The sequence below is a fragment of the Myotis myotis genome, unplaced genomic scaffold (genome assembly GCF_014108235.1).
Source record: "Myotis myotis isolate mMyoMyo1 unplaced genomic scaffold, mMyoMyo1.p scaffold_m19_p_43, whole genome shotgun sequence".
In the NCBI taxonomy this organism is placed as follows: Eukaryota; Metazoa; Chordata; class Mammalia; order Chiroptera; family Vespertilionidae; genus Myotis; species Myotis myotis.
In genome coordinates, this window is record NW_023416350.1 from 753,391 (window position 1) to 1,041,748 (window position 288,358).

The 288,358-nt window shown below is 50.1% G+C and overlaps 1 long non-coding RNA gene across 1 annotated transcript; it reads left to right on the plus strand.

Annotated features, from left to right (window-relative positions):
* The first annotated feature begins 169,742 nt into the window (after window positions 1-169,742).
* On the plus strand, window positions 169,743-183,814 carry LOC118655222. The gene is made up of 2 exons (XR_004967222.1): window positions 169,743-169,970; window positions 183,498-183,814. It is a non-coding gene; the product is annotated as an uncharacterized LOC118655222 (long non-coding RNA).
* Window positions 183,815-288,358: the final 104,544 nt, after the last annotated feature.

Consider the following 288,358-nt stretch of genomic DNA (forward strand, 5'->3'; position numbering starts at 1 on the left):
CCTCCTGGGGCAGGCGGGTGCTCGCTGCCACCGTGGTCAGCCTGGGCAGGGGCGGGCGCGCGGACTCAGAATGACGTGATCTGAGCTGGCACCAGGCTGAGGTTTTCTTTCCCTGGAAAGTTCTCTCCAAGTCTCAGGAGGGGCTGAAGCTTGGTCCACGTTTCCCGCAAGCTGACTCACCTGTGGTTTTTGTTCCCAGAGCTTTCCCTGCTGTGCTTAGGTTTGGGGCGGCTGCATGTGCCCTGCTGCTCCCACGCTGAGCTGGGCCCTGCCTGTCCCTTCACCGACCCTGACCTTCCAAGAAAACCCCTGGGGCTGCGGGCACAGCTTTCCCGCTGTTGATGTGGGGAAAGGACAGTGATGTGTTATATTGCATCATGTTTTGAACATTTTTAGTTCAATAAAAACAATAACACACCAGAACCAACCTTCCACTTAACTCATCTTTTATTTTTTATTATATTTTAATTCTCATCCGAGGATATTTTTTCCACTGATTTTCAGAGAGAGTGGGGTGGTGGTGGTGGTGTGTGTGTGTGTGTGTGTGTGTGAAGAGACAGAGAGAAAGAGAGAGAGGAACATTGACGTGAGAGAGACACGTTGATAGGTTGCCTCTGGCATGTGCCCCAACTGGGGCTGGGGATCAAACCTGCAACCCAGGTACTTGCGCTTGACTGGGAATCGATCCCAAGACTCTTCCATGCACAGGCTGATGCTCTAACCACGGAGCAATGCGGACAGGGCCACTTAACTCACCTTTTAGAATCACTTCCTGCCTCATGAACTTAGCTGGTGGGGTCTCGCCTTCAGCCTCTGCCCTGCAACCCTGACCTGCTGAGTCCTTCCTTCTCCTGTCAGGGCCGGCTTCTTACACTTTCCTTTTTATTAGCTTACGAGAGGCCCGGTGCATGAAATTCATGTACAGGTGCAGTCCCTAGGCCTTGCCAGTGATTGAAGTGTGAGCATCTGGCATGGAAAGGCAGGTCCCAGCTGACCTCTGGGCCCTGGGCAGCACGTAGGTCCCCGGGCCCCCACGCGCCCCCCTCTGCCTAAATCATCAGGCCCCGCCTGGCTTCCTCAGCACCTGGGAAACCTGCCCTCCAGCACCAGGTAGCCGCCCTGCCCTCCGCCACAGCCGCTAGTCGCAGTCTGTGGGGTGATTGGCAGGGCGATTGGGCCTCGCTCACACCTGCCTTGGCCTGGCACTGCCTGCTCACCTGCTCCACCATGCCACTGTGGTCTCGCTCTCGTCGGGGCCCACTGGGGCTGGCAGCACCTCCACTGCTGCCTGCTACCAGTGCCATGTCACCGATGCCCGCCATGTTTTGCGCCGCCGCCTGGTAGTCAGTGCGTCATAGTGAGCGGTTGACCTCCCGGTCGAGGGGACAACTTGCATATTAGGCTTTCATTAGATAGGACTAGAGGGCTGGTGCATGAATTTGTGCATGGGTGGGGTCAAGTCGCCCTGCCCCGATGGGGGCCGTTTGGGCCGAGCTGATGAGGGGGAGGAGCTATGGGCAGTTGGCTGGCCAGCCTGGCCCCAGATTGGAGTGTTGGGGGCTGCTCGGGGCCTGGATGAGGCCGGTTGGCTGCTGCAGTGCATCATAGCCACTGGTCATTTGGTTGTTCCGCCGTCCTGGTCACTGGGCTTTTATATATATAGATGGCAGCTCATCCCAACCTGACGGTATATTACAAGGACAGGGATTAAACCCCAACTTTCTTAAAGATTTCTGTAATAGAAAATCATACTGAAAAGGAAAGTAATGCAAATGCAGGAAATTGCAAGAAAGAAAGCCAATTTCAGTTGTGATCCAGCCCCTAGGGCAGCACTGCCCATAGGGATGCAACATCCATCCAATTGGTTCTCTCTTTCCAGGACCAGGTGGTGTCTCTCTACCTACCTGGACCAGGTGGTGTCTCTCTACCTACCTGGACCAGGTGGTGTCTCTCTACCTACCTGGACCAGGTGATGTCTCTGTACCTACCTGGACCAGGTGGTGTCTCTGTACCTACCTGGACCAGGTGATGTCTCTGTACCTACCTGGACCAGGTGGTGTCTCTGTACCTACCTGGACCAGGTGGTGTCTCTCTACCTACTTGGACCAGTGATGTGTGCATAGTTGTTATGCAAACAGGACCACACTAGGCTGTCGCTAGAACACACCAGCACCGTGGTTCTTTATCATTTCTTTCCCACTTGTTCTTCCTGACCCTGGGCAGAGTATCTACTATTTTTTGAGAAGCTCTTTCTAACAATTTGATTGATGTCTAAGAATGATTATTCAACAGGTTGTTTTTTTTTTTTAAATCCTCACTTGTGGACATTTTTTCCATTGATTTCTAGAGAGAGTGGAAGGAGGGGAGGCAGAGGAAGAAAGAGAGAGAGAGAGAGAGAGAGAGAAAAGAAAAGGGGAAATATCGATTGGTTGTCTCCTGCACGTGCCCCTACCGGGTCTAGGGTACATGTAACTGAGGTATGTGCCCTTAACCCTTTAGTCCACAGGCCAACTGAGTGGTTTTCTCTAACCACTGAGAAAACCAGCCAGGGCAATACCCAGACAAATTTTTTAAAAAGTTCTCACCAACCAGCCTTCTTGTGAGGGTGCGACACAGGGCCCTCTCTTCAGGGCTGGCCCTGGGTCCGGGTCCATGGCAGGAGGGTGTCATCTGCCCCTGTCCTCCAGGGGCCGTCGGGGGACAGAGGCATTCCTGAGATGGGGACGAGCAGGTCTCCACGGTGGTTTCAAAAGCCCACTGTTCGGTTAGGGTTAGATTCCTCATTCCGTCGGCTCCTGAAGATGAATCATCTATAAACCAATACTAATGTGAATCATCCCAACCAACACCTGACCAATATGTCTACTCTCATGGGGTCACGTGGTGGACAGCTCAGTTACACTTGCCCGCACACACTGGGTTTGGGGCAATCTGGAAGGGCGGATGCATGAGGAGCACAAGGTGGAGGGAAGTTACCTGTGGGGGGAGGGGGGAGATGGAGCACCTGGGTCAGGCGCATGGGGGATAGACTGGACATCATGCAAGTTCTTCCACTTTTTAGCTTCTCTTCTTTAACATGGTGAGCAGAGGATTGTGTTCCAGATGCCAGAAGATGGCCCCCTGCGCAGGGTCCCTGGTCAAGTATGGGTGGGGACACAGACTCTCGTCCTTCCTTCAGTTACAGGCTCACTGGCGCTCCCCCGCGCAAGAGCGCTGCTCAGGGGTTCAGCAGAATTTCCCTCGATTTCTTTTTACCACAAAACCCCCTTTCTGTGGCGATGGTGGTGACGAGGGGTATGGTTTGAGAAATATTGGCTTAGGTGTCTTTCCTGCTCTGAAGCCTGTGATGTGAGAGTCGGTGCCTGCAGAGCGCACACAGGTGACTAAGACCTTAGCGTGCGCTGCTCACCTGGGTGGGGAGGGAAGCTCTGGGTGACAGCGTCCTTGGCGCACCCCGCAGCAGTCTCCGTCCCAACCCGCACCTGGAGTCCTCACAGGCCCCTGGGGTGTGGGGCACGGTCACTTCCTCTATCACAGAGTCTTACCCGCCCTGCGACCCTGGGCCTCTCCATTCTCGCCACACCTCCCTCGTTTCCTGCCAGGCTCACAGAGTGTCCCTGCGGCCCGCCCACTCTTCCCCACACCCGTTCTGAGCTCAGGAGCACAGCTCCGGTCTCTCCTCCCGCCTGTCTGCTTGAGGTGGGAACTCTCTCCTGAAGTCACTAAATGCTTACACTCCTGGGCTTATTACTTTCTGTGGCTTGAAAAAAAAATTTTTTTTTTGTAAAGCATATGACTATCTAACCACGGTGCTGTACATCTGAAACGAATACAAAATAATACTGAATGTAAACTGTAACTGGAAAATTAAAAAGCAAGAAAAATGTTTTTAGAAAATCAAAGTAACTTGGATTTATGTAGCTTATTCACTCTTCCAAGCCCTCACTCATGATCTCATGTAATGGTCTCAAGTGTCCCGGCCGGGAAGGGCAGCGGCCCGAGGTGAATGTGCCGCCCCAGTGGCCTTTCCTCCGGCCCCTGTGCGGGTGGCCTGGCCGGCTCCGTGGACACCCATGTTTGGGCCGACGCGGGCACTCGGGCTGGTGCACACACGGGTCCTCTGCTGGCACAGGGTGGGCTCTGCAGAGGGCAGGGCGCCCGGGCGCTGCTCTCGGTGGCGATGTCGGTGCAGGAGCCTGGACAGACGCTCTGGCCTGTGTCAAGGAGCAAGTGTAGGATCTATCCGTTCGAAGGGAGAGTGGAGGGAGCCAGACGGGCGAGCCCACGGGGTGTGGGTAAGGATGCAGAGCTGCAGGCAGCCATGTGAGGGATAGGCCTTCATCGCTGCCTAGTCCTAACCGGGGACCACACACCGGTCCCCTTCGTGGGACACAGGTTCACCAGTCGGCCTCCCCTCTCCTCCACCTGCACCAGCACCCAGGTGCCCCTGCCCGTGGCTCAGAGCTGCTGTGGGACAAGGAGGCTGTGGCTATCGCCACACTCCAGCCTGGGGTGGGTGTGTGTCTTCAGCACAGTCTTGTATCCTGTGGCTGAAACTAACAGCTTCCTTTCTTAAAGAAACTCTCCCACTGTGAACAGCGTAACGCACCGCCTTTTCCTGAGGCTCATGACAGTATTGGGAAGAACGAGGAAAGACAAGAAGCACCGGCCGCTCCAGCTCAGGGTCCCGAGACCCTGCTGGGAATCTGGGGTGCTACTGAGACCCTACCCCACTTCCTCCGGTGGAACCTCAACTGAGTCTGCCGGCAAAGGCAAAGTCAGACCCAGCCGCACCTAACTGTAGTTCCACATAGAGAATTTTCCTAGAAAAATTCAAACAGAAAAATTTCCATAGAAAAGTCTCCAACTTGAACGGCTAATGATGGAAAGTTTCTTTCTTGTCATTTTTGAGGAAATTTCTTTTCAATAGCTTAAAAAAATTTTTGTTGTGTTAATCCTCAACCAAGAATTTTTTCCCCATTGGTTTTTAGAGAGAGTGGAAGGGGTGGTGGAAGAGAGAGAGAGAGAGAGAGAGAGAGAGAGAGAGAGAGAGAGAGAGAGAGAGAGAGAGAGAATTAATGTGAGAGAGACACATCAATTTGTTGCCTCCCACTGGTGCTCCAACTGCGGCTGGGGATCAAACCTGCAAACCAGGTACATGCCGTTGACAGGGAATTGAGCTGGGATCCTTCTGTGCACAGGCCCACACTCCAACCACTGAGCCACCTGGCCAGGGCTCAACAGCTTTTTAAAATTTTAATGACAACATATAGAAAATAATGAAGGGACAAAAGGAGAGAAATAAATGAATCATCATCTCACTATCCAGAGATAGCCACTTGTAACATTTTGTTATATTTCTTTCCAATCCTATGTATACACACATGTATATGCAATTTTTGTGTGTTTTTGGAATTCGTGTATATAACTTTGTATAGCTATAGCTTTCCCCTTAACACGACAGCGTAACTACATCTCTATACAATTAAATGGCCTTGAAAAACACCACGCTGAAATTGCTATTCTCCCATCTTAAAGAATGTACCATCATTTATTTGGCCAACCCCATAGTACCAGACAAATATACTGGTGTCAGATTTTCAACTACAGAGGAGGTTCAGTGAACGTCTTTGCAAATGAGCCAAGCTGCTGACTGGTCGCTTCTAAGGGATTGCCTGAGGTCGTCACCAGGGGCCGTGTGGGGCCCGTCAAGGCTCTGAGCGCAGGTTTTCACACAGCTTTCGAGGTGTGCGGCCGCTTTGGCTGGGACCGTGGGAGTGTACGGGCCCATCATGCGTTTTGCTTTCTTCCTGTCCTTCCTGAAAAGCCGTGACTCCCGGCTTCTCTCTGCTCCGGAGTAGCTGCGGCGAGTCCTGGGCACACGCAGGCCTCGTCTGGACGCTGCCTCCAGGAAGTGTCCACTTGTCACTGGGCACGTCATCCTGAACGCGAGGACCCACGCAGGACCCTGTGGTGTCTGGCGAGGCGAGGCTCCGAAGGCGGTTTTTCCTTCCCTGCGGGCTTGGAGGACGTTCTCCTGCGAGCTGCTGAGTCCAGAGCCACAAATCCAAGTGCTGGAGGAGGGGTCACGAGTGCTCCCAGGTTTAGGGTTGCTTCTTTGAAATGCCCGTGAAAACACGCCACCGCAGCCAGTGCTCCAGAGGCCGAAGTGGGCAGCGGGAGCTCCAGGGAGGCTGCCCAGGACCCCCTTCTCCCTGAGACGCCCAGGGACAGGGGCCACCTGAGGCAGAGGCCTCCTCCCCCAGGGAACTGGCTTTGCCGGCACCACCCGGAGAGAGGCAGGCGCCTGTGCTGTGCTCACGCCGCGTGCGACGCACCGACAGCCGTGGTGGTGCCTGATGTTCGCGGCGCAGCACTGGGTCCTGCAGACCTTACACGTCTCAGCCGGTACAGCCCCGCCTCTAAGGTGGCTGTGGCCCTGCATTGAAAGAACATATTCTGTAAAAGTGCGGAAGCCTCAGAAGGTGCTCATCCCACAGGACAACACACTGGGGGCAGAGGCGAGCCCCTAGGCCAGTGATGGCGAACCTTTTGAGCTCGGCGTGTCAGCGTTTTGAAAGACCCTAACTTAACTCTGGTGCCGTGTCACATATAGAAATGTTTTGATATTTGCAACCATAGTAAAACAAAGACTTATATTTTTGACATTTATTTTATATATTTAAATGCCATTTAACAAAGAAAAATCAACCAAAAAAATGAGTGTGTCATAGGTTTGCCATCACTGCCCTAGACGCACAGGGGAGGGGGCCAGAGGCGACCCCCTACCAGGGGGCGGAGGTGACCCCCTAGACCAGTGGCCTGCAAACTGCGGCTCGCGAGCCACATGCGGCTCTTTGGCCCCTTGAGTGTGGCTCTTCCACAAAATACCGACTTCTGCGCATGGGCCACGAAGTTTCAATCTCACTGTACGTGCGCGCCCGCACGTGGTATTTTGTGGAAGAGCCACACTCAAGGGGCCAAAGAGCCGCATGTGGCTCGCAAGCCACAGTTTGCCAACCACTGCCCTGGACTGTTCTGCCAGGCGTGACCGTGCGACCTGTGCTATGTGACACAGCGCGTGGCAACCGGGAAGGGGCTTCCATGCAGAGGCCACCGAAGGAGGTGCTTTTCCTTGAGCAGAGACATGCCTGAGCCTCAGAGGGTGCTCCTCGCACATGCCCAATGTGGGGCTCCCCCACGTGGAGCCTGGACCCCCAGCCCCTCCCTGTCTTGGTGCCCCAGGCAGCCTCCTCTCTTGTGAGCCCCACCCCCCTCTCATTTCTCTGTCTTCTGTGGTTTCTCTGAATCCCTAGCCCTTGCCTTGGCTGGGAGGCTCTGAGCCCCGTGCCCGCTGGTCAGCCTTCGGGGAACAGAGGTGACCTGGGGCCTGGACAGTCCAGGAGTCGCAGGACCCAGCCCAGTGCCAGCTACCGCAAGGCAGGCGACTGAAGATCCAGAGGCCCAGGGGCAGTGCTGGGCCGAGGGCAGACCGAGGAGGCCACCCCCTTACCTGCCCCTGCAGGGACCTCAGTGTCTTGCCACAGCCCAGTGAGCGGGAGACTCTGCTGGGGTCAGAGGGCCCAGTCCGCCCAGGGCCGTGCTGGGACAGCACTTCGAAGCCCTCAGAGCCCTAGTCCAGCCCACGAAAGGCAGCGTGTGGTGCCGCCCAGGCCCAGTTCTGCCCGGTGTGGCCCTGCGCCCTGTGCTCTGTGACACAGCCCGGGGCAAGTTCACGCCGGCCACCTCTCCCGGTGGCTGTGGGCCTGGCTGTCCTGTGCTGACCTGGACAGCAGGGCTGGCGGCCACGTCCAGCCAGCAAGGAACGGCCCTGACTTGTGCCTATCGTGTGTCGCCCTCTGAGGACAGGAGGGAAGGAGCCTCACACAGGCGGCACGAACTGACCCTGGTTCCAGAATTGCGCACGCGTGGGGCCTGTCCTGGAGGCTGCGTTTGTCTTTTTAAAGACAAAAGATCGCTAGCTCAGGCAGCCATTCCCAGGGCCCAGAAGAGCCAGCGTTTGCAGTGTTTTCTGGACGTTTCTTAGAGGAAATCTCTCACCGTGCTCCGGGGTGTGGCTCGCTGCTGGGAACAGACACCGTTTATCTCGCAGAGAAAACTGTTTTGCAAGAGGTTTCCCACAATTATGGTCTGAGGGAGGGTCCCTGCCAGCTTTTCTTAGTCATGGGCTTAGGGGGAAGGTGGTTTTTTTGTTTTCTTCTCTTTTTTCATCTGAAGGCCAGCCATCTGGGAGCGGGCGGGCGGTGCTTGCCCGGAGGGAGCCAGCCTGCCCCTCAGCAGTTTCAGAGGCTGCAGGTGGCTGATGGCTTCCGTGGAATGTCACAGAGCACCCAGGCTGGTGAGTCAGAGATCCTTAGGTCACTTGTGGTTTTCTTTCATGGTTTTGCTGTGACTATTAACTTGTTTTTACTTAACAAGAAAAACAGGTGTTGGGGTGCCTGTTGGAAACACTGCTGCTCCTCCGAGCTCTCTCCTGCAGCCGCACGGCTGCCCCGCTGCCTGACGCTGAACAGAGGAATGACACGGGGGCCGCCAGCAGACCCTTCCACAGGCTCCCGGGCACCACGGCGCCCGACACACAGGTCCCTGTGGCTGTGAACAGGGCCAGGGTCTGGAGTGGTCACTCACGGGGTGAATTTGAACTGCTCCCTCGCTGGGCCAGCCGCAGGGCCCCCAGGCCCCCGAGCGACCCCCCCCCCCCCCCCCCCCCCGTGTGGAAGCGGGCGCTGCTGCGACCTTGCCTTCCATTTCCTCCAGGCAGCCGGATGGGCTGACAGCTTTCACCTCGGCTTCCCTCGCTTTTTGGATGGAAATAAAAGCAGTGCGTTTGTCCAAATGCCGCGTTGGGCTCTCTTTCCACCAGCGCCAGACCCGGCGGCTTTTCCACCCTCCCGAGGCCACAGCACGCACACACTCTGTGATTCTAGTACCGGAGGGAGCACGAGAACCCCGCCCCTCCAGCCGCTCCAGCCGGCATTCCCTAGGGTTCTCGGGTCTGAAAAGATGAGTTTCAGACTTTCCTGCAAAGACCTTCGAAATGGCAAGAGTTGGCTCCAGTCAAGGGGTGGGGGGAGGCAGTGGTTGGCGGGGGGCAACGTGGGCCTCCAGCCTCGGGAATGCTATTGGCTGGGATCTTCCAGGAAACAGACCGGGAGCCCTTTGTTTTGTTTTGTTTTAAATATATTTTTATTGATTTCAGAGAGGAAGGGAGAGGAAGAGAGAGATAGAAACATCAATGATGAGAGAATCATTGATTGGATACCTCCTATCCCTCCCGCCCCCCCTCCCACCCTCCACCCCCCGCCGCCGCGGGCGCACACACACACACACACACACACACACACACACACACACACTGGGGATGGAGCCCAGAACCCGGGCATGTGCCCTGGCTGGGAATTGAGCGGTGACCTCTTGGTTCAGAGGTCGATGCTCAGTCATTGGGCGACACCATCCAGATCAGACTGGGAGCATTTTTACCAGGAGTTAAAGGGGCCCCAAATGTTCGCCTCTCTGTGTCTAGCTTTTGTCTTTCTGTCTGGCAGTAGCTCCGGGATATCAGCCCCCCAACATGCTTGCTCTCCACCTACCTGCCCAGCCGATCTCTTCATCTAAGACCAGGCATGACGGGAGCATGGAGGGTTGTTGCCCAGAAGAGGGGCCCAGAGGAGGGGAGATCCCACAGGGCAGATCCCATGTACTGCCTCCCCTGTCTGACTGGCTTCTGTGGGAACAGAGTGTCGGGGTGAACATGGCTGCGAGTGCTCCGTGTCCCTCCCCTCAGGGGATGGCAGTGTCTTCCTTCCACACTCCCATCATGTCCCGTGACCACAACCTTTCCTTCCTCCACAGCCAGTCTTTCCTCTCTCCACGGAACGAGTTCTCACTTTGTGTAGAGAGAAAGGATCCCAGGAGGCCAGTGCAGTCCCTCTCGGGACCAGCCCAGCACCCCCTCAAAGCGGTCGTGGGAGCCTCGAGCTGTGGACACAGGGGGCGATTTCCTTTTTGGGCGCGGAGTCTGTGAGCTCGCTCTGAGCGGGGAGCGACTGGGAAAACAATGCAACCACAAGTGCCTTGGAGAGAGCAGGACTGGCTGCACCTAAAATCCTTTGGTGCGTGTCCATGAGGGGCTTTCTTCCTCTGTTCGCAAGGTCACCTGGAGGGGAGGAGATTGCTCCCCTTTCCCTGGAGGGGCAGTGTTGGGGTGAACGCTTTGTTTTGCTCCACCCAACTTGCCAACGGTCCCCCAGGAGGAGCGTGTCATGTCTGACTGGGAGGCTGGCGAGGAGCTGGGCCCCACGTACGGGAACGGGGCCACCTGCTGTTCCGGAGCGCTCCTTCGTGCCCACGTGCACTTCTCCACGCGTCTCACCCACGGGGAGCAGGCAGGGGCTGTCTCAGCTTCCTCTCCAGAGGGCAAGCGTGCCTGGGGTGGAACTAGCCTCTTTAATGGCCCAGTTCCTCCCACCATGTGCTGGGCCTGCGTGGGCCTGGGCCCCACCTTCCAAACAGCCAGCAGATCCAACCTCCCCACTGGCCAGTCCGGGGCCCTGACTGCAGAGGTGATGCTAGGAGCCTCCAGGTTGGTTTCTGGGACCAACAAAGTTCCCCAGCTCAGCTTTTCCGGGGAGCTGTGGACGTTGAGGGTTTGGGGCCATTGATTCCTTATTTCAAGTTTCTTTCATGCATCAGCTGTGAGATTTCAGGGCAATTTGTTTTCTTGACCACCTCCTAGTCATACGTAGTCCTGGAAGTGACGACACTCATTCTCGAGTTCCCTTCCATGTCCTTGTCGTCACATCTTACCAGCTGCCCTGGCCTCCAGGCCAGGCTCTGCACCACCACGTCTGGGGCCGCAGCTGGGAAGACACAAAGACTGGTGGTGTCTCAGGCTGAGGCCTGGACTCGTCTGAAGGCTGGCCTGTGTGGCGGTGATGCTGGCTGTCGGTGGGACTTCATCTGGGCTGTCGGCCAGAACCACGACCTGTGGCACGTGCTCTCAGCATGGCGGCCTCAGAGCGGTCGCTGCTCACAGGGGGTTAGGACTCCAACTTCCAGGTGGAAACTGTGTTGCCTTTTATGACCCAGCTCAGGAGAGCAGGCCTGACACAACCTCATGCTCTTGGTTGTAAGCAAATCCCACGCCGACCCAGACCTAGAAGATGGTAATCAATCCTGCCTCCTGATGGAGGAATGCAAGCTTTGGGCAGAGCGTGTGGGGCGGGAGGTACTCTGGCGGCCACCTGGAAACGCCTGCTGCCCCAGAGCAATCAGAGAGGAACAGCGGACGCCCATTTCTACCGGTGGCGCAAGGCTGAGAGGAGCCAACGCTGGTGGCGGCTCCCAGGAAAGCCATGGCGAGAGTGGCGGGTTTCTCCCGCATCTGACCAGAAACAGCCACGCGAGGGCAGGGGCTCCGGGCCCTGGCTTGGGACACTGTTTGCTGGCTCCGTACACTGTTCTGGACTCTGGGATGTGAGCTCTTGCATTGGCAGCTCAGCATTCCTCCCTTTGCCATTTTGGAGCCAAAAATACCGCCACGAAGGGGTGGTGATAGTTTTCCATAAAAAGTCCTTGGTGCGGTGCCTGGGACCCAGTGTGCGCCCAGCGGACAAGGCTGCTGTGACCATTGCCTGCCTTTCTCGTGAACTTCATCGCTTCAGGCAGGAGACGGGTGTGTCCCTTGTCATCGGAAGCGACTGTGTGAAGGCTTCCACCGGCCTGCACTGCGAGGACTTCACCAGTCCCCTTCCCCTGACCCGCTCAGCTTCCTGAGGGAAGGGGCTCTGTGGTCACACTTCTAACCGTACAGCGTCTATTCAGATGGATAGACAAGTGCCTTCTTTTAAACATGATATTTTAACTTCTCTTAGGTGATGTTGCTCTGCACTTTGGTATGTAAATACATTTTGTGTGGCAAACATAACTATTTAAAGATATCTACGACTCAGGGATTCTCTAACACAGTGGTTCTCAACCTTCCTAATGCCGCGACCCTTTAATACAGTACCTCATGTTGTGGTGACCCCCAACCATAAAAGTATTTTTGTTGTTACTTCATAACTGTAATTTTGCTGCTGTTATGAATCGTAATGTAAATATCTGATATACAGGATGTATTTTCACTGTTACAAATTGAACATAATTAAAGCATAGTGATTAACCACAAAAACAATATGTAATGATATATGTGTTTTCCGGTGAAAGGGTTGTTCAACCCTCAAAGGGGTCGCGACCCACAGGTTGAGAACCGCTGCTCTAACACCATCTTCTGGTCACTGCGAGTGAAGTGCCGTCACTTCATGTGGGAACGTTCATTGTTTCTCCATTATCTGAACCACTGAATGGAAATCTCCCAGGGCAGCTCAGATGGGCTCAGGGCCAGGCAGTTTCAGAGCCACAATAACTTTATTAGAGGGTTTATTTTTTTTCCTTTTAGTGTCTGTCATGTTTTCATGGGGAAATGATACAGAGATGCTTTGGACTTGCTGGGACCCACGAGCCACATGGAATTCCCAAGAATGGCCACACGTGGGTGTCCGCTGTCCGCTGGATGATCCGAGGCCGGACGACGCGAGGTCAACCAGAGTGACTGCCAGCACCAGGGAGGCAGGCGGTCCCGGCAACGTCAGCGGCCAGTAAAAGTCATGCTTCCCAAGAACTTTTAGTGACAGAGGGGAAAGGAGCCAATGCGAAGGGACTGCACCAAAACCCAAACTGTGACCTTGCTGGATCCGGTGAGTCGGCTGTGCGGACCACAGGCAGGAGCAGAGCCCGCAAATCTACATCCCCAGGGCGGCGAGAGGCAGGTGCCTGGCTGAGAGGTCAGAGGGGAGGAGGGTCTTGATGAGCAAGGGGGAGGTGGGCTGCAGGCAAGGGACAGGGACACCACAGCGAAGTCCTCATGTGGCTGTTCCCCAGGAGCCAGCCCGGTCCTGTCACCCCGCTGGTCCTTCCCCCATGACTGGAGGCCATCAGTCGCTGACCTCTTGTTCGCTGGCCCCTTAGGCTCCTCTGCGTCCTGTGCACGTGATCCTCATGTTTATTTCCAGGCTATTTGAAAGGCAGCGTGCACACAGTCTAGTCCCATAACCAAAGGGTCAGCTTAAACGAGTCACGTGGCTTCAAAAAGAAATTTATTCTATTTGTACTTTTCCACTAATAGTGATAAAGCACTTGTTTTAGGGAGGGCTGTGCTGTCCATCTTCTTGGGCTTGACATGTTCGTCTGAATGGATCTACTCACACAGACTCGTGTGGCTTAGCAGACATGGTGTTGACTTTTTATTTACAGATTCATTTATTTAGAAAAGAAAATTTGTCTTAAAACTGTGAGGAAATGGCAAAGAATGAATTTTGCTTCCAGAGCGACCTCTCTCCATGTGCCATTGGCCTGCGTGGCAGCCGTGCCCTCCCAGGACCACTGGGAGAGGAGGGGGAGTGAGGGGTTCAGCCTTTCCTTTGGGGCCTGGCAGTGGGAGGTTGGGCCACTCCTGTGGCTTCCTGGGGTTCAGGCAGAGGACACCCTCCACCTTCTTCAGAGGCAGGCCCACTCCCTTTCCTGCTTCCTCTAACGGTTATTAACACACGTCACTGCATTAATTGCTGCTTGTCTTAATCCCTTCTGAGGGAAACATTTTGGACATTCTTGTAAAAAATATAATTAAAAGGAAACAGAAAGAAGCTTGTATCATTTCAGGAGGAACACATTCTTATTGTTGAACATTTGCATATTGACTCTTAGCTGTAAATTCTTTTGGTTCTTTTTATTTTAAAATTTTATTCTGAAATCATTAGATTCACAGGAAGTTGCAAAGATAGTGCAAAGAGGTTGTGTGTACCCTCCATGCAGTTGACCCCACTGTATACATCTTACATAATTATAGCACAATACCAAGACCAGGCAACTGGCTCCTGGGTACAGAGTTCTACAGTTCCATAGTGTGTCTACAGTTCTATGCCGCTCCATTGCATGTGCAGTCCTAAGGCCACCACTGCACTCACCACACAGAACTGTCCCGTCACCACAAAGGCCCCCTCATAGTCACACTCCTTTCTCTCCTCACCATCCCCAGCCCCTAGTAACCACTAATCTGTTTTCCGTGCCTATATTTTGGTTATTGTGAAAATAGAATCATACAGCATGTGACTTTTGAGTTGGTATTTTGCTATTATTAATCCTTACCCGAGGATATTTCTTCCAGTGACTTTTAGAGAGAATGGAAGGAAAGGGTAGAGACAGAGAGATTGAGCCTGCAACGGAGGTACGTGCCCTTGACCAGAATCTAACCCACAACCCTTCAGTCCATGGGCTGATGCTCTAACCACTGAGAAAACTGGCCAGAGCTGAGATGGCATCTTTTCCACTCAGCAGAATTCCCTTGAGACCCATCCAACCTGTTGGGGTGCTTGTAATCCATTTCTTGCTGAGTAGTACTCTGTTTTTGATGGTTAATTTCATGTTATTGGGATGAGGTCATGGTACCTAGGTATTTGGTCAAACATTATTCTATGTGCTTTAATGAAGGTATTTTAAAAGAACAGATTAACATTTAAATCAGTAGATTTTTGTAGATGACCCTCTATAACAGCCGTGGGCACACTACGGCCCACGGGCCGGATCCGGCCCATTTGAAATGAATAAAACTAAAAAAAAAAAAGAAGACCGTACCCTTTTACGTAATGATGTTTACTTTGAATTTATATTAGTTCACACAAACACTCCATCCATGCTTTTGTTCCAGCCCTCCGGTCCAGTTTAAGAACCCATTGTGGCCCTCGAGTCAAAAAGTTTGCCCACCCCTGCTCTATAATGTGGGTGGGCCTCATTCAATCAGTTGAAGGCCTTAATAGAAAGGATTGACCTCCCCCAAGAAAGAGGGAATTCTGCCAACATATGGCCTTCATGTTTGAGCTGCGACATCACTTCCCTGGTCTCCAGCCTTCCAGCCTACACATGTAGGGCTTGCCAGCCTCCATAATTTTGTGAGCTAATCCCTTAAAATATTTCTCTCTCTCTGTCTCTCATTCATAGTATGGTTGTACCAGTGTGTTTAACACTCATTCATTGAAGGATATTTTGATTATTTCCAGTTTTTAACTTTTTTTTTTTTTTTAAAAAGCAACAATAAAAATTGTGTATGAGTTTCTGTGTGGACCTAAGTTTTTATTTCTTTGTTTTGTTTTGTAGATTCTATAGGGTTTTCTATAGAGACCATCTTGTCACCTTCAAAGAGTAAGATTTTATTTTCTTCCTTTCTGATCTGTAAGCCTTCCGTTGACTTTTCTTGTCTTATTGCCTTAGCTAGAAGTTCCAGAACTATGCTGATAATAGTGGTGAGAGCAGACAGCCTCCTCTTGCTCTTGATTCTACCTCTGTGGTAAGCACTCAGATTTTCATAATTAAGTGTGATGTTATCTGTAGTTTTTAGTAGATACTGTATATCAAGTTGAGGAAATTCCCCTTTATTCATAGTTTTCTGGGGGGTTTTTGTCAAGAAAGGGAATTAAAATTTGTCAAATGTTTTTTCTGCCTTAATTGATATGATAATGTTATTTGTCTTCTATCAACTGTTAATGATGGAATACACTGACGGGTGTTCGAGTATTGGACAAAACCTGCATCTCTGAATAAAGCCCTTTTGGTCATGTGGCATTCTTTTTATATGCTGCTTAATTTTATTCATCAATATTTTGTTAAGGAATTTATCGTCTATATTTATGATATATTGGTCTGTAGTTTTCTTTTTTGTACTATTATTGTCTGGTTTGATATCAAGTAATACAAAGTTCATAAAAAAATTGAGAATGTTTTCTCCTTTTTTATTTTCAGGAAGACATTGTGTTGAATTTGTGTTAAACATTTTTAAACATTAGTTAAACTTCCTTTCAATGAAATAATATGAGCCTGGAGATTTTTTTCCAGGGAATTTTAAAATTATGAACTGAATCTGTTTATTAGTCATAGGGCTATTCATATTATCTATTTCATATTGGGTAAGTTGTGGCCGTTGGTAATTTTCAAGGAATTGGTTCATTTCATCTAAGTTGTCAAATTTATGTTATTTACAGTATTTCCTTGTAATCCATGTGATGTGTGCTGCATCTGGAGTTTTATCATGTTTCACTAGTGATCTTGGTAATGTGTGTCTTCTCTCTCTCTTTTTTTGTTAGTCTTGCTAGAGGTTTGTTCATTTTATTGATCTTTCAAAGAACCAGCATTTTGTTTCATTGATTTTCTCCATTGATTTTCCGTATCCAATTTTAATCATGTCTGCTTTTCCTGATGTCTGATTTCTGGTTCTCCTCCTACCCCCTCCTGAGCAGGCGAGGCTTGAACTGGATCATGGAAACAGAGAAGGGGTGCGGGGAGGAAAGTGTTTCCATCCTTCTGTTTGGAGGGCTGCTGATGGGAGGGGTGGAGACGTGCCAGGGAACAGCCGAGGTCACGGAGAAGGCATTCCTGCAGATGCAGCGTGTTCGCTCCGTTTCTGACTCCATGTTGCATGGCGGGGTGAGCTGGAGGTGGAGGGGGCAGGCCCAGATGCACTGGGGAGCACATCTCACGTAGACCCCATAATGCAGCCAGGAAGAACGGGAAGGGCAAGCTGAGACCCTGTGGGCCTCCCTGTCCCAGAACACAGCCCCGCCCCCTCTTCCAGTGCCCCTGCACAGCTCTGGATGCTCTTCGCTGCACTGAAGGAACCTTGCTCAGGAGGGTTTTTCCTGAAAACGTGTGTTTGGGGACTCAAACCGCCTTCCTGGGGCCAAGAGTGTGCTCCTTTTTTTTTGTTTGTTTGTTTTGTTTTGTAGCGGTGAGGTGGCCTGGGTGGTGCCGAGCCTGACTTGCCTGGAGCTTTCTGCTCCTCACCTGCCCAGGTTGTCCTGGGGGCCAGCAGGGGAGCACAGCCCCGACAGCACAGCAGGGCACCCCATTTAACAGGAGAGCCCCGGCTGCCTTTCACACAGAAATACCCGAGGGGAACGCCTCCCAGGTCTTCTTGGAGTCCACACAGCTCTTATAAAATGGCATTTTGATGAGCTGAGCATAAACGAGTTGGAAACACTCAGATAACATTTCCCCAGGGTTTAGAAAACCGAGAGGAAAGTGCTTGGCAAAGGGTTTGAGGGGCTGGGCCAAGAGTTTGAAAGATGATTTGAGATGTTGAGATGAACCTAAACTACCACCAGCTTCTACTGTCTCGGCTGCTGCAGGGAGCCCGGGGGAGGGCCTTGGCAGGAGGGGCGCCCCTTTCTCTCCTCAGAACGGGGAGGGCCGCTTTGAATCCCTGGTCATCTACATGGGCCTTCCCACCTGGGCGGGGTCTGCTGTCAGGCTTGTCTGCCCATCCACCCATCCAACCCGTGAGCACTTGTCAGGCTCAGTGTGTGCACAGCTCTGGGAGGACAGAGGTAAGAGGCCTGCCCTGCCCTGGTAGAGCTCAGTGTCCCGTGGGAGAAGCTTGTGGCATAGCCTGGGGACGGGCCAGGGCTACAGGCATCCGGGGAAGGTGGCGCCCCTTTGAGACTAGGAGGGAGACTAGCTGGCCAGTTTCCAACGACACCCCAGTGGGTAACAGGATGACTCCAAGTGGGACCAGGGGCCCTGACATGAGATGTTACCTGGGATGGAAAGTGAAGGAAGGAGATCACCCTACACTTGAGCCCAGAGCTGCACAAACAGGCCCCCCAAGAGCGGAATTTAGAGATCACAGCTGTGGGAGGCCACCCCTCCTCCAGACACTGCATTGGGCCCACCGCTTGCCCTCCATGCAGCCCCCACCCAGCCCTCTGTGGCAGGCACCCCTTTCTCCTGCAGGAGGAGGAGGCTTAGGGGGAGGACTCGGCCCAAGGTCACCTGGCGGGAAAGAGGGGAGCTGGAGTGGAGTCTGGGCTCAGCGGCCCCTGCACAAGGCGATGGGCTCTGGCCAGCAGGTGAGAGCAGCACCAGGCCCCCATTGCTACAAAGTCCAGGCTCTGTCCTCAGACAGATGGCGTGTCTGACTTCACCGAGAGAGAAATTGCTGGGAAGAAGGAGGCTGCACCCACCAGGACAGGCTGCCCAGGAGGCCTCCCAGCGAGCCCGAGTCCCTGGTGCATAGACAGACTCTGGGAGGAGCTTTGGAAGCCATAGGACCTGACTTCTACTCACACGGACTCCTTCTGCCCCAAAGGGGAATTTTAACACAGGGACATTTTTCTCTCTTGGACACAGTTATGCTCTGGGTCAGTGGGTATATTTAAATGTGGGGGGACCTAAGACATATTTCAGTCCCCTGTTCCTCACTTAGCCCTCTAACTTGCCACCGAGAAACCCCTTGCCAATGGGCCCTGCTGGGCAAGGGATCCTCCGAGTGACACCTGCACACCAGCCACTTCTAAATGTAGAATCACTACAAATTCAACAAGTGCAACAGAGCGGGGCGCGGTGCTGCCCCCCGGAACTCCCGGGAAGCCTCAGCGTTTGTGCCCTGCTTGTCTAGGCTCCTGGGAAAGTTTTAAATGCATCAAAGTGCAGCCTTTTCTTGAATCCCAGGCAACTCCATGTATTTTCAACCACGTTAAAAAAAAATACACGATGTTTACATGGCAAATGGAGTTCGGCTCAGGCTCAGGCACTGAACAGGGGACGGATGTTCACCCACACGGATATCAAGGGGGAGGCTTGACAGTCCTGCAGGATGGGGCCCTCCTGGAGTCCTGACTTTATGTGACAGATGCTGTCACCGTCCCTCCCCGTCAGGGTGACAACAGGAAAGGCCTCACCGATTTCCCGAGGAGGCCCTGCCCCATTGGTGAGACCCGCCCCCGATGAGACGCCTTGGAGAGCATGAGAGGGGGCCGCAGAGCCACAGCCTCCGCTGGGTAAGGCTTGTCCTGTGAGAACACAGGACTGTTAGAAATCTAGAAACTTCTGAGGCCCTTCCAAAATTAGCCTCTTTGAAACACAGCAGGTTACGATGGTTTTCCTGGACAGGTGATGTTTTTCTTCTAAAACTGCTCAAAATGAGAAAGGACTGTCGCATTCCAAAACAACCACCAACGAAAATAGCCTTGAAAGAAATGGGCGCTTCAGGCCAGCTGCTCTCAGCCTGGCCCTTTCATAATCGCTGCTGATTTCTACATATGGGGTGTGGAGTACCATTGGCTTATGAGCCCCAGGCACCTCGGGGATAAGGCAAAATTCTGTCTTCCGCACCGTGGCGGGCCCTCTGTTGTCAACAACCCCCGGTACAGGGTCTGCCGGGAACCCTGAGGCAGGTGGCTGATGGGTGGGATCTGAGCATGAGGGGACCAGGGGATCCTGTCCCCTGTCCATCCATCCACAGTCCAAATACTGTTCCGCCCATGAACGGTCACAGCCTACAGTGCAGATCACATGGAGAGCTGGCCTCCCATCGGGATGCGTGTTCCTGCGACAAATGTGCCCTCTTGTACCTGGACAGCCATGGGGCCCAGGAGAGTGTGTGGGACATGGGAAGCTGGCTCCTCACAGGTAAAAATCTGTCAGTGACCAGCTACGTACTGAGCCCATCTAAAAGCGACAATTCCATGCACATGGGCCGGCAGGGGGGTGGGCACCGTGATGCAAGGAGGGCCAGAGCGGTCTGGACAGGGAGGGATGCCAGCTGTGTGTCCAAACCACATCCGAACCCATCCGCGCCCGAGGTGCGGGAGTCTAGGAAGAGAATTTGGGCCCTGAAGGCTGCATGTTTAGTCCCCACAACTCTTTAGAAAATTATTTTATTTTTGTTTTTTTTTTATTAGCACATTATATCTTTTTAAAAATATATTTTTATTGGTTTCAGAGAGGAAGGAAGAGGGGATGGGATAGAAACATCAGTGATGAGAGAGAATCATTGATCAGCTGCCTCCTGCATGCCCCCCCACTGGGGATCGAGCCTGAAACACGGGCATGTGCCCTGACCGGGAACTGAACCGTTGCTACACCGGCCGGGCTAGTCCCCACAACTCTTAACTCCTTGACTCTTCCATCCTCATCTGTCATTGCAGTCCTCAGAGGGAGATGCTGTTAAGGCCCTCAGGTTACCCAAGAGGAAACTGAGATGCAGCAGGGCCAAGTGACACGCTCAGAGGTGCCCGCTGGTAAGGAACAGTGCCAGGACCAGGCCAATGCCGCCCAGCCTCGAAGAAGCCTGCGGCAGAGCTGCACTTTGGGACCTTGCAGAGCCAGCGTTGTTCTGACAATAACAAACCTGAAGACCCAGGTTTTGGGGCCCCCTGGCCCGGGGGACACCCCTCACCTGGCCCAGGACTACCCAGCACTGCCCAGGATGCCAGCCCCCTGCACACAGTGTGGGCCTGCCATTCGCGGGCAGCTCTGCCTGCAAGATCCGCTGAAGGCTGACCTCGGGGACTCTAAAAGCTGTTCCAGGCAGGTGGCGAGCGGGCCAGCCTTGTCCCGTTGGCGTTCTCTCTGCCCGTTTTTGGGCACCGATGCCAGGTGCCTCACGGTCGACCCTGTGCTGGCAGCACTTGCTGTCTGTCCCACGTCGCAGAGAAGGCAGCAACCTCCCCAGCGGATGACCCTGCCAGCCCCACATCCTCTCCCCGCACTCACTGGCTTGAGCAGAGCAGGAAGTGGGGATGAGTTTAGGGAATCGTTTCCTGAGCTGAGATTCCTCTCGAATGGTCAGATACAGCGTGGATCTAACCCATGAGCAAGCTGGGCCTGGCAGGGGCCCTGTGGAGTGTGAAGGGGAAGGGGATAATGTGTTTTTTCCTGCTCGGTGAACTTACTGGGGAGACACTGGTTAACAAAATTATACCGGTTTCAGGTGCACAATTCCATAATACACCATCTGTATGTTGTACTGTGTGTTCACCACCCTAAGTCAAGTCTCCACCCATCACCATTTATCCCTCCTATTCCCCCCCCCCTCCTCACCTCCCCCCGCCCCCCAGCAAGCACCATACCGTGGAGTGACATGTTCGGTCTCCCCTGGTCATCATGGGTTTTGCATGGCAGATAGAGTCGCTCTGGTCCTTGGGCGTGTGGCTTCCCGGCAGGGCTCCTCCGACCCCAGCGTGCACGTGGATGTCTAGAGTCTCGTTGACAGGCAGGCCCAGGCTCGGCAGATCTGGGTGGGGCTGAGACTCTGCATCTCCTACAGCTCTCAGCCGGTGTGGGTGCTGCCGGTCAGGGCCACACTGTGAGGAGTGACGGTTTCGGTAATCAGAGCTCCTTCTGAGAGCAGTGCCTGCTGGGAGATGACAGCCAGGCCCACCTGTGCAGGCCCCAGTTGCCCCGGAGTGCCTCCTGGTGCCTCGCTGGGCCCGAGGTGTCCTGAGGAGAGTAATGCTGGGAAGAGACTTCAATGTGAGGCCCTGCACAAGACATTTTCAGAATAGGCTGGGTTTTATTTTGGTCTCTGATATGTTGCCAATTTGGCCACAGAATAGATTGTCAGCTCCAAAATAAGTTTTATTTTCTGGCATATTGAAATAATTACAAGTGAGGGAGCTTTCCTTGCTCTTTTTGAATAAAGCAGACAATGAGGCAGGCTAAGCCGCTCTGGTAGGCAGCACTCTAAGATGACTGCCAAGACCCCCCTCCCTTTTCCCCAACCCCCTCCACCACCTTCGGGGCACACCTTCTCCCAGTTACTCAATCAAACACTCATCTAGGTGCTGCTGGAAGGGATTTTACAGCTGCAGTTAAGATTCCCCAGCCAGTGGGCTTTAAGGAAAGGAGCTAATCCCCGGTGAGCCTGGCTTAAGCAGGCAAACTCTTGGAAGGGACTGGCTCTTCCTCGGAGGAGGATTTAAAGTGTGACAGAGACTTGACGTGACGGGGATTCTCATTTGCTGGTTTTGAAGCTGGAGGGGCCACGTGGCGGGCAATGCTACTGGTCTCTGGGAGTTGACAGCCAGCAGAGAAATGGCGACCTACCTCCAATAGCTCCTTTGATGATCTGAATGAGCTTGCATGCAGCATCTTCCCTGGAACCTACAGGTGGAGTGCATCCATCTGATGCTTTCATTTAAAGTCTTGTGAGACTCTGGACAGAGAACTCGGCCACGCCAGCCACGCCAGCTGTGCACTGCTCACCTAACAAGCTATGAGCTGACAGGTGGGCATGGTTTTAAGCTGTTAAGTATGGGATAATCTACACTAATAAAAGAGAAACATGGTAATTGGCATACGACCGCTACCCTTCCCATTGGCTAATCAGGGCAATATGCAAATTAACTGTCAGCCAAGATGGCGGCCGGCAGCCAGGCAGCTTGAAACTCACATGAGGCTTGCTTGCTTCAGTGACGGAGGAAACCAACGTTCCCCGCCTGCCGCTGCCGGCCTCTGAGCCTGCAGTTCCAAACATTGTAACAAATATAGACGCCCAGAAACCAGCTTTCAGCTGGCTGGGATCTCAGAGCTGGAGTTGATACAGAGTTTCGAGAACTGAAACAAACCAGATACCTGCTTTCAGGAGCGGAGGCCTAAGAGCTGGAGCCTCAGAGCTAAAGCTGGCCCAGAATAAAAAAAGAAAAAGAAAAAAAGGAGCAGTTGGGAGCTTCAGTCCCAGCCTGAAAACAGCCCTCAGCCCCTCACCCAGACTGGCCAGGCACCCCAGTGGGGACCCCCACCCTGAAGGGTGTGTGACCAGCTGCAAACAGCCATCATCCCCTCACCCAGGCTGGCCAGGCACCCCAGTGGGGACCCCCACCCTGAAGGGTGTGTGACCAGCTGCAAACAGCCATCATCCCCTCACCCAGGCTGGCCAGGCACCCCAGTGGGGACCCCCACCCTGATCCAGGACACCCTTCAGGGCAAACCAGCCAGCCCCCACCCGTGCACCAGGCCTCTATTCTATATAGTAAAAGGATAATATGCCTCCCAGTACCGGGATCAGCAGAGCTGAGAGGCCTCCTGACACCGGGATCAGCGTGACAAGGGGCAGCGCCCAAACCCCCTGATCACCCTGTGGCTCTGTGTGTGACAGGGGTCAGGGCCACAACCTCCCTATCGGCCCTGCTCTGCTCGTGACAGGGGAAGGTGCCCCAACCCCCCTTCCCCCCCGCCACGGGCCCTCCTCTGTGTGTGATGGGGTAGAGCCATAACCTCCCCATCGGCCCTGCCCTGAGTGTGACAGTGGCGGTGCCCCAAACCCCTGATTGGCCCTGCTCTGTGGGTGATAGAGGGCGGCGCCCCAACCCCCTGATCCACCCTGCTCTGTGTGTGACAGGGGGCGGTGTGCCAACTCCCCTATTGGCCCTACTCCGTGAGTGACAGGGGGGAGCTCCCCAACCCCCTGATCGGCCCTGCTCTGTGCGTGACAGGGGGTGGTGCCACAACCTCCCCATCGACTCTGCCTTGAGTGTGACAGGGGGCGGTGCCCCAACCCCCCAGTCGGCCCTACCCTGAGCGTGACTGAGGGTGGCATCGCAACCTCCCCATCGGCCCTGCTCTGAGCCCAACCAAGGGCTGCACCTAGGGATTGGGCCTGCCCTCTGCCACCCGGGAGCAGGCCTAAGCCAGCAGGTCGTTATCTCCCAAGGGGTCCCAGACTGCGAGAGGGCACAGGCCGGGCTGAGGGACCCCCTCCCTCCCCCCCGAGTGTACAAATTTTTGTGCACCGGGCCTCTAGTCCTATATAATAAAAGGCTAATATGCAAATTGTCCCCCTGAGAGTTCGACTGGGAGACCGGGAGTTCAATCGCTTGCTATTATGTGCGCTGACCAACAGGGGGTGGCACAGAACAAAGGAAGGCCCCAATCTGCCCTGATCGCTGGCCAGGCCTAGGGACCCTACCCGTGTATGAATTTTGTGCACCGGGCCTCTAGTTATATATAACTAGTGATCTGGCGCACAGATTCATGCACATTGAAAGGAAATTAATTAGAAGGTGACCGGCAGGGCAGGACTGGGTGAGACGGGCTGGACACGCCCTTGAGCCAACCTCCTATAGTCCCTCCCTGGCCAGCTGCTCCTAGGGCGGCACCACGGCTCAAAAGTCATCTGCAGAGTGAGCAGGGTCCCTCCGGCAGGTGCAGTCCCTCAGCCTGGCCTGTGGGGATTGGGCTGAAATTGGCTCTCAGACATCTCCTGAGGGGTCCCGGAGTGCATTACCTGAGAACTGTCGCTGCCAAGTCACTGCAGCTCAGCAGCTCCTGCGTTGAGCATCTGCCCCTTGGTGGTCAGTGCACATCATACCTACCAACTGGCTGGATGGTTGCTTAGCCTTTTATATATATAGATGACATAGAAAACCAGGACAGCCATGAGAGAAGGCCTCTATGACCTTAAGAACACGTGTGGTGGCATAGCCCTATGCACATGGAGAGCAGCTCACCTTTCCATACAGCCCTGAGGGGTCAGAATGATCACAAGTCAAGTCTTTGAAATCTGGAAGGCATAGCTTTTCTACCTTAAAGTTAATTGTGTATGTAAATTGGCTTTCTCCCCCTTTCTTGTAGGAAACACTTAAGGTGATCTATAAAGGAAAGAACTAATGTTTTCTAAAGATGATTGTGCCTGAGAAAGACAATTGTAGTATTTTAACATGATAGTTATGTTTTTCATAACTCAGTCTAGTAGGAAAAATATAGTTTGAAAATATTTGGTTAACCGCTCTTACTCACAAAGGGGTGGGACAGGTGCTGGGCTGGATCAGAGGCTGTCGTAGGTGCCCGTGCACTTTTTCGGTGTGTGATTCAAGTTTCTAAAGGAGATCTCAGTTGCTTTCTTAGTCAGCTCAGGATGCTATAACAATATACTATAGATGGGGTAGCGTAAGCAACCTATATTTCTCACAGTGAGAGCGCTCGCTCTGGCTGGCAGATGGCTGCCTTCTGATGTCTTCACATGGCCTTTCCTTGCTGTCTGAGTGGAGAGAGGGAGAGAGTGGGGGTGGGGGCAGGTGAAGAGGGAGGTCAGTGGGACTTTATAAGGTCACTAGTCCCCATCGTGAGGTTCTGCCCTCTTGACTTAATCACCCCAAGGCCCACCTCTGAATACCATCATTTGGACATGAGGTTTTCAATGTATGAATGGGTGGGGGGGAGAAATGAGGGCACAAACTTTCAGACCAGAGCAAACCTGATCTTCTACTGTTGTTTTCCCAACCAATGGAAGTTCATCTGAAGGCTGGACTAGAGAGGCAAGATCAGCTTTTCTTGGCAAGAACTCTTTGTTAGATGAAGACATTTTTCTTACATTGATTTTAGAGAGAGAGGAAAGGAGAGAGAGAGAGACATCCATGTAAGAGAGATGCATCGATTGGTTGCCTCCTGTGCGTGCCCCGACCGGGGGATCGAACTGTGACCTTCTGGGACGCTCAACCTATTGTTTAACTCGTCAGGTCCTGAGTCTCTTCCTAGAGCTTGATCTCTCTGCTTCCCTTTAAACACTGAGCAAGCCCGCTCCAAGGGGACCAGCAGTGGCTGTCGGTGTTCCCACCCTACTGTCCAGGCAGAACATGGTGCAGGCCCTCCCCCGTGTGTGCCCAGGTATGCAGTTACTATGAATAGTTTTGGTTTTTTTGTAGTCAAACAGCTCACCGCTTTTGATAAATGTCTGAGTCCACAGCACTAAGCAAATCTAAACATCAATATAGTTTTTCAAATAATGGATAATTTTTTATTTCACTTCCAAATAATATATCCAAGTAACAAAAATAATCAATCAACAGTTTAATTGATAAAGTAAAAGTTACCCTAAAACCTACTCTTGCCATAACCACCGTTAGTAATTTGTTGACCGTCTTTCCAGAATCTTTTCTCTTCACACACAAACATACACAAATACACGAGCACCCCATTTCACACACGCTGGGCCCTTGTAGGCACATTTGCCTGCAGCGAGGTTCCATTCTTTAGCTCCACGTTTCATGGACTTCTTTCCACAGGATTATGCTCAAGTCTCCATCGTTTCTTTTAACTGTCGGCAGCACTCAACCGCGCAGGGATGGTGTGTGGTCAATCTCATGTGCCAACTTGCGTGGCCGCTGGGTGTGCAGGTGAAACGCTACTTGTGGGTGTGTCTGGGAGGTGTTTCTGGCTGAGATGAGCATTTGAATCTGTGGACTCAGGAGCAGGAGATGGGACGGGGCTGCCGTCTGTGCTTGAGGCCACAGTTTAATTGTGCCAGTGGCTGGGGACGCAGGACACTGTATCTAATCAGACTCGAGAGCCACTCATCCACAAATGTGAAGCATCTATTCATGCCCAGGTCTATGCTTGGTCTTGTGCAATTGAATTTTTAACATATGTCAAATATTTTTCAAAATGTCATCGGTAAGTATTTATTGCCTTTATCACATGACAAATCAACTTAAAGGGGAAAAAAAATCAAAGATTTCACTTTTTTTTCCTGTATAGAATAGAGGCACAAAAGTCTCATAAGCAGCGAAGCAAAGGTGGCCCTCAGTGGTGGTGAGGCCTGGCCCTGATCACACTTTGCATGACTCAGTGGTTGCAGGTGACCTAGGGGAAGGATAAAGACACTTCTTTCTATTTTGCCAACGCCAAAAGCAGGTACGGGTGGTCTCCCAGTGTTGGCTGGTCATGTGTCTGGCACACACAATTCAGACATGTTCGGGTCCTTGTTATCTCATACCAGATTCATAGTGAATCGCACCCAACTGCGCACGGGCACCTGAGCCACAATCCATTCAGAGTGAAAACCCAAGGCAGGTTCCCAAGACCGAGGTTAAACAGCCCCGTCAGCATATCCGCGCCTGACAGCCAATCCTGTCCCGGGTGCTAGCTGGCTCAGAGGGCCATCAGAGGGGATTCTTGGTTCCTCTGCTAATTCAAGCCTCTGTCCAAGGCCTGTGTCGGGGAGAGCAGGCTGCCGGAGTCCGCCTCTGGCCCTCAGGCTGTGGTGCTGGCAGCGCCAACGCCTCCGTGGGAGCCTCCAGGCCCCTGCAGAATGTGGGGTCATCACGCCGCCCTTCAGGGGCTCCCCGCACACTGACCTTCTTATTTCCTTTCCTTCCTGCATGAGGTCAGTGTCTACCTCCCTAATCTCAAGGGGCGTCTGAATAGACTACTCGTCTGCTCTTCCTCCTTTGTATTGAAATACCTTTATCCCCTTTTCACAGGAAAAATGTTCTTCTGGGTTTAGCTATCTCCTAAGAGAAAGTTCTGGATCAGCTGCTTCCTTTAAGACACAAAGATATAAAATGAAGTTACATTCATTGAGTACCCCCTTGTGCCTTTGGTGTTCTATGTTTAGCATTGAGAATACAAAAGAATCGGAAGGTGATACTTTCCAAAAAGGGGTTCACTGTCTTATTTTCCCTACCAGAGTGCCGGAAAATAAGATCATTTTAATAAGCTCTTTGTTCTAATACAACCTTGCTTATAACTCTTGCTACTGTCACCACCATCACTACCACAATCATCACAACTCACACCACTGTCACCTCCAATGCCAGCTCTGCCGTGGCCTCTGCACACACAGTCACCACCTCCACCACCATCATGACCAATGCCTTTATCACTGCTACCACCATTACTGCAAGCACCACCACCACCAGTACCACCATCAGCATCATTACTACCACCCACCTCCATACCTGCTTCTACCACCATTTCAATTATACCACCATTCCAATGATCACCACTACCACCACCACCACCAGGACCACTGCAATCACCACCACCACCACCACCATCACCATCACCATCACCACCACCATCACCATCACCATCACCATCACCATCACCTCCAGCTTTACCATTAACACAGCCACCACCATCCCATCGCTACCCTAAGCACCAATATCACATCGCCACCTCCACCATCTCCACCCCTGCGCTTGTGATTACACCACCACAACTACCATCCTGCCGCTCTTGCCACCACCACCACTGCCGTTGCCACCACCTCCAGCAACATTGCCATCGCGCTCACTCACATTTGGACAAGACTCCATAGCAGAGGCTTTCAAATGACACCCGTGAAACCCTCAGACTCTGGGGTGGAGAAGAAGTGGGATTTAAAGGCCACAGAGCAGAAGGGGCTCTGGCCCGTCCTTGCCGCTCATGCGTCAGTCTGAGGCACCCTCCCTGTTTGCTTTTCATATTGGAGTTTCCTCATAGACGTCCACCCTTAGAAAGAGTTTCTGATCTTAAAGGCTGTTTTAAACCATTGCACACACAGTGCTCCATCATACTTTACTAGTGAATTCTTTCCAGGGGGCATTTATGAAAATGAAAGTCAAAGGAGAAACGTCGCAAATCTGTTCATCATCAGAGAGCAGGGCCGCCTTGGGTGGTGGCGGGGAGGGGCCAAGATGCACCCTCCTGGCCTGGCATCGAGAAGGCGGAGGAAGGGAGTGAAGGAGGAGAAGGAAACTTGGGGGCAGCAAAGCCAAATGGCGTTCAGGTGTCCAAGGTGTATCCGGGCGAGACAGGATAACCTGGCTGGGAAGAACAGCTGCACAGCTGCGAGGTTCCCCTGCAGGACTCCGGGAGGCGTTCTCTTCCCGGGCACTGCTGGCCGCCCTGCTCCCCTGCCAGCCGGCGGGCTTTCCTGGGAGGTTCTCTCCCTCTGCACTCATTGCTGGCACAGCTTATCGTTGGGGCCTGGGGTGTGAGTCCTGCTTTTTTGGCTAATAAGTGTTGGGGAGCCTTGCTGGGTAATTGCCTCCCTTGAAGTTTCACTGTCTGGGGGGAAAATGATTCTCTCATTAGAGAGGAAACATCCTGCTTTGTTCAGATCCACACTGACACAGGTCTGAGACTGAGGAGCAGGCCCAGCCCTGAGGGCAAATCCTTCATGTGTTTACAACCTTTGTTTCTTTGCACGGCTGTGTACACAGGCCTTTATTTTTTTTTTTCTCTGAGGAGCACGAGATGGGCAGGCATTGGTGAGGATGGGGAGTTTGAAGCTGGAGAGGGATGGGCAAGGAGAGAACCAGGTTGCAAGGCCTGCTTCTGAGGGGCGAGCTCCCGTGCCTCCAGAACGGGCAGGGGGAACAAAGCCACCTCCAGGAACAAAGCCCCTCAGCTTCCAGCCATGTTTGCCATGGGAAATGAGAGCCCGTTATTGTCAGATTTTCTGACTTCCCCTCCCTGAAAGAAGCCAGAATTAGAATTTTTTAAATGCAAAAATTCCTGATTTTTAAATGTTGACCACTTACTACGTTTAAAAAATTATAATACCTTGCAGATCGATCGAAGACTACCTTCAGATACCTGGTATGCTTTCTCCATTCCATCCAATAAGGGACTGCTGTGTCCACGTGAAGGTACGGAAAGTGTCAGGGTCCACCTCTGAGGAAGACATGGCTGCTGCAGATCCATCTTCCCCAACGACCACCCTTTAAGAACCTGTTGAGAGGAACACTGATCTGAACTGGCGCTGGCAGGCGGGAATGTTCAAGGCCCTTCTCCCAGGGGCAGAGAGCGGTTTGCCTTTAGACCATGGTCATGAGGCGGTGAACTTACATTCTAACTGTTTCCAAAGCTAATCGCCCTGCCTCAGTCATCTGTGAAATGAGAGAACTAAAGCGATGCTCAATTGGTTGGGCGTTATTCCATGCACCAAAGGGTTGCCAGTTCAATTCTGGTCGGGGCACATGCCCAGGTTGTGGGCTTGATCCCTAGTGGAGGGCGTGCAGTAGGTAGTGGATCCATGTTGTGCTCTCACATCAATGTTTCTGTCTCCCTCTCCCCTTTCTTTCTTTCTAAAAAGCAATAAACTATTTTTTTTTAAGAGAGAGAGAGAGAGAGCCTGGCCTGCATGGCTCAGGGGCTGAGCGTCTACCTATGAACTAGGAGGCCAAGGGTTCGATTCTCAGTCAGGGCACATGCCCAGGTTGTGGGTTTGATCCCTAGTAGGGGTTATGCAGGAGGCAACCGATCAATGATTCTCTCGCATCTCTCATTATTGATGTTTCTATCTCTCCCTCTCCTCTCCCTTCCTCTCTGAAATCAATAAAAATATATTAAAAAATAAAAAAGGGGGAGAGAAGTGTGGGGATTTCAGGATGTGTGTGTGTGTGTGTGTGTGTGTGTGTGTGTGTGTGTGTGTGTGTTTAACACTCTTATTCTTAACTCAAAGCCCAGAGCGAAGAGTTCCTGCAGTTCAGGTGGGGTGAGGATGGTGGGGGGGGGCGGGGTGGGGGCGGGCAGCGGTCTTAGCGTCCTCCTCGCCCTCAGGCCATGGCGGGGCTTGCTGCCAGCCCCTGGCCTGTCTCTTACAGAATCTTCACTTGGAGTCTATTTCCCCTCATGCTTGTCTAAGAGCCAAGCTTTTAGGGAAACAAATTTGGGCAGATGCTTTTAAAGAGGAGGGGTTGGCCAGAGGAGGTTCTTACTGAAAAAGTATAGTGGAAAATCCAGACCTGGAGGCAAACTGTCCAGGGAGTGGGAACTCTTACTTCCACTAGCAAAGAAATACAGCTGAAGACACGGGCAGAATCCGGAGGCCTGGCGTGGAAGGAGGCCTGGGTTCAGGTACTGCTTGGACCCTGTTCGTTAGTGAAAGATGTCAAGTGCAGTCTTTCCGATGTTGATGGAAAAAGCAAGATGGGTTATGTCCTGCCCGGAAAACCCTCCCCAGGAGTGTGGGATGTGTCCATCCAGTCTCTCCTGCTGGGCATTTGGCCAAAGCAGCCACCACAAATGTTGAGAATGAATTTTGGTGGAACCAGCAGAGGGAGGCAGCATCTGGAATGATCCCTGGCCCCAGTAGGGGCACATGCAGGAGGCAACCAATCTCTTTCTCACATTGATGTCTCTCTCCCTCTCTCTCTCTCTCTCCTTCTCTCTTTCTCCCCCTTGTCCCTCCCCTCCACTTTCTCTTAAAAAAATCAATGGAAAAATATCTGCAGGTGAGGATTAAAAAAAAAAGATAGAAAAAAAATTAGCCTGCCATATTTGGCCAAATATTTAATTAACTCATCCCCCATGCAGTGGCAGGGCCAGATCAATTGATTTCATGGACCTTATATGGCCCCTGGACCGAACATTCCCCACCCCTGATTTAGACCATAAGTTACTCCTATTTGTGGATTTATGATTCAATTAAACAAATATTTATTGGGTCCATATGCATTCAGTAATTTGTCCAAACCTAGGACAAATCAAAGGCTTTAGCCCAATCCCTGCCGTTTCCACCTGGAGATGATGGTTGAAGAGATGGCAGTAGGTGTGGCTGTGAGAGTGGAGGGGAGAACAGACTGGACCTCAGAGAAGAGGAGGTGCTAGGGAAAAAGGCTGGGAGGTGGTCCTTGTGGGAGGAGAGCCAGGAAAGGAAGTCGAGCTAGGAGGCAAGAAGAGGCCAGGTCTGAGGAGTGAGTAGCACCATGATCTTCTGCCTGTGGCCTTGACTCCATCAACCTCACAAGGGTGAATGTTAGTAGGATGAAGTTGGGGCAGGGAAGAAGCTGGCAGAGACGTGGTAGGTGTCCTCCCAGCCATTGAATCCATATCTGTTGTGTTACCTCAAAGAAAGCAGGCATGGTGGGGCTTACACCATGGATGGGCCCCCAAGGGTATGAGGCCCAAGGAGCCCATGGGATGGCATTGTGCACTCAGGGCCAGAAGCCTGGCTCTGCCCCTCATTAGCTATGTTTGGCCCTGAGTAATCTCTTTGGCTCCATTGAGCCTCAGTTTCCTCATCTGTAAAGTGGGTCACTAACAGCATGGGTTTCATAGGGTATTGACAGGACCAAAGGGGTAAATACATGGAAATGATGGAGGCCCAGGCAGAATAAATGTTTAATACACGCTTACTATTATGCTGGAGGTTTCAGTTCTCATATAGTTACAAAGGAAATTACATCCTGTCAAGTGTGGCTCAGTGGTTGAGCATTAACCTATGAACCAGGAGGTAACAGTTCAATTCCCGGTCAGTACACATGCCCGGGCTGTGGGCTCGATCCCCAGTGTGGGGCATTGCAGAAGGTGGCCGATCAATGATTCTCTCTCATCATTGATGTTTCTCTCTCTCTCTCCCTCTCCCTTCTTCTCTGAAATAAAAAAGATATTTTTTAAGTAAAAAGGAAAATTACGACAGCTTTTCTGCTGTGAAGAGAACATGGAAAGGGCCATGCGTGTGAAAGTAATTTGGAAACGTAAACTTGCCATGTAGTGTTATTGTTGGAGGAACCTTCAGTTCAGTTTTGTTGAGGAGACGGAGGGAACATGAGCGACATGGCGAGTTTTATGTGTTGAATTAGGAGAACGAGACAGAATCACAGTCTGAGTTTCAAGAGAAAAAATATCGTCTTAAATAAAGCTGTGTGTTTTCCCAGAGATTTGTGAAAAGAACATACAACCCCCCATCACTGGCCTCTTGTTTAATGAGAGAGACTTGATTTAGAGGGCCTGCTGACCACATCGACAGCCAGCGGGTAGCATCAGGGAGAGCTGGGGACTCAGCCAGGGCCAACCCAACCTTCAGCAGGAGAGCAGGCTCCTGGTCTCTAACCTGTCACCAGCACATGCTGATCTTGAAGGGAACTCAGAGAGGTCGGTGCAACGATGACACGGGCAGTGATGGTCGGGCCCTCACACTGCTGAGGACGAGTCTCCTGTAGTCGTGTTCCTCAGTGTTTCAGCTGAGCACGGAGCGTTATGCCAGCTCTGAGAGCTCCTTGTTTGGGAGAAGGTAGTTAGCTTCTCTTTGAATTTCTCACTGTGCATTTCATCACTAGGGTATTGCCCGCAGTGATGAGGTCACCCAACCCCCCTTCTTGTTGCTCTCTTCACAGCCTGGCGCCATGTCGAGCACCAGCAGGAGTTATCTGAGTGGGAAAGGTGTGTGGTGGGTGTTACTGCATCGGAAGACAGGCTATGATGGCAGAGAAGAAGCTGGCGAGGAAAAGAGGCCGAGAGACGGGCTGCGAGCCTTCATGCAGGGGCTGCGGGCGGAGGGCGCGTCCGTTCCAACACAAGCTCTCAGACAGCAGCGGGGTGTCCTGCAGTCAGTCCAATTCTGACATTACCCAGAGCTCGCGTGGACCCACAGGCTCAGGAGCCAGGTCCGCAAGGCTGCCCGCCCTTTCTGACACCGGTGGAAGTCCCGGGTCCCAGGCCACTCACGCTTCTGTCCCACCTGCCTGCGATTTGGGCATGATCACCCCGCCAGTGTCCATAATTCACCAGGATGACACACTGCTCAGGAAAGTGCTACGTTTACAGTCAGCGTTTTATTATAAAGGATACAAATGAGCTGTCAGAGGAGAGATAACCTAGGCAGCATAGCCTAAAGCGGGTGGGGGGTCAGGTGCAGAAGCTTCCATCCGGTTGGATCAGGAGGCAGTGCCCTCCCAGTACCAATGCTTTCGCCAGCCGGGACCCCTCCAGCCTTGCTCCAGTCTCGTCCAGGGTTTCAGTGCGGGCAGGCCTGATCCAATCACGGGCCACGTGATTGAACTCGGCTCCAGCCCGCCCTGGAGATCCGGTGGTGAGAAAGTTCCACCTTTCGGATCACGTGCTCTGCCTCCTGAGCCTGGCGATCTCTACTGGTAATGCGAGGCTGGTGACAGGACCTGCCTTTGAGGGTTGTCATCCAAGTTGAACAGATGAGGCTGGTAAGGGTTTGGTGCCGCTCCCAGCTCTGCAGGAGCTCACGGAACGGCGGGATCCAGGGTGGTGGCGTGAGGACCAAGGGCAGCACAGCCACGGGCTGGTGGTACATCGCCAGAGCAGGTTCAAAGCTCAAAAAGGCACCGTCAGGACAGGCAACCTGGCCAGCATTTGTCATCTTGAGAAGAGGTCTTGGTTGGAAACCTGAATAGTTTGGAGACAAGGATGATGACCACACACGAGGACTGAGCCCTAACTGGCTCTTAGGGTAACAGAGCATTTGAGGGACCCTACGCTTTGGTTCTGAGAGGAAAGGCCAGGCCCGTCCCCAAACACCTCATGTCCAGGGCTGTGAGTGACACATCCCGGCTCGATCCTGGTGGCTTTCTAAAGTGACTATCGTTGTCGTTGTTGCAGTCATTGTATCTTAGTAGGACAAGTGCGCTCAGAAGCCATTTTGCCATAATTCACTCTTAGAAAGTTGAATTGGAAGTTGTGTTTGGAAGCATCTCTTGGATGTAAAAGATGTGTCATGTCACGCAGACTTCCCCTCCCTCATCCTCCCCCACGCAAGTCCTGTGCTGAGCCTTTGGCACAGGAGCCCCAGGGCTGACAAACATGGGGCTGAGCTACTCGGCTTGGCCCACAGAGAGAGCGAGAGCGTAAGGAGATGTGGCTCCCAGCCCTGGCTGTGCGTCCATGTGCCTGAGTACCAGTCCCCCAGTTCTAGCCTTGGCTCCTCATTGTGAGCCAAGAAGGTGCAACCAAATGGCATTGGTTCTTTGTTTCCCAGTTCTCCCACCAGGACACGATGAGCCCCATCACCACAGACGCTGCTCACGGAGCACCTACTGTGTGCCAGGGGCTGAGGCAGCGCTTCCCACACGCCGCCCCCTTTCTCCCTGACAGCAGCTGCGGGAAGCAGCCCTTTCGCATCCCTGTTTGCCAGGTGAGGAAACGGAGGCTCAGAGGCTGAGCAATGTCCCTTGGGGTCTCTGGGCTCGGCACTAGGGAGCTGGGGGGAATGCAGGTGTGCCTGAGTCCATGACCCTGAGAGGACAAGCTTGGAGAGGTGAAGGGAACCGGCCTCATTAGCCACTGAAACGGGTGTGGAGAAGACCCGACAGGAGGGCAGGGTGCACCTGGATGTGGCATGAGACACCTGGAAAGTTTTTAAAAAGGGAGAGAGCGAGAGACCCCGATCTCCTGGATAAGACATCATCCTGGTCTCCTGGCTCAGGACGGCCATCGGCGTCTGGTCATCCTCTGCCCAGGGGTCAGGGACAGTCCTGTGCTGACAGCCCTCCGAGAAGAAACCAGTTAGACCTGTGCCCTGTGGCCGATAAGTCAATAGAGCGCTGTGTAAGTAAGGTGGCACGGGACAGAGGGAGTTCACGGCAAGTTTGTCCTTAGGGAATAGCAGGCTTGCGAAGGTGTGGGGCACAGGGTCTCCAACCTGCTTGCCCATGCCGCTGGGCTCATCAGGAAGGCGGGAGGGAGAAGAGGGGCTGGAATTGAAACAATTTGGTCTTGGGGCTGAGGTTGTGTTTGCGGGTTTGGCCACAAAATGTGTAATCATTACTTTTGGTAACCCTTCCTTGGAAAGCAAAGGGCAGACCTGCATCCTTCATCCTTTTTGTGCTGCGGTGACAGGTGGCAGGCCGGGAGCGGGCACCCTCCTGTCCCCAGGCCACGCCCAGGAGCCCCAGCCCCTCTCCAGGAGACCCCTGTGTTTCCTTGGCTTTTCAGTAGGTGACAGGATCCTGTCGCCGCCGCTGGAAGGGGCACATTCATGAACTTGTTCTCCGCTTTGCCTCTCTGAGGGCTCCCGTCCCTGCCTCGTGTTCTCCAGCAGAGCACCCCCACCTCACCCACCTCCTTGCCAACGATACACATGAACCCAACTGGCAATGGTGGTACTTTCGGGCTCCGTGTGAAGGTCTGGGTCAGAGCTGGCCTACTCCGTGCAGAAATCTGAGCGCCTTCTTGGAGGTGGTGGCCCAGGCCTGTGGCCAGGCACCGGTCACCCCCTAACACATGCTGCGGTGGCTGGGAGAGGTTTAGAAACACAATATAGAAAGTATAGCCTGTGTTGCTTAATGACAGAGTTATGTTCTGAGAAATGTGTCAGGCAACTTCATTGTCTGAGCACCGAGACGACATTACACACCTAGATGGTGCGGCCTACCGCCCACCTGGGCGACACGGACAGCTTATTTCCCCTGGGCGACAGCCCTCACAGCACGGACTGTACTGAGTACTATAGGCAGCTGTAACACAGTGGTGTTTGTGTTTCTAAACATATTAGAAAAGGTACAGTACAAATAACGTGTGAAAGATAAAATATAGTACAGTGGGGCCTTGACTTACGAGTGCCCCAACTAACGAGTTTTTCGAGATACGAGCCGTCTCTTGGCTGATTTTTTGCTTTGAGTTGCGAGCTAAAATTCGGGTTACGAGCCAGCTTCAGATACCCCACCACTAGTTGGCGCAGCGAACGTCATAGTGAACGCCACAACATTAGCCCAGCATCACGTGTCTCACTTGTTCACTTTAAGATTTGACATATGAGTAATTTGAGTTACGAGCTCCGTCACGGAACGAATTGAACTCGTAAGTCAAGGCCCCACTGTATACCCATAACTGTAATAAGAGTGAGACTCTCATTTTAATGTAAGCATCAATTATAAATGAGCATCAATATGCCGGGGAGAGCTCAGGGGTTGTTGTTTTTTACAAGAAACCTGGTCTTTAATGAAGTTTGTTAACCTCTGCACCTTCTGAAGACCCTCGAGGGGTGAGGGGCTCAAAAACTCTTGTAAGCGTCTTGTCAGTTGTCTTAGATTTTCTTTCTTCTCTTCTGGTGGAGAGCCTTGACGATCTTTGCGTTTTGCAGCAGATATTGATCGGATTTGGAAAAAGAAACTCAAAACTGTTTCCTCAGATTGACTGTGGAGTGACCTGGCCGAGCAGGCGGCTCTGGCCATTCTGCAGCACGGTCTGAGGGTCTCACCAGGGCAGTGACCGTAGGCACCCTTCCTTTTCATTAAGCTTAAGAATTAGCTGCGCCTTTATTGAAAGGAATCACCGAAATGTCATTTTTGAAGAGAAATAAATACCACAGCCCTGGTCTCCCTCTTTGGAGATGGTGGGCCCGTGGGTGGGAGGGGCAGGGGCGAGTTGGTGCAGGGCTGGTAGCAGCCAGAGCACCGGCAGGCCCCTCTCTCCCGGGGCAGCACATCTGAAGCCATAGTTTTGGGCTCGACTGGATTCACTGAGAACTTCAGCTTTCCCATTACACAGGTGGTTCCCCGGGCGGCCATGCTTGTGAAGGAGCTGGTTCCGCCAGTTGTGCACAGAGCAGGGTGGCTGCGAGTGACCTGGAAGCGGCATTCATGGACTGTGCACTGTAAATAGTGGGCTTCCTAACCATCTCGCACTGACCGATAACATCCCAAGTTGTGCACACATGTCTTTACCGCAGTTGAAAGCTGCTGTCTTAGAACTGCCGCGATGGTAAAAGCAAGTTCCTTTTTGGAGAAGAAGCAGCTATACCCCATTGCAGGCCTTCCCGGATTGGATCATTTGGGGTTCAGTGCTTTACGACGGGGAGGTCTCTGGGCCAGTTTATATTCATGTCCCCACATTCCAGCGCCTAGAAGAAGCAAGAAATACTCACGTGAGCCCTGTCTGTCAGCCGGCTTCTGGAACGCTCCAGAGAGAAAGGAGGGAGGGTTTCAACAGCACCGGCTGGGGAATAGCTCAGCACGATGCTAATGAATCCACTTCGAGGCAGCGCCGGCTCACAGGCGTCCCTGGAGCAGTGCCTGGAAATGCCAGCACAGCCCTGGCCGGGTGGCTCAGGCGGTTGGAGTGTTGTCCCATACACCGAGCGGCTGCTGGTTTGATTCCAGGTCAGGACACATGCCTAGGTTTTGGGTTTGATCCTGGGTCAGGGTGCATACAGGAGGCAACTGGACAGTGTTTCTCTCTCATATCTATATTTCTCTTTCTCACCCTTCCTTTCTAAAAAAAAATCAATAAAAACAAAACAAAACAAAAAACATATTCTCAGGTGAGGATAAAAAGAAAAAAAGAAAGGAAGAAAGAAACGCCAGCACACAGCTTTCCTATCGCACAACAGCCTGCACTCGAACAGTTCTCTCTAAAGGGACAAGCCTTCGCTAGGCTGGTAATCCGTTTAATAGAACAAAGAGCAGGATTTGAGGGTGGCATTAAATAGAACTTTGCCAAGCATATGCGAACCTCCGAAGAGAACATCATTTATGACTGCTGAAATCGTGTGTGTGGTCACTTCCATGAAAAGTTTGACATGAGTCTTTATTAACAACTAGGAGCCCAGCGCGTGATTCGAAATCGCGTGGCGCCGCCCACCCTTGAGTCGCCTCGGGATATTTTCCATTGATTTTTAGAGAGCATGGAAGAGGGAGGGAAAGACAAAGAGAAACATCACTGTGAGAGGGACACATCGATTGGTTGCCTCCTGCATGAGCCCTGACCTGGGCCCACAGTGCAGCAGCCCCTCTGGCCACTGCTGGTCTGGCCCTGCCTCGCTCCCTGGCCCTTGAAGCAACCACAGTGGCTGCTGATCAGGCCCTCCCCCAGCACAGGTGCGTGGAGGCCCCTGCCGCCCCGCCCCCAACGCTGCCTGTGCAACCTCCTCCTGTCCGGGCAACCCGCTATGCTGTCCCGGCCTAATTTGCATATCTCCTCTCTCTCTCTCTCTCTCTCTCTCTCTCTCTCTCTCTATATATATATATATATATATATATATATATATATATATAATGTCTCCAGGGGAAATTGGACTTAGAAGTGCAGAATTTTCCTCTGGAACGTGCATCGGATCCTCTGTGAAGTCTTTAAGAATATTTCTCAATACATAATCCCAGTCTTGCAGAAGCATGGCCATCTGCAGAGGCCTCCTGGAGGTGTGGCATGTAGCTGTGAAGTGTGTGGGTCAAATCCCAGCTCCACTACTGGTTCGCGCCAGGAACTTGGCAAGGTGCCTGCATTTTTGTACTTCAACATTCTCATCTGTAAATTGGAGACGATGATGGTAAAAAAATGCTTGTTCGGTTTACTGGGAGGATTAGTCAAGGCAGTACTGCAGGGGTGTGAAGACACTGCCTGACTCGTGGCGTACACCCGCCGTGCCAGTTCGGTTCTGCGCCAGCGGCTGTGACGGCTCAGGAGCAGGCAGGCTGTGCTGAGTTTAGTGCTGCACGCTCCCTTCTGAGGCTGCTCATGTTCCCCGTCACCTGCAGGGACATCCAGCCAATTCCCTGGCACAGGCCTTCCTCTGTGCCATCAGACAGAAAGGAGCTGCGTGTGGTTCAGCCTGTCGGGGAGGAGGCAGCTGAGATAAAGTTTCCACGTGGGCAGAGCCGGCTCCTGTGGGTGGTCCGTCTCTGGTGGGCAGAGAGGCAGCCCTCCGTCTCTCCTGGCAATGCCACGTGAAGGGAATCTCGGTGGTGCTTTTCGACTCTGCTCGCCGGTTCTGCTCAGCCTCCCTCTTGCCCGCACTGCTGTCTCCTCACATGCCTCCGGGATGTTTCTGGATGGCCTCCGCGAAGCTCTTGTTGGTAAATCTTTGATTTAAGTGCAACATCCACAGGGAGCAGCGTGTGCCTCCCGCTGGATGTCAGCATCAGCACCCCTGTAAGAGCCCCACCTGGTAGAGACAGCAGCGCCCGCGCCCAGCCTGCTTTAGGCTTCCTCCCTCACCATGGACTGTTTTGCCTGTTAAGAAGTTTGCATCAACAGAACCTCACAGTGTGTAGTCTGTTGAGCTTGGCTTCTTTTGCTTAATATTCCGTCTGTGTGATTCTTGTATTATTTATTTCTGTATTTTTTTCCATACGAAATAACTCTAAACCTACTTTTGCCCACTCCTGTATAAGCTTACCTGTTAATAGAGCTACTTCTACCTTTTCGATGAGATGCCTTTTATTTCTTTATGAAATTTAGCTGATTTTCTTGACTAAATTCTTCCCAGGTTGCTATTTCCAGAGTTTTATTTCCAAAGTTTTTTTGAGAAATTTTACCAATTTAAAAATTGCTTTTATTGGGGGGGGAGGGCAAACTTTTGGAGGTCCTTATTTTTCCACTTTTGCTCATGTCACCTCAATCTTTTAATAGGAACATTTATTTTATTTCTATTTTATATAATTTTGTCCTCTTGTAGTTTGTTTTCTACATGTGCCATCTGTTTTGTGCTTCCTTTTTTCCCCTGTTGTTTTCTTTTGTATTAATAAAATATCTTTGTTATTCAATTTCCCCTTTTTCATGAGCTTGTTAGTTTTATAATCTTGACCTATTACCCTTGAATATAAATAAACATTGTTACCATTTGTCAGGCAATTTTATGACAGAACACTTTAATCTTTACTGTTATAGTAATCATAAATTTTAACTCCACATATATTTTATTTTCATGAAGCCATCATTATTCTTTTGTACAGTTAATATATTTATTTACTTTACTCATTATATGCCTGTTCCCTTGCTCTTTTTCATTTCTGTGATTTTCCTTTCTCTTTCTTTTTTTTTTTTGTTGTTGGAGGAATAATTTGCCTTTTGTTAAAGAATTTTGTTTAGCCTCTCATTCAGTGGTTTTTATTTTGATGAGTACTTTTTGGTTTTTGTTGTGGGTACTTGAGATTCAAAGTGTATGTATTTTGCCTTCAGTTTTGAAAGGTATTTCACTGGGTATAGAATTTTAGGTTGTAAACTTTCTTTCAGTACTTGAAATATCACTGCCTTGTTTCGGTTTCCATTGTTTTTATTAGAAAGCTAACTGTCATCCTTACTGTTACTCCTTTGAAGGTAACATGTCTTCCCCACTCTGGCTACTTTCAAGATTTTTCTGTCTTTGGTTTTATGTGATTTGACTGTGGTGTATCATAGAAGATGCTGCAATGCGCCATACATATCTCCTTGGTTCCTTTCACCAGCAGGTGGTTAGATAGGCATGAAAACACCAAATGACAAAAGACATCACAACACTTCTAAGGTTTAGTTTAAATAGTGGTAATGAAGTTCATTTGCAGGAACCTTAGATCCTTCATTCTAGATAGATGAAGAGACACGTCCAATTCTTGAGATGTCATTAGTGTCCTGTAAATGTTTCAATACATGAGTGAATGAATGAATCAGAGCAAACTGATGACCTGGACAAAGTAAAGATAAGTGGGCTTCAGCTTTTGATCTGACACTCGTCTGATTCTCTCAAACAGGTCCCGGAAACTCTCTTGCGACCACTTCCCTCAGGACATTGTCTTTGCTTGTGAAGGAGGGCACTGCTGCAGAGTATCTTTACAGCCTCCTCTAGCCGGGCTGGTCTGGAAGATGTCTCAAAACAAAGTCTCTCTGTGCACAGAACTCTGACGTCAGCCGTCTGGGTAGCTCCTCACTTGTCCCAGGGCTCCCAGACAGAGCAGACTTGCTTCATGTGTACGGTTTCCACTGTGATTTCCTCACGTCCAGGCGTACGGAGATGATGCTGGCTGTCCTGCTCCACCCCAGGGCAATCATGTCCTCGCTCCCTCAGCTCTAAGTCAACATTTTAATCTTGCTGCAAAGCCGCATAGCTACGCAGCTTCCTGTGTGAGGCCTTCTCCAGCTCTGTGTGACTCCCAAGTGCCCGTATGACAGCTGGCACCTGGTGGGGCACCCAGCGAGGCACGGATGAAGGGGCGATGTTCCGATGTTGTTTCTGGAGCAGGAGGAGCTCCCTGGCACAGGCTTCTTATCAAATGGGAATTTCTTTCTCCCCTCAAGATGCATATGCAGTGGTGGGAAAGGCATTGTTTTTTCAGAAGGAAGGGAACCAGTACTGCTTAAAAGCGTTGCCTTGACTGTAAGCTACTAACCTGTGGCGAAAGGGGGGAAAGTGTTTGGCTTAGCTTCCCTCTTCTGGTCACACTCCTCCCCATGTAACTATGCTCTGCGTTCCTGGTTCTGAGCACCAAGTCTCAGAAAGCAAGAGGAGGCCTGTCTGAGAGCGTTGTATGCAGGTGTGATTTGGGGCCTGCCTCAGCTCTTAGCCCACACTGCAGAGCCCACTCAGCCTCCTGTCTGCAGCCCTCCGCATGCTCCTTGCTCCAGCCTGCTGAAAGCCTGGGAGACTGCTTGCTCCATCTGGCCAGCCTACGTGGGGGTAAACCCACGGCTGTCCACTGCTCACTGTCCAGGCAGGAAGTCCTTTCCGTCTAGGCAGGCTTTCCCCACATTCAATGCACCTTCCTTAAACCCGTTTCATTTGGGGCAAAGACAATGTGGTTTTCAACCGTGTCTCCACTCCCTCCAGATGGACGATCCTTGGTAAGCCAGCGGCAAGGATTCGTGCTCTGTAACAAATACAGCAGTGGAGGCCTGGAAAGCTTCTCGCCCCAGGCTTCAAAGCTGGGCGTATGGCCCAATATCTGAAGCACCTTGGGACACCTCTGTTTCTCCATCTGCGTAGTAGGGACTTTGGTCATTGCTGTGAATAACAAATGAGATGATACATGCAATGGGCACAGCAGAGTACCTAGTGCTGCTATATCCACAGCCTCTGAGACATGGTAAACACGCAATCTCTATTTCCTCCTTCCTCCTTGGCCGAGAGGTGTTTGAGTAGCAAGCCAAGTTGTGCTTTCCCGGAGTGGGCTCTCCAGGAACCCCAGGAAGGATGTGAATGAGAAAGTTGTCTATTCCGATGCCCTCCTTGTTCCTGGTGGAGGCTGCTGGCCTGGTCCTCATGGAAAACCCATTAGGCTCTCTTAGGAATTCTTCCCTCATTTGTTACTTGCTGAACTGAAGGGTTCTTCATTTGGGGGATTTGTCTACATCCCACAAAATTGCAGATTTTAGTTCTTTTACATAAACAGAGAAGTCGCCTTTGTGTACCCAGCAAAGCCCTCGGGGAAGACAGGGAGTGATCTGGTGGGTTGACGCATAGGTCTTCACAGGAAGTGAAGGTTTTCCCCCTTCCCTCCGGGGGACATGCTGCTGTGTCAGGCTGCCCTTTGCCAAAGCTGAAAAACAGAAAGTGACTGAGGGGTTAACACTGGGTGAAACCCCTATTTAATTCAGGAAATCAAGGCTGCAAACTGTGGTCTATTAGGGTGACTGTCATTCCAGTCTACAGTTCTGAGAATTGGTGGCAAACAGACGTCAGAGACTGTGCCTCCTGGGCGTCCATTCACAGTTTGTGTGATGTCTGTCATCGTGATTTTTATCAGGCAGTGAAAGAAATTACACTACTGATTAAGGCTTCCCCCCAACCCCCTTTACTAACCAAAGACTCTTAATTCTAGATTTATATATGGTTGCCTTGACTTTTTAAAAAAGGATTCTAAAGATGATTTGTTTTGTTGAAGCCAATGGTTTTGATCTCCTATGGTAGAGAGTGGCAGGGGGTGTGACTTTGGCTCTCTCTTTAAAAAAAAACATTTTTATTGATTTTAGAGAGAAAGGAAGGGAGAGGGATAGAAAGATAGAAATATTAATGGAGAGAAACATTGATTGGCTGCCTCCTGCACAACCCCTACTGGGGACTGAGCCCACAACCTGGGCATATGCCCTGCCTGGGAATTAAACCAGCGACCTCCTGGTTCCTGGGCGGACACTCAACCACCGAGCCCTACCAGCCCGTCTCTAACTCTTTCTTAAGTGGCACAACAACCTTCCATGTGATGGCATTTTCTTACTGGAGCAGCTGCTGAACTTAGAAACCCCTTTTCCTAGTTTATGTCTTGTTACCAGAACCTAGAAAGCCACCAAGTTCTAAGTGACCTCATAACCAAGCAAAACAAGAGAAATTCCTATAAAAAGGTACTCAGGGTCATCAGCACAGTAATGGAGCAGGATGACAGCCCTGTGTGTGCGTCCTGTGTGTGTGTGCGTGTGTGTGTGTGTGTGTGTGTGTGTGTGTGTGTGTGTGTGTTAGAGGACCCATGATTTAGTGCTCTGTGCTGGGCCCTGGGGCCTGGGAAGGCACCCTTGCACAGTGGCTTACGGACAACCCTCTGAATCTGATCAGTTTAAAATCCAATCCCAACTCTGTCCTTGGAGGCTGTGTGACCTTGGAAAGGGACATAGCTTCTCTCTGACACTGTTTCCCAGTCTATAAAGTGGAGACAATGGTAACAGTTGTCACCTAACAGGGCCGTCGTGAAGGTTAAACATGATCGTGCATATGAAACACGCAGCACAGGCCTGACACAGTGCACACATGATCATCACCTGTATTGGTTGCTCTTGCAGCCGTAACCTAAAGGAGCACACGTGTATCACCTTACAGTTTTGGATCAGAAGTCCGACGTGGGTCTCCCGGTCAGGTGTCAGCAGGCCGGTGTTCCCCTCTGGAGGCCAGTCAGGGCACCATCTGCTTCGTTACTTGTTTGGGTTGCTGGTGGTTATAGGACTGAGCTCCTTGTTTTCTTGCTGGCTGGAAACTGAGGGCCATGCCCTGCTTCCAGAAGCTGCTGCATACCTTAACCTGTGGCTCACTCCCCCATCTCCAAACCGCACGTCTAGCCAAAGATTCTGCCTCCCTGTTTTTTTAAAAAAATTCTAACGGTTGCATTTTATTAGTATAAACTTACTTTCTTTTTGTGAAAGTATAATTGACATGCAATATTATATTAGTTTTAGGTATGCAACATAGCAACACAAGATTTCTATACCTTACAATGTTATCATCCCAATAAGTCTAGTAACCAACTGCCCCTGTGCACAGTTATTAAGATACTAGTGGCCCAGTGCACAGATTCGTGTACACTGAAAGGCAAATAACCGGAAGAAATATTTTAATATTGCTATTTGCCCTTTCTCCCTCAGTGCCTAGGAGTGGGGTGGCAGCCATGCCCCCTGCCGCCACCGCCGGTCGCCATCTGCGGGGTGACCCGCCTTGGCCTGGCGCCGCCCGCTCACCTGCTCCCCTGTCCCACCGAGGTCCCACTCTCATCAGGGCCCATCAGGCCGGCAGCACCTCCACTGCTGCCCACTGCTAGCACTGTGTCGCTGATGCCTGCCATGTTCCACCTGCCCCCTGGTGGTCAGCGCACATCATAGTGAGTGGTCGAACTCCCTGTTTCCTGGTTGAACTCCTGGTGGAATGACCGCCCGAGGGGACAATTTGCATATTAGGCTTTTATTATATAGGATTATTGACTGGCCCTAGCTGGTTTGGCTCAGTGGATAAAGCGTCGGCCTGCGGACTGACAGGTCCAGGTTCGATTCTGGCCAAGGACACATGCCTGGGGTTGCGGGCTCGATCCCCAATAGGGCGCTTGCAGGAGGCAGTCGATCAATGATTCTCTCTCACTCTCCCTTCTTCTCTAAAATAAATTAAAAAATATATTTAAAAAAAGATATTATTGACTGTATTCCCTGTGCTGTGCATTACATCCCGTGACCTATTTATTTTATAACTGGAAGTTTGTACCTCTCCATTCTTTCTCTTTTCTTGCCCTTCCCTGCTACCCTCCCCACTGGCAAACTTCAGTTTATTCTCTTTATCTATGAGTCTGTCTTTGTTTTGTTTGTCCCTTTGTTATTGTTTTTAATTTTTACCTTTAACAATTCTTTTATTTTTTATTGAATTTATTGGGCTGACATTGGTTAATAAAATCATATAGAATTCAGGTGTACAATATATTATCTGTTATTGTTTGGTGTGTTTACCACCCCAAGTCAAGTCTCCTTCCATCACCATTTATCCATTTATCTCCCCTATGCGCACTTCTACCTCCCCCACCCCCTTTCCCTTTGGTAATCACTATAGTGATATCTGTGTCTATGAGGTTTTTGTTTTTCTTAATCCCTTCACCTTTTTTCACCCAGCCCTGTAACACTCCTCCTCTCTGACACCTGTCAGTCTGTTCTCTATCTATGAGTCTGTTTCTATTTTGTTTGTTAGTTTATTTTGTTCATTAGATTCCACATATAAGTGAAATCATATGGTATTGGTCTTTTTCTGACTGGCTTATTTCGCTTACCATAATATGCTCCAGGTCCATCCATGTTGTCACAGATGGTAAGATTTCCTTCTCTTTTATGACTGCATAGTATTCCATTGTATAATAGTACCACAGCTTTTTATCCACTCATCTACTGATGGGCACTTAAGCTGCTTCCACATCTTGACTATCTATAATAATAAAAGCATAATATGCAGTCCTAACCAGTTTGGCTCAGTGGAGAGAGTGTTGGCCTGCAGACTGAAGGGTCCCAGGTTCAATTCCAGTCAAGGACATGTACCTTGGTTGCAGGCACATTCCCAGTAGGAAGTGTGCAGGAGGCAGCTGATTGATGTTTCTCTCTCATTGATGTTTCTAACTCTCTATCCCTTTCCCTTCCTCTCTGTAAAAAATCAATAAAATAGATTTTTTAAAAAAGCATAATATGCAAATTGACTGAATGGTCAGCAGAACGACTGTCTGGACAAAGCTGGGGTTGTGAGGGCTGATCACCTTGCACAAATTTCATGCATTGGTCCTCTAGCTGTTAATAACGCTGCAATGAACATAGGAGTGCATAATCTTTTTGAATTAGTGTCTTTGGTTTCTTTGGATATATTTCCAGAAGTAGAATAGCTGTGTCCTTGGGAGGTTCCATTTTTAGTTTATGAAGTAACTCCATACTGCTTTCACCAGTGGCTGCACCAATCTGCTCTCCCACCAACAGTGCAAGAGTGATCCCTTTTCTCTACATCTTTACCAACACTTGTTGTTTGTTGATTTATTGATGATGCCATCCTGACAGGCGTGAAGTGATGATATCTTATTGTGATTTTAATTTGCATTTCTCTGATCATTAGTGATGCTGAGCATCTTTTCATATGTCTATTGACTATCTGTATGTCCCCTTTGGAGAAGTGTCTATTCAGGTCCTTTTGCCATTTTTTAATTAGATTTTTTTGGGGTTTTTTTTTGGGGTGTTGAATTGTATAATTTCTTTTTTTTAAAAAAATATATTTTATTGATTTTTTACAGAGAGAAAGGGAGAGGGATAGAGAGTTAGAAACATCGATGAGAGAGAAACATCGATCAGCTGCATCCTGCACACTCCCCACTGGGAATGTGCCTGCAACCAAGGTACATGCCCTTGACCAGAATCGAACCTGAGACCCTTGAGTCCACAGGCTGACGCTCTATCCCCTGAGCCAAACCGGTTAGGGCTGTATAATTTCTTTATAAATTTTGGATATTAACTCCTTATCAGATATATCATTGGTGAATATGTTCTCCCACACAGTGGATTGTCTTTTAATTTTATTGATGGTTTTCTTTGCTGTGGAAAAACTTTTTAGTTTGCTATAGTCCCATTTGTTTATTTTTTCTTTTGTTTTCCTCGCCCAAGGAGATATATGAGAAAAAATATTGCTATGAGAAATATCCAAGATTTTATTGCCAATGTTTTCTTCTTGGATCTTTATGGTTTTGAGTCTAACATTTAAGTCTTTAATCCATTTTGAGTTTATTCTTGTGTGTGGTATAAGGAGGTGGTCCAGTTTCATTTTTTGTATCTTTCTGTCCAATTTTCCTGATGCCATTTATTAAATAGATTATCTATCTTTGTTCCTTTGTCAAATATTAATTGACCATAAAGGCTTGAGTTGATTACTGGGCTCTTTATCCTGTTCCATAGATATACATGTTTGTTTTTACCCCAGTACCATGCTGTTTTCATTACTGTGGCTTTGTAGTATAGTTTGATATCAGATAGCATGATTCCTCCAACTTTGTTTTTCTTTCTCAAGATTGATGTGGCTATTCGGGATCTCTTGTAGTTCCATATAAATTTTTTGGAATATTTGTTCTAGTTCTGTGAAATATGCATTTGGTTTCTTGATAGAAATTTCATTGAATCTATAGCTTGCTTTGGGTAATATGCATTTTTAATGATGTTAATTGCTCCTATCCATGGACACACTATATGCTTCCACTTATTTTTATCTTCTTCAATTTCTTTCTTCAGTGTCTTATAATTTTCTGAGTACAGGTCTTTTGCATCTTTGGTTAAGTTTACCCCTAGATATTTTTTATGCAAGTATAAATAGGATTGTTTTCTTAGTTTCCCTTTCTAAAAGTTCATAGAAATGCAGCTGATTTCTGGATTTTTGTATCCTGTTTCTTTACTGAATTCATTTATCAATTTTACTTGTTTTATGGTGGAGTCATTTGCAAATAGTGACAGTTTTACTTTTTCCTTTCCAATTTCATTTCTTCTTCTTGTCTGATTGCCGTGGCTAGGACTTTCAGTACTATCCTATATAATAAAGAGGGAATATGCAAATTGACTGCCACGCCATCACAAAGATGGCGGTGCCCAAAGCCACAAGATTGTGGTGCCCAGTCCCCTCAGCCCTTCCGGAGCTCCCAGTCCTTCCAGCCCCGCTGGGGGTAGTGGCAGGCATGTGGTGCTGCTGAACCCGCCCTCAGCCCCTCAGTTGCCCAGGGCCAGCCCGAGGTGCAGGCAAGCCTTGGATGGTGGCTGCCCAGCCTCCCAGGGCTGCCTGAGGCTCAGGTAACCAGGGCCGGCTAAGGCTTGCGCTGCCGGCAGTGGCAGCAGCAGAGGTGTGATGGGGTTGTCACCTTCCCCTGATCACCAGGTCGCCTCCCTCCCCTGAGGGCTCCTGAACTGTGAGAGGGGGCAGGCCAGGCTGAGGGACCCCCGCCCTCCAGTGCATGAATTATATATACAGTGCATGTATATATAAAAGGCTAAGTGACCTACCGTCTGTCTGACCAACTGACTGGTACATATGACGTGCACTGGCAATTTAAAAATGAACATTGACTTGTGCATGCATGATACATATAAAGCTCTCGCTGGCACCAATAGCATGCATGGTTCAATTTCATAATACTATATTATATATACTATTTTGAAATGTAATTTTTTGCAGTAACCTAATTACTGCATGAATCTTTCTTCCAATTAATTTCCTTTCAGTGTACATGAATCCGTGCACTGGGCCACTGGTATTGAATAAGAGTGGTGAAAGCGGATATTCTTGTCTTGTTCCTGATCTGAAGGGAAATGCTTGTCAATTTTGCCCATTGTGTAAGATGTTGGCTCTGGGTTTGTCATATATGGCCTTTATTACCTTGAGGCATGTTCCTCTATTCCCAGTTTGCTGAGAGTTTTTATCATATATGGGTGCTGGATTTTATCAAATGCTTTTTATGAATCTGATGATATAATTATGTGGGGTTTTTATCCTCCATTTTGGTTATGTAGTATATCACAGTTATTGTTTTGCAGATATTGTGCTCAGAATAAATCCCACTTGATTATAGTGTATAATCTTTTAATATGTTGCTGGATCCAGCTTGCTAATATTTTGTTGATAATTTTAGCATCTATGTTCATCAGGATTATTGGCCTGTAATTTTCTTTCATTGTAGTGTGTTTATCTGATTTTGGAATTAGGATAATGCTGGCTTCGTATATGAGCTTGGGAGTCTTCCCTCCTCTTGATTTTTTTTTAAAAATATATTTTATTGATTTCTTATAGAGAGGAAGGGAGAGGGATAGAGAGTTAGAAATATCGATGAGAGAGAAACATCAATCAGCTGCCTCCTGCACACTCCCTACAGGGCATGTGTCTGCAACCAAGGTACATGCCCTTGACTGGAATCGAACCTGGGACCCCTGAGTCCGCAGGCCAATGCTCTATCCATTGAGCCAAACTGGTCAGGGCTCCTCTTGAATTTTTTGAAAATAGTTTGAAAAGGATAGGTGTTAGTTCTTCTTTGAATCTCTAATAAAATTCACCTGTGAAGTCATGTGATCCAAGGCTTGTTTGTTGGGAGTTTTTTTTTATTACTGCATCAATTTCACCAGTTGTAATCTGTCTGTCCAGGTTCTCTGATTTTTCCTGATTGAGTTTTGAAACTTTTATGTTTCTAGGAATTCATCCATTTTGTTCAGATTGTCCAATTTGTTGGCATATAGTACAACATATAGTAATATTTTCTTACAATCCTTTGCATTTCTTTGTTGTCAGTTGTGACTTCTTTAATTTTTTATTTTATTTATTTGGGTCCTCTTTCTTTTTTTTTTCTTGATGAGTCTGGTTAAAGGTTTGTCAATCTTATTTATCTTTTCAGAGAATCATCTCTGGGTTTCATTGATCTTTTGTATTGTTTTTATAGATTCTGTTTTGTTTATTTCTGCTCTGAACTTTGTTATTTCCTTTTTTCTTTTCACTTTGGGCTTTGTTTGTTGTTCTTTTCAATGTTCCTTTAAGTGGAAGGTTAGATAGTTTATTAAAAAATTTTCTTGTTTCTTGAGGTAGGGCAGTAATACTATGAATTTCCCTCTTAGGACTGCTTTTGCTGTGTCTTATATATTTGGGGTTGTGTTTTCATTAGTTTCAGATATCTTTTTTACTTATTTATGTTTTTACTGATTTGAGAGAGAGAGAGGAACATCAATGTGAGAAAGAAACATTGATCCATTGCCTTGTATGCACTCTGTCCCTGGGGACTGAACCCACAGTCTGGGCATGTGCTCTGACTGGAAATTTAACCAGTGACTTTCAGTGCATGGGATGATGCTCAACCAACGGAGCCATACTGGCCAAGACTCAAGGTATATTTTTATTTCTTCCTTGTTCTCATTGTTAACCCATAAATTGTTTAGTAACATGTTGTTTAGCCTCATGTCTTTGTGCGTTCTTCAGTTATTTTCTTGTGATTGATTTCTAGTTTCATATCCTTATGGTCAGAAAAGATTCTTGATATGATTTCAATCTTCTTAATTTATTGAGACATGTTTTGTGTTTTAACATGTGGTCTATCCTAGAAAATGTTCCATGTGCACTTGTAAAGGATGTATAGTCTGCTGTTTTGGGGTGAAATGCTTTGCAGATATCAATTAAATCCATCTGATCTAGTGTATCATTTAAGGCCACTGTTTCCTTGTTGAATTTCTGTCTGGAAGATCTATATATTTATGTCAGTGAGGTGTTAAAATCCCCTACTATAACTATTTTACTGTAGATCTCTCCCTTTATGTCCATCAAGGATTGTTTTACATATTTAGGTGCTCCTATGTTGGGTGCATAAATGTTTACAAGAAATATATTCTCTTGTTGGATTGTTCCCTTTATCATTATGTAGTGTTTTTCTTTGTCTCTTTACTATATAGCCTTTGTTTTAAAGTCTATTTTGTTAGATATAATTATTGCTACCCCAATTTTTATTTCCTTTCTATTTGCATGAAATATATTTTTCCATCCCTTTATTTTTAGTCTGTGTATATCTTTCATTATGAGGTGGGTCTCTTGTAGACAGCTTATATATGGGTCTTGTTTTCATATCCATTCACCTATCCTTTGTCTTTTGATTGGAACATTTAAGCCATTTACATTTAAAGTGGTTTATTGCCATTTTATTCTTTTAACTATGTTCCTCTGTTTTTATTATTCTTTTTCTTCTTAAAGCAGACCCCTTAATATTTCTTGTAATACTGGTTTGGTGGTAGCAAACTCCTTTAGCCTTTTCTTGTCTGGGAAGCTCTTTATGTCTTCTTCAATGTTAATATCCTTGTTGTGTAAAGTAGTATTAGTTTTAGGTCCTTGCTTTTCATCACTTTGAATGCGTCATGCCAATGCCTTCTGGATGGAAATGTTTCTATTGAAAAACTAAATTACAGTCTTATGGGAGCTCCCTTGTAGGTAGCTAACTATCTTTCTCTTGTTGCTTTTAAGATTCTCTGTTTATCTTTAACCTTTGCCATTTTAATTATGATGTGTCTTGGTGTGGGCCCTCTTTGGGCCATCTTGTTTGGGATTCTCTGCACTTCCTGGACTTTTGTGTCTATTTCTTTCACCAGGTTAGGGAGGTTTTTGGTTATTATTTCTTCAAATAGGTTTTTGCTCCCCTGCTTTCTCTCTCTCCTTTCTGGTACCCTATGATGTGGATGTTGTTACTCTTCATATTGTCCTAAAGGTACCTTAATCTAGCCTCATTTTAAAAAAATCTTTTTTCTTTTTGCTGCTCTGGTTGGTTTTTTTTTCTAGCTTGTCTTCCAAATTGTTGATTTGATCATCTGCTTTATTTAACCTACTGTTTATTCCTTCCAGTTATTCTTCATTTCAGATATTGTTGTCACTTTTTATGACTGGTACTTTTTTATGGTTTCTATTTTCCTTTATCATGCTGTTGAGCATCCTTACAACCATTATATCTGATATATTGACTCTATATATGATAAATTGCTTGCCTCCATTTCATTTAGCTCTTTTTCTGGATGATTTTCCTATTCTTGCACTTGATGGATGTTTCTTTGTCTCCCCATTTGGCTGCCTCTTTGTGTTTGTTTTTATGTATTAGACAGACCTGCTATGACTACCAGTGTTTGAGGGGTGGCCTTACGTAGTTGGATCCTGTGGGGTGCAACAGTATAATCTCCTTGATCACCTGAGCTGGTGCTCCAGAAATGTCCCCTGTGTGGGTTATGTGGGCCCTCCTGTTGTAATTTATTGCTATTTATTTTTTCATGTGTGGAATTTGACTCTAAGGCTGACTGACTGTGAGGCTTAATCTTCACTTCAGTGTACGAGCTTCTGTGCAGGTGATGACCATGCAAAGCAGAATTTGTCTCAGCAGGGTCTGGTGCCTGCTGAGATCTCCCTTTGTTATGTTGTTTGTGAAGCTTCTTGGATCCTGCTCTGATGTTGTCTGAACCTGGGCACTGGGTGTGCTGTTTCTGGGCCTCCTGGGGAGACTCTGGTGCAGGCCAATGTCAGACACTGTTGTGCCTAGCCCTGGGCAACCTATTTGGAGCGATGACTGATCTACTGTTTGTGGCTGCATCTGCTGCACCTGGGTACACATAATAAGGACCAAACTGCTCGCCAAGGCCAGCTTTTACCAGCACCAGGCCTGCAAATGTCCCGAAGCACTCTGAAATCCACCTTCACCTGTCTCCACCTGCCAGCTGCCTGTAGGTTCAGTCACTGAAAGAGCTTCTGCTGGTACTCAAGTTGCATGAGGTAGGTTCTCAGTGGGTCACCAGGTAGGGGCAGATTGATGCAGGTTCAAACTTGGTGCCAGGGCTGGTCTAAGGCAACTCAGAAATCTCCCGGGGCCTACCAAATCTAGCTGCCACCACTGGGTGCTTGCGCACCTTTGTGTTGTGGATGGGGTCTCAGAATCATCAGGGTGAAGCCAGCAGAGGTTATCAGGCCCAAATAGACCAAGATTTGGCCATGTGAAGGGAGGGCTCTGCTCCAGTTGGGTGTGCAAAGGAAAAAGGGCCCCAGCCTAGACCACACAATTCAGTCTGTCCCAGATTCTGCTGGGAGGAGATGGAGTTCAGCAGCTTGGGGCCACCAGGAGTTGGGAGGATGGGGCTAGTGGATCTCCCATGAATGAGAGGTGCCAGTCAGACTTCAGGGAAGGTGGGGAGTGTGGGTCTGGTCCCAGAGCCAACTCAAGTCTAACCTGAATGTCGCCCTGATCTTACAGGGTGGATCCAGTAGGAGTCAAGCAAGTGGGACCTCTGAAGTCTGGAGGGTGGTTCTAGGGATCTCCCGTGAAGAGGAAGTGCCAGTCAGATTCATGGGGAAGTGGGGAGAATGGCCCCCAACCCAAAACCACATAACTCTGTCACAGATACCCCCTGAGTCTGTCCAGACCACTACCCCATGGCCAAGGCAGCTGACTCCTCAGAAGGGCATGAACTTCACAAGGTGGGGTGAGAGGGAGGTTCGAGGGTGGGGTTATTGCTTTACACCAGTCTGATGCTACACAGAGGGAAGTGCTCCATCCAAGAAAGATGACGTCTGCAGTATGGAAAATGACTCAGCACAGGGATCCTGGTGGCTGTCCCTTTAGCTCTCTCCCCAGAAGCACAAACCCCAGGCTCTGCTCACATGATACTAATCTGCTCCACCCTCTCTCCACTGGAGCCCAGGTTGAGTGGCTGTGAATGCAACTTTGTGCATTGGCCCTTTAAGAGGACGCCTGTGTCTTTAGCGGACTCTTGTGCCTCCCCAATACCTGGGTGCTCTTCACAGCCAGATGTCATGTGGGTGCCTTTTCCTGGCTCTAGTGCTCTGGGATGGGGTGCCTGGCTTGTGGTTTAGACCCCACACTTCTCAAGGGGACCCCTCCTGCAGCTGAAATATGTGCATCAGCGATCAAGAGCAAATAGGCCCTGGCCCCTGTTGCTCAGTGGTTAGAGAATGGGCCTGTGCACCAAAGAGTCTTGGGTTCAATTCCTGTTAAGGGCAGGTACTGGGTTGCAGGTTTGTTCCTGGGCCATGGTAGGGGCGTGTGTGGGAGTCAACAAATCCATGTGTCTCTCTCGCATCAATGATTCTCTTTCTCTACCCTTTCCTCCCTCCCTTCCACTCTCTCTAAAAAAAAATCAGTGGAAAAAATATCTTTGGGTGAGGATTAACAGCAACCAAAAAAAGATGCCCGCTGCCAGCAGGAGGCCCTGGTATCTCTGAAAGTCAAGTTGGGCCTAGTAGACTGACCTTTCAGGGCAGGAAGTGGCTGGGCGAGCCTGAGGAAAGCGGCACTTTCAGTTGCCATAAATGTCTAACTTGCCTAAAACTTGCATGATACCTGGATGGGTGCCTTCCTTTCTTCTGCCCAGATCAGTGGTTGCCAACCTGTCGGACCTCACGGACCACCGGTTGGCGACCGCTGACCCAGATGAACTAGGTAAGTGCCTGACTGTGGTTTGTCATGTTACACTGAGCTCTCCTGGAGCCAAAACACAGAAGGTTGTTGCTTCTAGTCAGTAAAGATCTCCCTGTCCATCCTGCAGCTGGTTTCCCCTTTGACAAAACCCACAGATGGGAATTCACGGTCTGGGGAAACTGCACATATGTTCATTGGCGTCTTAATATTTTAAACAAATGTTATCATTATCTCCCCACAACCTGACTTTTTTTTTTCTTTTTGATGAACAAACATTTACTTATATTGAAGAACAGGAGATTTTTCAAGAGATAAAAGTGTGGTCAAATGTTGCAAAAATGTTATATAGAGGTCGTGGTTATGGTTCTTTCATAAGCCACACATCTCACCATTGCCAGGTTCTTTGGTACAGGCTGATTGTGAATGTATTTATCTGCTGCTTCAAGGAGTACTTACTTTTTAAACTATTGACATTGCTCTTTCTTTTTCTTAAGTAAGACTGTGTCCTATCTCATTGTGCAAAACAACTTAAAATAAAATAGTATTTTAAACCTTGCCCAGTCAGTCCTTATGTATAATTTCATTTCGGATAACACTGAGAGAGACTAAAGACCCATTGTGGGAGGATGTAAGGAAACGTTCTTTTGCACAGAATCAATGCAATTAAAAATGGTAGAAAGTGTTAAATGCGAACCTCAACTATTTGACTAGTCACCAACTTTTATATCATTATTTTACATGTACATGTGGTCCTGATTTTGTTAAATAAACTATTCTTTATTTATTGCTGTAAAAAAAAAAGGAAATTCTGACATGTGCTACAACATGGATGAAACTTTTGGACATTATGCTGAGTGAAATAAGGCAGCCACAAAGGGGCACGTTCTGTATGATTTCACTTATATGAGGACCTGGAGTAGTCAGATTCCTAGAGACAGAGAATAGGTCGGTGGTTGCTCAGAGCTGCGGACAGGCGGCGTAGGTGGTTATTTCATGGGTTTGGAGTTTCAGCTGGGATGATGAAGAGTTTTGTGGACGGTGGAAATGGTAGTATAACGATGTCAACACACTTTAATGCCACTGACCAATACACATAAAAATGTCCAAGAAGATAAATTTTTCATCGTGTGTATTTAACCACAATTCACATAAAATAGGATGGTTCATGCAGTACTTTCTGAGGTGAGGGCTGGTCCTAGGACAGGCTGTTGTGTCCTCAGATGTCATGTGCCTTGTGCTAGGAACACTGTTAGAGCTGTCCTGTCCTCCCTGGTCTGGCCCGTGCTCCCTGATGTCCTCTTATTTGCTGGCTCTGAATTCTGCATCTTGTGCTCGGCTCTGAGTGCCTCACGCAGTTGAGCGCTCTCACCCAGGGCTCGGCGGGCGCCGGCCCCTGGGAGTGGTGTGATGTGGGCAAGCCTGGTCTGTGGTTTCTAAGACATTGACTAGGTTTCATGTTGCAACCTCGGGAAGAAGGATTGGGTGCTTTTTGCATAAAGAAAAACATTGTGGCCTGATTTACACGTGGGTGAGTTTTCAAGAATAATTATATGTAAGACTCGCTTTAGAATGTGTGATCCACAAAGGAAAACAAAGTGTGATCCCATTTATGGTGCAGATGGAAACACAAAAGTTTGTGCCGCTCTCAAATTTCCAAAAATGGCGAGCACAACTTGTGGTGGATCAAAGAGGCCCTTGAAGTACTTTTCAGAGTCTGGTGGGAGACAGCCTTGGATAATGCTCCTTATGGCATCCAAGGTTCTTTTCCTCCATCACTACTTTGCACATCTCCAAAGGGGCTCAAGTCCAAGGCATCATGCTTTTCTTTGCCCTCTCTCTTCCCCACAGCAGGTGGAGTGGCAGAGACCGTGAGGCTGGCCTCCTTTCCTGTGCCTGCTGCCCAGTTTGAATTTCTCTTTGTGTAAATTGCCTATCCACATTCTTCTGTGTTTTTTTTTTCCACATAAAAGTTGTTACTTTTTTCCTTATTAAATTGTTTATAATTCTGGGCGCAAGTTCTTTAACTGCTATGCATGTTGCATATATTTTGTTTCATTCTGTTCTTTTAAAACTGAATTTTTACTGTTTGTACATAAGTGGAAACATACATAGTCCTTTTGTTTATCACATTTGCATTTTATTTTTATTTAATTTAATTTTTTTAAATGTTATATTTCTTGTCATGCTGTTATAGTATGTGCTTTATGTTTGTTCTTTGATTCATTTAGAATTCATTTTTATGTATATGGTGTGAGGTAGAGATATAAACTGATTTTGTTATTGATTATCCCAACAGAATTTATTTAATTTCCCACTGACTTGTGATGCCATCAATTTCATATTCACTTACTTACACACATGCACACACATACACACGCAACTAAATTCTAAGAGCTTTAAATAGTTATTTATCTAGAGATACTGATTTAGTTTTCAAGAAAAGCATCTTGGAGTTCATTAAGCAAGTAATTTATTTATGCTGTTGTATTTATTAATTCTGCAGTTTGCTTTGCTATTTTGTGTGCTTTTTTATTTCTTGAGTTGAATAGTTATTGCACCCTTTTTAATTTATTTTTTTTTAGATGTTTGCATTAAAGACTAAACTTTTTCAGACTACCTCTCTGAAAGCAATGTGCGGGCTTTGCTATGCTTAGCCCGGGGTGTTTTAAAATAGCTCACTACTCTGCATGAGTTTCTCTGTGGTTTTAAAGTTATTAGATGAATTGTATTTTTGGCTCATCTTTTGCTATCAATTTATATTTTATGGAATTGTGTTCAATAAAGATGCCCTGTGAGATCTTGCCTGAAAGCCTGTTGAGGTTTTCTTTGAAGCCTAACAGTGACCAATTTTTCTGTGGGTTTTGTGTGTATTTTCTGCTTGTGGATACGAAGTTCTCTATTAAATCATTCAAAACTTTCCTACCCTCACTTTTTGGCAGGCCTATTTAACCTGTTGAGTTTTGGATGAAATCCGTTAAAGTATCCATTGTGTGGGGAACTTGTCCATTTTTTTTAAACTTTCTATCAGTGTTTGTATTAACTATTTTTGTGCATCAAGGTTGATGATAATTTAGGTTTTACTTCTTTTTTTTTAAAATATATTTTATTGATTTTTTACAGAGAGGGAGGGAGAGGGGTAGAGAGTTAGAAACATTGATCAGCTGCCTCCTGCACACCCCCTACTGAGGATGTGTCTGCAACTAAGGTACATGCCCTTGACCGGAATCGAACATGGGACCTTTCAGTCCGCAGGCCGATGCTCTATCCACTGAGCCAAACCGGTTATGGCTAGGTTTTACTTCTTATTGGTTAGATATGTTTTTCTCTGTCCTCTTTGATGCTTTTACCTTTGAACTCTATTGTCTGAAAGCAACATTGCTCTGGTGTATATTTGTTAGTGTTTGCCTGCTATGCTTTTTTTCTTTTTAACTTTTCTTTTTATCCTATTTGCATTATTTGTTACAGGAGTGTCTTGTAATCCCAGAATTCCTGCCTTTATAAAATGATTCAACCTTGTTTTTTTAGTGATTACTAATGTTTGAATTTATTCTTGCCATGTTGTTTTATGTTTTATCTCTATAATGCTACCTGATCTGCTCTTTTTTTTTTTTAATTTTAGAAAAGTATTTTTTGCCTTTTGATAGATTGGTTTTTATTTTCTTGTTTTCTCTTTTATTTTAATAGATTGAAAGTAATACATCTCAATTCTATATTTTTCTAGTGATTACCCTTAAAACTTTAATTTACACATTGGCACTTACTTTCCCTACCAATGTTGACTTAACTACCTTTACGTTCCTCACCCCCGACTGTCCCAAGCTGAACAAGATGCAACCTTACCTCTCCTCTCCCTGCCCCTACTGCTTGTCATTTCCAGATGATCTGGATTGAGCACCAAGATCATTGTTAAATCTTTCTTACAATCAACACCTACTTAGATGTAACTGTATATTTTATTTTTTCCTATCACTTTAAAAATTCCCTATTTCTTGGGCTGCATTGCATTTGCTGACAGACAGACTTAGTGATTCTTCCAGAGAAAGTCCTGAAAAATAAACCTTTTGTGTTCCTGTTAACCAGGTGTCGCTGCATTCATGCTGCATAACAATTAATGCACGGTCCTGTGCCTTCTAATGGCAAACATATGTTTTGCTGGCTTGTGGGTCTGTTGGCCGGCTGGAGATTGGCTGCTTAGGGATAGGCTTGGCTTCAACTGTAAGTCAGATTTGCATCTGCCTCATGTATCTCATTCTGGGAGGAGCAGCTCCCAGGGCATACTCTTCTCATGGCAAATCACAGGAGCTCAAGAGGATGGGCCAAACCATGTAATGACATCTCAGGTTTTTGCTCACATATCATTGGCTAAAGCAAGTCACATGGCCAAGCCTAAAGCCAATAGGGTGGGTATATATATTCCTCCTCCTCTGCTAGGAGGCATTTTTAAGGTCCCATAGCCTAGGGAGGGAGTGAAGAACTGGGAACAATAATTTAATTTACCATGATGTAAATGAAATCCCTCTCCCCCCTCACAGTTAAACGATAGTTTGGTTAGGTATAGAATATTCTATTCTTTTCTCCCTTCACCCTCCTCCTTCTCCCTCCCCTGCTTTCCCTCACCTCCTTCTTCTTCATACAGCCCATCCTCTCTTATACCTGGAAGATTTCACTTGTGCTCTTTTTTATACTTTTTACTCAAATTTTTAAAATTTCTATTTTGATTGTTATACAATTAATTATGTTTACTCTAGATTCTTTGGACAATTTATTCTTCCATTTATGAGAATGATGCTTCCTTCAGGATGCTTGTTTTCCTTAAATATTCATCCTGTTGTAGCTGTTTTCCAGTTTGGTATTGGAGATGGTCTGAGTGCCATGTGTCCTTTGCTACAACCTAGTGATGAGGGTGTGGAGGAACCGGAAGGCAGTCCCTGCATGTGGCTCTGCATCCATCTCATCTCATCTCTCTTGAGGCCTTGAGAGCTTCTGGTCCTCTGGGCATGTTTTTCTGGTTTTCTCTCCCAGTTGGGATTGTTTTAGGTTCTAATGCATTTTATTGTCCCCTCTAGAGGTCTGAGATGAGAACAAAGGGAGGCGTGTGTGCTCTGGCTGGTTTCTCCTCAGATCCCTTCCTTGAGTTTGAAAAGGGATGTGAGAGAGCCTAGGAGCCCAGGAGAGAGGCAGCAGGAAAGGAGCCAGTTACTAAAACCCTCTTTATGTGTCCCTTCCTGTATCACAGGTCTGACTCAGGCTCTGGGGACCATCACTGGCCAGGGACGCAGATGAAGTCTGCCCTTTCCCTCCTCTGCCTTCTGCCTCTCCTCGCCTCCCAGCCCCGGGGCTGGGGCAGTTTGGGAAGAAGCTGGCCATGGCCCAGGTCCTCTCCCCTGGCCCTTGCTGGCTGGAAGCGCCCTCTGCATCATTGACACTCACCTGGGGGCCCTCTTGGGAGGTACATTTGCGGGTTCTGCGGAGGACCCAGCAGGCTCCCCCACTGCACACTGTCCCCGATGTGGGAGAGAGAGCCCCTTGGGCTCCAACATTTCTTTTTAATGTGCCCTTTACCCTTTACCAGGAATGCGTGGCCACCTGAAGGTGCGTTCGTGCAGTTGTTAAGCATTTGTTGGGTGTGTTAGCCACTGAGGTAAACATCAGGGCATGCACAGATCATCTGCGGAGGCCCTGCCTCGCTAGCGCTTCCCATCCCACAGAGCTACCTCCGTGAGGGGCGGGAGTGCCTGCGGAGTACGCGGTACACATGGTGTGGCTTCTGCCTGCTGAGTCGGAGAGATGGATAGACTGGCCGGGAAAGGCTTTGTGGAGGGTATGAGTGTTAAAGGGGTCGTGGAAGTAAGTGGGCGTTTTCTGAGCAGTGTGAAGGGGCAGAGGGTAGTGACAAGCGTGGCTTTGAGGTGGACGGTGGTCCAGCCCCCCATTCCAGCAGCGAGGCAGTGAGTCCCCAGAAGCCCTGAGAGGGGAGGTGGCTGCTCTCATCTTGGGCTTCAGAAAGACTCACCTGGCAGGTGAGGTGGAGGGTTGGGAGCGGCAGGTCAGATGTGGGGCACATGAGAGGCTGTTTGGAGTCCTGAGAGCTGGTCAAGGAGAAAGTGCCCATGAGGGGGTTCCTGTTTGGAACCTCTGTGTACATACATGTAAGTGTGCACACGTGCATGGACACACACGCCTGCACAGCCAGATGCAGGCGCTGCTGGACCAAAATCACCGCTTAGGCCGGCGCCAGGCCACATGGCGTGGAGGGGTGCGGCCCACGGACGAACAGCTCTGGAGGCCAATTCCCTTAGAAAGCATCTCTCCTCGGGCTCTGGGGAGAGAGACGAGCTGAGCCTGAGGAGGGAAGCGGGGCCTCAAGGTGATGTAATTGCCCACACCACGCAGGGCAAGTGGGAAGGGAGGCCTCAGAATGAATGAGTCAGTGTGTTTGTTGGGGGGCGGGGGGCGGGGGTGCTGAGTCATCCAGGAAACGCTGTGCATCAGGGAGATGGAAGAGTTGGCTCGTCCCATCCTCCCATGTGTGCTGTTGATAGGAAATCACCGTGAATCCCAACAGGTGAGATCAGAAGTGCTTGGCTGCCTGCTGTTTTGTCCTGTTACGTCGCACGTGTCCATTTAGCAGCTGGGCTAACTCCAGGGCCTGTGGGGTGGCCTCCCAGGTTTCCTTCTCCAGGTTCCATGTCCCTGGCACTGAGCCTCACAGTTAACATCTGGGGTGGCTAGGAGTGCTCCACATTTTGGAAATGGCACTGCCCGGTGCAGTTAACGCTAATTATAATTGGCATTGTCAGATTTTATTTTGGGTTGAAATGTCTCATGTTGGATTTTGGCACGGAAACAATTTATTTTGAAATGTTGTAAAATGCTCTTTCAGCTATTTTCTTATAATGGAAAAGTAGGAAAAATATTCACTTTGGTGTATTTTACCTAACAAGGGCTTGTTGGGTTTGCATCATGAGCTTAAAACTGCTAGGTGTTGTGTGGGAAGGGGGAGAGGAGGTTATAACACAAATGAAAAAAAGCTGAATTTATCTAGAGACCACTTTTCTAGGAGCCTTGATTATCTGGATTATAGTAAAAATTAGAGGCCAGGTGCACAGATTCGGGCACTGGTGGGGCCTCTTGGCCTGGCCTGCAGGGATTGGGCCAAAACTGGCTCTCCAACATCCCCTGTGGGGTCCCGGATTGCAGGAGGGTGATTCTCGGGTGATGCACACCAGAGTGGGGCTCCCTCCTCTCTGTTTCCAGGTGTGTCACCCAAAACCACAGCTGCCAAGTCACCACAGCTCAGCAGCTCCTGTATTGAGCGACTGCCCCCTGGTGGTCAGTGTGCATCATAGCTACCAGTCGGATGGTCAAGCTGTTGGCCAGTCGGCTGGTCGTTTAGGCTTTTATATATATAGAAGCCACCAAACTGCCAAAATGTTATCAAAAGTCCAAGTACCCAAGTTCTGGCTTATAACATACGTTTGTTTGATTCTCCTTCACAGTCAATTTACTCTGAATTCAGATACAGTAAAAACAGTCTTGGCCATGTGCTTTCCTTGAGCCTTCCAACAGTAGGTGCCCTGCAGTCAGAGTGACAGCTGGCAGGCTGACAGTGAGGTGGGAGAGGAGAGTAAGAAAGCAGGTGGGAGAGAAACCAGCTGCTGAGCCAGACCGAGGGCAGGAGACAGAAGTGTGGCAAAGGCTGGGCGGCAACCAGAGGAGTTCGGACTTTGATCCATTTTGTGACTGTACAGTCCACTCAGAAAACTTTCTATCCTATATGGTTAAAGTAAGAGCAACTCGGCCCTGGCTGGATGCTCAGTGGTTAGAGTGTCGTCCCACTCACAAAGGTCTCAGGTTGGATTCCCGGTCAAGGACATGTGCCTGGGTTGCAGGTTCTAACCCAGCCAGGTCAGAGCATACGTGTGAGGCAACCAATGGATGTGTCTCTCTCATGCTGATGTTTTTCTCCCTCTCTCTCTCCCTGTCTTCCAACTCTAAAACAGTGGTTCTCAACCTTCCTAATGCCGCGACCCTTTAATACAGTTCCTCATGTTGTGGTGACCCCCGATTTCATTGTTACAAATGGAACATAATTAAAGCATAGTGATTAATCACAAAAACAATATGTAATTATATATATGTTTTCCGATGGTCTTAGGCGACCCCTGTGAAGGGGTCGTTCGACCCCCAAAGGGGTCGCGACCCACGGGTTGAGAACCGCTGCTCTAAAAGATCAATGGAAAAAATATGGATGAGGGTGAACAAAAAATAAAAATAAATAAAAGCAACTTTCAAATGTTAGATTAAAGGAATACTCACTTCTGTGAAACTTATTTTCCCCAAAGGCTACACCCGCAGCCTAGTGGGCAGGCAGCCCATCCCCCCTGAGGTCCCGCAGTGAGTGGAGCCCAGGAGGCTCTGCCTGTCTGGTTCTCTGTGGCAGGTGAGAGCGGTGCCTGGCACGGTGATAGGATCAAAAATAAGTTAATTGATTTCTTTTTAGTCTACTTTCTCTCCGTCAGGCAATTTCGATTGCTCTACCTTATAGCTCACTGATTCTTTTCTCTGTCCCCTCTGTTCTGCTTTGAGTCCATTCCACAGAGCTTTTTATTTCAGCTATTTTACAGTCCTAACATTTCTATTTGGTTCTTTTAACAAAAAATCTTTTCTGCGGAGGCTTTCCATTTACTTGCTGGGAGTTTCTATTTCTCATTCGTTGCACAGGCATGGGTAATCGCTTGTTGGAGCATATTTGTGATGGCTGCTTCAAAGTCTTTGTCGGATTATTCTAACGCCTGTGACATCTCAGTGTTGGTATTTACAGGTACCACTCTGCTGAGAGGGTGGGAGGGGCTCACTCCTGCTCCTCCTGTGGCCTCAATGGACACCACTTAGGGGCAGAGGAGACAGTATTGCTGGGCACTCTTGAAAAGCCTGACTCCAGCCTCCTCACTAGCGCAGCAGGGAGGGAGAGCCTCATGGATGCAGGGTTGGGGTGGAATCCAGATGCCCCAGGTGGTCTCCACCTACAGGAAGAGCTTCTCACTGTGGGTGGGGTGGAGGTTCCAGCTTCTCCTCCGCCTCTTCTGATGCCACCTGACGGGTGGATGGGGCACCCCCTACAGGCTCCTCATTGCACCTGTGCTTGTGTGGTAGGACTGGGGACGCAGCCTTTTCTGTGCTCTTTGATTGGAGTGGGGTGGTCTAAAAGTTTTCTGTCTTTCTGGTCTGTTCTTTTGCTGTCCTTCAGTGGACAGGCAAGGCCTGGTCTGGGTTAATTTGCCTGTGCCCATTGGTGTTCCCAGTCTGCGGGCTTCTTCAGCTGCAGGTCTGGGATGTATAAGGCAAAAAAATCAATTCAAGGAGCCCCGACCAGGGGTGCGGTTGGCTGGAGTGTCATCCTGGACATCAAAAAAGGTTGCAGGTGATTCCTGGTCAGGGCACATACCTGGGTTTTGGATTTGATCTGGTTCAGGGCATGTATGAGAGGCAATTGACTGATATTTCACATCAATGCTTCTCTCTCTCTTTCTCCAGCCTCCTCTCCCTCCCTCCCTCCCCCTCTCTCTCTCAAATCAATAAACATATCCCCGGGTGAGATTAAAAAATAATTTAATTAGAAAATTAACTCAGAGAACTCATCATTGTTTTGTTACTTGGATTCTGAGTTCCCCAGCCTGTCTGCCTTCTCTCCACCTTTCAGGCCTTTATGTATGTATGTATGTATTCATGTATGTATCATACTTCATGTTCAGGGCTTTTAGTTGAACTTAGCAGTAGAAACAGGAAAAGTACATGTATTTTATCTTCCCATGAGCTGAAATTCTGGTATTACAGTTAAGAAACTTGCTCATTTTAACTAACTTGTGACAGATTTCAGCATAGTGGATTATTAATCTGTAAATGTGATCAAATTCCAATATAATAAAAACATAACTGGAGGGGCGGGCTTCATATTCCACAGGCCAATTATATGGCATTTTGATTATCCTGTGAGTTGCTTCTGTGAGCAAATCTTGTTACTAGACCCCTCACCGTAGCATTCTTCTTAGAAATCCATGCTGAGAAATGCCTTCATCTAGTGGATTTAAGTAAGATTAGCATCTGAACACATTGCTTAACTAAAGTATTATTTCTACACAAACTGTGATTTATATAAGGAAATGTACTCTTGACATTTCTTAAAGGAACACAACCAGCTAATTTATGGCAAACACATACCTAGCTGACTTGGCTTTTCAGACAAAAAAGAAAAATCATTCAGTGAAAATGGTGGGTGTGCCAGGTGTGAGGAGGATGGTGGTGCTGGAAGATGGACAAGAAAAAGTGGTCCCTGACCCAAGAATCCATTGTCCAGTGGGAGAGGGATATGCAAAGAAAGGATTTCAGTGACGTGGGGGGTGGGGGGGTGGGGGGAGAGGGGTGCAGGTGCTGTAACAGAGGGAAGAGAAAGTCCTAGAGGGACTGTGGTGGGGGAAGCTCCCTGGCCCAGAGGGTGGTGGGCACTGATGTTGGGAGGCTGCACGGGAGAGGTGAGCGGCCACTTCTGGGCCGGAGGGAATGACAGTGCTGCAGGCCACGGGGAGAACCCATTGCTGCTGAAGGAGAAGGTGACGTGGAGCCAGGCCAGGAGACATGGCTGGAAATAGGGGCAGGGACAGATCACAAAAGATCTGGATGTCATGGATCGAGTCAGAATACTTTTCAAAGAAAAAAAAAAAAAGGTTTTGAGGAAATAATGCTCTCCAGTCTTTGATTTGTGGCTTTGCAGTAAAATATAGAAACAAGACCAGAAAGATGAAAATACGGGGAGCCCTGTCATATGTGGAAGAATTGGAGGTGCTGCCCTCCAAAGGCGTTGCCAGGGAAAGAGGAGAGTGGGCGGGTGGGAAATGTGTGCACCTGTGACGGGAAAGGCTCTGGGAAGAGGCATTTTCTGATGTTGTTGGGTAGCTCTGAGGCCACAGTCAGACCCATTTCTCTCCAGTATGGCCATGTGTTCAGAGTTGTGTGCAGATGCCCCAGGCTGCCCTGGGGATCAGGGGGTTCCCTATTATTGAAAGTGCACAAACGTTGCAAGTGTTGGCGGCCACCTACTGGGCCAGCGACGTTGTTTGAAAATGGAGGCGCTCAGTGGGTGACTAGATGAGAGGACCTCCTGGGTCCCTTCTACCTCAGTGATTCTATTGTTCTCCCTGAACCCTAAGTGAGTCTGATGCAGGACAAAGTGCATTGCTGATGGGCGAGGTGAAAGTCTGCTGGGATGAAAGCATGAAGCACTGGTTGACCAGGATCCACGCTGAAGGAAAGGGCAACATCACAGTTTTCATTCCAAGCCTTCACACTTTTCTCCACAGGCCTTCCTTTTCAGCCCTCACCAGCCTTCTCAGCCCTTCCAGACTGGTGTGGCTCCGTTAGAGCCGCACGGGGAGCCTGCTGTGGATTCCTGGGTGAATTCCTCCACGTGCACCTAGAGCGGACCCCGTCTCCAGGCCTGCCTCAGAATCACACTTGATGGGGTTATTTTGACCCAGGGCCATTGTACTACTGCAGACTCAGTTTAAAGAGCTGGGAGGGAGCTTAGCGAGCCATGGGGGAGCTCGGAGACAAAGACACACACTCTGCGGGAAATGGTGTGCTCTTCTTCATGAACTGTTTTCACAATATTAGCTCTTCCTCTTCTGCTCGTTCCCTGACCTCCCACCCACTCTGGGATGGATTAATTTATACTAATAAAAGGGTAATATGCTAATTAGACTGGGAGACCTTCCAGGAGACCTTCCGGATGTTCTTCTGGACAAAGCCATGGTGGCGGGGCCAAGGTAGAGGTGGTTAGAGGCCAAGAGGGGAGGGCAGTTGTGGGTGATCAGGCTGGTGGGGGGCGCGGCTGTTGGGGGTAAGCAGGCCAGCAGGGGGTCCAGTTGGGGGCAAGCAGGCCATCAGTGGGGGTCAGTTGGTGGTAATCAGGACAGCCGGGGGTGGGGAGCAGTTTGGGGTGAGCAGGCCAACAGGGGGGCAGTTGGGGGTGAGCAGGCTGGCAGGGGGGCATTTGGGGCAAGCAGGCAGGCAGGGAGGGGCAGTTGGGGGTGAGCAGGCCAGCAGGCAAAGTGGTTAGGGGCAATCAGGAAGGCAGGCAGGCAGGTGAGCGGTTAGGAGCCAGCAGTCCCAGATTGCGAGAGGGATGTCCGACTGTTGGTTTAGGCCTGATCCCTGTAAACCAGCAGTAGGACATCCTTCGAGGGGTCCCAGATTGGAGAGGGTGCAGACCAGGCTGAGGAACACCCCCTCCCCCATGCACGAATTTCGTGCACCGGGCCACTAGTAATAAAAATAAAAAGACACAATAGCCAATGTATTGAATATTTAGAGTGCTTGAGGCAATGTCCCCCATATTTAACCTGCTTGTAGGTTTGATGTTTTTCTTCATTTAACAGTGGGGAAACTGAGGCCCAGAGTGACCAGGGAAGGTGCCCAAGCTGGAAGAGCTGGACCCTCACACCCGAGCTGTCTCAGGAGTCTCTCTGTGAAGCCTCATTTGATTTCTTTCACTGTCTCTGCTTTAGCACTCACCCCTCCTCCGAGACATGTGGGCCTGTTATGCGGCTGTGTCTGAAGATGCTCCATCACAAGTATGAGGCTGAATGCCAGGCACAGTTGTACATGCCCCTACAACCCCCACAGGGTTCAGGACAGGAAACAGAGCAGCTCCCCTAGCGCCTTCCAGACCTCATGCCCGCTGCCCCGGCTTCCAGCCACAGCTGAGCTCCGCCTGGTCTTGCCTCCTTAGCTGGGGTCAGTGGGTCCTCCTGTGTGTCTGCCCACCCCCAGTCAGCATCTGGAAGGTCATCTGGTGGTGTGTTGGTAAATTAGGTCTAAAAAAATCAAGAAAGAAAGAGAAAAAGAAAAAGGAAAAGAAAAGGCCATATTTGTAGTGTTTACCAACTTCAGTGCTATGCATACCCCCACCATGGCAGATTTCAGCCTGTCCATGGCTTAACAATCAGCTTGCAACATTCCAGAATATGTCACAGTCAGCTCCATGAGCTGGTATGAGCCAGGTTCCTTCCCACCACCGCCCCCGGGCCCTGCCACAGGAGTCATTCATTATATCGTAGTTATGTATCATCCATTCTCTGAATGTTTACATGTTGGTTCTTTTTTTTGTGGCCCTTTGGCAAAAGTCACTGGTTTTCAAAAACAAAAACAAAAAGCCCTTTGGGGGCTTTTAATGTAGCTCCTGCTGCCGGCGCTGGAGACCTGAGCTCTAGTCCTGCCCTGTGGGACTCCCCTGCCCCCCACCCCCCTCAGCTCTGCCACACCTGCCTCACAGGAGTGTGCATGCACTGCACCCAGGAGGCACTCCGTCAGTGCTCCCTCCATCCCTCCCTTCTCCTCCCGGGGAGGTGACTGTGCCTGGCGGCATCATGTGGAGATGTGGGACGTGTCCCTGCAGGACCTCTGGGTGTTTGCACAGCATTTATAGCACCTGCTGCTTATCCGGCTTTAGTGGTACTTGGTCTCTTTGCTGGAGAAGAGGAGGAAGAGCAAGACAAAGAAAGGAGGGGCGTAGGAAGGAGGCGAAGGAGAGGCAGGCCCGTCAGTGTGGTCTCCGTGCCTGGCCTGCAGGAGCCCTGTCTCCCAGTAGACACTTGGCTGCACGGCTGTGCAGGGCCCCGGACGTCTGCTCCCACGGAAAGGACGTGCTTGTGTTCCCGAGCGCGTTCCTGCTTCTAAACAGCCCGCCACACCCAGGCGCCTGGAGAGGTGCCCCTCTCCCGTGATGTGAAAGGAAACCGGGAAGACTGTCAAAACAATGACCCGAGCGGGACAGGGGATGTCACGGAGTGGCGGTCTGTGGACGCATGTATTTTTTCAGGGTGCAGGGGAAGTGTGGGACTGACTGCGGGAAGCTGGGTGTCAGCAGGGCAGACCTCTCGTGGCCTCCGCAGGGCAGGGCGAGAGCCCCCGACACAGCTCCCTGCCCCAGGGCCGCGTCCACGCCAGGAGGTCCTGCTGAGGGAGCAGGAAGTCGCCTCCAGGTGCTGGCAGCAGCGCCTCTGTCTGCTGCAGGCAGGAAAGTCCTCTCCTGCCTCCCGTCACCGTAAACACGCGGACTGTGGCCAAATGAAGCAGAGCGCCCGCCTGCCCGCCAGCCCAGTCCCGACCCCCCGATGGCTGGTGTGGCCCACAGCAGCATCTGCTTCCGAACCAGAGCCTGTTTTCTTTGGATCCCCCTCCAGCACCTCAATTCTAGGACTTGGGGCCTCCAAGTGAGAGCTGCTGGTTTCTGTGACCTCTCCAACCAACGTCCTGTGTTCCCAGGGCAAAGCCCCCGGCTTGGCCGTCCTCTGTGGTTCATGCCCCCGCGCTCAGGATTCTGGCCCGAGTCTGAGGGTGGGGGCGGGAGAGCTGCCTGAGTGGATGGGAACCTGTGGGCCTGGCCATTAAGCCACCTTCTCCACAGTCTGGATGCCCTGGGCTGGGGAGGGACCTGGGGGCTGGTGCTCCCATTGGTCCCCCTGTGGGCGTGGGTGGGGTGCTGGGGAGCCTTCCTGCCCCCGGAGCACACGTGTTGGCCTTCTACTCAGGGTGCGGCATGCAGATCTAATCATTGTCTTACAGTTAGACGTCCAGTTGCTTCCCATTCTTAACTGTCATAGACAAGGCTGTGTCAGCGTGTGGGACCGTAAGCCTCTGTGGTCCTCGCTTCCTCATGAGACATCTAAAAGCTGCATGGCTGGGCCACAGGCCCAGAGGCCTGAGCAGGCTGTAAATAGAGTCCCTGTTGCCACGCTGCTCTGGGTGAGGGTTAGGCCAGGGGTGGGCAAACTTTTTGACTCGAGGGCCACAATGGGTTCTTAAACTGGACCGGAGGGCCGGAACAAAAGCATGGATGGAGTGTTTGTGTGAACTAATATAAATTCAAAGTAAACATCATTACATAATAGGGTACGGTCTTTTTTTTTTTAGTTTTATTCATTTCAAACGGGCCGGACCCGGCCCGCGGGCCGTAGTTTGCCCACGGCTGGTTTAGGGGCTCTACTTCCCTCGCTCAAAGCCTTGTCCTTTTCCTTCTTCTTCTTCAGAGGCTCTTTCTGAGTTAAGGTCAACGCTGGTGTTGTTTTGATCTTTGGTTAATGCTAACAGTGCCCAGTGTGCATGCGTGCATGCATGTGTGCATGCACATGCGTGAGTGTGAATGTGTGTGCATACATGCACATATGTGAGTGTGCATGCATGCACGCGTGTGTGCATATGTGTGCGCACACATGTGTGAATGTGCGTGCACGCACATGCATGCGCACGCATGCGCACATGTGTGAGTGTGTGCGTGCGTGTGCAGGTGAGTGTGCGCATGTGTGTGCATGTATGTGTGTGTGTGTTGGGAGGTGGGAGGGCTCGCACTATCATCTTCTATTAAGAAAGAAAGTCTCCGATGCCTCCCTTCGGTCCTCTGATCCGTTGTGTAAATTCCTTAGTGCATAGGCCAGTGATGGCAAACCTATGACACTCATTTTTTTGGTTGATTTTTCTTTGTTAAATGGCATTTAAATATATAAAATAAATGTCAAAAATATAAGTCTTTGTTTTACTATGGTTGCAAATATCCAAAAATTTCTATATGTGACATGGCACCAGAGTTAAGTTAGGGTTTTTCAACGTGCTAACACGCCGAGCTCAAAAGGTTCGCCATCACTGGCATAGGCAATGCTCCAGAAATGAACAAACCAGAAAGAAAAGAAAAAAGAGTGTTGTCTGGGATAGAGAGGTTCTGAGAGGTTTTCTTTTTCTAGTCAGAATGTTTTTACAACAAAAATGGGAGGGGAGGGAAAACTCATCCTTAACCAGAGCATGAGCACCGCTGTCTTAGACATTAAGCACGTTGGCATAGACCAGTGGTCGCAAACTGTGGCTCGCGAGCCACATGCAGCTCTTTGGCCCCTTGAGGGTGGCTCTTCCACAAAATATCGGCCCTTCCACAAAATACCGACTTCTGCACACGGGCCACGAAGTTTTAATCATACTGTATGTGCACGCCCGCAGGTGGTATTTTTTGGAAGAGCCACACTCAAGGGGCCAAAGAGCCGCATGTGGCTCACCAGCTGCAGTTTGCCGACCACTGGCATAGACAATGCTCTTGATTCACTTTTTAAAAAATATATCTTTTATTGATTTCAGAGAGAGGAAGGAAGAGGGAGAGATAGAAACTTCAATGATGAGAGAGAATCATTGATTGGCTGCTTGCTGCATGCCCCATTCTGGGCATCGAGCCGGCAACCCCAGCATGCGCCCTGACCGGGAATCAAACCCTGACCTCCTGGTTCATAGGTTGACGCTCTACCACGGAGCCATGCTGGCTGGGCTCCAATCACTTTTAAGTGGGGAAATATGGAAATCTCTTGGTTCACTTGGAGACCAAGTCCACAGCTGGCCTGAGCGTCGTCTGGCCCGGGCAGGGTGGTGACTTCTGCTCCAGCTGTGGGCTTTGGGCACCTGCCCCCCAGTCAGGCTGCTCTGAGCCGGCCCTTCCAGCTGTGCCAGGACTTACCCCAGGGCTCTGGCAAGCCCCAGGGGGGCACTGTGGGCTCTGAGCTCCAGCTCTGCTGACTGTGCAAACGAGTGGGGCAGAGTGGCAGCATCTTGAATGTACTGACAGATGATGGCCAGCGAGGTCCTGCTAGTCAGAACTGGGGGAGAGGAGGCGACGGATTCCACCTGAGCACTGCCCTGCACCCCCCACACACCCCTTTGCCCCCCACAAGAGGATGTCTACTGCTTTGTTTTCTTTCTGCCCCTTGGTTCTTGGGGATGGTGACATCAGAAGTCTACTCTGGAGGGTGGTCGGGACTGTGGCCTGCGTGCTCTCCCGTGTTGGATGCATGAAGAGTTTCTGTGGTGCCCTACTTTCCCCTTTAAAATCTGTGTTATAGTGCTACATGGCTACTGGGGGACAGTTAGGTAAGAAAAAGAGAAAAGTGTAAAGAGAACGTAACGACTTTAATCTCTAACTATTATCATCTGGGCCGAACTGTGCCCCCACCGCCAAGTTCATATGTTGAGCCCTAACCCCAGCACCTCAGAACAGGCTCTTACTGGGAGTAAGGCTTTCCAAGAAGGTTAGGGTCACATGAGACCGTGAGGGGCCTTGGTTTAGTCTGACAAGTGTCCTATAAGAAGAGGGCTTCCTTCTGCTCATTGATCCCTCAAATTGCACTAAGTGGCCATGGACACACTTTGGGGCACAGGCCTTCCCAGGGCCCTCCAGCCGCCTGCACGCTGTTCCTCCTGGAGCCTGGCCTCACCCCGGGCCTCGGCGTCGCACTCACAGGCGAAGGCAGACACTCCTGTGTCCTCTGCTCTCTGCCAAGTCCCCTTGGACTGGAGCAGGGAACAGGGAGTGACGCTGTCACAGCACCTGGGAGAGGACACGCAGGGAGGAGGGGTCCGTGAGCATCTTAAGACCTCTCGCCATATCTACCCGGACGAAGGGAGGCGGGAGAGAGACTTTTCTCTTTCAATACAACCATTTTAGACTTTGTCGTATTCAATTTGGGGCCTTTAGATGGTAGAACATTCCAGAATATATTAGCAAAAATAGACACACTTTTCAATGCTTTTGGGGTTTCTTTGAAATGATCAGAAGTTAAGAAACGTAGTTACATTATTTTATCTAAATATTTTTTTAACTTTTAAAATTGTCTGCCTCGCCTAAGGTTTTCGTAACTTTTTAGGTGCATAAACACCTATTTCTGAAACCACTGTATTGTACACTTTCACTTCCCACAGACACCGGCTCGGTGACAAGAAACCGTCTGCACAATGTGCAAAACTGAGGTTCTCGGAAACACGCCTGGGACCTGCTGTTCGGCGTGTGTCCGCCCGCCAGTCCTCCTGCTGGCCTGGCCCATGCGGTGCCCCCTGGGAAACCCTGCCCCCTGTCAGGAACCAGCCTCTGAGCTGTCGCCCCAGCCTCACCTGGCAGCCCTGGAGCGAAGTGGCTCCCTCACCTGCGTCCCGTCCTCGTCAGAGCATCTCTCGCTGACGTGGAGATCGGGTCACCTGCGTGCCTCCCTCTCTGTGCTGTTGGAATCTAGATTTATGCAACTGCTAGACTTAGTGCCTCAAGGTTTAGAACCACAGAATCTGGAAACCTCCCCTGACCCCACTGCTCACCTGTTGAACAGGTGTCTCCCAGTGTGCACAGGTAGACCCTGTAGGTCCTGGGCATCGGGGCTTGCTTGGTCTCCCGTCTGTTTTCATGCAGTCACAACTGAGAACGGTAGTGGGCACAGCCTCAGTTTCCCCACAGGGAGCCGCTACATCCCCAGATTTCTCTACCTCTGGGGCTGATCCAGTGCCAGGCACATAATGGGGGTTGAATTGTGTTCCCCAAAATCCCTCTGTTGAAGTCCCCACCCTGAGTACCTCAGAATGTGGCCTCATTTAGAAGCAATGGTTGCAGCTACAGTTCGTTAGGAAGAGGTCATGCTGGAAGTGGACCCTAGCCCAACATGACAGGTGTTGGTATAAAAAGGGGAAATCTGGGCACAGACACGCACACTGGGGCACAGATGTGACGATGAAGGCGCCTGTGGCGATGCCAGCCAAGCCCCGGAAGCCGGCCCGGGACAGACCCTCCGGCCTCCGGAAGAACCACCCGTCTCACCTGAGCTGGGAACTGCAGCCTCCAGAGCTGGGAGACCATCCGTTTTTGTCCTTTTAGCCACCCAGTTTGTGGCACTTCGTTAGCACAGAGCTCCTAGTAAACTTATACAAGAGATGCTTGAAAGGGTCGCACCCAAAGCAGTGGGGACCTTGGGGGAAGGACACCCCATTCACCCCTTCACGTCCACGGCCATCTCAGATCCGAAGACACCGCCCTGGGCTGTCTGAGCGTCCTTGCAGGTGCCTGTCTGTCGCTCCTTGAGGCCATGTGGTGGAGCTGTTTTTGACAGCAGTCTTCTCTCTTATAGTTTCCTTCCTTCTGCTTTGGTTTCCTTGGGCGCCCCTCAATTTTTCCTGGCAAGCAAACTGCCTGTCACATGATGGGAGGCGTGTGCTTTGGTCTGATTCCTGGTGCCCATGGCCAGGAGCCAGCGTGGTCACCAGGCAGGAGCCGTGGGTACACTCACGGGCTTGCTGTCCCCTCAGACGACAGGGGCTCCAAGTGCCTGGTCCTTCTGGCTTTGCTTTTAGCTTGCTCTGTGTCTCCACTGGGACGCTCTGGTGACCAGTGGAAGGGAACACAGAGCCGACGATGGATACTCTGGACCGGATGTGTGTGTCCCTGCAAAATTCATGCGTCGAAGCCAGATACTGTGATGGTATCTGGAGGTGGGGCCACTGGGAGGTGATTAGGTTTGGATGAGGTCACGGGAGTGGGGCCTCGTATAAGAGGGGAGGAGAGCAGAGCTGGCTCTCTCCACGAGGTGACGACACGAGAGAAGGTGGCCGTCCGCAAGCAGAGAGGGGGCCCTCACCAAACACCTGCCACCACCTTGATCCTGGACTTCCGGCCTCTCGAACCGTGAGAAACAAATGCTGCTGTGCAGGCCTCTCAGTCTGTGGCATTTCGTTACCAAAGTCCGAGCAGATAAGGCAGAGGCTTTGCTTTTCTGCTCCAAAAGGGCTGACCGTCCCGCCTGGAGCAGGCGGAGCTGCGGATGGCTGGCGGGGTTTGGATCTGGCCACTAAGGATTCTCTCAGAACCAGGGCAGAAACCAGCCCTCCGTGCCTGAAAGAGACAGGGTGTTCGCCAGCCTTATTGAATGGGCTTAGAAACGCAAATACATGCGTTCTCTTTGACCCGCAGGATGGAGCCAGCTCTCCTGCAGACGGAGAGAGCCGGCCACTGCCTGGCACCTCGGCTCTTCCTGGGCTCCTGTTTCCTGCCCGGGAGCCGGGGCCTCGGGGGATGTGTCACTGTTGAGACCTGCAGACAGGGGCACGCTGTCTCGTGGTGAGCACGTGATGTGGGGAGGGGAGGCACAGGTGAGGGAGTGCTCACTTCTAGACGTGGGACACCTCTTCCACAGACGTCACCAGGCACTTCTCCCTGGGCAGCTCGTCCCCAGACCGCGAGGAAAGTGACCACGTTTAAACTGTCCACAGAACACTGTGAAGGGAATGAGTTTGCATCTTTTCTTTCTGCTTACAACCTGAATATTTGTACAGGTAAGTTTAGTTCTATTCAAAACCTATCTATTCGGGACTTGCTCTTCGTAAGCATTGGGCCAGATCCCAGGGAGGATACCTGTGTGTGGGACCCGGGACCTGCCCTCAGGTGTCCAGTCCTGCGGTGGCAACACCACATGCAGAACACAGCGTGAGGCCGAGTGTCCAAGAAGAACTTGCAGGACCTCTATGTTCATAGCAGCACAGTTTATAATAGCTAAGGCTTGGAAACAGCCCAAGTGCCCATCAGCAGATGAGTGGATTAAAAAATGGTGGCACATCTACACAATGGAACACTACGCTGCTGTAAAAAAGAAGGGACTCTTACCATTTGCAACAGCATGGATGGACCTGGAGGGCATTACGCTAAGTGAAATAAGCCAGTCGGAGAAAGATAAATACCACATGATCTCACTCATTTGTGGAATATAAAGTACATTATAAACTGTTGAACAAAAATAAATAGAGGCAAAGAAGCATTGAACAGACTGTCAAACTACAGCAGGAAGGCAGGGGAGGGTTGGGGCATGGGTAAGAGATCAACCGAAGGACTTTTATGCATGCATATAAGGATAACCAGTGGACACAGACACTGGGTGGCAGGGGGCATGTGAGGGGGCGGGTAGTGGAGGCTGAGGGGAGGTCAATGCAGGGAAAAAGGAGACATATGTACTACTATTTATAATACTTTAAACAATTAAAAAAAGAGCTGTGCAGGATGGGCGAGGAGACAGCAGGCACCTCCGAGGGCTGACTGGTGGGATGCTTTGTGGAGCTGCTACATGCGAAGTCTGGAGGCAGCTGGGTGTTTGGGTTCACTGGGCCGCTTGGAGCGGAAATCTCACGCCGGCTGTAAGACTGGAGGCGCACACAGAGGGGATTTCTGCCTCATAGACAGGTTTCAACTTTGTCTTCTGGGTCCGTATAGCCTACAAGGTAGCTGAGCCTGGAGGTGATGTCACACACCCAGTTTAAATAAAGGCAATTGTGTGGGTGGCAGAGTGCACTGAGCTGAGGGCAGGAGAGAGGAGGGGGGCATGCAGGGACCATGACCCAGGCCCGAGGCAGCGGCTGGATGCGCCGGCCTGAGGAGCAGAGGCGAGGGGGGCCCCACTGAACCTCAAATTCCACAGGGATTGAGTCGGACGCCTGTGGGTGCTGGTATTTTAAAACCACCTCCTGCCTCTATAATGAACAGAGGCAGATTCCATGCGCAGTGAGGACGGTTCTGTTTACAGTTGCTTCATGGCGAACAGCACTGAAGGGCACTTTAATAGAAACCAAAAAGCCCAATCCCATTTATAAATAATCACTTTTTCTTTGGAAAATGGAGGTACAAGGGAATACTATTTTCTTAAAAGTCCCTGACCAAGCAGAGTTGGCCCCCTCTATCTCCCCCCCCCACGCCCTCCCCCCCTCCCAGCCCCACTCCCAGCACGGGAACCTCTGTCTGGCAGAGGGAGCTGGGCCTTTATCCCCACATGGAAAGAGGAATGAATCTGGGGAGTGTTGGCCCTTCCCTAGGTTTCCATGGCTCACAGTTCACAATCTTGACTCGAGTGAATTCCAATTCTCAATGATTTGCAAAAGTACTCAAACCGTTGACTTGTTCTGATCCAGAAATCACACTTACGGGGTAAATTCCCCAAGTGGCCCAGAACCGTGAGAAGTCCCCAGTTCAATGACATGTTTAAAAGTTGCCGTAAATGCTGGCGACTGGACGGATGATAAATCTGAGCTGTTGCACATGGTCAGTTGGATCGGTAATAAAATACGTGAACTTAAACATATGTCCTCTTGCTTTCCATGGCTATAAAGATCGATAAATTTTGTAAAATTTACGGACAAAATGTGAGATATTTTGAATTTTATATGGATGACTTGCATGGTGACAGGAACATGTTGTGGCCCTTGGAGCAGGAGGGAAATCCCAGAGGATGGTTCCTTGGCAAAATATATATGTAGTTGGGGGATAATACTTCAAGATCAGCCGGCATGTGGTCTCTGATAAGATGCATAACTCAGGTACTCAGAGTTGTTTTATAGGAACAAGATGAGCACAGATTGCGCAGCGAGGATCCAGGCACGTTGCCTCTCCCTCGGGGATCGCAGGGCGGAACCTGGCCGGAGGGGGAGCGGTAGCATGGGCCTGTGTAAGTGAGTCCTGGGCCCGAGCACTGAGATTCAGGGCTCTCCCAGGACTTGGTCTGCGCAGTTTCTGTCTCAGCCATAACTGCTTGGCGTGCGGGCAGACTGCGGGGAGGGGGAGAGGCCTCTTTGGGAAGGGGTCCCCTGCCTAAGAGGAGGGGCTGGGACGTGTGCTGTCACTCTGCCAGCAGCTCCCTCTGCCCCCAGCCACCCCAGGCCTGAAACCCAGCTCTCTGAGGCTAGGTTTGAAACCAGGGAGACGGATGGAGAAATGCATGGTAAATCACATCACAAAAAGACTATTGTTAATTTAAACATTTTACTTAGGTAACATAGTCACACAGTTTAAGAATCACAGCTGGATAAAAAGCTTTGTCTCCCGACCATCCCACCTGCCCACAACCGCCTCCTGAACTGTCCTTCAGAGTTCTTTTATGCAAATGCAAGTAAGCAAAAATACCTGTGTCTTCCCCTTTTACACACAAAGAAGCATCCTGCCGTGTGCCTTGCGTCCTCAGTTACTGTGCCTTGGAGATCTTTCCATATCCTGGTACTGAACGCTTCCCGTGGTCAGGCCTGCGTAGTCCACCGATGCGGCCCATTGTGCTTGCCTTTCCCAGCCCCCCAGGAGGCTCTTGGCCGACTGGTGCATTTTGCTAATACAAGCCCTGCTAGGTACCCACATTCCCTCACTTCTCACACGCCAGGAGGAGCTGTCGGACAGACTCTCAGACAGGGACTTGTGGAGTGCAATTCTCCTCATTTTGATACAGATGCGCAGTCCCCTCCTCAGGGTCCCACCAACTCCTCGGACTCTCATTGGCAGGGAATGAAGCACCTGCCGCCCAGGCCCCCTGACGCTATTAACATGGGATTTCTGCAGGGGCGTGCGGTTAACAACCACCTCTCCCCCAGGACAATCCCAAACACAAGAAACTAAAAAGCTCTGATGTGTAGTGTCTGCCGATTTCCACGGTGTAAATACTCCCACTCAGGCTGACTTCAAGCTACCAACTCGATGTCCCTGCAGGGGGAGCTGCGAAGAATCGAGCAACACTTCTTTGTGGGCATTTCCAACACACAGACCTGAGAGACGCAAGCAGCAGAGGCAACAGTGAAATGTTGTAGCATAATTAGGAAGTCCTGGGTTTTAGTTCTTTTGTTTTTATTATAATGCATTCATTATTTGTTTATATAATTAAAATGTTAGTAATGGCTGATTTTAAGCTTTTGTGTTGGCTTGCTACATTCCTGAAAATGTAATCATCGGTTCTTGTGAGCTGGTTAAAGCCAACTCCAGCCAACTCCTGGGGTTTTGCCAGCCCGAGTGGCAGAAAATGTTATCTCACTAGTTTTAACTTTTATCACTGTGTTTTCATGGGCCATTTGCATTTTATTTTCTGTGAAATATCCACTCATATTTCTGTGAAATATCCATTCTCTTATTGATTTCTAGGAGCTCATTATGCATTAAGGCGATATTTCTGGTCTCTGTTATGAATTGCAGTGTTTTATCCTACTTACCTATTCACCTTCCGTGTCTGCCAGCGGCATTTTGTTTTTGCCATAAAAAAGTTGTTGTTGCCCGAACCGGTTTGGCTCAGTGGTAGAGTGTTGGCCTGCAGACCGAAGGATCCCAGGTTCAATTCCGGTCAAGGGCATGTACCTTGGTTGCAGGCACATCCCCAGTAGGGGGTGTGCAGGAGGCAGCTGATGGATGTTTCTCTCTCATTAATGTTTCAAACTCTCTATCCCTCTCCCTTCCTCTCTGTAAAAAAAATTAATAAAATATATTTTTTAAAAAAGTTGTTGTTATTGCTCTTTTTAAATGTAGTGGAGTTTTTTTTTTCATCTTTGGCAGTTTCTGAATTTTAAATAATGATTAGAAGCAAGAGGATTATGTAATTACTTTTTCGAAGCCTCAGCAAGTCTCACATGTGTACATCAGTTTCTTATACTCTTAGCAACTTGTACAATTCCTGTATCCTCTCGGAATTTGTTATATTGGATTTTGCCTTTTTAAAATTTTTGAGTCAGATCATTGTTTTAAAACCCTTTTCACCCTGTGATATCACAGAGGCACGGTACGTTACAGATGGGCCTGGCACATAGAGATCATCACATACTTACCAGGCGTCATATCGCTAGTTCCTGGTGGTTAACCCACTACTTGTCTCTGACTGGTATTATTTCCTTCATCTCTACTTGACTTTCCAGGGGTCCTGCTGGCTTCGTCCTGCTCTCTCCATCCCACCCAGAGGGCCCGAAGCTCCAAGGAGGACGCAAACACATGGTGTATGTTTGAAAAACAGTCGCCAAATCACCAGCTGCAAAGGGGTGGCCCCCACAGGTGGATTTTCACCTGACTCCACCATCCTGATGGTACCGGGTGACATGGTCAGCGCCCGCCCCTTTCAGGTCACTGGAGAAGCTGCAAGTGTGGTGTATGTGGTATAATCTCAGAATCCATCCAGAAGGCTCCGCCACTGGACTATTCACACGATCTTTTCTTTTTAGCATCTCAGTTTTGGTCCTGACTTTAGAAAGGCAGAAACGGAATCTCAGATGTGATGAGTGATTTGTCCAAAATCGCCCCATCGCCACCCCAGCTTCTAGCAGTGCACCTGGCAAGCACTCTGTCCTCGGGGATAGGAAGAGCCATGACCTCCCAGCTCCTTGGGTTCCAGGGCCCACATCACTGTCCCAGGACAAGCCTGGCCCACGTGGGGGTCGCTGGCTGGGTGTCCTCCCCAGGCTCTTCCGTAGGTGGTCATAAAGGGCAGGCCACTCGTGCCAACCTGTGCCCTGGGTGGGAAGCCTCTTTCTCTCAACAGTCGCCATCGGAAAAGCATGTAATAGTGATAACCCCGTACTGAGGGCCTGTCATTAACACCAGCTCGTCTGCTTGTTTAGTCCTCACCGGCCCTGTTTGGTGTTAGTGTTATCACTGCCATTTTATACAGAAGGAAACGGAGGCACAGAGACGCGATACAACCAGTCCAAGGCCAGACAAAGGAAACACTGAGCCGGTGGAGAGACGGGTCTACAGTGACCCCAACACTTTACCCGCCGGACTTGGAATTTCCAAACACGTTTTTGTTCTACAATCTTCAGACACAGGAATCCTCATTGGAAGGGAGGCCACGTGCCTTTGAAAATGAATCACTGTTCCCTCCTTCCCGCTGGCCCTGGCCCCAAGCTGGCCCCCACTTTGGATCTAGACGGCCTTGCAGTTCTCTGTGTGCAGGAAGGACGCAGAGGGAGTCTGCTGCTCACTCTGGCTGCCGTCATTCATTTTCTTTAGGAGAATATTGTGTCTTTTGAGAGAGAATTGTAGCCACCAGAGGAGTGAGAGGACCTCGACTGAGCTAGTGTGTGCTCCACTCCCACCAGCTGATCACCAGCTTCCTGGCCCAGGCTGGCAGCCCCGGGGCTCCGGGCGGACACTGGTTGGAGGCCGTGTCTGAGCAGAATGGCCTGGGCTGGACAGGGCTTCTCTCCAGCCAACGTGGCAGTGAGCCCACTTCTGACACGACGCCTTGGCACCCACCGCAGGGAGCTGAGGCCGGAGACACGGGCAGGCATCTTCTGGGAGGCTGGCTTCACTGCTGCCTCCAGCTTGTTCCAGGAGCAGGCCCAGCTCCAGAAACGTCCTGTCACCTGACAGGACACCTGATGCCTAAAAACTGACATATTTGGGCCCTGGCAGGCGTGGCTCCATTGGTTGGACATTGTCCCATGCGTTGAGAGGTCACCTGTTCGATTCTGGGTCAGGGCATGTGCCTGGGTTAAGGGTTCGGTCCCCAGTGGGCCCTGCAGGAGGCAGCCAATCCATGTTTCTCTCTATCTCCATTCCTCTCTCTCTCTCAAATCAATAAAAACATATTTTAAAAAATTTTAAGAAATAAAAGTAAAAACGATATAATTAGGAAACCGATAAAAATTAGAATGAGAAAAGGAGGGCCTCACAAAGAGCCATGGTGTTTTCTCTTCGTTTCAAATACCATCTTCCTGCCTCTCTCCGATTATGAATAGGTTCCTGCTCATCCAAGAAAATGTCAAAAGGAAATAAAATCTCTCATCATTTTACCCAGAGACTTAACTTCTAATTTTTAAGAATTTATTCATTTTATGCTGTAAATCGGACCTCAGGTGCACAACACCAGAGCACTGTGACCCCTGCTCATGACACACTCATCGAAAGCGCGATCCTTAGGTTCTTGACCATGACCTGTCACAGCTCCGGGCCAGTCCTTCGTCTACACTCGGACACACGGCTCCATCTACGTGGCTTTTTGCTCGAGCTCATGCTGCCCTCATGCCTTTGCAGCCTCTCGGGGTTCCGGGGGTGGAATTTCATCACTCAGGCTGCTTTCCATTGCACTGCCCTTTGGGTCCCAGAATGGACACCCATTTATCTCCTTCCGGGCAAGGGCAGCCAGGGTCAGGAGAGTCACCTGTACCCCTCATTCATCTCTGAGGCTTCAGCAAAACCACCCCCAGCCCAGCAGGTGTCCAGCTTGTCCTTGAGGGACTTTCATCGGGGAAAGCTCCAGTGCCCCCGTGGCCTCCGTGCAACGCTGTGCTCAAGCGCGCACGTTTCTACCTGAAGCCGCCCCCTCCCCATTAATGAAATTCACAGGTGTTTCAAATTATTGGTAGAAGTTTAAGAGGCTGTTAATCACCATCATGGACTTGAACACCTTCTCTAGAATGCACCGTTCTTTCCCTCTTGCCTCTTGTCCTGGGTTTCATCCTTCCGCTGCTCTTCCCTATATTCTCCCTATATTCTATGAATGTCTCTGAGTTTCAGACCAGCATTTTGGACGTGTTCACATCCCAGACTTCACCAGGGAGAAAGCTCAGGTCCCTCAAGAGCCGGGAGAGCTGGCTCACGGCTGTGGGAGAAGAGCTTGCCCTGCTCCCACTGCCCGTTCGCTGGCTTCCCCGTCAGACTTCCCAGCTCCCCGGCACCCCAGGCCCCAGCCTCTCCTTCCCCCAGGGTGTGTGGGAAGGAAGTGTCGAGTTGTGGACAGAGCACACGTCTTCTCTGTTGAAAGCCTTGTGTGGTTGATAACAGAATACTCATGTGTATGAATGATTTTTTTTATGCTTGTTTGAGATTGATAGATACCAGGCAAATAGTAAAAGTTTCACAGCATTACTACAAATAAATGATTTAAAAAACAAAATAAAATCAACAAAAGCAAGAAAACCCCCCTACAAACACCCCAAACACAATCCTTTTCTGTAGGGATGGCATTTCTGCCTAACTCACCTGGGCTTTGACTCTGTTCTCGCGACAGGTGCACAGGGCTCTATTCTATTTTGTTTCTTTGTTATGTGCTGTCCTTGTCCCCACTTTTGTGGGTGTGCCATCCTCACCTGAGGCCAGACCACAGCTCCCTAAGCAGATGTGGCGGGACCGGCCAGGCGCTGCCTGAAGAGCCGTGGGGAACGGAGTTAGTGCGTGGGAGGTAAGTTGTAAACTTAGCCCGTTGTAAGGGGAGGTGTCCAATGGCATTTGCCTTCAGAGAGTGCGTGTTAAAGCACGACAGGGTGTCACCACGCACCAGGGAACTGGTGCGCAGGAAACAGTGACCTCTCTGAGGCTGGCAAGGCGTGGAGGAACGAGACCACTCCTAAAACACTGAGTGAAAACAGCCCAGGGCGACATTCTGAATCAGGTATACGACCTCCCTGGAATGATAAGTTGTGGAAATGGAGAACAAACTAATGGGTCCCAGGGTTATGCAGTGGGCTGGGCACGTGGGAGGAGGGTGTGGGCATAAAAGGGCCACAAGAGGGTCCTCATAGTCACGGAAATTTTCTATCTTGACTGTATCGAAGTCCATATGCTGGCAGTGCCAATGGCTATACTTTTGCAAGATGTTACCATTGGGGGAAACTCAGCAAAGAGCATGTGGCCTCTGCATTATTTCTTACTAGAGGCCCATTGCACGAATTTGTGTATGGCTGGGGGGACGGGCCTCGGGCGGTTGGCCGGCCGGCCCCACCCCCGATTGGGGTGGGAGGGGCTGATTGGGGCCGTAGTGTGTGTCAAAGCAATGGTCGTTCCCGTTGTTCTGGTTGTTCCGGCATTCGGGTCGCTTGGCTTTTATATATCTAGATAGCTACCTAGGAATCTGTAATGACCCCACATTAAAAAGTCTGATTTACAAACACTGAAACAGAGCAGGCACCTGCCACAACCTTCCTCACACCATACAGCCATTTTCATCCATTTTGGTTGAATTTTTAAATTGACTTCTGTATTTTTTATATAAAAGGTTTTGACTGCTAATTGTTGACTTACTGTTGACGATAATTTTAGGTAGATCCCTGTCTATTGGTGCTTTCTGGTAGCTGGACCTTTAATTACTGTGTCAGAATATTAATTTTAAGGGAATGGCTATTGCTTGTCAGGAATCTCCCCTTGTTTCCGTGCTGCTGCCTCTGCACCTCTGGTTCCACATGTTTGTTCAGGAGTTTCTCGCTCTGAGAGTGTTTCCGGATGTGGGGGACCCCGCTGCACTCCCATTTGTAATTGGGGAGGCAAGTGGATTGGAAGCCCCACGTGCTTGTGGGTGGGGAGAGGGCAGGGCTTACTGACGAGGAGGCTTCACCGTGAGGTCAGCAGGCGGCACGGGGCCTTTCATGGTGGACCCTAAGCCTGGCCAGGGTGCGAGGGGAGGGTGGGAGGCACCTCTGCCCGCTCTGTGCCTGAGGACATGGCGGGTGGCACGAAGCCATGGGACAACCGCACTGAGAAAGCTTTGTCTCGCCTTTGAGGGGAGAGTGTGGTGCGTTTCACAGTGGCACCCGAGGGGATAAACAGACCCATTTCCAGGGTTGCCAGCGTTAGCAAAAAACAGACAGATAGACACCCCGTTAAATTTGAATATCAGATGAACAATGAGTAATTTTTTGTATAAATATGCCCATACAATGTCTGGCACATGTTTATACAAGGAATCATTTGCTGTTTGTCTAGAATCCAAACTTAACTGGGCATCCTGCGTTTCACCTGGAGCCCCCCCTCCCCCACCCCTCCATGCCTCGGTGCCAGGCATCTGCTTGTCTCAGCCTCACCACCACTTTCTCTGCTGGGCGCCGATGTGTCAGGATCTGAGCCGGTTCCCTGAGAGGACCCACCTCGGCCTCCCGGACCCATGAGTCTCACAGAGGATGGAGGGCAAGGCCCCGCCCTCTTGGGCCCTTTCCCAGATGGATGTCCGTTAGCCTTGTTGTGGGTCCTTTTCTGATTGCTGTTGGCTTTAGGCCTGGGACCTTAAAAGGTGGGCTTGCAGAGAGGCGAGCAGACACGGGCTGGTCTTTGAGACAACGGAGGAGCTTGGGGTCTCCTGGTTCAAAAGGGGGAGGGGGCTGCTGCAAAGTCCAGCCCATGATGAGGGGGAGCCAGGGTGCAGCACCAGGCACCCTCCTCCATCTCACAGCGACATGCTCAGCCGTCAGGAATCCCTGGGTCCCTCGTTCACGGTGAGGAGGGTGATGGTGGCTCTGGGGGCAGTGGGGCCAGAGTGACTGCCTCGTTCAGTCTGTCCAGTAGATTCTGCTGCTCCCCCTCCCCCCGCCCCCCACTCTTGGGCTCTGGCTGCTTCCCTCCCCATATTCCCACAGTCAGATTCTTTCATGGCAGAGACAGCCCAGAAATTCCCGAGGGGCCTGCCGGCCAGCCTGCCTCCTTGTCTCAAGGGTAGTGGGAACAGGAGCTGTCTAGCGGGGTTAGCAGTGAGCGGACCCTCCTAGACTCTCAGCGCCCGCTTCCTGGGGGAGCCCCTGAGCCTGAGCCTGTGAGCCCCCCTGACTCACGTGGGCAGGATGGGTTTTATCAGAAGCCTGAGTGGCCTGGCCACCTCCTCTGTCAGCCTCTTACCAGGTCCACCTGGGCAGGCTGAGCCCTGGCTGCCCTGCTCCCCCTCCAGGGCCACTCAGGTGCAGAGGGGTGGGGAGCTGGCCAGTTGGCTTGCCTGAGGCGGCTATAAGATCTTCAGGAATCTTCTGAGCAGATTATTAATCACAGTCATTGTTAAAAATTATACCAACCTTGCCCTGACCAGTTTGGCTCAGTGGCTAGAGCGTCAGCCTATGGACTGAAGGGTCCCGGGTTCGATTCCAGTCAAGGGCATGTACCTTGGTTGTGGGCACTTCCCCAGTAGGGGGTGTGCAGGAGGCAGCTGATTGATGTTTCTCTCTCATCGATGATTCTAACTCTCTATCCCTTTCCCTTCCTCTCTGTGAAAAATCAATAAAATATATTTTAAAAAATTATATTAACCTTCAATTAAATAAATTATATCAAAAGCAAAGGCAAGGAGTGGTACTGAACTCCAAGCTCATCACTTCGCAGCTATTTTACTGCAGAGCACTGTCCTTTGTGCCCTGCTGGTCGTCGCCTTTTGATCTGTGGGACGGTGCACTGCGCGCGTGGTGGGGGCACGCCCTGCGCAGTGTCTGCGTGAGCCTGAAAGCTCTGTTACTTCTGAGCTCAGGTTGCAGGAGGGGGAGGAGGCAGTAAGTGAACAGTAGTGATATAATTTCAGATGTGATAAGAGATAAAAAAAGAATGATGCCTGGCAAGCGGCTAGACCAGTGATGGCGAACCTTTTGAGCTCGGCGTGTCAGCATTTTGAAAAACCCCAACTTAACTCTGGTGCCGTGTCACATATAGAAATTTTTTGATCTTTGCAACCACAGTAAAACAAAGACTTATATTTTCGATATTTATTTTATATATTTAAATGCCATTTAACAAAGAAAAATCAACCAAAAAAATGAGTTCGCGTGTCACCTCTGACACGCGTGTATAGGTTCGCCATCACTGGGCTAGACAGAGCAGGTGGCCAGGCCTCTCTGAGGTCACCGACTCTGAGTCTCCCGCGCTGTGTCCAGCGCTGTGAGAGGCTGGTCCCGTGTGGCTTGCCCTGCCGTCCGTCATCGGAGCTCATCTTCTTCCCCCAGCCCCGCGCCCCCTCTGGTCCCAGTCCCATTTCTCCACCAGCCCTGGTGAGCCCCATGCCTGCCAGTGAGCACTTCCAGGGCCCCTCCCTGGGTTGCAAGAAACTCCCCTGCTCCTCAGAGAAACACCGTCATTTGCAATGTTGTTGTTGTTGTTTTTTTTTTTAAATTTAATAGCAGAACTTTTAAGGAAAGCACTGATGTATAATATTCCTTTTCCTTCATTCATTGGTGCCCGAGATCTTCACGATCTTAGGAAAAATAACATGTGACACACGGTGCTGACAGATGGAAGGACACGTTTTGTAAGTTACGGGGAAGGTTGCACGTGCTTTCCCTCCACGGGCAGGATAGGTTTTATCCGGAAGATTCTAAAATGGGCACGTGCTGTAAGGCCTCGATGCAGGGACATGTCCCTGCTAGCTGCTGTTTTCTGCGTGGGGACAGAGCCTGGCTCAGGGGGTTGTGGAGGATTGTCGTGCCCTAGCCCCGCCTGCCAAGGTCTCCCAGGACCCTATCATCACCTTACCTGTGAGTGACGAGGGGCGGCCAGGTCTCCCCCTCCCAGCTATTTCCTGGACACCGTTCTGGCCTGAGTGGGTTGGGCCTCCGGGTTTGCCTAGACCCGTGGTCGGCAAACTGCGGCTCGCGAGCCACACGCGGCTCTTTGGCCCCTTGAGTGTGGCTCTTCCTACGCCTTAGGAGTACCCTAATTAAGTTAATAACAATGGACCTACCTATATAGTTTAACTTTAAAAAATTTGGTCCTCAAAGGAAATTTCAATCGTTGTACTGTTGATATTTGGCTCTGTTGACTAATGAGTTTGCACACCACTGGCCTAGACACACTGAGGCCTGGTAGGGCCGGCAGCCTTTTGGGGTGAGACTGCCAGAGGGGCCCTCTAGCTTGCTGTCACTGTGGTTGGTGAGGGGCCACAGCACCTGCTTTTGAGGATCTTGCAACAGCAACGCAGTGTAGCCCCCGCCTAACCAGTTCAGTCAGTGTTACAGCAACTGGAATGGGGGTGGGGGTCGGGAGGGGGGAGGTTGGAAACTTTTAGAATAATACAAAGTTCCTCTATTTGAAAACAAAGTTTACGTAATTTCAAAGTTGAGGTTGTGGGGGGTGGGGAGGTTGGTGAGTGACTGTTCTCTGTGCCAGCGGCTGGGCAGGTGGCAGGTGCCACGGTCCTCGCTCTCTGCTGGGATCCACACTGTCCACTTGCTTCGTGCCTCGTGCGATTTTGCTGATGGCTGTGCAGTCACTTCCGTGTTAGAGTCTTTGAAACAAATGGTACATACATTCCGAAGCCGTGGGAACCAGGCCCACCGACAGAGCGAGAAGGAGGTCTGTGGGAAATCCCGCGACGCCAGGTCAGGCCCTGTCCCATGCCAGCTGTCCGGAGCGCCTCTGGGCGGTCCCTGGGCAGCATGCGCCTCCCCGCTTGGCCCCCCTGGCCAAGTGCACAGCCCTCTCCCAGAGCCACGCAGCTCAGCCCATGGGGACAGGGGTGCGTCCGACATCTCAGGCCCCGCAGGCTGCTCTAACAAAGCCCTGGGCAGCCTCAACGAGGAGGACATGGGCTTCTCACAGTGGCCAGGAGGCGGCCACTTCCTGCTGTGTCCTCACATGACACAGGGCGTCACCCCTGGCCTCTTCCTCTTCTTCTGAAGGACCAATCCCATCCTGGGGCTTCAGCCTCATGTCCTCATCTAAACCTAAGCACCCCAAAGGCCCCAATCTCCCAGTCCCACCTTGGGGGTTAGGGCTCTGGCATCTGAATTGGGGGTCACAACATTCACTTCATAACAGAGAAGGGCTCCTTAGGAAACCCCCTCTTCCCCATAGAGGCTGCTCTGGGCTGGGGCCCCCCACCTGATTCCCCCTGAGACTGTGGACAGCGTGGCCGTGCCTCCCCCACCCCTGGCATGGCCCCCACCTGTGCAGCCCCTGACCTGGTGGCCTGCGGAAGCTCAGGGAGAGGGACAGGTAGGTTGGCAGGAGAAAGGAGAAGGGTGGGAGGAGGCCCCGGAGGAGCTGAGCACAGCCCCTGGCATTGGGGTTGTCTGGGAGACTCAGACAGCCCTGGCCGTAGGCCCCCTGCCAGGACAGAGACCATCAGCTGGGAATGGAGGACATCTGGGTCCCTGTGGCCGGGAAGGTCTAAGAGCGAGACGTGGATATTGAAGTCTTTGCAAAGTGGTGAGTCCGCTCTCTACCAGGAGGGGTCAGCGACTGGAGACCCTGCCCCATCTCTGGGAGAGGGATGCCATCTCTTGGAAAAAGGAGCTGGGGACCTTCCTAAGGCTGCAGGATGCACCAGGAGCACCCCCTTAGGTGGGGAGTTAACCCCCTCCAGCACACCCACCCCGCCTACCCTGGAGGCCGTCCTGTCCATACACCTGTGCACAGCACCACCCCCCCCCCCGCCCCCCGAGTGCTGCCCTCTAGAGATTCAAACGCAGGGACTGGGTGCGCTGAGCTTGCCAGCCGGGACCTGGCCAGGGCTTCCCAGGACCATGCTGCACACAGTCCAATCACGGCCTGATCTCCTTGAAACTCATTTTGGAATGTTGCAGCTCAAGGCAAAGTGGACTAATGGTGCTTCGGCACAGGCCGGCCCCTCCCAGTGGAGATGAGCGTTTCTGCTGCACCAGCATTTCAGCCAGATGGGCTCCCGGTAAATTCGCCGTCTGTGTATGTGGTCCACAAAGCTCCCCTCGCGGGACAGCAGGCATTGCTAAGAGCTGCCGTGTGAAAAGGTTACTTGTTGTTTTTTATTTCTTGCAAAAGATATTATGAAACAGAGCTTGCCCTGAAACTGAAGAGTAATTCCGCGTTAGCATGCTTTTACAGGTTTTAGCGCCCGTCTGTGGGCAGTTGCAAGCATCCCCCACCTTCCCGTTCATTTATAAAGAAACCTCCTACATGGTGCTATTAAAACACAAACTTACTCATATGCTTAGTCAGTGTAGAGTGGCACTTCTTCCACATGTGCGATGAATGAGTTCTGAAGTAACAGGCCTAGAAAATGAAACTGCTCAGAAAAATATGAAAATGATTTGAAAAGGTGCCGGAAGATACTGAGTGGGTGGAGGTGGGTGGGGACGGGGATATCAGCTCATGGGAGTTCCAAGACCTCCAGGTCATGATGGCAAAGGAATTACCCCGAGAACTGATGTGGGAATAAGTGACCGCAGTGTGGACACCGTGGGGCTCCTTCTCCCGAAAAGGCCCATAGAAGCATGTGGAGTCGTGGCTGCATATTGACGACGTGGGTGTCGTCAATGCCCTGGCTTTGGGTCCCTGCTCTACGAGTTATTAGCTCTGTGGCCTGGGGCACGTTGCTTAACCAGCCTGAACCTTCATTTCCTTGCCTGTAACATGCAGACGGTAACAGCACTTACTCCATAGGCTACCCCATTGCCCATCCCGCAGAGCTCAAAAGCCATCCTGGGTTTCACAGCCTCCACCTCTGATCTCTGTGTGGCTGTCTTTGTCATTTACTTAGCTATGTGACTAGTTAATGAACACCCGTGGATCCACCACCCAAAATGAAAGCTATGGCTAAGACAGTAAATTATATTTCTCACCATATAGTCCCCAATATCTCATTCATCCCTCCTTTCCAATTCAGAAGACAGATAGATAGATCTTTAACTTTGTAGCAATGATATACTACATGTAACTTTTAGGGACTTACTTTTTTCACTTAATGTTATATTGCTGGGATACATCCAATCTATAATAATAAAAGGGTAATATGCTAATTAGACCAGATGTCTTCCAGATGTTATTCCAGATGTTGTTCCTGATGAAGCCGGAGACGGGGTGGGGAGGGAGCCAGCCTGGGTCCCGGGTGCCAGAGGGAAGCCGGTGCTGGCAGCAGAGGGAAGGAAGGTCTACTCTTGCACAAATTTTCGTGCATCAGGGCCTCTAGTCTATAATAATAAAGCATAATATGCTAATTAGACCAGACATCCTTCCAGACGACCTTCCGGGTGAAGCTGGGGCTGCGAGGGAAGTCTGAGTCCCCGGTGCCAGAGGGAAGCCAGTGCCAGCAGCCAGGGGAAGGAAGGCCTACTCTTGCACAAATTTCGTGCATCGGGCCTCTAGTGTCACTATCATTCGCTTGTTCTGACTGCCACATCACAGAGGGTGAATATACCACAATGAAGTCAGCCACTGTTCCACTGAGGGGCATGGGGAAGGGAAGGTCCAGTGCTAGCTAGAGCTGGGCTATATAATCATACTCATGCATGTCTGAGGTTATATAAGTGTCAGAGTTCCTCTTGACTATGAATCTTGAAAGGAAATCATGACAGAGACCATGAGAAAGTACAACTTTAGCAGAAAATGTCAAGCCCCTTTCTAAAGAATTTGCACCAATCCATGATGCCATGTGATTCATCTTCCCCAGCACTTCCTAGTGTTAGACATTTTACTTTCTGCTAACTGAGTGGGTGTGAAATGTTATCTCATTGTGATCTTGATTTGCATCTTTCTTTGTGAATTTCTTCATAAATTTATTGGGCATATATGTTTCCTCTTCTGTGAAATACTTCTTGGTGTCTTTCCCTCATTATTGCCCTGGGTCGTTTGTGCTTTTAAAGAAATTGATCTGTAGAGTATTATGTATATTATTGATACTAAAGCTTTGTGGTTCATATTACAAATATCTTATTCTAGTTTCTAGCCTATGTTTTCACTTTTTAAAGGATTCTCTTGGTGAACAAAAGTTCTTGATTTTGATATAGTTAAGTTTATCATTTTATAATCAGTTTAATGTCCTTGTCTAAGAAAATCTTTAGCTAGCTGGGGTTATTTTCAAGATATAATTTGAAGGAGATAGCCTTATTTCCCCACATGGGTAACTATTTTTTTCCAGCTCTGTTTATTAAATAGTCTCTGCCCTCCTCACTGACCGCCTTTATCTTCTGTGATGCATGAGTCTTCTTCTGGAATCTCATTCATATTCTATGGTCAATTTTTTTCAGTCCACAAACCACTACTACAGTGTTCTAATTGCTCCAACTACACAAAAGTCCAGATTTCTGGTAAGGTCAGTTCCCCTCACTTCTTTTACAGAAACAGCTTGGCTATTTTTGTCCTTGACTCTTTCAAATAAATTTAGAATCATCTTTTCGGGTTCTATTAATGAAACGTATTGGGAATTTGATAGGAATTATACTCCTTGTATAGCTCATATTACAATACTGCATCATATTATCCATGAACATGGCATATCTCTCCATTTATTTAGGTTTTCTTTAATATATCTTAATAAAGTTTGGTACTTTTCCTTTTAGAGGTCTTGTATACCTATTGTTAGATTTATTCTCAGGAAATCTATCAATTTTCTGAAACAATTATAAATAGTGTCTCTTTAAGTATATTTCCTAGTTCTTGGATGCATGTAAATTTTATATATTCGCTAACATGTATAATTTGAAAACTTGGGGAATTTTTAAATGCCGACAATCATATCTTATGCAGATAGTATCAGTTTTACTTCCTTCATAAGATTATTTTAAGGGTGAATTTGGGTTATGCAAACCAAACAAATAACAGTGGTTGGCAGCTAGTAAGTGCTCAATAAACATCTATGTTACTTACGTTATTGTTACTACTAATTAATGGAGAAATTTTAAAAGTTGTCTTAACCAATTTTCACATGTTAAGGAAAGAAACAGCAACCTCGAATGGTTTAACAATTCAGCAGAGATCCCACAGCTGCTTGGTGCCAGGACTGGGCCTGGGAAACCAGGTCTCTGGGCTACAGTCAGGCTCCTTCTCTTTCCCCCCAGCCTCATGTCAGTGTGGCTCTGTTGGGCATACACGCCTGCCAGTGGGTGTGTCTCCACGGTGAGCTTCCCAGAACACCCACAACAAACATTTATTAAATCAGCAGTCTTGCTCATCGATTAGATTTTAAGGCCACTGGGATGGGGCTTTCAGAGCCATACAGGGATTTAAGTGAGATCCTGGAATGTAGGCAAAGGGGAGTCATTGAAGGTGTTTGAGCAGAAGGTGACACAACTCATCTTTTAGGAGATTGTTTGGACCTGGTAACTGAACCGGAGCCAGACGATTCACTCTGGGCAAAATGAAGTGGTCAGGGGCAGAGGAGTGAGGCCTGTGCTCACGTGCACAGCGGGAGCGCACGCAGGAGACAAACCGTAACTTGCAGTCGGGTTACTGCATGTGGCATATGCCCCTCATATAGTATAACCGCTGTGTGTGTTTCACCTGAAAATGAATGACCATGCAGCCTTGCTTTCTTGAGCTCTAACTAGGTCCCAGGTACTGTTCTCAGTCCTTCAAATGCGTTCCTCACTTAATCCTTAGAGCCGCCCGCGGAGGAGGTCCCTTATTCCTGTCTCATATATGGGGCACTGGCCCGTGGAGAGGTTGGGCAACCTGCCTAAAGTCACACAGACAACCCCAGACGTTCAATAAGGGAATTAGAACAGACTTCCTTTAAGCAAAATTCCAATCAGGGGTTCAAGATATAATTCTTTCCACAAAGTGGAGTTCACAGCATTTCCGAAGAGAGCAGTTGAGTGCAGTGCTCAACGGGTGAAGGGGGGGTCACAGGGGGGCTGAGGGGGGACACCGGGCACGGCCAAGGTCATGTTCACATCAGCCGGCATTACCTCTCCTCCCTTGTTTTTGCATCAAGCCCCCCTCCTTCTCCCTCCCCCCACCGTTACCCTTGTCTACCTATGAGGCTATTACAATTGGGCAAATGTCTTAAAGCGACACCATCCCTTTCCCAGGCCGAGTGTTTGATCTTCCTCTTCTTTCTGAGAGTTTGATCCTTCAGGAATGGTTTGTTTGTTAGTTTTCTTAATCCAGTGACTAGATTCTCTTCATCTGTGTCCATTTGTTGTAGGGACCTGCCTTTGACAGTGGGAAGGATGCAGTGGGCATACGAAGGTGCCACAGAGAGCCCACCCAGTCTGTGTGTGCAACTGGCAGTTCGGTTGAATTTTGCTCACACTTAGGGCACCTGCTGTGTCCAGACCCCGCCCTGCCCTGCCCTCAAGGAGGGAGGGAAGGAGGTCAGTGTGAGCAGGTGGCAGACGCACGAGAGCTCTTCCTGTGTCTCTCAGTAGCACCAGGTTTTATTTCTCATTCAAGAGTTTGAAAATATTCCGCCGATTGTCAATAGCCAAGCTATTGTGATTGTTTCTTTAAAGGGTGTTTTTGAAGGTGAGGCCTGGCTGTTTTGTGTGGCAGTGTGTCCTCAGGGGCACGGCGATCAGAGGTTTGGGTGTGAGGGTGACTTCAGGATTTCTGGGGTTTGTCTGCTGAATGGGAGCACTGTGGCCTGTGCCTCTCCTGAAATCCCTGAGGAGAAGGCAGAGCGGGGAGAAGCGGGGAGAAGAGAGGAGGGGAGACAGGAGAGGGAAGAGGAAGGGGAAGGGGAAGGAACAAGAGCGGAGAGGAGGGGAGGGGGAAGAGGAGAGGAGAGGAGAGGAGAAGGCTGTAACTGTGGTTTCCTTTTTGCAAGACAAAAACTTGGTGATTTAGATATCTGCCAACAGATTTAAAGAGTTAAAGGAAGCGGGGCCTCAAACTAGATAACTGTCTGATAAGATGGGGGAGATCTTCATTATCTCTTACATTATTTAATTTTTAACTTTTTATCCTAGAAAAATCTCAAAATATATAGAAATAGAGAGAATACTCTAATAAACCCCCATATCCATCACCTGGCTTCAACAGTGATCAACTTATAGTCAATTTTGTTGCATCAGTAACCCCATCTTGCCACCCTTTGGGCTTTTTAAAGAGAAAAATCCCAAACATTGTATCATTTGATCTGTAAATATTTCAGGATATATCTCTAAAATATAAGAACTCTTGTTTTTCTTAAATGTAATGACAATGATTATGATTTTAAGGGAAATCAAATCAATTCATGAAGTTTAAAAAAGAAATTCCCAGCGTTCACACCCGCCTATACCCTTGTTTTGAATGACTTGCTGTGGCTGAAAGCCGGCATGGCGTCTCCTGCAAGAAGCTCCAGGGAAGGAGAGGTGCGCGTGGGCTGAGCCGTGGGGGGGCCGGCCTCTGGATTCCGGAAGGAATCACCCCACCCTCGGACCCCGAGTTCTGGGCATGGTTTGGTGAGCGCACCTCTCTGGATTCCTGTCCACCGGACCCTCTTTCACATGAAGCATCCTCCTCATTCACGGCCACAGAAAACCCTCAGGAGGGATGAAGGCGGGACTGAGAGCAGAGACACTGCCAGAGCAGCAGCGTGGGCCACCCAGGTCTGTGACAGCGAGCGCGAGGGCTTCGGAACGGAGCTGTGTCTGACATGGGGTCGCATTAGCAGATCGCTCCCCAACAGGGGAAAGGCATCTACAGAAACGCCCGCGGGAGCTGATATGAATTGCAAATAAGCTACCACTTGGTTAATTGATAACAGTCAGGAATTAGCAAGTTTGTTGTCATGCTCAAGCTTAGCAACTAGCCGGGTTTTCCTTAGGCCATGCACCCTTCCTCCGCAGCGTCACGGTGCCGCGCACACCGTGTCCATGTGGGTCCCAGGGGTGAGTCCGGGTGTGGACGCGGAGATGGCTCTTTGCTGCCTGGGCCAGAGACTTCTGAGGCCCTTCTCCAGGGTCTGCAGTGAACTCCAGAGGCGAGCGCCCCGTTTCAGACGACCAGGAGGAGGTGCTCTCTCAGTGTCACGCGAGGTTACAGTGCTTACAGTGGAGCTCAGGCTGCCAGAGCAGGAGCTGGTCCTTCATACTTTAATCAAGGACATGGATGTTTTGCTCAAGTTCGATGTCTCATAAGAGCGATTTTCTTTCCAAGGGCGTGTTGTCAGTTTCATGAATATCTGCTCGGCGTTTCATTAGCATTCTTCTAGCAAAACATGGTTCTGACTCATTTCTGAAATATCTGCTCTCGCCTGCAAGTTGCTTCTCAGTTTTTACAAAAATTGTGTTTTCTGCTTACCGGCAGACGAAAGGTTTAATACCACACAAGTCTAAACTGGGTGTGCTGAGAAAACACGCAGCACACCCTCGGAGTCTGGGCTGCACCCTCCCACTGTTCCCCGGCCACGGGCTTTGTCAAGGTTAGTCCAGCTCCAGGTCAAGGTTAGCCCAGCTCCAGGCTGAGCCCTGGGAGGGAAGGAGGAGCCCAGGGCTGGTGGTAAAGTTCCCTGATATGAATATTCATCACCCAGTTTTCTTGGGTTTTAAGCCTGGATGAGGTTGAGAGAGCTTGTCAGAGGATGTTGAGTGACGTGAAAGGGGGAATTGTAGCCACGATGGGAAGAGCTGCTTAGAGAGCTCTGAGCTCCAGCCTCCCCACCTCATCCCTTGGACTGAATGGAGGCAGCTGGGGCCCAGCCTCGCCCTCCCCAGGGACATGCTTTTTCCGGAATGAATGAGAAAATATGTTCTCCACCATCCCGGCTATGGCTGTCTTTCTTTCAAATGGAGCTATCTAGGTTCCTCACTCTAATTAAGGTAGAAACTGTCTAGCTCACCCCTGGCAAGTCACCCCAGAGTCCACTCTGCACTGTGCCCACCGGCCCCTCACACATGTGCTGGGTCTCTGCCCAAAGTGATCACGTTTGTTTTAATGGCTTGTTTTTTGTTGTTATTGTTTTTTTCTTTAATATGTTTTTATTGATTTCAGAGAGGAAGGGAGAGGGATAGAGAGATAGAAATATCAATGATGAGAGAGAATTGACTGGCTGCCTCCTGCACACCCCACACTGGGGATTGAGCCCGCAACCCGGGCATGTGCCATGACCAGGAATCGAACGGTGACCTCCTGGTTCCTAGGTGGACACTCAACCACTGAGCCATGCTGGCTGAGCAATGGCTTGTTTCTGAAGACTCTCCAGACAGGCAGGGTTCTGTGACTCTGCTCCACAGCTCCACAGGGTGAGTTCTTAGCTTTGAGATAAGGTGCCAGACAGGGTCCCCCTCCCTCTGCAGGTAGGACTTTGACAAACTCATCCCAGTGCCTATCCCCAAAGACCTGTGGTACTTCTGGAACCTTGTGGTCCACAGAGGCCACCTGAACCGGCCCCCCCACGCCCCTCCTACAGCCCCCCCGCCCCCCGGCGCCCCCTCCCCCCTCCCCGGTAAACAGAGCTGCTTTCAGTGGCTCTGTCCTTGACTGCATAAGTCTCTGGCTGAGGCTTGTCCCGAGGCCCAGACCAGAGGCAGGATCGAGAATCGCGTTCCTGGGCCCTCTCCAGTGCCTCTCAGTCCCCCAGAGTTCTTCTTGCTCCGTCTTGAGAAACTGGATGTGACTGCTCGGACGGGTTGCAGGCGGCCCTCCTGGCAGAGTGGCACCCCGAGAGCTTGGAGGGAAGTGCCACGGCGGGCAGGGCTGAGCGCTGAGGACGTTCCCGCCTGGGTGAACCCAAGAATGAGTTGCAGGTATGCTGCTACCTCCAGAAGAGGCACGGGTGCCCCAGGGACGAGCTCAGACAAGGAAGATGCAGACGTGAGCCCCTTCACCCCCATGGGTGCTGGCACAGCCTGAACCAAACAGAACAGCAGGGGAGACGGGGGGCACAGCCAGGCTCCGGGACTGGGAGGGAAGGACTGGTTGGAGGCGCAGGCGGCTGGAGCTGAATTTGTCTCCAGATTTTTTTTTAATTTTTTAATTTTTAAAATATATTTTTTATTTATTTCAAAGAGGAAGGGAGAAGGAAATAGAAACATCAATGATGAGAGAGAATCATTGATTGGCTGCCTTTTCACGCTCCACACTGGGGATCGAGCCTGCAAGTTGGGCATGTGCCCTCACCAGGAATAGAACTGGGACCTGCTGCAATCGAAGGATGACCTCCTGGTTCATGGGTCGACGCTCACCCACTGAGCCATGCCGGCCGGGCTGTCTCCAGATCTTTTCAATGCACAGCTCAGACGGGCCAGGTAACTGGTTCCTGGCTCTCCATCCCCAGGCCTGGGACCTGCCCACTGCCTCTCAGTGCAGGGCAAGGGCTGCTACCAGATGGAGGGCAGCCATCCTGGCTGTGGGCCGGGAAGTCACAGCCCAGAAAGGGTAGTGAAGCAAAGTCTATAGTCAAGTTATTTTGGCGACACTTCCTTTTTGGACATTCACTACCACAGAGTTGTGAGCAAGGTGCTTTGGTGGACGTGATATGACAAATTCTGCGTCCCCGCCTCCCTCAGGGAAGCAGCTCTGGCAGGAGCCACACATCAGCAGGCCAACTCTAACCAAGGCTGCCGCAGATGCAGACCTTCTGGACTTTTCTATATGCCTTTACAAACGTGTACCCTTTACAATAAATACCCTTGAACACTCTTTTCATTAATATACTGGGTTCTGGAAAAGGAATGAAATCCATCCTTTTATAAATGCCGACAAACCTTCCATGACCCTGCTGCCCCAGGTCATCGGAGTCCAGTTTCGATGATGTTCTCCTCCACGCCCTGTCAGTGCAACTTTTCAAATGGCCTATTGCATCTTGCTTCTGTTATTCTATGAAAATGAGCAGGAAACAGGATGAAAGTGTTCTACGCTTGGGATAAGGAGTGTCAACTGTATATATTAAATAGAGGAGAGGACAGGTTGAAAGATCACTAGCAATACCGAAGGCTTTCATTCATTGGTGCAGGCCCTCACTCTGCAAACACCAATTGAGCACCAACTGTGTACACACACCTCTTCCAGGCACTGACCCAGGCCCTGCCTCAGGGAGCTGACATCATAGTGAGGGAAGAAGAAATAGATGGCACGTACAATGCAGGGTGTAGATGTGCAAGAGACAAAGTAAGCTGGGAGGGGTGAAGAAGTGGATTGGGGATGGTATAATTTTAGAAGGGGGCCAAGGAAAGGCTCACCCAGAACAAAGTGACTTTTGAGTAAAACCTGAAGGAAGTGAGAGAACACCATGTACTGAGATTACTGCGAGGAAGGGAGCTCCAGGCCGAGAGCCGCAGCTGCAAAGGCCCTGAGGCGGGTGCCAGGTGGGTCGTGTCTTCCTCTGGGCTCTGGTTGTGGGTCTGAGCTGGTGTTGGTCTGGGGGGAGCAGATGAGCGCTTACAACAGCTGCTTGTACAGAGCTGGAGAGTGGGCTCCTGCTGTAGAGTGCTGCATGGACTAACTCAGAGGAAACTCACAGGCCAAAGGATCCATCTGTAAGGGCTGGAAACTGAATGGAATGTGTTCACCAATGAAACGCTACTGAACGCGACTGCTCTCTGTACTGTTTGTGCTCTCTACCTATTCCTGTGGCCTGGAGTGCTGGCGGGCACCTACTGCTTAATAAGTAATTGTTAAATGGGGTGGCAGAGGCCCATGTGGGCCCTCCGGGTGGCAGTGCCCTAGGCCTGAGACGGGAGCCTGCACAGAGACCCCGGGTGGCCACCTGAGGAGGGGCCCTGAGGGGACCCAGCAGGGGATGCAGGAGGCCCACGGGCACTACACCCTGCAGATGCGGCCACCCCATCTGGTAAATGAGCATCCCCAGGCACTTTAAGAACAATTGCTCATTCCTCCATCTTCTGAGCATGCTCAGTAACACGGAGCCTCGGCTCCCCAACTTTCCAGGCAAACAGGACTTCTTAGCAGCGTAGAGAGAGGACTGGATCCCTTCGCTGCCAAAGTGCCCTTGCTCTCAAGTTCAAACCCCACAGTGGCGGTGTGCTGCTCTTCAAGCTGATCCGAGCACGGCAACCACGAATGCCAGCCTTGGTGATGGTTTCTAATTGAGTGTGACCTTTCTTTGTTAGCGCCTGTCCTTGCCCCCAGCAGCAAACTGACAAGCAGGACTTGCCTTTGAGAGCCGAAATGACGTAGCTGATAACCAACAGCTGGCATTAATTTTTCCTGATAATCTCATGGCACTTTTAATGAGATTGGTGGCAAACATGCCATTTCTGGGGCAAATTAATTTGTCCTTGCAAAACGGAGTGTCAGCGATTTTTATTTCCTTCATGTCTGACGTACCACGGGTTGTGTTTTGAATGGCAATGGATACAACCTAGTACTTTCAACTGCTGTGCAGGAAGGACAAGATTTTTCCAAGAGCAATAAAATCAGCGCAATCACAATTGAAGGTCAGAGGATCCGTGTTTGGAAAACGGTCCGCTGACATCTCTCCCCTCATTCTCCACGTTGAGGTGGGTTGTACGTAGCTGAGGGCAGCCAGCTGGGCGCCCGGCCTGCAGGTAGCCTAGCCCTGGCCGGGAACGGTGGCCTCCATCCTGACTCTGCTTCCGCCCTCAGTACACACACTGTGGTGCTGCTTTCTCTGCATAGGCGCCGTGTGCCACCTGCACTGGGCCATCTTGTATCGCTGGAGTCACGAAGGTGGAAACTGGGTGTTTCCATCCTCCCATTTCCAAGGCTTTGTCACCCTTCCTCCCACCAAAAAAATCAAATCAAATTTTCCATCATAGTTGGCAGACTTTCGGCCACAGTCCCAGTCAATGTGGCTGTTTCCATCTTCCTGGTTATACACTGCACATCTCTAACCAGAGCTGAGGATGAAGTTCTGGGACAGCATAGCTCATGGGCTGACAGTGAGCATTCACCATCTCTTTTTATGTGAGACAGAAAGGAACTGGGTTCTGGATTCACTGACACACTTTTTAAATGTTGACACTCCCAGAATTGTAACGGGGTGTTTTCTGCTGCGTAGGGTCCCATCGCAGGGACAGCAGGATGCTGAGACGTTTGATAAGCCGTGGGGTCCTGGAGGTTTGAAGGCCAGCAGGGCAGAGTTGGGTCTTTTCATGAACACCGAGCTCAAGAGCAAGAGCCTTTGGCAGATTCCACTCCATCCTCTACTTCAGGTCATCAAGGAGCCAGCAGGAGCAAGGGCACCCCGTCCTGTGGGTGCTGTGGCCCCACTGGTGTGGTTGGTAGTGGACTGGGACACACCTGCTAAAAAGAGAGCTGGGACCTGAAACACGATGTAAAGGGGCCACGGACCTACTACCTCCCTTTCCAATGGTGGTTGGCATCCTGGTGCGGCCCCCATGACAGCTGTGCACACATGAGCGTCCTCTCTAAGGGAGGGTCTCCTTTGGTTATTCCTAACTTGGAGTCAAAAGAAGCGAATCATAGCCCTGACCAGTTTGGCTTGGTGGATGGAGCGTCGGCCTGCGGACTGAAGGGTCCCGGGTTCGATTCCAGTCAAGGGCATGTACCTTGGTTACGGGCACATCCCCAGTGGTGGGTGTGCAGGAGGCAGCTGATGGATGCTTCTCTCTCATCGATGTTTCCAACTTTCTATCCCACTCCCTTCCTCTCTGTAAAAAATCAATAAAATAAATTAAAAAAAGAAGCAAATCATATATGTAAGCTAGTATGAGGAAGAGTGGCTTAGAATCTATCATAATTGAACAAAAGCGGGGTGTTGAGTAGCTGTTTTCAGCATGGGGCGTAGACAGCAGAGCTAAATAGAGCTCTGTGGTCCCCACGTGTGGTCCCCACACAGCCTGCCTGTCCCCTGCTGACGTTCGCGTGCACTTGAGACGGTGGTTAGTACGTGTGTCTCTGGAAAGTTTTCCGTACAAAACTCACCATGTTCAAGAGCCATGTGCAGGACAGTATTTTGGGTCCTGAGTCGTAGCCAGGAGATCTGGTTAAAGTGATTTGGGGTAGATGTGGGTCCTCTCAGAGGTCCACAGGCCGGGTAGATGTGTGGATATGCCACCAGTCTTTTTTTCTGGGCAGAAGTAAAGACAAACTTTAAGTTTCTTAAAATGCTGCAGCTCTGTCTCTCAGGCAGGCCAGCTGGGCCAGTGCTGAGGTCACTGGCTGTGCCCACACCTTCATGACGGGGAAACCGTGGCCTGAGCCCTCCCTCGGGGAGCAAGCTTTACCAGCGTTTACAGCTTGGAATAAAAAGTGACTTGTGGCGCCATAAATCAGACGGGATTTAATTTCGCTTTGTACCCAAGGCTATCAGGCCACTTCCCCATTTCATTTCTCTTCATATTCAAAAGAAGGATAAATAAGCTGCTTCTCCTACTTAGAGGCCTGGCTGCCCGCAAAGCCAGCACCTGAAGTCAGTTCCCAGCGGGAGAGACTGCGCTTCGCCCCATCTGTCTACCTCAGTCTCTGTGATGTTCTGACATGTCCGGGCTCTGACTCGGTCGCTGGGCGGTTAATGTCCCGGCTGCCCTGTGAACGCCGGGGCCTTTCCTCTGGACGAAGGCCCACTTCCCTCCTGGTGCACGCGGAGCCGCATCTCTGACCGGAAAGGCCCTGCTTTGGGGTAGTGATGATGCTTAGAGGCAGAGAGTAAGGCTGATGTTGCACCCGTGTGACACCATTTCACAGTGTCTTCGTGGGTGGCATATAGGCTGAATTCTTTTTAGAATTTCCCCAGTTTCACCCAAGCCAATCCTGTATCTTCATGGGCACATCAATGTAAACAAAGTCAATGTAATAAATCTTGATAAAAATATAAGCATGTACAAACAAATCTAATGATTATAACATAGCTAACAAGTATAAATATCTTACATAAATATATTGATTGCAAATGTCTCTTCATAATATACATAATATAATGTTGTTGAATGAATGAATGGATGTCTTAAGCAGTCACCATCATCCATTCACCTCACACAAGTGCTCTCTCTCTCTCTCTCTCTCTCTCTGTATGTAATTAACACCTATGGCAACTTGACTCTTCTTTGACCTCATAAAATGGCAACACTGTTTTCTGATATTTTAAGTGTCTTAAAGTTAAAATAGAACGATATTTTAATATTGTTAAAACAGGAGAATATATTCATGACTCTCCCTCAGGGAGGGTTCTCATGTGTGCACAGCTGTCATAGGCCGCACCAGTTTGCCAACCAGTTAGAAAGGGAGGTAGGAGGTCCACGGTCCCTTTTACATAGCGTTTTAGGACTGATACTTTCTTTTCCAATTGGTGTTTAATGCTGTTAAAAATCAGTTTGAGATGAATGGCTAATTTAAATGTGAAAGGCAAAACAAGTCAACATTTAGAAGAAAACAGGAAAATGTCTTCATCAAAGAAATGGCGCTGTTAACTTCTTGGCAAAGGCAAACATTTTAAAAAAATATATATATTTTTTATTGATTTCAGAGAGGAAGGGAGAGAGAGAGAGAAAGAGAGAGAGAGAGAGAGAGAGAGAGAGAGAGAGAGAGAGAGAGAGAGAGAAACATCAATTAAGAGAATCATTGATCAGCTGCCTCCTGCACGCCCCCCACTGGGAATTGAGCCTGTAACCCTGGCATGGGCCCTTGATCGGAATCGAACCTGGGACCCTTCAGTCCGCAGGCTGACGCTCTACCCACTGAACCAAACCAGCTAGAGCGCAAAGATTTTCAATGAGGACACAAAAGGACCATAAAATAAAAAAGTGGATAACACAATGTCATTGATGTAATGTTGGGTACAGAAATGCATTTCCCCCATCTGGGTCAAAAAGAAGGTTATGAGAATCAGAAAGAACCTAGGGGCAGGACATTTCCCTTATCTTGGAAAGACAGGTTTCAGAGGAGGGTGTCAATTTGAAAACAGGTGAAACTCTCTGAGGGCAGAAAAGTTCAAGGGCAGCAGCAGCATCTACCACCGAGTCCAGGGCCTGTCATGCGCTGGCCCTTTATGCACCAGATGGCATTCTCTTGTGATGGCGGCCCAGTGAAGTAGATATGATGCTGAGCAAGGTCAAACGACTAGCCCAAGCTCAGGTAGCTAGCTGGTGACTGGGGAATTTGGCCCACCGTGGCCCCACAGGGCACTGTGCTGTATCTCCCGGAGTGCAGCCACCTGCTGCTCCTGGACCACACCCAGCCTTTCCCCAGCTCTGGGTGAGCTGTGCCTGCTGCCTCCAGACCTCTTTCTGGCCAGGGCTCCCATTTTGCTGCAAGTTCTGTTTTGTTTCATTCAGAATATGGGGAACAGTTCAGTAGAAAAATTACAGCATAATTTAAATTCATAAGAAGGCAGATATTCAAAGAAACAGCGCTGTTAACTTTTCTTACTTATAAATCACTAGAGGCCCGATGCACAAAATGCATGCAAAGGGCTCAGCCCTTGCAACCACTTGCAGCCTCGGCCGGCCCTCGCAGTCCCAGCTTCGTCCAGAAGGTTGTCCGGATGGTCCTTCTGCTGTTCGGTCTAATTAGCATATTAGCTCTTTTTAAAAAAAATATATTTTATTGATTTTTCACAGAGCTGAAGGGAGAGGGATAGAGAGTTAGAAACATCAATGAGAGAGGAACATCGATCAGCTGCCTCCTGCACATCTCCTACTGGGGATGTGCCCGCAACCAAGGTATATGCCCTTGGCCGGAATCGAACCTGGGATCCTTCAGTCCTCAGGCCGACGCTCTATCCACTGAGCCAAACCAGTTAGGGCAGCATATTAGCTCTTTATTATATAGGATGCTTTCATTGGAATTCTTTTCAGTCTAAAGATCATATGATACAGTTGGAGTATAAAGAACAAGTAGAACAGCGCTTCCCTGCAGTTCCCAGGTAACTCAAGGTGGCAGGTGACTCCTGAGGGATTAGAGAACAGGGTCATGGGACCTGCCCGGGACTCAGTGTCCTCGAGTCCCCTCCTCTGCAGTCTCTGCTGCATCACATGTTGCTGGAGTCCACAGCTCTCGGGCTGATGAAGAATGAGATCATCCCACTCATTTTGAGGTCTGGGGCTTTGAGCATCTGAGGGCCATCTAGCATGTTAATATCAATTAAAAACCCCACACCCATCCGCTGAGGTTGGGGTGTGGAAGGACGCAGTTGGCGCTGGTGCCTGGATATCAGAATGCACTTCAGACATTGGCTTTTACAGGTTACTCCTGTAGCTGAGACTCAAACAGAAACTTCAAGAACCGATGTTCAAACTTCCAGATTGAATGTATCACCCGTGTGATGGCAGGTCTGAATAAAAGTCTGTAGCATGGGTTCTGAATACATCGATTCTTTCCAATGTGAGCACGAGCGTGTGTGTGCTTAAACCTTGGCAGACTCGGGGACCAGAGCAGAGCTCGGCGGTGCCACGGTTTCTCTGCGGACCCAGCTCTCAGCTCAGACGCCGTGTCTCTGGTCTGTAGCTCCTTCGGTCCCGAATTGCTCTGGACCTGGCTCCCAGCAGTCCTGGGACCAGCAGCGGTGGCACCCAGCGAGCAGGTGAGAAACAGACGCCTGGGCTTCCCTGGACCTGCAGAATCCTAGCCGAGTTTCACGGAGATCCTCCGAGGTCTGAATGCCCCTGGGGGTTGAGAAGCCGAGAAATGCTGTTCTAGGCCCCAAATTCGGATGACACTCTCTCCTTCTCTCTAGCACATTCCCGTGTGACTTCAGGCCTTGCCTTGTGAGTTTGCACTGAGCCGGTCAGGGGCTGGGAATTTAAGGCTGGGCTGGCTTCTCATGCCTGTCTGCGTCCTGGCTGTCGTAGGGGTTCCTTGGTCAGATGTGCTCTCTACCACCTTGTCCATCAGGCTCTTCTCTGGAGACAAGCAGAGCCACAGGCAGGCGGACTCTGCAGGTGGAGCAACACGGGGAGCCTGCAGCCCTGGTCGCACGCGCGTCAGTCCTCGGCTGTCGGAGGATTCTTTCTGGGACAAGAGTGCGGACAGTCTGCCATGGGGACGAACAGGGTAGTTTAGCAGAGTATTTGGAACTGAGCTCCCAGCCTGCTCTCAATCCCAGCAGTTGCCTACACTTGCTACCACGTTTTTGTTTGATAAAAAAAAACCCCAAAAAACCAAAACAAAAAAACAAAAACAAAAACAAAAACAAAAAAACACCCAGAAAAAACCACCCACCCACCAAAAAATTTTTTAGAAAAAAAATAGTTTAAATTCCTGTCATGCCACTTGACTTTTTACATAAAATTATTTACATGGATTTAAAGACCAGACAGTTTCCCGTCCTGGATTTATCCCACTAGTCTCAGCTGATTCCCTTGGGTTTTTGTAAAATCTGATGTTTGTCCCCTTTGTGTCACTCATTCTTAGACTCCCTCTTCCTCTCCCCTCTCCCCTCCCACCAGCCACACTGTTACTGAGGGAAGTGGGGTTTTTGGGGGTACTGATGGAATAAGAATATCTGGAGGCCCCACGGGAGGATGAGCTATTATAGAAAGCTTTATTTCCATGGAATTACATCCCTGCATTTCCAAGGTCCCACTCCCTTTTGGCCCGCCATGGAAGGAGTGTAGCTGGGGCTTCAACAGAGATAATATCAAGTCAGTGTCCAGAGCTTCCGTTGTGTCTGGGGCAGCCCAGTCCAGCGTCAGCCTAGCTTGGTTTGTGTTTCCCACTATAGCCCACCAGTCCATTGCGTGTGGGGGCCACAGGCCACATGGCTAGGGAGGAAACACAGACAAATTCAAGGAAACCAAGAAAGCCAAGAGCCAAGAGAGAAGCCCTTGGTCTAGGGCAGTGATGGCGAACCTATGACACGTGTGTCAGAGGTGACATGCGAACTCATTTTTTTGGTTGATTTTTCTTTGTTAAATGGCATTTAAATGTATAAAATAAATATCAAAAATATACGTCTTTGTTTTACTATGGTTGCAAATATCAAAAAAATTCCATATGTGACACGGCACCAGAGTTAAGTTAGTGTTTTTCAAAATGCTGACATGCCGAGCTCAAAAGGTTTGCCATCACTGGTTTAGGGGATTATGTATTCCCAAAGTGTATCAGGCTTGCAGGGGCCGCACCCATTCTGGCCAGTGATCTCTGTTCCCAGGCGTGACTGACAGACACCTTCCCTAGTTCCTCCAACTTCACTGAGCACGTGTCTTTCTCCCCTTTGCTGGGCCCTTCCCCAGTGACCTGCGGGAATGGGCCAGTAGCTCCCTGGGGAGTGTGAGGCTGCAGCTTCCTGGTGAAGCTGCCCAAACAACATGCCTAGAATGTCTGGCCTCCCTGTGCTCCTTTCCTCCTGATAACCAGCTGATTATAATGGTATCAACATCAGCCTCCATGCTTGGCTACTGAGGGAGGAGGCATCCACCCCACTTGCTCTCAACCCTCTGCAACCATGTCCTTTATGTCCAAACACAGTTTTGGAAGGAAAAGACTGGGAACCTTGACTTCCCTGTTGCCCAGCAAGAAGTGACTCACAGGAGTTCAAAGCCATGCTTGGCTGTTTTTATGGCTGCTCATGGAAGTGTGTCTGTGCCACAGGCCCTGCAATGCGAGCCTGGCAGGGATCCAGCCATGTTTCAGATGCTCCAGTGCCTGGGGGAGCCCAGTGAGTGGTGGTGGAGGAAATCAGTCACAGCCTCGGCAGCTTGGGGCAGGGACAGGGAGAGGCCCTGGGGGGCTCTGGGCTGAGCCGGAGCCTCTCTACCTTCTGTGTAGATCAGCACACATGTTCAGGATGTGGGCAGTGTGTCCTGTATGGAAATCATTTTTTGTTTAGGCAGAATGATATTTTAATTGCGGGGGGGGGGGGGGCGGTTGGGGGGGATGGGAAGGGAGGGGCTGTCCTGCCTCCAGTCATTTGTCCAGCGAGGAGCCCTCCTGTGATGCAAATGCAGCTAATGGAACTAGAGCCTGTACTGGCATCACAGAATTCCTTCAGCGATTCGACAGCCGCAGATGTATAAACACCCACAGAGACGCAGAAATCTGCAGAGCAACTCCAGCTGCTATGCAAACAGACCCCAGTGAGTCAGGGGCTTCCCGCTCATCCAGGTGGTCAGGCCCTGTCCTCCCCAGCAATGTGGGGACCCTGGTTCCCCATCTCACTTGTCTCCCCATTGGACCCCAGCAGGAGCCTTGGCTGGGTGAGGCCACATCCCTTCCCTCTGTCTTTCCTTCCCAGCCCCCTCCTTACTGTTCTGGTCTCTGTGCAGCGGTCGCTCTGGTCCAAATCCCAGGTGGCATTTCTCTGCAGGGTCTCACTGGCCCTGCAAACGACAGCACCCTGAGCACACCCGCCCGCCAGACGCAGACGTCCTCTTTCCCACAGGGTGTCTCCCCTGCCCCCGTCCCCCGTTCACCCCACCATCATCTCCCAGTGCCTGGGGGCCCCTCACTGGGATCTTCCCCTCTTCTTCTCTGACGCTCTCCTTTCCACTTCCCCACCAGCCACTGCTCCTGCTCCTGCGTCCTCGCAGCCCCAGCCCACCTGCCCGATCCAGTCAGAGGTGCTTTCTTACAGCCTCCCCGCTCCGCAGCCTGCAGAGGACATCCACTCGGTGTGAGTCCCGAGTCAAAATAAATCCTTAATTTGACGGTCAAGGTCCTGCTATTTAACCCCACTTGTTCCTCCCTCTCCCTGCTCCCAGATGAAGTCATTCCCACTCAGGGCGAGTGAACTAAGCTTAGCGAATCCAAGCCTCCGACACTCATGGCAAGAACCCGGCCCTGTGTTCCCGCTTCTGCTGTCTGGACTCGTCTCCTGCACTCCTGGATGCCCCTTTCCTGGAATGCATGCTTCACTCCCCACTCATTCATTTTTTATTTTTATTCCTTCCCCCCTGTGTGTTTTTCTTTTTACTAATTCTCTCACCCCTGGGTGCCATCAGTGTGCGCCAGGGTGGGGTCCTGGAGCAGTAGGCGTGCATAGAGAAGGCCAGGTATGATTCACTGGAGTTGAAAAATGAATGTTAAAATTATTGAAGTTTCAAAACCTAGTTTCCTTAAGATTATACAAATTTGGTTGTTCTCTTTACTAATCTAGATGTATAACCTGCAGCTACACCCCGTAACTATTTTAAGTTGCATATTCAGACCTAATATGTTTTCTTCTTAAGTGTTCCTTAACAAGCAAACCTTTCCAAGCACACAGAACATTCCTGTAACCCTGATGACGTGAACCCACATGCATGCTCAGTCTCTGCACAACCTTAGACACATTATTTTATACCAGATTCAGACATCAAATGCCCAATTACATCTTTTATAATCACCAGGTTTTCTGTGTTTTCCCCACATTTCTTGCTGCATGAAACCTGACTTTTTGAGATGCTAAAGGACACAGCAGACGCTGTGTCCCTTGCAGGCTCTGCCTCTGGGTTTTACACTGAAACCGCCCAGAACTGAGGTCTTGGCTGAATGGCGTCCCTCTCCTCTCTGGGCCCAGTCAGGACCCCCTACACATGTGTGGCCCTGCCTGTCGGATCCCCAGGCCTTTGAGGGTTACAGCAGGTCCTCTGTGACTCCCCCCGCTCCTCCCCTCGTGGGGTCCTGCGCTCTAGGACAGAATAAACAGCCGTTGTCCTGCTGAGCGCACCAGCCCCATGAAGGAGGCCAGGCGGGTGATCCTCTCAGGCCCCCACAGACTGCTGACGCAGGGCAGGGTCGGGGCCTGTGCCACCAGCCCCACACACTGGAGGTACTTTCCGTTTCTGGTTTAGCTGTTAACATAAAACTACTGGGTTTGCTCTCATCCCCATACTCACAATGTGGCTACAGAAACACTAATTCACGTCCCCCAAAGGAGAGTGGCGATGAGATTGTAAAATGGCATCACAGGGTTGGCCCCTGGGGCTGGCGCCGCGGTCAGTGACTGCGGGCATGGGAAACGGTCACTCCTGTGTTCTGCGCAGCTGTAAACATCACGTGGAATGCTGTCATCTGGCGGGCTGGCCCCTTAGCCTATAAAAACACAAGGGACAGATGTTGTGTTTGTTGGGCCTTTTTGGTAGCAAGAAAGAGAAGACTCAAAAAGCTGGAGGCTGCTTAAGAAAGAGGGAGGTTTATGGGGAGATGCAGGAGTGTCTCACAGCATCAGCAGATCTGAACAGTGAGGCCGGGGAAGGGTGGGAGCAGGGCAGTCTCCTGCCAGCCCAGGCCCCAGCGGGGCAGGGAGACCAGAAGAAGCGCAGCGGATGGGGACATGGTCCTGTGGATGGTGACAGTGGTGGGTGTGTCATTTTCTTGGATTTGCAGACATGCTCCAAGGTCCCAAGTTTCATCAATGCAAAGGGAGTCAGTGGGGTGGGAGGTGTGGTCATGGTGGGAAGACATTCTGCCTCTGAAGTACATAACAGGCTCAGTCACAGAAATGTTAGGAGGAGGATATGGTAACTGCTTGGTATTTTGCATGAGAGAAGAGGCCCAGGCCCTGCCTGGAGGCCAGCTTCCCCACACACCCCGTGTGGGCAGCGTTGGCAACTTCGTTGTGAGGATCCCAGATCCAGGCAGGCTCTCATCTGCTCTATGTCCACACTGACGTCACATAAAGTAGGAGGTGCATTCAGGTTACCACATCACAATCAACCCAACAGAGCTGGAGAGCCTGAATGGGCAGGCGGGGTCAGGATACAGCCCGAGGGCCCTCTTGGCTCCACCACCAGCCACCGGGTCACCAGGCAAGATGGGCTCAGCTTCCTCACCCATGACGTGAGCAGCTGGACTACTTGCCATAAAACTCACGATCCTCCAGTTTTCCAACAGAATTGGGATTTGACCATTTCAGATGAGTGGTGGGACTGGAACTTTGTCCTAAGTCATTGACCACCACCTTTCCAAGAGGGTTTAAGGAGACATGTGTTTGTATCATATTTTTTTGCACAGTTCTGGATTCTGACTCCCATACTGGAGCTGACAGCTTTAGAAACTCATTGTTGAGCACATTTGGGTATTCTGAGCCTGGGGAAGGGCCTGGTGGATGGAGGTCAGACACTGACGTTGGAAATGCCTGGGAATTCTCCTCCTTCAGGCATTGAGACCACCCCTACGTCCCAGGACTGACTTCACCGGAGCAGCCCTGGCAAGTGGAGTCAGCTTGGATTTGGGGGCCAACCATGGAGCCTACTCAGGGTCAGATGTTCTTTGAAGACTCAAGATGTGACCCGATTTTTCTTTTTAACTTTATTTGATTAAAAGTTCAATTGTGGTAAAATATGCATAAAACCTATATTCTCCATTTAAGTGTATAGTTCAGTGGCATTAAGCACATCCCATTGTTCTGCAATCATCACCCACCACCTCCAGCACTCATCCTTCTAAATGGAAGCTCTGTCCCCACTAAACATAAATTCCCATCCTACCTCCTCCCAGCCTCTGGCACCACCATCTGCCCCTGTGGTTCTGTTTCTCCCAGGTACCAAAGTGGAATCAAACAGTATTTGTTTTTTTGTGACTGGCCTCTTTCCCTTAGAATAATGTCCACGATGTAGCATGTGTCAGAATTTCCTTTCTTTTTAAGGCCAAATAATACTCCATTGTATGTATTGACCATATTTTGTTTATCTTGTCGTCAGTCATGGACACGTGGGTTGCTTCTGTCCTTTGACCACTGTGAATAAAGCTGCTGGGAACGTGGGTGCGAGTCTCTCTTAGAATCCCACGTTTTCAATCCTTTTGGGTAAATTCCCAGATGTGGCATTGGGCAGGCCTGATCTGTTCTGGAACCTTACAAAGAAGTCCCCAGGGCTGCCCACAGGGCAGCTCTATTCTGAGGTAACTCCACACAGCTTTCCATAGGGTCTGCCCCACTTTACATCCCCATCAGCAGTGCACAAGGTTTGCAGTGTCTCCACATCCTCACACTGGCTATATCCTGTGTGCGTGTACGTGTGTGTGTGTGTGTGTGTGTGTGTGTGTGTGTGATTTTTAAACCACAGTGCTTTCTGGCGGTTCTCACAGGCTCTCCCTCGCTTCTCTCTAGCGACGGGCCTGGCCGTGTTCCCAGGCGCAGCACCTCGGCCTGGGAAGCGTGAGAACCCATGAGTGCCTCTTGAAGGCGGCCTTTGGCTGCTTCGGGGCAGGAGTTTGGTGCCTGGGGAGCGTGGGAAGTTTTCCTTTGCTAGCTGAGGAGGGAAGTTGTCCTACTTGAGGAAAGCAACAGTCTTGTGGCTGGTGGGTCCAGGGTGATGCGGTGGGAAATGTCCAGGATAGGACTCTGCCCATTGGCAGGAGGAAGCAGCTATGTGGGTGAAGAATTCCTTTTCTCTCTGGGCCAGTAAGTCAGCTGATAGAACGCTGCTGGCCGGAGCGAGCCTGGCCTCCCAGAGCCTTTGCCTTCCTTGGTCGCCCATTTGAGAAATTACCTCTCCATGTTCACAATTCCCTGAGTGATGTGAACTTCCCTTCCCCTCTGAGGCCAGTAATAGAACCCAGCTATGTTTCTAGGCTGTTGTTACCTGGGATAAAATTTTTCCCAAGAAATACGGGAGATGTTGCCCTGTTCTTCAGACCTACAGGGACCTGTCCTGAGGGCGTGGGGGATGCAGGCACGGGGGGCACAGAGGGCACCAAACTGCTGTGAGAAAAACACCCAAGAAAGTCCCAGCTCCTCCCGAGGAGAATGTCCTCCGAGCCTCTGCAAGCCGCCGGGCACAACCACTCATCACTCAATGCTTTGGGGCAAATCACACAAGAAGCCTAGACAGATTTTCCTTTGAATTTAAAACTACTTTTAGAGAGGAGATAAGAAACTTTGTCCTTGCCCTATCAGTAACCTTTGAGGGCATTGTGTCCCACCGTGTGGAAATGCTGTGGCCCTGACCATAAGCACGCAGCGGAAGGATCGGGTCCATCATGGAGCCCTCACTCGGCGCCCTCCCTGCCATTCGCCCTCCTCTCGTCCACCCCTCCCCACCATGGCCACCTCACCAGCCAACGCATTCACTATCTTGCATAATCCTTTTGCCCTAACCCTCTAATAGAAAAGTAAAATTTGGCCAACAACCACAGGTTGGCACAAAGCTTTAAACAGACTTGCTCTAGACCAGTGGTCAGCAAACTCATTAGTCAACAGAGCCAAATATCAACAGTACAACGATTGAAATTTCTGTTGAAAGCCAAATTTTTTAAACTTAAACTATATAGGTACGTACATTGTTATTAACTTAATTAGGGTACTCCTAAGGCTTAGGAAGGGCCACACTCAAGGGGCCAAAGAGCCGCATGTGGCTCGCGAGCCGCAGTTTGCCGACCACGGCTCTAGACTAAAGCATTGTGAGTTGTATAGTTTGCCTCAGGCCACCATTTAACTCTTGGATAATGAAATGGAAACCTGGACAGACTGACATAAGAGTCTTGTCTTCTGGATGCAATGGACAATTTGTCACTGCCTCTCCAGCAGCTGCAGTCATCGCTGCCACCCCCCTCGAAGCCGATTCTGAAACCAGCTTTTCTGCATTGGCTCATACATTACTGGAGAAGTTGCTAAGCTTTGGCTTTGGCTGTTGGACTGTTCTTTTGGCTTGTAGCTTCTGGCCTGAACACATCATATTAATGTGTACTTAGTTGAGCACAGTAATAAATAAAGCTTTTGTTTGCTTTCAGACCCAAAAATTGATGTTGGAAGTTATTACATGCCCTTATAACTTAATAAGGCCTCCCAGGAGGAGGAGTTTGCCTTCAGAAAATCACAGAACTGGGCCCAGAAGTGCCAACCAAGTGAAGTTACTGAGGCTCTGATCGTGGTTGGCTCTGCCAATGCACTTGGTTATTTTCCCCTGTTCGTTATTTACTGAGGCACCAGGTGTAGAAAAGTTCATTGAGGTGCAGTGTTCTCTCTCTCTCTCTCTCTCTCTCTCTCTCTCTCTCTCTCTCTCTCTCTCTTCCTTCCTTCTTTCCTTTCTCTATAGTACACCAGTCATGTGCCACCTCTATGCCAAGCCTTCTACTATTCAGGAGTCAGTATTTCGTTAAGGATGGTGTGGGCTAAGAGACACAATGGAAAACTTTGAGAATAGACACTAACTTCAATATTAACCCAAGAAAATCTGGTTTGGGAGGATGTATTGGTTATCTAAAACAGGTTTAAAGCTATAGACGTTGATGATCACAGTTTCTGTGGGTTAGGGATCTAGACATGACTTAGCTGGATGTCTTTGGTTCAAGCCCTCTCATGAAGCTGCAGTCAAGATGTTGGTCAGGGCTGCCATCTCTCTGATGACTCATCTGCTTCCAAGTTCACATGTGTCTGTGGCAGGCCTTGGTCCCCTTCACGTGGGCCTCCCAACCAGGCTGCTCATGACAAGGATGTGATACCACTCAAGAAAGAGCTACTGTCTTTTTGTAACAATCTCAGAAGGGACATTCCTTCACGCTTGTCATGTTCTAGGCTAGAAGAGAGCCAGTAAGTCCAGCTCCGACTCAAGGAGAGGAATTACACCACAGTGTGGATACCAGGAGGTGGATTTTGGCCTTAACAATACATGTTAATATGCTGTTTAGTCAAGCACAGTAACAAATAGCACTTTTGTTTACTTTTAAACCCAAAGATCATGCTGGGAAGCTATTAAATACTCTTCTGATTTAATAGGCCTCCCAGGAGGAATAATGAGCCAGGATAAGATGGAGGCCATCTCAGAAGCTGCCTATCACAGAGGGTGTGCCACTCAGGGATTGGGCTCAGACCTGACCTAAGTGGTTCAGACACATAGGGGTGTCCTTTTCTAACATAGTGAGACGTCCGGAGGCAGACAGTTGCCAGCTTTTGCTCAGAGGCTGAGGGCTTTGTGGTTTGTCTAGCCTTTTGCTTATGGCCCCACGATAGCTGCTGGAACCCCTGCCCTTGTGTCTGCATTTGAAATGGCAGTGGAGTAAGTGCAGGATGGAGAAAAAATAAGCCTCACTCTCTGCCCCCTTCACTCCAGGAAGTGCCACTCAACAAGCTCAAGTCACATGTCCATGGCGGTGCCTAGCCGCTGGGGGGCTGGGAGGTGTAACCACGTGTACCACTGTCTCAAAGTGCCCACTGCCTCTGGCTTCTTCCCACCTCTTGTGGCCACAGAGAGACCTTACTACCCCTGCTCTCTACCACCACGCCTGCCCCTCAAGTCAGTCTTGTGGCCCTCAAGGCAATCACGCCTTATTAACTGTTGCTCTTGTGTTTTGTGAGTTTGCGTGACTGGAGGGGGCGGGGATTTCAATACTCCACCCTGTCCGCTCTCAAGCTGACAAGGAAGGCAGCTTCAGTTTTACTGCTATGAATGGGGGCACAGAAATCACCAGTGCAGCCCCTAAGGACAGCTCAGGGAGCCTAACTCTATAATATTTGCAACAACTTTGGGAAGTTGCCTGTGAAAGGTACCTGAGAACTGGGTCATTATGTGTCCATTTAGCAGCTGTCTTCTGAGTGTCTGCAGTGTGCATGGCTTTGCCTGGGACACTGTGGTGAATAAGAAGCAAATACTGGACAACTTCGAGAGGCCCAGTCTCACCTGCTTTGCCAGGGGCTAAGTCAGGGCCCTGCAGGCGGTCTGCCTCCCTCTGTCTTCCCTGTAATGACTAGTTAGGAGTCCAGGTCCTGGAGAAGACTGTCTTGGTGCAGGTCCCTGCCTTTCCACTCCTGTGCTGCCCTGGGTGAGCTGCTGACCGTCTCTGGGCCTCCGTTTCCTCGTTTGTAAAGTGCCTGTCCTGTGAAGCTGTTGGTGGACTCCATGAGAAGAGGCGTGTGGTGAGCACAGCTCCACAGTAGGCGCTGAGCACATACCAACCACATGGATAACAATGATGGTGGCAACAGTGGTGATGAAATGATGACAATGGTGGTGATAATGATACGTTCCATTTTAGAGTTTGGCTATAATTTCCTTACTCATGGGAATATATGGCTGCCTATTGTCTATTCTTCCTCTTAATTCTCCCAGGTATGGGAGAGTCCACAACAGTCTTGACTGGTCCAGATGCCCATACAGTTCTGCAGACAGGCAATACCTAACTTGGGAGCATACTAGTACATGTGGCCCAAATATTGTTTTAAAGTCAGAACTGTCATTGCATTTACCCATAAATAACATGGTATAACTTGCACACAGGTCCACCCACTAAAGATAGAGTTAACTCTTACCTCAACTGACCTTTAGCATTAACAGGACTAACCTGGGTTCTGGGTCCTTGGAACTTGGAAGAGATAAAGAATAAGAAACAGGGAAGAAGAGATTTGAAGAAGACACGTGTGCTAAAGCATAGCTTTGAAATAGGAAGTTTATCTGCAGTCACTTGCACCTCCATTCTTGGCATAGTGTCCACTTCCACATGGCCCTCTGTCCTTCTCTGCTGAAGCCAAGGTCACCTCGGCTTGAAGGGACAGCAAGCTGAGAGGGCTGACCTGTGCCCAGGCGAGTGGCTGCTCAGCACGTGTACGTCCCTGGAGAAAATGCTTGTGGACGCAGGTCAGGCACTAACTGTCAGCAATGAGGGGGTGTGTAGAAAGAGTTACTATTCAATACACGCATCCCATGCTACAGTGTGCGCCAGGCACCTGCTCAGCGCCGGGGACACAGATGTGAACAGATCCACAGAGCCTGCCCTCACATTGCTGCGTTTCTGCAAGAAGATGTTTCACTTTAGAGAAGCCAAATCTCACACCAGGGCCCTCGGGGTGCACTGCAAAGCGATGCCCGCACTGCTCAGGGACCTGCCTGCCATCCTTGTCCAGGCCCACAGGCTCCTGCACCCTCCCTGTGCTGGCCATGTGTTCCAGCAGGGCGGCCATTGCTGGGCACCCTTCACCTGTCGAGACTGTGAGTTAGGAGGCCTCTCTTCTCTCCTGGAAATTAAACAGCAGTCTACTCTCTCACACACAATCGTGGGCATAGCTTCCTTTTTCTTTATGTGTCTGGATTTTTCCCAGTGGCTGCTGCGGTGTGGGCCTGTCTCCCAAGTTCAAAGCCAGTGTGTGTGTGCACAGGAAAGAGCTTCTGGATTATGGGGCTGCTTAGCAGTCAACATGCTGGCCCCGGGGAGCGAGCAGCTAAACCAGGCTGGTCATGTCCTCCCCCCCCCCCCCCCCCCGTGACTGTCTTAGTTCTGGTTCCTGTTCAGGAGCCCACAGTTGGGGGGAACTGGCCTTGGTGTAATGAAGACTGTTGTGATGAGCCCATTGAGGACCATCGACATTTCACCTTGAAAACAGGCCTGCACTCTGGGCACGGGGGAGTTGTAATAATGGGGGAAATGCTTATATTTTATGTCAAGTGAAATAAAGCAGGGTACACAGTTATGTATACAGAACAAATACAGCTATGTAAACAGAGATGGGGAGGGGGAAGGAGAGGGAGAGGCGGGAAATACACTAAAACATTAACAGTGCATGGCTCTGAGAGGTGAGATTAATTGTTTTTACTCGTCTGCATTTTCCAGATCATCCCCAGGCAGAATTTGTAACTTTTATAGCCATAAAAATATGAACTTGATATGAAAACATACATGGTTTCAGATCTTCATACCTTCCCTCCAGCTTTAGGAACAGCTGATGAAAGAACCCCCGCTGCTCTAACCAGCGGCTGCTCATTGATTAATCTGTCTTTTCTCACTGTTAACAAGGCGAATGTTGAATGGACAGTTAGTGGATAACTAGTGGATAGAATTGCCTGTGAGATAAAAGCAATACAAAAACAATGTGAAAGCAAAAATAAAAATTCCGTGAACTCCATCAGAAGTGAATGCTCCCTTAGGGACATGTTAAGAAACAATCATTTAGCAGGTGCCCCACACCCTGGGCAACCACTGAACTGCTGTCCGTCTCTGTGGACCCACCCACTCTGGACCTTTCATATCAATGGGCTCATACAACACGTGGTCTTTGTGTCTGGCTTTTTTCACTCACATAACGTTTTCAAGGTTCATCTACGTTGTAGCATGGATCATATTTTATGGCTGAATAATGTTCCATTGAATTTATCAAATGATTTTTTAGTTCACAGCTTCTTGGACAATTCAGGTTCAGTAGAAACACAGTCAGCTTCTGAGCCATTGGCTGCCAGTCCGTTCCACGCTCACATGGCTGCAATCATACCCAGAGCTCTTGCCAAGACGGTGGTCCCAGGCCTGCTTTATTTCTCCCTTTCTTGCCCTGCACCCCTCTCTCTCCTCTGCTTGAACCGTGGCTACCTTGAGCCTTTCAGGTGTGGGGAAGGCCATGCCTCTCCCTTCATCTCTTTCTGGGCCACTCAGGCCTTGGTCACTCAAAGTTCATTCCAACCTCATTTTTTTCCATTTGGGATCTATAGGCTGTTGGACTTTTTTTTTTTTTACTTTGCAAGACCCTGAATTTCTGAATTCTCTCTAGTCTTTCCTACATAACAATTCCATTGACTCTCAGACATCATTGAGTATAAAGCAGAGCATAATTTTATACACCACCAAGTAAAAAAAACAAAACAAAGCAAAAAATCCTCTGCTAATAAAATTATGACACACCATATAGTGAAAAAGCAGTTACAATGCAAGAAGAGCAGCACATCTCGCAGTCAATGGCATGCAGTGATAACAGTAATACCTAAATGACAGACACTGACTGAGTCCTACTATGTGCCAGAAATTGTGGGCTTTATCCCTTGAGAGGAGTATCATTATTATTATCTCACACAGTAGAGCTGAGAGAGGCAGAGGAAGGAGATCAAACCAGCCGCCGATCTACAGCCCTTGTTCCAAAGACTGTGTATCTGCTAAGCATTAGCGCACCTGCTGTTCCTTCAGTCATACAGGGACAAACACACCTGTAAGAGTGTGCATGTGGGCAGATAAGACTTCCCCTCTGAGACCTTTCAGTCTAGTTGGGGGGTGTAGGAGAAAGGATTACAGTAAAATATGAATGCAAGAAGGGGAGAAGGGCCCAGCTGGTGCTGCTCAGTAGTTGGGCATTGACCTATGATCCAGAAGTTCACGGTTCAATTCCTGGTCAGGGCACCTGCCCGGGTTGCAGGCTTGATCCACAACACAGGGCAAGTAGGAGACAGTCAATCAATAATTCACTCTCATTGTTGATGTTTCTCTCTCTCTCCCTCTCCCTTCCTCTCTGAAATCAATAAAAATATATTTTTAAAAGAGAAGGGGAGAAGGGATGTGAGTTGGCAACCTCACTCAGTGCACACTCTGTCCCTTGCTGGCAGTGTTCTCTCTGTGTGTGGCTGGGCCCCTCCAGTCCGTGGTCCATAGGGAATGTGGGCCTCTCTTTCCCAGTGTCATAGACAGATCCTATGGAAGGACACTGATGGCCCAGCCTGGCCCCAGCCTATGGCAGATACTGCTGGCTGTCAATTGAGATTGCGTCTCCCTTCTTGCTTAATTCAAAAACACGTTACATCTCAGGAAGCAATGAAAAGACGACGTATTCCAAGACTGGCTTTCAGCCAGGAGAGGCCATGGGACTTGGTTTTATACATGGAACTAGTTGTAGAACTTTCAGCAAGACTCCATAATGGTGGGCGTGGGTGGCGTCATACTCCTTTTGGTCTTCTCTCACTCCTCCTACTGCCAATCCGGAGAATATGCATTTGCTGGTGGAGCTCCAGCAGCCATCTTGGACCATGAGGTCACTTGGAGGTTGAAAGCGATGCTCCAGGCTGGTAGATCAGAAGACAGGAGCTCAAGTTTGCAGCTAAGCGTGGGGCTGCCACCTCAGCCCATGAGTCCTGTGCCACACTGCTTTTCACAGGGAGAAGCACAGTCCTGACCTAAGCCATCGATACAGCACAGCCAGACAGGATCCCAGTTGATGCCCTTGCCCACTGTGCGATGGGTGGTTTAGGGAGGGAGGTCACTAGGATGACACAACCTCCAGGACCACATAAAGGGGAAGGGGAGGGTCCAGCAGGAAAGGGGCTGATGACAGATGACAGCTTATCCACTACAAAGACTGCCGCTTCCTGGGTGCACCCAGAGGGCCCAGGCCCTTTCTAAGTACTCCACCTACATCGTTATTTAACCCACATCAAAATGCTGGGACCACACTCTCTTATGACCATGGTTATCCTCAATTTACACGTGAGGGAGTGAAGACTCGAAAGGCCACTTTCTCAAGGACACTCAGTTTGGGAGCTGGGTTTCAATCTGGGTCTGTTTGACTCAGGGACAAACCCTTAAGCCCTAGTCAGATCCCCCAAAGCTGTGCAGATGTGAAAGCTGGAGAGTGGCCCAATCTGATCTGTGGCTTTGTCTCATCACAAAAGTGAAAGAAGCGGTTCAGAGAAGGGAGTGGTGCGCGGCAGGCAGGAGGTGGGAAGGCAGGCAGACCTGCAATGAGTGTGCTCAGTGGGGCAGGCAATGCCTCTGACGCCAGGGCCAGATAGTGTCATTCATCAGTGGTCCCTATCCGCTCAGATATTTCGCTCGTAAGTTTTCATTAAAAGTCACTAGGATTAGGGCCCTATCTGAAGTTCACGTGTGATCACGTTTGATGACCCATCAGTGGCCATCAGGAAGTGTGCTGTTGTTTTTTAATACAGTTAGAGTGTTCAAGAGGCAAAAACTCAGATAGCTTGGGGCGCTCGTGTCCATCTGAAATAAAGTGAAAATTAAGAAGCGAGTACTGCTCTTGAAAACATCCCTGGGCTCCAAATCCTGGTGGCCTTTCATCAGGGTGGGCTCCCTCTCTCCCCTGGCAGTGAGCAGCAGACCAAGAGTAATTTAGACGTGAAGGGTTAGGTGTTGTTTTGCCAGTCATCAACCCTGAGAACTTCCCAGCTACACAGGATTATGCCCAATGGTGAAGACTGTCTGGGCCGCTGTTTACAATGGAAGGAAACCATTCATGAGGTCTTCCTGTTAGCCAAGAACGGAGAATTTAACTGCCTTGGCTCTTAATAATAATTTTGCTTAATGTCTTTCTTTCTTTTTAATTTTTTTTAATTGATTTTAGAGAGGAAGGAAGAGGGAGAGAGAGTTAGAAACATCAATGATGAGAGAGAATCACTGATTGGCTGCCTCCTGCACACCCCCCACTGGGGATCGAGCCCACAACCCGGGCATGTGCCCTTGACTGGAATCGAACCTGGGACCCTTCAGTCTGCAGGCCGACGCTCTATCCATCGAGCCAAACCGGCTAGGGCTTAATGTCTTTCTTGTTAATGTTGCAAAAGTAAGTCTGTCTTCACCAAACCAGAGACAGCTGATTCAAACAATAACCTCAGAACATCCTTAACGTGTTTGTCAGGATGAATGGTACCGAGTGTCACGTGAGATACTTACTCAGGGATTATGCACTCTCTACAGCACCCACCTCACCCCAGGCTGAAATGCCTTCATCTCAGTTCCATTTTTCTTGGTTTTCCTCCAACCTCACTGGCCAAGGGCCCTGGGCTCCCTTCCCATCTTCACATGTTACCTCTCTCTCATTCAGCCCAGACCTTTAATTCCATCTTTAGGACATGAACTCTAGACCTATCAATCTCTCCACATGATGTCTGATAGGCACGTCCAAAATAAGGTGTGGCTGAAGCAGGACCCATGATTTCAGCTGCCCCAAATGGCGTCTGTCCTTTCTCAACCTTCCCATCTTAGTAAATGGAACCACTCAAACCAAAAATCTAAGGGCTAAGCCCTCAAACCTAGTCCACTGATTAACTTCACCTCCAAAACATGACTCTAGAGGTCCCCCACCTCTCCATCTCTGCCACCCTCATCATATTCCCAACAGGACACACTGGACTTCCTGTTCCCACTGGTCCTACACAGTGCTCTTCACTCAGCGGTAAGAGTTAGCCTGGGAAAAGTCAAATCCCTTTTGTTTTATTTGTTTATTTTTTAATCCTCACTCGAAGACATTTTTCCATTGATTTTTAGAGAGAATGGAAGAGAGAGGGAGAGACAGAGAGAAATATTGAAGTGAGAGAAACACATTGATGATTGCCTCCTGCACATGCCCTGACCAGGGCCTTGGCCCGGTTGGAGCCTGCAACCGAGGTATGTGCCTTTGACCGGAATCGAACCTGGGACCCTTCAATTCGCAGGCCAACACTCTATCCACTGAGCAAAACGAGCTAGGATTCAAATCCTGTTTTAAACCCTCCAGTGCCTACTTGGTGCATTTGACATAAAATACGAGTTCCTTCCTTGCCACCCTCTCCACTCCATCCCGTCTTCTTTCTTTCCTTTTTACCAAGTCTCCCGTGCTGCCCTCTTTCAGGCTCCTTTTTGCCATGAGGGTCTCAGCATTAGCTGATTCCTTGTCTCTCCCCCCACCCCTACCCCCCCACCGCCAAGCTGCTGGCTGGCTCCTGACCATCATTCAGATCTGTTTAAATGGAACCTCTCCAGATGGCCTCTCAGGCAGTTCTCTCTGACCCTGTGTAATTTCTTGCATAGTTCACAGCACTCACTTGCATTTTCCTTGGACGCTTATTTTCTGTCTCATCCACCAGAAGGTAAGCATTGCGAGAACAGGGGCCTTTCGTATCCTCCTTCCTCCGGCGCCTTCGGGACCCACATCAGTGCTTGGCAGCCGGCAAACATGCGTTAAATATTTGTTGGATGATTGAGTTCCAAACTTGTATTTTTCTCCATGTAGTCTGCTATCTGCTTTATTTGGGTCCGCTTTGTTAAGTAATATTTAATAATCATGCAGCTCATTCATAGGCACTGAGTTTTTTTTAAATGATGCATATTTAGAATGTGATTCATTCATTTAAAATTCTAGACTTTTGACTGTCCTATGAGTCAGATACTGTTGGTGGCACAACTTTCAAATAACCAACCACACATAGCTGGCATTTCACCAAGTCAATGGCACTTATGAATAATAGCCAGACTTAGAGATAGTCCCTCTTGTTCTAGGCACCATGTGTATTTGCTTTTAATTTTCAAATAAACACCTGAGATTAGAACTACTAATGAATGCTGTGTAAAAACCACCGTAAAACGAGTGGCTTCAAACAACTCCCATTTGTCAGCTCACAGTCCCGTTGGTCAGAGGCCTAGGTGGCATTCACAGGGTCTCACACTGACCCCAGCTGTGGGCTAGACTGGGCTCGCCTGTGGAGCTGTGAGGGGCAAGGCAGTCTGGGCTCATCTGGGTGCCGGCAGAGTGCAGGCCCTGGCGGCTGTTGTCTGAGGTCCATGGCCTTGTCGGCTCTCAGCTCTTGAAGACTGTCCTTCCCGACACCAGGACCCTTGACATAAACTCTGAGTTCCTTCCTTGCCACCCTCTCCGACTCCATCCCGTCTTCTCTCCCTGCTTTTTACCTTGTGCTCTGGGTCTCCCACTTCCTCTTCCACTTGCAGCCCAGGAAACGCTTCTGCTTTTAAAGGGCTCACCCATGTATTCCCTCCTCTTACCCTCCGTTTGCATGGCCTCACCCACATCTGCAGAATCCTTCCCAGAGGAATCCGCCAAATTGGAATCTATGCTCACAAATGATCTTAATTAGAAAAAACTTCTAGAGAGCCTGAGAGCGTTTAGTTTTGCCTTTTTTCTTTTTACCACTTGTCAGTGACAGGGATCACTAGCAGCACAAATGTCAGTCGAAGTCCAAGACGGTGCCTCGGGGGGGTGGAAGATGAGGCCCCAGGCGCCTGTGCGTAGCGGGATTATGGCTGCCAGCTCTGCCCTCCAAGGTTCTGCGGAAGCACATCTAGTCCCGAGTGAAGGAGCCAGAGGATGAAAATGTGACTTATCTGAGTCAATGTTGCCAAGAGATGGGCATCTGTGCTGTTCTGAGGACAGCCACAGCCACATCTCTGCACACCAGCCGGCTTTGTCTTCTTGGGAAGGCCCCTTGGGAAGGCCCCGTGCTCCCCGCGATGTGGACCAGGAGCAGAGCCAGCGCCCAGGGCCGAGTTCAGGCTGGTACCCAGGCCCAGCCCTCTGCTCTGTGCCAGGAGGGCGGGTGCTGCAAGGTTGCTGGCCCGAGCCCTCAGCCACGGCATCTTCAATTCTGAGGCTCCTTCAAGGTTTCACTCACCGGAGGAATCGCTGTACACTGGAGAATTTGGAATCTTTTTGCATCTATGTCCTAATTTGTCTGATGTTGCCTTGCACCATGGTGTGTGTCAATGCAAACGGTCAAGTTTCAAGCTGGAGCAGTCCTCCGAGGTCATCTGGTCTAAGGATTCCAACCCGGACAAGCCTGGAGCTCACAGTGAGCACACAGTGAGCACACAGCACACAATTAGCACACAGTCAGCACACAGTGAGCACACAGTTAGCACACAGTGAGCACACAGCACACAATTAGCACACAGTCAGCACACAGTGAGCACACAGTTAGCACACAGTTAGCACACAGCACACAATTAGCACACAGTCAGCACACAGTCAGCACACAGTTAGCACACAGTTAGCACAAAGTCAGCACACAGTCAGCACACAGTCAGCACACAGTCAGCACACAGTTAGCACAAATGGTCTTTGTGCGCAGAGGACCATTTGGCAACTTGAACTGCTTTTTGGGGAGAGCCATCTGAGCTTTCATAAGGCACTCAAAGGGGTCTTTGCACACCCAAAGCTAAGGACAACTGGTCTAATCTAACCCCTTTCCAATGCAGATGTAAGTGACTCTTTGAGGATCCCGTCAGGGTGGCGGTGATGGAGGCTGTGTGGGCCGGAGTCAGATTGGCCTGTTCTGAAAGCTGACTTTGTGCATCTCTTTCCAACTCGCTTTCAGTGACCTCCTGCTGGTAGCTTGAAACCGGCAGTGGAGGGAGAGTTATCTCCGAGAAATCAGTAAGCACCACGAGTTGGGGTTTGTTTTATTCACTTCTATTTGGAGAGCTGGTTGTTAAACATTTACTGCCACACTGCTGAGCGGGTGCACGGAAGATGGAGGCTGTGTTTCCAGCTCCACGCCTGGCAATGCGGACATGCTGGCAGTGCCTGTGGGGCTCGGAGGGACAGCTGATGACCGCCGAGTCAGCCCAGGTGAACGGCCCTGTGCGCTGGGATGTGGAGTTTCTACAGTAAATGAGAGAGCAGAGGGAAACCAGGCTAGCAACCTGGACTAGTAGCCAAGAGGCAATGGGAGGAGAGAGACTGCGGTCAAAGGCGGAAGGATAATCACGCCATCACGTGCGGCTCACTTGAGCAGAATGACGCCTGTGGGTTCCTTAAAGGAGTCACCATATGAACCAGCAGCCCCCTGGGTATTTGCCATGGAGGAATGAAAACTTGTGTCCATGCCAAACCTCCTGTGCACAAATGATCACAGCAGCTTTCCTTGTCAAGAGTGTCCCTGCACAGGTGCATGGATAACAACCTGTGCTACATCCATGCAATGGAACAGCACTTAGCAACACAAAGGAGCAAGCATGGATACACACAACAACTTGGATGGATTTCAAAGGGGTGTGTGTGTGTGTGTGTGTGTGTGTGTGTGTCCGTGTGTGGTTGACGGTGTTTGGAGGGGAGTGGGACTTCTGCCTCCCAGGCCTGTCCCACAGAGCCGAAAGCTCTGCAGCCCACCTTCAGCGCTGAAGGTCTGATGGTCTTCCCAGCTGGGTGCAGGAAGGGATCATCTCACAGGGTCAGCTCAGCCCATGGGGGCCAGCCCTGGAGGGAGGCACATGCCATCTCACTGATGTTCTCACACCAACCTTCCCCTCGGGGAGCTGGGCTTGAGCCACCCTCCCTCCAACCTGTGCCACTGCCCATGCTTCTCTCTCTCTCTATCGTATTTCTCTCCCTTTCTCACTAACACACGCTTCTTCTCCATGTCCCCAAATCCTGCCTTCATCATTCCTCTAATGTGTCCCTAACACTTTGGTGCAAAGTGCCACCTCCCCATCAGTTTTAGTTGTAATGTTTTAAGGCTTTTCATGGAATGTTATATTTGGGTACTACATATCACTGAATTTTTTAATTGAGGTTGCTGTTATATTACTAAGGATGATGGAACATATGGGGCGCATTCAGCATGCATGGATGGCCGCGCCCCGCTTGGCCAGCTTCCTGCACTGGCCGTGGGCTCTTTCCCAGAGCCCAGGCCTCCCTTCAGCAGTGGGCCTGCCTCCTCCGCCTAGCTCACCAGTGCTTTCTGGTCTCTCATCATCACCAGTCCTCTCCTCGAGACCAAGTCATTTCCGTCAGCAAGTCTACAGATGAGCTATTATTTCTCTCATCTTAACTAAAAAGGAAATTTTCCTTGACTCCCCGGGCCCCCCTAGTGACAGTCTATTTCTAGAAGTCAGTGTCTCTTCTCACTGTCTTCCTTCTCTCTCCCCTTCTTGTCTCATGACTCCTTCAGACCTTCACACCCCCTCTCAGAAAAGGACCCCCCTTGCCAAATCCAGTCCCCCCTGACGTGTCCCCTCAGGGTGATCATGCAGGCGATCCTTCTATCCTCTGAAAGCACCTCTTCGCTTGCTTTCCCAGGCTTCACTCTCTTGGCTCTCTCTTCCCATTTCCCTGGCCCTGCACCCGGGACCCCCACCACCCTCCTCTGCTGGCTCCTCCTCATCCCTGACCCCTGAAGCTACGGGTCCCAGGGCTCAGCACTTGCTTCCTTCGTCTACTAGTACATTCATTCCTCTGGTGAACTCATAGTCTCATTGCTTTACAGATTATATTCCATCTAATGTAAGATGCCCTCAGTCACGTGTACCATGGAATTCACGTTCCACCAAGAAGGGAAAACACTGCCAGTGAAGCTCGTACTTCCCATCATTTCGGTTGCAAGTGGCCCTTTGTTCTCAGAGTCCCTGGGGCTCTGGGTGCACGCGGATGCTTCCCTGCCCCAAACTCCCTGCTGGTCGGGAGCAGGTTCACTCTTTGCCCTCTGTTCCTCCCTCCATCTCTCTGTGATTCATCCCGTGGATCCTTCCATGGTGTCAGGGAGGTCTCACCTGGTACTGTGGCCAGCCCTGCCACTTTGAAGCTTGCAAGCCAGAGTGAGTCTCCTTAGCTCTCTGCAGTCTTCCCCATCATCCCTGAGGCAAAGGCCCCTGAGCAGGTCTCCGTGGCTGCAGAGGCCGTGCCGACTGCAATAGGCTCAGGAGCCCCGAGAGCCATGGTGGCCAGGCTGGCATTTCCTTGTCTTGTTTTGCTCCATTAAAACTCTCCCTGGGCATGGGGCAGAGCCCATCCCAACCAAATGTCCTGCCTGCTCCCAAGGGCGCAGTGGAATGGCAGGTGTGGGGGAGGTGGGGGGCGGGTCTGCGCCAGGGGCCACAGGCAGGAGGGTGTCTGCACATGGGAGAGACCTGAGCCCATGCCGAGGCCGCGCCTAGTCAGGAGAAGGTTAACCATGTTGGAGGGAATGGGCCTGTATTTGATTAGGAGCAAAATCCTAGAAAGAAGTGCGGTGAAAGGGAGAGGGGCTGGATCTGACATGTAGGGATGGACCCCCTCCCGGGAGGGAGGGTGGTGGAGAGACCTGCTGGCTCCAGGGAAGGAGGGGGCCTTAAGGTGCTTTCTGATGCCCTCGTGTCCCAGGAGGAGGAGCATGGTCTCTGGGAGCACTGGTGTCGCGCGCAGCCTCCTGGTCCTTTTGGGGACGTGCCAATGGGTAACTCTAATGGAATTGATGAGAATTGTTACGGTCCCAAGGGATAGGTCACTTCAAGGCTAGAATCTATTTCTCAAGCGAATAGAAAGTCCCTTCACTTTATACACGTCGGCAGAGTTTGGGAGGGCGCATGATGAAGTAGGGGGATGTGTGTGCGAAGGTTTCAAAAAGTCCTTTGTGAGAATCCACGTGGCCTGGCGGTTAGGAATGTGGGCTCTGCTGCCAGGTGCCAGAGACGCATGCAGGCTCTGCCACCTCGGGCAGGAGCCTGGCCTCTCTGCCTCGGCTTCTTTGCTGGGAGTGGAGATGATGTCACTCCTTCGTCACGGGCTACGCGGAGGACCGGAGGCTGTCAACCCGCGCAGCTTTGGGATGCTGGCCGCGCACACACAGCAGACCGAAGCGGGACCCATCGGCCCGGGTAAGAACCTATGGCATGCTAGGGTAGGGTGTGCTCTCTTCAGACTCTGTGTGTCTTTAGGAGTGAAACTTGCTTATTTTCTTAATTGAATGAATTCTACATTTTTTACAGTGTTCCCCCCCCGCCCCCCCATTGGCAAAGGAGCCTGCAGATATTTAAAAAGTGTTTCCACTTGAAAATGGCATCGTTATTTACTTTCTGGCGGAACATGCAGGAATGAGCCAGCTTAAAGCGGATGCACTCTGGAGCATTCCATGTGAAGTCCCAGAGGTATGACTCTATTGAGAACAGCCTCCTCCATCTCACGCTGATGCCCTCTGCCACTTCCTGCCCCAAATGAGAAGAGCGCTGGGTAGACGGTCCATCGGGGCTCAGACCCAGCATTCGAGCTGACACTGTAGGATGGAGCCCGTTCCCCTGACCTGCCACTGCGGTGGCTCAAATTGCCGCTTTGGGAGGAGGCCCAGGTTCATGTCTTAGGCCATGCCCTGGAATGTTCCGGAAGACTCCCTGCAGCAGTGCTGCTGTGGAAGAAGCCACTGATAAAGGAATGAAGCTTCTGGCTGGGCGTTTCCAGCGGGAGGATGTGGCTGCCATTCAGAGCCTACATTTCCCAACTGTTCCAAAGTGTTAAAATTCATTCCTGGTGGTTTTTAAAATGAACGCTTGTTGAGTTCCTCCAGAGATTAATAAATGGACAATGCGCGTCTTCCTAAACAAAGGTTGACTTTCCACACACATACTGAAGTAGCACACATACCCCCATCCAATGGCCCCTGCAGGTCCTGGCACCACACATGCCTCTCTCGGCACTGCCGGACCCGCTGCCTCACTGTGACCCTCAGCTGCTGGGGGGCCCCTGCCCCACTGCCACTCCCACTCATCCCTCAAGAAAGCACACTGCAATGAATTGTGCAGCAAAGATATGTCTATGTTCCAGAAAAGCCAATGGGTTCGACTCTCCTGGAAACACACACCTCCCCCCCATCCCCCCCCCGCCAAAAAAAACACACCTGCAAGAAATAAGACTATTTGGCCATTTGATTCATTCAGCACAACTTTCACAGGGAACTTAAAGGACTTGGTATTATCTTATAGCAAATATTTTCCCGTATAAGAACTACGATACACAACAGTAAACAGGTATTTTTTCCTACAATGAACCCAGCCGTAAGTGAAGACAAGTCTACTGTCTGCTCGAGGGGGAAGGCCGCTGCACGCACACGTGTGTGCTCCTCCACAGCGTAACCTTATCTGCTCTCTGGTCTTGAAGGGTGTCAGAGTGTGGCCCACACAGCAGCAGGCGCTAAGCCCAGAGGTTCTGTGTGTGTCACCCTCCAGAAACCTTGACTGGCCCGATGCAGGCACAGCTGCCTTTCTGGCCTCAGAGAGTGTGAGCACCCGTGGATGCCCCTCATAATTTACAAATGTGGGAAGGGCTGGGAGGCTGCCTCCTGGGATCCTTCCCAAGAAAACTGGGAGGCAGTGGCTACTCTGTTTGCAGGGAAATACTCATCAATGGTGTTTAAAAGTTCAGTTGTTATACCTTTTAATATTTAAATCTAGCATATTCTTGAAGTCTAAAAGACGGATAGAAAGTATTTGGTAAGTCACTTAGTCCTGAAAACAGGGCACACGCCCTCCTAATAAACAGCTGTTGACCCCAATAAAGAAGGTGCCTACTAAGAAGGGTTCCTGGTGGCGAACTGGGCTCAAATTCAAAAACAGTCTAGCAGTCATTTCTAAACTGGGGCCTCGCCTGCAAGCCACACTTCAGGGAGAAGCCTGCACCAACCTGCCTGCCCGCCCTGTGCTCCTGGCCTCTGAGCCATCCCTCATAAGGAGTTCTTGGGATCCTATTCCAACCACTAGGACTGAGACTTCCCCGCTCCAATTGGATCTGTGCAGCCACATTCCCATCAGCATCTTCACTGGTCAATTAGAGCTGCTATAGTCTGACCAATCAGGACAATGCTTTTCGGACCAATCAAACTTCAAGACTTTGGAATCCTCGTTTGCATGAAGACAGACCATTCTGGGACCAGGGGTGGGGACATCTGTCTATATAAGACAGGTCAGCTCTCTTCTGGCTTGGACAGCACACATTCCCTGCTCACCAAAGACTGAAGACTGTGTGTCCCTGTCATGGACCAAAGCATAGGAGAGCAGCCTGGCCTGAGGGCCACCTCACAGCTGTGCTGTTTCATCACTGATCTGCAACGCTATTGAGCTGTTCCACAATTAAGGTATTTGCACTGGATATATTTCCTTCTTCACTGTGCCCCAAATTAAGAATTTCTATTGGCTTTGAATTGCACCAAAGACAATCCATGGAAGCAGTGTTGAAGAGATCACGATTAATCACATTAGAGGAAGATATGCCTAAGGAAGCAGTAAGCCCAACCTTAAAGAGCAAGACACTATCCCACGCCTCTCCCTTCCCTGAAATGCCACGTATGAAAAGAGTTTCATACATGAGCTTTGTGGTGCGTTTCAAACTGTCAGTGTATGTTTGAAATTCCAATGCACATGAGAGTCAGATGTCATTTTTTCAGTTGTTCTCAACGGTCCCAAATAAAGCCTCACCCCTGGGGCGACATGTGAGGCCTGGGTCTCGCGGGGCCAGGAAGGCTGTCCTTCCAGGAAGGGCTGCACAGACCCTGGGAACGGCCAGCCAGCTCACAAGAATGAAGAGAATGTCGGGAGAGGAAGTGGTGGCTGTGAGTCAGCATGAGTCACCTCGTTCCAATGAGAATGAAGACTGAGGTTTGTGCCTCTTTTCTTTCTTCCTTCTTCTTTTTTTTTTTTTTTGGCTCAATTGTACGGACATCATTGGGATTGGAGGGAAATGAGTGACTGTATGGCCGTTGCTTTTTAAGTTTCAAACAGATTTTCCAGGCCGGCTGTGCCTGAACCCGTGGCTGTCTCCTGGCCGTTGCTGCCCGCTCCTGGAAGGTGGAGCCACCAGCCTCTCCCTGGTGAGTATGCTTCTGTCATTTTATCACCATTTCTGCCGGAGAGTCTCTGCTGTGTCAAAGCTGCTGGTGTTTGGCGTGGACACTGTGTTTCATTCAAACTTTGAGGAGCCTGCGTTTTAGAGAAGTGGCTGCCTCTGTCCCCACCCCCATCGCTACTGTATTTAGCCTGGTTGTGGGGGAAGTTTCTGAGTTGGCAGCTGTGAGAATGTCGATGCTTGTCATATAGTGTGTCGGCTTGGAGGAGACAGAGATGCTTGCCTGGAAGAGAAGCTAAGCTGTTGGAGGTCCTGTGTGAGCCGCGGTGGAGCTCAGAGGTGGGGGTGGGGGTCTGTGCTGGCCCGGGGTGCTGAGGTCGGGCGCTTCCGCCTCTCTGAGCTGGAGGAAACTGCCTTGAGCAATTTCTGGCCGCATGGTCTGAGCTGCAGGAACTACCAGGGAGAGGCAGCATGTTGGCTCCCCTCTCCAGAGGCATAGGAATGATTACTGTGCGTCTTTTCCTCTCCCTGAGCACCGAACATCACAAACTGTAGCGGAATCAGAAAGAAAAACTGCTGGGGGCTGGAGCAGGGGTGAGGACACGGCGGCTGAGTTGTGGAGGCCTGAGCTGACCTTGATGTGTGTGTTTCTCAAACTGTTACTATTCTGATCAGGCTTAGTTTGACTGTCAAGTAAAATACGGGAAATATCTATTTATTTAAACGTCGTTCCAGTTACTGTAAATGAGACCGGTTAAAATGTCATAAAGACCTTATGATAAACAATTTTGAATTTGCTTAAAAAGCTGCACATCAGTGAGCAGGGTATGACGGCACTTTTTCAGTACAGTCATTTGAGAGCGTGGGCTTCCTGGGTTAATAATGAGTCAGCACCCAGCTTCTGAACTCGGAGCAGCTAAGAAAAGGCTTGCTCACCCCCAGCACAGCACACTGGCTGGCTGCCCCCTCCAGGAGGATTTGGCTATTGGGCTCTTTGGTTAAAATCAACTTTGGATGCCTCCCCTGTTTGGATGACCCCCCCCCCCCCCCCGCAGGTTTTTGGTCCCAGCTCTTCTGTGTGCCACTGAGAGGTCCCATTGCTAACAGTCCCCAGGCCAGGACCAGCTCCGCTAGCTGATGGTGGTGATTTTTAGGTTGAGTATACAGTCTGCTAAGGAAAAAAATGCAGAGTTTATGACAGGCTGCGGTGGCTCAGGGCTGAAGCTGCATCTGGGGTCCTGTGACGTCACAGCCACTGAGGGAGGGGCCAAGTGGGAGAGGTGCTCAGGGCTTGAGCTTCTAGCTGGCAGCTCTGCATGTGTGTGTAGGGTGGGAGACTGCCCACTCGAAATCAGAGAGCAGGATTACCTTCCTCGAACCTTACTCTTATCTATAAAGTGAGGGAAGTGTTAAGGAAATTAAAAATAAAATAAGATAAAATGGATGGGGTTTGCAGGCACGCAGCTCAGGGCCAAATGCAGTCCTGTTTGAATGCGTCCCCCCATCGAGTTCGGTTGGACCCACTCAGGACTGGGTTTTGTGCTTGGATGACTATGGGTTGAGTCCCAAATCCCTCTGCTCCTCTGGGGCCTGTGAAGGGTGACTGATGTCCTGAGGTGGTGCCTCAATGCTCCGCACACGAGCACTTCCTCTTGTTCCCACTTCGGAGATCGCCGGGGTTGGGTGTGTGTTGATGCCTAGGTCCCGTGTCCTCATATTCTCCCGGATAAACGCTATTGGGCAGTGGCTTGAGGTGCTGACTTTATCCTAGACATTGAGTCTCTTTCTTCACGTAGAATTTGGGCTGTTATATGGAGGCTGGGGGTTGACTCACCATGACTTACCCATGAGGAAGAAGCCTGTGGTAAACTGAAATTATTACTTTTGTAATCAGGAGGGAGAGTTATTGTAAAAGGCCAGAAATGAAGCCATGAGCATGTCTGAAAATAGAGCATTTATTATATAATCTGCTTTGTCATTTCCCCAACCATCGAGAAGAGTCAATGCTGAGTGTGGGTGGGCAGCAAGGGAAGAGGGGAGTGTTCTGAGAGCAACTGAGCAGATGCTTACAGGGCATCTCTGCAGAGAGAAAGTGCTGACAGTTTGAGGACACCTGGAAGTTGCCCAGAGCCCTGTGGTCAGGCGCCCTCAGCCTAGGGACCATCTTCTGGCTTGCTGGCTCTGTCTTCACTCTACCCTTACCAGCACCTGACTTCCTGCTGGTAGGCTTCCATGGTACCTGACAGGTGTCTCCACCACTGCTGCCATGTGGTGAACTCAGCCTCATGTTGAACAAGTTACTTAACTTCTTGCTGTCCCACCTTCCTCATGGTGAAATGTGACTGGTGATAGGATCTGCCTCGTGGGTTCCTGTGATGATCAGTGATGATTGCTTGCCACAGGGGTGGGGAACATCCGGCCCATGGGCCATATAAGGCCCGAGAAATCATTTGGTCTGGCCCTGCCAACACATTAAGAGTGAGTTAATGAAATGTTTGACCAAATGTAGCAGGCTAATTTTTAAGTTGATAATTTTGTGTGGCCCATGTATGATGTTATAAACATCCAAATGCCCCTTGGCAGAAAAAAAGGTCCCCTAACCCTAGTTTAGCACATGAGTTACAGGAGCCTCAATAACTGTGAAGTACACATTCACTGACTCAGAAATATAACAAATACATTTGTATCTCTACCTGGGCTCTGCCCTCAGGGCATCCATAGGCATTAGCTCTCATGCCCCTGACAGAGAGCCCTTTTGTGTCATCAATTCCATGGTGTGTTTCACCTTTGCAAGACAGTATTGATCTGGTAAACGGAAATGCTTCTTGGCTCTCTCCTGGGGTTCCAGACTTCAGGATAGTCATCGCCATCACATTATCCTCACAATCACCATCATCACCATCACATCATCATCATCATCACCATTATCACCATCACAATATCACAGTCACCATCACTTTCACCATCGTCATCACCGCTATCACTATCATCATCACCGTTATCACCACCACCACCATCATCATCATCATCACCATCACTGTCATCAGCAATATCCTTACAATAGAACAGCTCCAATTTTATTCAGCCCAACTGCATGACAGTAACTTTCTGTGACTACCTTTACCTCCGAACACACACATACACACACACACACACCCTGGACAAAAGGAAGGATGGCTGGTACTAGACTCCCTGGAGGTCCAGGATTCCCAGGCAAGTGTATCAGGCAGAACAACTTTTTCAAAGATGCATCAGGAGTGGGCATGGCCCTCACCTTCAGCATGGGAGTGGAGTCAGAGAAGCAGTGGAGGTGAGTTCTGGGTGTGATTCAGCAGACTGAGGCCACAGGACGAACAATCAGGACCCCGGCCTCAGGCTTGCCCCCAGGGTGGAAGCAGTATTCACGCTTCCGGTCTACAGCCAGCTACAGTCAACTTCTGGTTATTTGAAAATCATCACAGTTCATGGAGCTGACTCATCTTGAAAATATTAAATAAGACACTTCAAACTAAAACCACAGTGCACATAACTTGGCCCTCCCTTGCCTGTTCATGAAGTGCCTTCGAGCCAAATCAACACACTCATTCTGCTCAGCTGCCCTCCCTGGTGTTGACCTGGCAAAGGAAGGCAGCAGGGCTTCATACCTCTCCTTCGGAGACTTTGGGAGTGGAGTGTCAAGCCTCGCCATGATGTGCCGGTCAGTTGTAACTGGTGCTCACATGTGGGGAGTTTTCCCCTGTGCCACACCCCAGAGGGTTCTCTCTGCCACATGCTGTGGGTGGGTAGTGGTGGGCTCAGCCCAGGTCTACAGGGAGGGATCGGGCTCCTCATCAGTGCCGGAGAGTTCTGGTTAAACCGCAGAGCTCAGGAAAGGGAAGTCAACCCAGGTCGGAAGGAAGTAGGGCGTCAGGACAAGGAGCTGGCAGCAGGCGTGGCTGGTCTCAGAGGATTCATCTGATTTTTTTAATCCTCAGCTGAGGATATTTTTTTTTATTGATTTTTAGAGAGAGATGAAAGGGGGAAAGAGAGAGAAGCATTGATGTGAGAGAGAAACATCAATCAGTTGCCCCCCAAATGGGGATTGAACCCTAACCTAGGTATGTGCCCAGACCAGGAATCAAACCTGCAACTTCTTGGGACGACATTCCAAGCAACTGAGCCACTGGCCAGGGTTGACTTTTTAAAATGGGTTTTATTGCATCTTCTATAATTGGAAAAGCTAATAACTATAGCCAATCTCATCCATTCCCTGCTTATCTTTTGCTTTCAGGATTGACCATCCTGCAGGTGAGGGCTTCTGCTACAGACTTCCAGCCCTTCCCCCACCTTGTCCTTTCAAAAATGTATCATACTTAAAATATTGGCATTTTTAATGAGGGCCGGAATGTACCGTTTTCGCTGTTCTCAATGGGCAAATCCCAGAGTGTGAGGGAGGCAGCCATAATTCAGCTAGATATAAATAAAAGCTTTAAACAACAGCAGTGTGTCCAACCAGCATCAGCTTTACTTTCTTTCAGACAGAAAAGATAGAAGGCGGGCTGCCCAGGGCGAGGGTCCACAGGCAGCCCTTCACCCATCTCCCTGCTCTGCCGTCTTAGCATTGGCTTCCTTCCTCAGAGTTGTCTTATGGCTTCAAGGAAGTTGCTGGAGCTCCAGCCATCACATTGCATTCCATATGGAGAGGAAGGGACCGGGGTAGGGTGGGCTGGGGATGATAAAAGGTTAAGTATTCTGGGTGCCAGGCTCCCTTGAGGACCTTTCCGAGAATCCCCCGCAAAGCCTCTCAGTCTCCGCCATTCATGGACTGCGCTCTCCATCAAGGAGCCTGGGAAATGGCATTTTTAACTGGGCACGTTGCTGCCCCTGACAGCATGGGAAAATGGAGACGGATGGGCAACAGGCAGTCCCCTGACAGGGTGCCCCTGAAGACAGCTAGACTCGCAGTCCTGTCCGCAGACTTGGGGACCATCCCTCGGCCCCTCTGTGACCAGGGTCCGTTCTGTGAAATAACCACTGACTCTCACCGGCAGTGTCAGGGGCGTGTAGAGACTGGATCCCTGGCTTCAAGGTCTTTGAACAACTGGGAGGAGGGCATTCAAAGGGCAGAAATCATTGTTTGATTTTGGTGTTATGTCTAAGTAGAATTTCTTTTTATTCATGCTTTCTGCAAATATTTATCACGTATCCAATAATATAATGACCATCCCAACACTGCCTCATTTATGGCGTGCTTGCTTGGCACCAAGCTCTGCTCTGGGTGCTCTGCAAATGTGACCTCACTTAGTCCGGGAGCGGCCAGGGACCTGTCCAGGCCTGGCTTCAAAGATGGGGGTGGGGGGCGGGGAGGATGGTGCAGCAAAGGGTGGAGTGGCTGCAGTAGAAGGGACTCAGGTTCAAGGGACAGGGTTTATTCCTATACTTCAACCTGATCAAAGGCCAGAGAAGGAGAAACCCCACAACCTCATAACCTGGTGGCACAGTTAGGGCCCTGAGGACAGGATGCAGTTGGTATTCAGCCTGTAGGTCCGCTAAGGGGTGTGTTGGGGTGTCAGGGTCCCCCCGTGTGGAGCTGCCTTACCTGCCTCCGGTATAAGGGCAAGTGATCTCCGTGGCCCCAGGGGCTTTGCCTCCGTGGCTCCTTCCTCCTGAGGAGACAGTCATGTTATGACCGTCTTAGTACAAAAATGAATGTTATCCAGGCCGGATTCACTATTACATATTCATGTTCATCATATTCGGCGTTTTCTTCTAATTTCAGAATAAACGGAAACATTGTATTTTAGAAGTATTGTCCCTCTGTGCCCAGTGCAGAGGCCAGCCCTGGAGGGCTAGACCACAAGGAAGGGCCTTGTCGCAGCAACAGGCTGGCCCTTGGCGGGCAGCCCCTGGCCGGTGGGGTCCGGGACTTGCTCCTGGCCACTCCCCAGGAGCCGTGCTGTTTGCTCCAGTCGCGTGGAGCGGTGTCGGTGGGAGCCCACGGCAGGGTGCCGAAGCCACTGCTGGAGCCCAGCCGGCTACCCAAGAGCTGGCAACTTGCTCAGCTCCTGCTGGCCTCGGTTTCCAGGCTGAGATAGGAGCACGGGTGTCGCTACCGCAGAGGGCTGCTTTGAGGAGGGAGGGAGTGACTGCATGAAAAATTCTTAGAAAAGCGTTGCACATCCTGGGTATTCAACAGTGTTAGCAGTTAGTGGGAGCCGCTGCCTCCTTGCCATTTACCCTGACTGTAGTAGCCTTCTCGGGGCCCAGACCACCACCCCGCAGTGGCCTGTTCACACCAGCTTGGGCCTCCCAGGAATTACGCAGTCCTGCCTCTGAGGTTCGTTTCCTGCAAGCCCGGGGGCAGCATTAGCTGTAGAACCCTGGACAGCTGGGGAAAGAGGTTCAATTGTCCATTCATTCATTCATTCATTCACTCACTCATTCATTCATTTATTCATTCTTCAACAAATGTTTATGGAGACCGAGGGAGGCAGCTGATAAGCAGATGGTTGTGAGGAGGTTGTGGGAGGAGGGGAGAGGGGAGGGCCTCTCTTGTCTGGGGTGGGCTCGAGCTTCCTCTGATGAGAAGGCATTTGAGTGGCGATCTGACAGGAGTAGGAATATGCATTTGCTTTGTTTTCCCTGGATGGATAGGACAGCTAGCGAGAGTCCGTCTCCCCTCAATATCTGTGTCCACCAGAGAGTCAGGGAGCCCTAGCCTCTCTGACCCTCTGTACGTGTGAGGAGGTGCCCAACAACCCCAGGACTTGGGTTCGGAGGCACTGCTTTCCACAGCAGTCCCTCTACTTGAGCCCCCCGGGGGGCCAAATCTACATTTAACCCCTTCTTTCCTTGCGGAGATAGCACAGCAAAGCCCGTGCTGAGACGCTCCGTGAATGACCCAGCTTGTGTTCTGGCATTTGCGCACTTTGGACCTAGCTCTGCCCCCCAAAGCCACTCCTCACAGCAACGACAATTATTACGGCCATAACTCAACACACTCAGTAACAGTCATTGAGCAATCATTCCTCTTCCAACCTGCTGAGTCACAACACAAGCTGGCTTCCCCCACACTGAGCCCTCCAGCTGTGCGGGCACCGCCTCAGGCTCACGCTGCTCCTTCTTCCCACAGTTCCTGAAAGACACAGCGGGCAGTGAGGGGATCAGCAGTCTTCAGCCTGGGCTGCCCTCTGGGGCACAAATGGCATATTTCTGATGTCCCTCTTCACGTGGGCAGTGGCCTCCCTTGTCCTGAGGTTTTGGCCAACACGCCCATCGCTGGACCCGCACTATACCCAGTCGGGCCAACTTCCCTGACTCTGTGTGGGGACCGGTGCAAAGCCACATCTCTCTCGTCTTGCATTTAAGAAGCTGACTTTTTGCTTGCTTTTTAACCTCGGTAGAACTTTACATCATTTTTAGTTTCATCTTCTAGATTTGGCCCATATATTCTCTAACATAACATGTAAACAGCACAGCATCCGCAAGTCGGAGAGGTATCCCTGTTACACCTTGACCTGAAGACCGTGGATGAGTGCAGATAAGAGCAGAGCCCTGTGGCCTCCACCAGGGACTGCCTGCAGGTTGCCAGTGTCTCGCACGTAGGGACAGCTCACCTGGCTGTGAGGTTTCACTGATGTGGATGAAAGGGCAACAAAACATATCACACAATCAAATGTGTGCTTGATCCCCTAGACATAGGGGGCGGGTAATGAGTCAGACTCAGCCATCCTCTCTCTCCTCCCCCTAACCCCTCGTGATGGAAGAGCTCCTGGCAGACTAGCTAGCCCTTGGACAGCGGATAATTAGGTACTAGCAGCAGGTTACCTGAAACATCTAGTGCCGTGGTCAGCAAAATGTGGCTTGTGAGCCACATGCGGCTTTTTGGCCCCTTGAGTGTGGCTCTTCCTAACCCTTAAGACAGTGATGGCGAACCTTTTGAGCTCGGCGTGTCAGCATTTTGAAAAACCCTAACTTAACTCTGGTGCCGTGTCACACATAGAAATTTTTTGATATTTGCAACCATAGTAAAACACTTATATTTTTGATATTTATTTTATATATTTAAAGGCCATTTAACAAAGAAAAATCAACCAAAAAAATGAGTTCGCGTGTCACCTCTGACACGTGTGTCATAGGTTCGCCACACTGCCTTAGGAGTACCTTAATTAAGTTAATAACAATGTACCTACCTATATAGTTTAAGTTTAAAAAATTTGGCTCTCAAAAGAAATTTCAATCGTTGTACTGTTGATATTTGGCTCTGTTGACTAATGAGTGTGCCGACCACTGATCTAGTGCATTCGAGGGCTCTGTTGTCCACAATTGCTGTTTCAGTTGTTTATGCACAGTCATATCTTTGAGTCTGTGGGTCGGGTGCATTTCATTTGCCTCAGATCTGCCTTTCGAGCTGGCAAGCTGAGCTGGGCCTGACAGTCGTGGCTGTCTCTGTGCGGCCATCCCTGTGAAGTCCCCAGAGGGCAGAGTGAAGCACAGGATGAGTGCAGACTGCCACCCAGCCACCGTGAGGTGACTGCCAGCCAGGAGGCTCCCAATCGCTGTCTCCCCCATAGCGAGTGTCACCTTCTCTGCCCACCGCAAAGGCATCACAGGGGACAATTGTTCTCCATGTTGCATGAAATGGAGTGTTCCAGAATTATCTGAGCAAACCAATTAAACACATGATTGCAGTTACTCCCTGCTCTGCTGGGGGAAAGAGGGGCCCCTTGCTTCTCATGGGGGTGTTTTAGCTTATATCTCCTGCAGGTCTTAGGGGAGATGAACCATGTGGCCTGCAATGCCGGCAGTGAATCCATTTCATTTTGAAAGGCTCCTGGCAGCCATAGCGTTGAGTCTAATATTTACGGGGCCTCTCATGGGCCAGGCGCGTGCTGGCTGCTTAACAGCGGTAACGTGTTGAACTCCCTCTTCCCCCACCGAGGGCCAGCGTGCTCAGCCCAGGCTGCAGATGAGCAGACTGAGGCTCTGAAGAACTGGAGGGTGCACGGCTCAAGGCCGAGCTAGAGTTCCTGCCTTCATCCCAAACACCTCTATCGACAAGGGGTCAAACTTTGGCCTGGCTGGGTAGGATTTTCCTAGACCACACGCAGATCAAAGCCTTTGGAATCATCAAGCCTACTGTTTCCACAAACACTACCACAATCGTTTTTGGCTGTTCTCGAGAGAACTGGCTCGCATGTTCCAAGCACAGCAGCCCTCATTTGAGGCTGTCCACCTCCGGAATGGCAACGGGTGGTCGTGGTGCCACTGCCACGCCAATAGGAATCCCCGATTTGGGGTGCAGTGAAGAAGGAAATTTTATTTACTACAAAATAGCTCAATTATGAGACAGCCTGGGTGTGAAGGCGGCCCAGGGCCAGGCTGCTCTGGCTAGACAGCTCTGCTACCCTCCGCGGTGGCCTGTCCCGCTCTGGTGTGGTCTGCTCTGTGCCAGCCTGCTCTGGCCTACACTGCTCTGCCCGCTCTGATCTAGGGAGGCATCCGCTTCAGTCTTCTCTGGAAAGGAGAAGCGCGCTCCACCAGCCACAGGGGAACCGGCTTACACAGACAGGAGTCCCTGCTCCTAGTCCCTGGTTGGCTCACCCTCGTGCAGATGAGGCCTCCAAATCCTCGAGGTTTGATTGGTCTGAAAGGCCCTCTCCTGATGGGTCGGAAATGAGTTGCTGTGATTGCTCAGTGGATTAGCTGGCGGATATAGCTGCATAGCTCCTGTTGGATGGAGAAAGGCTCAGTCCTATTTGAAACAGGATTCCAGGAACTCCTTCCTAAGGGCTGGCTCTGTTGGCAGGAACACAGCTCCTGCAGGCAGGTCAGTGCAGGCTTCTCCCTGAAGTGCAGTTTGCATGAGAGGCTCCTGTGTAGAAATGTGTTTTTTTTTTCAAATTTGAGGCTAGTTAACCACCAGGAGCCATTTTTAATAGGTATCTTCTTTCTCAGGGTCCACAGGGTTCAAGTGGGGGTCCCCTCTCCCCATCCTGGGGGAAGGGATCAAGGGGACAGTGGACAGGCCCTTGGGTGCAGGAAAGGCACCGTGTGGGCTCTCTGCCCCAGCATAGCCCCCGGGGCCAGGGGTGAGCTGCCAGCATCAGGGTCAGGCTGTTCTGAGACATGATCCCTGGGGCTGGACTTCATTCCCAGGTGACCGTCTGGAAAGCAGACGAGGCCAGAAAGGTGAGCGGTGACGTGGATGCTGTATGTCATGAGGGCCCCAGACCCCCAATACCAAATTGTATTTACAGACAGAGGGACGAGGATATGGAGGTTGGTTGTTCACAGAATTCATCTCAGAATTCTTTTACAGTAAGCAAACCTCCCTGGCGAAATGGGTGCTCTTGCTGTGGCGGGTGACACCACAAACACCCCTGGGCCAGGCACGGCTGGCTCTAAGGCTCGCTCACATTGAGCTCGCCCAACACCCTGAATGAGGATCCCCATTTTCTCAGAAGAAGCAGGGCCTGAGGCCACAGAGCCAACAAGTGGGGGCGCCAGAGTCCCGGGCCAACTAGTTCTACGGCCCCAGCAGCTCAGCAGACGGCAGTCCCCTCAGCCTGGGCCTGTGGGGTTTCCTGGATTTTGTCCCCGAGCACGGGGGCTGAGAGGACGGGCGCCTGCCGCTCCTTTCCCAGGCCAGGGGCCCGGAGCCTCCTGGAGGCCCTTCCCAATGCGAGCGTTTTGATCAGCAGCAGGGTTTTTGTGTTGTTGATGTTTTTTTTTTTAATTTTTTAAATTAAATTTTATTAGGGTGACATTAGTCCACATGCACATATAGGTTTCAGGTGTGGATTACTAAGTTACAAAATCTGTGTATATATAAGCAGCAGGGCTTTGAGCTGCCTGGAATGCCACACTTTTAACAGCCTTTCACTGGCCTCTTTCTAGCACACACATGGCTCTGATGGAGAAGGAAGCGAAGGGCCTGTATTCACTGAGGCAGCTTATTCCAGGGGAATGGGTTTGCGGGACAGGCAGGCAGAGGAAAGGACAAGGAGAATGAGTGGGAGCCCAGACTTTGTGAGCCATCCTTGCGGCCTCTGCATGTGTTACGGGGTGAATTGCATCTCCCCGATATTGCTATGCTGCAGTCCTACCCCTGCCAATGACTCTGAATGAGACCTATTTGGAAATAGAGTCATTGTAGATGTAATTAGTTAAGATGACGCCTACTGGAGTCCGTGGCTCCTATTCCATATGACGGGGGTCCTTTCAAGACAGGGGCATTTGCACACAGTACACAGGGGATACCATGTGAGGATTGTAGTGATGCTGCTCCAGCTAAGGAACCACTGGAGGCAGGTGAAGGCAGAACCGAGTCTCTAGAGCAGGGATGGGTAAACTTTTTGACTCGAGGGCCACAATGGGTTCTTAAACTGGACCAGAGGGCAGAACAAAAGCATGGATGGAGTGTTTGTGTGAACTAATATAAACTCAAAGTAAACATCATTACATAAAAGGGTACGGTCTTTTTTTTTTTAGTTTTATTCATTTCAAACTGGCCGGATCCGGCCTGCGGGCTGTAGTTTGCCCATGGCTGCTCTAGAGGGAGCGAGGCCCTGAGCCACCTTAATCTCTGACTTCTCGCCTTCAGACGTGTCTGCTTAGAGCCCCGTGCGGTTCTCTCACAGCGACTCTAGGAGACGGAGACAGTGAGCACCTTTCCGCACGCTGCGGGGCGCCTGTCACCCATCGGGTCCGGCGCAGGCGGACTGTCCACTCAGGTCTCGTCTGCTGCCCGTAGATGAGTGAGCCACCCCAATGCAGAAAGTCATGTTTGGTTTGAGTGAATAAAATGCTCTTGCGTTACGTCCCCTGAACTGCAGAAACAAAGAGGTTCAAAACCAACATTTGGTCTTTACATTTGCTTTGGGGCGGGGGGGGGGGGGGGGGGGGCGCGGACAAAAGGAAAGGGAAGGAAAGGCAAAACAAAACAAAATAAAACAAAAAAACACGGCTTCGTCTTTGCTGTGACAGGCCCCCGGGTGGGCGGCTGAGCCAGGGCCCCACGTGAGGACAGCAGCCTCACCTCACCCCAGACCCCCGCCCCCGCCCCCAGGTGGGAACTTTACATAGCGTCACCCTCCCGCCCCTCCCCTCCCCTCCCCACCGTGCATTCTGCATAGTCACAGAGCCAGGCAGCGGCTCCGCCACGTGGCCAGCAGGTCACGTTTTCTGCGGGGACTTTTCGTAGAGGTTCCTGGTTACTGAGCAAGGGAGACTTCAAGCCTAACGCACACACGGGGTCAGCTAGCGCTTCAGAAAAACAGGAACTGTTAATTCACGAGAACTTGGAGAAAAAAAGACTTTAAAGAACTGAGACGTTGCCACATTATAGCGAAAGAAGGTCAGGTTTGGGAAATGACAGAAAACGAGCCATTTTCACCTTGAGAACCCAGGGGAGTCAGGGGAGTCGGTTACACAAGCTGTAACCACACACAAACACAGCATTTCTTATAACAGGGGCATTTACAGTCAAGAAGCTGCTTTCAGAGTATTTCGTGGAAAGTTATTTTAGTAACAAGGGTCGCCTTCAGCAATGACTTCGTCAGAGAGTGAAACCTGACTTCAAAGTCAGGAGCCCAGGAGCCCAGACGCAGCCCAGAGTGGCGGCCAGTGGAGGACACGTGCTCCGCCTCACAGGGTGCCCCGGGGGCCAGCACAGAGGGTGCCCTTGGGGCTGGGCAGGGGACATAGCCACGGCTGGGGACCCCTGGTTGCCACAGTTTGCTGCTACAACTGTCAGCTTTTAAATGCTTAAGTAATTTCCTTATTGTAAAATTCAGGGCATTACTTGAAACAAGGCAAAAAGCACATGTAAAAAACTTTTTTTGCCTGTGAGATGTGAATGTCTGGTTCCCTTAAGGTAATACCTGAAGAAAATATCAGTGTGCAGATGGAAGGGGTCCTGAGGGCAGAGGTGTTGGGGTGGGGAGGCACCAAGATATCATGTGACTGGGGATGGCTTCAAGAAGAAAGGCTAGAGAGAAAATGATGCCCATATTCCTACTGCATCTGCAGGGACATTCAGGCTATTTTCTTCCAGGCCTGTATCCTGTATGATAAAGAGCTAATATGCTAATTAGACCTGATGGCAGAACGACCTTCCGGCACAACCAGTGGGCAGGGCTGTGAGGGCCAAGCCCCTTGCATGAATTTCTTGCATCGGGCCTCTAGTTTATTTAATAATTGCGTAAGTAATAACATGATTACTCTTTAAAGGTTAGGATAGTACAGTTCATTGGAACCTTTTGCTCATTTGTTGTGGTCACCCACCTTTAGTCACAAGTGTCTCTCGTCAGAGGGCTTTGCCTTTAGGGTGTCTTTCAGTGTCGCCCTCACTGCTGAAGAGATTTATGACCATAAATCTGATACAATCATAGCTGTGCACTGATTTAAAAAAAAAAAAAACCCACTAAAGAATGAAACCCAGCTTTTAGAAACACTGATTTTAAACACAAATATATAAAGTAGCAGATTGTTCCAGGGAGGGTTGGTATAGAGGAGATTTGTGGCCTGCTAGCTATTCTTTTATAAACGTCCTGCTCATATTCTTTACTCTCTATTCTTTTGTTTGGTTGAAGTTCTCTAAGACCTCTTCTAATATCCTAATGTTCTGCGTTTAAATGTTTGGTAGAAATGTTTTCTCTCAGTCTGTTGCTTAATTTTTTTTTAAAAAATATATCTTATTGATTTTTTACAGAGAGGAAGGGAGAGGGATAGAGAGTTAGAAACATCGATGAGAGAGAAACATCGACCAGCTGCCTCCTGCACACCTCCCTACTGGGGATGTGCCTGCAACCAAGGTACATGCCCTTGACCAGAATCGAACCCGAGACCCTTCAGTCCACAGGCCGACGCTCTATCCACTGAGCCAAACCAGTTAGGGCTGTTGCTTAATTTTTACTTTTGTTTTTACTGAGTCTTAGTTTGCAGAAATACTTTTTTTTTTTTTTTTTTTTTTTTTTTTTTTTTTTTTTAGGAAAGTCAGCTGACACTTTTATTGTTTTGAGGAGTAAGGGGCTGCTCAGGGGGTCTAGGCGGGGACCCTCAGGAGCTCTTGGTGGGCGGGCTGCTTCCTCTAGACCAGTGGTTCTCAACCTTCTGGCCCTTTAAATACAGTTCCTCATGTTGTGACCCAACCATAAAATTATTTTCATTGCTACTTCGTAACTGTAATGTTGCTACTGTTATGAATCATAATGTAAATATCTGATATGCAGGATGGTCTTAGGCGACCCCTGTGAAAGAGTCGTTTGACCGCCAAAGGGGTCGCGACCCACAGGTTGAGAACCACTGCTCTAGACCGTCGTGGGCTTTGGGCTGCGCAGGGGGGTGCTGGCCCTGTGGAAGGGGTGCACGGGCAGATCTGGAGGTGCTTGTTCTTGCAGATTACGTGCTGGACGCTGCTCAGGGTAGCCCAGGCTTTCTTGTTGATGGCGGTCCGCACATAGGAGGTGGCTGGCTTTTGCCGGCCCATCTCCGCTTCATGACGACCAATATACCTTTGCCATTGGTGGCTGGCTCCACTCTCACCGTCCAGGGGTGAGTTGGCAGGTTGTAGCAGGAGTTGCGGGCCTTGAGTTATTGGTTATTGGTTATTGGTTATTGATTATTGAACTCAAGGTGTGGTCCACTTGCTCCTCTTGACCAGGAGGCTGGAGCAGCCCCGCACCACCCACTGCAGGTGGGTGCCTGGCGGCAGCTCCTGTCACTGCAGTGCTGAGCCCGGAAGGAGCCAGAGAACACTGACCTTTTACGGAGTGTAATCGGTTAGTATTTTCCTGACGCCAACGCTTGGCTTGCTTGGAAAGTATGATCCCACTGCTAGATTATAAAAGTATTCTCACATGTTTTCCCTCCTAGTATCTTAGAGTTTTATTTTTGAGGTTCAGAATACCAATTCCAATACCAATACAGGAATTTATTTTTGTTTATGATTCGAAATGGGGGGGGCGGTATCTATTTTTTCTCTAAATGGACAGCAGTTTTCCCGCACCGTTTCTTGAGCAGTCCACCTTTTCCTGCTTTATGTTGGAGTTGGAAAGGGTGAAATAGGGGATTTTGGTCGGGATGAGCACCTTGACCCGTGTCTGTCTGCAGGTGCCCCGTGACTTTGTGGCTGAGGGCTGGTGGGGAGCTCAGAGCTTTTAGAGGAGATGGAAACAGGAAGGGTCAGGGGGACAGTCGGGGGACCCAGAGCCGGGAGAGAAGGTGTCCGTGTGGCGCTAAGGAGGAGCTCAGAACAGGGACCCCATCTGGCACCCAGCTAGTGGGAGGCAGACGCCCATGCTGGGCCGGGGGTGGGGGTGCCAGGTCAGCCAGCCGGCGGGGAAGGTGTGTGGGCACTGGGAAAGTCAGACTCGAATGGCTATCTGCCTATGAGAAACTGGGACCTGAAGTATGAAAAGTAGACATGTGACCCAGGTAGAAAAATAACCTGACTTTTCTGGGGCCCAAACAAACAAATTAATGACAATCATTTCAAGAGTAGCCTACAAGAGCCAGACGCCACCCAAGCGTGGAGGTGGAGTCAAAGCAGGTGGTTAAGGGGCCATCGAGCCGCTCAGGACTCGGGAATGTGAAACTTCGGGGACAGCCCCCACAGGGCCCGCCTAAGAGCCCCTTGCTAAGAAGGCTTTCTGGGGAGCCAGGGCTCCTGTCCTGCTGCCGGGAAGATCTTACGGTGAGACAGTGAGGCCCAGCACTCATCTCCCGGGCCTGCGGCAGCTGTCTACCTGGTTCTTAGGAGCGGCTCCAGCACGTTTCCTGCGAGTCCAGGTGTTGCTTGCAGTCCCTGGGCACCGGGGTTCAGGGGACCCAGTGGGATGGGGCACCGGCAGAAGATGAAATGTGTTGCCTTTGTGACTTGGACTGTCCCCCTCTGCTTCATGACAACAAAAGGTGGCTTAAAGGCGCTTAGAGAAATGAAAGTCAGGGAGAGAATCTGTGGTGGAACTCAGCCCCAGTGGAGACCTCCAGCCACATGGCTTGCTGTCCTTGGCTGTGTGCTCTCTACTAGGAGGACCCGCAGAGACAGGAGGCCGCCAGCAGGGGGCCTGAGAGAGCCACTGAGCCATAGTCAGACAGGCACTTGTCCTCCATGGTCCCCAGAGCTGAGTCAAGCGGCTGAAGGCTAGAGGCTTCTTTGCCACAGTCTAAGTATGCTGCATTGCGGGGGGGCTCGGGGGTCTGTTGGGGATGACCTCCCTGGGTGCCTAGGGATGGGGGGAATGGCGAGTGCCAGATCCTCCTCTCACACCCTGCCATGTCCTGCCCCTTTTCGGTCCTCTCTGCACAGGCGGCATTGCGTGGCTTCAGGGTCCAGGGCCTGGAGAGGGCCAGTCAGGGTGTTTCCTTCACCACCTGCCCAGGAGGCTCAGGCGCCCATAGGGGGAAACGCTGTCCAGTATCAGGAAACCATCGGGGCCATGATGCTAACCCGGTTCCCACCCAAGGGCTCCTGAGTCCACGGCTCTCTGCTGAGTCCTCCTTCTGGATTTCCCGGAGCAGGTTCCTGCCGAGGGCAACCCACTGAGGTCAGCTGAGAGACCCTTGCTGCAGGCTCCCTGGACTGTGGCAGCTCACCCAACACGATGGCTTAGAAAATGGAACGCCCAGCACAGGCAGCTGCAGGGGCCTCTCTGCGGTTCTGTGCTCAGGCCACCTGCGGGTCAGTGGTTCACAGTGTGCCAATGCCCTGCCCTTAAAGAGGGCGCTGGAGGGAGGGCACCAGGTGAGCGTGTAGGCCACAGTCACTGCTCTGCCTCAGAGAGCATAGTCAGACATGGACTGGGGACATCCAGGATGACCTGAGAGAAACTCCTTTTTTATGGCAGGACTTCTCAGGGCCTTTGGCCATACTTTGTATGGATCCAAACGTGTTCTGTAAACATCCCAATGGCATAAGGTAGTCAGTCTGTGCCAAAGTAGATGGTGGTGAGATCTTCTCAGCTGTTTCTTTTCTTGGAGAATTTCAGAGACCCGCATTCCTAGGAATGCAATTTGGGACAAATGAGTATTATGGAAGATTAGGAGGAATATGTTAACATTGGCTGAAAGATAAGTGACATTTGGATTGTGATTAAAAAATGAGAAAAGACCCTCACACGGGAGGAGAGGAATGGTCAGAGGGAGAGCAGGGGGCACGTGGGCTGGGGGTGCGGTCGGCTAGGGCCTCGACAGCCAGACCACAGTGTTGGGCCCTTCACCTGCAGGCAGTGTGTGTGTGTGTATCCATGTGTATCCATGTGTGTCTGTGGATGCGTGTGTGTGTCTGCCTGTTGCTTAGAGGTTTGAGCAGAGGATAGGATGGTGAATTGCAGCTTTAGAAAGCGGCTTTGTGGGGGAAATTGGACACATAGTGGAATCTTGTACCCCCTTGGAAGGCACCCTCAGCATCGCAGAAGCACGTCACCAGGAAGTAATGGGCCGGACCAAGGTGGGCAGCGAACGGACACATAAGAGCCCTAGCAGGACAGAAGTGGTGGCGTGGGGACTGGCTGAGTCGTGAGGCTGCAGGCCCCCCTGTTGCCACTGATGTTTTGAGAACTCAGAACAGATGGCAGCACCTGGGCCAGCTGTACAGATGGTCAGGAGAACGACCGTGACCGTGTGAGGGGTGGGCGCGGAGTGGAAGTCGTTTCTCTCACCCAAGCAGTAAGAACATTACAGAGGGGCTCCCCCTCTTTCCTTCAAGTGTGCATTGGCTGAACAACCACCAAAACCCAATGGGGACCCCTGCGAGCCAGGAGCACATGGTGGCGGTGCGCCCTGCCAACCACCTCGGCCAGGGCTCCATGTGGAGACTGCGTCGTGTCAAGGAGAAGCAGGGGGCATAGGCAGGTCTTCCTGCTGTGATGGGCAGCTCACCAGTGCTGACCGAGAGCTTCAATCCCAGATACTTTCATTTAATAAGCAATTAATAAGGCTTATTCCCATTGGAGCGGGCTCTTTCAAACAAGGGAATCTCTTGCCATTTGGAACCAGCAACACCCGCTACTCACTTGTCCTGCAATCTCAAAACCTTGCACATTGAAGTCACCGATAAAGACCAAGATGGTAATTCCAACAGGCCCTGTGGTTTGGAAGTCACAGATTTTGGGGCTTAATATTCATGTATGAGTTGGAGAGCATTTGAGGAGCAAGATTTCTTAGACTAAGGGTTTATGTTTGGATCTCATGCAGCAATTCCAGACCATTGCCCAAAGAGACCCAGCCAGCCTCTGTCCTCTGTGCGTTCCCTCCTGTGGCCGTATCCCTCACACACGTGTATGTGTGTTCACATTACCAGGTGACCGTGCCCTCATGTGCCTTCAGATGCAGACATTTGGCCACCTGAGATCTTAATCCCTCTTCTTCCAGGTATATAACCAGGACTGACTGACAGTCATCGTATATAATAAAAGGCTAACATGCAAATCGAACAGTGGAATGACTGGTGGCTATGGCACACCCTGACCACCAGGGGGCAGATGCTCAACACAGGAGCTGCCCCTGGTGTTCAGTGTGCTCCCACAGTGGGAGTGCTGCTCAGCCAGAAGCCAGGCTCATGGGTGGTGAGCACAGCAGTGGTGGCAGGATTCTCTCCCACCTCCACTGCAGCACTAAGGACCCCTCGGAGGATGTCTGCAGGGTGCCGGCCTAAGCCGGCAGGCAGACATCCCCTGAGGGGTCCCAGACTGCAAGAGGGTGCAGGACTGGTTGAGGGACCTCCCCCGCCCCCCTGTACACTAATGTCATGCACCAGGCCTCTAGTCTTATTATAAAGAACACGAGCCCTGGCCGGTGGTGCTAAGTGGTTAGAGCGCCCACCCCTGCAAAGAAGGGTCTCAGGTTTAATTTCCGGTCAAGGGCACATACCTGGGTTGCAGGTTCGATCCCCAGCCCTGGTCAGGGTGTGTGCGTGAGGCAGCCAATTGATTGGTCTCTCTCACAAATATCCTCAGGTGAGAATTCACATACAACAAAAAAAAAAAAAAAAGAAAAAGAAAAAGCAGCGGGGGGGGGGGGGGGGGCAGAATATAGTGCAAAAAAAAATTCTGCATTGCAATGAGGAAGTTGTGAGATCTGAATGAAGTGAAAAACCACAGATATTTCAATAAACCTCGGAGTACGGATGAGGATGCAGCAACAAATCAGAAAGGAATCCTGGTGGAAACAGCTGGCCAGCTGGGAAGGTGAGAGGACAGGAGGCGGAGGAGAGCGCTGCGGCTGGGCGGGTCCCTGTGAGCCGGAGCTCACCAGGAGAAAGACTGACCCTGACGGTGCTTGCAAAGGAGGCTGCATCTGGAGAGGGGCGTAGGTTTGGGCTGCGGCGGTGCTGACACAGGCTGTCCAGGTACAGGATCAGCAGGTGCAAAGGTGTGGAGGTGGGCGAGCCCCGGCCGTGTGCATGAACGGGGGGTGGTGTCGTTCGCCTGGTGAATGGGCTCAGAGGTGGAGATGCCGAACTCAGCAGGAAGTGAGTTTGTTCTGCTCAGGCCTGTGTGACATCGCGTGTCCCCCACAGCAACGCTGTCGGCACTCCTGCCAGGTTGATATTGCTCAAAGCACAGCCGAAATTCCTCTGGGGGGATGACACTCGGAGCCGGTGCAGGAGTCGCGGCGAGAAGAATCCTCACTGTCCCCAAGGTGACCCTGCCCGGCCCCCACCTGGCTCTCTCACCGGGATTTGTCATTCTATGAGGCATCCATAAGACACTCTGTGGGCTGAAAAAAATAGCGTTCCAAAAGAGGAGCTGGAACATTGGACCTCAAGCAGCAAAAAGGGTGATTCCAACCCACAGGCTGGTTTGAATGATCCCCGGAGCCCTTTATTAGGTACGCCAGCGTGCAAGCTTGTGAGCGTCCAGGGCAGGCAGGTTGGTGAGTAGTGGACTCTGCCGGTTGCAAAGATATAAAAAAGCAACACAAACAAGTGAACAAACAAAAACCTCGTTTGAAAGAGCCAGGCCCATTTGGAATATTCTTTACTGATCACGTATTACAAAAAAATATGGCTCCAAACTTCCTACCTGGGTTCTTTCTTTTTGTGATGCTGGGCATGTTTTCCCATCACCAGACTTGTCACAGGTCCACGTGGCTTTCATGGCTTCTCTGCACAGCTGTCCTGGGCTAACTCTGGCGTGTGTGTGTGTGTGTGTGTGTGTGTGTGTGTGTGTGTCTGAGCTGTCACGAAGTCTTGGCTCTAACATTTTCATGATTTTTTGGATTCCACCGGAAGGACATTACCAAGTTTTGTGAAACCAAAGCTCTCGTGCTGACGGAGACCGTGCGGGTGGGGAGTCCTCGGAGTGCCAACAGGCTGGGGCTGCTTCGTTCGTGTCTGATGGTCCAGGAGATAGAAAGCCTCCACCCTTGAAGCTCAACATAACCAAGTCGGAAGAACAAGGTGTTTTTGAAATGTGCGTTAGTCTGTGAGGACTGCCGTAACAAATGCCACGGACTGGGCGGCTTAAACAACAGGAATGCATTTGCTCACCGTTCTGGAGGCTGGAAGTCCAAGGTCAGGGTGTTGGCAGGTTGCTTTCTCTCCTCGGCTTGTAGACAACGGCCTTCTCCTTGTGTCGCACATGGTCTCTCTTCTGTGCACGTGTTTGTGTCCTGATCTCTTCTGGTAAGGACACAGGCATCGTGGATTAGGGCCCACCCTTATGTCCTCATTGCGCCTTAACTACCTCTTTAAAGACCGCATTTCCAAATACAGTCCCGTTCTGTCATCCTGGGGTTAGGACTTCTACATAAAACTTTTGTGGGCACACAATTTAGCCCACCACAATTTGCTTTTAGCAAGCATCTACAAAACTCACTTCCACGCATTTATCTCACCTGCGGATGAATTATGTGGCAAGTGGCTACGTGAAATGTTTGCCAACATCACGCTCATTATAAAGACGAAACGTATTCAGCTTTGCATTCTTCATTGTGGGTTTTTGAGCTTTAAATCTGGGAGCTATACATGCAGAATTGGCCACAGTGTCAAATCCCTTTCTGATTGCAAACAGAACACTTTCATGGCTACAGATTTGGACCCATGGCCAAGTACCAGTAGGTGAGATGATTCCTGTGCTCGTGGGAGCATAGGGCTCCTGGTTTATTCCTGTAATAAGGGCCCGTGCTGCCTGCCGAATGGCCCATGTGTTTGGTCCTTCTGACAGAAGCATCTGGCCCACCTTCCACAGGTCTTTTCCAGGCACACTGTATACGACCAAGTTCAATTGTATATGCTCATCTTCCAAAGGGTCGGCTATCTTGGACGGTCCTTTTGGCCTGCATTCTGCCAGGTTTTATGATTTTTTATTATTTTACTTAGCCATTGTTGATCTCAGTTTCTCCCACATGTTGTATTCATGTAGGAAATGATTGAGGTGAAGACTGTGAATGAACAGCTTAGGTCTCTCCCAGACTTTCCTTCTATCTTGTGCTCAGCCTCAACATCAGGGTCTGCACGGTGAAGGTAAATGGGGACACCTGTTTCCGAGGCAGCTGCCAATGTGAAGTGTAAAACTCCTCACACAGACGTTGGTACTGAGTAGGTGCACAGAAAATGTCAGCTCCGTCATTATTTTACTCTTTGCACCCTCTGTGGCATCTCCTAAAGCTATTGTTTCTTTCCCAGACTCACCTCCCTCGAAGAAAAGGGGCTCTACAACAGACTGGGCTAAGGTTCAAAATACAGCTCTTCCCTAGGTCTCAACCCTGCCAGCCTGCCCTCTAGAGTTAGGGCTTGCTGAGCCTCCACAATTGCATACATCTACTCCTCAAGATAAATCTTTCTCTTCCTTCCTCTCACTGGGTTAGAGAAGATCCAATGAGCACTTTGTACAACCCCCTGTCCCTCTGGACTCTGCTCTGAGATGTCTCCTCTGGTGGCCAGACACCAAGCTACCTCCTAATGACTGGACAATTCTGGTTTTCATTGGAACAGTCTACTTCCTGGAAATTTGCTAAGTTCTGGCAAATTCTGATCCTTGGTACAGAACAGTTCAAGCTGGCTGTTCACATGTCCCTCCAAGATGGTCCCAGGCCCAAAGCACCTGACAAACATGTCTCTTCACTCCCGCTGGAATATTCTCAGCTGCTTCCATCCTTCTAAAACCGCCTCTTAGAAAGAAATAAAATGCTTCAGGTGAGGTCTGACCAGCTCAGAGCAGAAAGGCCCCACCCCCCACCCTACAGGACCCTATTGGGCACCTTGGCGCCCTTGCTGAGCAGTGGACATGTTACACTTTCGTTAGTATTGCATTTGTTATTAGTGAAATTGTGTAAGATTTATTTCCCCTCTTTAATTTCTGCTACAAAGACTAGTTTTCTATACTCTAAACTTATGGAGCTAGGGTTTTTTGCACTCAAATGTACAAAAACAAATCCTATCCTTTTTCAGATCTATTTTGGAGTTTTTAAGCCATTATCTGAACCCATCAAAGTTTTCCGGGATCATTTGTGAGTCAATGAATGTACTATCCTTCAGAGGATGTGTCATCAGTAGATCTGACAAACACTGACTATAGTGTTGCCACATCACTGAAAAGGGGTAGACAGGACTGGGCTAAGGAGGGAGGCCTGGAGCAGGGCTGGAGGTAGACAGCCCTCCAGGCAACATCATTAGAATTCTTGGGTCAGCCAACCAACTGCAAAATTACTAAATGTGCTGCTGGCCCATCTTGACTTCTAGGATTTCCTTGCTGTGTGCCTTGCCTAAGTCTAGATAGCTACTCCCCATATATCCTGGACCTACCAGTCTTGAGCCTGCACCACAGAAAGTGAGATCAGCTGGGTGTGACCCATTCCTAGTAACCCAGCTGGCTCCTGGGACTCACCACTTCCTTTCTAATGCCTCTAAAAGCATTATTTCTAGTGTTTTAGGATCTTGTCAAGGGCAAACATAAGGTTCAATGTTTATGAGCCACCTTCTTGCCCTCTGTGGCCATCAGAATCACCCATGGTGTATGAACACGTGAAAAGCCCAGCCTGGCCCTGGCCCATGTAGCTCAGTTGGTTGAGCATCATCCCATGCAATGAGACGTCACAAGTTTGATTCCCAGCTGGGGCACATGCCCGGGTTTTGAGCTTGATCCTCAGTAGGGGGCATGCACGAGGCAACCAAACAATGGTTCTCACTCATCAATGTTTCTCTCTTCCTCTCCCTGCCTCTCTCTCTCAAATCAATAAAAACATTAAAAGAAAACAAAGGCCCAGCCTGGTGGCTCTGAGGGCTCATCTCTGGGCTGCTGGGCTGCAGGTCACTGAGGCAGGAGATGGGGCCCGGCTCTCATCATCCATCTCCAGCCTCATCCGGGGCCTCAGTCGCCTCCCATGCTGTTCATTGTCCTTGTGATGGTTAATTTTGCTGCATCAAGTTGATTAGACCACAGTACCCACAGACTGGCTGAACATTACTCTACATATTTCTGCCAAGTTCATTTTTATATGTGTCTAACATTTAAATCTGTAGGCATGGAGGAAAGCAGATTGCCCTTCATAATGGGTAGGCCTCATCCAATCAGTGGAAGGCTGAACAAAAAAAAGACTGCGGTCCCTCTAAGAAGAGGGACTTCTACAACACACTGAATTGAGGCTCAAAATGCAGCTCTTCTCTGGGCCTCAAGCCTGCCAGCCGACCTTCTAGAGCAGTGGTTCTCAATCTTCTGGCCCTTTAAATACAGTTCCTCATGTTGTGGTGACGCCCAACCATAAAATTATTTTCGTTGCTACTTCATAACTGTAAAGTTGCTACTGTTATGAATCGTAATGTAAATATCTGATATGCAGGATGGTCTTAGGCGACCCCTGTGAAAGGGTTGTTCGACTGCCAAAGGGGTCGCGACCCACAGGTTGAGAACCACTGCTCTAGAGTTTGAACTTGCTGAGCCTCCACAATTGCATAAATCTAATCCTCAAGATAAGTCTTTCTCTCTTCCTCTCTCTCTCTCTCTCTCTCTCTCTCTCTCTCTCTCTCTCTCTCTCTCTCTATATATATATATATATATACACACACATCCTATTGGTTCTGTTTCTCTGGAGAACTCTGACCTCTACAGCCATCTGCTTAGTATGGACATTACTTGGACAGAAAAGACAAATGAAATAGACATGGGAAAGTTCTGGTTCCTCTCACAACCCAAGCTCTTCTGCTCCTGGCAGCCCAGTAAGATGGCCTGGCCTTCCTGAGAGTGCTCCACCAGGGCTCTGTCGAGTTCCAGTTACAAGCAGAACACTGAGCACTTACTAAATGGGGCACCACACACCCCCTTATGCACCATCTCTCCACGCTTCACTCACACCCTTCCCACTGGGCTCCCACCTGTGGCTACGACAGACTGTGTAAGTATCCTCTCCTTTTCCTCATAGGGTCACCTTCTCCTGTGCAGGAGAACTGAGCAGCCCCCGTGGGGTCCTTTCCCGGGGTCTCAGGCTACACTTTGTGGAGCCTGCTTTCCTGGGGAGCCTTCTGCTTCTTCCATTTGAAAACAGTGATCAGGGGAACTACAAGCCCAGGTCTGGGGTCAGAGAGCCCTTGATCTTAATCTAAAATCTGCCACTTGGTTGCCGTTTGATCTTGGGCAATTTTTAACCTTCCTGCCGCTTAGTTTTCTCTTGTGAAGGGTTTCTTGATGGTGCTCACTCCTAGGTTGGTTGTGAAGGTTCAATGAGAAGATGTACAACAGCCGTGGCTGGTGTGGCTCAACTGGCTGGGTGTCGTTCCGTGCACTGAAAGGTTGCTGGTTCAATTCCTGGTCAGGGCTCAAGCCCAGGTTGCCGGCTCAATCTCCAGTAGGGGGCATGTAGGAGACAGCCGATCAATGCTTCTCTCTCTCCCTCTCCCTCCCTCTCTCTGTAAAAATCAATTTTAAAAATTTTTCTAAAAGAAGATGTATAACAAACACAGCATTAGCTGGGCTCAGGAGGTTACTTAGCCCCATCAGACTTAGTTCTCCTCCGGCCTCTGGGCTGTCCTTTCGTTTCTCCATGCTGTCACTCATCATTCCCTCTGACTGCCTTTAGTATTGCCCATAGCATTTCCCTCCTCTGTTGCACACACATGGGAGGTTGTAATTGCTCAGCCTTTTTGAAGTTACACATAGCCATGAGACTTGCTTTGGAAGAGAGAGAGAGAGAGAGAGAGAGAGAGAGAGAGAGGGAGAGAGAGAGAGAGAGAGATGTGTGTTGGACATGCAGTGTGAGTGAGAACTAGATCTTTGTTGAGATAAGTTGCTGAGATATGGGAGGTGGTGTTTGTTGCATAGCAAAACCTCACCAGTCTTGACTGATACATTCCTTCACCTGAAGATCTAAAATCTTGTAGCCAATACCATTAGATGGGTAGTGTGTATAGATGGCATTTATTTATATGAATATATTTTCATTCGTGTATATAAATATATGGATGTACAGAAATGCATCTTATTTCCTCTTCCTGCGCAGCTGCGGCTCTGTCCACCTCCCCAGCTCATGGTCCTTCTGCCCCACCCTGGCTCACCCTCCGTGTCTCCCTTCCCCCTCCCCAACTCGGGGGCCCTGGCCTCTCTCTGTTTTCTTAGGCGGCTGACAGTTGGGCCTTCTTTTGTTTGCTCCAACTTGTGTTTCTTCCTCCCCTTCAAAACGTACAACAGCCACCCCAGGCAGTTTCGGGATCCACTGTGGACGGGAGGAGGAGGGCATTTTATACAACTCAGCTTCATCAGCAGCAGAGTGTCCACAGGAATCGGTCATCTCCCAACTGCACCTGAGCTGCCCCAGATGACTCTGACTGGATGGGCTAATGGGGGTCCCTATAAAAGCGTTTCCCATCTTGAAAGCAGGATGTTGGTCAGGCTTGGGGTGGGAGGGCCTGTTTGGACCCAGGAGACAGTTACAGAGGGCGGGTCCCAGGGATGGCCCGAGGTACCCAGTGAAAGCCCCCTCGCTCTCCTTTGGGGGATTCTGAGACTTAACAACTGTTAGTCCATAACTTTGGCCAACAGTTTGCAACATTTTGTGCAAGTTTATGTGAAGACCATTGATGCTTACATGGGGACATAGGGGTCCTTGTCCCTTCCCTCAGCCAAGAGCTATGGAGAGACAATCCCCATGCTCCTCAGAAAAGAGGGAAGGGAGGGGAGAGGACAGGAGGCCCTCGCAAAGTGGGAAGAGACCCCTGTTCCATGTTCCATCCAGGGGTTCTCTGCAGAGAGAGACCTGAACCAGATCCACTCTCCAGACATCAGCCACTTCATGACGGAGCTGTTGGAGCACTAGGTGTTGGTGTGTGGAAACAATGAGGTCCCCAATCTCTCAAACTACAACTAACCCGGTGTGTCCCCACAACCCCGGTGGGCTGACAACACACACCTGCCTGTGCATGGCAGGGACAGGAATCTGTTCCGGGGGAAATGCTGTTCCGAAGGTGGGCAGAATTTGTATATCTGGTAGCTTTGTTCCCCCACAGAGATAAGAGTACACATGGGTCAACAACAAATGTCTCAACTCTGGCTTTTTCAGAACCTCAGGCAAGTCACCTAAACTCTCCAGAGCCTTGGTTTGTTCACCTGCAGTGGAGACAGGACTCATCTCCAGGTTCTGAGCCCGATGTTGGGCTGGCCCTCGACCTGGGCTGATAGGGATCGGTGGACAGTCAGAGCACCTCCACCTGGCCTGGTCATGCCCATGACCTGTCCCAGGGGCAGAAACGGCCTCCGAGTGCACCGGGGTCCCTCCTTGGAAGCTCGTGCTTTGCTTGTCACCCGTGATCATCTGGCCGTGAAGGCAGGAGGGCACCACTGTCGGTGGGTCAGGGTTGGGGTCAGGGTCAGCTGTAAGTGGATGACAAATCATACAGGATTTCACCCCTCAGGGCTTTCTGAGGGCATGTGTACGTCTGTAGTTTCTGTTTTATAAAAGTTCTACAGCTTAGTTCAGCATTATTTTAAGAATCCTATATAATAAAAGGCTAATATGCAAATGGAACGGTGGAACAACCAGTCGCTATGATGCACTCACTGACCACCAGGGGGCAGACCCTCAACATAGGAGTTGCCCCATGGTGTTCAGTGCACTCCCACAGGGGGAGGGCCGCTCAGCCAGAAGCCAGGCTCAGGGCTGGCAAGCACAGTGGTGGTGGCGGGAGCCTCTCCCGCCTCTGCAGCAGCACTAAGGATGTCCGACTGATGGCTTAGGCCCGCTCCCCATGAGGACATCCCCTGAAGGCTCCCGGACTGCAAGAGGGCGCAGGCTGGGCTGAGGGGCCCCCCTCCCCCCGAGTGCACAAATGTCGTGCACCGGGCCTCTAGTTTCTTATAAATGAACTAGATCTTGTTTGCACTCAGGACAATTCAGTCAACAGCCACTTCATGGCAGCTGCAAACACACCTTGAAAATGAAACCTGGTATCAGTGGGACCAAGAAGGAAGGTCTTTGAGGGAAATAGAAATGAGGATTCTGCACACAGTGCCTCCTGAGTCTCTGTGGATGAAACCCTCGGCATCTTCTAGGACAGCAGTTCTCAACCTGTGGGTCGCGACCCCTTTGGTGGTCGAATGACCCTTTCACAGGGGTCGTCTAAGACCATCCTGCATATCAGATATTTACATTACGATTCATAGCAGTAGCAACTTTGCAGTTATGAAGTAGCAACGAAAATAATTTTATGGTTGGGGGTCACCACAACATGAGGAACTGTATTTAAAAGGCCAGAAGGTTGAGAACCACTGCTCCAAGAAAACCTTCAGAAATCATTCCCCAAGATCGTGTGACTCTCATAAATGAAACAGGTGATAATGCTCACAGCTTAAATTCTGTGGATCTAAAACTCACATTAAAATATCCCTGAATAATTTACTCAACCCAAGAATAATGGAGGCGCACCTTTGTGGCCCCCTCTGACCCCTCCAGCTTTTGCTAACACTGCTTCTGACGGGGATTTTTTTGTCTGAGTGGATGTCACCTCGGATCACGGGAGCTAAATTGCAAATGAGTCACACATAATGCAGATAAAAATGACCACACTTCCCGGTTTCTAGAATGTGACTGGAATGTGAACTAGGCATTTGTTTTCTCAAGTTCCAGCAGACCCGAGGACCCAGGGCTGTGTCCACCCTCCGTGGAGCCTGTCTCCCCTTGGACCCCCTGAAGGAGCCAGAAGCCCCCCTCCGTCTGCCCCCTCCCGCTCCCGTCTGTGTAATTACTGGCTCGCTGCTCAAGGCCCCATTTCTGTTAGAAGCTTGGTGTTAGCCTCAGGCTTTCCTCCTGACACTGCTGCTAATTCGTTACTTGCTGTTCCCCATTGGACTTCTGGGAGGAGAATGTCCTTTCTGAGTTGCACCTGGGCATCTTAACGGGAATGGGGTGCACACGCGTGGGGGCCCCGTGCGTGTTAACTTCAGAGTGAGGAGAGGCTGTGTGGCTCGTGGGGGCGGTGTGGGCAAGGAAAACAATTTGCATGATGTGTTCGCTGCCTGTGAAACTGAAACCCGGCCCTGTGGGTGGGGCTGGTTTCCTAACGTCAGCGCTGTCGCCCACGGACGCCCCCGTGGACACGTGGTGCCCTCACCACCCCCGGGTAGGGGGACGGCCAGGCCCAGGGGCCCCAGCCCAAGTGTGAGCCAGAATCAACCCCTAGAGCTGAGGCCCCGGGCTCCCTGGTCTCACCCTGGGATGAACATACGGCCTCTTCTCCTGATGTACCTTTGAACCTGGCTCAGTGCATCTACCTCCTGAGACAGGGCAAGGCAGAAAAGTGGGGTAAATCATTTTGAAGGAGTTGCCTCTTTTGTTTCCCTTGAGAGTCCGTTCTGAGTCAGCCTGAGTGCTCCAGAGCCTGACGCCCAAGGTCAGGGTGGCTCCTGGCCCTCCTTTACTGGGAAGGCCCAGGCCCGGTCAGGGACCAGCACCCCCTGCTGGGCCTGAAGTCTCTAAGTGGCAAGGTGACTTCAGGGGGTAATACCCGAGTTCTTTTGACACAGGACGGCTGGGACCTGAGCGCCAGATTTCCCACTGCGAAACAGGTGGGCCCTGCAGAGCAGTAAAATAGACCCTTCCGCAACCATGTTTCTTTTTGCTCTCTCTTCAGCCAGCAGTTGGCCTGTCTCCTGGCTGGCAGATGGAGGGAATATTCTGGGAGCAGCGCCCCTCCCCTGTTGGCCATGGATCCGTGATGCTCTGGGGGACCCGAGACGTTCTCTGCACTCCACCTGCATACCAGCCAGTGCAGATGGCTCACTAACTACCCACTCTGGCAGCTCAGATTCCGTCATGCACCTTGTATTCTTTTACATGTAGTTTAAAAATTACCAGATAACAAAAATACAGTGACTATCATAATGTGTGTGTAAAGGGGGGTGGGGGTGTCTCAGGCTCAGAAGATGAGCGTCGCGGCCCTAAGTCTGAGACCAGCCTTGTCACTGGCAGCAGAGCCATGAGGAGGGAGCAGGAGGAAGGGGTGCTGTCTGGGATTGTCAGTTACAAGTTTGGGTCACTGTTCCATTTGGCCCCAGGATGCGCATCACGGCACTGCTTTTCATTCTACCGTAAAGAGTGTAGCTGTCACCATCCACTTCTCATTGAAAAGTATGTATTTTATACATGTGTAATTTCTGCTGGGCATTTCTGGGCTGTTTACACGCAAAAGCCATGGATGAGGCCAAAAGAGAGGAGCAGGGGAACTTTCTTTGGTTAACTTAAAATTTTTAGCTGATCTGTATTACTTTTCTTGTTACATTTTGGAAGAAGGAGGGAAAGCTTGTTTTAAAACTAGAATTGGGTTATGACGTGTTTGTTTTCACAAGCATTCCCTGGAAGATGGTTAGGACCAGGCACCATGACACCCTAAAGAGTAGGGCCCTTGTTCTCAGGAGGTTCACAGTTTGGGAGGGCAGACACTTGTGGAAGATGTGACATCAACACTCCTGTTTCCCAAGGACCCGATGTATGTCAGGCTCCGGCCTAGTTCATCATGTAGATGATCTGATCTCATTTCATCCTCATACAACCCATGAGTGAGGTCCTATCATGATCCCTAGTTTACAATGAAGAAAATGAGGCACAGAGAGGTTAAGTAACTTGTCCAAGGTCACAGAGCAGGTAGGTGGCAGGGCCTGGATTTGAAACCAGACCATTTGGTTCCAGGGTGGATATGACGCTAAGCGACGCTATGAACGGAGCATACGGGGGCACAGAAAAGAACTTGGAGGGCTCTGGCTGTGGGTGTCTGGGGAGGAGGGTCAATGGGGAACTCACGTTTAGCTCAGCCAGGAAGGGCTGGGTACCAGTGTTGGATAAACACAGAAGGTGGCTTCTTCTTCTAATGACAGTAGAGGAGGAGTATAGGGCCCTTTGTTCACACCTGAAGATACACTACTCTTGGACGAACCCTGGTTATTGTTCATCTTCTAGACCTCATGCCAGTTTACGTGGTTAAGGTTGGTGAGGGTGGCATCCTGCCCCACATGTGACTCAGGGCATGAGTGAGTAAGAGGACACTAAAGGAACATCTCATCAAGATGTGCTGATGGGGCATCACCGATTGGCACTAGAAAGCTTCCCAGTGGGTCATGAAAAATCCTTTCTGGCTCACTCTGACTTAGGGAGGCCTCGCCTGGAAGATGCAGCGACCAGCTACGGAGAAGCCAGACGCCCCTCCTGCCCTTCGGGGTTATTTATCGTTAGAAAACTGATATTGGCATCGTATTGGAGCTTATGAGGGGCTGAATTGTGCCCCGCCCAGAGTTCATATGCTGAAGTCCCAACCCCAGTACAGTCGTCCCCATTGTCGACAGGGATGTGTTCCAAGCCCCCCAGAAACCATGGATAGTGCCGAACCCTATACATACTATGTTTTCTCCTATGCATCCCTACCTTTTCACTTCAAAGAAGCAATTTGTGGTTTCTCTTTGGCACCTTAAGGCACATTCAAATTGCCAGCATCACTACTTGTGTGCTGTGAGACACTCTTCAGTAAGATAAGGTGACTTGAGCACAAGCACTATGTTACCATGATGACTCCTGAGTGACTAACAGGCAGGGAACGCTTACAGTGAGTGTGGAGACGCCGTACAAGGGGAGGTTTCAGGTTCCAGGTGGGATGGAGCGGGTCGTCAAGAGATTTCATCATACCACCCAGAACGGTGCACAGTTTAAAACATATGAATTGTTTATTTCTGGAACTTTCCATTTAATATTTTTGGAACTGAGTTGACCATGGGTAACTGAAACCACGGAAAGCAAAACCACGTACGAAAGGGGACTGCTCTACCTTAGAATGTGACTGTATTTGGAGAGGGGGTCTTTAAAGAAGTCATTCAGTTTAAATGAGATTATTCAACCGGATGCCCATCCAATAAACTGGTATAAACTGGTGTCCTTCTGAGAAGAGAGATTAGGATGCAGAGGCACCTGGAGGGAAGACCACGTGAGGACACAGGGAGAGTATGCCCACCTAACAGCCAAGGAGAGAGGCCTGGGGAGAAACTAAGCTTGCCAAGACCTCGATCTCAGGCTTCTAGACTCCAGAATTGTGAGGAAATAAATTTTTGCTTTTTAAGGCCCCCAGTGTGTGGCACTTTGTTATGACAGACTTTGTAAACAAATATAAATGCCCAATGCATTTCTGTTGAATAAAACATGGATAGATGGATGGGAGGAAGAAAACATTGCATAGCTAGGGTGGGAGCAATCCATCAGGGTCTTTCTCAACCTGAGCGGATAATTTAAATTCCGTGTTGGAGGCACGAGGGAGCACTGGAGGTCCCAGAGCAGGGGGTGTCCACAGCCGAAGCAGTGCTCTGAGACACTGATGATGTGGGCTCTGGAGCTCTGGAGCTCTGAGCCAGCGAGGGCACCCAGGACGGCTTGACAAGGGCCAGGGGATACACTGATGGCACCAGTGAAATGCAAGTGCCTTTCCTTCCCTTTGTATCAGTATTCTCTCCTGGAGGGGCAGATGAGGACCTCTGATAGGCCGGGAAATTGGAATTCTACCTGGAGACAAGCCCACAAAGGCTCTGATCTGATTGGACAGAGACCAGTTCCCCTCCCCTGTCCTACTGGTCAGATTCCACAGCAAAAAATATTGAGCCCAAAAGAAAAGAAAAGTTCTGGTTTAAAGAGAATTGGTATTTTATAAAATGACTGGAAGAGAAATAATGTTGAAAATAGAAGTCTACTGATGACGCCATGTCACTCCTTTGTCTTGTCTTCTCTGTTTCAAAAAAAACCCATTTGGCTTTCTACTATTTTCTGTGTGTTTTTACTTCCACTTTAAGGTCCTTTATTGCTGACCTACAATTGCAAAGGTGCCTCTGAGGACCAATCTGGAAGCCTGGTGTCATCCCTGGGAGGAGGGTCCCTCTTCATGCTGTGGCTCAGAGGCTCTAAGAAAGCTGCTGGTGCCATTAGTTGGATTTTATTGGATCTTCTAGTTCACATTTCTGTGTCTTTAGTTAAGTGGGATGACTATTGAATAACACCAGTATTATATTATATTATTAGTATTAGGTAATATATACTGTGAACCCTCTCCTGTAGGGGTGGATAATATATAATTGTGGTGGCATTTCTTATTTAATTAAGAGTATTTTGGTTAAAAGTGACAGAAAACCCAACTCAAAGTGGTTTGAGCAAAATCCAGGCTTACCATCTCATGTTAGTAAGCAACCTCAGAATGGGGTTGGCATAAATACTGCTCAAATGGCGTCAAGACATTTGTCTTTTTCTGCTCCTCACGGCTCAGTTTCTGATGTGCTAACTCCCTTCACAAACAGACTCAGTCTCATGGCCTCATGGTGGTTGGCTGCTATGAGTCCTTCTAGGACAAGACCCAACAGAAGAGACCTTAGTTCCAGCATTGCCTACAAAGGTGCTGAGAGGCACTCTGATGGGACCAGTTGAAGTCACGAGTCTCTCCTTGAGCCCATCAGAGTAGGAGGTGACTGTAATGTGCTAATTGATTTATCTGCCTTACCCTCTCCTGGGGGTAGAGTAATGAAGGTTGAGGATTGGGCACAGGGAAGCAAACCACAGATGACCACTAGATTGTACTCGGTGACACAGGTGACTCACTAATTTAAGCTTATTTGTGTGCAAAGGAGCCATTAATTTTGACTTCCAAATGGCCACTGATATATCACTTGTCTATCCCCTTTGTAGGCTGGCTGGGAGCTCACTTACAAATTGAACAACATGTCCATTATCCCCAAACCCAGTGTGAAATTGGCGGCAGGACAGTCCCTATTCCCAGATTGTCTGCGTTTGTCTTTTCTCTACCACCCTCCCTGCAACCTCAGCTCCTGGTGCCAGGCCTCCAGCTCCCTCCTCACTGGCCCGAAAAGCTGTCTTTGTGTTTGTAGAGGTCTTTCTTACGTCACACACCCATATTTTCTGTCGGCGAAGCAGACAAGAGTTTTGTCTTTCTGCCTTTTTCTGTGTGTCATTTAGCTAGAGCCAATGAATTACTTCCAAAATATTTTCTGATGCTGATGAAATGGTTTGTCTACTCTTGTGCCCAAGAAGTAACTCCTCCCTCGGCAGAAGGTGCTACCAGTCGAGAATGCCGGAGGCATCTTCTCTCCAGTAGAGTCTCCTTTCCCAACTCTGACCACTAAGAGGGTTCATCAAGGCCACTTGGCGAAACAAGAGCACGTTTCTTTGTCTTCCAGGCTCCAGGCCTATCCAGCGAGCCCTCAGTGATTACCACCAGCAGGCAGTAATGGCTGCCATATGATTTGGTGAACTTCATCATTTACTGTGACTGTCCAGCCCACTTTCGGCCCCTCACTGCACGCTCAGCCATTCAGATAAACTCTTCTTTGTGCTAGAGCATTTGCGGTCTGTTTCTGATTAAAGCGTTCTTGATCGGTGCTAAGTACCAGGAATACCGAGGCAGGGCCCTATCTGCTAATGTCACCAGAGAAGCAGACAGAGAGAGAAAATAATGATAAAACTCCTGATTACTAAGGTATAGAAGAAAACGCTTGGGCAGCTCTTCCAGTTGGTGACCCCAAATTGGAAGTGTCCTTCCTGAGTACGGGAAACATGACATTAGAACTATTCGAAGCAAATGAGACTCAGTGAAGTTTAAGATAAGAGAATTGTGTGAAAGGGTTCCATGAAGCTGGGCCTTTAATAACCACACATCTAGAAGGATAGACTGTACACCCCAGGCTGTTCTCAAGAGAAAATATGGCATCAAGTTTTAAATTCTACGGCCATCCACCTCTGCTTCTTCAATCTCATTGACCTTGAGCCCCGGGCAAAATGTGGGCAGGAAAGGACCCTGGAGAACATGGGGCCAGGCTGAGAATAAAGGCCGAGTTTACAGAAGTCACTGGTGACTCAGCATGACCTCGGCTGGGTGACCTGAGCCGGCCCTGTTGCCATGAGGAGAAATACAGGTGTCCCAGCCCTCTGTCCTCTTCTGAGTCTGGGAACCTCAATGGACGGCCTTCACTTGATCACACTCCTCCCCCGTCTCTATCACAACCGAGCTCGGGCTCTGCAACAAATGTTATGCGAGACATTTGTATTTTCATTGCATTCGTGGGCATGTCTAGCAAAATGCAAATTCCTACTGATAACGTGGATTTTTCCTGGGTAGAAATGGCTACCATCGTACAGATGTGCAGAAAACTCTTTAAAAACTCTTAAGTAATAATCTTGATAAGGTAACTCTACTTATTTCATCTTAACCTCTGTTCTCAGTGACACTTGAAGACCCGAAGGAGGTTCAGTTTTAAAAATCAGAACTAAGTAGCATTTGACAAGATGTGTGTGAATGTATGAAAGACGTTTTAATGTAATACGTGCTTTTGTTTTCTTTCCCCCCGGTTTATGCAGACTTTTGTTCTGCTCTTAGATACCACGCCAATAAACAGGAAGTTGAAAAAAAACGTGGTGCAATTGTTCTGAATGTTGTTTTTCTTGTAAGGCTTTATGGGCTACACTGCGCCATCCTATTCAAAGCAGCCCCTGTAGGTGGTGGTGTTAATAAAGAAATGAGGAGGCCGAGCTGCTGTGCTGCCCTGACTCCCCAGGCCTCAGCCCTCAGCGCTCCGGGGCCTGCCCAGACATTCCAGCACTTCTCTTCATTTGTCCTGAACCAAGTTGTAGAATTTTAAGGAGAAAATAAGGCCATTCCTATGGAAGATGTGTACTGAATCAGAATGTTCAAACCTCTATTTATCTTCAGGGCAGTTAATTAGCTACAACCCTGGTCTGTTGCCATTTGAACAAGTTGTCAAGAAAATCTGGATCTTATTCTCTTTTTTGAAAAGAATGACTTTCATAATCACAGCAGCCGTTACTTGGTTTCATGATCCATGACAAGATAAGGGGCAAGAGGAGCTACTCCTAAAAGCCCCCACCTCCCCAGGCCCTGAGCCCCAGCAAGTCCTGGCCACGTGAGCTGGGTTTGGAAGCTCCAGCAGCCAGGAAGGGGGGGGGGGGGGGGCGCTGGGAGAGCTGACTCCGGAGGAGCGTGTGCCAGGCTCAGCCAGATGCCCGTGGTGGTGGCTCTGACCCTGCGCAGGAGGGTGGGCATGCCCTCCTTGGCCCCCACCTGTGTGAGGACTCACAGAACCATAGCAGGGCTACCAGGCAGGAAACTGGGGTGCAGAGTGGCAGAAAGGGGGAGCTGAGGAAGTAGAAGGGCTAGGGAGGGAGCAGGGCCAGGCGCTGTTTCGAGTGTACACAGGGCCTGACAGGGGGGCAGACACACTAGTCACCAGAGGCAGTTCCCCTCCACCATGTGCAATGCTCACCACTCGGACCCTCTACGCCCAGCCTCTGCTCCCATCAAACCGGGGCCTCTGGGGGGCACCTGCACTCCCAGACCGTTGTGCCCGTCCTAGGCAGTTCCCGTCTCTTCGGTTGTTATGTTTCTCTCTAACTGAAGCTCAGTGTTGAAAAGCAGGAGGTGGAGATGCAGTGGCCAGAGAGCCTGAGCCCGGGCAGAACTGACAAGGACATGCTGTGGCCAAGTGTGTGGCTCTGGGACTGAGCTCCGATGCCATTTTGAAAAACTTGTCATTAATGTCGAAAGTGGGAGAGAGTGAACCAGCCCCTCCCTGGTACTCAGCCCCTGGAGCAGAGAAAGCCCTGGCCTCCTGGGATGTGGCGATTAGCCATCTCTTCTGGGGTCAGCCCTGTTTGGGAAGAACTGGGCTGTGTCAGGTGGGGGAGCACTCATCCAGGTTCGGGCGGAGGTGCCCCGGGGACAGGTTGCATGCTGAGCTCCCCGTGGAAAGGACGTCTCATGGCAGAGCTGAAAGCCTGACTCTTAGAGGCCTGACCACCCGGCCTTTAGGGGTGCAGCTGTCCTTGCCCCCAGAGACAGTTGGCTGCACTAACATCACACATTCTAGACTTGAGTGCCTAGACGTTCAGCACTCTCATCACTATTTTTAACATTTTATTTTCTGTTCAGAGTCAAGAAGTGTATCCACCTCGCTTGGCCCCTGTTCCAGCAATGAGGCATCTGAATGCTTCCTAAGCTAGAGCCCTGCCCTGCCTGTGAACAGATTTTGATGAAACTCCAAAAGTGAAGTCAGGTTTAAATATTCTGCAAAAAGCATCGGGGTGCTTTTGTCTACTTGGGCTCAGTCTTCATGAATTATTAAGTCTTTTCTTAGATGACTGAGCTCTGTGGTTACAGAGCAGATAAGTTACTTTGCTCTTGAACACTGAGCATTTTCACTGATTTCAGTCTTACTCATGAGAAAATATTGTACTCACCCACAGATGCCAGGGTTCTAGAGCACCCCCCCCCCCCCGCCCCGCCACCCGCGCTGCCTTCTCCCGTAGACATTTTAGACGCAGATCCCTCACGGTGGCTTTCACAGTCCAACGGGAGGTGCATCTGTGATCAATTATTATTTTTGAAACACACTCGCCCCCATGCAGTCACAGTGTTTGGTGGGAGGAATGTGTGAAATCAGATGCCCACCCAGGGTCTTTGCAGGTCACGCATCCCTAGATTCTGCCACTGGGACGTGGAAGTGTGGACAGTATTACCAAGAAATGCAACGTGACTAACACCCATTCGCAATGGTCCTGTTGTGAAATTGCTGGGGTTTCCATTCGTGTGCCGAACCTGATCAGCACATTGTATTTCTGACATTTTTGGAGGGATTGGAAACTAATTCTTTCTGTTGCAGTTTGAATTGTCTCCAAAGGCTGTTTCATCAGCTTTAGAGCCAGGTTGATAATGCTTTCATTTTAAACTTAGCTACTTTCTCCCTGGCTCGGCCCGTGGTCTAGTGACGCAGTGATTTCAAAATCCTATGGGGCAAGCGGCTTCGATGCAGATCCTGCCCCCAGGGTGGCCGGGCTGCCCCTGCTCATCCCCAGGCGGGGTCGCTGGGCCTCAGGGCTGCTGGCTTTTGTCCAAAAGGAAGAAACAGCAGGGACCTCGGTGGTGTAATTTACTGTTTTGGTTGTTGGTCCAGGACATCCTATCTCTCCCATAAAAATGTATATCCTCTCTAACCTCTCCCTCTAGGTGATTAATGGAGCCTACAATTAATTGTGCCCCATCAAGCATGTCCTTTTCTGGATTTTTCCCTTCTTCCTAGGAAACCTATTAAATCTTCTTGGTTATTGTAATATATTGATATATAATATATTTACATGTTACATATTTTATATAGCTAATATGTTAAATATATATATATATATATATATATATATATATATATATATATATATCTCCCATCTGAGGCTTTTTTTAAAAAAGAGAGAAATAATGTTAGTTGATTACTTTTCATTTCTTTTCAATGTCAGAATGGCATTGTGTAATAATCACCCCAACAGGAGAGGGTTCAGAAATTAAAACAGGCTGACACTGCCCCGCTCTGAATTAAAATGCGGCATTTGGCTTTTATATTTTTCTTCTATGTTCAGCCCTAATTGTTTTCGCATATCAGTCTAAATAGGCAAAAGCTATTTAGAATTCTATTTCAAATTAGAACTGTCATGTGGCCACTCTCATGTTTTGCTATTGTCATGATATAGTGAATAATGTTCTTTAATCAATAAAACTCACATTCTGGGTCAGTGATTTTTATATGCATGTGCACTCATATTTCATGAAATTAGTATTTCCTACATGCTTACCTGTGAAGTGACTATTTTGTGTCTGCTTGCCTATGCTGTTAATTTTTCTGTGATGTCACAGCTCATCTTGTAGTATACAAGCCAAGAAATTCAGCAAGATGCACGTAGCTCCTTTTTGTACAAAACACATGCTAGCTTTAGCAACAATATTTGGTATTGACAGATGAATTTTAAAACTAAAACTTGCCCTTTTTTTTTATCAACAAAGAAAACTTTTTCTTTTTCTCTCTTCCTTCTCTTTTTGGTTGGTTCCTTTTTATTTTTTAAACACTAAATAATCAGTGTTAGTGGCCCTGTCCTCGGAGGAATTACTTACTGTATTTTCTGCTTCGGTCACGGCCACCGGGGACTATTGTGGAGTCCACCGTGAGTTTCCTGTTGTTTCGGGTGAGAAAGAGTGTGCTGAGTGCTCAGAGGGGTATGAGAAAGCAGGCTGGCTTATGTTACTTCTGAAATGACTTAAAATAGCAGTTTTAAAAGTATCTTTTACCAAACCAGAACAGCAAGTCCCTGGCATTTCTCATACACTTTATGTACAGTTACATATTTTGACTCTACTTCCACTTTTCAAATCTGTGAACGGATGGCTCAGGCTACCTCCGTGTTTGTGTAACGTTCATGTAGCAGGGCAGAAAGGAGACACTATCAGACAAACGGGGATTCTGCCCGGCGCTGGGGGTGCTGAGAATGTTTTGAATACAAAGGAAAAGGTATAATTCCACTGATGAGAAAGAAAGTGTGATCGAGGTTACCAGGGACTGGGGGTGGGAGGGAAGGGGGGCGAGTGCTGAATGGGGACAGACTTCCTGTTTGGGATGATGAAAAAATTCTAGAGGATGATGGTGGTGATGGTTACCCAACAGTGGGAATGTGCTTAATGCCCTTGAGTTGTGGGTTTAAAAAGCTGGTTAAAGTGGTAAATTTTATGTTATGCATATTTTGCCCCAGTTTAAAAAAACGTGCATGCATGGAATGGAAAGAAGGCATTTGAAGTAAAGTTAGATGTTGGGTAGGATTTGTAAGGAATTACAGAAATTATGGATGATGGGGGGATCTCAGGAGCCTGCATGGAGTCTAGACCTCCGGTTTCACTGGTCCCGGACCCGAGGCTGTGGAGGACGGTGCTGCCCTGAGTGGCGCTGAGCCTGGGCTGCAGGGGCCGGACGGGATGCCCCTTGCTGCCTCTCCCAGCATGCACATGCCTTCTTCCCATTCACTGAACCAGTGCCGTCGATGAGATTGGCTTCCAGATAAGGACCTGACTGAGGACATTTTAATCCTATAGCCTTTGATCTAGATGGTTCCTGAGTTAGTCTCTAGGGAGGGTTCAGACTCGAGGCTGGTCCCCTGGGCCCTGTGACCTCAGATGTCCTTAGGCAGAAGCTTTCATTTCACGGAGCAATCAAATTTGAAACCAACGTGGCTCTGGGTAGCAGTTTGCAACCACGGGCTCTCCCGGCATGTGGACAGAGATACTGTGTGTGAGCTTCAGCTGTGACTGGGTCTACATGCCTTCCAGCCTCAGCCTGCGCGCAGCTTGCATCACTGCTCCTGCTGTGCCTTCCTACCAAGAAAATGGTGAGAGCTGTGCATGTGATGACTTTTGGTGTTTTAATTAGCTCGGGAGCTCACCCCTCATGAAACAAATTTTAATAATCACGTCATGGCCTGGGAACACCATTCCCAGGCACTTAGTATGGTGCACATTTATTTTTTATTCCAGCATGGAGTTCCCATCATGAAACAAATTCTTGAGCCACATTTGACATGATTAAAAAAAATTCCACCTCGGTGGAATTAACACGAGTCATATTTAATTCCACACAAGCACCTGCTCCTAGCAGCAAACACCGACCGCTCCGTGCAGGGTTTTATTGTAACACACTGTGCCCAGTGTCAGCAGTAAGCATTCTGGGTGGAGCCGTAGGAGAATGAAGAAATTGTGTGAGCAAGGGACCACTATACCTAATATGACACAGGCACCTCCGTGAAGCAAAAGCATGACATACTTTTTCTTTCCAAGCGAGGCAGCCCTGCAGATCACAAGCCCGCTTGCCTTTCACTTTCTGATACACATCCTGCCGGGAGAAGACGGGTGCTCAGCCCCACCACTGCCCAGGCAAACGCCATTCGGAAAAATACAGCCCACGTGGCGGGCAGTACCTCTGTGGGTTTCTCCTGGGCGATGGCACGCCACCCTCATGGGAAGCCTGAGACATCACCCTCCATGTCAGGGTGGTTACAGGCTGTTTCTGTGGTTAGTTTTGTAATGAACTACCTGGAAATTGTAGGCTTAGGTATATTCCTCCTAATCTGATACATTTTCTGGACTCTGAGCTCCCTCAGAAATGGGCCACACACGCTCAGTGGGGGACACTTCCATGGAGGGAAGAGAAAGGCAGAGCCCCAAGTGGCTGCAGGACAGCCAGTCACTGAAAACAGGCGAGGGCGAGAGGCTCAAGACTGAGCCAGCCACGTGGAGCTGGGGCCTGGAAAAGAATGTCACTGTCACATGTGTGAAGGTGACTGTTACCCCGGGGGTAAGAGAAGGGTTGAGCGTGGTATAGAGTAACCAGAGTAATGGGGCGAAACCGAGGGAGGACGTCCTGGAATCTAATATCAGAAATACCCTTCCAAACAGGGTGTGTCCATCAGAGTGTGAAACGGGCTTATCAGCAAAACAAGCTGGCAGGCCAGTTCCAGTGACATTGCAAGGAAGGGGACAACGAAAAGCTACTGAGCAGGAAGAGCTAGCAAACAGGGTGTGTTGGTGGAGAGCCGGGCCAGGCCCAGCTGCTGGCCTAGGGACAGTGGTGGCTTTGTACAGGGCCCTCTCCAGGCAGCCGATGCCCCCAGACCCGCCCCCGGGCTGGGAGCTGCTGGGTGCGTGGGGGGCCCCTCCACACCTCTGTTCCTGAAGGTAAGACAGGGCTTCCCCACCCTGGTGGTCAGTGTGCCTGCGACAGCCTGGGACACTGTGCCGCGGTGCCAGGGGCCACAGCTGGGAACTGCATACACTGTCATAATGGGGGTACATTTTATTGCAAGCTTTTGATTTTCTACAGATTCCCAAGTAATTGTCATTAATATAGAAACATTTTCCATGAAAACTGCAGTTTATTAGACGTGCCCAGGAGTGCCCCCGGGTCCTCCCTGCGTCGCCGTCACCCTCGGACCTGCTCTTCCCTGCAGGCAGAGAGGGCCGCCTCACGGCAGGCTCTCCGCGTCGTGTGCACAGTCCCCAGAGCGTTCTTGCTGGCGTTGTGCACTGGCCTGTCGCCATGCTGGGTAGGCAAAGGGATATTTCTACTACAAGGCCAGAGCGACTTCCCAACGTGGAAGTATCGGGCTCCATGAAATCTTGTCTGTCTCTGACCAAAGCCCCTCCCCCTTTCGTTTCCACAACTGCCTGTCAGACCCAGGGAGTGAGTATCTGAATGAAGACGGAGCTGGGCTTCCTCCGGGTTATCTCTGGATGTGGTCAGCTCTGTGCGATTTCCCTCCGTCTGGTCCTTCCTTTCTTCCCAAACCTCTCTCCCTCCTCTTTTCCCCTTGTCTGTTCGTCTGGTCCTCATAGCCTCTTTTTTTGGCATTTAAAAAAATAATCTATAAATTGCTTTTTTAAAAAAAAAAAAAAAAGGTGTTTTTATATACTTTTTCTAAAATAGGCAGGTATGACTTCAACAGTGAACCCACCTCTTCATATATTAGTCACTTTATTAGTTAAGTAAACGAGGCCTCGAGTTTGACATGCTTGCTCTACAGGAAGAAAAGAAGGCTCAGATAAGCAGCAAATAACAGAAACCCAACTTCAATTTTCCCATGTGGCCGTCTGCTCTCCAAAGTGGGGCGGCGGGCCAGGCAGGAGAAGACCCTGATTAGGGAGAAACAGTCCCCAGCTCCCCTGGGAGAAACCTTTAAGCTGCCCGCCCTCCCGCACCTCCGAAGCTTGGCCGAACCGAGGCCTAGAATCCTGCTGTGAGAGTTTCATGAGCACACACATGGACACAGCCAGACAAGAGGCCACCGTTGCCTGGAAACAAGTTCGTGCTGCAGGGAGAGGAAGGAGGAGGCGCCTTTCAAACCACACATGACCTGGGACTTTATCTTTTGGGGTGGTCACGTCTAGGGGAGGACAGCTCCCTCCCGCTCCACCAGCTTCCTGGTCCTGGAGCCCGCGGGCCGGACAGTGGCCACCTGTGGAAGGCACAGGAGAGGGCTGCGGAGCCACGTGGAAAACCCAGGCGAGTCTGGGTTTAAGGACCAAGGTTGCTGTTTGCTGATCGCTGGCAAGAAGCAAATACAGGTCACTGGTGCAACTATGATGTCACACTTCTAAGTAAATCCTCATGAAAATGACAATGGTTTCCAAGTCACGTCTTGGAAATAAATTGTGGGTAAGGACCGTCTGCTTAAAGCCTGGAAACCCAGTTTCCTCCGGCTTGGGTCTTTAAATGCTTTGATGATGTGGTTTGCTTTTCTCTCCAAGAAAGAAAGAAAAAAGTAAATAAAGACCGACAAGTGAGCGCGACCCACAGCCTCGCTGTTGGAAGAGCCCGGCCACCAGGGGCATGAGGGCTGGCGAGGAAGGACAGAGATCCAGGGGGACCTGGGCACTGCTCCAAAGGCAGCAGCCCAGCACCGAGAGGAAGCGAAGGCACGGTCCCTCCGAGGATAAGGTCCCCACGGATGCTAAGGGTGATTTCTGTTTTGTCACCAAACCGAGTTGCTGGTGCCCACTGTCTCCTGAAGGACCAGGCCCCTCTGCAGCGGGAGAGAGCGAGCTCCGTGAGCAGCGTCCCCGACAACACAGTGGGAACAGCGTCAACAGCAAAGGCAGCCACTGGGGGAGGGACACGAGGCAGCAGGAGGCCTCAGGGGCTTCTTGTCTGTGCTGGGGCCCAGGCCGGTGGGAGGAGGTGCAGAGCGTTTCGGAAGCCCCTTTGGTGTGCGGCTGTGGAAGGTTTCCCGTTTTATTTTGCAGGCTAGCGTTGCCATTCTGGATTGGTCCCATCACCAGTGCTGCTTCCCTGCTCTGCTGTAATTCTATTTTCTTCATTTGTCCTTTGTAAAGCCAATGCATGAGGCAGACCCGCTGATCAGCTGCCCCTGGGACCTTCGTGTGCTGGCTCAGCGCCTCGGGCTGGTTCAATGGAGCTGGCAGGACGCGGCCTGGGGTCTACAAGCAGAACCCCTGGCACTGGCGGGAGGGTGAGCCCCTTCGCCGCACCCCTCCTTGGAGACCAGCTCTCCTGGTATTTCCTGGTCTTTATAACTCCTCAAACAAATGCCACAGCACAGGCGGCGGGGGGAGGGGGGAGCTCTTAATAAACAAACCACACACATTTCCAAAGCCCAGGTGCCTTTGAGTTTATAAAAGAAATCCCAGTTGCCATTTCCCACTAATAGGACAGCGGTGGAGCTGGGGGTAGGTGGCCGTCGCTATTGTCCCCTGGTGTCCCCAGGCCTCTGCACTGCTAGCCTCTCCAGCTGCTCTGTGAGGCGTCCTGGGGAGGGGGAGGGTGTCCCTGGCTGAGTTCTCCTGGGCTTGAACCGTAACCTCTATGAACAGACTTTATGCTACTCTTTTTTTTTTGAAACAAAATGATTAACAATGAAAGAGTAGGGTTTGGGGAGAAGCCCTTTTTTTAAAGCAACCTATGGAAAGTAATTGATGAGTAACGCAGCTTTAGACAACACTTTTTCTGTAGCCCTTTCCACACAGTGCTGCTAACTTTGCATAACCCCTGCATTCATGGGCTGGGTGGCCCCTGACCCCTGCAATGCGAGCTAAGGTGGAAGGGGGGAAGGAGCCGAGTTCCCGTTTGAATGTACAGTGTTGTCACATCACCCCGAGGGCCATTTCCCTTTCTGTTTGCGAGGCCGGTGCGGTCCGCGCAGGGGCTCCTGTGGTCGGGGCGCTGTGGGCTGCAGAGGGCTGCCTCCCGTGGTCGCCTTCACCTTCATTTGTCTTAGGGTTTAATTTCCTTTCCCAACAAACTCAGCAACACAGAGAATGACATTTGGAAAAGTGTGAGTGAGTGAGTGAGTGAGTGAGTGACTACCACAGTCACCAGACATCACTCCTGTGATGGTTGACAGGTGGTGACTTGCTCGGCCATCTCTCGATAAAATGTAAAGCATTAATTCCTGGCTGCTGCACACGCGAACGAAATGACCCGACCAGGCTTCCGTGGAAGACACCTGAGGGCAGGTGTATACCTGGGATTTTTTCTTTCACTGCTTCTTTGATGTGACTTCTGTCCAGACAGCCACACCCGTGGTGAAGGCTTGCTGTCACTGGGTTTTCCTTGCTGTTGGCCATGCTAAGTGTTAAGCGAGGGAAAGTCCGCCCTGTCAGAATGTTCTTTCCAAGTGGCCGTGAAGCCGTGGCCTGAAGGTCCGGACCCGCCTCTGTTTCAGGAAACGTCAGGCTTGTTTATCGATACCTGCCCCACCCGCTGACCCCACTGTGGTCGCAGCTCGGCCACTCCTGCAGCCTGGATGTGAGGGGCTTCCACTCCCCTCGTCGCCCACGGCGCCACTGGCTTCCCTGTCAGCCTTAGGGAAGGAAGTGAGAGGGCATGGAGACCGTATGTGTTCAGTAAGGGAGGGTTAACTCTGCTCAGATTTCTAGGCTGGGAAGCAACAAAACAAGATGTGCTCACAGAAGTGGTTACCTCTAAACTAAGTATAGACTGGAGATAAATCTGACAAGCTCTGACATCTTCAAATGTCAAATCCACCCGCACATCACAGATGACATTGGACCTGATGACCGAACTCCCTTTAAAATATACTTCATGTAAATACATTTTTGTGAAACCACAAGCTGTTCCTCTCAGTTTTGTTTTCAGCTGGTTTTGATGAAGAGATTGGCATTCTACAGCTAATTAAACAGCTTGCAAGTCAACATCCATGAAAGCTTCTGGACTCAGAAATATACTGCACTCTGCACGGCCCAGGGTAGCCATGGGCTTCCTCCTTGTGCTCACAGACGGGCCAGTGGGGAATTCGTAGCTCTAATCCCGGCTCACAGCCTAAATCGTGGGTCCAGTGTCTGAGCTTTGTCAGCTCACCACATTGTCAACACAGTGAGTCGGGTTCAGACTAACAAGAAACGCAGTTCATGTTTCTGTGTTCACTTACACCTACTAGCATTGAATATATTGCACATTTCCTACACCTGCTACATATTTCATTGTGTGACTAGAAAGCTACTTGCTTTTTCTCTGTGCAAAATAGAAAATGAAATGCAAGAGACCCTTGTTTCCAGGTCAAGAAATTGGGAGTTCCTGGGCTTCTCTCACCCTTGTCTGTCTGTCTTATTTTATTTTATTTTATTTTTTACAGTTGTGGCTATTTCTAGATTCTGGAAATTATTACTTGATTTTTCTTTAAGTTTGTCTTTCTAATTGTACAGTTAAACCTGCCCTAACCCTTAGAGCCAGATAGATTGCTCTAAGAAAATTGTTGTCATTATTTCATACAGGACAGATTGGCTTCATGTAAGAAACTCTATCTGGTAAATGAGAGGAAAACTCCATTTTACTTACATTGAGGAATGCCTCTAAACATAATGCTATTTGAACATCTTGGTGTTAACAAATGCATTTTGTGAAAAAAGGGAAGCACAAGTTAGCTAGTTGCATGTGAAGTAATTGTGCTAAAAACATTAATTTTTCATGTGGAAGAGTTCACATTTTGATTTATATACCTGCAAGAAAAAGTGTATATTTTTTTTCCAATGCTGAGAACATTTCTTTAATGAAAGTTTTGCACGGTGCCTCTCTGCTCTTAAGAAATTCCCGGGTTACAGCTACGATTCGGGGTGAACTTGAATTTGTTCCGTGATCATGGCCTTTTTGATTGTGGTGAAATAGTGCGAATGACAACGGTTCTGAAGAAAGTGCTTCAAGACCGTGTCGTGTTTCACTCTTTCCAGATGACTAAAGCCACCATCATTTCCCAAGTCCTCTGTCGGGGAAAGGGGGGACGTGTGGTGTGAGACAGTGGCAAGTATTAGTGGAGGTCAAGCTTCTTTTGAACGTGGGAACTCCATTGTGGGGTGGGTAGGGGTCAGGGCGGGTATGCCGGGGTGAACTGCTCCTGCAGAACCCGTCTTAAGGTGACAACTCAGGTGACTACCAGGGTCCTCTTATGCCCTGTCATCTTTTATTGCAGTGTCCATGCAAGGTTTTCTGGTTTGCTTGCTCTTACACGTCAGGCTTCTTGCTTTAAAGCTTCAGAACAGTCACATACTGTAGGAAGAACTGGAACATAAAGGCATGAGGAGTGACTTCTGAACCCATGCTTCAGGTCTGGAATTAAACAGTTTAACACATCACCTTGGATAGAAGAGGCTGTTGCACTCTTACTGTCATCAGGTCAAGTTTACCAGAGCAGGGCTACCTCACTGAGAATGTTTTGCACTGAGCACAGATGTAACTAGTCTCCTCCAGAAATTAAAATTCCTCATGCTAAGTTCACTGTCCATCAATATATATTTGCAGGGCTCTCCCTGAATTTTGCTACTGGTTTCTGGTTCTTTTCACTGCTTCTTTGGTAGTCTGTGTTTTAGGAAGAAATCCCCTTTCAGAAACCAGGACTTCTACTCTGTGGTGTGTTTCCTTTAGTACTTCAAAATATTTTAAAATATGTGAATAGATTATGAGAATGCCTATTGGTGAAAAGAATGTGGGGGGGGGGGAGAAGAATTAACTAATTTTTAAATTGTTTGAGATCAGGGAAATACTGGGCTCAATCTACTGGTGTTTTTCAAATTGTTCCTCAATTTAGCCAAAGCACTGAGTAGAATTTCTTTCTAACAGACACGTGAAAAACTGCTTGGCTTTTCTAAGTGTAGACAGCAAGGACTAATGCTCTGAGCGTCGCCTGGAGAATCCAGAAATGTCCGTGGGCTGTTGTGAATAATTCTGTCTCTTTATGGAGAGTTGTTTGGGCTTTTTAGAAACTCATTAATTTGATTGAACGAGCCTGAGTGTTATCAGGAAAAGACGCTTCAGAAAATGGTTTCAGAATGTGTCATTTTCTCCTTGGTTTAATCTGAGATAGAGTGTGTGGGCATGCTGGTATTTTAAAAGTGGTGTACACATGGCTGTGCCTTCAAATATGAGGTGGGATTGCAAAGAGAAGGGTTTTCTTAAGTCTTCTGAAATTCAGTCTGAAATTCTGCTTTTCTCCCGAGGAGTAATTCTTGGATTTTTAGTGAGGATTCTTTCATTCTTTTTTGCATGTTCAGTTTGTTGTTGTAATTAAGCAGAAACAAATTTTTAAAAGCTCTGTAAGCTATCTATCATTTTGACCTTCCTATTTAATGTTTCATAAAATAAAACCCTGTGTTTTCATTTTAACTGGTTTCATTATTTTTTTTGATGAAATGATTTGCGGTATAAGACTGCCATTTGGTTTCAATATTAATATATAAAATGAACTACGTGGGTGTCGTTTATTTTCAGTCGTAAATAACTGCTTCACCGGTTATTTTACCTTAGCACAATTCAATGGACTCCTTTAGAATTTTGCTCTGCAGGGTTCAAACAATATTTGATGTGTGTGTATGTAAAATAAAAATTACACTCACTGAGAGCAACTTTCATGTTGTCGTGGTGGTCAGGATCGAGGGAATATAATGTAGTTAGTTTCAAAACCCAGTCAGGAGGTTAATCATTCATTATTATTTTTTTTTTCCAGGAAAGTCTAATTAGGTTGTCTCAGAATTTCAATTTACTAGAATTCTTTTTAAAAAATATTTTAAGTGAGTGTGTCAATTTGCTTAAAAAGGGGTTAATTTGGTAAGAAGGGGTACCTTTTCTGTTTGTATTGTGGCTTGTTCAATTTCTCATAAACTGTATTTGGTATCTAAAATGTTGAAAGCAGTTTGGGAACAAAATGTCTGCTTAACCCATGACAAAATTGGCCACAATTTGCCGATTGGGCTGATAACAAAAGCCAGCAACACAAAATAGGTAGAAAAACAGTTTGTTCGGTGATGTGAGACCACTGAGGGCTTTTTGCATGTTATTTTTTTTTTTTTCATTCTGGTGTTTATGTTGTGCTGGAAGTACATGAAGAGGAGCTGTGCTCACCCGTAGATTCTGATTAACCATTTCATTGAGTGGAAGTCTTTTCACAGTTCAGAAAGCAGGCTGCTCACCTGGCATGTGAGGCAAGTCTGGGTTAAAACCCAGCTTTGCACCTACAGCCCACGTTTCATCAGGCTCCCCCCAGCACTGTCTTCCCAGCTCATAATTTGATCTTTTACAGCAGCACTGGAATTCCATTCTTCCAGTGCTCAGCATGGAATTATAAGGCTGTGACGACATTTTTGCAAATGTAAAACAGAAATTGTAGTTTGCAGTTTAAAACAAACAAAACACTTCTCTACCTGGGCACACAGTTGACAAAAATTTTAATAACTAAAAGTACACACTGACTCTCCTGTCATCCTCACAGACTGGAAACAAATATTAGGTTTTACATGAGACAAAACAGCTTTTCAAAGGACAGAAGGAGCCAGCAGCCTCCCTCCTCTGCTGCCGTGACTTCTGCCCCGAGTGTGTGAGGTGGTCTTGTTGTTTTTGCTTTTTGTTTTGTTTTGTGTGTTTTTTTGGTCCTAAAAATGAGATACCTCTGAGCAATAATTAGGATGAGGTCTATGTTTTTACTTATTTCATCTTTGTTTTCACAAATAAATACAAATAATTCAAACTGAAACCTGATGGCTTTGGTGATAATAAAATAGCAGCCACGGGGAAATTTTCTTCATTTTAATGTTCTTTCACAACCCACATTCAGTTTCGGTAGGAAAATTATTAACCTTTTAACACGGTGCTTCATGGGCTCCCCGTCGACTCCTGAATATGATTTGCAGGTTTTGGTTCTATTTTGAGATTTTGGTGTGCGATTTTTTTTTCTTCTTTCTTTTCTTTCTGTCTTTCTTTCTTTTTTAAGACCTTGGCTTTCTTTGATCGCGATGGTAGGACCTGAAATGCCTGTCAGTGCGAACACACTCTACAGGACTCCTGTTCCCGCCCTCCTCCTGTCCCTGCTGGGAAAGAGGAAATGTCCCCAGCCTCCCTGTTTTCCTCCTTCTCACTCTTGGTGGACAAGCATTCTTTTTAAAATCCAGCTGAGCCGCATTTCCGAGAGGGCCGATGGCTCTATGTGCTGCACCTGCCTCGGCTCCTGTCTGCCTTGGGTACCTCTGTGTCCTCAAAGCAAAGCCAGTGAGAGTTGGTTGTGCTGCGGGGCTGCAGGGCCCCTGGGCTGTGAGGCAGGGATGTGGTGTCTCCCTGCTTACTGCTGTTGGGTGCATCCTGGAAAGGGCAGATGGGAGAGGACCACGGTCTTGCAACTCCTGTGTCTTCAACCTGAAGCACACGGGAAGGCAGACGTGGGGCGGGAGAGGCAGGTGTGTGGGATGACCCCCGCTGGCGGTTTCCATTTTAAGCATCTTCTGCTCCACGTCTGGCTGGGACAGTCACACCGGCGGGGAGGCCCTGGTTGGGACTGGGTCCCACACCCACACCGCTCTGTCTGCCAGGGTTGTGCCTCATGACCCTCGGTCCCCTTCCTTGTTCTGTCCCATCATTTGTCAGCCCCACCCGTTCCCAACACCCCCACAAATCAGGGAATGGAAACTGAGCAGCAGGTCTGCCTGCACCAAGTGTGTGCCCTGGAAGTGCCCCTGTCAGCATGGCAGCTGGGTCTGTGTTTTCTTCTTCCCCTGTCTCCTCCATCTCCTCCTCCTCCTCCTCTTCCTCCTCCTCCTCCTCTTTCTTTTTGCATACTTCCTGTATGAGGTTAGTTTTTTTTTTTTTAAATGATAAACAACCTATTTTTTTACTTTGCTTTGGCCTGGTCATAGGCTGCCTCTACCTGTCCAGTGGTGAGCATTTTGCTGTGCTCCCCACCTGGTCATGATCAGGTGCTAGGTGAGCTGTCCTTGTCCTCCTCAGGGTGGTAGGTCAAGGTGGTGAGCACACCATCTGTTCTCCAATATGAGAGGAATGCCAGTAGACCTCAGGGCTCAAGTGTTCTCCTCAGGCAAATTGGCCTGGGGAAGGAAGGCCCAGGGAGTGTGCGCTGGGCTAGTGGGGGGCGTGATGACCAGAGAACTCCTCCTGGTCGTGCAGCACCTGGAAAAGGAGATAGGGATGAATCCAGCTGACACTTCTCCCCAGGTCACCCCGATAATTTGCTGACCATCTGCACTGCTTCTGGGCTGCTTGCTCTCCCCCCCCCCACCCCCCACTGTGGGGTCTCAGGAGAGAGCCATTGGTGAGGAGCGAGGGCACTGAAGTGAGAACATCAATAGATGGCCAGCCTGCGGTCACCCACAGTCATGCGGGACCGAGCCCATGGCCAGTGTACAGGAGTCATGGGAGCCAGGGCCGTTTGCCAAGGTGACCCTGGGCATGGGTGCACATCACCAGGGGCGCATGAAAACAGGTCCTGGTCCTTGCCCCAGAGTTTCCAAGGCAGAGTCATGGGAAGGGCCCGGGGATCTGCATTTCTAACAAATGTGGGAATGTGATGCTGCCAGTCCCGGGCCCACGCGGGAACCTCTGAGGGCCGTGGCTTCGGGTGGTTGGGTGCCTCAAACCCCGTGGAGCCGCTGCCTGCCTGCCTTTCCCTCTGATGCTGAGTCCCCTCATGTGACCGGGTACAACCTTGGATATAAAACCGGCCTTCAGAGGCCCGTCGCTTCTCTCGGTAACTGTACAGCAGGGTGACCTGCCCCAGTGCCAACCCGTCCACAGATTTGCTAAAACGTTTTTGTGGTTCAGTTCTTTGAAAGGAGGGTTTTATCTTATGGATAGAGAAAGTGACCATGGTGAGGAGGGGTGCTGGGACAGGAAGTAACCCAGCGAAGGGGCCTGTGTCACCCACCCTTGTACAAATAGAGAGAGAGGCCCTTTGTACCAGAAGGTGGGCGAGCTTCCCAGGTCCTCCCTGGGTCAGGGGGCTGTGGTCAACCATGCGTACCCCTTCCTCCCCGCAGGTGGCCGAGCATCCCCATCAGGATGCTGGCCGGGAACGTGACAGCTCATTGCCCACCTCCCCTGCGCCTGGGTGAGAGAAACAACCCCAGCAGCAGGCCGAGGCCGCAGGGATGCTGAGTCGGGTTCCTCGGGAGCAGTGCCCGGTGTCAGGAACTGGCTGGGGGCCTGCGTGCGTTCTGGGGCCAGCTCACCATCTGCCCACAGGGCTGTTGAGGGACGCGGCGTCTTTCTGAGCCACGTGTAGGTCTGTAGTGATGCGTGGAGCACTTCACAAAAACTGCTTCTAGGGGAGGTCCCCTCGGGAAAGCTTCTGAGTCTGCTCAGCCTCAGGTGGGTTCCCCTGAGAAAGGAGGGGAGAGCCCTGTGGGCACCTCCCGCAGCACCGCAGCCTGGTCGTTTCCCGGAGACCCGCGTCACTTCTCCCGAGAATGCGTCTGTGACGACCAGCAGCATATTCCCGGTGGCCCTCCAGGTGCTCCCTGTGTGCGAAGTGAAAACAGCCCTCCCGGCACAGTGTGCCCACCCCATCCCCCTGGGCAATCATTTAAAGTCTCCAAAAGTGGGCTTCCAATCAATGATTCTCTCTCATCATCGATGTTTCCCTCTCTCTCTCCCTCTCCCTTCCTCTCTGAAATCAATAAATAAATATATATATATATTTAAAACGTGGGCTTTCCACACAGTCGGAACCCAACGCAAGTCACCGCTGTCAGGATGCGCGCGGCCGGCCATCTTCCCGGGGCTGGCAAAGACCTGGCGCGGAGCCGGCCGGGGTGGCCGGGCTCTCGTGTGGCCTCTCGCAACTCGAGGTCCTCCTGCCTGGTGCGTGATGCCTGGGGAGCAGAGGCTCAGGTGGCACTGAGGGGCAGAGCACCCCGCCCAGGGAGCGTCCCTCTGGGGTGGGTGTCCGAGCTGCTGTTTCTCTCCCCTTCCCCGCGTCCTGTGCCCGGAGCTTCCTTCCGACTGACTATCGACTGTCCTCAGTTCAGAGACGGCCTGCTTTGGAGCATCCAGAGGGCTACATGGGAGGGACCTCCCTCAGTGTGATGTGTGGGACCCTGAGGCCATTCCGCAGATCCAAGCGACACCGTGGGGAGACCTACTTGCATACTAAAGAGTGAAGGAACAGCTTAGCCCAGCCAAGCTGGAGTAAGATAAGGGAGTGATATGTGATCAGGAACCCGCTCCCCGACACAGGACTGCCCGACACAGGGAGACGCTACTGGTCTCCACGCCCTCCCAGTGTGCGCTGGCAGAGAGGATGCCGTATGTGTGACTGGCTCTGAGTTAGAGGAAAACCTTTTAAAGTGTGTGGATGGGTTTCTTTAGTGGTAAACAGGTAGCCAGGCCAACACAGAATCCTGAGGGATTGCCTCACCCATGCCAAAGCCCTGGACAAAGTCAAGCGAGTGCAGGCCTTGCCGTGGAAGTGATTATTCGGGATCTGGGACCGGGTAGGGGTGACTCAGGACTCCATCCAGCAGTGTCCGGGCCAGGGTGACCTGAGGAAGGTGCCAGCTTCCTTCCTCTCTGCACCTGCCACGTGAAGGTGACCAGATGACCCTTAGGACCCTGCTCCTCTCACTCTGTGCTTAGGTCAAGTCCATACTGAAGCTTGGGCTGCTGCCCTTGTCTTTTCATCTCACTCACAAGTGGGGGAACTGGAGAGCAGTACCTCTCTGTTCGGTGGTGAAGCTGAAGGAACGAGGCTTCCCCTTCCTCCCATGCCGGCCACTGATGCGTTTCTTAGTTCCTGTTTCTCTTTGCCCACCCAGGAAGGCTCTGCATATGAAACCTTGGGCCCACATCTGGATTGCTAAGTGCAAGCACACACCAGGAAACTGGTTTTCCAACTGGCTCGCCTGGGCGACGTTCTCCCCGGGGTGTTGGAGTCCACGGGGCATCGCCTCTTGGAAAGCCCAGTATTCCACTGCCACTAGCAAACGAAGCCTTGGGGAAAGTAATAAAGGCTACAGGCGTTTGTGACGGACTCGCTCCTGTCTACGGGACATTGGGGAAAAGATGCCGGATAAAACAATACAGCGTGTGAAGAAATAAATACAGACGGTCCCCAGTGGCCGAGAGTGTCGGGACAAGGACTGCGCGTAAGACAAGCTGTGCTCTCAGTAGCCTGCAACCCACGGAGAGCCCTTTGGAGAAGGGCGGGCGGGGCTGCCCTGAGCAGCATTCCCGAGGTCTAAGAAAGGGCTCTGCTCCAGGAGTGTTTGGGGTGCACACACCACCCTGTGTGAATGGCTTTCCTTATTCCCCAACGTCTCAGGGCCTTTTACACGGTGCATTATCTCTTGGGGAGGGATGGAGTACTTCAAGACCATGTACCCCTCTCCTTTTCACAGTGTTGTGCCATTAACAAAAGTCAGGAAATGGGGGAGGCGGGGGAGCTGATCTTCCTGGTGAGCTCAGGGCTGCATCTGGGCAGGTTGCAGGTGGAGAGGACAGCAGGCCCCAGGGCGCTCAGAGTAGTCAGGGGCAGAGCTGGTCCCCTCCCCGGCCATCAGGAGTGGCTGCAGAGAGAACATGGCAAGAGTAGCCGACAGGCTGGAGTGGGCCCCCCCTCCCAGGACAGCGCTGTCTCCCTCCCCGAAAGGCCTCTGAGGAGCAGACGGAAGCACAAGGCTGGCTGGTCGGTCACAGCGTGGGCTTTGTGCTGATGTGGCTGCCTGCATTTCAGTCGCCCCCCTGTCTGTCTCTGGAAGAATCTTTCCACTTGTTTGGGGAAATTAGCTTGTGGCAAAGCGGGGTTTACCAGCTCCGTGGTCCTTGGAGCTGCTCTCAGGCTGTGTGGTCCTCGGGGTGTTTGTTTGGTCAGGAGCTTCCCCGCCTTGCTGGGGCTGAGGACACAGCTCGTGTGGTAGATGCTTTCATGCATGGATCCCCGGGAGCCATCTCTCCTGGGCTGCGGAAAGGGACGGGGGATGGAAAGTCAGGGCCATCCTTCTAGCTTACCCTCAGGGGACAGCAACTCCACAGGGACCTCCTTTCACTCTCTTTGGACCTGGGAGGAGGATCGGGGCATCATCTGGGCAAACAGATGATGGAAGTCCTGTGTGAGTCTCCACGAGGCCGAGGCCGACAGGGACACAAGGGAAGAGCCTCCGTTGCCCCAGGATAGACCTTGACCCAGAGTCTGACCTCAACTTGTCAGTAAGCAGGCAGTGGGCTTCTGGGAACTTCTGCCTTTTCAGTCCCTTCTGAATTATTTTTAAACGATGCCCCGCCCTCCATCACCACCCGCAATTTTGGTCGATTGTCACTATTTGAACAGATGCTGATAAATTTGATCCCCAGCTCTGTGGCATTTACGATCTCTTTCCCTTTTCGGTTTCCATGTACTGGAGTGGCTATCTCTCAGTGTGGTTGGCAGTGACCTGTGTTTTTCATATATGTTTTTGTTTCAGAATAACTGGGAGATGAAACAGGAAGCTCTATGACACACTTGATCGAAAATGACACAGACCAAAAAAAAAAAAAAAAAAAATCAGGACTCAGCCCCCTTCCAGCGCCTCTACCTGCTGCCTGCTGCCCACACCGGAATGAGGTGGCAGGTCTGCCCTGGACCTGACTGATGTGCGGACTTCAAGGGCCTCTGCGTTTGCTGATATGTGTCTGCAGTATTATGTCATGGTCTTGTCTGGCTGGTTTCCTATGTATCTGGCTATCTCTATGTGTCTTACTCCCTTTTTCTTCATTAAAAGCAACATTTTTTAAAAATGAATTCTTTGCTTATTAGCTATATTTGCACACTCATTTAAAGGAGACCAAATCATGTTTGAGATTCATTTCTGTAGGACCACACGTCAACCCTGCCGTAACCACACAGAGCATTATGACAGCGTTAGAAGCGTGTTGAACTTGAGTCTCTTATTACTCAGCCTTGTTTGCCCAGCCTTCTCTTCTGCCTTTTTGGAAGGCCTCTCTCCAGTCAGCATTGACGTGTTGGCATTTGAGGAAAACACTGGGAGATGTTTGGAAGTGGGTGCATCTGGTACTGGCCTGCCAGTGGCGACCTCAGAATCATCACCTTGAACTTTCTCCTGGAGGCCTGCCTTCTCAGCTGCCTCCCCTTACCCTCCATCAGTCACCATTCACTTCTTCATTTCACATGAGTGTCTTTGGGGCCTGCTCTGCATGGACCGCATGGTCATGTCATCCAGATGTCCTGACTTCTTAAACCCGAGCCCCTGAAATTGGCAACTAAATATTCCTTAAGAATGGATAAATGTCAAAGCATTCCTCCGTGGAGCCCACTCTCTTCTCCAACTGAGTAGACAGCTCGAGCCTCCTGGAGAGACACTCAGAGGCCATAGAAGTCCTCCCAGCACCTCCTGTCTCCACTTTTGCACTCACAGACATCCAAGAACAACTTAAATGACCGGTGCGCCGTTTACACTTCCCCGAGTTAGTTTATCAGGAGACCGTGATGAACATCTCAGCCCCCCATGTGCCTGGCATACCAGGTGCCGCTATGCACATCCATGTCCCCTCCCCAGGTGACCACCATGTCCCGGCCCAGACCCGCGCTTCTATTTCTTGCTACCTCATGACTCGACTCTATTTTCTCCGTAGAACATACCACTATCAACATCATCCTGACTGCGCATTTATTACTTAGCTGTCTGCCTCTCACTGGCCCCCACTGCAGCTCTGCACAGGCAGATCCTAGTCTGCCTGCCGCCAGTCTGTCCCCAGCACCTGGCATTCTGTTCATGAATCACGCGTTGACCAGATCCATTATCTTATCACTTCTCCTCACAACACGGTGGTGTGGCCAGCCCAGTGGTCCCACCACTGCGTGGTAGACGAGGAAACTGCACCCTTGGGCCTCGAGGAGGCAGCGCAGTGAACAGAGCCGCCGGAGGGAGGGGCTAGGCTTTCTGCCAAGACCACCCGGCAGAAAAGGCTGATGGCGAACCGCGTGCTGTCAGTAACCAGATTCTCAGCTGACCGAGCTCTGCCTTGCGTATAAATGTGCTCAATCGAATCTCACTCACCTGCAGTCCTGGGAGCGTAGAGGCGACCGTTGCTGGAGGGCGTGTCCTGGGAGGCGTCCGGAGGGTGGGCTCTCGTCCTCGCTCTGCCAGCTCTTGCCCCTCGGAGCCACCTGACTTCTCTGGATGTGTGTTCCTTCAGTACCACCCTGGGGGGCAGGGCAAGATGTTCTTTTATGTTACCCCCTCTGCTGGTTCTGCATCTGCTGGTTCTACGTCTGCTGGTTCTGGAAGAAGAGGAGGCAATGCGGAGGGTGTTGAGGACAGCAAGGCAAAGTCCTGAGAATGCAGGGAGCCCACCTGGCCGGCTGTGGGTTTGTGGACATGACCCGTGGGCACCACACAGACCTAAGTCAGCCCCTCCGGACATCCCCCTGCCCCAGAACAGGGGGATTGTGTTGGGAAGGATGTCTCTTCCCACCTGGTCACTCCTCACCTGTGCTTTGAGCGTTGCAGAGACCACCCATGAAGGCATGTGTAACCTGGCAGAGATGGGAGTCCCACGCTCAGGGAGAAGCAGGCACAGCTCGCACAGGGTTTGCAGGACAATTAGCTCCCAGGGGTCACCGGGGAGGGAACAGAGCCATTTGACCACACAATTCTAGATGATTCTGAACCCTGGCAGACATTCAATTACCCAGAACATTTAAAAAATCCAAGTGGCCAGGCTCCCCCAGGAGCAATCACATCAGAATTGGGGATGGAGGCCAGACATCAGTATTCTCCCGGTCATTCCGCCGCGTAGCCAAGGCTGACAACTGCTGGCTGGGCTGTATTGTCTGATACAGTCTCACTAGCCACACGTGTCCATTGGAAACTTAAAATGTGGCTGGTGTGACCGAGGAACTGAACTTTTATTGTACTTAATTGAAACCTAACTATGCACACGTGGACGTGGCTGCCGTGGTGGACGGAGAACACAGATGTCGTCACAGAAAGTTCTGGACTGCTAGGACCAGGGGAGCTCTGAGCCTGCACCTGCCTCACTAGGCCCGAGAGGAGTTTAAGGCGATGCATGTATTTTTCATCTGCGTTTTGAGCCAAGGCTTGAGCAGCACAAGGCAGACGTGAGTTCAGAGTGTGCCGGTGAGATGGAAAGAACGTAAAGTGCCTGGGAGGGTCTAAGGCCTGACCCTGCTCATCTGACTTTTGCTCCAGGCGGGCCTCTGAAGGCCCAGAGCTGGGAAGGGAGCTCCCCGAGTGGCTGTGGAATGACTGCAGGCCCTCCAGGGAGGACCTGTGGCAAAGCAGACTGCGGGGGGGCGGGGGGAACAGAGGGGCCAGGCTCCACGTGGGTCCCCTGCGCCCGCTCAGCAAGCTGAGCCAGCATGGGGTTCAAGCGGGAGAAACAGAAGCCGAGCTGAATCATTTTCTGCTTTTTGCTCGCAGACTGTCAGATTTTTTTTCTTTTTTCGGAGGGAAAGCACCTTACGACAAAGAATAATACTATTTTGAATTTCAGAGCTTTCCCTTTCTCAAGACACTTTACCCCTCTGACTTATTTCGTCCTCACAACAAGGCCGTACCTGAGCAGGGAAGGGACTTTAGTGCCCGGCAGCCAGAGAACGGGCTCAAGATCGTGAAGGGAAGAGAAGGAGAGGCGAGGCCCGCGCCGTGTGTCCTAGGGCCACACCGAGTCCGCGCCGTGTACCCAGGACCCAGCGCCCCGGGCGGGCTGCGTGCTCCTCAGAGGATCCTGTTGTGAAAGGACACTTCCCACTTGTTCCGCCTGGTTTCATCCCAGCTCTCTGGGCGCCCGCTACCTGAGGCCATTTTCCTCAGCGGTTTGTGTGATTTGCAAATTTGATCAACATACTTTCTGTGCCTCTTCCTCCAACTTATTTTCCACATGGAGAGTGGACAGGACACAGGCCCTGCGACTCTCCATGGAAACACTCAAAAGACACACGGTGCACACCCGCCCCAGGCCGACCCTGCCACCTCGCAGGCCTCCGCCTCCAGGCGTGGTGCTGCCGAGACCCATCTGAAAGCAGACCTGCCCGGGGGAGAAACACGGATGGTCTGTCCACCTGAGAGCTCAAGGGGACCTGCCCGCCCGGCCACCTGCATGGCGAGGGCGCGGGGCAGCCGGGCGGGCGCCGGGCACGAGCTGACCCCTCCGGGATGGCTGTCCCCCCAGCTGTGGATTCTCCTGGTCACACCTCCACCCACCCAGCTTGTGTGTACGCGGGACACAAGAGCGGCTTTCAGATGCTTACTGAAAGCAAGACACACTTTCTGGGGCATTCCCCTCATCGGCTGCGCTGGTGAAGCTCGTCAAAACAGGAAATGAGGTTAGCATGGAATGACTTTCTCTCAGAGACACGCATGGCCGCCGAGAGACCACCACTTTCCTCCCCACACTGCGCGCCCCACACTGCGCCCGGAGGCCTCTTCTGGGCTCGCCCGGAAGCGGGGAGCGTGCGCTTCTGTGGCTGCCAGGAACCATTGCTTTGGAAAACGCGTTGATATTCTCTCGTTCTCCGCCTCCCCGACCCTCTCCCTGTTGCTCCAGTATCTTGAAGGCTTCTGCTCTGAAGTCAGATCCACAGGTACTCCCAGCACCGAAACAGTGCCGTCCAGAGAGGGCTCCGCGCACGTACCGAGGCCGAGGGGGGTCACACACGAGCTCCCCTCGTGGGCAGGCAGCTCCCTCCTCATGCCGGGTGGTCCACCTGTCCCTAGGCATCAGAGACACCGGCCAGAGGAAACGGCCTCAGAGAGATGGGAGCAGAGGGAACGCCGGCTTTCCCGGTCCCCAGGTCCTTGTCTGGCCAGAGTGCGCCTGATGACAGCTGCCCTGGCTCCATTCGCGGGAGTCCCCACGTGGGGTTCTCTGACTCAGCGAGAAGGTCACGGTCCAGGGCACGGCACCACGCTCATCAGTGCTGAGCTTTCGGACAAATGTCCCCACTTCTACTTTCTAGTTTAAACGCGCTTCGGAGTCACACTTGCTTCTCGGGTGGAAGGGCATCAAGTTGGGCACCTGTAGCCTTGGCTTCAGGTGTCTACACATGCGAGACGTGGGGTACCGCCTGGAGGGGCCCGCTTGTGCGCGATGCTCTCACTTCTGTAATCGCGGCCCGCTTCTCCTTTTACGTGACTGGGCAGGACCTCAAAGCCCCCCTGCGCCCCGGTGTCCCGGCCCCTCTCCGGAGGTGCAGGGGTACCTGGTTCTCAGTGGTGGCTGCTGGGAGGAGGGCCTGGCTCTGGGAGGATAATCCCAGTGACCACCCAGGGCTCTGCTTGCTCAGACAGGATCTCAGAGCGGGAGGGGGAGTCATTATAGTATTTCCAGGCCTCACAACAGGCTCCAGTGGTGGGGTCATCACCCTTTCATCTCAGTTAAGAAATTGGACCCAGATCACAGAACTGGGAATATGGTGATGCCGCCGGATTTAACCCCCCAGTGGTCTGGCCTCCTGCCTCTCCCTCAGGCTGCCACTGTGCATTTCATAAAGACCCCGAAGCCAATCCTTTCCCCCTTCAAATGGGCTGTGAATGGTAGACGCAGGCAGAAGGAAGCAGCTGAAAGCAGGAGGCGACGGGAGGCAAATGACCATGTCGGACCCGGGGCCCCCTCTCGCTGCAGTGGGTGTGGCCCCACCCCGTCAGAGGCCTGGGGGTTCCCTGTGGGAAGGCCGAGCTGAGGACAGACATGGCTCTCTGCAAACGGCCTGCTACTCCAAGTGCAGGCGGAGGGTCAGAACGGCAGAGGCCCCGGAAGCTGCATTTCAACGGGACCCGGGCGAGCACAGCTGCTGGCTCTCTCTGGGCCCTGGAGCCAGAGGTCTGCTCACACCGTCACCTCCACAGCCCCGTGCGTGTCCACCTGGCGTCGGGGGAGTAGATGTTGGTGAAGTGGATCGGTCTTTGCTCTTCTGGGAAGCTAGTCAGGAGTAGGGGAGGGTGCAGAGCTCCCCACCCTCACCCCTCTCCCCGGCTAACAGTCAGCGAGATGGCCGGGAAGAGCTCAGACACCATGAGCAGTTGCCCCAGTGGAATCTGTCACTCGAGCAGGAAAAGCAAAAGTGAGGCAAGTAGATCAGCCCGGACTAGAGTGTCCTGTGCCTGGCCCTCCCCAGTTCTTACTGTTGTTTTCTCTTGGGAGCCTCTGGAGGCAGCGGAACTCCAGTGACTGGCCTGGCTCCTTCAGTGAGGGACCTGGTCAGATGGTGCCAATATGACTGTTAGGAGCCAGTCAACGTCCGTCGTTCCTTCCAGCTCTGCCTTTCACTCTCAGATGTTTCCCGGTTTGGGGAATAAATTGTATGATCACCCTGTTTTCTGGTCACCTTAAATCTGCTTTTTTATTTTCCCAGGAAGTTGCTTCCCAAACACTAACTTCTTCTTACCCCATCTTCTCTCCTAAGGTGGAAGGGTGTTGGCATGTCACCTGCAGGTCAGGCAGGACTATCCCGGACCAGCAGAGCCAGCAATCGGGGGGAGGGTGTGTGAGAATGCACATTAGCACGTGTGTGCACGCACATGTGTGTCATGTGAGCATCATGGGGTGCATGTGTGCTTGTGTGTCTGTGTATGTGTGGTGTGTATACGTGTGGTGTGTGTGTGGGGTGTATATGTGTGGCGTGTGTGTGGTGGTGGTGTGCGGGGGGTGTGGGTGGATGTGAGTGTGGGGCCAATGGTACATGTGTAATATGGTGTGTGTATGTTGCATGCGGTGTGTACATGTGTGGTGTGTATGTGACTGGCATGGGTATGGCATGTGTGTGGTGTGGGTATAGGTAAATGTAGCTCACAGTGGCCGGAGCCCCACTTGCTCTGACTGTGACATGCTATAGGAGCACGGATTTGCTTTAATGTAAATATTTTGATGTTTTTCTTTTCCTGAACTTCCCCCTTGCTGGTAAACAGGGGACCTACAGTAAATGCATGGTTTTTCTGAGAACTGACTTTTAAGGAAATAAGAAAAACCCCGCAATTTTATTAGCTAATTGTCAGTCTTGTGCATGCTTGACCACTTCATTTCTCTGCTTTTAACTCTGCTTCTGCAGACACTTGGCCACCAAAAATCACTTCACTTTAATTTATAAAAAACTTTAAAATGTATAAATATACCCATTCAAAAATAGGAAAACTTACAAAGACAGTAAGAGGGAGGAAAGTCCTTCTGTAGGAGGTTTCTGAGACAAGAAAACAGCCCATCCAAACTCCAATTTGTCCTTCTAAGTGGAGGCTCCCTGGGCCGTTTCCCTGTGGACGCTGGTCCTCCACTCCCATCGTCGTCACCTCTGAGCTACTGCGATGGGAGTGAGGAGGCATCCGGAGTCCTGGCCACAGAGCCTGAGCCTTAACACACACTTGTCACATCCCAGATGCTCCCTTTCCGTCCCCAGGCAGGTGGCTGCCAGAGCCACCTGTGTTTGCAAACACCGTCCCTGCCAACGGACTGTGCAAGCCCGTGTGGTGATAAATGAGAACAATGACAGGGAACCCGGGCCAGGAAGACCTGGATCCGAGCCCGAGCTGTTCACCTGAAGGTGTCGCCTCACCTCTGCCTGTCACTTCCTGCACGGTGAAGTGGAGACAAGACTTTCTGGCCTCCAAGCCTCATGGAGGGTTGTCAAAACCCAAGACCCATAACTTGCTTCAAAATAGCCGGGGGAGGGGGAGAAGCCAACCTGTGACGGAGTCTCCTTGGCAGGGAGCAGTGACAGCAAGTGCTGGGGTCCCTGAAGCTGATGGCAGTCCGGCCTCGGCTCACGCCCCCTGTCCCCACTATTTGTGCCAACAGCACTTGTCTGTTCAGGTGATTGCTGGGGCTCTCTTTCAAAGAATGCTCTCACCCCCCAAAGGGAAACCGAGGACACTGAGAACAAACATTTCGAGTCTTCTAAGGGCAGTGCTGACAGGACTTCTGGCAAAGTGTCTCCCTGCCTCCTGAGAAGAAGAGGAAAGAGGAGGAGGTGGAGACGGTGAAACAAGCCACCCACCTTCTAAAGAGGGAGGGAAACTCGCCAGGAAGCGTGATCACAGAGGCTCGAGGGGAGTCGATTCCTTCTTTTCCTCTCAGAATAAATGACAGAATTGGCTAAAATCCACATAGTGTGGGTGGTGTCTCTATCTGATCAACCTATACCCCGGATCACGTCTCATCTTCGCGGGTAAAGCAGCCTTCCTGCTCCCCTGGCACCTTGCTGCTGTAAATGCCGTGAGCACTCACGGGCGTCTGCTCTGCGGAAAAACATGACTCAAGGTCCCCGATTTGCTGCGTGCGTTGGGAGGTCTCGTTCTGGAAGGCCGAGCTGGTGTTAGCAAACTGCTGCGCACATTCCAACCACTCCGCAAACAGCCTCTCTCCCAAAGCAAACAAGGTGCGACAGCAGGTCAACACCAGAGGAGGGAGGTTCATTCATTTCCTAGTTGACAGGCGCATCCGTCAGTGCACTGCTATGAGGCTGGTGAGTTTCAGGATTCATTCGTAAGGCTGTGTCAATAAAAGGCTTTTTTTTTTTTTTTTTTTTTTAGCAATTCAGTTGCTTGTGGTGAATGCTGTCTTTTTTTTTGTTTGTTTTCCGTTCCTTGGCTCATTCCGAACTGTTAAAATGGGACATTAAACTGGAAAGTCATGTGCTGTTTCAAGGTGCACTTTAACCTTGAGAAGGTCACTCGAGGTGGGGCGGTGCCCCCGCTCTCCTGGGTTGGCTGGGTCTGGTTTCCAGGCTCCTGGGTGACGAGGCTGATGGTTCTCCCGTCAGACGATGACATCGGGTTTCTAAGGCAAAGGCCACATGGCTAATGGTACTGGACTCAGGCTTTGCTATTTTGCAAGTTCTTTGCAAAATTGCACAAATACTCATAAGTTACGTGTGCACGTGCATGTGGCCCATTATGTCAGGGTAGATTGGAAAGTGATCCTTCCGTGGACAAGTGTCTACCCCAATAACGCATTCCCGCACTGCTTGTCACATTGGAGACTGCTTCACCCACCTCTGTTACAGGAGGGCTCCCCTAGGTTGCAAGTGTGTGTGTGGGGCGGGCGGGGGGGGGGGGAGGGGGCTGTGTCTTTGGGTCTAACATTGCATTTCTTGTATTTCAAACCAGGAAATTCTAGTGTGTACTAGAAAAATAAAAAGTGGTGCTGACTTTAAATTGGTCACAGCCCCCTGGCTTAAGGACAAAACAAGCAAACATACGAGTTCTGGGAGCTGGAGACCCTCTCCGAGAACAAGTTGTGAAATCGTAGGGTTCACTCTAGGCAGGACCTTGGGATCCTGTTTCCAAGAGCAACCTGTTGGGGTGCCATTTGGATCCCCGAATGACTGTGTACGTGGAGAGATTTTTAGCTTGATTTATGCCAGGATTTGTGACTTTGACATAAAATACAATATCTGATCCCCCCCCCCAAATTTGAGGAGAAGAAAAATGTATCTTTCCTTCAAGTTGAGGCAGAGTCTGATAGTTATTGAAAATAAGAGCTGGCTCCCCATTTGAAGACAGCAGTGAAGACTCAGCGTGAGCAAGCAGCTTGCCCAGAGCGACCCGCGTAGGAAGTGGCGAAGCTGGTAATCCAAGCGGGTTAGTTTCACCAAGCTGTTTACAAAGGTGAACTTAGTTTGTGAAACAGCCCTATCTGGTTGGCGTCATATCACTGTCCCCGATTTATCAGCAACCCACCCACGGCAGTTCGACATCCCTGCCATTCCCAGCCCGCCCGGCTCCTGTCAAGTCACACATGTTGCTGGTCCTTGTCCGGTGCCGGCCTGCGTGGCATCATGAAGAGCCTCCCCAAGGGGCTCTCCCCTCTGGTTTCATCGGGGAAAGGAGGTGCGAGCGGCCTCACTGTTCTCCCTCAGCAGCCTTCCACTCCAGGAAGTGATCACCACGAGGCCCAACAGCAAGCCCCCGGCAGGGAACCTGGGCTTCCACTGGAGTTCGCCGAGTGCCTGTGGGTGACACAGGGGCCAGACCTTCCTGATTCAACACTGGGGCCTGGGAAGGTGGACATAGACCGTCTGGGCAGAGGGACGCCGTCCTGGTATCAATCACCACCTGTCGCACAGGCGGCTCCTTCCAACCCTCCTGCCACTGAGCTCAGAAAGGGGGAGATCAAGCGCGGCTCTGCCCGGCACACTCACCCCAAAACTGGGAACTTGGCCTCTGTGGGCTGACAAGGTATGTTAAAAAGAGGGAGGTAGAATCCTTCTTTTCCCGCAAGTCCCATCTATTGTGGAGTGAGCATCACAAATCACAAATGACCTCCTGCTATAAGGTTAACTCAGCAAAATAACATGCATCCACCACACGTCTGATCCATGAGGCTGCTCTGCTAGCCTCGGGGGTGGAGGGTGCTCCCCACCCCTTCTTTTCTTCCCTGTGGCTTAGAAGCCACTTCGGCAAGATCCCCCATTAAATATACACGGCGACTGAGTGCAATAAAACATCGAAGGATGTGGCAGACAAATGCCTGGTCTCTCTGCAGGCTGACAGGAGGTGGCTCCGCTGTGCCCACAGCCCCGCACGTCCCGTCATGGACTCCAGCGTAAAAGTCGTGCACACCTCGCTATCCGCCCAGGGGTGGACCTTGGTCCATGGGTGACACTCACAGGCTCACCTGCTTCCTGGCGGCCATGTGCCTTATCCATGGTTCTGTGTGGGATGATCAAGGCCCACACTCGCCTTTGCGAAGGTGCTGGAGGTCACACACAGGTGACCCAAATTAGCACCTCACATGCATCTGGGAAGGAAGGGGGCTTTGTCCTTCCCAAATACTACCTGCCCCCCAAATATGGTTAGGGGCTTCTTGAGTAACCCCGAATAGGCCACATTTGCTAAGCATGCACTCTCCACTGGGCACACATAACAAGAAATTCTGAGTCCTCTGTGAGGCGGCAGAGGGCCCTGCATGCATGTGCATGTGCAACCCTGTGCAGCCTCTGACATTATCTCCACGTCTCTCAAACATATTCCAGTGAGGCCATGTCGTGGAGCTGGAATCTGAGCCCAACCCTGACCCCAAATTCAGCTAACCTTTCTTCTAAAGGGCCCGATGGTCAACATTTTAGGCTTCTCAGGCCATGTGGCCTCTGCTGTGACTACCCCACTCCCCTGCGGTGGCACAGAGCAGCCACAGGCAATCTGGAAATGAATGAGCATGGCTGTGTTCCAATAAAACTTTATTCACAAAGACAGGCAGTGGGCCAGATTTGGCCCCCGGGCGCCAGTTTGAGACCTTGTAATTTTAAAGCCAAATCATCATTACAAGTGCTATCGACCCCCTAGAATTTTAGACATTGGGCCTGTCTAACCCGTCAGAGGGCAAGGCTGGGCGCCCTTGAGGTCAGACCAACAGGTCTTAGCATGTGACCCACAGGGAGATAGCAACAGGCATCCTGCCAGAAAAGGTATTTCTGGGCTAGTTGGTTTGGGGAAATGTGGGTTAGATATTGAACTGTTTGCTTTACTACAGGACTTCTCAGGGCCTTTAATGTGCCGACGAACACATTTCATCTCCCTGCCAAGTCTCACAAGCTTGCCAGGCCTTGTGGGCAGATGATGTCTACACAATGTTCTTCGGGAAGAGAGCTCTGGACCTCAGTTCCTAAAGAGCACCATACGGTCTGATTCTCACTGGCGGGTGCCCATGCGACAGCCCACTTCATCCTCAGAGCCGCGGTGCAGGCCAGTCGGGGATGCTGGGGGCCTTGCCGCTCAGGACCCCGTGTGAATGTGCTCAGCCTGGGAGGTGTGGGAAAGACAGGGCTGGGGTGGGGCTGGGATCTCTTCCTTTGCTTCAGCAGCCTGCTGATGGAAGGCTGGGGGCTAGGGCCTTTAGCATGGTTTGAGAGCCTAGATTGGCAGGCTTCCCCCCAAGAAGAACAGGGGCCCGGAGCTTCATGAAGCTCGAGGCAGGGGCAGTTGGGGACTTAGGGGCTTTGATGGGAGCACAGGTGCGGGGCATTCGTTGTAGAATGAGACCTTGGTGAGAAGGCAGGTCTTGGAGGCACAGAGTCGCCAGACAGTGGGGAAGCCGCAGCGAGGGTGGTCTTGACTCTGAGGAGCCAGGGTCCATTGCCAGTGAAATGGAGATGCCGGTGCTGCCAGCCGGTGGGGGTGTGGGGTGGACGAAGATGTGCAGAGAGCTGGCAGAGGTCCTGCCTGGAGGAAGAGTTTGGGGTCATTCTGACCTTTCTGGGTCCTTCTAACGCAGTGGTTCTCAACCTTTTGGCCCTTTAAATACAGTTCCTCATGTTGTGACCCAACCATAAAATTATTTTCGTTGCTACTTCCTAACTGTCATGTTGCTACTGTTATGAATCGTCATGTAAATATCTGATATGCAGGATGGTCTTAGGCGACCCCTGTGAAAGGGTCGTTCGACCGCCAAAGGGGTCACGACCCACAGGTTGAGAACCGCTGCTCTAAGGAGAGAGGCATGTGGCCAAGTTGGGGGTTTGACTGACAGGACACCCTTCTTTAAACATATGCTTCAGCCCCCAGCACTAAGCCCACTCTAAGCTCTACCCAACTGGCAAAGACGTCCAGCACACAGACCGGTGGCCCTTGGCCGGGATGGGACGCTCTGTGGTGGCCAGGGGTCCTGGAGCCTGGTTTATTGTGGTGTGGACTTTACAGAAAGGCTGTGCATTCATTCTCTCCCTGAAAGTTACTTAAAAACAAACAAACAAACAAACAAACAAACAAAAAGAACGACAAAGGGCATCAGGGAAAAGATGTGAGGCCTTTGGGCCCAGACCGCCTCCATTTCAACAAGACAGGCAACAGCTGCAGAAACCTTGTCAGATTTGCGGAGCTGTCGTCATCACCCTGTTTTGTTCTTTTTTCCCCCCCATTTTTGTGGTCCTCTGAGTTTCCTAGTAGTGATTGCTAAGAAAACACCTAAACTGAACCAAAACAACAATGACAAAGCAAAACCAGAAGCGAATCACCCAGTACAATGCAGACCTCCTGGGCAGGGCCCGCCTGGACGCTGTGTTTGTGTTTCAGAGCGCACCTGCTTCCTTTCTCTCTCACTTCCCTCGGAGAATTCCTCCTTCTAGTCCCGGGACCCAAGGGCCCCCCTGAGGGGCGACCCATATGGGTCTTGGGCAGTACATTCCAGGGAGAGGCCCCCTTCCTCCCCCTGGCCCCCCCTCCTCCCACTTCCAGACTGAGACTGCGCCCCTCCCCCACCCGTGCCTGGGGCACCTCGGGCTGTGAGATGAGGCCCCTGTGGGCACTGTGACCCCTCTCTTATCAGGATTCGGTCCACGGGGCTCGACCGCATCAGGGAGCCCAGCATCCAGCCCAGAGAGCATAGGCCTTTTCCTCCCGAGATGTGAGAAGTTGGTTTTAATCCTTCCAGCTCCACAGTCTCGCCTCCCAGCCCCAGCTTCCCAGCAGGCCCAGAGAAGCGCCCAGGCCTGTGCCTGACCAGGCAGGTAGGATGAGCGTGGCTCCTCTCCCAAAGTGAGCCAGGCGGGAGCCAGGCGGGGGAGAGCAGGACACTGGGAGCTCACATGCCAAGCTTGACCCTGACTGGCTGCCTGATGCAAAGCGACTCAGTGGAGCTCCCTGGGCCTCAGTGTCCCCACTGGAAAAAGGGGGGGGTGAGCAGACCCTGCCCTGGGGGGTGCTGTAGGGCCCGCGGGAGGGCTGCTGCTGGCCATTCTGGGAGGCTCCGCAGATCAGAGGGAGGCACAGCCGCCACTTGAAAGGGAGCTTGACTCATTCTGTGGTGATGCGTGTGCAGCTCAGGAAGCGCTCGCCAGAGCACGGGGCTCCCACCGCCGGCCCCTGCCCGCGCTCCGGTCTGGGTGAGGACGGGGTCCAGCAGCTCTCCCTCCCACATCCTGGGGCGCATCTGTCTGCAGCATGGGCTACAAGACGTGGGCCTGGGTTCCTATCCCCTCCCCCCTCAGGCAGGGACTCGGCTCTCGGCTCTCGGAGCCTCCTTTCTTCATCTGTAGCTGGCACTCCGCGCCAGGCCAGCGCTGGGCACTGACAGGCCCTGTGTCACTTAACCCTCACAAGCAGCTCTACAGGAAAGCACTGGACTTCTCATCATTAGGAGGGGGAAACTCAGGCACCCTCAGGCTGGAAAATGCTGGGGCACACGGAGGGGAGCCAGGGAGCTGTGCTCAGAGCCCGCCTCCTCCCTGCTGGTACCCGGAGCTGGCACACAGTAGGGCTCAGAGGTTCCTAAAAGAGTGTGGGGTGCTGTGAGATGGGGTGCTGTGAGTATGGGGTACTGTGAGTATGGGGTGCTGTGAGTGTGGGGTGCTGTGAGTGTGGGGTGCTGTGAGTGTGGGGTGCTGTGAGTGTGGAGGGGAGAGAAGTGGAGCTCTCAGCCCGCTGCTCCCGGAGGGTGGGGGCGATGCTGCGTGTGGAGGGACTGGGGCTCTGGGGGAGTTACCAGAAAGGGGCCCTGGCCCTGAGCGGGTGCCAGGGCCGGCGGTAGTGTGCGGGTTCTTGACTCCGTGCAGGAGAGAATCACAGCATCAGTCCAGGTGGATTTTGGAGGACGTTTATTAAACTGGGACAAGAGCCCAGGCTGGGCCGCTTTGGTTCCCTAAGAAGCCAGAGGAAAGGGGGCCTTGGGGACAGGCTCACAGGGTTTGCCTGGGATGAAGGCGGCTGCCCAGGCTCCCTGGTTGCTAGCCTGGTGGGGACCCTTAGAGGTTAGCAGATACATGCCCACGGGGGAAGGCGAGGGGAAGGGCTGGGGAAGGTGCGGGCATGCTTCTGACGGGGAGAGCAAGCACTGGGGCCTTTGGTTTGAGGGCTTTTAAAGGCTGGGGTTTAGGGGAGGTCTTGGGGAGGATCAATAGACTATTCATCAGCTTTATGCTGATGTACCAAAGTGAGATCCATTCTCTTAACCTCATCTGTCCTTGGGCGTGGTCAGCAAATGGCACTAATGCAGTGTCTGCTCTCTGTCTCCCTGCGTCCAGGTGCTTTAAGTTATTTACCCTCTGGCCGGGGAGAAGTGCGAACCATTTACTCTTAATTGTCCTTGGTTTAGGGAAGATGGGATTTACTAGGTGGCTGCACCTTGCTGTTTATCTGTCTGTTTCCCCGTTCCTCTTGTCCTGGCTTACCAGCCTGTCTCAGTGGGGCCCCTCTGACTCCCTGGGGTGCCCCCAAGCCCTGTTCCAGATGCTCTGGGAGCATCCTGGCCATGTCCACTGTACCTGCTTGGGCCCCGCAGCCCCCAACCTCCCACCGAACGCCCCCAGGGCAGTGGCAGCAAGAGCCAGGGTACCTGTGCGGAGGTCTGGAGAACTGGAGGGTGACCTCTTAGGAAGGCAGGCGCCAGGTGAGCAGGGACTGAGCGGGGTGGGGAAGCAGGGGTAGAAGCAGGAACTGGCGGGTGGGGTTCTGGGGTGAGAGGGGAAGGGGAGAATGAGGGATGTAGGAAAGCGAGCGAGTGCTGGGACGGGTCCTGAGAAAAGCAGACCTTCCTCTCTCCCGGCCTCACGGCCCGGCCCGGGAGGGCGAGAACTCGGGAAGCTGAGCGGGACCCTTGTTGGGAAATCGGGCGGCACTAGTTCCTCATTGGGGAGCACAGCCTCACTCCCAAGGCGGCTGAAAGCCCCGAGTTGCTCAGCCTGGTGGGGGGAGCCGGGTCGCAGGTCCTCAGAGTCCAGTGCTGGTCCTAGGGCCTGCTCATGTGCCTCTAGGGGGACAGTGACTCACACCCTGGGTCCTGGAGCCCACATGTTGAGAAGGAAGCTGCCACTCTGACGGGCCAGAAACATCTGTTCCTCATTCGTCATTGTCAAGCTCTGATGTCTTTTGGGACTGTGCTTGAAGGACAGTTTTACTGTCGTCACCGAAAAAGCAAAAGGAAGCAAACAGTGCAGGCCCCTCAACTTGGGACTTTTTCTGTGTCACTGGAAAGCCATTTCAGTAAACAGGCCCGGTGACCACGCCACCATCCCTCCCCTGGCGAGGCGAGTCGCTAACGTGGCCCCTCCCCTATCCACACTGGGCTGCCATGAGAAACGTGCAGATGAATGCCCTTGGCCCCGGGGTTGGAACAGAAAGGACCCGCAGGAAGCCTTTCTGTCACCTGGGCTTCTCTGTGCACCTTTTGAAAGACACCTATGACCCGGCCCTGCGTCCCTGAGGCTCTGCGGTCACCATCCCTCTGAGAGCAGCACCTCGGGCTACCTTCCAGGCCTTTAGCAGCTCCTCCTCTGACCTGGAAGTTTCTAATACAAACATGTTCCTTCGACCTGTGAGCCAGTTCAGACTCGCAGAATGTGCACCGCCGTGCATGCACGCCCTGCACACGCTTGGCTGTGAGGGCTCCGGCTACCGCACGAGGGCTGGAAGCCGCAGGATTCAGAGAGGCCACAGATGCCCCTCCCAGCCCTGGAGCACCTTCCCGGGCAGGGAGGTGTCAGGTTTGGGCAGCCAAGAGGAGGGTCCACAGCAGGAGGGGGGTCTGGGGTCCTGGGATGTGAACAGTCAGCCCCCTTTCCTTCCCCCACCCCTACCCTTGCCTTCCCGCTTTTCTCATGCAAACTGTTCCAGTTTCCTGTGGCTGTTGTAACAGCCTTGGTGGCTTCAAACTGCAGATCCCCAAATCAGCCTCACTGAGCTCAACCTCACGGAGCTAAGGTCCAGGCGTTGCTCTCTTTGGAGGCCCTGTTGGAGCCCTTGACCGCTCCAGCTCCCGGCGGAGCCTGCATCCCTGGGTGGTGCTTGGAGATGTCTAGTGACAAAGGTGCGACCAAACCTTGTCAGTGCAGCTTCAGTGTCCCCGGGGCCACGGGCATCTTTCCATCTCGCAGCACAGTCTCCTCTGGGGCAGTGCTTCCTCCCTTGGCGGGGCGTCTGGGGGAAGGCCGTGGCCTCTCCTTCTTGGTACAGCCAGAGGGGACATGTCACTGAGCTCGGTGATCGGGCTGCCAGTGCCTGAGATTTGGGTGCTTCCGCCATTCAGCCTGGCAGTGGCCCAGAGATGGAATTGCACGCTGTGCCATGGCCCCCCGCCCCCTTGGGGCCCGCCCATTCTCAAACCCCAGAATCCAGCCTCCCTGTGATGCAGAAAACTGCCCCCCATGATGGGGCTCCAGAGACAGATTCTGTTCCTTGGCCTCTGATACAAGTGTTATTGGTGGAAGTGGGGTGTCCACCAGTAGAAGTGAGGGTGGGGGCTTGGGATTAGGTCCTTACTACATTTTGAAGAAAAGAATTTTCTGAGACTCTCATGGGACGATGAGTGATTTTTATTTGTGTGGAATTACATCTCTGGGTTTGCCAAACCCATTTCCCTTAAACCAGCCCTGGAAGCCGGGCAGCCGGGGGCTCAGCAGAGCTGGAAGCAAAGCCAGTGTCCAGGTTTCTGTTCCGTGAGGAGCTGCGTCCAGCACAGCAACAGGCTGGTTTCAGTCCATCAGTCCATGGCGTGGGGTCCGCACGGCCAGGGGCCATGTGGACGAATGCGAGGAGCGCGCCGCCCCCTGCAACACGAGAGCCAGGAGCCAGCACACGGGAGAGGGAACCAAGAGTGCAAACTCCTGGTGCTCATGTGTCTCACATCTTCTGGAGCTTGCAGTGGCCACACCTGCTTCGGCCAATGATCTGTTCCCACATGTGCCAGACAGACAAGTACCTTCCTTACCTCACCCAGACTTGACTGGGCATGAGTCTAAGTCGCAGTGTTCTGGCAAAGCTGCACAAACGGCATGCGTATAAATGTTGGCCCTCCCTGCTAATTAACACCCCGTTTATTTACAATGGGGTCACAAGGATTGCCTGCCATCTTACGAGTGGGTGCTATGTCTTGGTCATCAGTCCTGGCCTCTAGCCCTGATTCCCATCAAGGAGGGATGTGCCTGGGGTGCACGGTGGGGGGGGGGGGGACGCTGAGGATGGCAGATGGAGTTGGCGTCACCCACTTCTGCCTTGGCTCCCTATTGTACAAGAACAGTTCTTCCCGGACGTAAGATTATTGCCAGAGACCTGAGGGGTCTCAGGACACACAGTACATGCCGCCTGGGCACACTGAAGATTTTAAACTGAAGGGATTTGAGGAAGTGACAGAAACTGGAAGGTTGCCCTGACCTTAGCCCTTGCCCCTCTTCCCTGAAACAGGTCATAAACCCTCAGGTGAGAGGTGCCCTCCCTACACCTGGAAAAGGGGAGCGTCCTTATCTCTGAAGAGAAAGGGAGACCAAGAAAACTCTCACACACAGGCCTCGCCAAGTTGCCCCAGTTCTCCGTGCCCGCTGCCTTCCTCTGCGGCTGTGCCTCTCCCCAAGCCCAGCCTCAAGTCCTCTGGGTCTTCATCTCCACGTGAAGGCTCTCGTGCTTTTCTCCTCTTACCCTGTTCTTGTCAGTTTGATTTTCAGGCCCAGCCAAGGGTCCAAGGTGCTTGAGGGAAAACGTTGTGTCCTGCATTTGCTCATGAAACACGCACTCGCACAGCGGTTTGCAGGACGTTTCGGTTACAAGACCGGGCATGAGGCTCAGCTGTGGCCGTGGAGCCTTAGTGCCGGCGGGGCTTTTGTTTCTGTTTCAACTCTGAAGCATCTCGACACGCAATGCATGCATATGTGTTGAATGAATGAATGAATGAGTGAGTGAGTGAGTGAATGCTGCAGCCCAAACCATCTTCTTGCTGGTGGACTATGTCCCTCCGGAGCTGCAGTCATGCCTCTGAGATGAACCCCTGAAACGCAGCCGAAGAGCCGTGAGCATCAGCATCGCCCATTTTCTTCTTCTTTTCGTTAACATGCCCCGGATCACATGCTCTGGAAACATTAAAACTCAGACCCCCAAATCGAGCTTCTCCTTAAGGATAAGAGGGCTCCTCATAGTGAAGTGTGTGTTGCTGTCACATGTTTTAAGCATTTGGGAGTTACATAGCTCTAAATAAAACATGTTCTTCATCATCAGAATGGATAACTAGGTAACACATAGGTGTGTGTTTTAAAACTCTGGGTCCTCCTGGGCGTCCTGGAGTTGGAGACACCAAGAAGAGCCAGGACAGACAGGTTGCAGCTGAAATCCAGGGAGGCCTTGGCTGGCGTGGAGATGACGTCAAAGAACAAGGCCAGGAGAACATGCTAAGGCAGAATCAGGAAGCCTTTCCTACAGAAGCTTCTAGAACAAGAGACAGCTGTCCTGGTGGGAGGCAGTGCCTCTGACGTACAACTCCTGACCTCCTGGCTCAGTGACTAAAGCATCGTTTTCCGGGAACTGAGAGCCACCCTGCAATGTGGGACTTGCAGTGCTGACTCCTGACAGTCCCAGCTGACCGGGGCCTGGTCACTCGAGTTCCAACCTATCTCTGGAATTCCCTGGCAATGAAAGGGCATTGGCCTCTGGGGCCACAGAGGTGCCCCTCTCATGCACTGGTATGCTTGGGGGTGGTGCAGGCAGGGAGGGGGGAAGGCCCTCCCACCTTTGCCTCCTGGAGCAAAAGCACACGCTTTTCCATGGCCTGGACTCTGAAGTGGTCGCTGGACCCTTGAACACCGCTAGGATTTCATGAGAGCAACAAGATTTTATGTTAACGATAAATTTTAAAATTCGACAAATAGAGATGTATTTCTCAGAGATGGTACCAAGTTAGTGTGGGAAATATTCCTTCTCCAAAGGTGAAACTGCATTGGATTTCACTGGAACTTCAAAGGGGGAGCAGGTTGCCCTAGCTGGTGGCTCAATGGGTTGGAGCATCAGCTCATGCACCAAAGGGTTGCAGGTTCAATTCCCAGTCAGGGCACATACCTAGGTTGTGGGTTCTATCTTCAGTCTCTGCAAACCCCTCCAAACCCCCAGCTTCCTCTTTCTCTAAAATCAATAAACATATCCTCGGGTGAGGATAAAAAGAAGTAAAGGGAGGGCAGGTTATATTAAGCTAACACAGCTGAGTGAAGTTATTGTCGCGTTTATTCCCAGGATGCACCTTAGTGCAGAAACCCCAAACCTGGATCTGGAGTCCTTGAGGTCTCAGCCCCTGTGTCCCTTCCTCTTCTCTCTTCTCACGGGCTGCTGCCCTCATGGCCCCTCTCTTACATTTAAATCTTCTATAAATACAGGAGGAGCTCAACTGTGTGTCAGAAGTGCAAAAAATACATCGTTCATCTTTTGTGTTTATATCTTAGCTCATCTTGCACTCAAGGCCCTTTTCCTATTGGTAGCAACCAGGTATTTCATTTTACAAACTGGAGGTGTCTCAGTTTCTACTGTTTTAAACTTAGACCCAGTGAGGTCTAAGCTTCTCATGCTGCCCAAGGTTCTGCCCCTCTCCCCCTTTTTTTTCCAAAGTGCAGTCCATCCAGGTGCCAGGAGTGGATCTTTGTGCCCTGGGGCCATCAGAGAGGAGGGTCTGGCCTCACAAGGAAGTGGAGCTCCTCACTCCTGGTTGTCAGGTGTCGGCCTCTGACCTCACCATGTCCCCCTGCCTTGGCATCTACATCTGGGGTTATGTCACCTGTCTCACCTCGGGCACGGCACTAAGGTCCGCTGTAACTGTGTCTAACCTCAGATTGGCTGAGAGGTCATCAATTCTACCACAGTTTGTTTGTCCATTCACTCATGGATGGCCGTGTGGACTATTTCCAGTTTTGAAATATTGAGAACAAGCTGTTCAGAACACGTACAGGTCATGTTGTAGACTGATATCTTCTCCTTGGATAGACACCTGGCGGAAGCATTGCTAGGCCACACTGTACGCGTGTGTTTAATTTATAAGTAATTGCCAAACCGTCCTCAAAGTGACCGTATGTTCCCACCAGCCAAGTCTGGGAGTCCCAGTGGCTTCGCATCAGCACCAGCGTTTGGTGTGGTCAGTCTTTACAACTGCAAGCTTCCTAGTACATGAGAGATGGAATCTCGTGTGCTTTCAATGCACATTTCCCTGATCACTGATCATGTTGAGGACCTTTGCATGTGCTTACTGGCCATTTGTAAAGAATCCATTCTAACTTGCTGCCCATTTTTCAAATCGAGTTGTAATCTTTTATTAAGGATTTATAGGAATCCTTTATATATTCTGGATCCAAGTCCGTTTCCAGCTACATACTTTTAGAATATCTCCCCCCCAGTCTGTGCTCTGTCTCTTTCATTTTCATTTTCTTTTCTCTCAAAGAATTTGATGAAGACCAATATATTATTTAAAACACTTATGTGATTAGTGCTTTTGGTGTCTGGCCTAAGAAATCTTTGCTCACCCCAAGATTGTAAAGATCTTCCACAGTTTCAGGCTTTTACTTTTAAGTCTATAATTGATAAGCCTAAAAGTATGTTACCTGACTTGTACTTGAAGATTTTCTAAAAATTTTATTGTTAACTTCTAATACCTATATGATAAGAGAATACACTCTGTGTGATATCATATAGACAATAGGCAAAAACAATGGATAGTTACCTTTTAATAAATTATAGGACAAAAAGAGTAGTCTTTTACTCTACCCACATACTTAACATTTCTGGTATCTTCTTCCCATGTTGAAGACCCAAGGTGTTATTTCTCTTCAAGCTGAATAACTTCCTTTCACATTTCCTAATGAAAAATTCTCTCAGCTTCATTTAATTAAAAATGTCTACATTACTTTTTGGAAAGATATATTTTAGGATGCAGAATTTCAGCATTTATCACTTCATTATCATATCATTCCATAATCTATGGCCTCACTCCTTCTGATGAAATATCAGGTGTGATTCACATTATTGGTCCCTGGTATCTGTGTCATGATTTCTTCTCTGACTGCTCAAGATTTTCCTCTTTATCTTTATTTTTCAGCAGTTTACTATAGTGTGTGTGTGTGTGTGTGTGTATGTGTGTGTGTGTGTGCATGTGTGTTTATCTTTTTTGGAACTTACTGAGACTTGAGGGTTATAAGTTAATGTTTTTCATCAAATTTTGGACATTTTCAGTCATATTCTTTCAAATACTTTTTATGCCATTCTCTCTCTTATCCTTCTGAAATTCCCTGAGAGATGGTATATGTTAGACTGTTTGATATTATACCAAGTGTCACTGACGTGCTTTCATTTTTAACTCTTTTCCACTCTGTGTTCTTAAGATTGAATGATTTATATTGACCTGTCTTCACTGATCTTTTCTTCTGTTGCTTCCAACCTTACGTTAGGCTTATGCACTGAATTTTTTATTTCTGAGTCTTGTCAGTTCTAGAACTTCTATTTGATTCTTTCATTAAAAAAAAAAAATGTTTCCATAGCTTTGCTGAGATTCCCCATTTGTTCACTCATTGTGACAATTTTTTCCTTTAAGTCCTTAAATATAGTTATAATAACTACTATAAAGTTCTTTTTTAAAAAAATCCTTATCCAAGGATTATTTTTCCACTGATTTTGTAGAGAGAGAGGAAGAGAAAAAGAGAGATAGAGAGAAACATCTATGTGAGAGAGACACATAGATTGGTTACCTCCCGCAAGCACCCCAACCAGGCCAGGGATCAAACCTGCAATCCAGGCATGTGCCCTTGACCAGGATTTGAACCTGAGACCCTTCAGTGTGTGGAGCCATGCTCTAACCACCTAGAAGCACCAGCCATGGCTATAAAGTTCTTTTTTTAACTATAAAGTTCTTGAATGCTAATTCTAATATCTGAGTTACCTTGGGGTTTGTTAATGTTGTATTTTTGTTTCTTGAGTATGGGTCACATTTTTCTGTTTCTTTGTATCTCTAAATTTTTTATTATATACTGGGTTTTTTGAACAATAGGTTTAAAGATTTTATATTCTGTTGTCTTCCTTTGACAATAGCAGGCAGTTAGTTATGGCATATCACCTTGAAGTTGTAAAAGCTTGGTTTTATTCCTTTAGGATGAGTCTTTTTAGATTTTTCCTTAGTCTGCGGGAAAATCTTTAATCCTGGGATATAATCTTTGCTCCTAGATAGGACATGATCGCCTCCCCACCCCCACCCCAACCCCTGCCCTAGGATTTCAGTGGAACGCCCAGGGTGTTTACCAGATTTTGCTTGGGAAAATTGGTAGGATTCAAACTCCAAACTCTGTCTCCCATTAAATGGGCAGCAGTTAAACTCTATACTCAGCCTTTTTAACTTTTAGCCCCTTTTAGGATCTACCTTCTAATTTCCAGCCATTCTGACAGCCCTGAACTCTGTCTTCTGACACCACAGCCAGAATTTCTTAAGCTAAATACATGACATGTCAGAACCTTGGAGCCCACCAGGTTCAGTAAATCTCAGTTTAAGACCCCTGGGTACCAAACAGATTCATGAAGCTAGTATAAGACTGAAGGACGATTTTTATGTTATGAACACTATTTCCAAATACAAAAGATACAGTTGCCCATAACCAAAACCTTAAATTCCATTGCTTTGGTTGGAATTACATCATATTTTTCATGGAGGCATTCATTGGTTTTCCCTTGCTAGTCAGGACCACTGCTTGATAGCTAAGTGTGTTTTTGGCCAACCCACACTGGCAAAATGCATTACTATTGGCAAGTGAGATGTGGCTTTTAAGACAGAGGAGCCTTGGGGAGAAAGATAATCAGGGGAATTGTTGGTGGCCCTGGGCACCTTGGGCGGTGATGGGTGCTTCTTGCTGATGAACTTCGACGTTGTGATTGGGTTAGTCGGTATGGCTTTGCTGGCCATCGCTTTAACCACTTTATTTATTGAGGCCCAATAGGATAAAGTGATTGCAGGGGTCACACAGACTTACTCTCACTGTGGATACAGAGATCAGAACCCCAGGTCAGACCTTGTTCTGGATGCAGAGATGCATGCGAAGTGTGAAGGAGTCATTCTAAAACCTACCGTGGTTCCGAGCGAAGAACAGGACGGGTAAGCAGAGAAGAGTGTTTAGAGCGCCACGTGGAAGAATGTTGTGACTGGGGGACGGTCATGCTCTTGAAGTGCCTCTGATTCCAGGTGCGTTAACTTTCTCAGGCAAGGAAGAACCAGTCGGAATCCGGTGAATGACTTCAACTGAGCGTAGGCCCGTTGTATCTGGCCAGGTCTTCCTTTGTTTGTCTACATGTTCATTTCTTGTATTTGGTTGTTGGATTTGGACTCATGTTGTGCATTTGTGTCAACCGGTGTATCCCATTGCCAAAGGCAAACACTTCCCGCCTTTTATGGTCATGTGGGAGTTAACTGAAGTCAGGTAAACTCACGGATTGCTTTCCTTTCATATTTTCTCCAACATCCAGGCAAGTGTTAATATTCCTTAGTATCTATTTTCTGTAGTAAAACTGAAGGTTATTTCACCACATCCCCCGCCCCCAGAAAAGTCAGTCTCCATTTGAAGCAGCAATCAGGAAACCATGGATGCTTAAATGTTCAAAAGCACTGCCATCAACCTTTATCACTTCCACCTGGAGACACCTGGGGTGAGCCCAGTATTAGCATTGTGAGTGTGCGTGTGAGAGTCACCATACATGTCTTCTGCTTCCTCTCGGAAGACTGATGGCTACGCGGGTAAGATAAGGCCAGGCACACCTGTCTGGTGTCCCCAGGGGGTTTTCTCCAGGAACCCAGGACTCAGTTCAGACTTGATCAGACCCATCTCAGAGGCCTGGGCTGGGATGACCAGATCCTGTGAGAGGCCAGGGAGCTGCTGCACAGGAAGGAGAAGCCAGTCAGCCCCGGGGGAGTGGAGAGGCCCCTCACTCCAGGACGGCGACAGGCTTTCACCCCTCCTACTCAGGAGCAATGCCTTTCCCACCTCTTTTCCAGCAGCCAGGTAGCAAAGAGGGAAGACCCAAGGCCCCACATCCTGGTGGTGCAGCCGGGACCAGTGTTCCAGAGGACACAGGATGGTGCCGCGCCAGGTGCAATGCAGTGAGGGTATGGGTCTGCAGAGACTGGCTGCAGTTGGAGGCAGCCAGGAAGGCTTCCCAGAGGAGGGGCCAGAGCCTGGGGAAGGGGGGAGGTGGCCAGCCCTCTTTGATGAAAGGTCCAGTGCACTGAGCAGGGAGCAGACAGCGCCAGGGTCCCCGATAGTTGTCAATGCTAATCCTGAGGGCGGGCCGGGCCGGGAGGAAGGCAGAGCACTGCGCCTGGAAGGCAGGTGTGAGTGGGCTGGTCCTGTTCCAGGCCCTGCAGCACTGGGCACAGACGCGTGTTTCCAGCGGAAGCTTGACATCCCGCCGCTCTGGCTGACCCTCGTTCTCGCCCCTTCACATTCTCCTGAAGCTTGAACTGGGCGAACCTTGTGTTTTGTCTCTGCTTTGTCCCTATCACCATTTTGACAGTTGAAGGAGTTTTATGTGTGGGGAGATGAGGCCCAGGGGAGTCCTGAGACGTCATATGTATCCATTAGGATCTGGGGATTGTATTTTCTCTACTGTCATCTGAGCTCTTCAAATAAAAGAATTTGAGACTCTGAATGCATTGGACACATATCATAGAGGTATAGAAATGTGTGGACTCTGTAGCCAGGCGGCTTCCTTCAATCCCAGTGCAAACGTGTACTAGCTGTGTGACCCGGGCAAATTACTTAACCTTCCTGGGCATCAATTTCCTCACCTGTAAAATAAGCTATGATGGCACCTATTTCATAGAGTTGTTATTAGGGTTATATTAGCTATCTATATATATAAAAGGCTAATATGCAAAGTGTCCCCTCCGGAGTTAGACCGGGAGTTCGATCGCTTGCTATGACATGCACTGACCACCAGGGGGGGCAGTGCAGAACATGGCGGTGACCAGCAGCGCCATGCGGCTGGCTGGGAGGCGGGGAACCTGATGGGCCCTGATGGCTGGCCAGGCCTAGGCACCCTACCTATGCAGGAATTTCGTGCACCAGGCCTCTAGTTATATATGAAATTCTTAAACAGTTCTTTACATGTAGAAAATACTATCTATGTGAGCCTCAATGTTTTTATAACTATCATTTTGATTCATTTCTTTTTCTTCATTGTACATCTCTGATTTCTGAAAGAGATCCCAATTCTTTATTATTAAGATGAGCGGAAAGCCTAGATTCACCTCCCATCTCCCAGCTCAGGCCTGCATACACCTCACTCCCTTGCTTTTCTTGCTGGAGTTAAAGACACACAATTCCATCACTCCCCCTAAGGGTGCTGGGTACAGAGCAGATGTATCTACTAGTCCAGTGATTTTCAACATTTTCATCTCATGGCACAGAAACTAATTTCTAAAACTCTGCGGCACACCAAAAAAATACATTGTTTTGCCGATCTGCCAAAAAAAGTGGGTATAGTTTTTTTAAAAATATATATTTTATTGATTTTTTTTTACAGAGAGGAAGGGAGAGGAATAGAGAGTTAAAAACATCCATGAGAGAGAAACATGGATCAGCTGCCTCCTGCACACCCCCTACTGGGGATGTGCCCACAACCAAGGTACATGCCCTTGACCGGAATCGAACCTGGGACCCTTTAGTCCGCAAGCCGACGCTCTATCCACTGAGCCAAACTGGTTAGGGCATAAGTGGGTATAGTTTTGATTCATTCACACTGGATGGCTATTGTTGTGTTGGCTGTTGTCACTCTTTTATTTGACAATTTAAGGAAAAGAGGTCAGTGCCCTGACTCAGAAGTCAGGTATCATATGTTTTAAAAATCCTTGCGGCACACAGCTGTCCGAGGCTGTGGTTTGGGCCCCTGTGTTATCTTTCCATTTATGAAGTGTCTGCAGGACTTTTTCACCATCATTTTTAACAACAGAATCATTTTGTCATAATTCATTTTTTGAAGATTAATATACGTTCATGATAAGAAACTTCAAGTACAAAAGCCTCCCTACTCTTCCTGTCAGGGGCCGATTTCCTTCCCTTGAGGTAATCAGTGCGGGTTTCCAGTCCGGTCCCAGCAGGATGTTGCTTTCACGGCCTGCCCAGCCGACCGTGGTTGGAGCCGTGTGAAGAGTCTGGGTGCCAGGCCTGGCTGGGAATGGCCTCTGGACTAGCCTGTCCCCTCCCACAGCCCAGACCCTCTGCATGGACCTGCAGATGCCACCCCCACCCAGTTCAGGACACTGTAGGGGCCTGTCCTGTCCCCAGCTCACTGACTCCAACCTGGCCAGGGCTCTCCTGCCTTGGACGCTCCTACATCGGGCTTCCCACGGGGTCTGAGCCCCTCTCCAGCCAGCGCCTGTGCACAGCCTCACGCTGAGCAGGACAGCCACCGAGCCGGCGGGCAGGGGCCCCCAGTGCCTGTGCCCCGCTTCAGGGACCAGTGCCCCAGCCTGCACGGCGCGCCTCTCCTCAGGCAGCTGGGATGGTGTGCCCTGGGCACATTTTCTGGGCAGCGTTTCCCTTTCTTCGGTAGCTCATAAAATCTCCCCCGCCTGCGCCCAGCCTCTTGGTCTTTAATCTTCAACCTCTGCTGGCGCTGTCCCTCTGTCTTTTTAATTATGCCTCTTCTTTTATAGAAGTTTCCTATTGAATTTTTATGACAATAGAGAGACATGGATAGGCTCCAACAAAAATGAAATCTTTATGGAAAAGTCATTTCTGTTCTGGAGCCTCCGTGGATAGAGATTCATAGGGAGGGAATGGTGGGGGCGGGGCGGCCTGCTCGGCTGGGCCGGAGCCCAGCGGCTTGAGTGGCAGCGCTGAGCTGGTTGTTATCACAGCCAGGGGACCACTGGGGAGTGGGGCGCAGCTCAGCCAGGGGGAGTGGGGCGGCCTGTGATAGGGACAAGGGGAAGTAAATATTTGCCAGGTACAATGGCTCTGCCTTGATGTCAGCGGAATGAGTGCCGGAGGCTCCCCAACCCCAAGTGATCCAGCTGCCTGACTGCAGGGGCCTGAGGACGACATGCTCTGTTACCCCTTACTCAGCACCTCCTGCCCGGGCCCCCAGCCTGTCCTCAGAAGCCTTTGTCCTCCGGCCTAGCACTGTACTTGACTGTCTGCATGGTTCTTTGGGTGAGCCCTCAAACTGGGCTGGGGGTGACCTGCCATCTGCACAGCTGCTTCTGCAGGTGTGAGACTGGAACCAAGGACTAGGATGGGAAGGAAGACTATTCATTTACACACAGGTATCAGGACCCACCCACACTATGTGCTGGGCCAGATCCAGGCACCAGGGATTTAGAAGTCACGGTCCCTTGTCTCAGGGAGCTGGTGTTCTTGAAGGAGGAAATAGGCAAAAAGCAAGTAAACATGGAAATGTATGTGTTGATGTCAGACTGGGGCCAGCAGTGTGGGACAAGCAGGGAGAAAAGAGGGGGTGCCGAGAGGGAGGAAGGGCCTCTGCTTTAGGTTGGGGGAGACTACCCGTGGTTTCCCTTCACTAAAGTGAATGGGATGGTGGAGAGCCAGCATGCTCACTCAGGTCAGGGGAAGAGCATTCCAGATGGAGGACCAGCACGTGCAAAGGCCCTGGGGCAGAAGGCACTGAGGGAACTGCTGGGCGGTGTGAGGAGGGGAAGGACAGGGAAATGAGGTTGGATCGTCTCTGGAGTTTTGTGAATCTCCCCAATGAATAGTTCCTACTTTAAGTGCAATGAGAACCACGGTGGGATTTAGGGAGTGGAGGCTTGAGGAGAATTGATTTCTATACAAAAGCCACCATTCTGACTACTGCACAGAGAGTGGTGTATAGAATTGTATTAAAAACAAGATGCCGCATTTTGGGAGCCTCGGGAGGGCAGCACAATCCTCCTACTGTGGGAGGAGGGAGGAAGGAGGGAAAGTCTTCAGGTTGCTGGGATCTAGAGCTGTTTCCTTAATCTGTAGGCCTCTGACAGAACTTACCCCAGTGTAAGTGTTGACGACAGCTGAGGAGCTTCAAAGACCACAGGGTGTTGTAGGTTTCATCAGGGATGAAATATCCTATGTGATTGTGCCGACCATCTACTCGGCAGGATAGACAGTCAGAAGCTGTCCCCTCATGAAAAAGGACATGAGCATATTCCAGCACCTATGATGAGGCAGCCTCTGTCCCATGTGTTAGGCCTTGTAATTGCCATCCACCCCCTCCCGAAAAGTCCTGTTAAATATAAGACCCAGGACCAGAGAAGTTAAGTAACTTGCCCAAGATCACACAGCTACTAAGAGGCAGACTGGGATTTGAACTTGAGTCTGCCTGACTCCAATGCCCTTGCTTTTGTCACTCACCACCATGGCTTTGACAACACCTATGTACTGAGGGATTAGTGGTTCCCCTTCCATAAAAGCTACTTCCTCAGAGAGGCTGAGGATGGCTGGGTGAGGCTTGACATTTGAACAAAAAATTAGCTCCAAATGTGAGAAGAAAGACGTAAGACCACAACCCGTGATTTAGATGAACTAAGAATAAGAAAAATGAAAAATGAGAGGTTCTATTTTGCCTTAATGCCTTTCTCTCTACACTCATCGCTGCCTCATGAAGACCCATGTTTCTGATCTACATCATTTTCCTTCTGCCTGAAAAATGTCTGCAAACATTTCCTGCAGGGAAGCTCTTCTGGCAAAGAATTCCCTCTGTTTTTGTCTGTCTCATAAAATCGTCATTCCTTCTTCACTTTTTCAATTAAACTTCTTATTTTGAAACCAGAGGCCAGTGCACAAAATTCATGCATGGTCAGGGTCCGTAGGCCTGGCTGGCGATCAGGAACAATGGGGGCCTTCCAGCTGCCGGCCAGGGCCTCCCTTTGTTTGTTCCGTGCCGCCCCCTGGTGGTCAGCGCACGTCATAATGAGTAATCCAACTTCCTGTCTCCCGGTCAAACTCCTGAGGGGGTAATTTGCATATTAGGTTTTTATATCCTCTATAATAATAAAAGCATAATATGCTAATTAGACTGAATGTCCTTCCTGACGACCTTCCGGATGAAGCCGCGGTGGGCGGGGGCCGAGCTCCTTGCACGAATTTCATGTATCAGGCCTCTAGTATATAATAAGGAGATAATATGCTAATTAGACATAACAGCAGAATGACCGTCTGGACGACCTTCCAGACGAATCCAGGGCTGCGAGGGCTGAGCCCCTTCCCTCCCTCCATTTTGCCCTTTTATGATCCAACTTCCCTCCCTACATTCTTCACTGCTTTCCTTAACTTCTGGCAACAAATAGACTATCCTCTGCTTTCATAATTTTGTCACTTTAAAAATATTATACAAACTAAAGGCCCGGTGCATGAAATTCGTGCATGTGCTGGGGGTGGGGAGGTTCCTCAGCCTGGCCTGTACCCTCTCATAATCTGGGATCCCTCGGGGGATGTCCAACTGCCTGGACATCCCTCTCATAATCTGGGACTGCTGGCTCCTAACTGCTCACCTGCCTGCCAGCCTGATCACCCCTAACTGCCTCTGCCTTGGCCCCCACACCCGGGACCCAAGCTTCCCTCCCTCTGGCTGGCTGCAGGCACCTGGGACAAGGGCCAGCTTTGTTTGGGCCAGCCGCAGGCACCTGGGCCCCGGCTTTGTCAGGAAGGACATCTGGAAGACGTCCTGTCTATCCGGTCTATTAGCATATTACCCTTCTATTAGTGTAGATGGGATCTGGAATGTATGCCTTTTTTGCTCACTGTAGTTCTCTGAGATTCATCCATGCTTCAGGTACATCAGTAAACACCACCCCTCTTGATTGCTGAGTGGTGTAGAGGTGTAAATGTCCCGTCATCTGTTCGTGTGAGCATTCATCACCGGAGGACATCTGGGCTGTTTCAGCTTTTGGCCAGGAGAATATGGCCCCAGAGAGGTTGGAGAAGGAGCCTCCACCAAAAATAAAAATAAGAGAATGAGTGCCTGCATGAACTGTCTAAGGCAGAAATGTGGCCCCCAAAACTGTGCCTAACTCCCAGAACCTATGAGCATGCTGACATGCTATGCCCATGGATGTGTTACCTGATGTGGCAAAAGGGACTTGGTAGATTCAGTTAGGTTATTAATTAGTTGACTTGATATAAGGAGAGGACCCTGGATCATCTGGGTGGGTCTGAGGTCATCCCAGGTGTCCCTAAAGGCAGAAGGGGAGGTCAGAGGCTCACCCGAAGCGTAAGAGGATTTGATGTACCACCGCTGTCTTTGAAGAAGGGGCCATAAGCCAAGGAAATGTGTGAAGCCTCTGGAAGCTGAAGATGACTCTCAGCTGACAGCCAGCAAGTGCTGGGGACCTCATTCCTACTCTCGCAGGGGATTGCCTTCTGCCAGCACTTTAATGAACCCGTCCGTGGGTCCTTTCCCCAGAGCCTCCGGGAAAAGCCTAGGTTAGCTGACCCCTTGGGTTCAGTGCACCTGGACCTCTGACCTTCAGAGCTGTGAGATAACCAATGGGTGTTGTTGTAAGCTACTAAGTTGTTAAGCAGCATTAGAAAATGAATGCAGTGATAAGCCACAAGCATTTTCCATGCCCGTGAACTGATTTGACATGTTTTAGCTGCTACAGACAGTCTCTCACACATATGTCCCATGCTCTGGTGAGAGGTCCTTCGATGATGGACACAAATAGTCACTGAGCTTGACACACACGTTTGCAGGTGGGGCTCCCACCCCAAGTGCCCGAGCCTCTCACTCACTCACTCACTCACTCACTCACTGGGGCAAAGGGTTCTCAGAAGCAGCCCACTCCGCCCCCACTCGTGAGCCACAGCTGCGCAGAGACTCACTGTTTCCGCTGTGCGCTGGGTCTTGCTGACACCGTGCTCTGCCTTAGAACAACAACCCCGCACACCCTTACTCTCCTTAGCACATACACTACTTACAAGCAGATCCTCCAAACTTCTGCTCTGGTCAAATGGAGTAGCAGGGACTAGTTTTATCCTCTCACATGAAACAAACACAAAACGGCAAAAAATACATATGAATCCACAAAAGGCGATTTAAAATATCAGTGCTTAGAAAGGGTGCAGGATGTAAGAGGAATAAAGACTATCAATCGGTTGCATTTCTGTGGACTAGCAATGAGCAATCGGAGATTGAAATTAAAAACGCCATGTAGAGTAACCGAAAAAATAGGAAATACTTAGACATAAATCTGACAAAGGTTGTGAAAGGCCTGTATTTGGAAAGCTATAAAGTATTGCCGAGAGGAACTAAATAAAACCTAAGTAAATTGAAAGATGTGCCATGTTCTGGGTCCAAAGACATTATTGTTAAGATGGTGATTTCCCCAAATTGACAGACAGATTCAAGGCAGTCCTGGTCAAAAATCCCTGCCCTAGATGGTTTTGCTCAGTGGATAGAGCATCGGCCTGTGGACTAAAGTGTGCCGGGTTTGATTCTGGTCAAGGGCACATGCCCGGTTTGTGGGCTCGGCCCCCAGTGGGGGGCATGTAGGAGGCAACCAATCAATAATTCTCTCTCATCATTGATGTTTCTGTCTCTCTCTCCCTCTCCCTTCCTCTCTGAAATAAATAAGAATATATTTTTTAAAAAATCCCCTAAGCCTTTTGTTTTTGTAGACATCGATAAACTGATGCTACATTTCAAAAGAAAGCACAATCGACCTGAGATAACCAAATGGCTTAGAAAAGGAAGAACCAATTTGGAGGACTCACATTGACATGATTTCAGATCTTATTATAAAGTTACAAAATAAAGCAGTGGGGTGTTGGCAAACAGATGAACACATAGATCAAGAACGCAAACTATCTGTATCTCAGAAATAGACCTACGCGAATATGGAGAACGGTTCTTAACAAAGAGGCAGACAGTGCAACAGAAAAAGGAGGCTCTGTGGACAGCGGTGCTGAAACAGTTGACTCTCCGCCTGCATGAAAAATTGAGCTTTGAAAAGTAAAATGCCTCACACCCTATACAAGCTTTAACTCAAAGTGATTCATAGGCCTCATTCAAAAACCTGTAACGATGTAAGTTCTACAAGAGAATGAAGGCGAAAACCCTAGGCAGCAGGGGAGGTCAGAGAGACCCTGGAACTGAAGCCGAAACTCTGCGTTAGGCAAAGCCCTTTCAGACATGACAACAAATGCGTTGAGTGTAAAACTATTGGTAAATTGGACTCCATGAAACTGAAGACCTTCTGCTCTGTGAGAGCAATTGTGAGAGGTAAGTTGCAGACAAGGAGAACACATTTGCAGACCACATATCTGACACTGCACTTGAATCCAGAATATTTTTCCTTTTTTTTTTAAATCCTAATCTGAGGATATTTTTTCCATTAATTTTTTTAGAGAGGGTGGAAGGGAGGAGGGGGAGAAAGAGAGAGAAACATTGACATGAGAGAGACACATCGATCGATTGTCTCCTGAACGTGCCCCGACCAGGCCAGGGATCAAACCTGCAACTGAGGTACATGCCCTTGACCTTCGGTTCCAGGCTGACGCTCTAACCACTGAAAAAACCAGCCAGGGCCAGGGTATGTTTTTTTAACTCTCAAAATGAACAGTAAAACAAACAACCCAGTTTCATAAATGGGAGGAGAATTGAGCATATACTTCACCAATGAAGATGTGTGAACGGCAAATGAGCACAAAATCATTAGTAATAAGGGAAATGCAAATTTAAACAGTGAGATACCACTACACACCTACTAGACTGTTTAAAACGAGAAATAATGACTATACGGAAATGTGGAGGAACTGGGAACTTAACACACCGCCGGTGGGAATATCACAGGGTGCATCCACTCTGGAACACAGACGGGCCATTTCTTACGAGTTAAACATACGCTTCCCCTGTGACTCGGCCACTCCACTCGTACCTGTCTACCCTGGAGAAAGGAAAGGACGTGTCCACACAAACACTCTCACGTACACGGTAACCGCAGGCTTATTGTTTATGCTCAAAACTGGAGACAGTTCAAACGCACAGTGAGGAGCAAACGGATAGCCAAAGCGGCGGCGCATCCACACCACAGGACCCGCTGAGCAACGAGGAAGAGGGCGGATGAATCTGAACGTGGCAGCGCCTGGTGGAAGAAGGCAGAGGAAAGAGATGCAAGCTGTGTGATTCTATTTACACAAGATTTTAGAAAATGCAGACTCATCTGTAATGACAGGAGAACAGTGGGAGTTTATAGTATTACAGGCCTATCTGAGGAAAACAGAAAGATCTAAAATCAGTCAGTCAAGTTCTCATCTTAGGACAGTTTTAAAGGTCTGAAAATGTAAGAGACAGGGGGATTCTGGGATGGGGTGCCGAATAGGACAAAAGAATCGAAGTGAATTACAAATGCATGAAGTAGCCAGTGAGTGGGTGGGGGTCAAAGGGGCCCACCTAAGTAGCTTTGGAAACGAGTGGAGACCGTAAGACCAGAAGCAAAAGGGACTGCACAGCACCGCCTTCTAGTTGATGAAGTTGTTCCCGTGGGAGTGGGGATTAATGGTGCAGCCCCCAGTCATGAATCCTGGGACTAAAGAGTTCTGTAAATGGATGGTGACGGTGGAAGCCAAGCTTGTCATCGTTGGAGTGGGAGGTTGTGGCCGAGGAAGGAGAGGAGGCTGGAATGATCCATGTGGTGATGGGTTAGCGTCGAGACATCAACAGGGACTCGTGTTTAGCTTAACATAGATACAGACGATGCACACACAATATTTGTAGGTTTGGGTGGGTATGGACCCATAGATGTCCTTGCTCTGTGAGCTGAGAGCACCTGGAAGAAATGACAGCCCTGTAGCAATGAGCACACCTGGTACCAGGTGCTAGGTTTTCATCCCATCCTCCAATACTAGGAACCAGGACTTCCTGGAGAAATGGCTGATTCTGGCGTGGGTGGGGAGTGTGCAAGATGAGCCTGGGGCACTGTGCAGGGCCAGAAAGTAAGGAAGTGCTCAGAAAAACAGACAACAGCACAGTGGTGTTGGGGGGGGACGGAGTGGGGGAGGGGCGTCAAAGGAACACGCACCAGCTGAAAGAGCTCCCAGTGGCCAAAACTGAAATCACTGGAACAAGAAAAGAAGGAAGTGTCGGACTGTGAATAATAGAAGCGTAAAGTAACTGCGTGTGATTCCATACTGACATGTGAATACGATAAAGGTCTGTACTGATAACACGAACACTTGGATGGCAGGGAACAGGCAGGTCTGCTAGGCTGTACAATTCAAATAACTGATGTAGCCACTTGGCCCCAAGGAGGGAAGCGTCACTCCCACTCCTCAAGTGTGGGCTGTGGACAGTGACTTCCTTACAAAGAATACGGTTACGGTGTGGAAAGGGAGAAAAGGGAACTTTAGAATCCGGAGACCCGGCCAACACCACCTCAGCCATGGGTTCAAGGTCACCCTCAAGAGTGAGAAGTCCTGTTAAATACATGTGATGAGAATGGAACTTGACTTCTTCCTCCAAAAACCCATAATCTGAACCTACTCATGACCAAAACGCCAGAAAAATCCCAATTTAGGGACATTCTACAAAATACTTGACCAGAAGTCCGGAAAACCGGCAAGGTCATCAAAAACAAGGAAAGTCTGAGAAACCGTCACAGCCCTCAGTGCCATGCCATGTCCTGGGTGGGATTCTGGGACAGACGAACATAGATAAAAACTGAGGAAATCTGAGTGAAGTGTAGACTTTAGTTAACAAAACTGTGTCAGTAGCGGTCATTAATTGTGACGGTGTTCCACACTGACCTAAGATAGTGACCGTAGGGGAGACTGGGTGTGAGGTTTGTGGGAGGCCTTTGGACACTCAACTTTCCTGGGAATTGAAAATTATTCTAAAATAAATAGTTTATTTTTTAAAGTAAAGGCAATTCCCTTCGCTCTCTTCCTCGCTGCCCTCTTCCTTCCCGTTTCCTTCCTCTGGGACCAGGAGTAACACCACGCGTGTGTCCAGCACCTGGCATTCCAGCTCTCCGCCTGCGTCGGGGCGGGAGCCCTGCCACCGCGCTGTGTGCAGTCTGCGCCGAATAACAGAGGCCCACGCAGGGTCAGAGGGTGAAGCCACCTGTCCCGGGGAGCAGGCTGTGAGCAGTGACTCCCGGGCGGCTCCGGGCTCTGTTGGCCCCACCTGACACCCTGCCTCTCCGCTCTCCACTTGTCCCTCTGATCACAAACCCCCTGGGGCCCAGGGTGAGTTGCACACATGTGTCCACCCCAAGTTGAGTTGCTTTTACTGTCTCTCATCTCTCTGTGCCACGCACCTCAGTTGGTTAACCCCAGCGCTCTCATGGAAGGAAGTTATCATTGTGCCCAGACTGCAGATGAGCACACTGAGGCTAAAGAGTGATTATGAAGGTCACTTCCCTTTTTCCTGATCCCCTGGCCACACCGGCCCTGGCTCTGGCTGGCACCCACCTGCCCGAGGACCCAGGTAGAAGCTGCTCATGGACACCCACCACCACACATGTCCTGATGTGGCCTCTGAGCAGACAGACATCACTGTTCCGCAAGGGAATGTGCCTGAGGGAGCGTACCAAACCCCACAGCAGAAATGACACCCTCTGCGGAAAATGTCTGCAGTGGGAAGACCATCTCATTCCCTTCTCTGTCCTCTGGACCGCAGCCACGCCCCCACACCTGCTCTGGCACCTAGAGGCGTGGGAAGAGCTGAGTGGGATGGCACCGTTACCCGGGGAGGGTTGGAACTTTGAAAAGGTGGTGATCTTTGGGAGCTGAGGAGCTTCTGAGTTTCCCTTCAGCTCCCAGATCCCAACCACGAGCCCTTTCTTGATGTACAACCTGTGCTCAGACCGCAAACAGGGCCAAGGCTGCCTCGCTCTATGTTTGCTGGGACTGGACACAGAGCCGCCTCTGAGATGTGCACATCCCTGCATTTGCAAGATGGAACGGACGGTGTCTCTGCAACTCAGATTCGGAACAGCCTGTGTGCCCCGTTGTGCTGGGGCAGATCCCTCTCTCAGCTGCTCGCATGGAGCCCTGGGAGAAGGTGGACAAAGGTGTCTGGACTGACGTGGGAGGGCGTTAAGGTTCAACTGAAATGTCGGGGGCTGGTGCAGGGAGCCTCCCTGAACAAGTGCGTTTCGGGGCCCCCTCTCCCCACACCAGCCGTGCCGACGGCGCCTTCACCTGCGCGAGGAGCAGCCTCCCTTCGGAGGTTCGAAGGCCGCCTCTGCCACTTCATCCCGTGCGGCCCTGGACGAGGCGCAGGGCCTCTCTCCTTGGAGAAAGGGACTGCCTGCTTCCCAAAGACTCCCAGCTCTACGCTCAACACGTTCTTTTGTCTCTGAGCTCATGGGGCATGAGCTACGCTGAGCACTCCTCCCCGTCGGTCTGTTGGGAGACAGCCACATCTAGTGACGAGCCCACTGAATTCGAAGTGGGAAGGATTTGGGGCCAAAGCAGGTACAGGAGTGAGTGAACGGAAGAAATTCAGTTGAATCAACTTCGGCTATCTTGAGTACCTGCTACCTGGAAGTCACTAAACTGTAAGGGGGGGAAGGACAAAGGCGTGATTCTCTCTCCAAATACCCCGCATTCTAACGGTTGCGTTCAGGAAGGCTCGGTGGAGGAAAAATGACCAGAACTTGTGTAAACAGTAGAACAGTGTGGGGACAGTGAGGCTAAAAGAGGGATGTCGGGAGGCGAAAGAGAGCAGGAGATGGATTTAAGGCAAAGAGCAAGGGAGAGCAGGCGGCCTCTGAGCTCCAAGTCCAGTGCTCCCCCTGGGACGGTCCACTCGGGACTCCAGCACTGAGCCCCACATACAACCTGGCAAGGTGCGTCACCAGGAGGGCTGCAGGGTTCTGGGGATGGTGGCATGTTCTGTGAGGACTCCCTAGGCTGAGAGGGCTTAGTGTCACTGGGCTGCGGAGACACCGAGAGCCGGGAACGGGGTTCCACAGGGGCTCTGTGCCCCTCATCCTGTCCCTGTTTCTTTGTGATGGGGTGGGGCCACAACATTAGTAACAAAGAAACAGAATTTCCGGAGGATGAGGCCCAGAAACCAGGATTTTAAAAAGATTCCCAGGTGATTCTAATGTGCAGCCAAGGTGGAGAACCACTGGATTAGAGACCCACTCTGTTCGGGCATCACTTAAGCTAAGTGATTACACCTGTCCCGGCACCAGTCCAGTGAGGTCACAGTCTGTGGTCCTGGGGCTGGGACTGCGGCACAGGAATTCTGAGGGGACACAACTCAATGGGTAGCAGCACCGTTTCTGCACAGAAACTCGAGTGGGAGGGCCCATCAAGGCCCAGGCAGACAGGGATGACGTGTGCTGGCCCCTCACGGTGTGGTGGAGCCCTGGACGAGTGGGCCCGTCCCAGCCAATGGGCCGCTCTCTAACCAGCCCTATTCCCCTGGGCAAGGTGTGACCCAGGGCTCCACCTCCTCCAGGTGACGTGCGGGCGAAGCTACCCCCTGCCGGCCCAGCTACGGTGACCAAGGGACTGTCACTCTGACTGCGGAAGCTCTGTGCACTCTCAGCTCCTGGGCGTCCTCGGTGCCTGCTGGCAGGGACCGCGTCTGATGCCTGAAACATGCCTGGCCTTCCCGGGCTGGCTTCGCACACCGGGGAGCCTCCGCCAGGCTCCTGGCAGCCTGGTCGAGCCTGCCCGCCGGTCCCGCTGCTGGAAGCAGAGGCTGGAACCCACCAGGCCTGTGTTTCAGACGTCCTGGCCTGCCCTCCTACGTGCGAGCTGTGAGGGCGCAGCCTTTCAGACGGGGTGCAGGCAGGTGAGCAGGCGGCGGGAGGAGGGGCCCTGTGTGCACCTGTGGCAGAGGCTCCTCTCTGACGGCCCCCTCTCCACTGCCTTCTCTCTGGTGCCTCCAGCCTGCAAGGCTGACAGCCCTCTCCCGGTAGGAAGTGGCCTTTCACACCTGCCCGCGGCTCTGCTTGCCAACAGTCTTGCCACCTTGTTCACCCAGGGCCAGGCCTCTCGCTGCCCTGAGCAAACAGATGCCCGTCCAGTGCGAAGTCCATGCCTGTGTCCTCTCTAGAGGGGGGTCACCTTTTAACAGAAAGGCTTCCCGCCAAAACGACACCCACTGGGTCTGTTTCCTGTCTCCACCTGCGGAGAGGGAACTCGCCCGCTGCCCAGCTGGCCAGCCCAGGGCTGGAGGGAAAGCAAGCGTTGGGCGTGTGCTCGGACCGACCGCCTTCTCCACAGCGTTGTACGCAGGGCCCCGGCCCAGGCCCAGGCCGACAGGACTCTCTGAAACGTGATGTGTTTTCTTTCTTTGCTGCCGTGTCTGTGCCAGATTTCACCATGCCCGGATCTGGGGTCTGTGTGCACAGCGTTGTTCGGTCGGTGGAGGGACTGCGCGGGCCGGGGGTGGGGGAGTGTGTCCATGGGTGTTTTCTCTCTGTCTTCCTTTTGCTTTCCTTGCCTGGTTTGCTCACTATCCGCTGAACATAACCTAACGAGACTGCCCTCATCCCCGGTCATGAACGCTTTGAAGACAAGCACCGCCATGTGTCTCTGTAGTGTGCGTCCCCGCGCGAGGCGCTGTCTGCGAGGCGCCGTGGAGTTAACAGCAAAGCCTCTGGACCCGTGAGCTTCCCCTGGAGCCGTGGTTGGCAAACTGCATCTCGCGAGCCACATGCAGCTCTTCGGCCCCTTGAGTGTGGCTCTTCCACAAAATACCACGTGCGGGCGCACGTATAATGCAAGTGAAACTTCGTGGCCCATGCGCAGAAGTCAGTTTTCGGCCTGGGCGAGTCTATTTTGAAGAAGTACTGTTGATATTTGGCTCTGTTGACTAATGAGTTTGCCGACCACTGCCCTGGAGGGTGTGTGTGGCCATGAGCAGGGCTCCTCAGACACAGAAAACTCTCCCCTCACTTGCCAACAAGGAGCGAAGGCTCTGAGCCCAGAGTCACTGTGGTGCCCGAGGCCCCCACAGGCCCCGCTTTCCAAGAGGCTTGCGCCTCGGACCTCCCTGACTTGTGACAGAAGCATGGCTTCTCCGCGCAGCAGCTGCGTGCTGAGGGCTGGGGTCCGCGGTCCAGTGAAAAGCGTGGATGCCAGAGGTGGGAGATGCCAGCCTCGGTGCAGGGCCCTTCCTGGGAGGCAGAGGCCTGAGGCACTCGCTGTCCGGAGAGGGCAGCCTGGCAGCACATGCCGGGATCTCCTGGGGTGGGGGCCAGAGGGCACTCCTCATGGGCAGAGCCGCCTCCCACAAGGGGGTTGACATCACCCGTAGGATCAGGGCCCATGGGATCCGGGCTGTGAATGAAGAGCCTCAGGTGCCCTGTTGATGTCTTTCAGAAATCACCGAAATCCCGGACAAGATAGAACCACAGGTCTCCCACGGGGAAGAGGTCTTGGGTCACCCCAGGCTATATTTAAACTGGAAAATGTGCTGGCTCAGAGGAAGCCGGTCCTGTGCCCTTCTCCAAACTGCACCCTGAGCTGGGAACCCCAACCCTCCCTTCCCACCTCCAGGAGCCCTTCCAGCCCTGGGAAGACCCCACAGGGTACGGCCCGGCTCCTCTGGTTGATAAACTTGTGGGGTCATGGGATCGATCGTGCAGCTCGTGTGGCAGTCCAGGAGCGAGCTCAGAAGCGCGGTTCCACCCGAAGTGGGAACTCTGTACCTCCACCCGCTCCTTCTGCTTCGCGAGGTGTGAGTGCTGTGGGGGCCGGACGGGCACAGCAGGGCGTGGGCACAGGATCTGGGCCAGCTCACCTGCTGCACTCCAGGGCGTCATGTGACCACAGTGGAGCCGATTCAGCGGGTCCACATCAGCAGCACCCTGTGAACTTCCTTTTCGTCGCCATCAGCCCTTGCTAGGAACCTGAGTCTGTTGAGTCACCGTGTTGCTAGGGATCTGCTCGTGATTTCTCAGAAAGAACAATGGGCCCCCGCCCGCCCCCCCCCCCCCCCCCCCGCCTGCCGCCATCCCGCCCAGCCCTACTTCCCACTTCGCTGGCGGCCGACCGGGCCGTAGGAGCTCTGCTGAAGGCAGGCGCCTGTTCCCTGTGCCAGGGACCAAGGAGCAAAGGGAGGGCCGCCCTGCCCTCGTGGCCGTGGCACCTGCTGTGGACAGGCAGACGCGCCACTTCCTACCTTCACACTGGCAGCAGGAATGGCTGAGTCCTCACCTCCTCACCCAGTTGGTTCTGCCTGGGAAAGGCATCATGGGTCCAACCCCTGCCCAGGCTCCCATTCATTGCCCCCCCCCCCCCTTGGCCCACGGCCCAGCCTCCCCACTCTAGACTCTACTCAGCAGCAAGTGGGACCTTTGAAAATGCTCACTGAGCCACACCTCTCTCCTGCTGGGAACCCAACAGTGGCTTCCTCTTGCTTTTAATACAGAATTCTGCCTCCTCCCTGGCACAGCCAGTACCTCCCCTGTGTCACAGCTGTGGCCCACCCACCTGCACTGGCCCAGTCCTGGGCACAGCCAGTACCTCTCCTGTGTCACAGCTATAGCCCACCCACCTGCACTGGCCCAGTCCTGGGCACAGCCAGTACCTCTCCTGTGTCACATCTGTAGTCCACCCACCTGCACTGGCCCAGTCTTGGGCACAGCCAGTACCTCTCCTGTGTCACATCTGTAGCCCACCCACCTGCACTGACCCAGTCCTGGGCACAGCCAGTACCTCTCCTGGGTCATAGCTGTGGCCCACCCACATGCACTGGCCCAGTCCTGGGCACAGCCAGCCCTCCCCTGTGTCACAGCTGGGGCCCACCCACCTGCACTGACCCAGTCCTGGGCACAGCCAGTGCCTCCCCTGTGCCACAGCTGTAGCCCACCCACCTGCACTGGCCCAGTCCTGGGCACAGCCAGTACCTCCCCTGTGTCACAGCTGTGGCCCACCCACCTGCACTGGCCCAGTCCTGGCCACAGCCAGTACCTCTCCTGTGTCACAGCTGGGGCCCACCCACCTGCACTGGCCCAGCCCTGGGCACAGCCAGTACCTCCCCTGTGTCAGAGCTGGGGCCCACCCACATGCACTGGCCTGGTCCACCTCAAGGCCTTTGCCATTTGCTGTTCGGTGACCCTGGTTTGAAGCCTGGACTCTTCATTCTGGTCTCTTTCTAGGGAGCAGCTTGGCACTGCTCTGGCTCATGGGTAGCGCTGCAGCCCACTCCCGCAAGCTGTTCTCTCGGGGAGGAAACAGGCACCATTGGTGCCCCACCGTCAGGCTGGTCTCACCATCCCTGAGGCCCTAGCCCACCAGTGCCCTGTGGCCACTCTTCTGCCCCAGGGAAGAGTCAGGCTCCCGAGACTCAGGGCAGCGGCTTCCTTCTTGCCCGGGGCCCAGTGGCCGGAACGCGGGGCTGTGAGTGAGGCAGGCGGCGGCCTCATGGAGTGTCAGGCAGAGACCTGTCTGAAAGGAAGCAGACCACTTTGCCTGCTTTAGATGACCTTTCTTGAGCTAATGCACTAACACAATTGTATTTTCTATTCAATTATAGAGTCATCTCAGAAGAAAACCCTTCTAATTAGTGAAACTTTGGCCGAGTTTGATGTTCGGTGCTGGCCCAAAAACCCAATTGCTTCAAAATCATGTGTTCCCAGTATCAGGCCCTCAGAGATGACCTTGAACCAATCACACGAAGGCAACCCCACGTGTTGCTCAGAAAAGCTGACCTTCTCACGGGCTGCCGAGGTGTCCTGGGACAATGGCCACTCCAAGGGGCCTTTGAGATAACGTAGGTCCTTTGTAGAAGATGGGATGTGGGCCCCCGGAGGGCCTCCTCTAGTGATTTTTAGAGAGAGTGGAAGGAGAAAGAGAGCAAGAGAGAGAAACATCGATGTGGGAGAGACACATTGGTTGCCTCCCGCACGAGTACTGGCCAGGGCTGAGGATCAAACCTGAAACCCAGATATGTGCCCCTGACTGCGAATCAAACCCCAGACCCTTCAGTCTGCAGGCTGGTGCTCTAACCACTGAGCACCAGCCAGGGCCGTCCTGATTTCTCTTACAGCCCCAGTGTCACACCATGCTTGTCATCAATTTAACGGTTAACATTTTTAAATTAAAATTCACTGTCACCTAACAGGTCATAGGTTTTGAGCAATATGCTGTTTGTTCTAAAAATCCCCATGTAATCAAGTTACCACTCACAATTGCTGTCCACCCGGCCACTTATTAAAAAATTGTTTTCAATGAATAAGCATGGGTGTATTTTCACAGCGTGGGGTCCACAGGAATGAGAACCTTCCCGATCACAGCCCAGCCCCTGGGCGTGGGGGCGATGTTGTCAGATGACAATCTGGGCTGTTCCTGAGGCCATGTGACTGCTATCCTCATGTCCCGTGGTGTGTTTTGTAGACAGATGCCACTTTGTAAAAATAGTTAGATACACGCTTACAGGTGAATGCGCGTTCGCGGTGTGCTGGGGCAGGGTGTTAGACGGAAGATGGGGACCAGGGTGCTGAGTGGTGGGCCTGTTGCCTGGGACAGAGGCCTCTGCACAGGGAGACAAGTACCCCGATAGTCAGACCCCCCCAAGTCCCTACCTGGAGAGACAGCCAAGCCAATACAATCCCTTCCTCCCACCTCCAGCCCCACCAAAGGCCCCACAGTGAGTTCTTCTGCTTTGTTTTATTTTGTTTGTTTTTAATACTTGAGCCACCACGTTAAAACCTAGCAATTCCTGGCTCTCTTTACAAAACCCAGAAGATCTGGGCCCACCCCCAGCAGCAGTAGCTAAAGCTGCTGGTGAACTGTGCCCCTGCCCCCACTCCTTCCCTTTCCGGGAGACGCGGTGGGTGCCTGAGCTGTGGCCTCGCCCCACGGGGTATTCAGATACGAGGAAAAGCTTTGTTCCTTCAGGGAAGCTCATTCCTTGCTGTCGGTGTGGCCCTGGACAAAGCACCGAGAGCCTCAGCCTCCCCTTCTCTCCAGTGGAAGGACAGCGTGGCCTCGCAGGGGGCTGTGTGCTCGGTAAGAAAGGCTCCCCAAAGGGCACGCTGCCACAGAAACAGGCCCACGGCAGTCGCTGCCTCTGCTGCGCGTCCTCAGGGGACACTGCGCCCTCAGGCATCTTCGAAACCACAGGGCAGACAACCGGGCCCTGTGTGCAAGCAGCCTGCGTACTGTCTTCCTCCTAAGTGGCTTGTCGGGGGAGTGAAGACAGCATTACTCAGAAACAAGTGATTCCCAGCTGCGGTCCCCCCTCTGATAACAAAGGACTCGGCCCAGAGCGGAGGCCAGGCGGGAGTTCTGTGCTGCACAGAGGCTGCTGGGACACCTGGGTTTGTTTGTAACTAATCTCAAATCATGAAGATCTTTTCCAGTCGCAGCAAACCCGAGTCCCTCAGCAACATCTGTGGTAAGACGCGAGGAGCATCTGTGGACGCCGAGGAGAGGGTGGTTTTCCCCACCAAGTCCAGAGTTACCCTCCAAGTTGTAATCTTATCATATTTAACTGGTTCCACATAAACAGATCTGTGTATATTTTCAGTAGTTTCAGCTGAAACCTGTTAAGAACAGATGTGCAAATGGCTGCCCAGCACTGATCCGTTTAAGTTTATTTTTCCATGAACAGCCTTTTCACTCTGCCCTTCTTTGCAGGGGCAAGAAGAAAAAAGTGGGACTGTCAGTAAAGTGGATATTACACGCTTCAGAGTTCTCCGTCGCCAGTGCTTGTCGCTGGTTTTCAAATAGCTCTTTGGCTCGTGAGGCTGTGAGCTCAGAGGGTGCATTTGATTGCAGTGTTTGCTGAGACGTGTGGCTGGGAGGACGGGCTGTAGCTCCATCTCACCGCCGCCTTTCCCTGCCCCGGCCGAAGTCCAGCAAGTAAGTTAGCCACATCTTTGACCTGTTCATTTTGTGTGTGTGTGTGTATGTTTTCCAGTTGGAAAAAAGGAGTTGGGGGTTGTTAAAAGGGTCTCCTACAACTCAACAACAGCAAAAATCTGATTTGAAAATGGGCAAAGTACTTGAACAGACATTTCTCCAAATATGATATAGATACAAGTGACCAGCAGGCATATGAAGATGGTCAACATCACTCAGAATGAGGGAAACACAAAAGAAAACCACAGCGAGATCCTCCTCCCCCCATGAGGATGGCTACTATAAAAACAAAGCAGAGAACAAATGCCGGTGAGGATGTGGAGAAACTGGGAAATTCGTGCACCGTTAATGGGAATGTAAAATGGTGCAGCTGCTGTGGAAAACAGTCTGGTAGTTCCTCAAAAAGTTAAAAATAGAACTACCATATGATCCAGCAATTCCTCTCTGGGTATTAGCCAACAGAATTAAAAGCAAGATCTCCAAGCAATACTTGTTCATAGCAGCATTATTCACAACAGCCAAATGGTGGGAGCAACCCAATGTCCACCCACAACTGAATGGATAAACTAAATGTGGTCTGCACGTACAATGGAATATTATTCAGCTTTAAAAAGGAAGGCAGCCGAAACCGGTTTAGCTCAGTGGCTAGAGCGTCGGCCTGCGGACTGAGAGGTCCTAGGTTCGATTCCGGTCAAGGGCATGTACCTGGGTTGCGGGCATATCCCCAGTAGGAGATGTGCAGGAGGCAGCTGATCGATGATTCTCTCTCATCGATGTTTCTAGCTCTCTATCTCTCTTCCTTCCTCTCTGTAAAAAATCAATAAAATATATTTTTAAAAAAAATGAAAAAAATAAAAAGGAAGGCAGCCCGCCCAGCGTGGCTCAGTGGTTGAGCATTGACCTGTGAACCAGGAGGTCGAGGTTTGATTCCCAATCAGGGCTTATGCCCAGGTTGTGAGCTTGATCCCCAGTGTGGGGTGTTCAGGGGGCAGCCGATCAATGGTTCTCTCTCATCATTGATGTTTCTAACTCTCTCTCCCTCTTCCTTCCTCTCTGAAATCAATATATATAAAGGAAGGCAATTCTGGTACATGGGACAACATGGATGAATCTTGAGGACATTATGCTAAATAAAACAGGCACAAAAAGACAATTGTATAGTTCACTTACACGAGGGGCCTAGAGTGGTCACATTCTTCGAAAAAGAAGGTAGCATACTGGGTGCCAGGGGCTGGGGGCAGGTGAGTCGGGGAGTTAATGTTTAATGGGGGCAGTTTCCGTTTTGCAAGATGAGGAGTTCTGGGGATCTGTTATACAGCGATGTTCACCTGCTCAGCTCCCCTGAGCTGCACACTTGGAGTGATGAAGATGGTGAAAATGAAAATGGGAGGAGTTCTCATCAGGACACGGATTTCATGGCAAGGACTCAGTGAGAGAATGCACAGCTGGCCAGACGCTTGTGGAGATGCTAATGCGGGGTGTGTGTGTGGGCGGGGGGGGGGGGGGGGGGTAAGATGGGCTGCTTCCCAGGTTTGAATTTCTGTTCTGGAACACACTCCTCTCTCCACATCCCACTTCCCACCTGACAAGGTTCATCAGGCCACCTGGGTCTCTGTCACAGCCTACAGCCTCTCTGGGAATGTCCCCTCTGGACACCTTGGCCTCTGGAGTCCAGAGCTGCCGCACTGGCCTACGTTTCCCTGTGGATGGCACCAGGTTCCACCTCAGTGGCCTCTGAGCCATCTCCCTCCAGTCTGCAGGTTTCCATCCCACTGATGGTGCCTTGGCACTGGGAGCTGGGGGGCGGGGGGGGGGGGGGGGGGGGGGCGGGGGAGGAGGTGGGGGTATTATGCCAGATGAGCCTCAGGGTTCAATGTCAGCTGGGAGAATCTACAGCGCCTGACCATGAGGGCCTAGGCCAGTGGTCGGAAAAGTGCATCCCCTTGAGTGTGGCTCTTCCACAAAATACCACATGCGGGCGCGCACGTACAGTGCGATTGAAACTTCGTGGCCACACTCAAGGAGCCAAAGAGCCGCATGTGGCTCGAGAGCCGCAGTTTGCCGACCACCGGCCTAGGCGAATCACTTTGCCCCAGGGTATCACCAGTAAAAGGAGGGTGAAGGCAGACTTGGGCAGATCTTCTGGGGACTCTGTTCCTGAATTAAGTCCAGCCTGGTGACCTCTGCAGGATGCAGCAGCGGGAGCTTTACAAGCCTATGCCGCTTAGCACGGAACAGGACACTGGGGCTGAGCGCTACCACAAGCACCTTTGTGTTTTCATGGGGAGCTGGCCCCTGGGCGCTCGCTCTGGGCCCCCAGCCCTGGGAGGCACTGGCCAGCCAGTGGAGGCAGAGACTGAAGAATGGTCTTTGCAAGGCAGGCATCCAGCAGGGGAGCTCCCTGGCAAAGTGCACCACTTTGTCTTAAAGAGGAGGAAAGAACACAATCAAAGCATTCATTAACACTTCAAAGAGGTTCAAAGAGCACATTTGGTTCCCAATTACTGCCCTCCTGGTCGGCAGCGTCTGGGCGAATCGCATTACCCTAATCCAGGGGGCAAGGCCCAGGCTTCCCCAGCTGCAGAGAACTGCGGGAGGCTACAGCTCTGGGGGCCAGTGTCCCATCCCGGACCCGCTGGCCCTGTAGTGATTCACTCTTGGTTAGAAAACCATCATCTTCCCCAAGCTATCCATGTCCCTCCCTGATCCTTTCACCTGATTATTATCTTGCCTGCCCCTGCCCTTTTTTTTTTAGAAGTTAACACTCAAAGGCCTTGATTTCTAGAACTGAGTCTGGACTTTGCAGAAGCAAAACCCAGCAGGCCCAGACTTGGCTCCTTTATTTCTTACCTCCCTTGTGGACACTGGTTTGGGGCAACCCCTCTGAGCCCAGGCCAGAAACCTCCCACACTGGGTGGGGAGTTGCTGGAGTCTTGTCATTATCCTAAGATCTGAGAGCACTCAGCAAGTGAGCCCATGCCTCTGTCCAGGGGAGTTTAGCCCAGCGCTGCCTCCTGAGTGAGGAGACAGGTGAGGGTCAGGCCCTCCCGCTCTGTCCCCACCTTCGGATTGCACCTAGAGCCCTTCATTCACTCGGGTCACCACCCCCAATGCAGCATCTTCACTCTGCATTCATGTCCACCCGCCACTCTGACTTCCAGATAGTATCTTTATCAATACTGTGGGGTTTTCCTAACATGACTGACAGCTCCATGACCTTCCTTTTCAGCCACCAACAAAAGGGGACTTCAAAGATGTGTGTGCCTATGTGTGTGTTGCCTGTGTGTGTGTGTGTGTGTGTGTGTGCGCGCACGTGTGCCTGCCACCTGAAGCACACACTCTTAATGAAAACCAGGATACATTACAGAAACTGGCAACCTAATGATTACAAAAAGCTATATGAGGCATAACCCATTAGTGAGCGGCATTTTGTTCAAAACCGAGATACCGGGGCAGAATAGCACGCCTTTGTGCGGCACGCACTCAGCTGTAGCTCTGACTAATAATACAGCCGGGATCTGTGCACATTTTCCCCCTTTGTGCCTATTTTCATAAGCTAATAACTCAAGCATGAAATTGTTTCAGGCTGAAAGTGGCGCGAAGAGCACAGCACACTGTGTGTGGAACAACTTTTTGTTGTTGTTGTTACTTAATTTAGTTCGGCTGTTTTTAAGTCAGAGGAGTGGAAACGTTGATGTGCGCTTTCTCTAGCAATGTGGTGTGGTTAAGCCCAAGAAAGTTTGGGATTTTGTTACACAAAGCAAGTTTCTAATGACTCCAGATAGGGGTTTCTCTTTGTACAGGTGTATGTTTCTGTTTGGTACAGGTGGGGACTGTTGGGGGAGGATGAAATGGAATCAGAACTGTATACTATAAAGGACATCAGCCTGACTCACCTGCCTTCAACTAGAAAACTCCTATCCCACCAGCAAGTCAGCAGGCTGGTTGAGCAGCAGCTGCCTGGACAGCTGGGGGTGGGGGCGGGGTAGACAGCTGGGGGTGGGGGTGGGGTGGAGCAACCACGATGAATGACAGTAATGCCCCTGGATCCTAGAGCACTGGGGTTTGCTGAAAATGTTCCTGTCCACAGAATCAGAGAAAGTCCAATTGGAGTAGACCAGATTTCATAGGAGTCTTGGCATGTTTTCTTTTTAAAATCCTCACCCAATGATATTTTTCCATTGATTTTCAGAGAGAGGGAAAGACAGAGGGAAATATCAATGTGTGAAAAACACCTCGATTGGTTGCCACCTGCACATGCTCTGACCAGGGCCCGGGGCCAGGGAGGAGCCTGCAACCGAGGTACATGCCCTTGACTGGAATTGAACCGGGACCCTTCAGTCCTCAGGCCAACGCTCTATCCACTGAGCCAGCTAGGGCTTAAAAGTTTTTCTTTCTTCTTTTCTTCCATTGGAACAGGAGACTTTGAAGACTACAGAAGAATACAGAAAATAATATCACAAAATCCTCATACCCATGTTCCAGAATTAGCAAGTGTCAATATTTTATAATGAGGACTCCAACGTTTTTAACGTAAAATAGCAGAAGCATTACTAATAAAGTGCACCTTTTCCTTTATTTCATAGATGGGCAAAGTGAGGAGCAGGAGGGGCAGGACTTGGCTGACGTCCATCCTCGGCAGCATCCTCCCTGAACTGGATCCTCACGAGGAGACTATTAGGAAGGTAAGACCAGCACCCTGGTCCCACTTGACAGATGAAGAGGTCAGGCCCCAGGGGAGGTGTATGAGGGCCGGCAACTACTTGGGGAGGTATTCATAGTGACCTGTTTCGTGGAGTACAGTTTAACTAACAAGTCGATCATGGATCACTGCCAAAGGAAAACAAAATATCCTGCTACCCAGTGAGACCATGCGATGGTTTTTATTTTTATTAGTGGATTGCTCCACTTATAAATCTTTGGTAAATCCCTGTTCCCCCCAAAGGGCATCTGAACCTGTTAAGAGTTTTTTAAAAGTGAAATTGGACAAAGTTCAGCGAGCAGCCCTTGTGAGCATCTCTGAACTTCTCAGCACATGGCTTGGCGGTGCATCTGTGCAGCCACCTTGGGTTGGGGTTGCGTCATGTCCCGCAGAGCCACTTGTGCTGGGGGAGGTAGGAGCGCCCAGGCCACCGCCCGAATCTCAGTGGGCAGGTTCACACCTGCCCCGGCTTCCAGGCTGAGGGCACCAACTGTGGGTTCAAATAACACTAATAAAAATCCCGTGTTGACTGGTTTTAGCACTGGAGAATTCTCGCTGGTCATTTCAGAGGGACTGAAACTCCTCAGGATTATTTTAGGAGAAGTAAAAAGCAGCAGAGAAGAGGTGGCAGCCTGAGTTCCCCCAAGTCCCGATTGGGGCGCGGGGATGGTTACCAGGAGGTGCCCGGCTCAGAGGGAACCGCGCCCCACCTGCGCGCCAGGCAGGGACCGACTGTGCGCCTACCTGCGGGGGTTTCACATCCAGACGCGTGGGAACTGCTCCCCTGGGTTGGCCCCGTTAGATACTTTGGGGGAAACACCTCCTCCTCGAGGGAGTCCTCTCCTCTGAGGCCCAGGGGAGAACTTCCAAAGACAGAAAAACCGCAGGGTTCCTGGCACAAGGGCCTGGCTTTATCAGCTGAGCGCAGGTCCTTCCTGCCGGGCCCTCCTCTGCCGGGAACAGAAACACAAGCAGAAAAGCGCCCTGCAACAGACACCCGGGCAGTGCTCAGTCCTCAAAACGCTGTCCAAGCGAGCTGAGTTCATTCTGTCTTTCTCTTTTGTTTAGCTGGGCACGAACAGTGTCACCTTTCAAGACCCCTCTAACCAGCAAACAAGCAAACCTAAAAGGGCTGGCCATCTTGAACACACCAGGCAGGCTAACTTCATAGTCCGAGGCCTCAAAGAAAACGCAGGAAAGATGGCTCTAAGCTAGACCGACTCCAGATTGCTGGAGGTGGCCTGTGTGACACTGGAAAGCTGGTGGGCGATGGCCCTCTGAAGAGGAAACTGGGCAGGGAAGAAATTAACACAGCGATTCCTTGAATGGGGTTTGGAAAGATTTGGTTAAGGGCAGCCCCATTGTTTCTGAACACCCATTAGCAGTGTGTGTGAGGGTTCCAGTCCCTCCACATTTTCACACTTGATTACTATGGTCAGTCTTTTCATTGCACTCATGCTAATAGGTGCATAATGATATCTCTATGATTTAATTTGCATCTCCCTAATGGCTAATAATGATGAGCATCTTTGCATACACTTGTTTGTCATTCAGATGTCTTCTTTGGTAATATGTCAGTTTAAATATTTTGCCCAGTGTGAAATTATTTCTTAAATTTATTTTTCAATTATAGTTGACATACAATATCATATTAGTTTCAGGTATACTAGAACAGCATCATGATCAGACATTTATATACCTTACAGCATGATCCCCCAGTAAATCTAGTAATTTGACACCATACATAGTTATTATAATATTATTGACTATATTCCTTATGTTGTATTTTACATTCCTGAGACTATTTTTATAACTCGTAATTTGTACTTCTTAATCCCCTTTTTATTTTTGTCCATTTTTAAATTGGGTTGTTTGATTTCTGATTGAGTTTGGGAAGTTCTTTATATATTATGGACACAAGCCCCTTATTGTATATATGACTTACAAATGTTTCTCCCAGTTTATAGCTTACCTTTCCATTTTCTAACAAGGGCTTTATTTTTTTGTTTTGAAGGAGGCCAGTATATCAGTTTTATTTTTTTTTTATGGAGTATGCTTTTGGTGTTATATATAAGAAATCTTTGCCTAGCCCAAGGTCACAGACATTTTCTTCTAGAACTTATAGATACTTTACTCTCTGATGACCCATCTTTTAGTTAATTTTTGTATATGATATAAGGTGTGGATTGAAATTCACTTTTTTGCCTATGGACATCCCAAGCTTTCCCTTAACATTTGCTGAAAAGATTATCATTTCTCCATTGCCTTGCTTAGCACCTTTGCCAGAAATCAGTTGTCCATACATGAGTGGGTCTATTTTGGACTCTCGATTCTGAAGATACAGTGAGATTTGTGCATATCTTTACTCCACTGTCCTGATGATTGTAACGTTATCATAGGTTCTTTGCAATGTTGTTTTGATCATTTAGTCCTTCGCAATTCCATAGGAGTTTTAGGATCAGTTTGCCAATTTCTACAAAAACTCTTCTGAGATGTTGATCAGAATTGCATGGATTCTATAGATCAAGTTGGTAAAGATTTACACCTCAACAATATTGAGCCTTCTGACCCATGAACACAGCATCTATCGGTTAGGTCTGATCAAATGATTGACTCCATACCCCCTCCCCTGGAAACTGACCTTTAGGCCACTTTACAACCAACATTCCCTTTCGCTTAGACCACATTCCACTTGCTAAGACCATTAACCTTCCCCTCCGGACCTTCCCAGGAACAGACCCGCCCAGAGAATTCTGCCAAGAAAAAGCCCACCTAGAGTCCTTTAAAACCTCTGACTCCCCGTCCCTGGGTACTGGCGCCATTTTGGGGCTGAGCCCATCTGAGTTTCCAGATGACCTAATACATTTATGATTCTTTACCACTTTCAGCCTCATGCGTACCTCCTTTGGGGACCCTAACATTTGGTGTTGAAAACCCAGGAGGGTTCCACAGGGAAGGGGAGAGATCGTTGGCCTCCCTCCCTTACGGCCAAGGAGGACACCGGATCCAGGACCTCTCCTTCCCACTGCTGGCCCCCCGCTCAATACCAGCTCGTTTCATCTCCGGTAAGTAACAATTGGATCACCTCTCTGGATTTCTGATTTGCCATTTTCCGTCTCAGACAAAAGACGTGGCCCTAGGCCAGAAATCCTCTCCAGTCCGGCCTCAGCCCCAGGACCAGGTCCCACAGTCTTCCTTGTTGCGTTGCTGGGAGGCCTGCCATGTGGATCAGACTGTCTTCCTCCTTCAGGAGCCTGATTATATGGTAGGGATGCCCTCCCTCTAGTCTACCTTCCTTGGTCTCCCCTTCTAGCTTCCTTCCTCTTCCTAATTTACCCCATGGGGGGTTCTTTTTCTGTCCCCAGAAAACACTCCTCTGGGGTGTCTCCTCCAGAATCTTAACGCACTCGGCCTTCCCAGCTGCAGTGCCTTATCTTCTATTACTGCTGGACACAATGTAAATTATTCACATTTGCCCGAGAATGGAACTTTTGATTTTAACATTCTCCAGGACTTAAGACAATTTTTGTCACCACAATGGGAAGTGGTCAGAGATCCCCTACATCCAGGTCTTCTTTATACTCTGTAATCGTTCTTCTCTCTGTCAAACTTGCTCTACTTATCAAATCCTACTTCTCTACTCAAAGCCCCCTCTGCCAACCCCAGACTGTACCCCTGAGGCTTCTGATCCACCTCTCCTCAACCCATGAGGTCCTTCAGACCCTCCCTTCGACCCTTCTGATCACTTGGTTCTCCATTCCCCTCCAGCTCTCCCGAACCCACCTCTTTATGTCGCTCCTCTGACTGCCCCCCGTCTTCAAACTTCACCTCTTTGTCCATCCCCTCAACCTCCTTACCAGGCCCCCCTCTTACTCATTCACGAACAGCCCAGCCTCCAGTCCCCGTCCTTCCCCTCCGAGAGGTGGCCGGGGCTGGGGGGTATTGTCTGGGTACACATCCCATTTCCCATGTCCATCCTCACACAGATTGAGAGGCATCTTGGGTCTTTTTCCACCAACCCAACCGCCTTTACTAAGGAACTAAGTACCTGACCCAGTCCTATGACCTGACCCGGCACATCTTCGTCATCCCATCCTCCTCTCTCACCCCAGAGGAGAAGGAGCACATTTGGCTAGTAGCTCAGGACCATGTAATGCCCTTCATAGACAGGACGCAGTGGTCAGCCCAGTTGGTGCTACCTCAGTCCCCCGAACTGACCCCAGATGGAACCACCAGGTTACTTCTCCAGGGCACCAACTCCGTACCCATATGATCACCTGTCTCATTCCTGGACTCATAAAGGTTGCCCATAAGGCAGTCGACCATGGCGAACTTAAAATCACTCAGGGCTCATGGAGGCCTTACAGAAACTGACCACCTTAGACTCCACCTCCCCAGAGGGAACCCTTCTTCTGAACTCCCGTTTTATATCCCAATCAGCCCTCAACATACATTGTAAACTTTGAAAAATAGACCTAGGTCCACAAACCCCTCAAAAAGGCCTCGTTAACCTGGCCTTTAAGGCCTTTAATAATAGAGATAAGGAGACCCAAATCCAAAAACAAAGGCGAGATCAGGCCAAGCCCAGAAGGAAGCCTTTCAGCTCCTAGCCACCACTCTCAGAAACCCCAAATGAAGTGCTAGTCCTCCAACCAAGGATAAGGCAGGGCTAAGCCTCCTCTGGGCCCATGCTTCTAATGCAATGAGGAAGGGCCCTGGACCAAGCCCTGCCCAAACCCGAGATCCCCGCCTGGGCCCTGCCCAAGGTGTGGAAGGGAAGGCCACTGGAAATCAGGCTGTAGTCTGGCCCCTCCAGGTCAGACCTCAGCCAGTCCAGCAAGGCCGCCCTCTGGAATTGGTTTGGAGCTCCCAGACCTGGGACTGGCCACCAAAGACTGAAGCTGCCCAGGTCTTGACAAGGCCCCACAGACTTGCATCTCCAGGACAGAGCCTCGGGTAACGATTGTGGTGGCAGGTACCCAGATCTCCTTTTTAATTGACACTGGGACCACTTATTCTGCCCTCCCCAAATTAGCTGGGACCCTTGTCCCCTCCTCAATCTCTGTTATGGGTGTTGATGGACTAGGCTCATAGCCATTAGCCATTTCACCTCTATACTGCATCTTACTAGACACCCCCTTTATGCACTCTTTTCTCATTCTACCTCGGTGCCTGACCAGGACTACCTTGCATCCCCTCATAAAGCCCAGTTGTCCTGAACCACAGTCACCTACCTTGGTTTCACTCTCACCCCACAAAGTCGAACCATTACCTTAGATTGGTCGGCAAACTGCGGCTCGCGAGCCACATGTGGCTCTTTGGCCCCTTGAGTGTGGCTCTTCCTAAGCCTTAGGAGTACCCTAATTAAGTTAATAACAATGAACCTACCTATATAGTTTAAGTTTTAAAAATTTGGCTCTCAAAAGAAATTTTAATCGTTGTACTGTTGATATTTGGCTCTTTTGACTAATGAGTTTGCCGACCACTGCCTTAGACCAAGCCTGTCAAACTCAAAGGCCAACACAGGCCAAATAAATGAGGCATGCGGCCCATGGGCCGTGAGCTTGACATGCTTGCCTTAGATCATAAATGCCTTATCTCCTCCAGGACTGTCCCCTCCTCTAGACAAGAAATACTCTCCTTTCTCAGGCTTGCTGGATACTTTCACCTCTGGTTCCCAACTTTAGTCTTCTTGCAAAGCCCCTCTATGATGCGGCGAAAGATCCCTTACTGAGCCTTTAGGTCCCAACGCCAGCATTCTCACCCCTTTAATGCTCTGAAACTTGCTCACCTCAGCGCCTTCCCAGACCCCCCTTCCCAAATAACAACTTTCTTTACTGCAAAACTGCGAAAGTTTACTTAACAGTCCTGCTACTATCAGAAGCTGAACTCATTATCACCCAAACCTTAGTATGTTACAGGGAAAACACACAGGGAAAATGTGACAGTTTTAAATCCAAGCAGCTAGAGGTCTGCTCCCTCACTCCCTCCCCCGCCCGCCTGCCACATCTTTTCTTCAGCCTCATACTCCTCTACATAATTTTCCAAAGTCCTTGGTAATTTAAAGGCTTTGGGGCATTGCTAGGTTAAATGATAAACATCTAAATATTTTAAAATAACATAAGATATTGAACATTAATTGCTAGCCAAGTTTTAAATTCATCTGCTCTTAGCTTTTATTACAGGAGGTCTCATACTTTGTTGAAGGTATATTTTCTTGAAAGTAAGAGTATGTTTAAAGGGTGTTCATAAATGACAATTTAAGAAATGCTGGTTGTTTACTTTGGTTATCATTAGAAATTAAGGTTTCTGAATGAGTAAGAAGGTTTGTGAAAGTTGTAGAAAAGTTTGTCCAGTGGGTCAGGATCTGATCACCCCTGATGTCCGAAGGGACCCCTTCTCTCTTGGTAAGCTAAAGCAGCCCCACCCAGGCTCTCTCCTGTTGCTTGTGTCCTTAGATTGAAGCCTAGACTTTCTTTATTTCCACCGCTCATTCACAGTCCTTGGCACTATCACTGAAAGCCTCAACAGGTCTTCCTGCTTGGCACTTAGGAACCTCTCTCCCCTTTTCTAGCCTTCTTAAAAGTCATACACTGCAAAGGATACCAAGTCAGGAATGATCCCGTAATACAGAGAAATAACAAAGCAGACCAGAAGGCCAAGGCAGTGGCCCAGAGGAAGTCTCTGTCTTCCCAACTCTTAGCTCTACCTCATATAACACCCTAATATACTCCCAAAGAACTTCAGTCCCTTTTAGCTCTTGGGGCCACTCAGGAAGATCTATGGCTAAAATTTCAGAGAAAATATATCCTTCCCAGGAATAGGTCCATGATATCTTATGGGCTAGTCACAATTACCTACATATAGGATATAGATCACTTCTACAATTCCTAAAACCCCTTATCACATGTCCTAGCCTAGCCTCCCTACTGCAAGATATCACCCAAACCTTTTCTACTGGTTACTCAGCATCTCCCCAGGGACAGGTTAGATCTCCTTCTTTCCCCACTCATCAGGCAAGGGGCCAAATCCCTGCACAAGACTGGCAAACTGACTTCACTCACATGCCTCCTATTAAAAGAACCAAATATCTCTTAACCAAAGTACATACCTTCTCAGGCTGGGTAGAAGCATTCCCCACTGGGTCTGAAAAGTCCTCCGAGGTCACACAGCTCTCATTCAGCATATCATTCCCAGATTCAGCCTACCCACCTCATTACAATCAGATAATGGACCTGCTTTCATGTCTCAAATAACTCAGCAGTCTCCTACACAAGCCTACTGACCCCAATCTTCAGGCAAGGATACAGACTGCTTTTTTTTTTTTTTCTCTTTTACCTTAAGTTTATTTATTTTTTTTTAAATATATTTTTTATTGATTAAGATATTATATATGTGTCCTTGTCCCCACGTTACCCTCTACCCCCCACCCCCCCACCCCCCGCTCATGCCCTCACCCCCCCGTTGTCCATGTCCATTGATTAGGCCTATATGCTTGCATATAAGTCCTTTGGTTGATCTTTCCCCCTTACCCCCACCCTCCCCTACCTTCCCTCCAAGTCCCGACAGTCCAATCAATGCCTCTCCGTCTCTGGATCAGTCCTTGTTCATCAGCTTATGTTGTTCATTATATTCCACAAATGAGTGAGATCATGTGGTATTTATCCGCTCTCCAGTTCCATCCATGCTGTGGCAAATGGTAAGAGTTCCTTTTTCTTCTTCCTCTTCTTAAAGAATACCTTTCAGCATTTCAGATAATGCTGGTTTGGTGGTGATGAACTCCTTTAGCTTTTTCTTATCCGTGAAGCTCTTTATCTGACCTTCTATTCTGAATGATAGCTTTGCTGGATAAAGTAATCTTGGTTGCAGGTTCTTGCTATTCATCACTTTGAATATTTCTTGCCAGTCTCTTCTGGCCTGCATGGTTTCTGTTGAGAAATCAGCTGACAGTCGTATGGGTACTCCCTTGTAGGTAACTGACTGTCTTTCTCTTGCTGCTTTTAAGATTCTCTCTTTATCTTTTGCTCTTGGCATTTTAATTATGATGTGTCTTGGTGTGGTCCTCCTTGGATTCCTTTTGTTTGGGGTTCTCTGCGCTTCCTGGACTTGTAAGTCCATTTCTTTCACCAGGTAGGGGAAGTTTTCTGTCATTATTTCTTCAAAAAGGTTTTCAATATCTTGCCCTCTCTCTCCTTCTGGTACCCCTATAATTCTGATGTTGGTACGCTTGAAGTTGTCCCAGAGGTTCCTTACACTATCTTCATATTTTTGGAATCTCTTTTCTTTTTTCTTTTTCGGTTGGGTATTTTTTGTTTCTTTGTATTTCAAATCTTTGACTTGATTCTTGGGATCCTCTTGTCTACTGCTGGATCTCTGTAAATTATTCTTTATTTCAGTCAGTGTATGCTTAATTTCTAGTTGGTCCTTTTTCATGTCCTCATGGTCTCACTATACTTATTGAGGGATTCATTAAATTTATCGGCGGTTTCCATAAAATTCTTGAAAAACCTTATAAACATGGCCTTGAACTCTATATCCAATCGTTTGCTTTCCTCCATTTCTGCCATTTGTGACCTGTTTCTTTGTCTCCGCATTTTGGCAGCTTCCCTGTGTTGATAGAGTGGCCCTGTGCACCAGGTGTCCTGTAGGGCCCAGTAGCTCAGCCTCCCCAGTTACCTGGGGTGGACACTCTTGGTGCACTCTTGGTGCCTTGGTTGTTGTAGAATCACTGGGAGGAATTGACCTCCAGGCCAATTGGCTGTGAGAATCAGCTGTGTCTAAAGTGGGAGAACTTCTGTGCTGAAGACACCCTTCTGGGGCAAGACTTGCTTCAGTGGGGCTTTGGTGCTCACTGAGTCTGCTCCCTGAGTGTGTCCCTTATGGATCTGAGGAGTTGCAGTCTGGATGGTCCCCCTCTGACCACTGGGTACAGTGGCTCCTGGATCTAAGGAGGTGCTAATTCAGCCTCTGCCTGAGACCACACAGCAGGAGCCACGAAAAGGCTCAGCTGTGAAGCAATGCAAGCCGCTGCGGGGCCTTGGGCCTTCTCTTGGAAGTTCCGGGTCTGCCTGGCTAGGCTGCAGTTAGGTACATTCACATGCAAAAGCCTCTGCTGCAGCCTGGGTGGGGCGGGGTCTCAGGGAATCAAAGGGCGGAGAAAGCAGCTATGGCCGATTCTCCGCCCGGAGTCGCGCGTCTCAGTGTCCCAGTAACGGCTGCAAGCACCTCTGAGGGAAAGCCGCCCTCAAGTTCGCCCGCTGCCGGACAGACCAGCCTCTCCCCGTATGAGTCCTGGGTCCCCAGAGACTACCCGGAACCGGAGTTCAGAGCCGTCAGGAGCTTGTGATTCCAAAAAGACAGCCGCGTCCTCAGGCGCCACCCCCTTTCCTCGCGCGCGCGAGCCGCCGTACCTCTGCACTTCACCTCCGCAGCGCCTCTGGCTCTCAGCGTGCTTTTCTTTCCTTCTAGTTGTAGAATTTACACTCAGCCAGCCTTCCTGTTGTTCTGGATGATGTTTGCTCAGTCCTTTGCGGTAATTTTCAATTGTTGTGTGAGGCGACAATTTCCCGGTGTTTACCTATGCCGCCATCTTAGTTTTCCCAGACTGCTTTTTATAAGCTAGAGTAAAAAGGCGAATTCCTTAATTCTCACCTAACTCAAATAACTCTCAAAAATAAAGAACCTTGGACTACTCTCCTACCTCTAGCCCTTATGTGCATCAGAGCAAGCCCACACAGCCTCTTTTCTTAGTCCCTTTGAACTCATGTATGGAAGACCCTTCTTATTAGGAGACTTCCCTTCCACAGAGACCCCTCTAAGAGACTATGTTCTCATTTTAAATCTCATCCAACAATTACGGAGAGAACATGCTGATCAGGTGCTCCCTAAACCTTTATGGGAGACATCCCCCCCCTACTCCTCTACAGCCAGGGGACTGGGTCCTCCTAAAGGAAATCCATCCACCCAACAATGTACAGCCCTGGTGGCAAGGCCCTTACCAGGTACTCCTAACTACTCCAACTGCAGCTAATCTATTGGGCATACTCCATGGTTCCACCTTTCCAGATTAAAACTTGTCCTCGGAATACCACCATCGCCTGAGCTGGAGTCCCCTAAGTATCCCAGCCACCGGATCAGGCCTACCAGACTCCGCCTTACCTGCATCCCAGAAGAAGACGATGAGTGAGTGAGCACCCCTGATGTGCCGCCTATGTACTGCCCCTATGGACCCTGCCTTCCCTGAAAGCCCAGTTCCTCTCCCAGTACAAATCCTCCAGGCCCTAGCTACTGCCGCCTCTCTCTTCACATCAGGATTCTCACCTTTCTTTGGGACTTACCCATGGGATGAGATTTCCTTCTTTCTAGATCCCAAACATGCCCTTTCCCTTCCTTGGGACAATCCTGACCCTGGAAGTGGGAATTAGCTCTCCTTCTCATCCTATTCCAATCCTCCTCTCCTACACCCGTAAGGAACTTTCTCACCTCCACTCATCTCAAACGAACACTTACCCTTACCCATTCCCTCCTAAACCAGACCAATCCAGCCTTAGTCAGGAATTGCAGACTGCCTTTCCCTCTCCTCTTCAGCGTATACACCATCCCTTTACCAACCAAGAGATGGAATAAGGCAAAAATCACTCTAGCTTATAAAACGGAAAAGGGGATTACATGTCTAGAAAAGGCAGACACCCTTCTAGGTAATTATCCTACAGCCCAGGCAAATCAAGCCTCCATTCTTTCTGATACTTACGTTCTATCTCCTACTAAGGTAGCTCCTTCCTCCACCGGGTCACAGATCCTATCACTCTACACACTCCACTAATTGCCTAAGCCCCCTTATGCTTTACAAGGTCACAGGGCAACATAATAGGCCATCTCCCATTGTTAGCGTGCAACACTACAGTTAACCTAGAAGTACTGAATGCCACTGGTATCAGGTCTCCCCAGAAGCCAATGGTTGTTTCCTACAGCCGGTCCCTTTTATTTCTTATCCTACCATTCAGGCCCAAGGCTTCAATTGCTTCTTTCCTTCCCTTTCTCTTTTCCCTTGGATATCAGCCCACTCTAGTGTTCCCACCCACTTTCACTGCAATAGAATCTCAACCACTCATCTGTCACCTCTTATCGGCAGGGCCATGGCGACTACCCTCTTGATTTGGAGTGCAGAACCAGGAAAAGGACCCTCATACCCTTTAGTCCACCTCTTCTCTCTACACCTTTCAGCTTGTATCCATGATCAGGGATTTTTCTTCCTCGGTGGGGAAAACACATACATACATCTGCCTCCCAACCAACTGGGCAGGAACCTGTTCTCTGGTCTATCTCTCACCCAATGTAGACATAGCTCCCAATAATCAGTCTTACCTGTTCCTGTAACTCATCATATCCAACACAAAAGGGCAGTCCAGATTATCCCCTCCTCATAATCCTCAGCATCACAGCAGGGGTTGGAACTGTCATAGGGGCCTAACCACTGCTCTATCATATTTTGAAATCCTGTCCCAGGACTTACAAGAAAGCTTAGATGACATTGCCAAAAGTTTTGTTCACATTCAGGATAAAATAGACTCACTAGTGGCTATCACCTCTTCTAGTCGGAGAGGACTAGACTTCCTGACTGCAGGGAAAGGGGGTCTCTGCCTCTTTCTGGAAGAATGTTGTTTTCATGTCAATCTGTCTGGCCTCGTCAGAAATGCTGCCCAAAAATTAACAAAAAGGGCCACAAAGACTAGAGAACATTAATCAAATTCATGAGACTACTGGCTAAAGGATATACATTGGTATACCTGGCTACTTCCCTTCATAGGACCATTAACATTCCTATTCCTCACCCTTGTTTTTGGCCCATGTAGTCTGCATCATTTTTCATCTTTCCTTCAGGACTGCTTTCAAGCCTTCGCCAACCAGTCTCTGGGGGAATCATGCTGCTGCAACCCCTCACTCCAACCATGAGGAATTTATACAGTGTTCCAGCCAACTACAATCAAAGTCCATCCCCCTATGATCTCAATGTCTCCCATCATCAGGAAGTAACTACAGAAGATATGACCTCCATCCCTTTTGCTTAGACCATATTTCACTTGCTAAGACCATTAACCTTCCCCTCTGAACCTTCCCAGGATCCAGACTCGCTCAGAGAATTCTCCACCCAGAAAAAGGCCACCCAGAGTCCTTTAAAACCTCTGACCCCCTATCCCTGGGTGCTGGAGCCATTTTGGGACTCAGCCCATCTGAGTTTCCAGGTGATATAATAAATGTGTAATTCTTTATCACATTCAGCCTCATGCGTTCCTCCTTCGGTGACCCTAACCCTGTCTACTCAGGTTCTCTTTCATTTCTCTCAGCAATGTTTTGTAATTTTCAATGTCTAGATCTTGTCCATCTTTTGTCAGTAAATATTTTATACTTTTTGATACTATCGAAAATGGTATTTTTAAAATTTCAATTTTCATTCTTCATTGCAAGTATACAGAAATCCCGTTGATTTTATGTTAATCTTGTTTTTTGAATCTTTACTAAAGTCATTTTTTTTTTTTTTTTTAGCTCTAGTAGCTTTTGGTTCTATAGGATTTTCTACAGAAACTCTCATGTTATCTGCAAATAAGGACAGCTATACCACTCCATTTCCAAGCCAGTCTTTTCTTTCTAGTTCTCGCCGTTTTGTGCTGGATATTTGGTCTTCTGCCACTAAGAATTGTGCTAGCTGTAGGTTTTCAGTAGATGCCCCTTCCAAGTTGAGGAACTTCCCATCAATTCTTAATTTGCTGAGAGTTCTTATCAGAAATATTGGTTGGCTATTATTAATTGGTTTTTCTGTATCTGTTGAGACCACAGTTTACTTTTGTCATCACTTTACAAGTCTGAGTGAAGTGTGGAACACTTACCTCTTTTTATATCCCTTTACCCTTTCTGCTTATAATATAACTAGAGGCCTGGTGCATGAGTTCATTCACAGGTGGGGTCCCTTGGCCTGGCCAGCAACTGGGGCCGATCGGGGGGTGGGGTGGGGGGGGGGCAGCAGGCCAGGTGGAGGGACTGCAGGAGGTTGGCTGGCCAGCCAGCAGGAGGGACCATGGGAGATTGGCCGACTGGCCCTCCAGATTGGGGCCAATGGGGGGGTGGCCAGCTGTGGGGAGGGACCGTGGGAGGTTGGCCAGCTGTGGGATATTGGCTGTGGGAGCACACTGACCACCAGGGGGCAGTTCTTGCGTTGAGCATCTGCCCCCTGGTGGTCAGTGCATGTCATAGCAACCAGTCGACCGGTCATTCGGTCGTTCAGTTGTTTGGTCGTTCAGTCGCTTAGGCATTTATATGTATAGATTGTCTTAAATATTTCTTCTACATACAGTTAGAATCCCATTAGATAGTGTTACAGTTTTTGCCTCAACCTTCATCACAATGTAGAAAAGTCACAAGGAAAAGGAAAGTACCATATTTACCAATATTTTTGCTTATCGTGTTCTTTCTTCCTTACTGGTGTCCCAGAAGTCTTCATTTTATTGTTTCCTTTCTTTTTAGAAAACTTCTTGTAACCATTTTCATGTAGTATGTCAGCTGATGACAAACATTCTTAGTTTTTCTTTTTCTGAGAATGTCTTGATTTTCTTTCAGCATTTAAAAATACTCTGGCTGCCCTAACCAGTTTGGCTCAGTGGATAGAGTGTCAGCTTGTGGACTCAAGGGTCCCAGGTTCGATTCTGGTCAAGGGCATGTACCTTGGTTGCGGGCACATCCCCAGTGGGTGATGTGCAGGATGCAGCTGATCAATGTTTCTCTCTCATCAATGTTTCTAACTCTCTATCCCTCTCCCTTCCTCTCTGTGAAAAATCAATAAAGTATATTTAAAAAAAATAATAAAAATACTCTGGCCTCAAAAAATAAACAAAACAAAACAAAATAAAATAAAAATACTGGCCTCTCCAGTTTCTAATGACAATATGCTGTCATTCAAACTCCCCCCAAATAAAGTGTCACTTCTCTCTGTTTTCAATAGATTTTTTTTTTCTTTTTGTTTTTCAGAGGTTTGACTATGCTATGTCTTGATATTCATTTCTTTGGGTTTATTCTGTGTGAGGTTTGCTCACCTTCTTAAATCTGTAAGTTCATGTTTTTTGGGGTTTATTTTTATGTATTTGTATTAATTTCAGAGAGGAAGGGAGAGAAATAGATAGATAGAAACATCAAGGAGGAGAGAGAATCATTGATCGGCTGCCTCCTGCATGCCCCATACTGGGGATCAAGCTCCTAACCCTGGCATGTGCCCTGACTGGGAATCAAACTGTTCCCAGTTCCTAGATCGACGTTCAACCACTGAGCAACACCAGCCAGGCTATAAGTTCATGTTTTTTGCCAAATTTGGGAAGTTTTAGGTCATTATTTAAATTCAGTACTTTCTGCCCTCTTTTCCTCTCTTTCCAGAACTCCAGTGTCACAGAATTTAGACCTTTATCATAGCCCCCTTCACCCCACCGGGTCCCTGAGGCTCTGGGTCTATTTTTCCAGCTCATTTTCTTCTCTGAGTGTCATGTACATTGATGGTTAATATTGTCCTGTCTCTGGTTCGGTGCCTCCCCTCTGTTCTGCTGGTGAGTAACTCCACAGAGGTGGGCTGTTGCTTTGGTTACTGTATTTTTCAGTTCTAAATTTTCCATATGGTTCTTCTTTCTATTCTATCTTTCTTGACTGGGACTTCCTATTTTTTCATTTGTTTTAAGAGTGCTTGTTATTGCTCTTCGGAGCATTTTTATGGTGGTTGCTTTAAAAGGTTTGTCAGGTAATTCTAACATCTGTCTTCTTGGGGTTGGCATTTATTAACTGGTTGTTTTCACACAGTTCGAGGTCATCCTGGATCTGAGCATTATGAGTAGTTTCCTATTGAAACCCGGACACTTGGGGTATCCTGTTAGGAGACCGTGGGTCTTCCATTAATCTGTTTTAGGGTCTCCTCTCACACTGCTCCAGTAGGGACGGCAGGAGTGGTAGGGAGTCGCCTCGTTACTGCCAGGTGGGGGTGGAAGTCCAGGTCCCACACAGCCTTTGTTGACACCGAGGTAAGAAGTAAGAAGGTGTCTCCCCAGTTCTAGCTCCCACACGGCCTCCACTAATAAATAGTTCCCTCAAATGCAGGGGTCAGAGTGCCTCATGGCTGAGGGGTGGGCTGAGTCCTGGCTCCCCCAGGCCGCCTCTGATACCACCGTGTTGGGAAGGGGAAGGAGCCGTGTTGGGAAGGGGAAGGAGCCGTGTTGCTGCTGGGTGGGGTGGAAGCCCAGGCCCCCGATGGCCCACAGCACCGTGGAGGAGCTGTTCCAGGGGGCACAGAGGAAAGTCTCAGCTCCCTGCTCAGCGTGCTCGGACACACCCTGGGTGGAGAAGTTGGAAGATGGGGAGGGAGTGACGCTGAAGGTGGGACACCCAGCCCATGTTCTCTTCGTCTTATCACATTCGCCACCACAGGCCTGCACCGAGCTGCTCACACTGGCTATTTCTGTTTTATCTCCTTTACCTCTCTCCCTGCCCTGCCTCCCAGGGTTAGAGCAAGGCAGAAGCAGAATTCCCAGCAGGTCTGGCTGCTCCTAGGCCCTTGCTTTTAGCCATCATGGTTTATCATTTATTCAATTCTGCATAGAGGGGACGAGTGCCCTTTGGGGTATGAGTTTGCGGGGTTGGGGGAGGAGGGGACTGGCAGGGCTCTGAGAGAGGAGCCTCCATGGGTGTCCACGTGGGAGGGAGAGAATGGCGGGCTTGATGGGAAGGAGCTGGGATTTGGGGATTGGCAAAACCTGAGTTCAATCCCAGGCTCCACCCAAACCCCACTGATGGCGGGAGTTTGGGGAGTTGTTTAAGCTCCTGCTTCCTCCCCACGTCTGTGCGATGAGGTGGCAATGGTGGCTCCCGGGAAGGTTGCGGGTGGGTACACTGAGGTCCGGCGTGTGAAGTGCTCAGGTGGTGCCCAGCTACAGTAAGTCCCCATGCATCTTTGTCATTGTTCTGAAACTTGGTGGGCACTGCAGACCCAGAATCCTGACGTGAGTGGACACACCACAGGGTGGCAGGCAGCCCCGTTTGTCCAGAATGGAGAACCTAGCAGAGCCCAGGACCCCCGGGAGGACGTGTGCAGGGACCTGGGCTTCCGCAGCAGGGCCTGAGTGGCCTCTGGGTCTCTTCCTTGGAGAGGTCACTCCAGGCTGTGCTCCGGGAGCAGCAGTGGCTCAGCAGAGGGGGCAGCGGCTTCCGCGGGCTCTCAGACACCCAGCTGCTGTCTCTGGGAATGTGTTTTTCCACCCAGAGGGAAGTGGGGGGTGGGGGGGTTGAGAAAGGAGGCAGGACGGTTTCACAAACACTGGCCTGTTAGCTCCCGTGCGCGTGCCGTGGACACCAGGCCAAGGCCAGCGATGTGCGGGCTGTGGGCACTGCACACTCACGGCACCACTGAGATGGATTTTGCAAACTTATTATAAACAGATTACATTCTTATCCTAATGTGGCTGTTGGCCACCTGCCCGTGAATTTTAGCCTTCAGGAGAAAACAATCGCTTGAGCTGGGTGTTCAGTACTTTTACTTTCCATACATGACTTGGGGTTCCTTCCAGTTTCCCTTCACCCCAACACACACACACACACACACACACTCACTCACACACACTCACACACACTCACACACTCTCACACACACTCACACATACTCACACATACTCACACACACTCACACCCACTCACACATACTCACACATACTCACACACACTCACACATACTCACACACACACACACACACTCACTCACACATACTCACACACACACACACACACTCACTCACACATACTCACACATACTCACACACTCTCACACATACTCACACTCACACACACTCACACACACTCACACACACTCTCTCACACTCTCTTTCTCACATACTCACACACACACACTCTCTCACCCACTCACACACACACACACACACACACTCTCTCACCCACACTCACACACACACACACACTCACTCACACACACTCACACATACACACTCTCACACACACTCACATACACACTCACACTCTCTCTCTCACACACACACACACTCTCTCACCCACACTCACACTCACACACACACTCTCTCACACTCTCTTTCTCACATACACACATACACTCTCTCACCCACTCACACACATACACACACACACTCTCTCACCCACACTCACACACACACACACTCACTCACTCACACACACTCACACATACTCACACACTCTCACACACACTCACATACACACTCACACTCTCTCTCTCACACACACACAATCTCTCACCCACACTCACACTCACACACACACACTCTCTCACACTCTCTTTCTCACATACACACATACACTCTCTCACCCACTCACACACATACACACACACACTCTCTCACCCACACTCACACACACACACACACACTCACTCACACACACTCACACATACTCACACACTCTCACACACACTCACATACACACTCACACTCTCTCTCTCACACACACACAATCTCTCACCCACACTCACACTCACACACACACACTCTCTCACACTCTCTTTCTCACATACTCACACACACACACTCTCTCTCACCCACACTCACACACATACACACACACACTCTCTCACCCACACTCACACACATACACACACACTCTCTCACCCACACTCACACACATACACACACACACTCTCTCACCCACACTCACACACATACACACACACTCTCTCTCATCCACACTCATACACACTCACACACACTCACATACCACACACACATACACACACACTCGCCTTCGGTAGTGGGCCCAATGACCCCCTTTCTATGTATGTATGTTGGGAGCGCAGTACCTACTACCATGTTGGAGGCAGTATTTTGGCTTTTTAGAAAAAGTCCTTTGGGAGTCACCAAACAGTTCACATTCAACAAAGTCACTCTGGCTTCTGCTTACAAACTCGTCCCCTCAGAAAAATATTTTAATAGTCCCCTCATTCCCTCTCCCAAGTCCCAGCAGGCTCCCCTCCCCTCCTGTCCGTGTTTACAGTCCCTCCCTCCCTCCCCGTGTGTGTGTGTGTGTGTGTGTGTGTGTGTGTGTGTGTCTCTCTCTCTCTCTCTCTCTCTCTCTCTCTCTCTCTCTCTCTCTCTCTCTCTCTCCTTCTTCCTTTTACAAAGTCCTCCCCATTTGCCCTTACCCAGAAATGCCGTCATCTTTGCTTCCTGCCCATCATGGCCTACAGAATCCTCCTCTGAGCAGGGAGGTGGGCACAGAATGAGTGCCCAGGCCAGGCCCTCAGGCCCCAGCACCAAAGGCGGAGGAGACAGCTCTGTTCCCCACCCACTGACAGGGCGGCTGCATCGCCATCTCCCATCTCGCAGCCAGGCAGTGTCTCTGCCCCAAGAGTCAGCCCGGCAGCCATTCCAGGGCACTGGCTGCTTTGATCTCACAGGGCAGGGCCATTTCCTCTTGTCTTTCCTTGGTAAAAAGTCCACTAGGTAGCACATTGTGCTAAGAGTGAGTTCTCTGGATGCAGGCACTGAAGACTCCCTGGCCCACCTGGAAGGGTCTGGGCTCCGCTAGACCTCCCGTAGGTCCCACCAGAGGCTGGCTGTCAGGGGGTTCCAGCAGCAGGTGGCCCTGGCCCGTGCGAATGTGGCCACAGACTGGCTGCTCTTACCAGACAAACGGCCTGGCAGAGACTTTGTAGATGGTTCAATAAGTGCTGAGTGAGAGGCCTTGAGGGTCTCCTCTGTGGAAGAGCTTACCTGTGGGTGAGCGAATGTGTGTGTGTGCATGCACGCTGTGGTTATGCATGTGTGAGGATGTGTGCTGTGTGAATGCATGCACACATGCTGTACTGATTGTGCATGTGTGAGTGTGCACAGGTGCTGTGAATGTGTATGTATGAGTGTGTGCACATGTGAGAATGCATGCACACATGCTGTGGTTGTGCATGTGTGAGTATGCATGCATGTATGAATGTGCATGTATGTGTGAGTGTGCACAGGTGCTGTGAATGTGCATGTATAAGTGTGTGCACATGTGTGAATGCATGTACATGTGCTGTGGTTGTGCATATGTGTGTGCACATGTGCTACAGTTGTACATGTGTGAATATGCACATGTGTGCACCATGTAGAGATGGACACCAGGCACGTACAGCTTTCCCCCTCCCCCAGCAGCTGCACACATCTGCTCTTCACATCCACAAGCAGTTGGATGGCTCTGAGTGCCAAGATGACTATATTTGGTTACATTAAGGGTAGCAGGCTGTGCCATGGTTTATTTAACAGGGTGCAGAGCGTTAGATATTAGTGTTGCATCCTATCTTTGGCAAATACAAGTGATGCCTAAACGTTTTTCTATGTTTCACTGCTCACACTTGTGTGAGACTAGCTGTGGACCAATTCTCAGAGGCAAAGTGCCCAAGTAAAGAGATAAAATGTGTTTGTGGTTTTAATAGATGTTGACAAATTGCCCTCCATCAAAACTGTGCTATTCTACAAACACCCAGGATGAATAAAAACACCTGGTTCAAACATCTTTTCGAACCTGCCACGTGGTCACAATGGGGCTGTCTGAAAGATGAACAATGGGTCTTGGTGTAAATGTAATCGCCTTTCTTTTTTCATGAATGGTGTTGGGCATTTCCTCAGATGCTCGGGGGCCCCTGGTAACCCGTTCCCAGGTCTGCCCTGTTCCCATACTGTCCCATTTTTCTATTGATTTCTAGGTGGCTTCATATATTAGGGATGTTTGCACTTTGTGATCTTGATTAACATAGTTTCTCTCAGTTTGACATTTGCATTTTGAGTTTGTTCATGGTCGGTGTGGTGTATAGAGAAAACTTGATTGTTAGGTAGTCATTTTCAACAATTGTTTTTCCCCTTTGGTTTTGTGGTTTGTGTATTTGCTAGTAAAGAAATTCCTCCTCTGAAGTGAAAAAATAATGATCATTTTCTGTTAGAACTTTCATAGTCTTATTTTTACATTTAAATGTCTGAGCTATGCAGATTGTGTTCAGATATATAACTGCAGTATAGGTTCACACGGTGTTTTCCTAGATGCTGCCCTGCCTATTGTCCCAATACTATTTCCTGAGTGACCCTCTCTCCCCACTGATGTGAAATGCCACCTGGATCCCCTCCCTGAGGCCTGGTTGGCACATGGCCTTCTCTGGGGTTTCCACTCAGAGGAGGAGAAATGCTCTTAAATAAGCCACACATATGCATAGCTCAGCTCAGACCAGGTAGCATCCCCAAAGGCTTCCTTTTATCTATGGTTTTAAATGTAGAAAAATCGCTCCTCACTTTAAAAATATACCCCTCTTGTTAGCTTCCCATTCCATCCCATTGTCAGCCTCCCACCATCACCTGCCCCTGCAGCAGGCCCAGTGGTTTGAGGGCGAGCAGGAAGAAGTGCAACATTTGGGCCATGAGGGGAAGAAGCTCAGAGAGACATTTCCTGGTCAACACCTGGACTGGCCAAATCCATGACACTGACAGGGCTGTGTCTCAGCCGCCCACCCTCTGCTCTGCCTCCAGGTCTCCTTCAGTGCCCCAGGGGCTCCGCTACAGGTGGCCCTTCCTGTGGGGTTCCCGTGCCAGCAGCTCCGCTCACAGCCTGTCCCCTCAGAGGCCCAGGTAGCGGACGGCCACAGTATTTCCCTCACGGGCACACTGGCTGTCGCTATCCTCCTCCATGACAAATCAGCTCCCACTTGCAAACACACCCTCCACGCAGATCTGACCTGTGTTGCTGGGCTACCTTCTCTTCTGAACCAGCTTTCACAGAGCTGTCCCCTGAGGAGGCATTTAAACCCACTGAGCAGCTCTGAGTCCATTTGTCTCTGCTCCAGGTGGCACAGAGCAGGGGGAAGGGCTCAGAGATAAACCGGGGTTCCTTTACCTGTGTGAGGTAGAGCACCCCGAGGACGGTGTTAACCCCCTTCCGAACCCTGGGCCTGTTGATGGTCACACTGGCTCCTCCACTTTGTCCCAGAATTAATCACTTTATAGGTTTGAGAGAGAGAGAGAGAGAGAGAGAGAGAGAGAGAGAGAGAGAGAGAGAGAGAGAGAAAGTTATCAAATCCAGACCCCATGCAGAGCCAGAGACCTCTCTGTGGAACCCCCAGAAGAGGGGGGTTCATGCCTGTCACTGGGGCCAAGATGCCCACCAGCAGCTGGGAGGGTCTCCCCCAAGGGCCTGAGTGTGGCCCCAAGTTCCTTTGGACATAAGAGTCCTAGTCTTCTGCCCTATAAGGTGTGTCACTGAGCGACAGGCGACGTGCTGCTCCAGAGGACAAAGATTGGGGCACGCCCTGATGTGACATCCATCGAATGTGTGCAGACAGATGCCACAGCCCCACAAACCTTATCTCTCCCAGGACACACATCATCACCTTCTCCAACTGTGGCGTGTAATCCGAGGTTCCAGCACTGGAGCGTGCCGGGCAGGTCACACGCTCAGGACACCATACAGGGTATTGTCTCCATTTCACTTGGTTAAGTCTCAGTATCATCTTTTGCATGTGTTTTGTCCTAATGGCTTTTTTTTTTTAATTGTCTCATTAGAGATAACCAGTAGGAAGAAAAAAAACAAAATGTTCACCTTCTTTTCTGTATAAGTGTGTATTTCCCTTTACTATTGGGATCATGATCTCTACAGTGGTTTTCATTAGGAAATAATCTACACGTGCTTAATGTCTGTGTGATATTTCATCTTATAAATGTATCATGATTTATTATCAGGTGGACCTGAGGGCACCAGTGTCCACCCTTTATGGCCACATTGGTTTGTTCCTAGGTGTTTTCTCTCTTTGTCCTTCACTGGGCTTAGTCACCATTAGACAAACAGAATTGGGGCTTCCCCCATCACTTCTCTCACTCAGGATCTGTGTGCCCGTGGGCCCCAGTCCTTCGGGTGAACATCAGGAGATGGTGCCCAACCTTTCTGGCCTCAGGTTCTTCTTGTCATACTGAGCCTGGTAGCAGCATTTGTTTCCTGGAGTTGTTATAAAGGAAATAGTGTGTAATTATTATTGATATCAGTATTATTATCTACCTATTATTGGAACCATTTCTGGTTACAAGTGATAAAAACTCAACTCAAACTGGCTTAAACACAAAAAGAGAATCTATTGACTCAGAGAATTTTCCCCAAGGGCTGGCCGCCAAGCAAAAGGCTCAGAACTCTGTCAAGGTCACCGGGACTCAGGTCTCCCCTGGCTCCACTGCTGCTCTGCGTGGAAGGGAGATGGTGGTGGCAGCACCCAGCCGTACCCTCAGCCCCCAGCCGGGCAGAACCGTGGTAAGGAGGCCGGCCTCAGCATGGACTTGGCTCCTATCTCTGGGAACTGGCCCCGGGCCCAGATGAGGGGGAGCCCCACTCTGAACTTGGGAGATTTTCTTTCCTCAAGGGAAGCGCTTTCGAGCCTTCCTGGCCGTGATGACATCGCTGACACTCCTGAGCATGTCCTCCACTCTGCAGCGGACCCATAAGTGCAGCTCTTAGCAGTAAGACAGACTCCCCCTCCCCCCCTCCCCCCCCACCACCGCCCAGTGTGGATCTGACATTCCTAGCCGTGACTCTTGTCTGACATGGCTAGGCACCTTCTTGTGCTGAGGGTGGGTAGGTAACTCTCGGCATTTACCCTTGACCCTCCCAGCCTCCTAGATGAGCTTCCACACCTGGTGACAGACCTTGCAGCACCCTTCCACTCTGCCCAGCAGGCCTGCTGGACTGAATTGGATGCTTGCTTCTATTTCTGTGAGATGGACACTTGCCCTGTCCTAATGCCAGTCTGGTCACTCACTGTGGTTGTGGGGTGACACTTGGGTGCTGGAAACTCTATTTTTTGTTACCTAGAATGCACGGCCCCTTCCTTTTTGCAACTCCATGGCCCCTTGTGGCCTGGCTTCCGTCATGGTGCAGTCTGCATGGCATGGGAATCCATTCCCCTTCTCTCTGTGCCCCTGCATGGAGATGGAAAGGCGGGCGCTCTGTTGTCCACAACGCCTCGTCCCCTGCCCAGAGCAGTCCCCAGCTGAGCTGAGCGCAGCAGCCTTGGAAGCAGCGGGGCAGCCCTTTCTTTCCCCACAGAGGCACCTGACAGTCCAAGAACTCCTGTCTGGGGCTGAGCCTGCTTCTCCAGCTCAGAGCCCAGCTCTCCCGTGGGCTCCCTGAGCATCTCTGCAGCGTCCAATGCACGCCCTCCCCTTTTGCCTGAGTCAGCAGGAGTCATTTCTTTTGCTGTCCAGAGCTGGCTGATATCCTTGCGCAGTGCTGCAGCTGCCCGGCTTTTATAGATTTACTTGGGCTTTTTGCTTTCTCCCTCTGAAGTTTCCATCGAAACCCTTTCTGGTCTCACTGGCAAGCCTCCTGCAGCATGTTCCTCTTGGATTTGGTTAGTACATACTCTTTCTGCCAGGACCCCGCAGTGCTGGGATGGATCTGGGCTGTGGTCCAGGAGACACAACTCTCCACTCTGACACCATCCACACGCCCAGATGTTCCCTCTGTATACTTCCCTCCTCCTTTCTCTTCCAAAGTCACAAATTTCAAGTGAAAGAAGGAATGAAAGCACCACCTGTAACACCATTTCCTCCCCAGAACTTCAAAGCAAAGAGAAATATATTGGATTTAGACTCATCACACCTGGAAGAAAACTTAGAAACCATCATAGGTCTTTGCTCGGTGCCATCTCTGATCGATTGGTTGTGGCTGGCTGGGCTTCCCATCTGGGCACGAGGAGAGGTGCTGTGAGGGATTTGCAATGTCTGCATGGATGTGGTCTGGGAGTCAATAGCAGCGGAGCTGATGACTACTCGCCCGTGCTCCACATTTTACAAATGATGAAACTACGTCACACACCCATCAAGTTGTCTAAAGCTATTCAGAAAGACAGGGCAGATTTGGGGATAGAATCTAAGTTGTCATGCCTTTCCTACCAATGGCAGTCACTTCCCCTTCAGGCTGGAGTTCATCAAAGGCCACCTGCTGATGGCAGGCATGCCTCCATCCTGGTGCTGATTCTGTGCTCACCCACTTGTGTACATGACAGCAGGGCCTAAAGAGGAGCAGACTGCCGAAACCGGTTTGGCTCAGTGGATAGAGCGTTGGCCTGCGGACTGAAAGGCCCCAGGTTCGATTCCGGTCAAGGGCATGTACCTGGGTTGCAGGCACATCCCCGGTGGGGGATGTGCAGGAGGCGGCTGATCGATGTTTCTCTCTCATCGATGTTTCTGACTCTCTATCTCTCTCCCTTCCTCTCTGTAAAAAATCAATAAAAATATATTAAAAAAAAAAAAAAAAAAAGAGGAGCAGACTGGTGCCTGGGGACCAGGGTAACACTCCTGGGGGACTTTCAAAATCATGCTGATGCCTCGAGGCAAGAGGTGGTGTGGAGCCCAGGAAAGGCATCCTGGGTAGTCAGGCGGGACTGGCCTGGAGGGCACCCTGGGATCTCCCCTGGGCTTCACACTTTTTATTAGATTGCGGTTGGAAAACTTCAGAAACTGCTTTCCCAAGTGGAATCCAAGTGGGGAGACGACAAAGAGTTGGGGGAACCTCCCCCAAATGCTAAACTCATCACACTGAAGAAGGAAGTCGGGTCCAAATCCAGACCTGGCGTGACTCCTGAGAGCCCGCTGTGGGAAGCTGGGGACGGAATATCTTCATCCTGCCCGCAAAAGCCAGCTCCTTCTTCCAAAATCCATCCTGGTGGACTGTCAAGGTCGGAGCCCTCAGAAAAACTGCTCACCTCACGGATGGCGAGAACCCAGCCAAAGCAGCTCCAGGGACTGGGTGGCTGCCAGCGAACACTCACTCAGCAAGGCCAGTGGCAGGTCCCCTGTCAGGAACAGACCACTGCTGCTTTGGGGGAGGGAGTGCCTGTGGATTGAGACCTATTTTCAAGAGCGTCCTCCGTGGCCATAGCAGGGGACAGCAGCCTGTTTTATTAAAAGCCAGTTGCTGGCAGGGAAAGCTGTCTGCCTGCTGCGTGGGCAGGGGCCCAACAGTGCTGCGGGCAATTCCAAGCCAGCACTTCGAGCTGACATCAAACCAGGAAAGAACACGGCTGCTTTTTAGCTGATGAAGCAGTACTTCTCTTTCTTTCTTTTTTAACAGTTCTCTCGCCCGGTTCCACTGGACATTTTGTGTGTGCGGGCATGCGTGTGAAATTCTCTACCTGCCGCCTCTGCAGTTAACAACCCTCCCCTCTGACCCCCCTTCACCCCCCTCCCCCACTCCGGCCTCATTGGCCTTCCTAACCCTCAGGCCTCAGCCCCGTTCCCCCCACCCCCCACCCTGCTCCAAACTGGGGAGGAGAGGGAGCCCAGACAGTGGCCTGAGGTTATTTAGTGGATGGGGGCGGGGACGAAAGAGAAATGCTTTGTTTATCTTCTGGGTCTGGAAACTACAAAATTCATCTGTTTCCAAGGAAGCCTTCATTTGTAGGTTTCCAAAAATAAAAAATAAAAGGAGGCTCACTTCAAAGAAACTAGGGAAAAGCTGTTGTCTTTGTGAGTCCATGGGTTTAGTATTGTTTTGTTCCGTGGTTTTTTTCACAGGTTTGTTGAAGGTAGGCAAAGGCTGTTACTTTTTTCCTCCTCTGTTGTCTTATCAGTGAAGAGGACAAATATTTTAAGAGACTGATAGAATTTGTTCTCAGAATATGTTCTCAGCTCTGCTCATTTCACACAAGTCTATGGGAAATTGAAGTTTTGTGTAAACGTTTATAATTGCATTTTCTGCTGAGGTTTTTAGCTGACTTTGGGCGTCTTCCATTTATGTTGTAAATTAAAATCACTCAAATTGTCCCATTTTCAGAAATTAAAAAAAAATTAAGTGTGCTTCAACACAGAATTTTAAAATAATTTTAAAAGCAGTTTTAATAGGCTGGTTGGTAGTCTGTACATGATTTCTCTCGGTCTTTTGAAAATTTGGAGTGAACAGTGCCCATATCAAATATAACATGTTAATTTATTGGCTGTTTCCTAGCCTTGAACTCAGACAATAAACTCTTCATGGAGTTCCCAAAGATGGTATATGTTTTGAAAAAAAAAAAAAAGACTTTTAAAATAGAACCCGTGTAAATAAATGGACTTCAGAAAAACTATATACTTGAACATGTTACTTCACATGTGAACGTTCAATTTCATCATCAGGTTATAAATATTCCATTTTAATAGTACCTGTAATTTACCACATTATATGAATCGCTGTACTCTTCTAAGCCCAAAATCATGTAAATGAAAAGTTCTTGCTATGTACATTAATATTTCATACATTCATTTTATAGGAGTTTTCAAAATCTTGGGAAAAGGTAATATAATATATGGCACTGAAAAAAGAGTGACATAAATCACGTTAAATCCAATCTACGTTTTCCTAAACGACGTCTTTAAGGTAAAAGACGTTCAAGACATTGGGTGTTTTTTCCTCTCCGCTCTCTGGTTCTTAAGAGAAACCAGAGGATATCTTTATGGGGAGGGAACGGCTATAGAGGCAGTATTATTTTTAAGGAGGCTCAGGGTTCTATCAGTTGGCACAGTGTTCTGCCTCTTGTATCTTTGCTGGTAAATTTAAAACACGAGTTGTAAGTTTTAACTTTCCCACATGTCACCGAGCCACAAAAAGCCCATCCTGTATTGCTGGGCAAAGGCCCAAGGTGAGAAACAAGTAAAACAGAGAGAGGGGAGGTCTTGAGTGCAGCTACACATCTGCAAACAAGGAAGCTCCGGAAAGCCCATGGTAGGTCCTCTACTTCTAGATAAATGCAGTCCTAGTTTTCAGTTCCAAAGGAAAACCTCATCATTCCAGACCCTGGATGAGGGATGGGAAGAGCTCAAAGAAACCAGTATTTACGTTGCTAATTAACTTTTGCTGCAAGAAAGAAGTGATAACCTGCTTGTGTTTTCAGAAGGAATCCAATATCCTCTTTAAGGAAACACAGACCAGGCGCAGAGAATTGTGACTACAGTCTTGAATAATTGTGACTACGGTTGATTTCTTCCAAGAAAGCGGAGGGTGGGGTTTTGATCATTGGAAGCACCAATGACAGTATTTTCTTCTGCTTTCTGGAAAATCAACCAGGAAAGAAACTGTTAGCATAGGTAGCTAGAAAGTAATGAAGAAAGGGAGAAAGAGAATCAGACACCATTAAGCATAATAAACTAGGGAGCTGAAAGGACAATAAGCCTGCTTCACTAAGAGGCTACAACTTCACACACTCCCCAGGGGACCGCTGCAGGGGGGTCCAGGGGTCATGCCAAGAAAGGAATAAAACCATAAAGGGGAAATTCCTCTGCTGGGCGCATGCCCTGTAGAAGCCAAGATGGTTCAGGGGGAGGTGCTTCCACTCAGGCATGTGAAGTGGGAGCCAAGACGACAACCATAAAGGCCCGTCCGTCCGTCCGTCTGGCCTGTGGAAAGGATCAGATCGCATTAGGGACACAGAACCCCAGACGATATGGGGAAAGGGTTGGTTAGGGGGAGGAACCAGAGCCAGCCTTGGAAGAGTTAGGAAGTTGATTGGTTATAAAAAGTACCTGGTCCTTCCCAGGTCCGAGATGATGTAATCAGCCTAACAAAGGCGAGCTCTCTGCCTTTCTCATGCTTTCTTCCTTGGTAACATCCACTCACCCTGTTCTTTTGCGTGTTCTCTCCAGAGCAGCCGTGCAGCCCTAGCAGCCACGTGGACTCCAAGTGCAGGCTCCAAGCACAAGCCTGGGAACAGCACACAGCGCCCGCCAAAGTGCAGTGCATCTAAGCTAGGGCATGTTGGTAGAGGCTGACCTGGACGAAGCTTTGATGGGGACTGAACAAATGGCACCAAGTGGTAGACACTGGCCTTTGCTCTAGGCTTGATGGAGACAAGGCTTTTTCCACAGGGGGACAGACAGAGATGAGACAGTGGGAACCTGGGGGCAGCCTTCCCTTCAATCCCAACAGATCTTACCACTAAGCCTTATCCTCCTGTTCGTGGGTCCCTGGAGTGCTTTCTTTGCGACTTTGTGAAAAGACCCTATTCCCACTGGCAGCAAAACTATGTCTGAAACATTTAAAAAGTAGTTGGTCCTGGCCTTGGGTTCTGGAACTAGGTGCTGCACATTCACCTTTCCCTACCCCATTTCTGTAGATACAACTCAATACCCTGGAAACTATCCAACAGACAATGATAAAAGAACTCTGACGGTTGGGGGAAAGAAGGGAGACTGGCAAGAAACGTCAAACTTGAGAAACAACAATTTGTTTAATTTTCAGAGTTTTTTTGAATCTCCCATGTACCTGACCGAGGCTCAGGAGGAGATTGCAACCTGGAAGCACCAAAAGGCACAGACAAACAAAACAAAACAAAACATCTCAAGAATATCCAGCTCCCTTTGCCAAAGTCTGGGGAAGGGGAAACCCAACAGAGACAGAAGTTCCAGTCCCCACTTTACAACCCAGAGAATCCACCCCACTGACAGCAGCAAAGCCAGGGGCAGTTCTGGCTCCTGGTCCAAACTGACATACCAGTGGCCCATCTGATGCACCCACAGCCACAGCAACAGTGAAGCCCTGTGTCTCCTTGGTCTCTACCCAGTGGCCTAAGGAGACCCAGGCCCACAAGTTTCTTTCCCACTCCCAAAGATTGCCTAGCAACAGGCTCTCCAAATATAATAATTATTAACAAAACAATACAAAGTGATGTACTGAAAAACAAATCAAAATGGAACTCTAAAAAATGTTCAAGTCACCCACAGGAAATCAATAAAAAAGAAACAGAAGAATAACAAACAGAAAACAATTGATAAAATGTCAGACTTAGCCCTAATAAATCCATAATCACCTTAAGAGTAAATGGTCTAAATACACCAAATAAAAGGTAGAGATTGGCAGAGTGGTTTAAAAACATGATCCCAGCCTGGCTGGCATGGCTCAGTGGTTGAGCGTCAACCTATGAACCAGGAGGCAATGGTTAAATTCCCTGTCAGGGCATATGCCCGGTGTGGGCTCCATCCCCAGTGTGGGGCATGCAGGAGGCAGCCCACCAATGATTCTTTCTCATTATTGATGTTTCTATCTCTCTCTCCCTTTCCTCTCTGAAATCAATAAAAATATATTTTTACAAACATAAATAAGTAAATAAATAAATAAAAGCATGACCCCAAACTCACTTCAAATTCAATGACACAGGTAGACTAAAAGCAAAAGAATAAAAAAGAAACATGAGTGGCTATGCTAATATCAGACAATATAGAATTCGGAACAAGACCATGACGATGGGCAAAGAGGGGAATTACATAATGACAAAAAGGATTAATCCATTAAAAAGAGCTATCCTATGAACAAAGCAACATTTCACAACATATGAAGCAAAAACTAAGCAGAAAAAGGAATTAGATAAATCCACTACTGTAATTGGGAGCTTAAATTCTCACCCTCACTGACTAGGACTTCTAGGGCTACTAAAGAGAAATAGAGAAGAGCTCAACACCACAACTGAAAAGATGTAATTGACATTTACAGAACGCTCTGTCTGATAACAGCAGGATCTGCATTCTTTTAGAGGGTCTTTGGAACATCCTCCAAGATAGACCCTCTCCTTGGTCACAAAACAAACCTTAACAAATCTGAGAGAAATGACATCATGGAGAGTATGCTGTCTGACCATAATGGAATACAATTAGAATCAAAACAAAAGATCAACAGGACAATCTCCAAACATAAATAAGTAAATAAATAAGTAAATGAAAACTGAACAATCCTATATAATAAAAGGCTAATATGCAAATTGTCTCCACGACTGGAAGTTCAACCTGGAGTTCAACCAGGAGTTTGATCAGGGGGTCGGGCTGGCTGGCCAACCACCCGAGGCCCCTCCCCCTGGCCAGCCTGGCCCAACTGGCCCAGATTGGGGCAGGCCAGCCAGACCCCACCCATGCATGAATTCGTGGACTGGGGCTCTAGTAAACTTATAAATAACTCATGGGTCAAATAGGCAATCACAAAAACAAATTCTAAAATACACAGAACTTACAAAAATGAAAATGAATGTATTAAAATGTGTGAGATGCAGCTAAAGCAATGCTGAAAGAGAAATTTATGACACTAATGCTTACATTAGAAAAGAGGAAATATCTCAAATAAAAAGAAAAGCAAAATAAACTAAAAGCAAACAGAGGAAAAGAAATAATAAAGAATAGAAATCAATAAAATTGGAAGCTGGGAAACAATAGAAAAAATAATGGAAACAGAAGCATCATTAATAACCTCTAGCAATATTAGTAAAGATAAAAAGAGAGACACAAATCACCAATATCAGAAATAAAACAGGAGGAGAACCAAGATGGCGGCATAGGTTAACGCCGGAGTTTGCTGCTTTGAACAACTACTTCAAAAGTGAAACCAAAAAACGGAAGGGACATCACCCAGAACCACAGGAACGCTGGCTGAGTGGAAGTCCTACAACTAGGAGGAAAGAGAAACGCATACGGACACTCAGAGGAGGCGCAGTGCTGAAGTCAAATTCTGAGGTTCGGAGTGCGCGGAGCGGGCTGGCAGCGGAGGGCACGGTTGGCGTTTTCAATCGGGAGGGAGTCGCAGACTCTGAGCTCCAGATCCGGGCGAGTCTTTAGGGACCCAGACTCAAACGGGAGAAGCAGGACTGTCTGGCTTCGGTCAGAGCGAGTGCAGCTTTCTCTCTGAGCTTTGCAGCGGGTGCTGGGACTCAGAGAGGCAGAGCCCCTGGGGACAGGACTGAGAGCCGCCATAACTGCTCTCTCCGGCCCACCCTGTTGATCCTGTGCGACCCGCCCCGCCCAAGCCCTGCACAGAGGCTTTTGCCGGATAGCCTCAGGCAAACGCCAGATTAGCACCTCCCTAGAGGACAGAAGTTCTCTCACTGCTGACACAGCTGATTCTCATAGCCACTTGGCCTGGAGGTCAAACCCTCCCTGGAATTAGCTACAACAATCAAGATTTAACTATAAGACTGCGAACAAAGACCACTAGGGGGTGCACCAAGGAAGCATAACAAAATGCGGAGACAAAGAAACAGGACAAAATTGTCAATGGAAGATATAGAGTTCAGAACCACACTTTTAAGGTCTCTCAAGAACTGTTTAGAAGCCGCCGATAAACTTAATGAGATCTACAAGAAAACTAATAAGACCCTCAATCTTATATTGGGGAACCAACTAGAAATTAAGCATACACGGACTGAAATAACGAATATTATACAGACTCCCGACAGCAGACCAGAGGAGCGCAAGAATCAAGTCAATGATTTGAAATGCGAGGAAGCAAAAAACACCCAACCGGAAAAGCAAAATGAAAAAAGAATCCAAAAATGCGAGGATAGTGTAAGGAGCCTCTGGGACAGCTTCAAGCGTACCAACATCAGAATTATAGGGGTGCCAGAAGATGAGAGAGAGCAAGATATTGAAAACCTATTTGAAGAAATAATGACAGAAAACTTCCCCCACCTGGTGAAAGAAATGGACTTACAGGTCCAAGAAGCGTGGAGAACCCCAAACAAAAGGAATCCAAAGAGGACCACACCAAGACACATCATAATTAAAATGCCAAGAGCAAAAGATAAAGAGAGACTCTTAAAAACAGCAAGAGAAAGAAACTCAGTTACCTACAAGGGAATACCCATACGACTGTCAGCTGATTTCTCAACAGAAACTTTGCAGGCCAGAAGGGAGTGGCAAGAAATATTCAAAGTGATGAATACCAAGAACCTACAACCAAGATTACTTTATCCAGCAAAGCTATCATTCAGAATTGAAGGTCAGATAAAGAGCTTCACAGATAAGGAAAAGCTAAAGGAGTTCATCACCACCAAACCAGGATTATATGAAATGCTGAAAGGTATCCTTTAAGAAGAGGAAGAGGAAGAAAAAGGTAAAGATACAAATTATGAACAACAAATATGCATCTATCAACAAGTGAATCTAAGAATCAAGTGAATAAATAATCTGATGAACAGAATGAACTGTTGATTATAATAGAATCAGGGACATAGAAAGGGAATGGACTGACTATTCCTGGGGGGGAAAGGGGTGTGGGAGATGCGGGAAGAGACTGGACAAAAATCGTGCACCTATGGATGAGGACAGTGGGTGGGGAGTGAGGGCGGAGGGTGGGGCGGGAACTGGGAGGAGGGGAGTTATGGGGGGAAAAAAAAGAGGAACAAATGTAATAATATGAACAATAAAGATTTAATTAAAAAAAAAAAAGAAATAAAACAGGAGATACACATTGAAAAGAAAATAAGAAAATCCTACAAACAGCCCTTCCAGTAGCTCAATTGGTCAGAAAGTTGTCCCAATGCCCCAAGGTTGGGGGTTCAATTCCCAATCAGGGTACATACAAGAAGAAATCAATGAATGCATAAATAAGTGCAATAATAAATCAATGTCAGCCCTAACCGGTTTGGCTCAGTGGATAGAGCATCGGCCTGTGGACTCAAGGGTCCCAGGTTCGATTCCGGTCAAGGGCATGTACCTTGGTTGCGGGCACATCCCCAGTGGGGAGTGTGCAGGAGGCAGCTGATTGATGTTTCTCTCTCATCGATGTTTCTAACTCTTTATCCCTCTTCCTTCCTCTCTGTAAAAAATCAATAAAATGTATTTTTTTAAAAATCAGTGTCACACACTCTCTCTCTTTTTATGAGGCCATCATTACTCTGGTACCAAAACCAACCAAAGACAGTACAAAAAGAAATAAAAAGCTACAGACCAGTATCGCTCATGAACCTAGATGCAGAACTCATCAACCAAATTTAACTAATCAAATCCAACAATGTATAAAAAAAGACAGCACAACCAAGAATAATGTATGCCAAGTAGTCAAGACTGATTTAATATTTGAAAATCAATCAATATAATCTACCATGTCTACAGTAAAGAAAAGTATCATATGATCATATCAGTTGATGCAGAAAATAATTTGACAAAATTAAACACCCATTAATGATGGGGAAAAAATACTCTCAGGACACTAGGAATAGAGGGGACATTCCTCAGCCTTATAAAGACGCTCTGCTAAGCCCTACATCAAGCATTATCTTTAATGGTGGAAGACAATGCCAATTAACTCCAAGTTCTGGAACAAGAAAGGATGTCTACTCTCACCACTCTTAGTCAACACAGTACTGGAAGTTCTAGCCACTTTACTAAGGCAGGGGAAAAAAATGAAAACCATACAGGTTGGAAACGAAGAAACAAGAGTACCTTTCATTGCAGACAACATGCTTGTTTACATAGACATTCTCAAAGAATCTATGAAAAACACGTTGTCTTACATCCATGGCTGCACTGACAGGCAAGTACGTGCAGTTTTCTTAGGGGGTTGCTCCAATCAACAACAGCACAGGGGCTGAGGGTGCAGCTTGGGCATGGTAGACCAGGTGGACACCCCAACTCCACCATTCCCATCTGTGTGCCCCTGGGGACCCTCCCTGATCTTTCTGAAGTTTGGTTCCCTCATCTGAAATGGGGTCAATGACATAACCCAGAGTCTGTAGTTGTTGTGAGTGTTAAATGACAAGTACTGTACTGTTGCGGGTCCTTGTTGCTGCTGTCTTACATGATGATGTGCTATCTGCTGCGCTGCCCCCAGGCACCACCTCTGGAGCCAAGAGACCAGAATTCTCCTGGGACTTCTCCTAGGACTTATCAACTCACCAAACATTCTGAGCCTCACTGCTTTCATTTATAAGGTGGGGACAGTAACCCTGTCTCATAAGATTCTTGTTAAGACCATATGAAACAACACATAAAAGTGCTTGGAGCACTCTGCTGATGCTGATGATAATAACAACAACAACAACTACAATTTATTGAGCACCTCCCACTTCCAGGACCCTGGCTTCATTTTTACCTACAACCATTTGCTTAATCCTTATAGCTATGAGCTGTTAATCTCATTTATGTTGATTGGGAAATAAGGTCCCAAAAATAATTTGTCCAAACACACAGCTTGTAAGCGAAAGACTAGATTTGGACTCCCAGGATCTGGCTGTGTTCTCATGCTTTCCAGAGAAAGAAAGTTAGTGAGGGCAGGACTGGGTTGGCACGGCATACTTCCACTGGTAAAGTGGGGATAATCTGGTGTGACAGGCAGTAGAGCAGCCAGAAATCACCCTTGGCAGTGCCAACTGGCTCCAAATTAGCAAGCTGTCTGAGAAATCAGGTTCCCTCTGCTAGGACACCAGGTGGATGCTAATCAGACAATCATCCTTCCATTTCCTCGAAGGATCAGAGATTAGGCGAGGCCACCACGTGCACAGGTCTAAAATAACTCATCACTTCTATAAGGGCTTTGTCTGGACTGAAGTCATTCTTTCACGTGCAGAAAAATAAAGCTCATGGACTTAAAATAGGAGCAGGGTCAGAGGGCCAGCTGGGCTCATGGGTGCCAAGGTTCTCAGCTGGTGTTTCCTCCTAGTTCCTGCTTTGGAGAGCAGGTCTCTGCCTCTGTTTTGAGCGGAGAGGGGGTGAAATGTGTGTCTGAAAAGCCCTTTTCCTTTGCTTCCTCTCTTCTCCATGTGTTCCTTTCATCCATAATCCACATTCATCTTCACTGGCTGTTCATGTATTGTTCTGAAATATGCTAGTTACAGAAATGGCAATGCTGCCTCTTTCTCCCTACGTCTGTACAATGGATCCATAAAGTTTTCTTGGAATATCCCTGCGCAGAGTGTAATGAGGAAGCCATCTGGGCAATTCCCGTGATCCCGTGGGAGGAAATGGGCTGTCCCCATGTTGATTACTTCTATGAAAAGCTGTCTCCTTTGTGAAGGAGGGTGAACTAGGGTCTAAGATCTTACCAATTCTAAGAGTCTCTGATTGATTGCCTTTTTATAGCCTGGCCTATATTTAGGTCAATGAATTGTATTGGAGATGGACTCATCACTGATTTACTCAATTAATTATTTCATGAAAAAGTTATTGAAATGAGTTCTGATCCAGACAAGATCGCATAAACATGTTTCTCCCTTCTCCCCTCCTGGCTAGATAATCCAAAGGAAAACTCTGAAAGAGGAGAAGAGATAGGAGAACCAGTTAGGAACCCGAGAACTGGAGGAACAGCATAGCAGCGGGGTGTCATCTACCCCATTCTAACAGGAGAAGGTGATGAAGCCTGGCATTTCCTGCCGCCCAGTATAGCACCTGAGGACGCCAAAGCAGATTCCTTCCTTGCCCCTTCCTGGTGGGCTTGGGATTCTCCTCCCTCACTGACAGACACCTGGAGTGACTGGGTGGCCTCAACAAAGGGGCTTACGTCACAACCACAGCCCAGCCTGGGTTGCAGGTGGATCCCCAGCCCCGGTCAAGGTGCTTTCAGGAGGCAACCAATCCATGTGTCTCTCTCTCTTCCTGCTCTCTTCCATTCTCTCTAAATATCAATGGAAAAAATATCATCAGGTGAGGATTAACAAAAACCCAAAATGTATACATTATACCAAGAACCAGGAAAATAATTTAAATGTGAAAAAAATAACAGGCTGACACCAACCCAAGATATGGAAGTATTTGAAAAAGACTTTAAAGCAGCCATCATAAAAATGGATCAGAAAGCAATTCAAATTCTCCTGAAACAAATGAAAATGTAGAAAAATCTCAGGAAAGAAAAAAGTTATAAGAAAAAAAATCAAGTGGAAATTATAAAACTGAAAAATACAATAACAGAAAACAACCTTACTGGATGAGCTCAATAGTAAATGCATATGACCAAAGATAGAATCAATGAAATTAAGGAAAGAACAATAGAAACCACAGATTCTGAATAACAGAGAAAAAATAGACTGAAAAAATTCTCTAAAGTGAATGAGGACTTTGAATAACAAATTAGTGGCATTAACCACACTGGAGAAGGGATGTTAATCAATTTACAAGAACTAATAGTGACAAATAATTGAAAAAAATTTAAATGACACCATGAATAACAGCATAAAAAATGCAGGAAATAAAAGGGGCAGAGAAGATTGTCAGCATAGTGAAAACACTCTATGATACTATATTGGTGGATACATGTCGTTATACATTGTCCAAACCCATAGAATGGACACACCAAGAGTGAACCCTAATGTAACCATGGACTTTGGGTGATAGTTGGGACACCCGTGTCAGTGTAGGTTCATAAGTTGTAACCAATGCATTTCTTTGGTGGTGGATGATGATCACGGAGAAGGCTGTGCATGTGTGGGGGCAGGGAGGATAAGGGAAATCTCTGTTCCTTCCTCTCAACTTTGCTGTAAACCTATATCTGCTCTAAAAAGTCTATAAAAAATACAGAGAAATAAATCCAATGAAATTTAATTGAAAACTGTGATAGTGTTGAGAGAAAATCTCTCCAAACTGATCTATAGAACCAGTGCAATTTTAATACAAATTACAGTAGAATTTTACTTTATTTTAAAAATAAACTTTATTTTATAATTTATTTGGAAAATTTAAGGACCAAATCAATCTTGAGTAAGAACATTTGTCAAGACTAATTCTGAAGCTTTAGCGAACAAGGCAGAGTGAGATTTGCATAAGCCAGACAAAGTGACCCATGGAACAAAAGAGAGAGGCTAGGTCTGTGGTGAGGACACTGCCGTGCGGTGAGGCTAGGATGCATGTTTTTTTCCTAAACTCTGCTGAGTCAATTGGACATTCACATTTAAAAACAAATCCCGGCGCTGCCTCATGCCAGACACAAAAATCAAATCGGGTAGCTAGGGGATATACGTGTGAAAGCTAAATTAACAAAACTTCCAAATGATAGCATAAGAGAATGACTGCATGATCTTGGACATGAAAAAAATGTTCTCAACTCCGGTACAAAAAGCACTAAGCCCACAGGAAAAGATCGATAAATAGGACTTCATTAAAACTAAAAACTTCTGTTCATCAAAAGACACCATTAAGAGAGTGGAAAGGTAAGCCACAGTTGGAGAAGATACTTGTAAATCATATGTCTGATAAAAGGCTCATCTCTAGAATGTTTAAACTTTTTTACGTAGGTCATTAACAACCCGATAGAAGAAAATGAGCAAAAGTCTTGACCAAGCACTTCACAAGAGAGATGAGACAGTTTACCGGTAAATGTGAGCAGGGGCGCAAAGTAAAGTCACAAGGAGACAGGACTCCACACCCACCCGGCGGCCAACAGTGAGCGGACTAATCATCCCAAGTGCTGGAGAGGAGGTGGGCCACGCCACGGCCATCCACCCACCAGCAGCGTGTAAATTGGTACAGGCACTTTGGAGAGTTGTTTGGCAGGACTTCCTACAGCTGAGCACTGCATATCAGGACTCAGTAACTCCACACCCAACTGAAACACATCCATACGTGCACTGGAGACCTGTATACAACTGCTTGTCGCTGCCTAAGTAGCCAAAGACCGGTGCAAGCCACATTTCCAGCAACAGTGGGGTGGATAAATATGTTATGGTGTACATAGCAGTGATATTGAACAGTAACACAACACCCAGCAACACAGAACTGAAATCTTCATGGTCAGTGAAGGAAACCAGACAACCGAGAAGTACACTGGACAGTTGTATCTTCATGAAGTTCAAGAACAGATCAAGCTCATCAATGAGGACAGAAGTCAAGGTGTAGTTATTTGGGGAAAGTGACTGGAAGGAGGCAGGGGGCTGCAGGGAGTCGATAATGTCCTATTTGTGACCTGGCTAGTGATTTCATGGGTTTGGACCTTCTGCAAAAATCCGTCAAGCTCTCCTGCTTCTCATTTGCACGCTTTTCTTGTTTTACTTCAATCGTTTACTTAAAAGAACATACTTGGGTTTGCAAAGTGGAAACCAACCACAAAATCCTCATTACATCCCGAAGAGTATTTTATAGGATATTCAAAACCATTAGAAACCAAGATGTCCTCTTACTCCGAGCCAAAAAATAAACAAATTCATCCAAAAGGAAGTGGGCTCACAAATGACTTATGCATACACGGTCCACCCCGAGTGTCCCGATCTCTTCCAACCTTCCTTACAGCAGCTGGCCTGCTCACCTGTCAGCTGTTGAGCCCTAGGAGTTTGGTCACTGAGCCCTGACTCTGGTCCTCCCAGCTGTTCACCCAGCACCTTGACCAGGGACAAGGCAGGCTGGGCACAGTCAGCCTTCCCTTGTTGGGACACAGCTCACCGGTGACCTGTGTGGTCATCCCTTGCCTATTCCCCGTGGCATACAGAACTGGCTGCAGAATTCTATGGGACCTTCCTCTCCCTCTCTCTGCAATATCTGGAGAAATTTTGCTGAGACACCAAAGATGCTAGGAGCCTCTACTGAGCAACTTGGCTAATATCATCTTGGCCTTTTTAATGAGAAAGGGGTTCTCATTTGGAAGGTGTCTCTGGTGAGAGGATGGGCCCTTAAACCCAGAAACCCAGATACATTCCACTGTGAGAGGCTTAGGGCTTTCTAGTCCCAACTCCCACCGACCAGCCGGTGAGAAGTGTTGGTGTAGCCAGCGGGGCGTTTTCAGAAACCATCTCTGTGCGGGCACCCCGATGTAGCTGCTCCCTCCGAGTAGATGTGAGGGTGGGCGGGGCCTTGGAGAACACCCAGCACAGGCCCCGGTTGCCAAGGAGGACACCCAGGCCTGGGAGGGAAAGGATGTGCAACTTGAGCAGGAGGAGCACAGAGAAACCTGGCCGTGACCCACACCTGGGGTGTGAGGCCAGAGCAAGGCCTGTTGATCCAGAGTTAGCTGTCACCTGCTCCCGTTGGTGCCTTCACTTTGCTTCCTACTATCAAAGTCAGGTTCCCCCGCCTCAGGGGCCGCCTGCACCGCCTGATGGAGCCTATGGCTCCCAGCCCCACCGGGGTGGGCAGAGGAGAGAGACAGCTGGGCGGAAGGGCCAGTCCAGAAAACGCTCATCCTGTGCCTGCTCTCAGAGCACGTAGGGAGGAGTAAGGACCTTGGCCTCTGGAAGTGCATGGTTCAAGGCCACCTGCACCTCTTAACTTCTCTGGACCCCAGTTTCCATTCCCCTGAAGCAGGGATGGTGGCTGTGGCCACTGTGTGGGGCTGCTGGGAGCAGCAAATAGCAAGTGAAGGGCTCAGAACAATACCCAGGTCACAAGCACTGTGAGTGGTGAGGGTAGGTGACCACTCAAAGAGGCAGGGCCATTCTCCCAAGTCCTCAGGTGAGGAAAGGAGGCAGAGGCAGTTCTTGGTACTTGCCCATGAGGCAGAGCCTGTCAATTGCCCAAGCTAAGCACTACCTGCCCCTGGGAAGGACCACCTGGGTGGGCAGAGAAAGGAAAGGAGAATCTTACAAGTGCGGCCCTGATTGGGCGTGGGAGAGATGCTAAAGGAAGACCAATGTCACCCCCTTGGCTGGTCAGCCTCTAGTGCAGGGGTGGGCAAACTTTTTGACTCGAGGGCCACAATGGGTTCTTAAACTGGACCGGAGGGCCGGAACAAACGCATGGATGGAGTGTTTGTGTGAACTAATATAAATTCAAAGTAAACATCATTACATAAAAGGGTACGGCCTTTTTTTTTTTTTTTTAGTTTTATTCATTTCAAACGGGCCGGATTCGGCCCGCGGGCCGTAGTTTGCCCACGGCTGCTCTAGTGACAATTTTGCACAGCACCTGGCCTGGGCAGGGGTTGGACGGCAGCCTCTCTGTGGAATGGGTAGGGGCAGCCTGAGGTGCTCTAACAGCTGGGTAGCCTTTCCCTGGAAACCATTCCCACTGGTGAAAGGTCCACTGTTAGAGAGCCATTTCTTTGGCTTAAACGTGGATCTCTGTTAAAAGGCAGAGTCCTTGCTCACAGAGAAAAAGAGTAATTCTCCTCAATTTCTAACTCTGAGTTGCATGTAAGCGGGTTTTAAAGAAGCTGGGGGAGAGAGCTTTATGGTTACCTCATGTCAGAAAGAAAACGGCAACGAGAACACAGTTACAGAGACCACTTGGTTTTCTGGGCCGGCCCCACTTCAGACGTGCTGTGCTAAGTGGTGCCTCATTTTCCACACTGCCTCCTCTCTGTCTCCTATGAATCGCTAGCATTCCTGTGAATCGCTTTATAGACGGGGAAACAGAGGCCACTCCTATTCCAGGGAGCAGAACAGCCAGTGCTAGCAGATGGGGGCTCCTGGGCCCAGAGGGGACCAGGAGGGAGAGGGGACCAGGAGGGAAGGGAAGAGCTCCTGGAAGCCAGGCCGATGGAGGTGAGAACGGTCTGCCCACCTGGAGAGCTGGGATGGGGTGAGCTGCATTCCGCGGGCAGCATGAAATCCGGTTAGTAACTCTGAGAGCCATGTAGTGAACGGGGGCTCCTGCCTCAGAGCCTTGCCTTTGCCTCTCCCTCCACCAGAGTGCTTGGCCAGGCACCAAGGACATCTCCGCTCTCAGCAGTCACTCCTCAGAGAGACCTCCAGCACCACACGGCCGCCCTCTGCCTTACACCCTAATTTTCATCAGTGCTTCTGATGGGTTCTGTCTGCAGTCTGTCCCCATCACTAGCAGGTCAGTTCTTCTTTGTCTCAATGTCACAGTATCCTAGCACCTGAAGCAATACCCGATGTGGGGCAGGTGTTCAGTAGATGACTAAGGAATGAATGAATGGGTGGGTGGATGGATGTTGAGTAAAGTGAGCCATTTCTCCTGTCACACCCCACACTGACACTGTGGGAGGTGTCGGAGGGGCATACACTGCCAAATTCCAACCAGTCTGTCCTTAGTCACCGGTTACGTGGGCCCTTCTACAAAGGCTTCGGTGGAACCTAAAGTACTTAAAGGACAAGATTAGGCAAAGAAACTCATTTGTGTGGCCGAGAAGCTATTCGGGATGGTTATGCTTCGTTCTAATGGAGTGGCATTTCAAGTTTGTGATTAGTGTTCATCTGCAACATTTCTGCTTTTGCTTCCAAAGCTTGGTGTGATTTTTTTTAAGAGACTAAAGGAATGAGAGCAGCTCCTAGCCTCTCGCAATAAAGATGGCACCAACGGCAATCGTTTCTGGAGCTCTTGCAATGTGCTGAGCGCCATCCCAGGAACCTGACAGGCGTTATCACACACAATCCTCACAACAGCCCCACACAGAGAAGAGGAAACCAAGGCCTCAACCAGCTGCTGTTCTACCCTCACAGCCTCCTTTCCTTCCAGTCCTGGGAGTGGGGAGGTTCAGGGCGGTCAGATTGGCCCAGGATGCCCCAGGCAACCCTTTGGCAATGTGACAGGTCACCTCCGTTGGCTCTTTACAAGACGGAGGGTCATCCTGCAAAATGTGGGTCAGGGGCCTCCCACTGCTGGAAACCTGCCTTGTTCCCTGGCAGCTTGGGGGTTCGCCCAGCCCGTGTGGGTCCAGCTCTGCTTGGTGCGCTCAGCAAACCAGGTGCCAAGAGGCCTCGCCACCACGCTCCCCCCTCCCTCCCCATCGCATTCCCTCCCCCGGTGATGCCTGCACAGGCCCCTTTCCACATCTGCCAGGGGGTTTTGTGAAATGTTCTCAGACCAGAAAAACAACGGCCAGCCCTGTCCTACCTCCAATGCATGCAAGACGTGTTTGAGAACAGTCCTCAGATCGGAGTTCTCAACCTCCCGCTTTCAGTTTATGGAAGTCATATGCAATAAACCCAGGGCTTTCTCGTGTTTTACGTATTTTTGAGAGTCTGCTAATACCAGACTCTATAAGGGGCGTGAATAACATACCAGTGACTTAGACGGGGAGGGAATGCAGTTGTGGGGGTGTGGGGAGGATGGAGGAGGTTCCAACCCAGACCTAGGGGCAGGAGAAGACCCCCAGGCTGGGGCAGGAAGGGTAAAGGAGCGGACAGCCTGCGGTGGCTTATTTTACGCTTCCACTCGCCTGGGCTGAGGAACCCCCAGAAGGCTGGCTAGACATCATCTCTGGTGTGTGTCAGGCGTTTCCAGAGAGATGAGGTGTGAATCGGGGACGGAGGGAAGCACGTGGCCTCCCCAGTGTGTGTGGGCATCACCTAGCCAACCCCAACAAGAGCAAAAGCGGCCAAAGGATGAGTCTGCTCGGTGCTGCAGCCAGGACAGCCATCCTCTGCCGCCCCGACGTGGCCCCTGGTTCTGGGCCTTTCAAACTCAGACGGACATGACGCCATCAGGCCTCTGACTCTGAGTTCTGCGGATGAGGCGGGACTTCACACCCGCTTCCTGAGCTTCCAGCAGGTCAGGGGGCTTCTTGGCCTCTGTGACCATGTGGGCCAATCCCTAGACTAAAGCACCACACATGCTCCGATATGTGCCTGTCCGGTGGAGCAAAGTGAGTCCCAGTGTCAGCAAAGGGGCCAGAGCAAGAGAGGTCCTGGCCTCGGCAGGGATCTAAAGGAAATTCAGGGGCAGAGACCAAAGGAATGAGGGCAGCAGCTGTCCCGGAAGAGGCAAGCCTCATCCCACGCGCTGTTCCTGATCTGGGGCGCAAGTGTCCCTGGAAAGGCAGGCAAGCCAGGATGGATGGTGGGCCAGTCCTCCGTCCATCCTGTGTGTAAACGTCTCTCTTGGGGGGTGACAGTAGGCAGGGGACTCATGCTGGGTGGCCTCTTTCCCCTTTCAGATCTCCCGAGCCATCCCTGGGGGCCTGGGCGGAGAGAGCCCTGCTCAGCAACTGTGTGTGCACAAACCTCTGCACCCGTGTTTATTTTTAAGGCCCTTTCAGACGCTGGCCCATTCGTTGGCCAGACACCGAGCCTGCCCTCGGGTGTAGCTGACAGTGGCCAATGGACCAGTGCTGCACAGAGGCTTGGGCTGCAGACAATGGAGGCTTTGATGCCAAGCCTGGGATTACAGGAAGTCTCTTTACTCAACCCATGCTCTTACCCAACAAGCCAGTGAGGCACGTGATGTCTGGAGGTCAAACGCCTTGATGTCTGTTCCCTCTTGAATTTGATTGAACCCGTGGAGGCCACAGCCTCAGGCTGTCAACTTTGCACTTGATTTGAAGCGCTTTTCTGGCGGCTATGTGAGTGGCTCCAACGGCTCGCCTACACTGACTGTAAAATCACCCCTATCTTCCTTGGGGTGTGCAATGCGTGAGGAAAGACAGGGTGGCTTCAATGTCCGGACACAAGGTAACATGTAAGGGGAAGCTCCAACCATCACTGCTGCATATGATCCGCTCAGGGGAGCAGCCTTCCCCGGGTGAGCCCTGGGCCTGCAGTGGGTGTGGGGAAAGGCAGAGCAGTTCCTGCCCCTGCACGTTTCCCTCTTGTTTGTTGTTCCGTTTAGAAGTCTGGGGAGACAGAGATGGCTCCAAACCTTCTGTTCTCGGGCCTGGTGACAAACTGTCCCCATCCATTGCCCACTGCACCCCGACCTGCTGGGTGCAGACCCATTCGATGGAATAGGAACCTCCAGGGGGCTGTGCCCACTGACCCTGATTCAACAACCTCTGTGTCCTCTCTTGCTCACTTCTCCCCGTGACAGCGGGGGAAATGGGAGCTGCCAGGAGGGGAGAAGCTTGGCCCAGTGGCCAGGAGCTCTGCAGGCATCCTCTCCCAGGCAAATGCTTTCACTTTCCTTGGAAAGCTCCCATTTCAGGGGGAGGAGGGGACCAAGGGCTTCTCTGGATGGTGCCATGATCCCAAAGCCAGAGCAGGTGGGGGGAAGGGAGGGTATAGGACCCCAAACCCATTCTGGAGAGGGGCCTGTAGGGGGGTGTGAATGCGAGGAGGGGAAGGGCGGGAGGTCAGGGCACAGCCGACATGGATGGCCTCCCATGGTCACCCAGCTTGCACTCTTGCCCTTGGCTCACTGGCCACACGGGGACATGCTGAGCATCGCTGGACAGATGGCAGTGGGAAGGGAGCAGACAAGGGCGCTGGTGAGAGCACCAGTAATGGGCACTAGTGCGGTTTGAACTTCCTGGTAAGAAAGGAAAACACAGAGGCAGCAGCTCCTATGGCCACTATGAGAAAATATGCCAATTCTTCAGGGAACTTCTTTTTTTTCTGGCAACAATTCTTGGAAGAATTTATGTGACAGACACCCCAGGGGGACAGCCTGTGTTGGGAAGGAGGCTACCTGGCCTGCGGGGCCTTGGAAACTCCAGTCATGCCCTCAGAAAAGGGCCAGGCCAGGCCGCCATGTGGGCCAGGGCCCGGGAGGAAGGTGCTGTGTGTGATCAGAGGATGCCCTGTGTAGGAAGAAGGGGGCTGGGAAGGTGCCCCCAGACTCGAAGTGGAGATCTGGGCTACGACAGACCACGTACCTGTCACTCCACCATTTACACTGTTTGCCTCATCCAAAGGGCCTATGCCTGTCCTTGGGGACAACCGCCAACGGGGAGCCAGGAAGACAGGGCTCGCTCCTTAGCCTGGGCCAGCTGAAAGGGGGAAGTTGTCACGGTCAGAATAAGTGGTCAGCATTGCACCAAACCCAAGAAAGCAGCCCTGGGCCTCTGGGAGAAACGGAGCCTGGGGAGTCGGTGAGGTTTGAGGACTGAGCTCAGGCTTCTGGAGGCTCTGGGTCCTAGAGCAGGTCAAGGCTGCGTTGCTGCCAATTCAAATGCCAATAGGAATCCCCAATTTGGGGTGCAGTGAAATGGAAAGTTTATTCAGTGCCAGCAGCTCCACAGTAACACAGCATGGCTGTGAAAATCACTGCTGTGGAACATCTCCAAAGCCATGAGGCTGCAGCTCCATTCAGCAACGTCGCCTCCAGGATGGTGTTTCAGCTTCAGTCACAGAAAGGCAGTCTACAGTCCTCATGGAAAGTGCACATCCCTGAGCCGAGGGAAGCTGGCTTATATAGACTAGAGTGCCCACTCCTGGTCCCTGATTGGTCAGAATGCAGCCACAGGGATTGGTCAGAATAGAGTCACTCCAGTGGTCCCTGATTGGTCAGAGCTATGCAGCTTGTTGGGGGAGAGCTTCAGTCCTATTGGCTGAAATAGGATTCCAGGAACCCCTTTATAAGGGCTGGCTGGCTCGGAGGCAGAAACACAGTGCAGGCAGGCAGCTCAGTGCAGGCGGGTTACGGCAGAGGCCACCGAGCAGTGTGTGGGAGGCCCCTCTGCAGAAATGGCTGCCAGGCTCTGCTTTTCTTTTCTGAGCCCAGTTAGCCACCAGGAGCCCTTCTGACCTTCTTAGTCTTTAGGGTTCACAGCTGAAAAAGTGATGCCTGAGAGAAAAAAGAAAAGAGGGAGGGGAAGAGAGGGGAAGAAGGAAAAAGAGAAGGAGAGGGGTGGGGAGGGTGGAGGGAAGGGGAGACAAAGGAAGAAGAGATGGGGAAGGGAGGGGGGAAGGTGGAGGGGAAGAGAGAGGGAGGGGGAGGGGAAGGAGAGGAGAGGAGGGAGAGGGGAGGAAGAGGAGGGAAGAGAAGCAGGCAGAGGAGGGAAGAGGAAGGCAGTGAGGGGGAGGAGGAGGGGAGGCAGACAGAAAGAAATGGAAAGCTGAGAGGATAGAGAACAGGACTGGAGGCAAATGAGACAGCCGTCAGGAAAAGAGGCAAGGCCAAGAATGTGACTGGGAGTTCTCTGTTCTGCTGTCTGGCTAGAGCCATGCATGTCATAGTCCCCATAAACTAAAAACGTATTCATCAGGAGGGGTTAGGGAATGCTATCCCAGTGGGACGCCTCAGGATCTGGCTTCCCTGACCCTGTGGTCTCAGAATGGTCCAAGCTAAGTCGCCAAGTTGGCAGTGAGGGAAGGTGGGAGCTGCTGGAGGAGCGGTCTGGGAAGGGGTCTGGGAAGGGGTCTGGGAAGGGACACAGGTGGGCCAAAGAGACTCTAAAAGCTGTGGGCAAGTCTGGCTCTTCCACCCCCTCAACCCCTAAACAGACCCACCAGTATGGGGGGAAGGAGGGAAGAGAAATAGCAGCAGACCGAAGGGTTAAGTAGGGACTGGGAGGTGGAGGGCTGGGACTTATCACCGGGAAGGGGGCATGCCCCTAGTGAAGCTCCCGCCCCACCCCAGCTGGGGGGCCTGAGACAACTGCGTGATTCCTCAGAGCGCTGCCCTGGGACTCCCCAGGAGTCAGCTCCCTGCCCCCACAGAGCTGCTATGAACCCCAACCCACCACCCAGGACGGGAGACTCTGGGTCAAAGGAAAAGCAAAGATGCTTCAGGGGACAGAACGCATCTTAAAAGATGCTTCATTTGACTCGGAGATTTCAGGAAGAGGCTCCACCCCAACCCACGCAAACTGTGTGGAGACCATTGGAGACATTGAAAGAATCAGCACCTGATCACCTGTCTCCCCTGTTCTCCACTTCTCTACTGAATTTAGAGCAAACCGTAAAGTTGGAAGTTGACTTAAGTTTTTAAATATATGAACCACTGTTTATTATATTCGTCTGAGTAAGAAACTAATTTTTTTTACATTTTGATTCTCAAGGTTTGATAGAAAATTATAAATTTTCATCAGAAAATGATCTAGGTCTACAGGGCATAGCATTTTATACAAACTTCCCAATTTCCCCCAAGGCCCCAGGTGTCGGGTTTGCCATTTGTGTCTACAGCTGAGCATTGTCCTGCCACAGCCATGACTCAGCGGCTTCAGGATAAACTTGGCTGTGAGTTCTCTTCAACGATTCAGATCTTGCCCTTGACACATGCCTTTAACGGCTGCGTCACCTCCTTCACATCTGCTCAGTGATGTCCCAATTCTACTGAGTCATGGGGGAACCACAGGCTGCAAATGGCCTAAGAGCCCTCGGGTGGGTGGGCCGAGCGTCACCTGCCGTGTGACTCAGCAGCCAACAGATGCCATCAGGGAAGAGCAGAAAAAACAGAAGGGCAGCTCGTCCACAGGAAGACATGATGATGAGCTTATTTTATAGTTTCAGTGGTGTGTCGCCGGTCAGGTGTCGACTGTCATACTCTCCAAACAAGCTGGTCAAAATGGACCCAAACAAGTTGGTCAAAATGGGAACTGCCGTTTCCTTGGGCTGCCCAGGTCAAGGCTGGTCTGGAAAAGGTGGAGCCAGTGGGTGCGATGGGCCCTCGGTCAGGGCCAGGGCACTGTCTGGGCCTCTTCTGCCCACAGAAGACGCTCCTCTGTGTGGGCGCTGCATGACAGCCGGCTCAGGTCGGGCCTGCTTCCGCCACCGCAGATTCCTCTGCCACAAGTGCCGGCTTGCTGGCAGTTGTGCAAAAGGGGAAGTCTCAGCAGGGACCTAACCCTCCCAGGTCTTCCCACACCCCTCTGGGCAGCCCTGCACGTGGGGTGAGTGACGGGGAGCCCGCCACCCAGGCCCATTGAACTGCAGAGCTGAGGAAGCAGGAGTCAGAGCATCTGGAAGGTCAGGGAGATCCCAGCTCCAGGGAGCTCTGTCCGTGTGTCATCGTGGCCAGTTAGTGGAGGAAGACGTTTGGCACAGCTTGTCTTTCACAAACACTCAGAGGAGAGTGCCAGCTAATCACTGTGCTCATGTCACCTGCTGGGAAGGTGGGGTCTTCAGACTTTGGCAAGGGCTAGAGAGCAAGGTCAACCCCTCTAGACAAATGCTGTGGGCCCCTGTGGGGCTGAAACTGGCCTAGGGAGTGCCTGGTCTGAAGGGAGCCCAGAACGGGTGGTCAATGTGCTCTGTCAGCCCCCAGAAGGGCTGGCCTGGCTGGTTGTCACCAGGCTGGGGTTCCGGCGAGGCTCTCCAGGAGGCTGAGCTTTGAAAGCTACGTCTGAAGCTCCCCTGTCGAATTACTTTATTCTGTCCTTGTCTCAAAGCCTGGGTTCTCCACCTGGTCCTCCAGGAGCCCAGGGACTCAGCACGGTCCTCGGGGATCAAGCCTCCTGCCTCTCTCCTGCTTGGCCTCCTTCCCTTGTGCAGTCTCTTCCTCTCGCTCCATAGTTACACGTTGGGTCTTCTCACCAGGGGAGCTTGTTTTCCAGTTCTTTCTTTCTTTCTTTCTTTTTTTGTAGTGTAAATAGCTTATTTGTCTTATATAATGAAAAGATCAGAAAAGTAACATGAACTGCTTACGTAACATTTCTAATATTTCATAAAATTTCTAATATTGCCAAGAAGCAGGCCCATTAAGAGACAAACAGAAAGGAACATGCCAACATTGCTGACTATTTGTGGATTACCAAACAGGCAATTATTTTAACATATGCTCATCAGCATGAGTTTTGGGAAACAGCTGCTTGTGGTAAAGGCCCAACTATTTGCGCCGTATAGAAGGCAAGTCCTCAGTTATTGGGGTCCTGACCTCTGAGAATCCAATGGAGGTGACTCACCATTACCTTAAAAAATGCACAAAAATAAAACCATAAAACACAGTTTTTGGATGCTGGTGGCAACTTGAGTCCAAGTTAAGAGCCTGTGGCCCGTGTACACCTAAGAATTCCCCACGTCCACATGGAGCTTTCCAGCAACAAGTGGGAAGTGAGCCCTCAGGTCAGCTCCTACTTTTTAAGAATCTAATGAAAGTCATGGGTTTTCCCCCCTAAAATGAACATGTCCTAATGCCTCTAAAGCTTAGTATTCATTTTCAGAAGTTTCAGATTCCTCTTAAAGCCCCTTCATGAAAATTCAACTCTGTTTTCTGATGACATTAACTATGAACTGTGAGTGTAAGCACCCCCACTCTGAGGCCATAGTTTGGGGTCTCCTCCCCTATTTCCCCCTCGGTTCCTGACCCCCCTCCCCACTCTTCTCCCCCTCCTTAGGTGTCCTGGCTCACTCTGTGGCTCCTCACTGTGACTCCCAGGGCTCAAGGCCACAGATACCCAGTACTTCTTGCCATGGCATCTGGAGATGTGGTCAACATCCCAGTTTTGACCACAGTTTCTTTTTTTTAAATATATTTTATTGACTTTTTTCAGAGAGGAAGGGAGAGGGATAGAGAGCTAGAAACATCGATGAGAGAGAAACATCGATCAGCTGCCTCCTGCACAGCCCCCACTGGGGATGTGCCTGCAACCAAGGTACATGCCCTTGACTTGAATCGAACCTGGGACCCCTCAGTCTGCAGGCCGACGCTCTATCCACTGAGCCAAACTGGTCAGGGCTTGACCACAGTTTTGAATGGGATTCATGGAATAAGGGATTCTGAGTCTCTTTTTCAATACACATTTGGGTCTCCCCCCTCCCCCCCCCCCCCCCACACACACACAGGTTAAAACAGGTTAAGCAGTACAAAACTTGGTTGAATCTAAGTTTGCTTATTGGGTCAGAAACATACCAGAACTGGGAGAAGGGCAACTGATAAAACCCTGGAAACACCAAAAAGATTGAGAAATTTTCATCTGTGAAGATGGTGACTGAGAGAGCATATGATATCAAGGAAACCATGAAGGCTATCAGTAGCTCACACTGGGGTTTGCTTACCGAAACTGAAAATACTGAAATTAAGGGGCCTGCAAAAAAAAGAGAGAGACAGCATCTTCTATTGGCTTTCACACTAATTTGTGTAGTGGGCAAAGGAAACATAGGGGCCTCATTATCCTGAAACATTGTGTAAGTCATAGACACAAATAGGTTCAAGAAAGTTTAGAAATCACTGAAGGAAATAAAAGAAGACATGAATGAAAGAAAAAAAAAACACCTCGTGTTCACAGAGAGGAATACTTCATTGTCAAGATGTCACTTCTACCCAAAGCAATCTACAGATTCAACACAATACAGAAATGAGAAAGTCTATTCTCAAATTTAGATGAAGGTTGAGTGCCCCAAATACCCAAAACAATGTTGAAAAAGAAAAAGGCAAAGAACTTACACTTCTTTATTTCAAAACTTACTACCAACCTACAGTAATCCAAGCAGTGTGAGACTGGCATAAGAAGAGACATAGGGATCAGTGAAATAGAAATGAGAGTCTGGAAGTAATCTCATACATCGATGGCGAATTGATTTAGACAAGGTGCCAAGTCCCAGTGGGGAAAGAACAGTCTCTTTGACAAATGGTGCTGGGACAACTGGAAAAACACACGCAAAAGGTGACATTGAACCTCTACCTCAAACCATATATAAAATTAACTCAAAATGGATTAATGACCTTAATACAAAGGCTAAAACCATACAACCTGTAGAATAAACCATAGGGGTACATTTTCATGACTTCAGTAGTCTCTTGGATTTGGCATCAAAGGCACAGGCAACAAAAGAAAAAATAGATAAATTAAACATCAAAATTAAAAACTTGTGCACCAAGGGATATTATCAAGAAAGTTAAACAAATCTATGGAATGGGAGAAAATATTTGCAAATCATATATCTAATAAGGATTTAATATTTAGAATACATAAACTACTCCTACAACTCAACAACAGAAAGGCAAACAACTCACTTTAAAAATGTGCAAAGGATTTAAACAGGTATTTCTCTAAAGAGGATATGTAACTGACCAACACACACATAAAAAGATGTTCAAAATCACTAGTCATTAGAGACGTGCAAATCAAAACCACAATGACATGCCACTTTACACCCCCTGGGATGGCAATAATAATGATTAACGAACGGGAAATAAGTGTTGGAGAAGATGTGGTGAAATGAGAGTGCTGATCAGTGCGGGAGGGGATGTAAGATGGTGCAGCTGCTGTGGAAAACTGTTCAGTGGTTCCTCAAAAAGCAAAACATAGAATTACCATATGACTCATCAATTTCACTCCTAGATATGTACCCCAAAGAGTTGAAATCAGGGACTCAAATAGGTACTTGGATGTCAGTGTTCATCGCAGCGTTATTCACAATAGTAAAAGACAGAAACAATTCAAGTGTCCATCAGCAGATGACTAAATAAACAGAATGTGGTGAATATATACAATGGGAAATTATACAGCCTTATAAAGGAGTGACGCATGCTACAACATAGATGAACCTAGAAAACACTGTGTTTGTTGAAATGAGCCACATATGCCCTGGCCAGGAAGCTCAGTTGATTAGAGCGTTGTCCTGATACGCCAAGGTTGCAGGTTTGATCCCCAGTCAAAAATCGACCAATGAATGTATAAATAAGTAAAACAACAAATCGATGTCAATCTCTCTCTCTCTCTCTCTCTCTCTCTCTCTCTCTCTCTCTCTCTCTCTCTTCCCCCACTTCCTCTCTCTCTCCTTTCCACTTCCTTTCTCTCTCCCTGTAAAAATAAATAAATAAATAGATAGATAAATAAATTAATAAAAATTTTAAAATTTAATAAAAATAAATGAGCCAGGCACAAAAGGACAAAGATTGGTGACACCACTTAGATGAGGTCCCCAGAAAAGGGGATTTCACAGGGACAGAAAGCAGAATGGTGGTTACCAGGGGTTGGGGGAAGGAGAGTGGGGGTGAGTGTTTAATGGGCACAGAGTTTCTGTTTGAGGTGATGAAAAAGTTCTGGAAATAGAGGCAGTGATTGCACAACACAATGTATTTGATGCCACTGAGCAGTAAGCTTTTTTAAAAACAAGATTTAGAGAACTGTGTAGGTTATACTATCATTCTGAGCCATAGAAAACATGGTGGGATCAACCCCGGCCTTTGTACAGCTTCATTCCACACCAGTGTGAGTGACAGTCCCAGCCACTGAGGTGCCCCTGGAATGCGTGTGGCTGGGTGAGGGTGAGCATTGGCTCTTCAGGAACCTGTCCTCAGTGCCACCAGATGTGGTCACTGCAGACATCCCCCAGGCAAAGTGGAGTGCCAGCGCATTTCTGACAAATCCAGAGCTGCTGGCCACGGGTGTCGCTCCAGGAGGGACAGTCCTCCAGGCACAAAATAGTCACCTTTTTGAGGAATAGCCACAAAGGAAACTATATTCTATTAGTTTGCTGGTAAGAAAGAAAATCTCTCTTACACACACACACACACACACACACACACACACACCAGTTACAGGGATTGGCCATGGCTCTCCACTCCATCTGGCATGCTTTTAGGCCAGGACTTCCCACCTGGTTCCCCGATGGCATGACAGCCACGCCCCTGGATCCCCTGGAGTGCTAAGGCAGCTCCCTTCAGGCTAGGCAGCGCCCCCAGCGCCAACTGCAAGAGAGACTCAGCCAGCTCAGAAAGAACCCGGGGTGGGGGGGTGGGAGGAGGTGACGAGTGGCCTTGGGAGGGGACCGGGGCTGCTCCAGGGCTGGGAGAGTAGAAAGCACAACCCTCCCTAATGGCCGAGACTGCCTGTCCCAGGTCCCACTGGGACCCGTGACCCTCTGTCCCTGCCTCACTGATTGTGGATGCCACACCCAGGGTGAGGGCCTTCAGGCCAGGGTAGGTCACATACCCCGCTGAGTGGCCCAGGCCAAGGCGAGATAGGATTTTGCTTCCTAGACTCCAGGGTCAGGGGTGGCTCTGGAGACTAGTCCCCCACCTGCCCAGAACACAGGAGGAGAAGCATCCCAAAAGGACACTGGGGCCAACAGGAAGCAGAATGGATGAGGGCAGACAACACCTAGTAACAAGTTGTATTATATCACGCCCCTCCTGGAGACTATCACATCCCACTGGGCTGAGGGCAAGGGTCAGGGCCCTACAGGTTCTTCAATACGGCCTCGCCAGGCCTGCTGGGTGTTTGTGCATCAGGAGTAGCTGGTGCCTGAAGGAAAATGCATGGGTCTCTAAATTTGGCGGAGCAGCCCAAGCTCCCTCTGCTTTCCCACACAAATGACACCCTGCCTTGCTCTCAAAGCCTCGGCCACAGCGGTCTAGATCCTCCGGGCGGAGGCTGGGGTGCGGAGGGTCCCCCTGAGCAGAGACTGTGGAAGCCTGGTGATGTCACCCCCTTTCTCCTCAGGCAGCTGATCGGGACATAAAATGACTCTATAGCAAGTGCACCCTGCTCCTTTTCTCAGCCTCCTGCATGTGGTGCTGGTGCCAGGCGGAGGCAGCAGGAAACCAAGAGGCGGTCAGGGCCAGCTGGTGGGAGAAGCATTCGGACTGGGTGGTAGGTGTGGGGAGCAGGTCAGGGTCGGGCATGCTTACCCACAGCAGGGCTATAGGAATAGGGGCCAAGGTCAGTCACACAGGGAGAGTCCCAGAGGAGGGGTCAGGCCAGACGATGATCAAGAGAGGGAAAGGAAACAGCGAACTCCGTGGCCAGGCCTGTCACCCTCAGATATGTGCCAACCCTGGGAAAGTCCCTGGGAAAGTGGGCACAGCACTGCCCTCCCCGAGGCAGGCGGTGAGTGGCAGAGCCAGGGCTTGAACCCGGGCCCCTCAGTCAGAGGACCCAGCAAAGAGGACATGGTTGGGGACCAGTGGGGATGTGGAACAGTGGACAGGCCTTCCTGGGAATTAGGAATTGAGGGCTGGGCGTGGCTGTTCCCGGGGACACCCGAGTCAGCTGCCTGAGTCTTTCTATGTCCCTTCCCATCCACTCCTGCAGTGACTGACAGTAACTTTGAACTTTGACTCCATGTCCCAGCCAGGCCTTGTCTCTGTGTGTGCATCCAGCAGGAGGGTGGCTCCCACAGAGCCATCACAGTGCCTGACGCCAGAGGCCACCCACCGGGGCAGAGGGTCTGAGGAGGTGCCCTGTGGTTGGTCCCACTGCCCCTGCTACGCGCTGGGTCAGGCTTGCTGTCTCGAGTGGCACACGATACAATTTGCAGAGAACATTCACACAGTCCCCAGTCTGCCCTGGACTCATGTTTTCCTTCTTGTACCGATGTTCCCTTTCCCTCGGTATTTGAAATCATACAAAGATGAGGCTGGAACAGAAGTCACTAACTGCTATCAGAGTTCAGTCCATATTCCCCCTCTTGCCTTCTCAACCCACTATCTGAAAACAAGAGCCTGCATTAGAACACAGATGTTGATACAGAAGCTGCTAAGAGTTCTGCACAGCCCGGCTGGCGTGGCTCAGCAGTTGAGCATCAACCTATGAACCAGAAGGTCACACAGTTCGATTCCTGATCAGGGTACATGCCCAGGTGTGGGCTCAATCCCCAGTGTGGGGTGTGCAGGAGGCAGCTGATCAATGATTCTCTCTCATCATTGATGTTTCTCTCTCCCTTGCTCTCTCCCTTCTTCTCTGAAATCAATTTAAAAAATAAAAATAAAAAAGAGTTCTGCACAGACCATGCCAGCTTACAAAAAAGGTTCAGTTATTGTTCCCATTTAACAGATGAGGAAACTGAGGCTCATAAAGGGGAAGAGCCCAGCCCTGGGCCACGACAGCATCTCAAACATGAACCTGCAGCCCACGCTCTAGTCCCTTGGTCTTAAAGCTACCACCTTCCTCCACTCCCACGCATGACCACCATGGTCTCACCTTTTCAAGTAAAAAGAATCACTATTTCTGGGGATGCACTTAACTGTCACACTCCACCCCTGCCCATAATATATTAATTATACACTTTTATTCCCAAAGCAGCTAGAATTGTGACCCAGTGCTCTGTTGGCCTCAGATCAATGCTTGTGGCAGCTCCAGCCTTCAGACAATCCTGAAAAGGGGGTTAGGATGAGCTCACGTGGCTCTCAGTTGGGTAACTGGTTAACAAGGGTTTACACCAAATATTGATTTGCTGGGTGTTTGCTGAGCAGTCCCATTTGGAGTGGGGTGGGGAGAAGGAGAAACATTAAAACATAGAAAGCTCCGTGATCCCCAGGGCTACGTTGTTGATTTGGAGATGAGGGAATAAAGAAAGGTCATGTGGGAATTTGCTTCTCTTGGCTGATGCTGGACCGGACCATCACCATGTGTAACCCCCTGGTTAACAGGTGTCTGTCCTCAGGTGAGGACACTGCCTACAATCTGGAGCTGCCTGGCTATGGCTAGCTTTTGGTGTAAGCACTAATTAAGCTAGGTCAGCTTTTCAGAAGGGACCGTCTTCTTCTTTTTTCTTTTTAATCCTCACCCGAGGATATTTTTTCCATTGATTTCTAGAGAGAGTGGAAGGGAGGAGTGGGGGGAGAGAGAGAGAAACATCCATGTGAAAGAGACACATCAATCTGTTGCCTCCCACATGCACCCCTCCCAGGCTGAGCAACCTGCCACCAAGGTTCGTGCCCTTGACCAGGGATAGAAGCCGCAACCCTTCAGTCTGCAGCCTGGTGCTCTCACCACTGAGCACCGGCCAGGGTGGGACTGCCTTCCTGACGCAGGGGAGCTGGCTGCGCACCTGCGGTAGGAGAGGCCGTTCTTGGCACGTCCGGGACCCCCCTCTGCGGGCCCGGAGCTGGAGCCTACTCTTCTTGGTGCTCAGCTCTTCTGAACAAGCCAGCCTCTAACCAACGGAACCCAAACCAGTCAGAGGGAGGCACTGAAGTTTCCAAATGTTCGCACCATTAGCAAGATTGTACACTAATGATAATAATGAACCTTAAAACAACCAACAACATCAAAAGACTTAGGTGTGAACTCCGTTATTCCTAACGGCAGAAAGGAAACATCTTTCTTTGAGAACCGGATGGAGGCAGTGGGTGGGAATCGGGCACTGAGCTCTGGGTCTCAGGCGACAGACCCTGGTTCTTGTCACATCTACTGTCATTTGAAATTGGGCAGTGATTCAGGGGCTCTTCAGAGGACCCGGCTCACATCTCCTGCGCGTGCCTCGATGGTCCCCATGCTTCCCTGAGTGGGCAGGGCATTCCCACGCTGCTCTGGGCGGGGAGAGCCCAGCGCAGCCTAACGCCCCTGGGCAGACAGCGGCAGGGCCTAGATTGGCAGAAGCAGGAGGGGCAGTCAGCAGGCTCCGAAGAACCAACCACACACAGGCTCAGAGGGAGGACAGAAGGCACTGTGCAGAGTTCCTAGTGCAGTGGTTCTCAACCTTCTGGCCCTTTAAATGCAGTTGCTCATGTTGTGACCCAACCATAAAATTATTTTCGTTGCTACTTCATAACTGTAATGTTGTTACTGTTATGAATTGTAATGTAAACATCTGATATGCAGGATGGTCTTAGGCGACCCCTGTGAAAGGGTCGTTCGACCGCCAAAGGGGTCACGACCCACAGGTTGAGAACTGCTGTCCTAGTGTGTCCCATGTTGCATCACTTCTGTTAAAACCCAAACCTGGTCCTAGCCAGTTTGGCTCAGTGGATAGAGCCTCGGCCCACAGATTAAAGGGTCCCAGGTTCAATTCTGGTCAAGGGCATGTACTGGTTGCAGGCTCAATCCCTGGCCCTGGTTCGAATGTGTTCAGGAGGCAACCAATCCATGTGTCTCTCTCACAGCGATGTTTCTCTCTGTCTCTCCCCCACTTCCTTCTCTTTCTAAAAATCACTGGAAAAATAATCTCAGGTGAGGATTAACAAAAAACAAACAAAAACCCAGAC